At 41.7% G+C, this 288358-nt stretch overlaps 5 protein-coding genes, 2 long non-coding RNA genes and 1 pseudogene across 9 annotated transcripts in view; 5 read left to right on the top strand and 3 right to left on the bottom strand.

The window, feature by feature from the left end:
- Positions 1 to 47876, top strand: part of gls2a (glutaminase 2a (liver, mitochondrial)) — a 51851-nt gene extending 3975 nt beyond the window's left edge. The window contains exons 2-18 of the mRNA XM_034172847.1: positions 1391 to 1478; positions 6964 to 7085; positions 11071 to 11200; positions 11278 to 11357; positions 11460 to 11623; positions 13702 to 13760; positions 15426 to 15458; positions 15538 to 15596; positions 15685 to 15751; positions 19908 to 19958; positions 20059 to 20235; positions 20349 to 20480; positions 37013 to 37102; positions 37237 to 37298; positions 45009 to 45085; positions 45178 to 45241; positions 47149 to 47876. Of these exons, the coding sequence (XP_034028738.1) occupies positions 1391 to 1478; positions 6964 to 7085; positions 11071 to 11200; positions 11278 to 11357; positions 11460 to 11623; positions 13702 to 13760; positions 15426 to 15458; positions 15538 to 15596; positions 15685 to 15751; positions 19908 to 19958; positions 20059 to 20235; positions 20349 to 20480; positions 37013 to 37102; positions 37237 to 37298; positions 45009 to 45085; positions 45178 to 45241; positions 47149 to 47293 (1600 nt within the window). The 3' untranslated portion in view covers positions 47294 to 47876. The remainder of the gene's footprint in view (positions 1 to 1390; positions 1479 to 6963; positions 7086 to 11070; positions 11201 to 11277; positions 11358 to 11459; positions 11624 to 13701; positions 13761 to 15425; positions 15459 to 15537; positions 15597 to 15684; positions 15752 to 19907; positions 19959 to 20058; positions 20236 to 20348; positions 20481 to 37012; positions 37103 to 37236; positions 37299 to 45008; positions 45086 to 45177; positions 45242 to 47148) is intronic.
- A 1798-nt stretch (positions 47877 to 49674) lies between these two features.
- On the bottom strand, positions 49675 to 75907 carry spryd4 (SPRY domain containing 4). The gene is made up of 3 exons (XM_034172846.1): positions 75784 to 75907; positions 70915 to 71196; positions 49675 to 50861 (listed from the first exon to the last, which is right to left on the bottom strand). Exons 2-3 carry the CDS (start codon positions 71051 to 71053, stop codon positions 50320 to 50322), a joined length of 681 nt encoding a protein of 226 aa, XP_034028737.1. The 5' UTR covers positions 71054 to 71196; positions 75784 to 75907; the 3' UTR covers positions 49675 to 50319.
- On the top strand, positions 75375 to 219492 carry LOC117512684 (acid-sensing ion channel 1-like). Of its 2 annotated transcripts, XM_034172845.1 has the most exons (10): positions 75376 to 75981; positions 101784 to 101979; positions 214575 to 214725; positions 214805 to 214932; positions 217176 to 217326; positions 217404 to 217460; positions 217575 to 217728; positions 218258 to 218349; positions 218431 to 218510; positions 218645 to 219492. In XM_034172845.1, exons 1-10 carry the CDS (start codon positions 75620 to 75622, stop codon positions 218759 to 218761), a joined length of 1488 nt encoding a protein of 495 aa, XP_034028736.1. In that variant the 5' UTR covers positions 75376 to 75619; the 3' UTR covers positions 218762 to 219492. The 2 variants fall into 2 exon arrangements, with proteins under 2 accessions (XP_034028735.1, XP_034028736.1); XM_034172844.1 differs by having other exon boundaries at positions 75375 to 75981; positions 218258 to 218510.
- LOC117512688 lies at positions 145080 to 164051 on the top strand. Its single transcript, XR_004561358.1, has 3 exons — positions 145080 to 145089; positions 148937 to 148938; positions 163945 to 164051. It is a non-coding gene; the product is annotated as an uncharacterized LOC117512688 (long non-coding RNA).
- Positions 149406 to 163951, bottom strand: LOC117512687. Its single transcript, XR_004561357.1, has 3 exons — positions 163782 to 163951; positions 153373 to 153378; positions 149406 to 149418 (listed from the first exon to the last, which is right to left on the bottom strand). It is a non-coding gene; the product is annotated as an uncharacterized LOC117512687 (long non-coding RNA).
- Positions 219493 to 229194: 9702 nt separating the features above from the next.
- LOC117512683 lies at positions 229195 to 244790 on the top strand (annotated as a pseudogene).
- Positions 244791 to 251268: 6478 nt separating this feature from the next.
- On the top strand, positions 251269 to 266966 carry LOC117512682 (glycerol-3-phosphate dehydrogenase [NAD(+)], cytoplasmic). The gene is made up of 8 exons (XM_034172842.1): positions 251269 to 251416; positions 254238 to 254415; positions 254731 to 254871; positions 259162 to 259300; positions 262661 to 262773; positions 266159 to 266395; positions 266473 to 266579; positions 266666 to 266966. Exons 1-8 carry the CDS (start codon positions 251286 to 251288, stop codon positions 266760 to 266762), a joined length of 1143 nt encoding a protein of 380 aa, XP_034028733.1. The 5' UTR covers positions 251269 to 251285; the 3' UTR covers positions 266763 to 266966.
- Positions 266967 to 271667: 4701 nt separating this feature from the next.
- Positions 271668 to 288358, bottom strand: part of LOC117512681 (glucose-6-phosphate 1-dehydrogenase) — a 42262-nt gene continuing 25571 nt past the window's right edge. For both annotated transcript variants that reach the window (XM_034172841.1, XM_034172840.1), the window contains exons 7-13: positions 287030 to 287155; positions 284314 to 284407; positions 284013 to 284199; positions 283684 to 283919; positions 275149 to 275225; positions 272050 to 272142; positions 271668 to 271966 (exon numbers count right to left, since the gene is read on the bottom strand). In XM_034172841.1, coding sequence (XP_034028732.1) covers positions 271876 to 271966; positions 272050 to 272142; positions 275149 to 275225; positions 283684 to 283919; positions 284013 to 284199; positions 284314 to 284407; positions 287030 to 287155 — 904 coding nt within the window. In that variant the 3' untranslated portion in view covers positions 271668 to 271875. The remainder of the gene's footprint in view (positions 271967 to 272049; positions 272143 to 275148; positions 275226 to 283683; positions 283920 to 284012; positions 284200 to 284313; positions 284408 to 287029; positions 287156 to 288358) is intronic.

Here is a 288358-nt window from a genome sequence, read left to right as displayed (position 1 = left end):
GTCCTCTGACACGCCGAAACGGAGGTGTTCCTTTGTCTCGCTTCCAAAGCAAATCTGTTGTGACGCGCGAAGCCTCCGCGCGGCTTTCCATGACAAAATCTCTTGTTAAAAGTGAAATCTGCCGGAAAATGGCTGATGTCGAGCTCTTGTGATAACCAGAGAAAGAGCACACGACGGTCTTGTATCCTCAGAGCCATCAGCTTAGAAATGGTCCGGTGGTTTGTGCCGCGTCGTCGCAGTTCGGAGCGTGGCGCGCTGAGCGTCCTTAAAGGGGTCCTTAAAGCTGTACTAATAGACCTTATTCTCTGTGAAGCCCGTAAAATTTTCACCGAAAGCCAAATAAATTTTTCAAATGGTTTCCAGGTGCCAGTCTCTAACAGCTTCTGAAAAAATTCTGATGGAAAAAACCCCAAATCATTCCACCATTTCCAGACAATGAAAATCCGACGACGGGGCGGGACCACTCCTTCCACAAGGCGTGCTCACAGGCGAATGACGTCACCGACAGGCGTGGAAAAACTCACGCATGCGCATAAGGGTTCAAGCTTGTCTGACGTGAAAACATATGAATCAAATCCATATAGTTTAAAAAAAAATAAAAAGGTACAATACTTTATGGACAGACCTCGTATTTTCTATCTGCTCACATATGAGTGTAATTAAATATTGTTGAATATGCCCAAGTACACACGATTCCCATTCCAGGATTGTTTGGCTACTTCTACGTTTTCCCCACATTTATCCTAGAAGCTAAAATGTTTCTATTAACATCTGAAAACGATCTTCTGTTGAAGAGTCTGCCGTGCTTTTCATGGGGTTAATAATGCTGAGGAGGATCAGAAGGAGGCAATTCTGCTCAGAGAACAGCAGGTCCCCATTACTGCATATTGTACCTGCTCGTCGATTTTCACCAACATTCACAGAAGAGTACGCCTGGTCTGTACCAGCAAAATTTGTCTATTCATGTTTTGTGGATCACAATTTAACCTGATGTCACAAATTTGTAAAGAGTGTTTGAAACATTCTTGATTGCTCACAGTGTTCTACATCTCTGCTTTTACCACAGATTCCACTCATTTTCAGGCCTAGAAATGCACACAATTGGGTATCAAAATATCAGCAATGGCAGACAGCCCTAAAGTATGAATGATTTCTAAAGACAGCAGTAGAGGATATAATATTTTGTTTTGTACAGTTAAGTCCAGGTTACTCATAAAATTTTTCATGTGAAGAATTGGGCCATTGTTGTTGGATGTTTGCCAGCGTTGTTGCTACTGGTGTTGCAGCTTAACATCAAAGTTGCTCATGTTTTTGACATCATTCTGGCATTGGAACCAGTGAATATTTGAGGATCATAGTGCAGTGTGCTGCCTGTTGTTTGTTTTGGCAGAAACAGGTTGATGTCTGGAATGGAAGACTTGCTTTTCTACACCATCAGTGAAGGCAAAGAGATGATCCCACTGTCTCAGTTCGTCTCTGTGAGTCATTACTGTCTCCACATATCCTATCATGCAGGACACTGTTCTGACTTCACATGGTGCTGTAGGAGAACAAACACTGCGCTACAGTAATGTTGAATTTCCTAGAAAAACACCTACAAATAAATCGACATTTAAATGGATATCTATACCGAAAGCTAAAACGATATGTCAATTTTGATCTTTGACCCCATTAACCATTGCCTTAATCCAGAGTATAACTCACACCAGAGTATAAACTGCACCTGTTAAAAAATGACTCCTGAAGAAGAAAAACCCATATAAAGGTCACACACAAGTATAAGTCACATTGTAAGCTCTTTAATTTCTATTTTTTATTATTGGCATTTATTCTTTTATTATTAGAATATATTGTGTTTAGTTTTTATATTCCTGGGAATGTCTTACATAAACAGTAATTTGATTACTTTTAATAACAAATGTGTGATATATATATATATATATATATATATATATATATATATATATATATATATATATATATATATATATATATATATATAGACATTAAAATACAGGTACATTTCCGTTCCTTCCCATAGACGACATAAATAATGTGAAATATTGTGCTCATCATTTCTGACACCACGGGCAGGTGCACCCCACCGCTGTCTCATGCACATTAAGGCGTCATTGCAGACGTCAGAGGCTCGGAACTGAACGGATCTCACCTCTGTAATATACTTATTATTACTTGCTCACCATCTAACTCTGTAGGAGGTATGACGAGGAACTGTTTCGCCAGGCCATGACAGCCTGTTAAATATGAATCTCACCTCCAGTACAGCCCCAGGAGCATTTCACAGTGCAGGGCAGACAGGAGCCAGGGACCACAGCCTGTGGTGAAAACCCTTTCACCCGGTTATGCTGTGTGCAAACAACCATGGCATAAGTAAATTTCTATAATGAATTGGAATGGCATGTGAGACCAGAATGTTTTTATAACCTTTGACCTCATCAATTTTTAGAAGAGGAACTTAGCCCTTTTATTTCCTGGTAATTACGTAATTTTTTAATTACTGTTAATTTACTGTCTTAATTGATTTATAAATTGTTTAGGTTGTTGTTATCCTAGACACACTATTGTTATTATCATTATTATTATTAGCAGTATTATTACTATTATTATTATTTTATTTTATTATTACTTCTATTTTGTCATGAGATTTTTAAAAGGCCCACAAAGGAAATAAGTGTTTTCACTTTCTTGTGTCATCCATGTTTTTTAAAACATATTTACAATTATATTGTGCATTTACATTGAATTTATTAAATAAAATCATGCACTCACGCATTTAATATGAAGATGATTTACCGCCACCTGCTGTAATGGCATGTGAGTCCAGAATGTAGTTAGCAATGCCCATTGTTCAGTGTTGTTAGCTAATATCAGTAGCTTCTCTAAAAATACTAGCCCTGTCAACGTTCCATTTTAGTGGTGTTCATCCTTGACCCAAAATACATAAGCATACCAAACAGCAAATGTCAGCTGTCCACAGTTTCTCTGTCATTGAAATTACACACACGCATTGTCATGATTGGAGTCTGTGGGACATTGTGGTTTGTTAGATTTAGGTATTTTATTGTCTCTGTGTTGTCATTATTTATGCTTGGGTTTTGGTGGTGGGATTTTTCTTGTCTGATGCTTTATGCTTGGTGTTGGGCGTTTCCCATCCTGTCCTCTCTTTCTCTGCCTGCCACCCCGTTCCTATTCTTTTCTCCACACCTGTCAGTTTTTCCTTCTAATCACTTCCTCTTTATAAACTGCACTGAACCCTTCACCTGATGCGAGATTGTTGAACCTTGTGCTGCTTTAAAGCCTTTATCTCAGCCTTATGTTATGGACACTGTTGCTTATTCCTGCATGCCTTTTTGTGTACCGAACCCTGCTGACCCCAACATTAAATTCTGAAGCTAAACCTCCTGAATCCAGCCTTTGTGTCCAACCGCCTCAAGCCATTATGACTGACACACATGGATGCACACACCAAGAGCTTTTTCTCTTTTCCACATTCTGCTGCAAGCAGGTACTTCAAATTTTAGACATAAACATCATCAAACACAATACACATTTCAGTCATGGTACCAATGTAACAGTTTATCTTCCGCCCGGGGGAAGTTATCCGGGGGGATAGCTTCTTGGATAAATGTGGGGAAACGTAGAAGTTATCCAGGGGATATCTTACCCCCCCCCCCCCCCCACGCTGGATATCTCCCCCTCCTCCAAAAAAATCTGTTGTTTGTTTGTTTGTAATCATTGCATTTTTTACCTTTAATTCACTGTTTACACTGCAGAACTCCCATGATGCATTGCAGCACAACATCCATTGTTTACTGGTTAGCTAAAATAGCTAATTTCTCCAAAAATATTAGTCCTATCAACTTTACGTTTTTGCAGTGTTCATCTGGATCCAAAATACATAACCATACCAAACGGCAAATGTCAGCTTTCCCCGGTTTTGACAGTTTTGGCGTGATTGAAGCCATGCACACACACACATGCACACAAGGCCATTTATACTCCAGGAACTACAGTACCAGGTTTGGTGGAAATTGGACAAAGAACCTGTGAAGATTAGGCCAACAGACAAACAGACAGACAAATGTTGTTCAAGCATGATTACTTGATGATTTTAACTCCAGGCGCCCCTGTGTGTCAGAAATGACAGATACTGTATTCACTTCGAGGCATCAAGCATCTGAGCCTCTACCCAGAGTAATAATGATATTTATATGATTTCTACTTTCAGTGTCTTATTTTTAGTCTTGTTAGGACCCTGTTCTATTATGTCAAATAAATCCAGCAAGGACTCCTGTTTGCGTGTGCCGTGACAGAGGAGCCACAACACATCATCATTAAGCCTAATGACGCACAACCTTTGTCAGAGTAACATTTTCCAAAACATGGGGCATCTTCTGGCATTAGTGTCAATAGCAACTTGGTAATTTTGAAAGGAACACACATTTTAAAGTGTGTGTCAACACAAGCGGTGTGTGTTGTACTACAGATGATGTTTGTAGAGGAAAGTGGGCCAGCAAATACTATAGATGGGGAAGTACTGCTCAAAAAACCTTACTTATCAATACTTTGAGATGCAAGTTGTGTTAACACGTAATTTATACGGTCGGAAGCAAACCCGGGACCTTCTTGCTACGAAACAACAGTGCTATAAGCACTAAACCACCGTGCCATTCATTTTCCACACCTGCTTCCTCCAATCAACAGTCCCCAGGGTGCTGGAGCCTATCCCAGCACTAATAGGACATGATGTGAGGTACATCCTGGACAGGACGCCAGTCTGTCACCAGGGCCAGATAAAGACAGACAAACTCATTCACACTCACAACTACAACCCCAATGTTGTGTGTTGGGGGGGTGTGGCTGGACATTTTGGTGTTTTTTTCTTTTCTTTGCTCTCCAGGTGCCAGCCTTCACTCCACCAGAATGACGCTGTTTTAGTTTTTACACTTTATTATGCACCAGAAGGTGAAAAAATAAATTGTTTTTGTTCTTGGAACCGTTTTCTGGTTATTTTAGCGCTGGGTTCCGTCAGACGCAGGTCCGCTCCTCAACCCGCGTCGACACATAACACCCAATTCCTATGAAGATGGGACGTTGTGTAAAATGTAAATAAAAATAGATTACAATGATTTGCAAATCCTCTTCAACCTATATTCAATTGAATACACCACAAAGGCAAGATTTTTAATGATCAAACTGATAAACTTTATTGTTTTTGTGCAAATATTTGCTCATTTTGAAATGGATGCCTGCAACACATTTCAAAAAAGCTGGGCAGTGGTATGTTTACCCCTGTGTTACATCACGTTTCCTTCTAACGACACTCAGTAAGCGTTTGGGAACTGAGGACACTAATTGTTGAAGCTTTGTAGGTGGAATTCTTTTCCATTCTTACTTGATGTACGACTTCAGTTATTCAACATTCCGGGGTCTCCGTTGTCGTATTTTGTGCTTCATAATGCACCACACATTTTCAATGGGTGACAGGTCTGGACTGCAGGCAGGCCAGTCTAGTACCCGCAGTCTTTTAATACAAAGCCACGTTGTTGTAACACGTGCAGAATGTGGCTTGACATTGTCTTACTGAAATAAGCAGGGACGCCCCTGAAAAAGATGTTGCTTGGATGGCAGCATGTGTTGCTCCAAACCCTAGATGTACCTTTCAGAATTGATGGTGCCATCACAGATGTGTAAGTTGCCCATGCCATGGGCACTAACACACCCCCATACCATCATAGATGCTGGCTTTTGAACTTTGTGCTGGTAACAATCTGGATGTTTTTTTCCTCTTTCGTCTAGAGCACACGACGTCCATGATTTCCAAAAACAATTTGAAATGTGGACTCATCAGACCACAGCACATTTTTTCACTTTGCTGTCCATTTTAACCCCTTAACGCCAGAATTTATATAGCTGTATATAAAAAAATGTTTTGTGTGTGTTTTTGCCTTTAAGTAGGTGGTAAATAATGTTGAGATTATTAATTTCACTTTTGCACAAAAACTAGATAGTAATATTGGGTATTCTGGTAATGACTTTATGTTATAATGTTATAATAATAATGATGGTATGTTGCAAATTTGCGACAACGGGCATACAGGTCAATTTGGTAAGTTGCATATTTGAGTCAGAGATTGTAGCATATATGCGACGATGAGCGTTAAGGGGTTAAATGAGCTCGGGCCCAGAGAAGGTGGCTGCGTTTCTGGATGTTGTTGATGTATGGCTTTCGCTTTGCACGGTAGAGTTTTAACTTGCACTTATAGATGTAGCGACGAACTGTGTTAACTGGCAGTGGTTTTCTGAAGTGTTCCTGAGCCCACACGGTAAGATCTTTTACACAATGGTGTCAGTTTTTAATGCAGTGCCGCCTGAGGGATCGAAGGTCACAAGCATTCAGTGTTGGCTTTTGGCCTTGCTGCTTACGTGTAGAAAGTTCTCCAGATTCTCTGAATCTTCTGATTATATTATGGACTGTAGATGATGAATCCCTAAATTCCTTGCGGTTGAACATTGAGAAACATTGTTCTTAAATTGTTGGACTATTTTTTCACGCAGTTGTTCACAAAGTGGTGATCCTCGCCCAATCGTTGCTTGTGAATGGCTGAGCCTTTTGGGGATGCTCCTTTTATACCCATTCATGACACTCACCTGTTTCCAAATGTGTCCTTTGAGCATTCATCAACTTTCCCAGTCTTTTGTTGCCCCATCCCAACTTTTTTGAAATGTGTTGCAGACATCCATTTCAAAATGAGCAAATATTACAAAAATTGTGCCACTGCACACCTACTCACAAAACCAACTGTACTGCCCCCCCAACTCACCCTGAGATGTCTCCTAACTGAAGACCCGATGTCTTTGTTGATGTGTCAGTCTGCACTTTCTCTTCAGTTTTCTGTGTATTTGTTCATAAGCTCCTCACTCTATACTTCATCTATCCAGACTTTGAAAAAAACAGGTTTGTTGATGTCTGACCCTCGGATACGTGACTGTATGCATCAGCTGCGTCAATGCACATACAACTCTATGGAGCCAGTCATGATGGACAAGAACCTCTTTAGAAGGTGAATAAATACATTTATACATACACATGCATGTCGTTTTTAAAATGTGGACATTCACTTTCTCAAGGAAAAGAAAACCTTAACTGCTGTTTAGCAACTGTATGAAACTGATGTGAAATCTAATGTTTTTAGGATGAAGTTGCATACGTTGAAATTAAGTTTATGAAAATGAGTAATTGTGAAGAAGTCTGCAAAAGCAAGCATTCGACAACTGCACCAGGTTAAATGAGGTTAGAGGGTTCTTTACTGTGGTTACTGAGGGAGGTGACGTGCAGTCCTGTTTGACTGAGGGAGGCAGGTGTGCAGTCGCTCACAGCTGCTGCACACTGAGGTCATGTGCACATGCATGGTGAAGGAGGGTGCAGAGAGCCAGAAGACTTTCTGAAGCGAATCAGGAAAGCTACCCCTGCGTCAGTGCCAGAATGAGCTATAAATTAACACAGATCTGTATAATTTTCAAATGTAATGTACAGAAGGGTATTGCATTCACTTGATAAATTTATTTTTTGGTTTGTTTTTCTGAATAATTATTTCTGTTTTTCTGAGTAATTTATTTTTTGGTTTGTTTTTCGGAATAATTATTTGTATTTTTCTGAGTAATTTATTTTTTGGTTTGTTTTTAATTATTTCTATTTTTCTGAGTAATTTATTTTTTGATTTGTTTTTCTGAATAATTATTTGTGTTTTTCTGAGTAATTTATTTTTTGTCTGTTTTTTGGAATAATTATTTCTATTTTTCTGAGTAATTTATGTTTTGGTTTGTTGTCTGAGTAATTTATTGATTTTTTTGGTTTGTTTTTCTGAGTAATTTATTTTTAGGTTTGGTTTTTTCTGGGGGTTTTTTTTGTTGTTGTTGTTGTTGTTTAACTATTTTTTGAGTCACCACATAGCCTGAATGCATTTCAAATGTATAATCCTGTATTCATGGAGCATACCGTATCTGTCCAACTGATCCTAGAGAAAAACTGCTACGTCTAGCAGATCTGAATGGACTTTCCTTCTGAACAGCTGCAAAGTCCTCAGGTGCCCGCGTAGAGTCAACAAACTAATCATAATACCATCTACTTGTATATGACTTAAAGACAGGACAATCTCCCAGTGTCTTAAACCCAGATCAAAGTAAAACTTGATTAAACTGAACACATTTGTTACCAAATCGAGCTCTCAGTGAATGAATGCATCTTCAAATGCTCTCTAAACTCAGAAAATATTGGTCAGAAAAACAGAAGAAAAAAAGTATTCAGAAAATCAGGGAAAAAATTACTCTGAAAAACCAACCATAAAAATAAATTACTCTGAAAAACAGAAAAACTCAGAAAAAACAGAAATAATTATTCCAAAAAACAGACACAAATAAAACAGACAAAAATTAAATTACTCAGAAAAACGCAAATAATTACTCCAAAAAACAAAAAAATAAATTTATCAAGTGAATGTAATACGCTTCCACAGTAATGCACCGAATGCATTCTGGAGTTATTTTCTTGTCACAGCAGAAGGGTTAACAAATTTCCTGCCAATTCTAATTTCATTTAACCAGGTTAGTCCCATTGAGATTGAAATCTTGAGATCTCTTTTGCATTATAAAGTTTCCAATTCACCTAACCTGCATGTCTTTAAATGTGAGAGGAAACCCACGCAAACACAGGGAGAACATGCAAACTCCACACAGAAAGGCCCCAGGTGGGAATTGAACCCATGACCTTCTTGCTGTGAGGCAACAGTGCTAACCACTAAGCTACCCTGGCTGCCAGGATGCACAAGTGTGCACCTTCTGCTGTGACATCTTAATTTCTCATGTTTTAATTTCTCACTAATTTTATGCAAGTTTGTAAGTGAGCCATTCCTGAAGATCACTCAAGAACTCACTATATAAAAAAATCCAGCTGTAATAGAGAGACCTATCATCTGCTTTTCTTTTAAGTAAATAATGAATCATGAATAATGTAAACTCTCTGCACTCTCTTCTACAGTTTCAAAATCTCACACTAACATCACCTTGAATTAGAAAGACCTGCAGACATATTTTCACTCAGACCAGCGGTGATGGAATGTTCAGATTTTACTGCTCACATCAATTGTAGCAAAGGCATTTTATGCTAATTATTCATATCTGCTGATGTAGTCGAGCGTGTTTGTTTACCCTATAGGCTAGTTGTATTTTTTTGGTCTGAAGCAGCAGCTGACCTGCTTGTGCAGTCATTTTTAGTTTAAATCAATTATAGTTATAGTTCCACAAACATTGTTCAAGCAGACTCACTGTGAGTGGTTGAGATTATTTTATGACAAATTGATCATGTAATTACCCAGAAAAGGAAAAGGCTTATATGATATTTATGGTAATACTGAAAAATGCGACCTAGATATAAAATTTACCGTCTTTCTGCTTCTTTTAATTCATTCACCTTCTGTACTCACTTACCCCAATTAAGGGTCATGAAGGGCTGAAGCCTATCCCAGCAGTCATAGGCCGAACGGCTGGGTACACCCTGGCCTGGACAGGACGCTAGTCTATCGTGGGGCTGTTATTATATATTATTATTGGGGAAAATGGTAATGGTCTTGCATAAACAAAGACTGATTGATGAATGCTACTGCAGGCAGAACTAGAAGGTTTCCAGTGTTTAAAATAAAAATTTTGTATTAAAAACGATGACTAGAGACTCCGAGCTTCTCAGATTGCTTTAACAATAAGAATAAGAACAACTTTATTCATCCCGAGGAAGTTCTTTTGCCAGAGTACCGAAACAGTGACAGTAAACACAAGATGTTTGAGAGTATTGCACATAACGCTGAGTAACTGAATAACTCTGACAGGACGTTAGTGTGGCATGGAGGGGGGTGGGAGATACTGTCCAGGATGCTGAGCAGTTTCCTCAGCATCCTCCTCTCTGACACCTCCACCACAGACTCTAGCTCAACCCCCAGGACAGAGCCAGCTCTCCTGATGAGCTTGTTGAGTCTGTTCTGTTTAGAATGCTGGAAAAGCATTTTTGATTTACAGTAGAGTGTTTTCTGGGTTGGGGTGGGGGGTTGGGGGGTTCTGAGTGTTGTTAGTAGGGGCGTGCCTTCAGCACACACACTAGAGGTGAGTGATACCGGGAATATTGGTATTGATCCAATACCAAGTAAATACAGGCCCAGTATCGCCGATATCGGTACCGATACTTTTTCATATTTAAGCTTCATAGATCCAAAGGATCCAAAAGACCTAGGATCGAGTTTCGCCAAACATTGTACATGACAACAAAAAACTTTATCACAATCAACATTTTTGTTTAAAAAATATCACTCAGCACAACTTAAAACAAAATCTCCTGAGGTAGAGGGCTGACTCGAGGAGAGCGCTGAATGGGCGGGCCAGACTGAGCCTACCTGCATGGCTGTTGGCTGGCACCGCTGAGCCACATGATGGCGCAACAACAAAAGACCAGAGGGGGGAGGGTTTGCTGCTCCATGTTGTGTGACACAGCGCAGCGCTGCTACAGACAGAGAGCAGACTTTGATGAATCTGCATGCGCAGCAGTCAGTGAGTGCGGGAAAGAAAAAAATCTTGAGTATCAATCGTTTTACACGAGGATCGTTCAATATCAATACCAGCGTTGGTATCGATATTAGGATCGATCCGCCCACCTCTAACACACACCCAAACAACCAACCAAACAAGTCACAACCCTCCTTTTCCCGCCTTCATCTGAAGCTAGATCTGCCCATGAAATGAACATGCTCACAAATACAGATTTGAACAAATTTGTGAATAAAATTTAAGGAAAATAAACATTTTGTATGCACAGAAGTTTTTAATCTTTTACAATGAAAATGAAAACAAAAGTGTGGCATTGATATCCTTGTGTAGAAAATCATGAATGCATGTAATTCACGTTGACCAGTTAGCTTTGCTTTGTAGCTTTTTTCTGTTCTCACAGCTGTTTATTTTTTGACATTTTATTTTTAATATCAATCACAAATCCTCCTCATATTGTAGGTGTGCGGGAAACAACATCATGCTGCTGACAAAAGCCTTCAAGGACAAGTTCATCATCCCCAACTTTGAAGCATTTACTCAGCAGATTAATCAGATGTATGAGAACGCACAACAGCAGGACGGAGGAGAAGTAAGAACCATCAGAAGAACACGTTCACTGTCAGCTCATTTCTACAGTTTGCTGAGGTTTTTCTCGTCTTCGTGCAGATTCCTGATTACATCCCTCAGCTGGCGAAGTTCAGCCCCGACCTTTGGGGTGTATCTCTGTGCACAGTGGATGGACAAAGGTAACATCTGCATGATGCTGCGTGTTTGTCAAATCCTTGGCTGTGCAGATTTCCTTCCTAAAACTTCTTCATGTCTCCTGGTCATGTGGACTCCCTGTGCAGACACTCTGTTGGTGACACTAAGGTTCCTTTCTGCATACAGTCGTGTGTGAAGCCTCTGCAGTACGCCATCACCGTGCATGAGCTTGGCAGCGAACGCGTGCACCACTTCGTGGGGAAGGAACCCAGTGGATTCAAGTTCAACACACTGTCACTCAGTGAAGAGGGTGAGAGAGAAACAAATCTAATGGACAGTTACACTTCAGTCGCAATGACTGCAATGATGACAGGCTGAGAACACGAGATCGATTCTAATGTTGCTTCATGACTGATTTGAGCAGCAAAGTTTGCTGATGCTCTTAACTAACAAGTGTTTGCAGGTTTATTGTGTACTAGCAATGTACGCAGGCGAATACACCCAGGTGTGAGAGTTCACAGACATTTGTGGTTGCTTCACCTCTGACAGTCCAGGTTTGCAGATGATACATCCCAGGGTTAGACGGTGTGCAGGTTTGAGAATCATTTAACAAAAACACTGAAATCACATACTTGGTACATGCAGCTAATTTTTACACGTCTGTACTTTTACAACTCCAAATGAAAGTCATCAGAGGGCTGACGCACCCTGTGCGCTCTGCACACTGAGATACAAGTTTGTATTATGAATGAATAATGCTTGTTGTCAGCTACACATGCAGCGAGGTCTGGGGGACCACACAGTCTAGTAATGGCATGTTTTTTTCTATATGACTCCATAATATTTCTTCTTTATGACTTCATCATGAAGTCACTTATACCAAACTGATCACAAATATTTTAGTGTTCAATTTGAGCTTTTGATCAAATCTCTATTGATATTGGCAGTGGATATATTGTGGTAAATGTAATTTTTTGAGGGCAATATTTTGCTCACCTTGATCTTGACATTTGAGCAGTCTGTGTCCTTCACCACCTTTATGTTTTTCTCCATTTTGTGACCCATTTTGTTTTCTGTGTTCTGTTGTGTTGTTTTTTCTGTCACTCTCACCACATGGGGGGGGGGGGGGGGGGACCCATTTATTTATTGGCCCACCAAGAAAAATCCTGGTACTCTTAATGGCCAATCCAACTCTGGGGGAGAGGGTTAGATTGTGGTTAGGGTTACAAATAGTAAAAAAAACAAAACTGTGTCACGAAAATGTGACTTATTTTATGAAGGGAGCACAAAAAAAGCATGCAACTGGTCTGGGCCATTCCACACCATAAAACATTGCAGCTACATTTAGTTATGTCCACTTGCTACCTCTCTTTAACATAACCTATAGTATGCTAGCAGAGTTACTTTAGATATATACCAATACACATTACATCATAGCTTCTGTTTCTATAATAAAATACCAGAATTATAGCTTAGCCTACTAACTTAATTTAATTTTACTACTAGTCTACATACTAAATTACCTATACTACAGTCTTCTCCTGTATTAAGATTTAGATTTTAATACCTACTCCTGTATATTATATAGTACCTATTTATTGTATATGTTGTTTATTACCCTTAATATTTAAATATAAGTTATATATATGATGTGTTATCTTTCTTATGTCTTAATATTTTTATTATATATACCTTTTTTATATTACCTTCTTGAGCCGCTTGGGTGGGTAGGGAGAGTTCCCATGGGATATAAAAGCTTTTCAACCTACCATTCCTGGTTCTCAAGACCAGGCACCTAAGTGGCTCTACTCTACTCTTTTCTACTCTTCTATTTTACTCTTCCTTTTTAGATATTTAAATATACCTTAGTATACTAGCATAGTTCCACCTTAGAATTGGAATATAATATATAAGATATACCTTACTGAATTTTCGTAAAGAACTCTTACAAGTTTTGGATGTTGAACTTAACTTTACAAGCTGAGTTGAGTTGTAAAGTTGAGTTCAACATCCAAAACTTGTAAAAGCTCTTTATGTTAAAGACAGGTAGCAAGTGGATAGAACTAAACGCAGCTGCAGTGTTTTAGAGTGCAGTAGTCTCTTTGCAGCAGGGTGAATATTTAGGATTTTTGCACAATAATGTTAATTAACAAGCAAAAAAATTGTAAAGTAACACTATTCGCTTCTAAATGTTAGTCCTTCTTAATCAATAACAGTTTGTGTATCTTGTGTATCTTTGTGTATCGGTGAAAAAAAAAACCCAGTGAGCTGCTTGTGAATACATACTGAACTCTGAAGTAAATCTGTGTTTCTGTTTCACTGTGACACAGTAAACTGCTTCGCTGACCTCTGCGATTTATGTCTGATACACTTTCATTCTTTATGCAGATAAACCACACAACCCCATGGTGAATGCCGGAGCTATTGTTGTCAGTTCTTTAATAAAGGTAAAAGACTTTTCAGCAGTGAAATACACTGAGGTGACTGAGGAGGTTAGAAATATCTATCCAAGGAAACTGTATTGACCATCTTTATAATAATGTTAGTCTTGCAAAGGAAACTCATTCACCATCGTAAAACATAAATGTAACACCATCTCTGTAGTAACTTCATTAATTACAAACAAAAAACCAAAAGGCATATTATTTATTAAACTGAAAAGTGCAATCAATGTAAAAATGAAAAAAGATATAATAATAAAAAATATACAATGCTTGAGCAAAGAGAATAATAATAATTTATTTACTTATTTATCACTTTCAAACTTTATATATATATATATATATATATATATATATAGGATATCATTAAGAAAGCCTCAATTTTCCAGTCAATTTATGCTCCTATCCTCACTTCTGGTCATGAACTTTACCAAACGAACAAGATCTTGAATACAAGTTGCAGAATTAAGATTCTTCCATGGACTTACAATCCAGCACAGAGTGACAAGCTCAACTATCTGGGAGTGACTCAGAGTAGAGCCACTGCCTCTTCCCATCAAAAGGAGGCAACTGAAGTGGTTCAGGTATTTAGTGATGATGCTGCCTGGTCATTTCCCTTGGGAGGTCTTCCAGGCACATCCAACTGGGAGGAGGCCCTGGGGAAGACCCAGAACATGCTGCAAGGATTATATTTCCCACATGTGTTGGATACCCCAGGAAGACCTGGCCAAGGATAGGGAAGTGTGGAATGAGCTGCTTAGTCATCTGTCACCGTGACTCGGACATGGATAGGAGGCAGAACTCAGAAACAATGTATTTCCCATATGTGTGTGTGTTTCTTCTGTTGATTTTCATGAAGAAATCTGAGGGAGGCTCTTATCACATGTGGGTTAGGTTGAGAGGTGAGTGAACGGCTGACCGTGGGCAGGGGTGTGTGCTCCGGCCAATTACAGCCACCAGAATGGAAGGTGTGTTCGACACCTTTACACACAGGGAACGATCAATAAAGACTCAAAACACACATGCAGTTGTCAACTTTCAGTGATACAACCAAGTTTTTTATTTTAATGGGCACAATGAAAAGTCTTAAGCCATGTCTTCATCATCTCAGCACTATTTGATATAAAATTTTAACCTTTAGGGGAGGTGATGGTCTAGTGGTTAAGTGTTGGGCTTCAGAGCAGAGGACCCTCAGTTCAAAACCCAGCCAGACCAGAAAATCACAAGGGGCCCTTGGGGAAGGTCCTTACTCTCCGTGTTGCTCCCGGTGTGTAGTGAGCGTCTTGCATGGCAGCACCCTGACATCAGTGTGTGCGTGTGTTTGTGTGACTGTGAGGCATAATTGTAAAGTGCTTTGAGCGTCTGATGCAGAAGGAAAAGCGGTATATAAATGCAGTCCATTTACCATTTACAGTTCAGTAATTACATATGAATCCCGATTTAGAAACTTTACAGCTTCATCTCTTAGTGGACGGTGAAATTCAAGCTCACCCACGCAGCCCCTGAGCTCTCAGCCCAGGCCACAAACAGGAACGCCGCCATGCCAGACCGAGACGGCACCCAATCTGTGCTTTAGTGTCAAAGTACTCCAACACTGCCATCTGTAGGGACCATCTGACTGCTGGCATTCAAATGTGAAAACAGAAAGTGATTCTTTCTTCTTTTCTACAGATGGAGTCAAATAAAGCAGAGAGGTTCGACTATGTAAGTCAATGCTTACTGTTATCAAAGTTTACTTATATGACTTATTCTGTCACCGACAATAAATATGATGTAATCGCAGGTGACGGAGTTCTTAAAAAGGATGGCTGGTAGAGAGTACATCGGCTTTGACAATGCAACGTGAGTACTATGAACTGTACTGTGAGTACTGTGTGTGTGTTTTGTACCACATGAAAAACAGCTTCTTATAGCTTTTATGTTTTTGCAGTTTCCAGTCAAAGAAGGAGATGAATTACAGAAATTACGCGATTGGCTATTATCTCAAAGATAAAAAAGTAAGGTTCCCAGCATTTTATAGAAAATGTAACTTTGATCACTTCATAAACCTGTTCAGTGCTTGTTATTTTTCACAATTAGGTACTAGTACCTGTGGACAGTAAGGCAGTAAGAACTATGACAATGGGATATTTGACCTCAATATCCTTGCCCTTCACCCAAATGACTGATCTAGGGGTTGGTAAGGTTAGACTTGTGTAAAGCACAGCTTTGTTGTGATTTGATGCTATATAAACTAAATAAACTGAAAACTGATCTAAGGCTGATTTTACCAGGGCATTTCTGGTCTCTACCTGCAGTGCACCCCTGCTTCACTTTTCCGCATTTTGTTCTGTTCCATCCTTATTCCAAAATGGAGTAAATTCATTTTACCCTCAAAATTCTACTCACAACACCCCACAATGACAACATGAAAAAAGTTTTTTTTTTTAATTTTTGCAAATTTATTAAAAATAAAAAACAAATAACTCACATAAGTATTCAAACTCTTTGCTCAATAATGCTGATGCACCTTTGGCAGCAATTACAACCTCAAATCTTCTTGAATGTGATGCCACAAGCTTGGTGCACTTATCTTTGGGCAGTTTTGGCCATTCATCTTTGTAGCACCTCTCAAGGTCCATCAGGTTGGATGTTCATTCAGATTCAGGTCTGGGCTCTGCCTGGGCCACTCAAGGACATTCACAGAGTTGTCCTGAAGCCACTGCTTTGATATCTTGGCTGTGTGCTTAGGGTCATTGTCCTGCTGAAAGATGAACCATCACCCCAGTCTGAGGTCAAACGCGCTCTGGAGCAGGTTTTCATCCAGGATGTCTCTGTACATTACAGAATTCATCTTTCCCTCAATCCTGACTAGTCTCCAAGTTCCTGCTGATGAAAAACATCCCCACAGCATGATGCTGCCACCACCATGCTTCACTGTAAGGATGGTGTCTGGTTTCCTCCAAACGACACCTGGCATTCACGCAAAAGAGTTCAATCTTTGTCTCATCAGATTAGAGAATTTTGTTTCTAATGGTCTGAGAGTCCTTCAGGAGCCTTTTGGCAAACCCCAGGTGGGCTGCAATGTGCCTTTCACTAAGGACTGTCTTCCATTTGGCCACTCTACCATACAGGCCTGATTGTTGGATTACTGCAGAGATGGTTGTCCTACTGGAAGGTTCTCCTCTCCCCACAGAGGAACGTTAGAGCTTTGACAAAGTGACCATCAGGTTCTTGGTCACCTCCCTGACTAAGACCCTTCTCCCCCGATTGCTCAGTTTAGATGGGTGGCCAGCTCTAGGAAGAGTCCTGGTGGATCCAAACTTCTTCTATTTGTGGATGATGGAGGCCACTGTGCTCACTGGGACCTTCAAAGCAGCAGAAATGTTTCTGTACCCTTCTCCAGATTTGTGCCTCAAGACAATCCTGTCTCAGAGGTCTACAGACAATTTCTTTGACTTCATGCTTGGTTTGTGCTCTGACATGCACTGTCAACATTGGGACCTTATATGTAGACAGGTGTGTGCCTATATAAATCATGTCCAGTCAACTGAATTTACCCCAGGTGGACTGAAATTAAGCTGTAGAAACATCTCAAGGATGATCAGTTGAAACAGGATGCACCTGGCTGAGCTAAATTTTGAGCTTCAATCAATCAATCAATCAACTTTTTTCTTGTATAGCGCCAAATCACAACAAACAGTTGCCCCAAGGCGCTCCACATTGCAAGGCAAGGCCATACAATAATTATGAAACACAGTCTACGTCTAAAGCAACATAACCAAGGGATGGTCCAGGGTCACCCGATCCAGCCCTAACTATAAGCCTTAGCGAAAAGGAAAGTTTTAAGCCTAATCTTAAAAGTAGAGAGGGTATCTGTCTCCCTGATCTGAATTGGGAGCTGGTTCCACAGGAGAGGAGCCTGAAAGCTGAAGGCTCTGCCTCCCATTCTACTCTTACAAACCCTAGGAACTACAAGTAAGCCCGCAGTCTGAGAGCGAAGCGCTCTAATGGGGTAATATGGTACTATGAGGTCCCTAAGATAAGATGGGACCTGATTATTCAAAACCTTATAAGTAAGAAGAAGAATTTTAAATTCTATTCTAGCATTAACAGGAAGCCAATGAAGGGAGGCCAACACGGGTGAGATATGCTCTCTCCTGCTAGTCCCCGTCAGTACTCTAGCTGCAGCATTCTGAATCAACTGAAGGCTTTTTAGGGAACTTTTAGGACAACCTGATAATAATGAATTACAATAGTCCAGCCTAGAGGAAACAAATGCATGAATTAGTTTTTCAGCATCACTCTGAGACAAGACCTTTCTGATTTTAGAGATATTGCGTAAATGCAAAAAGGCAGTCCTACATATTTGTTTAATATGCGCTTTGAATGACATATCCTGATCAAAAATAACTCCAAGATTTCTCACAGTATTACTAGAGATCAGGGAAATGCCATCCAGAGTAACGATCTGGTTAGACACCATGCTTCTAAGATTTGTGGGGCCAAGTACAATAACTTCAGTTTTATCTGAGTTTAAAAGCAGGAAATTAGAGGTCATCCATGTCTTTATGTCTGTAAGACAATCCTGCAGTTTAGCTAATTGGTGCGTATCCTCTGGCTTCATGGATAGATAAAGCTGGGTATCATCTGCGTAACAATGAAAATTTAAGCAATACCGTCTAATAATACTGCCCAAGGGAAGCATGTATAAAGTGAATAAAATTGGTCCTAGCACAGAACCTTGTGGAACTCCATAATTAACTTTAGTCTGTGAAGAAGATTCCCCATTTACATGAACAAACTGTAATCTATTAGACAAATATGATTCAAACCACCGCAGCGCAATGCCTTTAATACCTATGACATGCTCTAATCTCTGTAATAAAATTTTATGGTCAACAGTATCAAAAGCAGCACTGAGGTCCAACAGAACAAGCACAGAGATAAGTCCACTGTCCGAAGCCATAAGAAGATCATTTGTAACCTTCACTAATGCTGTTTCTGTACTATGATGAATTCTAAAACCTGACTGAAACTCTTCAAATAGACCATTCCTCTGCAGGTGATCAGTTAGCTGTTTTACAACTACCCTCTCAAGAATCTTTGAGAGAAAAGGAAGGTTGGAGATTGGCCTATAATTAGCTAAGATAGCTGGGTCAAGTGATGGCTTTTTAAGTAATGGTTTAATTACTGCCACCTTAAAGGCCTGTGGTACATAACCAACTAACAAAGATAGATTGATCATATTTAAGATTGAAGCATTAAATAATGGTAGGACTTCCTTGAGCAGCCTGGCAGGAATGGGGTCTAATAAGCTTCATGGCAAAGACTGTGAATACTTATGTACATGTGATTTCTTATTTATTTTAAATAAATTTTCAAAAATCTAAATTTTTTTGTCACATTGTCATTAAGGGGTGTTGTTTGTAGAATTTTGAGGAAAAAATTAATTTAAACCATTGTGGAATAAGGCTGTAACATAACAAAATGTGGTAAAAGTGAAGCGCTGTGAATACTTCCCGGATGCACTCTAAGTGTGTGTCACATTTGGTCCATATCAGGTTGAAAATTCACTCCTTTCACCTTGACCTTTCCCAAAATAAAATTTTTAAGGGCAGCTTGTGATCAACCCTCATTGACATACCAGGTTTGGCAAAACTCAGCAAAAGGACCTGGGAGGAGTGTGCCAACAAATAGACAGGCAAACATGACCTTGACCACAATGATTGACCTTTGGGAAATTTCATCTTGCCAGGCACATCCAGAATTCTCCTCCATGTGTCTCACATTTGGTGGACATTGGTGTAAAGAAATCAAAATCTTGACCATTGACCCCATAGCTTTGACCCCAGTGATTGTTCTTTGGCAAGTTTAACCTTGTTGGGTAATTCCAGAACTCACGTCCATATGGGTGCCACCTTTACTGGCCATCAGAATGGAAAAAGGTGACCTTTGACCCTAATGACCTTGAATTTTACTAAAGCTAGCACTTTAACATCAATGCTGGCATTGACCTACATCCACCCACCATGTCTGGTGGAAAATGGACAGAGCGCCGGGGAGGAGTGGAGGAACAGAGCCAGAAAAACTTTGGAATTACAGATTAATGCTGCCAGAAGGGCTGAATATCTCTATTGTGTGCAGACTGATATCAACCTACTGTCATTGCAGTGTTTTCCTAAAAAAGTGGATATGATCGCAGCCCTTGACTTCTACTTCCAGGTACAAAATCTCTAACATTTTTGCTTTTTGCTTGAAACACACATCTGGATCTGCATTCCTGCTTTTTGTAACATTTTAACTGTAGTTTGTGATATTCCAGTTGTGTTCCATTGAGGTAACCTGTGAATCGGCAAGTGTCATGGCGGCCACACTGGCCAACGGAGGCATTTGTCCAATCACAGAAGAGCCTGTGCTCAGTGCTGAAGCTGTGCGCAACACTCTGAGTCTCATGCATTCCTGTGGAATGTATGACTTCTCCGGACAGTTCGCCTTCCACGTGAGTCATTGAGAATTCACTTGAATGGTCGCTGAAGTGCGGTAACGGATTTAACTCCTCCATGATCGTTTTTCTTCCTGAAGTTACTCCTTGTGCTTGTTGGTCTTGTTCAGGTGGGCTTGCCTGCTAAGTCTGCTGTTTCTGGTGCCGTGCTTCTAGTGGTGCCCAACGTGATGGGGATGATGTGCTGGTCACCACCGTTAGATCGGCTTGGAAACAGCGTTCGCAGTATTCACTTCTGTCAGGTACGCGGTTTGCTGTCACAGTCTCTGAAAATTGTATTGTATCTCTTTGTTACTGAAAATGTGCATGTTCTTTATAATAACTCACACACACACTCATCTTCAACCGCTTAGTCCAAGGTGTGAGGCGGGGTTCACCCTGGACAGGAGGCCAGTCTGTTGCAGGGCCACATATAGACAAACAAACACATTCACACCCGCACACATGCACACCTACGGGCAATTTAAAGTTTCCAATCCACCTAATCTGCATTTCTTTGGATGTGGGAGGAAGCTGGAGCACCTGAAGAGAACCCACACAAACACGGGGAGAACATGCAAACTCCACACAGAAAAGCCACAAGTGTGAATCAAACCCATGACCTTCGCACTGTGAGGCAACAGTGCCAACCACTAATCCACCATGCTGCCTTCATAATAATAATAATAATAATAATAATATTTATACAGGGTTTTGCCAGCAATCAAAGCACTAAACAAAACCAAAGTCCATTAATAAAAGAATAAATGGCAATTAATAAAATTACACTTCAACAATGCACAAAAATCCCAAATTAAATTGCTGATAAATACATAAAAACTGTGCAACTTAAACTGTCTTCAATAGGCATTTTTAGCAGTTTTTAGCAGGGTACTCCAGAAAAAATGGCATATCTCTCACTACCGGTAAACTACTGGGAAACATTTTGTCGCGGCTCGTCTTTTTGGTCTTCTCAGGATGTCGTCTTTTAGATAACACAAACTAATTGCAAGTGATATGCTAGAAAAAGGACACAACACTTTAGAATAATTCAGCCTTAAGCAAGATAAAATGCACAGAGTTTTTAAGTTTATTTAAGCCTTCGACACAGAGCTTAGACAAACTGAGTCCTCTAGAGAGACTGAATATGACAACCGCGCTCGTCTATTTATTGGAGACCCGCGGGCATCGCTCCTCCTTCGACTTTTTTATTTATTTCATTCCCAAGACATGGTTTTCTATTGGAAGCGTCCTCTAGTGAACCCTAAGCAGGTGTTAGGCCATTATTTCAATGTGACAAACGCTCCCATTAAAACATGAAGGATTTACAACTGATTTTTTTAAAAGACCTTCAGCCACAGGTGCAGCTGGCCTGAGGCCCCTGCACGTGGCCTGCGGGAAAGCACCTAAAAGGCCTTGGAAAGCCCCTGACAGACTGAATGACTAATAGAGCCCTTTTTTTGGGTTGAACACCTGCTAGTTCAACCAGAGGACATACAGTTCAGATCAGGACACTTGATAGTTCATCACAGTTCAAATATGGACCTAAAAATTCTTCTACAGTCCCTCCTCTGGGACTCGAAAGAGTCCCATTACATCAACTATACTCTTGGGTTGTTTACTGACAAGACATCCTCATTTGTGCATTGCAATAAAAAAGAAAAACACATCACTCGACTTACTGATAACTCTGGTGCGGATATGACTATAAGTGATTCTTCACACAGTAAATATATTTAAGTGTAAGTGCAGGTGAACCTACATACTAAGGCACAAGGTGATCAATTAGCTGGATTATATCAACGCAAGGTGACATTCAAACATTGAGTTTTAGTGTAATTCAAGGCACTTAAAATGGCCACATAAAACAAGTTACAGCAACCTCTTAATCATGGCAAAGTAAAGGCTTTACATTGACATCAGTGCAACCAATCATCTTCTGGCATCTGTCTCACTCGACCAGAGGCTCCAACCCATTATACTTGGTTCTACATATTATTTTGTTAAAGCGTCACACATTTATTATTTAAATGCATCAAATAACCCCTATGTTACCACTATTTAGTCAATCAATCAAGAAACTATTCTAAGGTTAGCGCAGCTATGTCTAGTTAAATGATAAACACAATAAATGGTTTCCCTTCATGTCCGTCCTTAAGTCATTTGCCTTAGTCAATCATATAATGGTTTTCATTATAGGCCATTTCTCAACATTCTCCACTTTGTTTTTCTTCTTTTTCAGCTTGTTTTCTAATGCCCGTTTTGGCCAGACACCAAATTTAGGCAATGCATGTCTCTTGAGGCATGCTATAATTTAAGAAAAAAGGGGTCCCTATGGTGCATCTTTACTACTAAATCTACAAACACGCCGTGTAAGGGTCCCCTTTTTATAACTTTGCAATGTGATATCTATGTGTATGCATTTAGCTTTATCTGTGTTACGCAGATGATGGTAAGGACAGACATTTACCCAACCTTCGTTACTAACATATATCCTTCTTTGTTTTATTTACACTCAGATTTCTGAAACCAGTCCGCAATTCAAACTCAAGAACCAAGATCATAGTCCGTGTTCAGTGCCATTACGTCAGTCCGCGCTCCTCAGCATTTACTCAGCATCTGAAGTTTTGGGAGAAGTTGGGGAACATGGGGAGGTTGGCCTTTCAGGGGTAGTGGGGGGAGGATCAGGAATTCTGGCTTTCAGACAGTCGTGCAGTTCTCTGATGGATCTTTCCAGCTCCTTGTGCTGCTTGGCCAGGTTGTACAGGGCCCCCAGAGAATTCTTGCCCACATTCAGGGTGGTGGTGGCCAGCCCTAGCTGTTCCCTTTCCATATGCTCCATCATGCAGGCTAGCATGTCCATACTAGACTGAAGACCACACAGTTGAGTATGGAGGCCCTCCTGAGCACAAGAGATGTTGGCATTGTCACGGTGTATCCTGAACAGGTATGCAGCTGTCTGACTTAGTTGTGGCATGATTTCCTCAAATAGCTCATAGGGAATGTGATTTGTGAGGGGCAGGAGCTGCTCCAAGGTTTTTGGAACAGACTCTTGTGGAAGACGAAGCTCTCGAACCAAGATTGCCATGTCCTGTGGGGTGACCATGACCAGATTAAGGTTGTGCAGTCCAGGGGACAGGAAGTACAAGGGGGAAGGCATTTCGTGTGTGGGGGGAGTATTGTTGATGTCGCACAGGCAAGTGGGTGGGACACTCTGGGCATTTAGCAGCCTGTACAAAGCTCCCCTCTGTCCTGGTGGGTGAGTTCGGCTAAGGTCTACCCCTGCTGATCCTCCTCCAGAGGTACTGGGCTGATCAGAATATCTCTCCTGCCTTGGGGGTGGAAAGCTGGGGACAGGTCCTAGCAGTGAATTGGGTCTAGGATGCACTCGGGCGGTTGCTGCATATGGCCGACCTTGGCTGCCTCCCCTGGAGGGTATCGTTGCCACTGGCACATGTGACTGTCTCCATGGCATCTGCGGAAGGGGTGTGTTCCTGAGTCCAAAGGGTCCTTCAGGTGATGGTGGAGTCCTCGGGCCGACTCTTGCTGCAGGCAGATTCTGTGAAGCCGTCATCGCCAGGTGCTGGAACGATGAAGATCCTTCTGTTGCCAACTGGTTTAGCTGCTGGATGGAAGGCGGCTGTGGCGACCAATCATGTCTCGACCATCCCTCCTGTATATCCTCTTCTCCAAACAGTTCTGAGAGTCCAATCAGACTTGATAGAGGCAGATCAGGCATAGGTCCCTGATCAGGGGAGTCTGGTCTCTCAGCCATACTCCTGTGTCCTAGTAATATACATATACGTTCATTATTACAGCTCCATGTCATTCTTTCAGATATTGTCTATCCTATCCCTCATTTTTGTGGGTGCATGTGTGTGAATGTAAATGTGCGTGCATGTCTTCTTCCTCGTCTACAATATCACCAAGCACGGTCCGTCCCAGTCCTCCCTATCTGGGGTGTACGCCACAATTTTAGGGAGCTGGGGGCTGTCGGGGAGGATAATTGGTATTTCATCCATTTCCATATATTCTGGTTCTCTGTCTGTTTCGTTTGTGCTTTCTTCCAGGGCTCGGATGGCTAACAGTGGGAGCTGTCCTACTGTGGATGAAATCAATTTATTGACCAGAAATTTTATCAAGGGAATACCACAACATATTACCAGCAAGACCGCCACCCCTGTTAGTGCCAAGATTACACCTATCTGGTATAACCAGTCTTTCCATGATATCCACCCTCTCCTTAGAGTCCCAAACAGTGAAAACAGTGGGCCAATATTCATTCCATTCCCTACAATGTATCCAGAATCGTCAGTTTCATGTCTCCCTCCTATGGAGTTACTTAACAGTTCCTGTTGCATCTCCTCAAGTGTGATTAAGAGCTCTGTCAAATTTCCGTCTTCCCCTGTACGCATGGGAATAGCTGTGCAACATTCGGTGGCTTTGATCATAATACAAACTCCTTGTTCATCAGCCATCATCATCTCAATAGCTAATCTATTTTGCATTGTCATTAGCGAGGTGGCGTGCAGTTGTTCGGTTAAGGCTCCTACTGCTGCCAATGTCCAGTTCAGGTATCTTTGTTGATTATACCACAAGTAATTAATCCACTGCACCTCCTGGAACCTAGAACGGATTTTTGGAGTAACCCCGAACAGAGCCAATGCCCATCCCCATTTATCCGCATCTTCATCTGCTTTAACTCTGCTACTGTCTATGGCTTCTAACTGTCGGGGTATCCCTTCTGGTATCCCGTTTCTTACTGTGATGTTGTAGTCTGTTTTAAACGTCATTATTCCTTTTTTCTTACGAAGTTTCTGTGGCATGGGTTGTATTGAATTTGGCATTTCAATTACTGTTATAGCTCCTGTGAGCATCACAGGAGCACAAAGGCCCTTCCAATTAGGGGACAGCGATGACAGGAGTTTCCTTCTTTGTCCGCATATCCAAAAGATGTCAGCTAAGGGTACCGTTCCCTTAGCTAAATTTGGAGTAGATACCCATGAAGCATGGGTGAGATTCAGTCCAATTACAGACCCCCCTGTGGCCGGTACTATTTGTTCACACTGTATGCCTGCTGCTGGCAGGGTGTGACAGACGGTAATGTTCCATGCTGTTTTGGCCGGTTTGTATTCTTGCTGCTTTTGCATACACTGTATGTGGTGTTTTGGCTGGGTCGTCCCTACCTGCCAATCGCTTATGTATTGTGCTACTAAGCCTTTAGCTATACAGAATGGGTGTATCATCCCTTTCTCTATTTTAATCATAGGTGGAACGGTTCCTTCTGTACTTAGGGGCACTGGACAAAGTTTACTGTCGGCAGCATATTTTTCATCACCTACTGCCATTTTCATAACACATTGTGTATAGCATTCTGCTTGGTCTGAGTTATGTTGGGGACTCCTATAACAGTTGTTGATATCAGGTAGGGGTTTAGCCTGAGGTATCACACCTTTCCGGTGACAGGCTATGCAAGGCTTTTCACTGATCTGCCTAGCCGAAAATTTCAACCATTGGTAAAATAAATTGGTCTTCAACCCTTGTGTGCGGGCTAGGTCTGTACTGGGATCCCATCTCCCTAAGTGACTGCTTGTTTCTAGGCTTCTAATTCCTCTTTTTCCTTGGTTTGATTTTTACCCATTTTGTGGCTTCATGTACTGTAACAGTTACGTCTTGCTTGGTTTCCCTGCATCCTCTTTTATCACAAATTACCTCTATGTTGAGTGTTCCCTCCTCTTCACATTTGATGCTAATGGCTTCGCCTAATATGTAATCCCCCAGCTTTCCCTGTATTCCTATGTTCTTGTAGGCTTTTGATTTAATGTATACCAAATTATATGTTTTTCCTGTGTTTAGAATGCCTTGTTTAGCTGCTATTGCGGCCATGGCCACGGCACAGTCCGTTGTATGTTTTGGATGTCTATTTTCTCCCATACTGACCACCAGTAGTATTGTCAATCCCTTGAATAATTCCTTAATCATTGCTCTGATGACTGTTGAGATGTGCTACTAGATGTGCTACTAAGTGAGCCGTCACTAGATGAGCTGTCACTAGGGATGTGTGGTGTATCTGTGCTTTGTCTGGGTTGTACTTCCTGCGGTTCTTCTGTCGGTAAATCTACTGAGTTGCTGTCCGAGTCTGATGTCTCCTGTGGCCTGTCTATCTGTCGGTCTGTATTTCTGTCTGTCTGTTGGCCTGCGTCTCCAGTTGTTTCTGAATCTGCATCTGAGTCTGTCGCTGCTCTATCTGGCAGGGATCCACTACTCTCTGAAGCTGTGCGTCGTCTTTGTTCAATCAGTCTCTGTGAGCGCCTTGGCCAGTGTTCGCCTGGCTGCAGGGAGGCGTGGCCTTCCCTCGGTGCTTCTTCTGGCTGCAGGGAGGCGTGGCCGTCCCTCGGTGCTGCTGTAGGGTCTCTGGCTTCTCCTGCTTCCCCCCTTGGCCCGGCGGCTCTGCCAAGACGAGCTTGCCGAGGCCGCAGGGGCGCTGGGCCACCAACCCTACAGCAGTGGTTTAAATGAAACCAAGTGTCCTTACCGTCTACTTTGACTGCTGTACGTGAGGCAAGAATAACTTTGAAAGGACCTTCTCGGCGGGGCCTGTCCCACTTCTTTTTGAACACCTTGACGTAAACCAGATCACCAGGCTGGATGCTCTGATTTTCGAGTGGAATCTCTGCTTCTCTGTCTTCTGTAGCACCTTTGACCTGCAAAAAGATAGTTTTGTGTATTTGGGTTAACTGTCTCAGATAATTATGCCATTCGTCTTGTAGCTGCTCCAGCGATGGTCCTTCGTAGGGTCCTCTCAGGTATGGAATAGGCATCGGCCGACCTGTAAGAGCTTCAAATGGTGTCAAATGGGTTAGTCGGTTAGTTTGTGAGCGCATTGACAATAAAGCAAGCGGCAACGCATCCAGCCAGGTTAGTTTGCCATTGCTGTCTGCTATGATTTTTGCTAGTTTGTTCTTTAAAATGCCATTAGCCCGTTCCACTGCCCCATTTGATTGAGGGTGATAAACACACCCAAACTTCTGTTTGATACCCAATTGTTTGAATGTTTCTTGTGTAACCTTGGCTACAAAAGCCCTACCGTTGTCAGATGAGATAGTATCTGGAATGCCAAATCTTGGAAAGACATCTCGGCACAAGAATTTGGCTACCGTTTTATGGTCTTGATTTGCAGAGGCTACTGCCTCAATCCATCGGCTGAACCTGCATATCAATACCAAAACATATCTCATTCGTTTAACTCGATTTTCAGCTCCCATGTCTATGAAATCCATCATAAGATGTCTGAATGGCCCATCAGGGACCGGAATGTGGGCTAAAGGGGCTGTGAATGATTTCCGGACATTGTACTGTGCACATACCTCACACTCATTCAACAAACGGTCCACTGTTGCTGCCATATATGGTGACCACCAGACAGCTTTTAGTTTGTTCATAATTTGGACTCGCGAACAATGATCGGGTCCGTGGGCCCAAATGATTGCATGTCGTAATAAATTGGTGGGTAACACAAAATGTCCATGACTACTGCGCCAGCTTGTCCGCTGGCCCCTGACTGCGTGTCTCAATAGCGCCTCGTTTAACCCACATTCGTTTTTCTTCTCCACTGGCCCTACTTTGAGCCACTATCAGTGCGTCAAGTGAAACCAGTGGGGCACAATCTTGGATGGTTAGCAGGGGAAACATATTTTCTCCTTGTGCTCCTTTGCGCGCTGCGTCATCTGCTAGGTTGTTACCTTGAGCTATGATGTTATTATTCTTTTGATGACCTGCACATTTAATGATGGCTACCTCAGACGGTAATTGGAGAGCTTGTAACAGTTGGGAAATCGCTTCTCCATGAGTGACAGGGGTGCCATCTGCTCTCAGGAATCCCCTTTGTTTCCAAATGTTTGCATGTACATGACATACGCCATAAGCATAGGCTGAGTCTGTGTAGATATTAACACGTTGATCTTTAGCTATCTGGCAAGCCATAGTTAAGGCTTTGATTTCTGCCAGTTGGGCTGAACAAGGCTGATCAATTCCTTGGGACTCCAGTAATTCAAAGGTCTCGCCATCCGTGTTTAGTTTAACAATCCCCATACCCGCATGCAATCCCGCGGCATCCCGAAAGCATGAGCCGTCCACGAACAGGGTTAGATCTGCATCTATGGCGTGATTATACAAATGTTCTCTGGCTCTCAAAAATTTCTCTGTCTCTGCCACACAGTTATGTGGAGTACCATCTAACGGTGTGGTCAATTTGGTGGCAGGATTCACCGTGTGACAACGTTGTATTGTTATTTCTGGGGCGGACAACACAACTTCATATCCAGTGCGTCTAGCTTGTGTTAAGACAAAACGTTGACTGGTTAGCAGGGCATGTAACTGATGCGACGTGTACAACGTTACTGCATGTCCCATGATTATGGATGATGCTTTTTGAAATGCAAAGGCAGCTGCTGCTAGACCCTGATAGCATGGTGGCAATCCTGTTTCAATGTTGTCAAGCTTTGTACTATAATAGGCCAATGGTTGTTTTCCTTCATTTGTTTCCTGCATTAGTACAGCACAAGCATATCCAGCTTTTTCAGTAACATACAAATGGAAAGGTTTCCCATAATCTGGGTTACCTAACGCGGGAGCAGATTGCATGTCTGTTTTTAGGGCCTCAAAAGCTCCCGTTGCCTGATCTGTCCAGACGAGGAGAGCTGCATTGCTTGTTTGCCCCACTGCTCTAATTATGGCACGCAAAGGTGCAGTTTTTATAGCATAATCACAAATCCACGGCCGACTGTACCCTGCCATCCCAAGGAATGAAAGCATCTGTCCCACTGTTTGGGGTTTGGGAGCCTTGATTATAGCCTCCACTTGGCTTGGGGCTATACATCGCGTGGTCCCACACAACTGTCTTCCCAAGTATTCTACTTGTTGTTTGCAGAACTGCAATTTGTCCTTACTTACTTTATGACCTCCATCTGCCAATGCATGCAATACAATTAATGAATCTTTTTCACACTGTTCTTGAGTCTCTGATGCAATAAGGAGATCATCCATATATTGCACCAATGTACTGGGTATATCAAGGTGTTGTAAATCTTCAGCCAGGACTTTGTTAAAGATGGCTGGGGACAGGTTCAGTCCCTGAGGTAGCCGTGTATACGTTAGCTGTTGTCCCAGAAATGTGAATGCAAACAAATGTTGTGAGTCTGGGTGCACAGGCACACTGAAATAGGCTGAACACAGATCAATTACTGTGTACCATTTTGCTCCAGCAGGGATGCTTGATAGTATAGTATGCGGATCAGGTACTATAGGTGCATCCATTTCTATTATTGCATTGATAGGACGCAGATCATGTACCAGCCGATACTCTTTGGTATTGTTTTTAGGGATAGGATAGATAGGAGTATTGCATGGGCTTGCAGTTTTTATTAGAACTCCAGCTGCCATTAGTCCCTTAATTACTGGTTTTATGCCTTCAATAGCCTGAGGTTTTAATGGATACTGCCTTTGGTGAGGCAGTTTTGCTCCCGGTTTTACTTTTATTTTTACTGGTAAGGCTGTTTTTACTAGTCCTACATCCGTTTTGCTTTTGGACCACACCACTGGTGGTATTTGCTCTAACAATTTCTCTTGTTGGGCCGATAACACCATCTGTCCCTCTGGTCTAGGATTGAGCTCCACTTTTTGAGCTATAGCCTCATCATTTACTTTTAAATTAATTCGTATAAACTGCTGGTCTTTTGACAGATGTACTTGTGGACTTTCCATGTTTTGCCATTCTTCAACTTCTGAGGCTGTCTTTACCATTGGACCTAGGTCATGGGATTCGTACTTTTCTGAGACTAAAAGGGTCACATGAGGCATGGCATTCGGCACTTGATACCATTGTTGTTCAGCTGAAGTTAGCTTGACAGAAGCTGCGGCCCCTTGGGGGCCTAAATAAATTTCTGTGGTGGTTATGTGAAACAGCCGTTGATTCATCAATGCATCCCAGCAGCATGCATAGTCAGTTTGTTCTTGTTTGGCATCGAACATCAGGGTGACATGTAAAGGTAAACTAGGTGTATATACTGCTTCATAGTGTTGTTCGGCCCAGGGCTTCCATTTTTCCCATTCCAGTTGGAGATTTGAATTTTCTGGTTGTAACTTCAGCCAGTATACCATGGGTTGCACAGGTCGGCCCTTGTTTTCCATGTCCATAAGCACCATAATGTTGGCGAGTGCTTCGTCAGGAAAGTGTATTTGCAGTCCTTGATGGGTACACACTATCTGGGTTTGTAGCTTACATAAAATGTCTCTTCCCAGCAAATTCACAGGTGTATTTTGTGAGTATAACAGGGGTGCTTCAATTGTTTTTCCTGCAATCGTTACAGGAAATGGGCGTGTAAAAGGTATTATTTGAGTTTTCCCAGAGAAGCCGATGGTCTTAATTACAGACCCAGAGAGGGGGAGATGAGCGCCCATTTTCCCTATGCAAGAGTATGTTGCCCCTGTATCCACCATGAAAGGGAAATCTCTGTTTTGTATATTAACGGTGACGGTTGGCTCTTCCTTAGGTATCATCGAAATAGCCAATGCCACCGTTTCCCCCTCTGTCTTCTCTAGGCCTCCCTATTGCCAATAGGCAGAGGGTCCAACCCAAGGTCGGGCCGGACAATTTCTCATTAGATGTCCAGGTTGTCCACAGCTCCAACACTCATTAGAGGGTTGATCCCCTATTGGGGGTGTTGGTCCCATAGGCGGTCCCGCTTGACTGTTCCTGGGAGCTGAGTTTTGGAATCTGTTTCCAAATGAAGGTTGGCGAGATCCTCTTCGCCACCCTCCTCTTTGACCTTGAAAGTTCCGTGACTCTCCTCTCCACCCATGACTGTAGGTGGGTCCATTTCCGGGTGTGCCAGTGCTATGGTAGTGATAGTGATGCTCCACTGGTGCCGAGACTTCTCCTGTAGGAGTGCTCCCTGCTGCTCCTTGGGGGCTCTGTGCGGCTGTTACCACAGGTGCCTGTATGGTGGCAGCAGTGTTTGTCGTAGGGGCTAGGCTTGCCGACTCAGAAGGAACAGGGGTCATCATTGGTGCCTGGGTCTTTGTTTTTTCTTTCTTGACTTTGGTTAGCTCTCCCAACTGCATCTGCACCAATTTTTTCGTCAGGGATTTTGCTGCATCTTCTTCTTTTTGTTTTTCTTTCTTGTAGATTTCAAGATGGTGACAAATATGCTCAGAGTATAAAGCCCAATTCATTTTCGATAGTCCCACAACTCCATCTAGGGCTTTCTGAACCTCATCTGGTAGAGCCTTTTTTACAGTTATTTTAAACAGGATTTCAGTTGCTGGAGAATGGTTCCATGCATTTCCTGTTTCCTCCGCCCCCATCTTTTCTGGAATCGGTGCAGGAACTTCTTTGGGCACTCTTCAGGTGTCCACTCCTCATCATCCAATTTAGAGGGATCCAAGACCTCAGGGTACTTTCTTCTCAGTCCTTCCCACATGGAGTTTCTATAGCGATTAAAGGGGACTTCATCATGTTGATTTGTGCCCATCATCTGTGTTAGTCCAACCTTTCCTGCTAATTCTTCAGTGTCATGTTTTCCCATGACATGCATTAGCAAGGCTTTTATGTCACCTAAAGACAAGGTTACCCCTGCAGTGCCTTCTTCTAAGGCAGTTATCCATCTCCCAGCTCCTTGGGTGATGTCTGGCAGCCTGTTGGCCAGCCCCACCATGTCTGTCCAGCTCCATGGGGTATACACATGATGACCATTTCTAACCACCAATGGGCATATGAGGTCTTCGTCCTCCTCTTCTTCTGTGCGGACTCCATACTGTCTTCCAGATCGAGTGCGACTGACTGGTTCCAGGCAGTCCATCCAGTCGGTTATATTCTGTTCTAAAGCCGCTATGTCTTTGGCTACACATTGTTGTCTTTGCCTGAGTCGGGCCTCTTTTGCAGTCTCAATGATGATCTCACCAGAAATTTTTCGGGTGGGTGGCTCTATAATGTGATTCCCTTGATTGGGCGTCGATTGTTGTAATATTCTTCTTTCCTCGGCGTCCCTATGTCTTTGTATTCTTTCCTTCGCTAGCCGAAGTTGCTCAGCTAGTTCTTCATTATCTCTTCTGGCCAGATCCAGTGTGTCACAGAAGCTCTTGTGCCACTCTTCGGAGCCTCTATAGCCTGTGAAGGTCCAGTCGGCTGACTTATGGTGGGAGGGGACGGTTTTTCAGTGGACCTCGATGTGCAGGCGGAGCCTTCAGGTCTCTCTTTATCCTCGCCTGCCTCCGTGTCACTGTTATTTGTGGCCCCCCCTGCTGGTCGTGGTGTGCGACCACTTACTTTCGGACTTGGAGACCTTGTATGATCCATTTGACAGACTGAGGACCTGTCTCCTTGTGGCTCTCGAGCTTTTAGTGTCAGTGTGAATTTGCCCTCCACATCCATGCCTTGGTCCTCTTCACGAGTTCCTAATACAAATTGTCCAGCTGTCTTCCCCATATCATGACGTTTATATGGGGGTGGCTCTGCTTCCCAGCTCGGTGCACTGGCTTTAGTCTCTTTGGATCTTTCCTCTGTCATTTTTTCTCTTTTCTGCTGTAGCCTCTGTGCTTCCTGCTTGAACAAGGCCAAAACTTCTTTTTCTTCAGTGCATTTTTTGTTGTTTTTTACGTTCTTCTGCTGATCTTTAATTTCTTTTTTCTGTATTTCTACCGCAACTGCTTCACACATCACCGGATCAAATGATCCCTCCAAAGGCCATTGCCTGCCCCCATGTGACCTTTTGTGCCACTTTTTCATACATTGGTTGGCCTTAATGCATTTTCCTGGATATTTTCTTAGTACTAAGTCTAGCGGGGTACTTTCCCGACCTTGACCTTGAGAGTTACCCATGTAACCCTGACAAACGCTATGTGAGGTGTTTCTATGGTGTTCTGGTAGTCCCTCAGGGGCTGTCCTGATCCAGACCAATAACTTGCTGGCTGTAACACCTGTTTTGTATTTTAAACCCTTAAAAGGATTAAATTTCCAACTGCTATGCCCGTCTTCTTTTTCTTTAACTAAATATGAAAATTTACCTGTTTCCCACCGAACCTTCCTTGGGACCACAGTCAGAGTCAACCTAGGAAACAGTTCTTCACCTAGATCGGTTGGTAGTGTTACTAAATGATTTAATGGTATGCTAAGTTCTTTATTAGGGTCAGCACAAAGCAGCTCCAGCCACGGGGTTAAACCCTGATGCCACAGACGTCTTATCAGCAGCTCCCAATTAATTAGAGGGAATTGTTCTTTCTTTTGCTTCAGATTGATTACCTTAGTAATCTGCCATAATTTCTGATTGATCTCTTGTTCGTCCTGCCAATGTTCTGCTCCTACCCTGTCAAAATAGGTCCTTTCCAGCCAAAAATGTGTCCTGATTCCCTGGGTTTCGATGTCTCCGTCAGTCAAGTAATGTTCTGGGAGTATTATTTCATCATCACTTAAGTCTCCCATCAATGACTGTCCCAAGCATTGATCAGTCTGTCAGCTTTTTCACTATAATCTAAGCTTTATCTCTTTTGATTTATAACCAATTTTATTTATTTAATCCTCTTACAACCCTAACACTTCCTAATGTCTTTGCTCCCGACTTTCTATTTTCCTTCTAATTTTTTTAACTTTCTGCTTCTAGTCTTTTTCTGCTATATTTGTTTATTAGTTTTCTTTCTTTGAAATAATATATTTACATAGCACTCTTCTCCTGTCTTTTTCTTCACTGTCTCTGTTTCACACTTTCCTCTCTGCCTGTCATGCACCTCCCAAGTCCTCCTGTTGGGTCTAAATACCTCCCCCTCGTACTCTTTCACATTAATCTTGTATGTCAGCCAGCTTGCAAGCCCTCACAGCTTTGCTTGCACCTCCCCGCTTACTCTCCACTCTCCCACACACAATTTTCAACAGCTTTATACACAAAAATGATTAAAAACAACTTTCTATATATCTCTATCTAGACTTCTGCCACTTTTCACTCCGCGGCTTTAAACAACCTTTTTATTCACTTAACACCAATGTGTTCTGTTTAAGCATGTATCTCTTCTTCACGTTAGACAGCTTCTCCGGCGCTGTCAGCAACTTCATATATTACTTTTTTTACAAGCCCTCTTTGAGCGTACAATATTTCATTTACTTCTACGCCTTACCGTGCCTCGCGTGCGTATCCTGTGCTTACTATATTATTTTCACAAGCTCCTTTCTGAGCATACAATATTTCATTTATTTCTACGCCTTACCGCGCCTCGCGTGCGTATCCTGTGCCTTTCTGCACTTTCTTCTACCTTTTTTTTTCACTTACTGAGCTCCTCGTGAGCTTAATGTGCCTTTGCACTGAAAATACTCTTTTTCTTGTCTTATAAAAAACTCATATTACTGTGTACTTAATTACTTATTCTTCTCCCACACCCCACAAGCGTGTATCTGGTGCCTTACTGCACTATTTTCTGCTTCATTAATTCTCATGTATTCTGCACTAACTCTTCATTTATTTTTTTTATTTTTTTTATAGTTTTTCTCTTTTCTTAAAAAATGCCGTCCTTTATTGAGCTCTTTTACTTACTGTCAGCGGTGCCACTTTGCACTTTCCTCTTTAAATCTCTTTATCATGTACGGTATTTCTACTGCGCCCCCTCAGGCGCTTATCTTGTGCTTTCTCTGCACGTATTCTCTTGTTAAACTCTTTTTTCTCACTTATTTCACTTCAGTCTCTGTTAAACTCTTTAAATAACCTTGTATTACCTTGTATCTATTTGTCAGTATACTCCCCTAAATTAACCCCTACAGCGCATGTTATCAGCCGGCACGTTAGTAATGAATTTCAACACCAATTATTCCCCAAGCATCCAGGTTAGTTCTCCACGCACTCTTTCCACACCAGAGTTCATGAACATTCCTGACCTTTCACTCACACAGACATTCTTTTTCCCGGGAACACACACACCTTCTGAGCATTTTATCTACAAGGCCTGATAATTTTCAATCTTATCTTTTTTTAGTCTCTTATCAATTTTCTTAGTCCAGGTTCTTTTGGGTAAGAGGCAATTAAAAATATCACCTGTCAACTTGGGCGGAAATCCCGACTCACTCCTACAGATCGTGCAGAAGTTATAAAAGGTTTCTGCTTACCTTTTAGTCGTGATCACTGTTATTTACGGTCTGGAGGGATGAGCTGGACTGCCCCAGGCTGCCGGAATGCCCCTGGACCCTCCTGAAGCTGGCTCGCCAAGTTCTGTCGCGGCTCGTCTTTTTGGTCTTCTCAGGATGTCGTCTTTTAGATAACACAAACTAATTGCAAGTGATATGCTAGAAAAAGGACACAACACTTTAGAATAATTCAGCCTTAAGCAAGATAAAATGCACAGAGTTTTTAAGTTTATTTAAGCCTTCGACACAGAGCTTAGACAAACTGAGTCCTCTAGAGAGACTGAATATGACAACCGCGCTCGTCTATTTATTGGAGACCCGCGGGCATCGCTCCTCCTTCGACTTTTTTATTTATTTCATTCCCAAGACATGGTTTTCTATTGGAAGCGTCCTCTAGTGAACCCTAAGCAGGTGTTAGGCCATTATTTCAATGTGACAAACGCTCCCATTAAAACATGAAGGATTTACAACTGATTTTTTTAAAAGACCTTCAGCCACAGGTGCAGCTGGCCTGAGGCCCCTGCACGTGGCCTGCGGGAAAGCACCTAAAAGGCCTTGGAAAGCCCCTGACAGACTGAATGACTAATAGAGCCCTTTTTTTGGGTTGAACACCTGCTAGTTCAACCAGAGGACATACAGTTCGGATCAGGACACTTGATAGTTCATCACAGTTCAAATATGGACCTAAAAATTCTTCTACAATTTCTTCCATCTGACCCTGAAATTGGGCACCACCGTGGTTTTGTTGTCAGCACTGTTGGCTCACAGCAAGAAGGTTGTGGGATTACTTCCCACCTGGGGCCTTTCTGTGTGGAGTTTATATGTTCTCCCTGTGTTGGTGTGGGTTCCCTCCAGGTGCTCCAGCTTCCTCCCACATCCAAAGACATGCAGGTTAGGTGGACTGGAAATTTTAAATTGACCGTAGGTGCGAGTATGAATGTGTTTGTTTATCTACACGTGGCCCTGCAACATACTGGTGTCCTGTCCAGGGTGTACCCCGCATCACTCCCTATGACTACTGGGATGCCCCCCATGGGGCCATTTCACAGAGCGCCGTTTAATCCTAAATAACAAATTGAGGCATGTTTTGAAGCATCATAGTAACTTCTTGATCCATTTTTTTGTCAATCTTTAACAAACTTGGTATTAGCAGTAGTAGTTACGGCCAACATCGGCACCAGATTTGAAATCAGGATCCAATTTTTGAAGTGTTCAAAAATTTCATCCCGATCCCTGAAATTGTTGATAACTTCAGGGTATTTGTAATCTTAACGGCTTCAATCATGTTCAAACTTCTTTAAACGGGGTACTCATAGCAGAATAAAAGGTCTGCTATGGATTGTTTCTACCTGTCCTCCAAAAACAGGTGATTTGACTGCCTGGCTCATTTAACCGCCTGTAGAGTTGAACTAATGGGTGAAACAAATGTGTGGGAGGATTTTTACTCACTGAAGTCACGTTTTTTTCCAACAACTTTCATTCAAATCTGTATCCATGTTTTGGGCAGTCTTTGGTGATAAACCAATCAATTGACACGAGAGGCCTCACATATATCAAACTTTGTAAACTTTTATGCTTTTTTTTCAAACCTTCCACTTTACACTTTTTTTTTCTTCTGATGGATTCTTCTGATAGGAATTGGTGTCCCACTACAAATTCCACAATTACGACAACTTGCGACACTTCACAAAGAAACACGACCCGAGAAGATCCCATGATGATTCCGTAAGTTTACTGCTGTACGTGCGAACGCTGCAGCTGTCAATCAGGACAGTAACGGGAATGACGCAAGAACTCAGGATGCTCTTGTGTAAAATAGATTTATAAACAGTCTATATGTTCACCTTTTGACCTTTCAGAACAAGACTGTGGTAAACGTGATGTTTGCAGCCTACAATGGTGACGTCTCTTCTCTGAGGAGGTTAGTACAAATGCAAATTTGGTCTTTAATTTTTCATCATAAAGCTTTGACACAGACCACAGATGGGCTGTGGGCCTGTCGGGAGCCTCTTTCTGGTCAGTATGGGTCCAAGGTGGGCCTACAACCTTTGTTGGACGCTGGCCTCTGTCTGGTGTTGGGACTGGGGGGTTCTGTGTCTGTTCCATGCTCACAGGGCGCTTTGCTCCTGTGTGTACAGAGGTTGGGTTCACTTTTTTGATGGGTGGTTGGTCTGCAGTCTTTGTGTCACTTCCTGCCTTCTTGTGCTGCGGGGTACATGGCCCTATATCTGAAACATGCTTTCTCCAGAGGCTCTCTGATGCTTGTTGTGGTGGAGAGGTCATGGGGCCTCGTCTGTGTTTGGGGCTATATGACTCTTCATCACTTTACAAACAACCACATCATCTCTACTTTCAATTTCAATTTATTTTCATTTATATAGCGCCAAATCACAACAGAGTTGCCTCAAGGCGCTTCACACAAGTAAGGTCTAACCTTACTAACCCCCAGAGCAACAGTGGTAAGGAAAAACTCCCTCTGAGGAAGAAACCTCAAGCAGACCAGACTCAAAGGGGTGACCCTCTGCTTGGGGCATGTTACAGACATAAATTACAAGTTTATGAATTATATGCTTTCTGGCATATAATTCATGTCTTCTTAGTTTATCCAGTAACACAACTCATGTTTCTGTGATCGCTGTCACCAGCCTGAACACATCCTCTATTAACCCATCCATCCATCCATTTTCTTCCGCTTTATCCGGAGTCGGGTCGCGGGGGCAGCAGCTCAAGCTAAGCTGCCCAGACCTCCTGATCCACACACACCTCCCCCAGCTCCTGCGGGGGAACCCCAAGGCATTCCCAAGCCAGCTGAGAGATGTAGTCCCTCCAGCGTGTCCTGGGTCTTCCCCGGGGCCTCCTCCCAAAGGGACGTGCCCGGAACACCTCTCCAGCGAGGCGTCCAGGGGGCATCCGGAAAAGATGCCCGAGCCACCTCAACTGACTCCTTTCAACGTGGAGGAGCAGCGGCTCGACTCCGAGCTCCTCCCAAGTGACTGAGCTCCTCACCCTATCTCTAAGGGAGCGCCCAGCCACCCTGCGGAGGAAACTCATCTCGGCCGTTTGTACTCGCGATCTCGTTCTTTCGGTCATAAGCCAAATCTCATGACCATAGGTGAGGATCGGAACATAGATCGATCGGTAAATTGAGAGCTTTGCCCCCCTACTCAGTTCTCTCTTCACCACGACGGTCCGATACAGGGACCGCATCACTGCAGATGCTACACCGATCCGTCTATCGATCTCACGCTCCATCTGTCCCTCACTCGTGAACAAGACCCCGAGATACTTAAACTCCTCCACTTGAGGCAAGGACACTCCACCAACCTGAAGAGGGCAAAGCACCTTTTTCCGGTCGAGAACCATGGCGTCGGATTTGGAGGCGCTGATTTTCATCCCGGACGCTTCACACTCGGCTGCAAACCGCCCCAGTGCACGCTGAAGGTCCTGATTTGACGAAGCCAACGGAACCACATCGTCCGCAAACAGCAGAGATTCTGTGGAACCACAGAATCCTCTATTAACCACGGTCTGTCTTTTGTTTGTTTATTGTCGTCTCTCTCTCTCACTCTCTCTCTCTCTCTCTATATATATATAAAATGTCCTCATTGTTTTTGCAGACAGTGTCTTCATCAGCATTTTTCACTAGGCAGGTTTCCATTACCCTCCTTGTGCAAATTGAAAATACGCTTATATTGTATTTTGGAAAAAAAAAACATTTTTACACTCGCATGAGGTAGTTTTTTCCAGTAATTCGTACAAAGCTGTATTTTCAAAAACTGCAATGGAATCACTTTTTTATTACAGGTCACATGAGGTACAGAACACGTCACATGATACGTCTAAAACACTTTACACGGTACTTGTAGATAAAGTAAGAAACAGAGTGCTTGTTAAATATTATAAGAGATGACATTACGGTAACACTGGATTAAAAAACAAAACAACGAAATGCCAGCGGATGGTGGGACATACTGATCCATCAGCATTGCTGTTGGAATTTCACTTCTCACAAGAGCCAGAATGTGAGATTAAAAAAAAAATCAAGCAATGGCATTCAGTTGCTCCATGGAAACACTGTCATTTCATCGCGGTTGTTTTTTTCTTGAACTTCTGTAAATATCGCAAAGATTTTGTGCAAAACTGGAATGGGAACCCAGCTATTGATATTCATATTGCCATTGTCACTGTTTGTTAATGGTGGTCTAGATCTATTTAGTAGGACTAGATGTTGCTATCCTCCAAATAAAATAAATAAATACTTGAGGCACTGATGAGTCTCTGTAGGGAGGTCAGTTGGATGATGGCATCCTTTGGGTTGTCAAATATTACTGGGCAAATATTCCCGCAAATTATTGCTGCAATATTAAAAATTGCAGCAAAAATTTAAATATACGAGTTAGTGTCGCAGACCGAACGGTCACCCCTAAAAATCAGTCCACCCTGCCTTCACTGCACATGCATAATTTCGGAGCGTCGGCAGTATTTCACCAATTATCGCCTTGTTTCTGCTTAAAACTGCACTCCAGTCATCATCTGTCTCAGCAACAGATATCTGAAGCTTTTGTACAACAATCACTTCCACATAAATTCAGCATTATTTCATATTAAAAGACAGAGGAAGCGATCAGAGCGCAGCAGCCATGATGAGCTGCTCCTGCTGCTCTCACTGCACCTCCGTCATTTCAAAGTGTCACCGATTATCGCCTCATTTCTGCTTAAAACAGCCTTGTTTCTGCTTAAAACTGACTTTAGAATGATTTAAGAGGTTTTACCTTGTCATCTGATGTTTAATAATCCCATTATTCCCTTTGATTGCTTTGGGTGAAGAGAGTCCGTTTCAGACGAGCTGCTGACGCATGCGCAAAACAAAACAAATCGTACAGACAGACTGGTTTATAAGTAATACAACTGATTTAAGCAAATTTGCCGCATTTGCTAATTTTCTCATATTTTGGGTGTGTAATTTTTATTTATTTTTTTTAACGTTGCCATATTTTGTTAGAGCTCATAGGAGCCTATATTTTACAAATAATTTGACAGCAAAAATATGGTGTACTCGTACATACAGCATTATACATGCCCGTATATAGAGGGGGTTCAGGGGGTTCAACCGAACCCCCCCGAGAATTCTGCTGATTTGTTTCTGATCTGGATATCAACGTTATGTATTTTCTTTTCATTGATAATATGCAACAAGCACTAAATGTTACACAGCTATTATTATTATTATTATATTATCACACACCCTCAAGTTTCAGTTTCCTCTGACAGAGTAATCCCTTAAGTGATGAAAGGGGAAACTGCTAGATAAACTTTTCCCATGGGGGTTGAGAATTTTTGCTCCCTGGTCCCTATCCTCCTCTGATATCAAACAGATTAGTAGGCTTGTAAATACCCAAGGAGACACACAATTACACTTGTCTGGTTTGTAAAAACATGTTTGTATGTATAAGCTGAGAAATAAAGGGAGCTTCTCCTTCCTGTTGCAAATACTGTAAAAGTGCAAATATTCGCGTGCAGGGCCGCTGCTAAGGTTTTGGAGGCCCTAAGCATAACTGGTCAGGGAGGCCCCCCCACCCCCATACAAGAAAAGCCCCCCCCCCCACACACACACACAAAAGTTCTACTCAAACCGTTACTATTTATTAAAGCGTTTAAGTTTAGTGTTTAAAGCTACATCAAATCAGCAAAGCCAACGCAACCTAGCTTAAAGTAGACCTGCACTGAAATAAATGTGGTCAGATTTCAGAAAGAAATAGCTGATATGTATTTATAAGACCCTTATGAATGCAGTAAAGTAAATCTGTAAGCCCAAATTTGTAATTCAGCAGAGAAATCTTTGTTTAAAAATGACAAATTTGCAGCTAAAATTTAGCCCTCTGTGAAAACAGTTTGTACATCCGTATCATTTCCATGAAGTCAGGGACAAGATGACGTGCTCCCACCTTCAGTCCGATCCCGCATTGAAATTGATTTTATCTGTTAGTAATGTTACTGTTATACACATCCTGGTTTCAACATCCAAAAGTAAGCTGCATTGAATGTGAGATACAGCTCTGCATGCCCGGTCTGCATGCTCAGATCAACAGTGAGCGACATCGACAGCGGGCGCCATTCTTCCCCGACGCCTCGCTCTCACTGCCCCTGATTCGCTTACCGAGTGCATGCGCTCGTTAAATGCCGCCGTGGGCCACTCACACCCCCGTGTCTGCTGTGCAGCTGCATACACGTCCCTGTCTACTGAATGGAGGTGCAGCCAACTTGGCACAAGTCCAGAGACTACGCTCACCATTTTAATGCGGAGCGGCCGGTGACACCTGTTGCTCGCAAGGACAGACTTCTTGTGGCAAAATCCGCAGCGCCGCACGTCTCGGTAATCGGAGCTGCAGAGCTCTGTGGCCGCTGAGAGAGGTTTATATCTTTTTAATGACTTGGATTCTTTGCGGGTCTCGCCTCCGTAGCCCGCGACGGTACACCGGAGGCGAAAGACAGTAAATTTTCAATGCGACACCACTCAATCAAACGGGCGTATGAAAAAGTCCCCAAAAATAATTTTCAAGCACAAATAAAAGAAATGTGTACTCACCAAGCGTACCGCAAGACAATATGAAGTTTTAAAAAAAGTAGATCCTTCCATATAAGACAAGAAAAAGGTGCAGATGCAAACTGACGTAAATCCACAAATTACAGTTGGTGCGCGCAATGCATGCTGGGATAGGGTCTTCTCCCTGTCGTCTCGGCAGCATCCAGGATGAGATGACAGTTTTGCGGAGGGCTAAATGTTAGCTGTAAATTTGTCATTTTTAAATGAAGATTTCTCCGTTGAATGACAGATCTGGGCTTGCAGATTTATTTTACTACATTCAGAAGGATCTTATATGTAAATATAAGTCATTTTTTGGTCCAAAGATCTGACTGCATTTATTTCAATGCAGGTTAAGTAATCAAAATAATTTAAACCTTTAACACGTACTTACCAGCAAGGGATGCACGGGCATCATCTTTTTGTTTCTTTTTCCTCCGTTTTTCAGCTCCAGACTCCTGCTGTCGCTTCATTGTTTAATTGTGGCATAGTGGCAACTTGTCGTCTCATGTCAGAACTGAATGTGGACTAGCAGTGCTGCTTCAGATAGGCGCAGGGTTGCCAGATTGGGTGTTTTCCCATCCAATTGGTTTGTTTAGGGTAAAAATATGGCACTGGATGAGTTTTTTGTATAGAATTGCCACACACATTTTAAAAATCAGTTCAAATTGCGCAGGATTTAGTGCCTCCATGCATTTTTGAGCATTTATTGGACTGGAAATCATCACATCTGTCAACCCTGGTTAGGCGACACAGCGAACAGAGAAAGACGCAAACAGGGCTGTACCATTACAGGGAATCGGGGCGGGGGTGGATGGGGGCTTTATATTAGGCAAAAAAAAAAAAAAGTTAATTTGCCCCAATTAAGTAATGGGGTAGGGGCCTACACAATGCTTAAAGAAAAAAACGATGGGCCTATTCATAAATAATTCATACTGATTTTGAAATGTAATAATCAGTGTTGCCACAGTTATCCAATTACTGATTACCGATTACTCCTTGAAAAAGTAACTTAGTTACTTTACTGATTACTCAATTGTAAAAATAACTAAGTTAGATTACTAGTTACTTTTTTAGTTACTTTTCCAACAACCCTCTGCCACCTCAACATGACAATGATACATGTTTTGCCAAAACTCACTTTATAGTCACCCTTTCTTGACTTCAATGAAAATACTTGTTTTATAAAAAGTAAAATAATCTTTCTTGACCTCATATTTAACTGTTGACAGCACTGTAACAGTAAAACTTGCAATTTCTAACCTACATTGTTTGTAAATGTAACTATTAAATTCTAACATTTTTCTAACATTTAAATTCTCTATAAACATTTTATTTGTCAAAATTATTATTATTTTAAGTAGTATTAGTAGTTGTAGTAAAAAAACGGCTTCAAAACTGGACCTTTAATCTAGGGGTGTTGTGGGGGGCACATCCCTGCCCCACGCCCCCATTCCATCTGGATTCACCCCTGCTTTGGCGTTTGAGCACAAAGAATGGATAACATTTATTTATGCAGAAAACATGACCAGATTTACAGGTAAGAAAGTTTTATTGTGTTTTCACATCATGTGGTCCTCAGAAAGAGAGTTTAGGTGCATCTGAGTGGAAAACAGTGTTAGTTGTTGACGCGTCGTGGAGGATCAGCTGTTTTTAACGAGACGATACGGAGCGGCTCAGCTCAGAATTCTATATAAAGGAGAAAAAACATAAAAATGACTTTGTAAAGCTCAGTGCAGGTGTGCTGTTTTCACCGCACTTTAAGAGATGAGGACGAGTCGTATCTGATGAAAAACTCACAGCCTGCTTAAAGTGGGCAGTTCAGTCAAACCCCGTCCCCCTGCCCACAGACCAAGTTTAATGCTGCTGTCGACCCACAATGCAAAAATAATAGTAACGCACAGTGACTTGGAGAAGTAACTTTAATATGATTACTCATTTGGAAAGATTAATGCGTTAGATTACTCGTTACAAAAAAAGTGGTTAGATTAGACCGGCATCAGTGGTAATAATGTAATCATTTCAACACATTTTTCAGTCAATTGGAGGCCCTGCAAACTAGTGCAACATGGTTGGTGCCCCACGCAGGCTGCGTAGTCTGCTTATGCCGAACGGTGGCGCTGTTCGCGTGGGATTTATTTCGCAAGTTAAACAAGGTCGTCAGGTTAAATACCGCTATTTTAATACATAACGTACATATACGTACATATTCATAATGTAAACGCGAATATTAATACCGCTAAATACGTGGTCTGTTAGAAAACTATCCGACCTTTTTATTTTTTGCAAAAACTATATGGATTTGAATAATGTGTGATTGCATCAGCCAAGCTTGAACCTTCGTGCGCATGCGTGAGTTTTTTCACGCCTGCCGGTTGCGTCATTCGCAACCGACAGGCAGGTATAAAGTTTGCATTAATGTTATCTTGGTTCTTCCTGGGTGGTTCTTATGGTAAGTGATCCAATTCCAAGCAAGGACTATTTGTACATAAAAATGTATTTCCTAAAATGATACATTTTGGGTTTCAAATGAAATTTATGTAGCTTTTTACCCCTAGAAATCCTCAAAAAGCTTCTGCTTTGGGGGGCTTCACCCCCCTGAGCCCCCCACGAGGGCATTGCCCCTCGACGCCACCAGGGGCCCCGCGGCCCACTGGACCCCCAACTCAAGGATTTGAACCCCCCCCTTTCACATTTCTATATACGGCCCTGTTATATATGTATATACAGCATTATGTTTGTACGGAATAACATCCTCGGCAGCATGCATGGGCGAATGGATTGCAGGCAAACAATACAGCACTGTGCATAATTTATTTCACATTTTTAAATTTGGACTAATTAAAGTTCTTCTTTCAGTTAGTGGTGTCAGTATGTGGGTGGTGCTCTGGAATAGTGTCTTTTAAATGTGTTCCCTTTCACATTAATGTGAGTTTAAATCCTTCATCCGTGTAATGGTAGTTGCAGGAATTTCAACAGGTCAGCACCTTGTGACAGTTGTCCAACCACACTGAATTAACCTTCTGACCTCCTTGTGTGTTCTTTCAGGTTTGCTCTTTCAGCTGTCAACATGGAGCAGAGAGACTACGACTCTCGCACAGCGCTACACGTCGCTGCTGCTGAAGGTGAAACATCAGCATCAGATTTAATATGAAGAAATTACACCTTAAATTTCCTTGCGGGTCATGGGATGTTGCTTTTGATTTTTTTTTTTTAGGTCATGTTGAAGCTGTGCAGTTTCTAACTGAAATGTGTAAAGTTAATCCCCACATAAAGGACAGGTAAGGATTAAAAATAAATTTTTTAAAGAAAGTGGCAGGAAAACATGTATCTCCATATTTCTAATAACTAGGCAATAGTACCCGTCGACATTACGGCAGTAAAGGCTACAGCAGTCTGACCTTTGACCCAATTATCTTGACCTTCACCCAAATGACTCAACACCGGCTGACCTTGCCAGAGCAATTCTTTAATCCACCTACAGTACCAGTCAAGTATTTGGACGTGGGAAGTGTGTCCAGACTTTTGACTGGTACCACATTTTTCCAAACCGGGGGGGGGTATGCTAACAAGACAGACTGATGTAACCTTGGCCTCAGGGATTAACCTTTGGCAAATTTGACCTTGCTGGGCCATTACAGTGTCACAGATCGAAGGGTCCCCCCTAAAAATTGGTCTGCCCTGCCTTCACTGCATCTGAGACATCAGTCGCGGTTCACCGATTATCACCTCGTTTCTACTTAAAACTAAGTTTAGAATGATTTAAGAGGTTTTACCCTGTCATCTGATGGTTAATAATCCCATTAATCCATTTGATCGCTTTGGGTGAAGAGAGTCCGTCTCAGACGAGCTGCTGTGGTCAGAAATGATGCATGCGCAGTGGAGGCAGGGCGACAGATTTTTAGGGGGGGTTCCGTTCCGTCTGCAACACTGGAACCCTCCTTCATAGAAGAGGACCTAACTGAGACATGTATGCATTTAGGAGAGGATAACTTAACTGTTCTAGACTAATATGACCCCAATGACAAACAGCTTGAAAATGACCACGTCCTTTCTTGTCCTGAGTGTTACTTCAAATACAGCTTTATTTTCGGATAGCTGGAATCCGTTGCTGCGAGTACGGCAGATGCAAGGGAGATGATAACACTGAATGAGCATAATCTTCATATCTGGATTTTGTTGTGTTCATGTGTTTGAAAAATAAACAGTAATGTGGTGTTGTAAGTTGTATTATTTTGGGAAATTTCCGTGATAATCATTTACGATCTCTAGATACTGCTGTCTGCTCAAGAAACATGTTTTGTATTTTTAACTTTAAATCAATATTCCATTGTTTACAGTATGAACAAAAACAAAATTTCATTATATTTGGCAAATTTCATTTTCTTTTGATGTACGGTAATAAGTTGACCCACTTATTTTAGCCATTTTCTCTTAAAATATCAAAAATTAGAGACTTTACACTTTTCTATGACTCTTCCAAACTTGTACTGGTCGTTTTGAACATTTTGAATCCCTTAGAAAATCTATAGCTGCTGCAGTTTCAAAAATTTGTGCCAGATAGAGATTTTGGCACATATCCCAAGTTGTTCATTGGGGTCATATGAGTCCAGAACAATTGAGCCATCCTCTCCTAAATGATGTGCATGCATGTCTAAGTTAGGTCCCAGACTATCGTATGTTTGCCACATTTGGTCGACATTAAATTTAAAACCTTAAATTTTTACCTTTGAACTTAATGACCCTGACCCCAACGATTATGTGATTGACCACTGGCAAAGTTGACCATGTCTGGGCAGTTCCAAAACTCACACGTGTGTACCAAATTTGGTGGACATAACACTTGAGGGGTGGTGTCTTAATTATAACTCCAATGACATTGACCTTTGCCAAAGCAATCCCTTCAAGGGTCATTCTGGGGTTGACTGTCATCCAAATATCAAATCTGGTGGAAATCTTCCAAGGGACTTGGGAGGAGTAGGGGAACAAAGAGAGGATAAAGCAAAACTTTTACCTTTGACCCCAATGACCTTTGCCAAAACAAATTCAAGGGCAATTCTGAAGTCAACCTGCATGCACACAGCTTTTGGTGTCCGAAGCACCTTGGAAGACTAGTGGAACAACGAAACAAATGTTTCTCAGATTATGGTACCTTGATGAACCTTCACCGATCTCTCTGTGACGACAGATGGGGAAACACTCCCCATGATGACGCCACGCAGTTCGGCCATGATGCCGTGGCTTCAATCCTGCAAGAGTACGAGAGCGTTTTCAGCGACTCGTCACAACGTGACACAAAAGAACAGACGAGCACACTGAACAGCATCATCTAAAAACCACACAAGGAGGTCTGTAAATACATAACACCTGATACGCACAAGCAACCGTAACAATGCATTTCTGCAGACGGGACAAACTCTTCTAGCTATGTGAAATATCAACAAAGCCCAGTGTTTAATACTAACACACATTTTGTTGCTTGTGTGTGTGGAAAAAATATTAAAAAAAAATCATTAAAACTAATTTTGGGCAGATAACAGCTGCTGTGTTTTGTGCTTAGCTACTGGAATGAAATACTACAGAGGTGTACATAAATATCTAATAATGTGATGTCTGTTTTTTCCAGAACAGTAAAACATGTTTTTATTTCAACTTTATGCCCCGCTGTGTGTTATCTGCATGCAGATTAAACCGAGGCTGTTTCAGTAAAAATCCTTTGCACCTGTAAATCACAGACTGTTTCACTGAAGCACGATTTTTATTCACTGCTGAGACTTTGTGTTGATCTTTGGTACTTTTGTGCAACAAAAACTACCAGGTGTATGGGAACCCGGCATGTTCAGACTAACGAGATTGTTTTTCGCGCATTTCAGTGTTAAAGCTACACTGTGTAACACTGAGTGTCGTGGTGGTCAGCTTGCAATTTGCATTACATCATCTCCATTCATGATTTCATTACTTTTTTTTTTTTGCTTTGCTTTTTTTGGGCATTGGGGTTCATGCTTCTTCGCATTCTCTTGTGATATGCAGTATGTATGATCCTACTTTTTTACAAAAATTAGGGTCTTTGAACTTGATAGCTTGAACTAGTAGCTAACAGACAGTGTATAAGGGAGCAACGTTCTCATTCTAGGCATATGAAATCACAATGATTAATTGTTGTGGATAATTAGACCAATGAACAGATGGTTATGAATGCCATATTTTATTTCTGCTAATAAGCGCCCCTAAATACAACAAAGCGTAGCTTTAAACTCCATCACTTTCACAGATATCCATCAGAGAATATTATGACTTAAAAACTGATCCACGCCTAGGGAACACTTCAGAGGGTCCAGGAGGGTGTCTGAGATGAACTGAGATATTTCATCATTGTGCCATGGTCTTGTTTTAGTGTAAATGTTTTTTTGGAGATTTGGTAAAATATATATTTTTTAGAAAGCTTATGAAATGAAGAATCCAAAAAACAATGTTTCCATCTTTTTCAAAGATTGTTATGGCTGTGATCTTGGATTTCCAAAATCGATCACCGTTGGAAACTACCTTTTCACTTTCTTGACCTCTGGTTATTTGTGGGCCGACTTTGTGGTGTGTAGTTAATAACATCACCATTCATGGTTTAAGAGTTGATAACCTTTATTACAAATTCCAGAAAGAATTGAATGGTTTTTTTGTCTGATTAGTAAGGAAAAGACACCCACGTGGATCAGGTTTCTGTGTCCCTTTTTAGCATCAGCAATGCACAATAAAAAACCAAAATGACAACACACAGTATTACTATTCATCAGCTTCAGTAATTTGTAATTAGTATCCTCGGACCTTTGCTGTCCAAAATATTTAATCACTTCATTCATGATTCTAGCTTAACCAAAAGTCCAGAAAGTAAAAAGTTTTCAAAGGCTTCCATTGTCAGAAATCCAAGATGGCCATTGTAACTGCAGAAAAAAATTGATATTGTTTTTTGGATTCCTCTTTTCATAAAACATGTCAGACTTGGCATCATAACAACTACAATCCCACATCCTCAGTTATGACTAAGATAAGATAAGGTAAACTTTATTGATCTCACAGAGGAGAAATTCACGTTACGTCAGCTCTTAAAAAACGGGACGATTCCAAATGCTCTTTGATTACTTTTAACAAATTTACTTATATGATACATTTGAAGTATTTAGTTTTAATGGAGTTGCCCATCTTATTTTTTGAATAGATATCTAAAATAACCGATATTGTCACAGACTGTAAACATAAATACTCATTTCACACATTTTCCATTGTGCTCACCCACAACAAGCAGCTGAAATAACTTATTCATATGTCCATTATAAAAACTGTGAATATGTTACTGTGGGCATTCATACTGTTTTCAGAACTAATCAAACACTCACCTTTTTTGTGACACTGAAGTTCTCAACTTGGGTTTTCTGAGTTTAGCATTTTCTTTAAGTTGGCATTATTTGACATGCAAGTCTGCCATGTCGCATCAACAAACTATGTGTACAGTCACATTCATGGGCAAACGTGATCTTCATTATTGCAGAACATGACCTTCTAGAGTGCCTATTCGTGAACGTGAGAGCAGGGCTTTAGACTGTCATGGTTAAACATTTTCCTTTTCAGTCTCATATTGCTAGCATGTAGCATGCCAACAACCTTAAGCAATTTGTATTGTAATAAATACACAACCACATGGAAGTCATGATGCAAAACAAACTTTCCTCCATAAATACTTTTGAATCAGACTGTGAAATGATTCCTTAGACATGACTCCTACATCCTCAGTATGAAAATACTGTCTCAGTTTCTGCAGCAAACACAGGAAAAGAGGATAAATCTGCTCCCAATAACATTTTATTCAACAATATACAGTATGTACCCCGCCTCATGACTTGTGACTGCAGGGATAGGCTGCAGCCCCCATGAACCCTGACTGAAGTAGGTGGGTTTAGAAAACTATACAGTTTGAAAATGTGACCCCAAAAGTTTGTTGCGCTACATCAAAGTGTGTCCATAATGCCAGAACACAAAGTAATGAAAATCTCAGCAGTTAATGTTTGTCTTAAAAATAATGATGCACCCTGTTTACATCACAGGTCAAATATGAAGAACAAACAAAAAATTTGCTTTCATTGTAAAGCTGATATGTGCCATGTATGACCTTGCATTGTTACGTGGCTGACAGAAAACTGCCCATAATGCACCTTCAGCAGATTCCAAAAGAAGCTATTGCTCTCTTTTAAAGACACTTTTATTTTTTAAGGATACTGTTTTGATAACCATTGTCATGGTACCAAAAAGCAAGCTAGCACCTCCTGACCATCAGAGCCAAATAATTTCTGTTGTCATCTGCAGAGTAGTGTCATTTCAGGCCCTCAGGTTCCTCCAGACCAGAATGTGTGAGTAGCTCTCCATTCCAAAGTCCAAATGCCGGGCAGAGAGGAGCCTTGAATTGGGTCCGGATGGTGTGAATAATCTTGGGATTCTCAACGTCAACCAGCCTCAGAAGGCCGGCTTCGTAGTCGAGCAGGATGCCTACACGGTCTGGTTTCCCCACCAGTGACAGAGGGACCATTGTGTTGTTGGTCATTGCAAACCATTTGCGCTGAGCGTAGCCAAACACCCACGAGGAAGTGTTGGTACCAATACAGTCCTCCCGGGACATCAGTGCCTCAGCTACACCAACACGAAACTCTTGGGACTTTTTGACTGTCACCTCCCAGTAGTGTCGCCCACTTATGATCTTCTCCGTGCCAAACACGACCGCCCAGTCTCGGAAACGCTCGGGGTTGTCCTGTACGTGGGTGGGGTCCAAACCCAGCATTCGGTAGATAACGCCGGTGTCTTTCTTGAAAAGGTCCAGACTGCTGTGGGCTGTTCTCTCATCAAGCTTGAACTGAAAGCCTACAGCAAATAACAAAATGAAAAAACATTTAATGTCCTGTAATAACTACAGAAATGCCAAATTCATTATCGCTCATTCAGACTTCAGACAGATACTCAAGAAACATACAGGTTTTACACAGGATTAATTATTACATTGCAGAAACATCAGATACGAATGACTGACTTCAATTGGACTTATAAAAATCTGCTTTTCGTGTGCTTTAACAGCTGCTGGATTATTGAAAACACACAAGAGCCTCCATTTCATCAATGAAAATGGAACGTCTGACAAATCTTGTAACTTTCCGACTCAGAAAGTTCAAAAGCAGAGCCAAACTTGTGTACTGGTTGGCCAAGTGTGCAGAGGCGTCACTGAAGACCCAGAGATTTTTTTTCTGCTGCTTGTCCTATCCTCTTTGCAGAACATGTTAATTAACATGCAGCTCAAGTGAAACTATCTGGGTCTTCAAGTGTTAATTGGCACATTCCAAAGAAACAATAGGCTGCTTTTCTCTGCTGACACCTGTGTCAGCCTCCATATGGAGGCTATAAAGGGCTTTCACAGTGGCGTATTCGTAGAGCTGCTCATTACAGCGTATCATCTACGCTGTAATGAGCAGCTCTCTGCCCACTTCACGAGGAGTTTTTCTCAATACGTAGCAGTATGTTGAGGGCTACGTGCATAGGACGGAAGAAATTAAACCTGTTTAATTTTCTTCGGCGCACAGCACAGCATGAAGTCGTGCTACTGTCTGCTATTGTGCCCATGCTTCAACACGGTACTGTGCGCCGCTTCACATCTCCCTGTTGTTCTTCTGGAGCTATAAATACTGCAGGATCATTGCTTCACTTTATCATACTGGACTAATTATATATGAGGACTGTTTCACTGTGTCGCATCGTTTCATAAAAGCGCTCGCGCTCTCTCTCTCTGACAGAGAGAGAGCGAGAGAGAGAGGTTTTATTTTGAGGACTTAAACCCGCTATCTCTCCTCTATCAGACTCTTTAAAATAAAATAAAACCGCTCTCTCTCTCTCTGTGTGTGTCGAATCAGAGCTGCGACTCTTTAAAATAAACGCGTACACGCTGCATGTTGGTGCGCTCATCAAACACCCTGATCGATCAGTCTGATCAAAGCTGAAAAGTGCTGTGACTCTTTAAAATAAACACGCACTCGCTGCATAAAAAAATAGATATATAATAATAATGTTAAATGACTGTTTTTGAGCCGCACCACACCATGCAGTAGAGAACAGAGCGCACTTCCACAGAGGCAGAAAATAGCACTGAAACTGGTGCAGCATGGCACACGCGACTGTGTGCACACATTAAAACGCGAACACACGCAGCTGCAAGTATGAACGAACACTGTTAAAGGCTGAGTACGCGCGTATTTCGGCCGTATTTAAATGAAACAACGCTGCAATGAGCAGCTCTACGAATACGCCACTGTGAAAGCCCCTTTACAAAGCACACAGGGACTCAGCTCATTTATATAACACAGAGAGGAGGCTGGTTGTATGCTAAAATTTTGGGGGCTTTTCACTGCAAATGCATGCATCAAAGTCATGCAAGTGTCAGCGCACCTTTAAAGCCCCTTTCACACCGGGCCCACTTTGAGTTGCATCGTGCGGCGTCATGACGAAGCCACGTGGAAGCAACCCAGTGCCGAGACGATGTAACTCAATGCCACAACAGCGTGAGGGACGCAAAGGACGAAGCAAACTGGACGCCAAAAATTAAACGTTAAATTTTTTCTGCTTCCTGTGCTTGACGCAGAAATGAAGTGGTTTCAGCGCAAGTCAGGACAACGCAATGGTACTCAACGTGACTAGAAGCCACACCCTCACAATACAACGTTACCCAATGGCAATTTATGATTCCTGATGTGTGCCATTGTACCTGCAGGATTGTTTTTTATACCATGTACATAATGCCGTAAAACTACACGCTCAAAAAGAGCACAGAAAAAAAAACCCTGCTGATTGCAGCCTGATTGCTGCTGCAGCTCCGCGCTCTTAAATTCTCTCACAAAACTGTTTAAAAAAAGTCCATAAAAGTCCTGCTTACAGACTGATTGCCAGAGACAGGACATGTCCACATCCAGTAAAAAGTCCGGACATCTCCAGTCCACTCAGGGACGATTTGTTTGCGCGCGCACATGTGAACAATTAAAAGAAAAAAAAAAGCTGTCTGGCTGCTGCAGTTCCTCGCTCTCCACTTAAACTTTCTCATCATTGTGTTAAATAAAGGACAAAAAAGTCCTGCTCACAGACTGACTGCCAGAGACAGGACATGTCCACATTTACACACAGACTTTTTGTTCGCGCGTGTATGTGCGCAGCTCGCAGTCGTAGGAAGAAAGATAAATTATAACAGAACTCAGAGTGCAGACCTGCAGCGCAGCACAAGAACAAATATAAACTAGAAGTGAAATCAGAGTGCACAGTGTGCCTGCAGCCAAACTGTGCACTCTGATTTCTCTGTGCAGAGGACCTGCAGGCTGCGTTCTCACCTCCTCTCTGCCCCCCTGCTGCGCGCACCTGACGCAGATATTCCTGCGTCGTCATGACGCCACAGGAAGCAACCCGAAGCAGCCCCGGTGTGAAAGGGGTTCAAGTCTGTTCTCTGGGCCTACAAGTGTTAAATCAGATGTTTCACTTCCAGGCGTGTGGCCAACTTTAACCACATTACTATTTCTTCTGCAGGTAGGCACAACAACTTGTTTAACTTTGTTGACAGCACTGAACCTCAGGTATAGAAACGGTCTGGGAGGTCTGATATGAACTCAAATGAAGTACGTGATAAGTTTTAGATTAGGGCTAAAAGTATTTACTTATTAATGTGCAATATAAGCCAGAATGCACATTAGTATTCTTAACATTGTTGAAATCGGCATCATCTATTTGCCCAATTTACTTTACTGCCTTAGCTTTTTATCGTGTTACTGACAAGCATGTGCCAGGGTGCAGTGTTGTTATAAGATAAGAAAGCCTTTATTCAGCCCTCAATGGGGAAATTTCAGTGTCACATCACAGCATCACAATAGACAGAAGGGCATACAATAAAACAAACAAGTATCTCTTAAAAAACAAGAACTAAAGAAGCACTGAGTGCCGGGTAAAGCTAAGGCTACCACTGTTCAGTTCAATGCTGCACTGCCGGGATGTGAGAGTGATCATATAAAATTACTTCACCGTGAAATGTACGATAAGTTACTCTGATATTTACAATATGGACAGGTTAAACTATAGTAGGTAAAGTGACTTGAGTTTGCACCATAAGTTAAATTATTGCACCTAATAAATACAGCAGGTAATGACATGATTATTGTCCTGGTTGCTATGGTTACTACAGTACTAGCATTGTTCATTGTACAGTCTGACAGCAGCCGGGAGAAATGATCTGTGGAATCTCTCCCTCACACAGCGAGGGTGGATGAGTCTGTCACTGAAACTGCTCTCCAGAGCAGACAGAACGTCCTGCAGGGGGTGACACTCGTGGTCCAGCATAGATGTAAGTTTAGCCAGGACCCTCCTGTCCCCCACCTCCTGCACAGAGTCCAGAGGACAGCCCAGGACAGAGCAGGATTTCCTGATGATCTTATCCAGTCTTGTCCTGTCCCTCTCTGTGATGCTGCTGCTCCAGCAGACCACACCGTACAGGATGGCTGATGCCACCATAGAGTCATAGAAGGTCCTCAGGAGTGGCCCCCTCACTCCAAAACACCTCAGCCTCCTCAGGAGGTAGAGGTGGCTCTGACCCTTCCTGTAAAGTGCGTCCGTGTTGTGAGTCCAGTCCAGTTTGTTGTTCAGATGAACACCCAGGTACTTCTATGAGTCCACTCTCTCAATGTCCCTTCCCTGGATGTTCACTGGGGGGAGTGTAGAGGGGCGGCGTCTGAAGTCCACCACCATCTCCTTGGTCTTCCCCGTGTTGATGAGGAGGTGGTTCCTCTGACACTACTCCACAAAGTCCTGTGTTAGTCCTCTGTACTTCGCGTCATCGTCGTCCATAATGAGTCCTATGAGGGTGGAGTCATCGGAGAACTTCTGCAGGACACAGCTGTCCATGTTGTGTTTGAAGTCTGCAGTGTAAAGAATGAAGAGGAAGGGCGCGAGGACCGTCCCCTGGGGGGCCCCCACACTGCAGGTCAGGAGGTCAGACACACAGTTCTTGGTCCTCACAAACTGGGGCCGGTTTGTGAGGTAGTCCAGGACCCACTCAGCAAGATCCTCGTCCACTCCTGCAATCACCAGCTTGTCCCTCAGGAGCTGCGGCTGGATGGTGTTGAAAGCGCTGGAGAAGTCAAAGAAAAGAATCCTCACAGCGCTTCCAGGCCTCTCTAGGTGGGACAGCGAGCAGTGCAGCAGGGAGATGATGGCGTCCTCCACTCCTTTGCTGGGCCGGTAAGCAAACTGCTGTGGGTCCATAGCAGAGCTCACCGTGGAGCGGATGTGACACAGAACGAGGCGCTCTAGGGCCTTCATCAGGTGGGGGATGTAAGTGCCACTGGCCTGAAGCTGTTGAGGTCCTTGAACCTCAGTCCTTATAAGAATTTTCAGAGGCAAATGACTATCATGTTATTCTGTGTATGACTAACATCCTTCAGCATTAACACCAAAAAAGATATTTAACAATTAAAGTGCATAAAATGAAGAACAGCAAATTCACACAACTGAGGAACTGCAGAAATCAAATCAAATCAATTTTATTTATATAGCGCCAAATCACAACAAACAGTTGCCCCAAGGCGCTTTATATTGTAAGGCAAGGCCATAAAATAATTACGGAAAAACCCCAACGGTCAAAACGACCCCCTGTGAGCAAGCACTTGGCGACAGTGGGAAGGAAAAACTCCCTTTTAACAGGAAGAAACCTCCAGCAGAACCAGGCTCAGGGAGGGGCAGTCTTCTGCTGGGACTGGTTGGGGCTGAGGGAGAGAACCAGGAAAAAGACATGCTGTGGAGGGGAGCAGAGATCAATCACTAATGATTAAATGCAGAGTGGTGCATACAGAGCAAAAAGAGAAAGAAACACTCAGTGCATCATGGGAACCCCCCAGCAGTCTAAGTCTATAGCAGCATAACTAAGGGATGGTTCAGGGTCACCTGATCCAGCCCTAACTATAGGCTTTAGCAAAAAGGAAAGTTTTAAGCCTAGTCTTAAAAGTAGAGAGGGTGTCTCTCTCCCTGATCTGAATTGGGAGCTGGTTCCACAGGAGAGGAGCCTGAAAGCTGAAGGCTCTGCCTCCCATTCTACTCTTACAAACCCTAGGAACTACAAGTAAGCCTGCAGTCTGAGAGCGAAGCGCTCTATTGGGGTGATATGGTACTATGAGGTCCCTAAGATAAGATGGGACCTGATTATTCAAAACCTTATAAGTAAGAAGAAGAATTTTAAATTCTATTCTAGAATTAACAGGAAGCCAATGAAGAGAGGCCAATATGGGTGAGATATGCTCTCTCCTTCTAGTCCCTGTCAGTACTCTAGCTGCAGCATTTTGAATTAACTGAAGGCTTTTCAGGGAACTTTTAGGACAACCTGATAATAATGAATTACAATAGTCCAGCCTAGAGGAAATAAATGCATGAATTAGTTTTTCAGCATCACTCTGAGACAAGACCTTTCTAATTTTAGAGATATTGCGCAAATGCAAAAAAGCAGTCCTACATATTTGTTTAATATGCACACTGAATGACATATCCTGATCAAAAATGACTCCAGGATTTCTCACAGTATTACTAGAGGTCAGGGTAATGCCATCCAGAGTAAGGATCTGGTTAGACAGCATGTTTCTAAGATTTGTGGGGCCAAGTACAATAACTTCAGTTTTATCTGAGTTTAAAAGCAGGAAATTAGAGGTCATCCATGTCTTTATGTCTGTAAGACAATCCTGCAGTTTAGCTAATTGGTGTGTGTCCTCTGGCTTCATGGATAGATAAAGCTGAGTATCATCTGCGTAACAATGAAAATTTAAGCAATGCTGTCTAATAATACTGCCTAAGGGAAACATGTATAAAGTGAATAAAATTGATCCTAGCACAGAACCTTGTGGAACTCCATAATTAACCTTAGTCTGTGAAGAAGATTCCCCATTTACATGAACAAATTGTAATCTATTAGATAAATATGATTCAAACCACCGCAGCACAGTGCCTTTAATACCTATGGCATGCTCTAATCTCTGTAATAAAATTTTATGGTCAACAGTATCAAAAGCAGCACTGAGGTCTAACACAACAAGCACAGAGATGAGTCCACTGTCTGAGGCCATAAGAAGATCATTTGTAACCTTCACTAATGCTGTTTCTGTACTATGATGAATTCTAAAACCTGACTGAAACTCTTCAAATAGACCATTCCTCTGCAGATGATCAGTTAGCTGTTTTACAACTACCCTTTCAAGAATTTTTGAGAGAAAAGGAAGGTTGGAGATTGGCCTATAATTAGTTAAGATAGCTGGGTCAAGTGATGGCTTTTTAAGTAATGGTTTAATTACTGCCACCTTAAAAGCCTGTGGTACATAGCCAACTAATAAGTAGGAATGGGGTCTAATAGACATGTTGATGGTTTGGAGGAAGTAACTAATGAAAATAACTCAGACAGAACAATCGGAGAGAAAGAGTCTAACCAAATACCGGCATCACTGAAAGCAGCCAAAGATAACGATATGTCTTTGGGATGGTTATGAGTAATTTTTTCTCTAATAGTTAAAATTTTATTAGCAAAGAAAGTCATGAAGTCATTACTAGTTAAAGTTAAAGGAATACTCGGCTCAATAGAGCTCTGACTCTTTGTCAGCCTGGCTACAGTGCTGAAAAGAATTCTGGGGTTGTTCTTATTTTCTTCAATTAGTGATGAGTAGTAAGATGTCCTAGCTTTACGGAGGGCTTTTTTATAGAGCAACAGACTCTTTTTCCAGGCTAAGTGAAGATCTTCTAAATTAGTGAGACGCCATTTCCTCTCCAACTTACGGGTTATCTGCTTTAAGCTGCGAGTTTGTGAGTTATACCACAAAGTCAGGCACTTCTGATTTAAGGCTCTCTTTTTCAGAGGAGCTACAGCATCCAAAGTTGTCTTCAATGAGGATGTGAAACTACTGACGAGATACTCTATCTCACTCACAGAGTTTAGGTAGCTACTCTGCACTGTGTTGGTATATGGCATCAGAGAACATAAAGAAGGAATCATATCCTTAAACCTAGTTACAGCGCTTTCTGAAAGACTTCTAGTGTAATGAAACTTATTCCCCACTGCTGGGTAGTCCATCAGAGTAAATGTAAATGTCATTAACAAATGATCAGACAGAAAGGAGTTTTCAGGGAATACTGTTAAGTCTTCAATTTCCATACCATTAAGTCAGAACAAGATCTAAGGTATGATTAAAGTGGTGGGTGGACTCATTTACATTTTGAGCAAAGCCAACTGAGTCTAATAATAGATTAAATGCAGTGTTGAGGCTGTCATTCTCAGCATCTGTGTGGATGTTAAAATCGCCCACTATAATTATCTTATCTGAGCTAAGCACTAAGTCAGACAAAGGTCTGAAAATTCACAGAGAAACTCACAGTAACGACCAGGTGGACGATAGATAATAACAAATAAAACTGGTGTTTGGGACTTCCAATTTGGATGGACAAGACTAAGAGTCAAGCTTTCAAATGAATTAAAGCTCTGTCTGGGTTTTGGATTAATTAATAAGCTGGAAGATTGCTGCTAATCCTCCGCCTCGGCCCGTGCTACGAGCGTTCTGGCAGTTAGTGTGACTCGGGGGTGTTGACTCATTTAAACTAACATATTCATCCTGCTGTAACCAGGTTTCTGTAAGGCAGAATAAATCAATATGTTGATCAATTATTATATCATTTACTAACAGGGACTTCGAAGAGAGAGACCTAATGTTTAATAGACCACATTTAACTGTTTTAGTCTGTGGTGCAGTTGAAGGTGCTATATTATTTTTTCCTTTTTGAATTTTTATGCTTAAATAGATTTTTGCTGGTTATTGGTGGTCTGGGAGCAGGCACCGTCTCTACGGGGATGGGGTAATGATGAGATGGCAAGGGGAGAGAAGCTGCAGAGAGGTGTGCTACAACTCTGCTTCCTGGTCCCAACCCTGGATAGTCACGGTTTGGAGGATTTAAGAAAATTGGCCAGATTTCTAGAAATGAGAGCTGCTCCATCCAAAGTGGGATGGATGCCGTCTCTCCTAACAAGACCAGGTTTTCCCCAGAAGCTTTGCCAATTATCTATGAAGCCCACCTCATTTTTGGGACACCACTCAGACAGCCAGCAATTCAAGGAGCACATGCGGCTAAACATGTCACTCCCGGTCCGATTGGGGAGGGGCCCAGAGAAAACTACAGAGTCCGACATTGTTTTTGCAAAGTTACACACCGATTCAATGTTAATTTTAGTGACCTCCGATTGGCGTAACCGGGTGTCATTACTGCCGACGTGCATTACAATCTTACCAAATTTACGCTTAGCCTTAGCCAGCAGTTTCAAATTTCCTTCAGTGTCGCCTGCTCTGGCCCCCGGAAGACAATTGACTATGGTTGCTGGTGTCGCTAACTTCACATTTCTCAAAACAGAGTCGCCAATAACCAGAGTTTGATCCTCGGCGGGTGTGTCACCGAGTGGGGAAAACGGTTAGAAATGTGAACGGGTTGGTGGTGTACACGGGGCTTCTGTTTAGGGCTACGCTTCCTCCTCACAGTCAGCCAGTCGGCCTGCTTTCCCGGCTGCTCGGGATCTGCTGGAAGGGAACTAACGGCGGCTAAGCTACCTTGGTCCGCACCGACTACAGGGGCCTGGCTAGCTGTAGAATTTTCCACGGTGCGGAGCCGAGTCTCCAATTCGCCCAGCCTGGCCTCCAAAGCTACGAATAAGCTACACTTATTACAAGTACCATTACTGCTAAAGGAGGCTGAGGAATAACTAAACATTTCACACCCAGAGCAGAAAAGTGCGGGAGAGACAGGAGAAGCCGCCATGCTAAACCGGCTAAGAGCTAGTAGCTGCGCTAAAATAGCGGATTCCTAAAAACCACAAAGTGAATAATGTGTCCTAAGTGATTTTTCCGGTCAGGCTGGGATTTGAACAGAGGATCCAATGGGTCTCAAGCCCAACACTTAACCACTAGATCATCACCTCCTGTTTGACATTTTTTGCTTGATAACGAAGTAAAAAAAACTATTGGCAAAAAAGAGTCAGTTAGCAACACAGTGAAAATATTAATAACTTTATATTCAGTGTTGTGATGTGTTACAGTAAGATTAGTGAGGATAAACTGCTGACACTTTCACTGGCGTGTCCTCAATGTTCTTAGGGAGTGTACAGTAGTCAGGTGGAGTGTTAACTTCGTGTGCATACGCTCAAAAGGTTGGATTTTTAGTAAGTCTTTTTGTTGTAGTTCATTAAATTCTCCTTACATCCCAACAGAACTCAAACGCTGATGCCAAAAATAATAAAATCTGTTATCTGTGGCAGCCTCAGTCAAATAAAGTATTTGTATAAGTTATGATGTAGCTGATAAAATGCACACAGACTCAGAGCTATTTTAGCCATAAACGTGACGTAACCTCAGGTGCTGTCTGAAGGTCATGCCACGTATCCACTTCATGAATTACAGCAGGACACAGTCAATCTGGGCTGGGTGTTTTTGGTCTCCAAATGTAATATGGCTTTAATATGTTTTTAATATGGAGCTCAAATCAAATTAATGTATTCTGTGATCAACGTAAGTCCGTCACCGCCTCTTTGTAACCCGTGGTGTATACTATACATATATATATATATAAATACTATACAAATAATGAATGTTTATGAGTTCAATGGTATAAATATTTCATGAGGTGAAAGCTGGAACAAACCATTCAACGAGGTGAAGCCGAGTTGAATGGTATATTGAAAGAATGGAAAAACATTCATTATTTGTTTTATATAATAGCTAAAATAGATCCTTGTCATTTGATATATTAATTTAGTAAGGATTAAACAACGAGAAACCTTTCATTATACTGTTTGAATGCATGATGCGGAGTCTAAAACACCACGAAGTGCATTCAAACCGTATAATGCACGGCTTTGAGTTGTTTAATCCACTTATCCTATGGTCCCACACAGTAAGCTAACACACAAATATTTATTTAAGTTAACTTTTTTCATGTTCTCTTCTTCTTTCCCATCTTCAATCTTGTCCAGTTCGTCCGATGTTAAATCTTTATGCTGTTGCTTTTGCTGTTCTTGTTTGTTCTCCTCCTCTTTCCATTCCTCAAACGTTTTATTTTGGCCAAAAATATTAAAATTCACTTGGAAATCCATGTTTTATCGTGTTTCTGTCATTCACCTGTCAAAACACAGCTGATCTGCGCCAACTGATTTGCGCGTTGCTATGGTGACTGACCAGAGCGGAGCGGTATTACAGTGACTCAACTCGCCGAACTACGTGTGCGTATACATGAAAATAATGCACGCCAGTTAGACATGGAATTCTCACTGACCATGGTATAATAAATTATAAACAACAGAACAACTTCCTCAGTGCAGCGAAAAAAAAAAAAAAAAAAAAAAAAAAAAATCACATCAGAAATTAGTCCAGCTTTTCATTCTGACTTCCTCCTAACAGACGGCTTACAGTGCAGTGGATTTGTTTTGCGTGCGCAGAGTGCAATGGTACCAAATTTGCATCCTAATGGAACCAAATTGCACTCCAAATGCAATGCAGCACAAATGGGACGAATAATCCATGTCACGTAACATACAAAGCACCAATCAAATGACAAGGATCCACTCAGCCATTATATAAAAAAAACATTGCATACATCTCAATAAGACTGAATAATAATGAATACATATGTGAAAGTGGTGTCTCTGATTTCACTCCTGTTGTGTTCACACACAGAGCCATGTAGAATTATTGGTCCACTGTGTGGCGCTGCAGTCTTTTTTATCTACAGGAAAACACTCTTGCACCACCAGAAGCCAGCTGCCAGTAGCTTAGCTTAGCTGTCAGTTTAGCTCTGCTTGGTCCACGTCTGGCTGTCCTGTAAACAGTGACCACACCTCACAACGTTCTGTCCAAATGTGATCACAGAAGCGCCTTCCTCAGTGGGACTGTGTGCCGCATGTAACATCTTAGCTTAGCATGATGTGACGTGATTAGTGCTGGGTCAAAAAGATCGATTCACCGATTTTAAATCTATTCTCATTTTAATTCCCACAGATCGATCCATACATCCAAAGATCGATTTATACGAGGTCTGTTAGAAAAGTATCGGACCTTTTTATTTTTTTCAAAAACCATATAGATTTGAATCACGTGTGATTGCATCAGCCAAGCTTGAACCTTCGTGCGCATGCTTGAGTTTTTTCACGCCTGTCAGTTGCGTCATTCGCCTGTGAGCAGGCTTTGTGTGAGCACTGGTCCACCCCTCTCGTCAGATTTTTATTGCGAATAAATGTCTGAACGATTTGGAGCTTTGCTGCATCAATTTTTTCCAGAAACTATGAGAGACCTCCAGGTGGACACCATTCGGAAAATTCTGTTGGCTTTCAGGGACGATTTTATGGGGATTACACAAATTAAGGAGTGCTCCAGCCGGTTTAAAGACCGCCCACAGCTGCTGAGAGTGCGCCACGCTCCGAGCGCCGATCAACAGGCTGAATCAACCAGCTCATTTCCAACGTGAAGGCTTTATTGATCCAGGACGTCTTAAGACTTACACAAAAATGGCAGGAGATGTGGACATCAGTACTTTTTCGGCACATTCCACTGTTACAGGAGTTTTTTTTCATGGAAAGAAAAGCGGACGGATGCGCCACCGTGCCGTTCATGGCGCGGCACAAAACCACCTCCGTGTTGGTCTCACAGGACGGCTTTGAGATGGCTTCCAGACGGCTGTCGGTGGGTTTTCAGTAGTGTGACTAACCGAGAAATTGTGGATGAGCTGGACATGACAGAACATGTCCTGTGAGGCTTCATCACTGCGTTGCTTTGCGCCATGCGGCTCCACCGCGACGCGCGGAATTCCTCCGCACGTCTGTCTCAATGTGCCGAAAAAGTGCTGATGTCCACGTCTTCCGCAATTCCTGTGCTAGACAGAGGACGTCCCGGATAGAACACAGCGTCCAGTTTGGAAATGAACGGCACATTCCACTGTTATAGGAGTTTTTGTCATTGAAAGAGGAGCAGAGGAATTCCGCGCGTCGCGGCGGTGCCGCATGGCACAAAGCAACACCGTGATGAAGCCTCACAGGACATGTTCTGTCATGTCCAGCTCATCCACAATTTCTCGGTTAGTCACACGACTGAAAACCCACCAACAGCCGTCTGAAAGCCATCTCAAAGCCGTCCTGTGAGACCAACACGGAGGTGGTTTTGTGCCGCGCCATGAACGGCACGGTGACGCATCCATCCGCTTTTCTTTCCATGAAAAAAACTCCTGTAACAGTGGAATGTGCCGAAAAAGTACTGATGTCCACGTCTCCTACCATTTTTGTGTAAGTCAGAAGACGTCCTGGATCAACAAAGCCTTCACGTTGGAAATGAGCTGGCTGATTCAGCCTGTCGATCGGCGTTCGGAGCGCGGCGCGCTCTCAGCAGCTGTGGGCGGTCTTTAAACCGGCTGGAGCACTCCTTAATTTGTGTAATCCCCATAAAATCGTCCCTGAAAGCCAACAGAATTTTCGGAATGGTGTCCACCTGGAGGTCTCTCATAGTTTCTGGAAAAAACTGATGCAGCAAAGCTCCAAATCGTTCAGACATTTATTCGCAATAAAAATCCGACGAGAGGGGTGGACCACTGCTCACACAAAGCCTGCTCGCAGGCGAATGACGCAACCGACAGGCGTGAAAAAACTCACGCATGCGCACGAAGTTTCAAGCTTGGCTGATGCAATCACACGTGATTCAAATCCCTATGGTTTTTGAAAAAAATAAAAAGGTCCGATACTTTTCTAAAAGACCTCGTATCAAAATGATACGCTGCAGTTGGGCTGTAGTGCTGTTTCTGAGGGCGCGTATTAGCCATTTAAAGATGTTAATCATGACTACCGGGACTGCTGTTGCGGGAAAGAAAAGAAAATCGTCCGCTGTTTAATTCACACAGTTTTTTTTTCCCGTTCCTCATAACGTACCATTTCCGTGGAACAGCGCACAAAGATTCTCTGGTGTGGACTGTGGAAGCCGCATTACCCCACTGCAGGATAACTTTTCTAATAGCCGCGTTCTCCTGCTGCAGCATGCCATTCAGCGAGTGCTGCAGGTGTGAATTGTGTAGAGGAGAACGGGGCCGTTATCTCACAGAAAATGTTTTAAATTTATACCTCTCTGAAACACTATTGCCTGCATTTTGAGGAAGAAATTTTGTGAAGTAGTATTAATATTAATATGTTGCTTAACTAGACAATCATGTAACAGCTGAAAAAACAGTTTTAATAACACTAACCCAAATCGATATCCAGTGGTGTGCACACTTCCGATAATCCGATAACAGATAATTATCGAAGATAATGTTTTCATTATCGGATTATCTTTTTAGATAAATTTAAAAACCATCATCGAACTAATTATCTTCCGATGAATTACCGTCCGATAACTTTTAGACCGATAACGTACTAAACTAAGATGAACAGTGAAAAACATTTTTAAAACTGTTAAAGCTGTTGAGACCTACCTGTTAAAAGTTTCCTAATAGGCATGTTGTTCTATCCTCTGCAAACAGAAACCACTCTATCGTCTGTAAGCAAAGGAGAACTGAAAAAAAAGTCATTTCCTTTAACACCATACTAATATAATCGCAATGTCACCAAGTCATCCAGAGGCATACATGTTTAACTTATGGTTCAAATTTTAACCACTCATTTTAGACAAGTTATTTAAAATTATTGTCATGTCTGAAGTTTATAAAGTGAAAATATCAGATATATGTTTTCGTTTTAAAGTAATGTGCTAATTTTTAAGGTTTTGTGAGCACATGCTGTGCCAGGCAGCAATGCATTATGGGTATCATAAGGTAATCTCAGACGTTCACGACAGGACAAATGCATTTCAGACACTCTGTTCAGAGTCCACAGATAACAGCATTAAACTCTAGTGCCTAAAACTCTCGTGAATATATTCTCTGGATTTATAGACGTTAGTGTATTTGCGTTTGTTAAATTCCACGCATCTTAAATGTAGCAGACACGGATTATCTGGAATTTTTTTTGACATTTTTTCAAGGCTGCTACTGCCATCTACTGGCCAGGAGTGTTCATGGCAGTATTAAACGTCTGGGTACATGGCTGCTCTCAAAGTGTTGGTATTGTCCATTGTCCAGGCGCTTTTTGTGTGCATATATTTGTTAACTTTGTATTCTAAAACTACGGTTAGAAGTAATTCCGACTCCTTATCGGTCCACACAAACGAGGTTGGCGCCATGTTTTTAGTTTTTGTGGAAGTGACGACAAGAGAATAAGGCTCCTGATTGGATAGAATTTTAATCAGTACCGCCACCCAAAGGTTTGGCAGACTAATTACAACACATTTATACGGTTCAATGTGGATGGATTTTTTTTTTAAACGACGTAGTGTGGATGAAGTTTTTTCCCCAAACTGAAAGGGTAAGATACTTGGTTTTACAAATACCCGACAATGTGTGTACATGGCCTTATGTCTGTGAAAGGCACTATATAAATAAATGTACTTACTTACTTACTAATATTGAGTGCACGTTTTACAACATCATAAAAATTTTAAAACATGCAATTGCGATGACACTTCCAGGGCTCTGTAAAAATGCTTGTTTTTACAACTAAAAATGGAATATTTTACAAAAGCACATTTATCTTTAAACCAACACACGACACATGTCACATTAACGTGTTGGTTTACATAATGGATTACTGAACCAATCACTGTTTAGCACTTTTACCCAGAATGCTTTGCAGTCTGTGTTTGTTACAAAACCTCAGAATTAATGCCTTATTCAACATTAAAAGATATATATTTTAACTTTGTACAAATGTCAGAATTGACATTAATGGAGTTATTCTATCAGTATTTTCAAAAAACCATAAGTTAGTATGACTTTATTTTTCAAGACCTCCGCCTGACCGGAGTGTTGAAATTGATAGGGAGCTGGCCCTATGGCTGCTCTCGGTGTGCTTCTGTGGTGGGAGCGCTGTTGTAAACAAGAGCTTCCAGCAGGGGCAGGATGTTGAAAGAAAAATGACTATGATAAATAAAGAGTTGATTTCATGGGTGCTCTCAGAATTTGTCTGTGGTGCTTCCTCCAGGGGGCAGTATGGTCAAACATTCTTGCTTATTCTTTAGGTCTTTTACCGCTTTTGATGCTTTCAAAAGTGATCGTGTTACAAATCAATTTCAGCTCTTTAGTAACTGCAAATGTCCCATAGACAACACCGGAATTTATCGGTTATCGATTATCTGTAACTTCCGATACATTTTTGGGTGGTTTATCTTTATCAAAGATAACTTTTCAGTTATCTTATTATCTGTTATCGAAGTTAATTTTTGGGTTATCTGTGCCCACCACTGTCGATATCTGATCGAATTAATCGATCCTGAATCTTAAGAATCAGAATGAAATCGATTCTTGAAATTTTAATCGATACCCAGCTCTAGATGCAATGCCACGGATCAAACCACAAAAGAATTTTGATCACATTCTGCGCCCATTACAAAGACATGGCTGCAAAATCAGAGGGTACGGATACTGGACTGGTCTGCCTGCACTCCAATGTGTGGAGAATTTTGAAACAAAAAAATGCAACATTTCAAATCAAATCAATTTAATTTATATAGCGCCAAATCACAACAAACAGTCGCCCCAAGGCGCTTCATATTGCAAGGCAAAAGCCATACAATAATCACAGAAAAACCCCAACGGTCAAAACGACCCCCTATGAGCAAGCACTTGGCGACAGTGGGAAGGAAAAACTCCCCCCTAACAGGAAGAAACCCCCAGCAGAACCAGGCTCAGGGAGGGGCAGTCCTCCGCTGGGACTGGTTGGGACTGAGGGAGAGAACCAGGAAAAAGACATGCTGTGGAGGGGAGCAGAGATCAATAACTAATGATTAAATGCAGAGTGGTGCATACAGAGCAAAAAGAGGTGAATAAAAAGAAACAGTGCATCATGGGAACCCCCCAGCAGTCTAAGTCTATAGCAGCATAACTAAGGGATGGTTCAGGGTCACTATAAGCTTTAGCAAAAACGAAAGTTTTAAGCCTAATCTTAAAAGTAGAGAGGGTGTCTGTCTCCCTGATCTGAATTGGGAGCTGGTTCCACAGGAGAGGAGCCTGAAAGCTGAAGGCTCTGTCTCCCATTCTACTCTTACAAACCCTAGGAACTACAAGTAAGCCTGCAGTCTGAGAGCGAAGCGCTCTATTGGGGTGATATGGTACTACGAGGTCCCTAAGATAAGATGGGACCTGATTATTAAGAAGAATTTTAAATTCTATTCTAGAATTAACAGGAAGCCAATGAAGAGAGGCCAATATGGGTGAGATATGCTCTCTCCTTCTAGTCCCCGTTAGGACTCTAGCTGCAGCATTTTGAATTAACTGAAGGCTTTTTAGGGAACTTTTAGGACAACCTGATAATAATGAATTACAATAGTCCAGCCTAGAGGAAATAAATGCATGAATTAGTTTTTCAGCATCACTCTGAGACAAGACCTTTCTAATTTTAAAGATATTGCGTAAATGCAAAAAAGCAGTCCTACATATTTGTTTAATATGCGCTTTGAATGACATATCCTGATCAAAAATGACTCCAGGATTTCTCACAGTATTACTAGAGGTCAGGGTAATGCCATCCAGAGTAAGGATCTGATTAGACACCATGTTTATAAGATTTGTGGGGCCAAGTACAATAACTTCAGTTTTATCTGAGTTTAAAAGCAGGAAATTAGAGGTCATCCATGTCTTTATGTCTGTAAGACAATCCTGCAGTTTAGCTAATTGGTGTGTGTCCTCTGGCTTCATGGATAGATAAAGCTGGGTATCATCTGCATAACAATGAAAATTTAAGCAATACCGTCTAATAATACTGCCTAAGGGAAGCATGTATAAAGTGAATAAAATTGGTCCTAGCACAGAACCTTGTGGAACTCCATAATTAACTTTAGTCTGTGAAGAAGATTCCCCATTTACATGAACAAATTGTAATCTATTAGACAAATATGATTCAAACCACCGCAGCGCAGTGCCTTTAATACCTATGGCATGCTCTAATCTCTGTAATAAAATTTTATGATTAACAGTATCAAAAGCAGCACTGAGGTCTAATAGAACAAGCACAGAGATGAGTCCACTGTCCGAGGCCATGAGAAGATCATTTGTAACCTTCACTAATGCTGTTTCTGTACTATGATGAATTCTAAAACCTGACTGAAACTCTTCAAATAGACCATTCCTCTGCAGATGATCAGTTAGCTGTTTTACAACTACCCTTTCAAGAATTTTTGAGAGAAAAGGAAGGTTGGAGATTGGCCTATAATTAGCTAAGATAGCTGGGTCAAGTGATGGCTTTTTAAGTAATGGTTTAATTACTGCCACCTTAAAAGCCTGTGGTACATAGCCAACTAATGAAGATAGATTGATCATATTTAAGATCGAAGCATTAATTAATGGTAGGGCTTCCTTGAGCAGCCTGGTAGGAATGGGGTCTAATAAACATGTTGATGGTTTGGATGAAGTAACTAATGAGAATAACTCAGACAGAACAATCGGAGAGAAAGAGTCTAACCAAATACCGGCATCACTGAAAGCAGCCAAAGATAACGATACGTCTTTGGGATGGTTATGAGTAATTTTTTCTCTAATAGTTAAAATTTTGTTAGCAAAGAAAGTCATGAAGTCATTACTAGTTAAAGTTAATGGAATACTCAGCTCAATAGAGCTCTGACTCTTTGTCAGCCTGGCTACAGTGCTGAAAAGAAACCTGGGGTTGTTCTTATTTTCTTCAATTAGTGATGAGTAGAAAGATGTCCTAGCTTTACGGAGGGCTTTTTTATAGAGCAACAGACTCTTTTTCCAGGCTAAGTGAAGATCTTCTAAATTAGTGAGACGCCATTTCCACTCCAACTTACGGGTTATCTGCTTTAAGCTACGAGTTTGTGAGTTATACCACGGAATCAGGCACTTCTGATTTAAAGCTCTCTTTTTCAGAGGAGCTACAGCATCCAAAGTTGTCTTCAATGAGGATGTAAAACTATTGACGAGATACTCTATCTCACTTACAGAGTTTAGGTAGCTACTCTGCACTGTGTTGTTATATGGCATTAGAGAACATAAAGAAGGAATCATATCCTTAAACCTAGTTACAGCGCTTTCTGAAAGACTTCTAGTGTAATGAAACTTATTCCCCACTCCCCAGTCCATCAGAGTAAATGTAAATGTTATTAAGAAATGATCAGACAGAAGGGAGTTTTCAGGGAATACTGTTAAGTCTTCTATTTCCATACCATAAGTCAGAACAAGATCTAAGATATGATTAAAGTGGTGGGTGGACTCATTTACATTTTGAGCAAAGCTAATAAGATAATAACAAATAAAACTGGTTTTTGGGACTTCCAATTTGGATGGACAAGACTAAGAGTCAAGCTTTCAAATGAATTAAAGCTCTGTCTGGGTTTTTGATTAATTAATAAGCTGGAATGGAAGATTGCTGCTAATCCTCTGCCTCGGCCCGTGCTACGAGCATTCTGACAGTTAGTGTGACTCGGGGGTGTTGACTCATTTAAACTAACATATTCATCCTGCTGTAACCAGGTTTCTGTAAGGCAGAATAAATCAATATGTTGATCAATTATTATATCATTTACCAACAGGGACTTAGAAGAGAGAGACCTAATGTTTAATAGACCACATTTAACTGTTTTAGTCTGTGGTGCAGTTGAAGGTGCTATATTATTTTTTCTTTTTGAATTTTTATGCTTAAATAGATTTTTGCTGGTTAATGGTAGTCTGGGAGCAGGCACCGTCTCTACGGGGATGGGGTAATGAGGGGATGGCAGGGGGAGAGAACCTGCAGAGAGGTGTGTAAGACTACAACTCTGTTGAACATTTAAATTTGCATTTTCCATACCATCCCAACTTTTTGTGATTTCGATTTCATTTCGATCGTGATGTCGATTTGGGGTTGTAGTAAAGTCTTTTGGCTCAGGGTTGCCACAACAGATCAGATATGGATCTGCATGTTGATTTGGTAGATGTTTTATGTTGGATGCCCTTCCTGACCCAACTCCAAATTACATGGGGAATAGGTACAGGTGGTCTTGAAGAATACAAGAGGAGTTGGCCCAGTGCAAACTTGGCCCGGAGCTATTACAGCCCAGGGGAGAATCCAGTCCTGAGGAGAACTTGGCCCCTATAAGATGTCATTTAAATGCAAAGTCCGAAACAGTGTGTGAATGTGAACGAGAGACAATCAGACAAGAATGTGACTGTGTGAATGTGTGTGAATGTGAATACTTTACATAATCCATGCAGATCTGGTTACCCAGTTGGAACACACAAACACATGATACAATAGGTGTAATGTATTTTATTTTATTTATTTATTTATTTTTTTTGTATTTCAGCAACGCTGATTGCTGAAATTAATATTTTGTTTCCTCAAGCGAAATACAGAAATATAGGACACATAAAAGGTGTGATGTGATGATAACAGACCCGGTTCTCCTGTGGGACCGAGATCTCTGGTTTACTGTCTTGAACCAGGAACCTTCTGTTTTGAAAGCATGAACACTAACCGCCTGAGCATCACAACGACACCAACAATATAGAAGGAAATATATTTCAACATTGAGTAACAATAACAATATTAGGATCCTTTTAAAAATGCATTATTCGTTAATAAATGGAACAAAAGGAAAGCTGTGGATGTGTTTTTTGGAGCTTTGAGTTGAGCATCTCTCAGCTTTATCATGTTCAGCCGTCAGGGTGCAGTTAGTTTGTTGTTGAAATCAATAATACAGTGAAAATAAATGTTAGGACATTAATCAGGAGCTGCCACTGCTGTGAGCTAAAGCTAACAAAAAGTTTATAAACTCACCGCTAGCAGCCGGAGTGGACCTGAAGCACCTCCTCTGAGTTACTGACTGACAGAACACCGACCGTCCTCTGGATGACTGACAGAACACCGACCGTCCTCCCAGGAGACACAGACGAGCTGCTCTAACGGACATCGCCATGTTGGAATGTCCCACCTCTCACGTGGTCCAACCTCTTCTTCTGTTGATGGAAATGTGGCAGCCGGCAGCCCTCTGCCGCCACCTGCAGGCTTCCATTGGAACACTCCGGCATATCAGCACCATGGAGAGCATCCTCAGCTGCTCTGTAAACCTGTCATTAATAACATAACATTTATTTCTGTGAACTCTCAAAAAAATGTGAATATTTTCTGGTTTCTTGACTTGTTTCTTTACTACTCTCTGACAATAAATTGAATATTTTTTGTGTTGCAGGCACCATTTTCTGCCATTTTATGGATCAAACAATTAATCAAATCAAGAAAGTATTTGCCACATTGTTCTGTAAGGAAATAATTGTGTTACAACTTTAATTATGCGTATGAAGTGGTGAGATCTTGGAGCGTGCACTGGTCCCACAGGTAAGTGTGTCCACCTCAGTATGGACCGGTCTTAGGTCCTGGATGGCAACCACCCAGGCAGAAGACGTGGGTGGTCTTCATGTGCATTGCAGATTATCAAGATGACAGCACGTCTTCTTTCACCATAAATTTATTTGGCAAGATTTGGTAGAACATTTCATTTCATTTCATTTTATTTGTGCAAGCTCAGCACACAATTACATTATGCTCATTAAGCAGAGATGTTTGTACCAGATTATAGCTGCAACAGCTAATAGATAGAAAAGATAACAGAACAATACTTTGTGTCTTACAAGACCGTTTAACAGAATAGTTTTTGCCTGAATACTGTGACCACTGACAGGTGAACTGAGTAGCATTGATGATCTCATTGCCATGGCACCTATCAGTGGGTGAGATATAAATAGGCAGCAAGTTAACATTTTGTCCTTGAAGTTAATGTGTTTGGAAGCAGGAATAATGGGGGCGCATCAAGATATGAGTGACTTTGACAAAGGTTTAAAATGTGACAGCTGGAGAACTGCACTGGAGAATCTCCATTCAATTCAATTCGATTTGTTTAATTTATATAGCACCAAATCACAACAAAGTTGCCTCAAGTCACTTCACACAAGTAAGGTCTAACCTTACCAATCCCCAGAGCAAGCACACAGGCGACAGTGGTAAGGAAAACTCCCTCTGAGGAAGAAACCTAAAGCAGACCAGACTCAAAGGGGTGACCCTCTGCTTGGGCCCTGCTACCGACACAAATTACAAAACAATTCACAAAACGAATATGCAGGAAATGTTGCCGGTACACAAGACAGGAGGGTTTCAGAAACAGACACCACACCCATCTCTGGATGGAGCCAAAACTGCAGCTCTAGTGGGATGTTCTCTGTCTGCAGTGGTCAGTACCTCAACACCAAAGGTGGTCCAAGGAAGGAGAACAGGTGAACCTGCAGCACAGACCTCATACCGAAATGGGCCATTGTAATGATGGAAGTGAGGCAGGCACACTGAAAATTCAACTAAGGCTAAAAATGGTATAATCCACTTCAGTGTCTGAATTTTAATTACAAAGTTGTTTGAATATGGAAAATATATTTACAATTACAGACAAGAATGATAAATGATCATTTGAAGGGTTTAACTCTGGTTCCTGACCCTCTGTAAGTTCCCCTGTATGTTGCATCATAGAGTTAAGACATTATTTAAAAACCAACTCGAAGGCAGGCAGAGAGAGCACCTATACCTCCACAGAGGCACATATCCCCCATCACCAAAATGCCCTCGTTCACTTGCATTGAATAATTTATCTATATGATCACAAAATTTAATCAATATTTGAGCTCAACATTGGTATATCTGTAACATTCTTCTGGATTCTGGATCCAGAATATGTTTTGAATGGATTCAAATTACATTATTCATCTGCTCACAAAATGTTATTGAACTTTATTATTCATGATTTTTTTTTTAAATTAAATGTTCCTGAGAGCTTAAGCCATCTTCTGGATCCTGGATTCAAAATATGTTCTGAATGAAATTATAAATAAAATCCCTCCCTTTCTAGGACATTATCCATTTGTTCACCAAATTTCATCAACATCTCATAACCTTTTGAATTAAATGTTGTTATGTGCCAAACATGCATCTGGATCTCAGTTCCAGGACATATTCTGGAACATCTACAAAACTGAAATGCTTATTTTACAGAACATTATCTCTCTGCTCACCAAATTTCATTGAAATTTGTTCATTACTTTTTGAGGTATCCTGCTACACTCCTTAAGAGATGGGGTTAGTTTGCATAATTCAAATTGACCTTGATTGGAATAAGCCAGTAAAGATAATAAATGAATGTTGAGATTTTAGTAAGTTGATTACTTACACGATGAATTGCAATCTGTAATTGATTGTAACTTAAGATGAATAAGTTAATACTGTAAAAATAAAGTTAAAGCACCTCCAAATCTAAGATCATGGTCCTGTGTCGGAAAATGGTGGACTGTCTCCTCTGGGTCACAGGAGGGTTACTGCCCCAAGCGGAGGAATTGAAGTATCTTGGGGTCTTGTTTCACGAGTGGAGGTAAATTGGAGTGTGACAATGACAGACAGATTGGGGTGGTGTCTGAAATCTTATGGATGCTGTACCGGACCGTCATGGTGAAGAAGGAGCTGAGCTGCAAGGCAAGGCTCTCAATTCAATTTATTTCAGTTTATTTCATTTATATAGCACCAAATCATAACAAAGCTGCCTCAAGGCGCTTCACACAAGTAAGGTCTAACCTTACTAACCCAAAGAGCAAGAACACAGGCGACAGTGGTGAGGAAAAACTCCCTCTGATGATTTGAGGAAGAAACCTCAAGCAGACCAGACTCATAGGGGTGACCCTCTGCTTGGGCCATGCTACCAACTACACACACACACACACACACACACACATATATATATATATATATATTAGTGGTGGGCATAGATTATTTTTTTAATCTAGATTAAAATGGCTCATTCAGAATATGCGTGCTACCTAAGTAATGACTGTCACCCAGAAGAAAGAGTGGACTTCTTCCAGAAACTGTCTGTGGCCGGGACGGAGCTGGCAGTGCTGAGCCGCTCACAACGGGCAGAGAGAGGCAGCAGCCAGCCGACGCGCGTAGAGCGGTCAGCGGATGAAACTCTTTTAAAAAAAACAAACACACTGCTTTGCTTTAAATGGACAGTAAGCTATTTTAGAGGATCAGCGTGGACCGCCTTTTTCCTAAAAGGCTTTATTTCCCTGTTTGTTGCATTGGAAAGCTGTAGCTTTTATGCTAATTTGATTAGCGCTTGCGCTACTTCTTCTTCTGTTTGTTTTTCTGGGGACATTACAGCGTCACACACAGGCCTGGCATATGTACTACAACGTTAAACGACGCTTTGAGGCACAGACCCAGCTCCCAGCCCAACTTTGAGAATAGATTAACGGAAGAGTCTCACATTATCGCAGCACGTTAACGCCGATAACGGCCCACCACCAATATATATATATATATATATAAAATGAGTCAAATTTTTTTTAATCTTTCTAATACTAACCCTACCCCTTCCCCTAACCATAACCTCCCCAAACCCCCCGCAGCACTTTTAAGTTTGTGTACCCCTCACAGAATGTATTAGAATAAATTTGTGCTCCCCTTACGAAAATGTTGCACTTTTCGTGACAATATCACGAACCTATAGATTAACATATATTTAGTGATGCTGAATTGTGACATGCTGTGAGATATGATCTATCTATCTATCTATCTGTCTATAGATAGATAGACATACACACACAAATAGACAGACAGACAGACAGACAGACAGACAGACAGACAGACAGATAGATAGATAGATAGATAGATAGATAGATAGATAGATAGATAGATAGATAGATAGATAGATAGATAGATAGTCCTAAAATGTAACAGAAAAATCAAAATAATTCAACGTGCTTTTGAACGTACACTACAGTTGACCGGAGCTCACAGTGTGTGTGCGTGTGTGTGTGTGAGAGAGAGAGAGAGAGAGAGAGAGAGAGAGAGAGAGAGAGAGAGAGAGAGAGAGAGAGATAGTCCTCCTCACGACTCCTACCGACCGGAATATCCGTCTGATCCCAAACACGTTTCCAGGATCCAGAGCGGAAAATCTCCTGAGCAGCAGATGTGCGGATCGGAAGCGACGTGGAGCCGCAGAGGAACTCTTAATAAAACGAGCTGAAGTGTCAAAAGGATTTGTCTCTCTTCTCGCTCGGTGGCTTTCACCGGGTTGGCAGGAAGGACGCGCGCTTCACTGGACTAATGTAATAACCGACCGGCAGCGCCATGAAACTCTTTTAAAATCTCCTTTGATTCACAGTTTGCTGCCACCTGAGAAAAGTGTGACCGAACGCCGCTTTCACATCCGCGCGTTTCCGTCAAAAATGTCAAACTCCCACCACACAAACCGTGCTCGTGTCACTTTGGGTTTTGAGGATCTGAACCCTCGGTCTCCATGAGGGATGGCGGATGAGGGATCGGTTCCTTTGCGGCTGGTCGGACGGATCCGGACCGGACCCGCTGCAGGTGAATGAACAGGTTTCATCCGCAACAACAAGTGGAATAATAATAATAATAATTACTAATCGGTGCACTGCTGCTCGAGATGGATCTGAAAGTGGAAGCAGAGGACATGGACTCAAACCAGCCTCCCCCCATCGAAGTTTTTGCTCACAGTTCCACGCTGCACGGAATCTCGCACATCTTCACCTACGAGCGCTTCTGCATCAAACGCTGCCTGTGGCTTGTCTTTTTCCTCGGATCGCTCACCTTCTTGTTGTTCGTGTGCGTGGACCGGATCCACTTCTACCTCGAGTACCCCCACGTCACCAAACTGGACGAGATCGTCACCCCGACTATGACGTTTCCTGCTGTCACTTTTTGCAACCTGAACGCGTTCCGTTTCAGTCGCGTGACGCGCAACGACCTGTACCACGCGGGAGAGCTGCTGGCCCTGCTCAACCAGAGGTTTGTCCCTGCTCTCCATCTATTCTGCTGTGCAGCACATTATTAAACTTTGCAAGTTTTACAGGCTGTGCAGCTGTTAAGCAACCCACCATGCAACATATGGTTGTTTGCAACTTCCAGACAGTCTGGATTGTCAAAATCCTGCAGTCTATGGTGGCTGAGAGACATTTACAACCCCTGGCAATAATTATGGAATCACCGGCCTAGGAGGATGTTCATTCAGTTGTTTAATTTTGTAGAAAAAAAGCAGATCACAGACATGACACAAAACTAAAGTCATTTCAAATGGCAACTTTCTGGCTTTAAGAAACACTATAAGAAATCAAGAAAAAAAATTGTGGCAGTCAGTAACGGTTACTTTTTTAGACCAAGCAGAGGGGAAAAAATGGACTCACTCAATTCTGAGGAATAAATTATGGAATCACCCTGTAAATTTTCATCCCCAAAACTAACACCTGCATCAAATCAGATCTGCTCGTTAGTCTGCATCTAAAAAGGAGTGATCACACTGGGAGAGCTGTTGCACCAAGTGGACTGACATGAATCATGGCTCCAACACGAGAGATGTCAATTGAAACAAAGGAGAGGATTATCAAACTCTTAAAAGAGGGTAAATCATCACGCAATGTTGCAAAAGATGTTGGTTGTTCACTGTCAGCTGTGTCTAAACTTTGGACCAAATACAAACAACATGGGAAGGTTGTTAAAGGCAAACATACTGGTAGACCAAGGAAGACAACAAAGCATCAAGACAGAAAACTTAAAGCAATATGTTTCAAAAATCAAAAATGCACAACAAAACAAATGAGGAACGAATGGGAGAAAACTGGAGTCAACGTCTGTGACCGAACTGTAAGAAACCACCTAAAGGAAATGGGATTTACATAGAGAAAAGCTAAACGAAAGCCATCATTAACACCTAAACAGAAAAAAACAAGGTTACAGTGGGCTAAGGAAAAGCAATCGTGGACTGTGGATGACTGGATGAAAGTCATATTCAGTGATGAATCTCGAATCTGCATTGGGCAAGGCGATGATGCTGGAACTTTTGTTTGGTGCCGTTCCAATGAGATTTATAAAGATGACTGCCTGAAGAGAACATGTAAATTTCCACAGTCATTGATGATATGGGGCTGCATGTCAGGTAAAGGCACTGGGGAGATGGCTGTCATTACATCATCAATAAATGCACAAGTTTACATTGATATTTTGGACACTTTTCTTATCCCATCAATTGAAAGGATGTTTGGGGATGATGAAATCATTTTTTTCATCTTGCCATAGAGCAAAAACTGTGAAAACATTCCTTGCAAAAAGACACATAGGGTCAATGTCATGGCCTGCAAATAGTCCGGATCTTAATCCAATTGAAAATCTTTGGTGGAAGTTGAAGAAAATGGTCCATGACAAGGCTCCAACCTGCAAAGCTGATCCGGCAACAGCAATCAGAGAAAGTTGGAGCCAGATTGATGAAGAATACTGTTTGTCACTCATTAAGTCCATGCCTCAGAGACTGCAAGCTGTTATAAAAGCCAGAGGTGGTGCAACAAAATACTAGTGATGTGTTGGAGCGTTCTTTTGTTTTTCATGATTCCATAATTTTTTCCTCAGAATTGAGTGAGTCCATATTTTTTTCCCTCTGCTTGGTCTAAAAAAGTAACCGTTACTGACTGCCACAATTTTTTTTTTTCCGATTTCTTATAGTGTTTCTTAAAGCCAGAAAGTTGCCATTTGAAATGACTTTAGTTTTATGTCATGTCTGTGATCTGCTTTTTTTCTACAAAATTAAACAACTGAATGAACATCCTCCGAGGCCGGTGATTCCATAATTTTTGCCAGGGGTTGTAGAAATGAATAAAACTGCAGAACCTCAAGCCCTGCAAGGTAGTTGCATTAAAAATGTCTTGCAAAATCTTGCAAAAACACAGAAAACACAAATATAATAACACCACATGCAAGGATTTAATCTGACAATGTGTCTGTTGCAAATTCATACAAGACACAACACAGAGACACCTTACAACAGCCACAACAGAAGTAACAACACAGAAAGAGGTTTCTGCATGTGGCTCTTCCACTGATTTTAGACTGCAATTATACTGCCATTTAATGTGTTGCCAATAATATATTAAGCAAAAATGTAGCCACTTTAAGAGTAAAAACTTCAGTAGTAGTAGCAGTAGTGTGTGTGTGTGTGTGTATATATATATATATATATCGGAGAACATCATCGTTAAATTTGCTGATGACACAACAGTGGTGGGGCTGATAACAGGGGGAAACGAAGCAGCCTACAGAGATGAGGTCCAAAAACTGGTCGAGTGGAGTGCAGCCAACAACTTGGCACTAAACATCACAAAGACTAAGGAACTCATCCTGGACTTCCGTCAAAAGAAAACTGCCCCTGCCCCACTGTACATCAATGGCGAATGTGTGGAGCGAGTGGAGTCCTTCAAGTTCCTAGGGGTTCACATCTCTGCTGACCTCTCCTGGTCAGTCAACACCGCAGCACTGGTCAAGAAGGCCCAGCAGTGACTACACTTCTTGAGGGTGCTTAGGAAAGAGCAATTAAGCACACCCCTGCTGGTGACCTTCTATCGCTCCACTATAGAGAGCCTGCTGACCTACGCAGTGTCAGTGTGGCACTCCAGCTGCACTGAAGCTGACAGGAAGAGACTGCAGAGGGTAGCAAACACTGCCCAAAAAATCATTGGCTGTCCTCTGCCCCCCATTTCCACCATCAACACCTCCCGCTGTCTTAGTAGGGCCAAGAACATTCTCAAGGACAATACACACCCCAGCTTTCACCTCTTCAACCTGTTGCCCTCTGGCAGGCGCTACAGGTCCATACAGGCCAGGACAAATAGACTCAGAGACAGTTTCTTCCCCAAAACCATCACCATGTTGAACAATAATGTGCACTAAAAACGGACTATATTAGGTACTGAGTCGCACCATATCTATCTCATTTGTAGCACAGGACTTTTGCACATTTTTCAGTTGTTCCATTGTTTAATGTATCGCCTATAGTTGTCATACAGTTTTACATTTCCTTTTGCACTCTCTCAATTGCTACACTGTTTACACTGTCCACATGTTACACAATGTTACTTTTCAGCAAAGGACTTCACGTGTTTCTTTATGTGATATTGTTGTTTATTCATGTTATATTGTCTGGTATTGCACTGCATGCACTTTTTAAGGAGCAGCCCCCCTAATCTCGTTGTACTATGCAGACTGTTTGCTGTGTATAATGACAATAAAGGCTTTCTATTCTATTCTATTCTATTCTATATATATATATATATATATATATATATATATATATATATATATATATATATATATATATATATACACTCAACAAAAATATAAACGCAACACTTTTGGTTTTGCTCCCATTTTGTATGAGATGAACTCAAAGATCTAAAACTTTTTCCACATACACAATATCACTATTTCCCTCAAATATTGTTCACAAACCAGTCTAAATCTGTGATAGTGAGCACTTCTCCTTTGCTGAGATAATCCATCCCACCTCACAGGTGTGCCATATCAAGATGCTGATTAGACACCATGATTAGTGCACAGGTGTGCCTTAGACTGTCCACAATAAAAGGCCACTCTGGAAGGTGCAGTTTTATCACACAGCACAATGCCACAGATGTCGCAAGATTTGAGGGAGCGTGCAATTGGCATGCTGACAGCAGGAATGTCATCCAGAGCTGTTGCTCGTGTATTGAATGTTCATTTCTCTACCATAAGCCGTCTCCAAAGGCGTTTCAGAGAATTTGGCAGTACATCCAACCAGCCTCACAACTGCAGACCATGTGTAACCACACCAGCCCAGGACCTCCACATCCAGCATGTTCACCTCCAAGATCGTCTGAGACCAGCCACTCGGGCAGCTGCTGGAACAATCGGTTTGCATAACCAAAGAATTTCTGCACAAACTGTCAGAAACCGTCTCAGGGAAGCTCATCTGCATGCTCGTCGTCCTCATCGGGGTCTCGACCTGACTCCAGTTCATCGTCGTAACCGACTTGAGTGGGCAAATGCTCACATTCGCTGGTGTTTGGCACGTTGGAGAGGTGTTCTCGTCACGGATGATGCGAAGGAGATGTGTTGCACTGCATGAGGCAAATGGTGGTCACACCAGATACTGACTGGTACCCCCCCCCCCCCCCCAATAAAACAAAACTGCACTTTTCAGAGTGGCCTTTTATTGTGGACAGTCTAAGGCACACCTGTGCACTAATCATGGTGTCTAATCAGCATCTTGATATGGCACACCTGTGAGGTGGGATGGATTATCTCAGCAAAGGAGAAGTGCTCACTATCACAGATTTAGACTGGTTTGTGAACAATATTTGAGGGAAATGGTGATATTGTGTATGTGGAAAAAGTTTTAGATCTTTGAGTTCATCTCATACAAAATGGGAGCAAAACCAAAAGTGTTGCGTTTATATTTTTGTTGAGTATATATACACACACACACACACACACACACGCTCATCCACAACCGCTTAGTCCAATTAAGGGTCGCGGGGTACTGGAGCCAATCCCAGCAGTCATAGAGTGCAAGGCGGGGTACACCCAGGACAGGACGCCAGTCTGTCACAGGTATATATATATATATATATATATATATATATATGTAAAATCTTACTAAACTAATACAACACCTTGATGGACTGAACGATCCTTCGTGCCGAAACCTCGTTATGTGTTGCTTGTACTTCCATTGTGTTCTACCTTCTTGCAAAGCATCTATGTCTTAACATGCATTGTGTAAATGGTAACAAAATAACTAGGATTAATGTTAGGGGTTAGTCCCAGACTTTGTTCACACCTGGATGGAAAAGGCAGACAGGAACCAACTGGTGGTGGTGGGGTGGTGGAGGGAGCATCAGGTGGGGAACAGTAAGACATGAGAGGTGAGTGAAACATTGAAGCTTTTAAAGGACGTGTTTGATTGGGTTATGGTGATAGTTCGCAGTGGTATGTGTTGTGTACGTGGCTGAAGTCAATTAGCTGTTTGTGAGAGATGCTGACTTGTAAGTCTTCTGATAGAATTTACGCTTACACTGCATTTCCTCCAGGTGATGCTTGTTACCTTCATGCGATGTGTCAAATTCACTTATTGGATTAGTGTATATATAAGCTCCAAAATGGAACAGACGTGTAGGATTTTTAGGTTTACAAACATTTTTGACAGTTTGTTGTTGTTTTTAAAAATGATAGTTCACCGAAAGTTATTGGAACTAAATTCAGTGGAATCTAATTGGTGTGCAAATGGTTTTCAAAGTTCATTTAAAAGTTAGATGGTATTTAGGTGCTATCTGATTGGCTGATCTGTGCCCACTACTGCAACTACTTGTTGAATTGATGCAGGTGTTTTGCAAGAACTTTCTATAATTTGGAAACATTGTAGCCTCTCTCCGCCACCGTACTAAAACCCTTGCATCAGTGATGAAAGGTCAGATGGCACATTGCGCAAAATTTATAATGTTCCTAATTTGTCAGGTCAGCAGGCATGGATTGGCTGCACACATTTGTCTTCTTACAGCAGTCAGTTTCCCATGCAGAGGTTTTTCGACAGCCACGTTGAGATATACAGCTGTGTAAATCCTTGATGATTCTAGATAAAATAAGAATAACACATAATTTAAATCCCATCAGTCTGTTTAGTTTAGTGTCATTATAGGTAATTTTGTACTTGACAGCACAATTGAAAGTCAAAGTTTTGTAAATGTATTCAATTTTTAAAGGCCTCTCATGACATCTTCTTGGCCCAGCAGGGGGCCATGGCCCACACTTTGAAAACCACTGTTATATAGAGCTGAATCAGTGCTTGTATGATTGACTACGAAAAACAGCTCAAACATTGTTCGAGATTTAATACAGAAAGAGTTAAAATACCATTTTATGGGGACAAAAATAATATAAATATTTGCAATTTTAACACTCACATTTTTGCTGTGCAGAGAACGCAACATAATTGTGCCAATAAATACCAGTTTGGCCAAATTTCACTTGAAAAACATATGTTTAATCTAAATGAGAGTTATCAAAATAATGACATAAAATAAAAATAAAAATCCATATGACCACCATCTGCGCTCCAAATCCTTCATTTTCTGCCCCCTTTAATAATGTATCATTTATTCAAAGAAACTCTACACATGGCCTTTCCTTTTTCCCTTCTTTCAATACAAATATGGAAATTAGATTCATACTGCAATTATGTCACACATCCAACCAACTTTAATAGTTTCTACTGTGGTGAATCATTCAGTGCTGTGGAGAGCCAGTTTGTCAGGCTCAAATGAACTCAGGTATTATAATAATAAAACTTCATCTCGGTGCTGCTGCAGGTTCTGAGTTTTCATGCACCATTATGCATTTACAGGAGGAAAGATGTGGTCAGCTGATTTCAAGAAACATACACTCAACAAAAATATAAACACAATATCACCATTTCCCTCAAATATTGTTCACAAACCAGTCTAAATCTGTGATAGTGAGCACTTCTCCTTTGCTGAGATAATCCATCCCACCTCACAGGTGTGCCATATCAAGATGCTGATTAGACACCATGATTAGTGCACAGGTGTGCCTTAGACTGTCCACAATAAAAGGCCACTCTGAAAGGTGCAGTTTTGTTTTATTGGGGGGGGGATACCAGTCAGTATCTGGTGTGACCACCATTTGCCTCATGCAGTGCAACACATCTCCTTCGCATAGAGTTGATCAGGTTGTCAATTGTGGCCTGTGGAATGTTGGTCCACTCCTCTTCAATGGCTGTGCGAAGTTGCTGGATATTGGCAGGAACTGGTACACGCTGTCATATACGCCGGTCCAGAGCATCCCAAACATGCTCAATGGGTGACATGTCCGGTGAGTATGCCGGCCATGCAAGAACTGGGACATTTTCAGCTTCCAAGAATTGTGTACAGATCCTTGCAACATGGGGCCGTGCATTATCCTGCTGCAACATGAGGTGATGTTCTTGGATGTATGGCACAACAATGGGCCTCAGGATCTCGTCACGGTATCTCTGTGCATTCAAAATGCCATCAATAAAATGCACCTGTGTTCTTCGTCCATAACAGACGCCTGCCCATAAAATAACCCCACCGCCACCATGGGCCACTCGATCCACAACATTGACATCAGAAAACCGCTCACCCACACGAAGCCACACACGCTGTCTGCCATCTGCCCTGAACAGTGTGAACCGGGATTCATCCGTGAAGAGAACACCTCTCCAACGTGCCAAACGCCAGCGAATGTGAGCATTTGCCCACTCAAGTCGGTTACGACGACGAACTGGAGTCAGGTCGAGACCCCGATGAGGAGGACGAGCACGCAGATGAGCTTCCCTGAGACGGTTTCTGACAGTTTGTGCAGAAATTCTTTGGTTATGCAAACCGATTGTTTCAGCAGCTGTCCGAGTGGCTGGTCTCAGACGATCTTGGAGGTGAACATGCTGAATGTGGAGGTCCTGGGCTGGTGTGGTTACATGTGGTCTGCGGTTGTGAGGCTGGTTGGATGTACTGCCAAATTCTCTGAAACGCCTTTGGAGACGGCTTATGGTAGAGAAATGAACATTCAATACACGAGCAACAGCTCTGGTTGACATTCCTGCTGTCAGCATGCCATTTGCACGCTCCCTCAAATCTTGCGACATCTGTGGCATTGTGCTGTGTGATAAAACTGCACCTTTCAGAGTGGCCTTTTATTGTGGGCAGTCTAAGGCACACCTGTGCACTAATCATGGTGTCTAATCAGCATCTTGGTATGGCACACCTGTGAGGTGGGATGGATTATCTCAGCAAAGGAGAAGTGCTCACTATCACAGATTTAGACTGGTTTGTGAACAATATTTGAGGGAAATGGTGATACTGTGTATGTGGAAAAAGTTTTAGATCTTTGAGTTCATCTCATACAAAATGGGAGCAAAACCAAAAGTGTTGCGTTTATATTTTTGTTGAGTGTACTTTCAGCCTCTTAGAAATGACCTGTTTCTGCATCTTTCTGCTTGCCACGCCCTGTCACTGAAAGGAGGCGGAGCAGGAATAAGGTGATGGCTGTGGGCGTGTTACACAGAGAAAGCAGAGCTCCTATACAAGGGCACAATTTAGAACTAGAAATTGGGGGGGGGGACAAAGTGTGAGGCCCGCAGGGCCGAAGCCCATAGGCCGGGGGTCTGGGGGCTGCTTTAGGCCCCCAGAGGCCAATGGTTTCTAGATAAGCTCAGATGCATTCAGAGCATCCAGAACAGTAATTTTAATGTTTTGAGAAGACCATAAAGTGGACGCCATTTGACTTATACAATTTGAAACTGTGGATATAAGTACTTTATTCTGAGAATAGCCAGCATTGATTTTATTAACATCCTGGTGTAAATAAGGTATCACCACATGTGTAGAACTCAAAAAGACTCAAAAGGTTGACTTTTCATTAAAAAAAAACAACTGCAATGTGGTCAAATGTATTCATAAATATGAAAGAACAGGCTCTTAATAATTATTAACTATCGCATACTGTATTTTTTTTTTTCTCAAGATTTGTTTTTGCATGTTTGAAAAAACAACAGATCACAAGTTTAGGATAAATTACTTATCATGAATTTAATTTTCGAAGTGGCACTAATGACAACACTCATACTGAACATAATTTCGCTTGCATAGACTGATTTTGGAGATCAAGCAATAATTGCAGATGGGCTTTCTGAGGTCCCAGACAGCTTTTCTGATTTCCTTTTCTAACTTTTAAAATTTAGTAAATTAGCATATGGTCCATTGATACTTATGTGTAGACACTAGTCCCTAGAGGCAACTATTTTGGTTTCAAATCTGGGCAAATGCAGTCCCAGAAAATTCTGAATGTGACAAACAAGAAACAGGTGTTGTAAACAAGGTCAAGGTCAAGGTCAGGATTATTTATAAAGCACATTTACTAACAGTCAACACTGCCCCAAAGTGCTGTACAGTAAAAGGAATTAAAATTATATTTAGTTAAATACAAGAACAAAATAAATCAACAAGACAATAGAAGATGTGGCAGTATTCAGCTCATCTTGTGTTAAAAGCCAGTGCAAAAAGATGTGTCTTTAAAAGAGTCAATTGAAGGAGCCAGTCGGACATTCAATGGCAGGGAGTTCCAGAGCTTGGGCCCCGCAACAGCAAAGGCTCTGTCTCCCCTGGTCTTCAGCTTAGACCTGAGACAGACCAGTAAACTCTCGTCCGTGGAGAGCAGTGCTCTTCCTGGAGTGTGCAATGACAGCATATCAGATAAATAGAATGGGGCTTGACCGTGAATTGATTTAAAAACAAGCAACAAAATCTTAAAATCGATTCTAAAAGCAACAGGTAACCAGTGCAGTGAAGATAACACAGGAGAAATGTGTTGGTGCCGTTTGGCTCCAGTGAGCAGACGCGCAGCTGCATTTTGCACCATCTGGAGGCGATGCAGAGACGACTGATTAAGACCAACATACAGAGAACTGCAGTAGTCTAAACGAGACATGATCAAGGCGTGCACAACCTGTTCCAGCTGTTTTGGGGGAAGGTAACGCTTGATTTTACTTAAAAGTCTAAGCTGGAAGAAGCTTGTTTTGACCACTGTGTTGATCTGCTTCTTGAATTTAAAAGAGCTGTCTATAAAAACACCAAGGGTCTTAGCAGATGAACGACAGTAGGAGGCGAGAGAACCAAAGGCAGAAAGGTCAAGGTCACCAAGGACCACAATCTCTGTTTTGCTTTCATTTAGATTCAAAAAGTTTAAAAACATCCAGTCTTTGACTTCTTGAAAGCAAGTCTGTAGAATGGCAGATGAGTTTGTTTTAAGGTTCAGAGATAGATAAATCTGCACATCATCAGCAAAGCAGTGAAACTGAATGTTATATTTCTAAAAAATTGATCCCAAAGGAAGCAAATAGAGTGAAAATAGAATTGGCCCTAAAATTGAACCTTGAGGTACTCCACAAGTCAAAGGGGCTTTCTGTGACGCAAAAGGACCAAGGTTTACAGAAAAGCACTGACCAGTCAAATAGAACTTGAACCATTTGAGCATTGTGCCATTTAATCCAACGCATGATTCAAGGCGAGATAATAGGATTTGGTGGTCAACAGTGTCAAAGGCTGCAGTTAAATCTAAAAGCACAAGCACAGCTGAGCTGCCAGAGTCCATGATTAAAAGAAGATCATTAAAAACTTTTAAAAGAGCAGTTTCAGTGCTGTGCAAAGGTTTAAAACCAGACTGGAATTTTTCAGTTATGTCAAATGCAGTAAGGTGCGACTGTAATTGAGTATAGATCACCTTTTCAAGTATTTTAGATAAAAATAGCATCTTAGAAATGGGTCTATAATTAGAAAAAAAAAGTCAATGCTGCTAAAAATACAAACTTGCAGAAACAAAGATACTATTCTGACATGGTTTGCACATAAGACTGGCATAGCATGTTTCAAGTACACACATATATGTCAGAAGGTGGGGGTGACATACCATATTCTGTCCCCCCTGGTTGAAAAGGTGGGGGGGCATGTCCCCCCTATCCCCCACCAAATTGCGCCCATGCTCCTATAAGGTCTTCCGTGACTTATGTCACAGAAGATAACAGTCTTCAACCTGGGCTCTATTTTTTTTTATATACTTTTAGGTTTATCTTTTCATTTGGGACAAAAACAGTTTTAATCAGTGCAACACAACAGTGAAACACCATCACGGGCTAAACAGAATGTAATTATACGAGTCAACCTAAAACACACAGTTAACCGCTTCTCATCACTGCAGAATAGATGAAAATAACAAGTGTCTGGTAGCATGAAGAGGTCCAGGCACATGTGTGTATGTTGGGCAGCACGGTGGATTAGCGGTTAGCACTGTTGCCTTACAGCAAGAAGCTCATAGGTTCGATTTCCACCTGTGGCCTTTCTGTGTGGAGTTTGCATGTTATCCCCATGTTTGCATGCGTTTCCTCCCACATTTAAAGACATGCAGCTTAGTTGAATTGGAAACTTTATAGTTGTCCAGGTCTCCCTTGTAAACGAGGTCTTGATCTCAATGGGACAAACCTGGTTAAATTAATGTTTACATCACTAAATGTAAAGAAACTGTTGTGAAAGTGTAATGACACGGACCCACAACAGGGGGCGTAAATGAACGGACAATAGATGAGCCAAAAATACAACACTTTACTGTTGTGAAGCGTGCACAACGAAATACAGACAAATACAGAATTTGGACAGAGTCAAATGTACAAAGGTGACGTGTGGGCAGGCTCGAGGATAGAAGACGTCCGTCCAGAGAAGAGCCGGATCCCTCACGATTTCCACTGCCACCGAATCCGGAGAATACTGGAGCCACCAAGTTCCGAGTCCCCAGGTGGCCACCGTCTCCGGCTGTCCGATCTGGTACTGCTGGCAGGAAGCAGAAACAGTTATGTGTGGGTGTGTGTACACCCAGCAACCAGCAAATACAAGCAGCGACAGTTCCTTAATGGTGGGTAAGACACCTCCACCTCCAAAACAGGAACACAGTAACAATACCAGTAGCACCTACTGAACACGGCTGAGGGTTTTACCTCCAAAGGCAAACGATATCTCGGCGACGAGGTGGAGATGTCGTCTAGCTTTGTGTGTGTGGTTGATGACCAGGAGATTGGTGACAGCTGTCATAGTTGATGAGGGACAGCTGTCACCCCAGCTGTTCCTGAAAGGCGGCAGCGCCCTCTCGTGCCTGAAGCCCGCACTTCAGGCAGGGTGCCCTCTGGTGGTGGTGGGCCAGCAGTACCTCCTCTTCAGCAGCCCACACAACAGGACCCCTCCCTCAACGGGCGCCTCCCGGTGCCCGACCAGGCTTGTCCGGGTGTCGCCGGTATAAATCGGCCAGGAGGGCCGGATCCAGGATGAAGCTCCTCTTCACCCAGGAGCATTCTTCAGGTCCATAACCTTCCCAGTCCACCAAGTACTGGAAGCCCCAGCCCTTCCGGCAGACATCCAGGAGCCCACGCACAGTCCAAGCCGGCTCCCCGTCGATGATCCGGGCAGGAGGCGGCGCAGGTCCGGGAGCACAGAGGGGTGAGGTGTGGTGCGGCTTGATCCGGGAAACATGGAAAACCGGGTGGACCCGCAGTGAAGCTGGGAGCTGGAGCTTCACTGCGGCCGGACTGAGGACTTTGAGGATCTTGAAAGGACCGATATACCTGTCCTTGAGTTTAGGTGAGTCCAATTGGAGGGGGATGTCCTTCGTAGAAAGCCACACCTCAAGCCCAGGCTGGTATGCAGGGGCCGGGGAACGCCGGCAGTCTGCATGGATCTTAGCCCTCATCCGGGCCTTCAACAAGGCAGAACGGGTGGTGCGCCACATCCGACGGCACCTCTGCAGGTGGGCCTGGACCGAGGGCACACCGACCTCTCCCTCCACCACAGGAAACAATGGGGGCTGGTACCCCAGACATACCTCAAATACCCGGACGAGAGGCTCACGGTTCCCGGCAGAAACTCCTCCAGACTTGAGAGGAGAACTGGGGACCTCGATCCGAGATGATGTCCACGGGTATCCCATGCAGACGCACGACGTGGTGGACCAGGAGGTCCGCTGTCTCCTGGGCCGTAGGGAGCTTCAAGAGGGCCACAAAGTGGGCCGCCTTGGAGAATCGGTCCACTATCGTGAGGATGGTAGTCATATCCCAGGACGGCGGGAGGCCCGTGACGAAGTCCAGGCCGATGTGGGACCAGGGGCGATGGGGCACAGGTAACGGTTGGAGGAGTCCCTGTGCCCGGTGGTGATCAGCTTTTCCCCTGGCGCAGGTGGTGCAGGCCTGGACATAGTCCCGGACGTCGGCTTCCATGGACGCTCACCAGAAGCGCTGCCGGACCACTGCCACGGTCCTTTGCACCCCCGGATGGCAGGAGAGTTTGGAACCATGACAGAAGTCCAGGACGGCAGCTCTGGCCTCTGGTGGGACGTACAGGCGGTTCTTCGGTCCTGTACCCGGGTCCGGGTTCCATGCCAGGGCCTCCCGCATGGTCTTCTCCACGTCCCAGGTAAGGGTGGCCATGATAGTGGACTCAGGTAGAATGGATTCCGGCGGATCCGACAGCTCGGTTTTGACTTCGACTTCGTGAACCCGGGACAGAGCATCTGATCTTTGGTTCTTGGTCCCGGGGCGGTAGGTGATCCGGAAGTCAAAATGCCCAAAGAACAATGACCAGCGGGCTTGCCTGGGGTTCAGCCGCTTGGCGGTCCTGATATACTCCAGGTTCCGGTGGTCCGTGAAAACCGTAAATGGTACCGTGGCTCCCTCTAACAGATGTCTCCACTCCTCAAGAGCCTCCTTCACCATGAGGAGTTCCCGATTGCCCACGTCATAGTTCCGCTCAGCTGGGGTCAACCTGCGTGAGAAATAGGCATAAGGATGGAGAATCTGATCGGACTCCCCGCTCTGGGACAGCACGGCTCCTATCCCTGAGTCCGAGGCATCCACTTCAACCACAAACTGGCAGCAAGGATCGGGCTGCACCAGAACTGGTGCAGTCGAGAACCAATGTTTCAACTCCCTAAACGCGGCTTCGCACCGATCCGACCAGGTGAAGGGGACTTTTGGGGAGGTCAGGGCTGTCAGGGGGCTAACTACCTGACTGTAGCCCTTAATGAACCTCTGGTAAAAATTTGCAAAACCGAGGAACTGTTGTAGTTTCCTACGGCTTGTCGGTTGGGGCCAGTCTCTCACCGCCGCAACCTTGGCCGGATCAGGGGCGACGGAGTTGGAGGAGATGATAAACCCCAGGAAGGACAAAGAAGTACGGTGGAACTCACACTTCTCGCCCTTCACAAACAGTCGGTTCTCCAACAACCGCTGCAGGACGTGACGTACATGCCGGACATGAGTCTCAGGGTCCGGGGAGAAGATGAGTATATCGTCTAGATATACGAAGACAAACCGATGCAGGAAGTCCCGCAAGACGTCATTAATCAATCAATCAATCAATCAATCGATTTTTTTATATAGCGCCAAATCACAACAAACAGTTGCCCCAAGGCGCTTTATATTGTAAGGCAAGGCCATACAATAATTATGTAAAACCCCAACGGTCAAAACGACCCCCTGTGAGCAAGCACTTGGCTACAGTGGGAAGGAAAAACTCCCTTTTAACAGGAAGAAACCTCCAGCAGAACCAGGCTCTGCTGGGACTGGTTGGGGCTGAGGGAGAGAACCAGGAAAAAGACATGCTGTGGAGGGGAGCAGAGATCGATGACTAATGATTAAATGCAGAGTGGTGCATACAGAGCAAAAAGAGAAAGAAACAATGCATCATGGGAACCCCCCAGCAGTCTACGTCAATAGCAGCATAACTAAGGGATGGTTCAGGGTCACCTGATCCAGCCCTAACTATAAGCTTTAGCAAAAAGGAAAGTTTTAAGCCTAATCTTAAAAGTAGAGAGGGTGTCTGTCTCCCTGATCTGAATTGGGAGCTGGTTCCACAGGAGAGGAGCCTGAAAGCTGAAGGCTCTGCCTCCCATTCTACTCTTACAAACCCTAGGAACTACAAGTAAGCCTGCAGTCTGAGAGCGAAGCGCTCTATTGGGGTGATATGGTACTACGAGGTCCCTAAGATAAGATGGGACCTGATTATTCAAAACCTTATAAGTAAGAAGAAGAATTTTAAATTCTATTCTAGAATTAACAGGAAGCCAATGAAGAGAGGCCAATATGGGTGAGATATGCTCTCTCCTTCTATCAATCAATCAACGCTTGGAATGTCGCAGGGCCGTTAGTGAGGCCGAACAGCATGACCAGGTACTCAAAGTGACCTAACGGGGTGTTAAATGCCGTCTTCCATTCGTCTCCCTTCCGGATCCGAACCAGGTGGTACGCATTCCTAAGATCAATTTTTGTGAAAATTTGGGCTCCATGCAACGGTGTAAACACCGAATCCAACAGAGGTAACGGGTATCGGTTGCGAACCGTGATCTCGTTCAGCCCTCTGTAATCAATGCATGGACGGAGTCCGCCATCTTTCTTGCCCACAAAAAAGAAACCAGCACCCATTGGGGAGGTTTGGGGCAGTCTTTTTGCTGATGCTCCTTTGAGCCGCAGAAAAAGCACTCCCCGCAGGCCATTCTCCTCTGTCTGTAAGATGTTCTTAATCTGGCCCTGCTCGTGTCCATAGCATCGTCAGCAGGGGGAGCTGTTGCCACACGGAGCGCAGAGGCTGTGGAGCATGGGGAGGGTGGAACCTTGTCGGAACCAGAAGGGAGAGGGACGGCGCGTGCCCGGCCATGTCCTTCGTCTCGCTCCCGACGGCGTTCTGCTAATTGATTGTCCAAACGTATAACCAGATTGATTAGACCATCCAAATCCCGCGGCTCATCCTTAGCCACCAGGTGCTCCTTCAGGACTGACGACAGTCCGTTTATGAAGTCCGTTTATGAATTCTGCTCCCAAAGCGCTGTAGCCCAAGCGCGTGCCTCACCTCGAAGCAAATTAATGACATAAGCCACCCTACTGGCGTCTGAAGCATACATTACGGGACACTGTGAAAAGACGAGCGAACACTGCATTACAAAGTCAGCGCACGTCTCCACACAACCTCCGTACGGCTCCGGGGAACTTATGTAAGCTTCAGGGGATGGTGGGGGGGGGGGGGGGGGGGGGGGGGGTTTGTTGGACGACCAGTGGAATGTCTGTATTTGGCACCGGGTCAACAGAAGGAGAAACTGCAGCCTTTTGTGTGTGTGGTTGATGACCAGGAGATTGGTGACAGCTGTCATAGTTGACGAGTGACAGCTGTCACCCCAGCTGTTCCTGAAAGGCGGCAGCACCCTCTTGTGCCTGAAGCCCGCACTTCAGGCAAGGCGCCCTCTGGTGGTGGTGGGCCAGCAGTACCTCCTCTTCAGCGGCCCACACAACAGAAACTTTTTAAAATGGTTAATTACGTAGTTAGCTGCTTCCCTTAGCTGTCCGGCGGTGCTGCCTTCCCCTGAGTCATGACAAGTCAATGAGGGGCTCAGCCTACTAGAAAGGAGATAATTTTTTTCAGCACTACACTGATTAAAATAGTTTTTTTTCCAAAGTGAAAAGATGAACCCCAGAATATCTAAAAATAGAACACAGTTTTAAAAAATCTTAGCATTCCCCTTTAAAGTAGTGGTTTCAGGCAGAAATTTTGATTATAACAGGTGAGTTTCTTCATGTGGGCAGCACGATTAGTGGTTAGCACTGTAGCCTCACAGCAAGAAGGTTCTGGGATCGCATCCTTGGTGTGGGACCAAATGTAGTTCTGTCAGAGTTTATTTTGCTCTGCAAAATTTACTGTGAAGAAACAAATGAAAATGGAGCAACATCAGGCTGCCTGTATTGAGTTGGGGGTAAGACTGGTGTCGCAGACCGAACGGTCCCCCCAAAAATTCAGTCCAGTCTGCCTTTACTGCGCATGTGTTATTAGCCGCTGTTCACGGATTATCACCTCGTTTCTGCTTCAAACTGCACTCCAGTTATCATCTATCTCAGCGACAGATATCTGAAGCTGATGTACAACAATCATTTCCACATAAATTCAGCATTATTTTATCATAAAAGACGGATGAAGCGATCAGAGTGCCATGGCTACACGAGCTGCAAGCTGATGCGTTCACTGCACGTCGGTCATTTCAAAGCATCACAGAGTTTTGCCTCATTTCTTCTAAAAACAGCCTTGTTTCTGCTTAAAACTGACTTGATTGCTTTGGGTGAAGAGAGTCAGACTCAGACAAGCTGCTGTGGTCCGAAATGACGCATGCGCAGTGAAGGCAGGAGGACCAATTTTTAGAGGGGGTCCATTCGGTCTGTGACACCGGGACTTGGAAACCTGATTATCACACTGTTGTTATGATAGCTGTTTTTTTGTTTTCATTTTTGTTTTTTGAGAGAGAGGAGGAAATGAGGAGGAAAGAGGAGGCGGATCTCTGAAACTGGAGGAAATATTGTCACTAATCTTGTAGTTGTGCTCTGTTTTATGGTGCTTTTTATGTGTAAAAGTCAAGAGGAGATTATAAAACAGATAGGATGCTTGTGTAATGTATTTGAGATAAATGAGCTTAGATCTCAGTGAGTGGATGTGAAACTCTGACAGGCTGTCAGTCAAAGGCATGGAGGATATAGAACTCAGTGCAGAGTGGTAAAGACCTCTGGCTTTTCGTTTCTGTGGGCTTTCAGACAGTTTCAAACCTTAATTTTGAATGTTGAACTCAGACTGAACTCTAAAATTAAGACTTTTTTTCTGTGATGCTGCTGTAATTGATAACCAACACTTGCTACATGGATTTTTTTTTTCTTTTCTTTTCATAAACACATCTCTTAATACCACAGTTCAGGCAGAGGTTCACAAGAAGACTTTTCAGAGTTAGAGACCAAAGCATAAACAGGAGCTTTTAATTCTAGGTTTCCTCATCCGTGTACTTGACTGTTTCACTCTCCAGAAGGTTTGTAGCCCATTATCCTGCTTCCCTTGGCAAACTGGCGAGCTGTTGCACTGTCTCACTTTGTTGTCATGGCCTCGTGCAGGCCTAAAATGAAAGTGCCAGTGGCATGAAATTATTTAAGAATGTTCTCTGCCTAATTCACATGTTTGGAGTCAGTGATCTGGGAAATGTCTTCTTGCATGATATTTAAGTTGTACGCACACGCGCACGCACGAACGCATGCACGCACGCACACACCTGTCAGCTTTTGATGATCCCATCATCATGTGCTCGTGGGATTTTTTTCTCAGAAGTACCTTCTAAACACGTTTGCACGGCACAAACAGAAGGAAGCAAACATCAATCAAAGAAAAACACCGCACTCTGCATCTGGAACAATGGGCCGTATAATTGCACAAATATTAATAATTATTACCTGAATGAAGCGAGTCATTAGAGAAATAAAAGAAATAAAAAATAAGAATTGATTAGATTTTTATTATTTATTTTTATTGTTAGAAAATTTTAGGGACTATGGAAAAAACAATACAAATCAGATTAAGAATCACAAAAAAGTTATACAAGAATGAAGTGTGGCCACGGCACAGTTGCAGTTTTTTAAAAAATAGATTCAATTCTTTTTTTTATGCAATGAGCAACTGTCAGATTCTCATATTTTAACATTTGATAACATGACAGAACCACTTGAGTAAAGGTATTGCATCAAAATTTGACTAAAGCTTGGAGATATACAAGCGGAAAACATTCACAAAATTCAGCACGCTTTTGACAATGATATGAGCATAAATCAAATAAAAGTGCATATAATCACTTCAAAAATGGGTGCACTTCAGTGGAGAGTGACTCACCTTCCAGTAGGCGATCCACAAGCCGAAATGACCAAGTGACTGACAGAATGTGGAGTTTGGCCATGGATGGATGACATGTCACAGAGGTGCAGATAAGCACAGGTTTGGCACATTGGATTTTGACGGAGGGTTTGAGCATGTGGAGAATATCTGCAAAATCTGCGCCAAAGCTGCTGATGATGGTGCAGAACCAACTGCGTCTGGAATCTCGGAGGACATGCTGGAATATGTAAACAGACGTCCTGAACACTGTGATCACTGGTGATGAGACATGGGTTTACAGGTACGAAAACAAGTTTCTGTCATCGTAATGGGAAGATCCAACATCACAGAGGCCAAAGAAAGAACTGCAGGTGCGCAACAATGTCAAAGTCGTGTTGACCGTTTTCTTTTACTTTTGTGGGGTGGGGTTGGATTACGGTCGCAAATGGACTTTTACTGGCGACATGGTAAAAGTCCATTTGCGACCGTAAAATCCAGCATTAACATCTGCAAATCATCAGACACAACAGGGTTATTCCCTATATATATATGTATGTCTGTATGTATATATATATATATATATATATATATATATATATATATATATATATATATATATATATATATATATATGTATGTATGTGCGTGCGTGCGTCCTTGACAAACGTGGTATGACAGGAATGCTACAATAAAAAGTATTCAAAATTAATGTTTTATAAGTCTATGTTATTATAAATAGTATATTATACAATCCATATCACATAATGTTTACAAAACAAATTTGGAGTATATTAAGAATGTATAAATAAAGCCATATATTCCCAAAAAGTTGCGACCTTGGCATGAGAGTTCCTGAGGTTCTTCATTTAAAAAACTGAGTGGCCTCTGAAAACCCCCAGTAATCTGCATTTTGGTGAGTCCATTAAAAGTGTGACATTTTTAATAAAAACACAGCGGGAGATCACAGCGCGGGTACATTTACAGCTATTCAGCTTTCTTTTCATGCAAGGTGGCGTAATCGCACTTCTGTGAGCTGCATCACATGAAAGGAAATTTCACTATCTCAGTCTTAACCATCGTCCCCTCTTTGCCACCATTTAACTGCACTTGTCATGCTGATGTCAATGCTGAATATCATGCTTAGATGGATCAGTCAATCGATGTCTCGTTCACTCTTGATGTAAAATTTGATGTCATTCGGAGAGGAGGTAGCTGATGGTCACCCCTCTCCTGAACCTGTAACCATATTCTGTCTTTGTGAAGCATCAGGTCTGTGCAGAACAGCAATGGGGACAGTACTTCACCTTGCCACACCTGATTGATCACTTGTGTGATGACCCTAGAGTTTGCCTCTGATGTTTAGAGTCCACAGCCACATCAAGTTCCGGAGGAAGCCTGTCAGTGCCTGGTTGTCTTTGTACAGGTATTGGTGTGTGGAGGACTGAGTCATAGGCTTCCTTGTGGTTAATCCAGGCCATACTCAAGTTGGTCTATCTTGTCTAAAGAGTCCTGGGTGATTGCTTTCTTGACCATTAGCTGGTATTTTGATCCTCTGGTACTGTTTTCAATGCCATTTTGAGCCTGGCTCATACGAGGGTAGGCTGAAAAGTTCTAAGGCTCACCAAGAAGGAGAAATGCCATTTCATTAAAACTTGGCATGCATTAAGTTCAACTCTTCTGATGACTGTGTTTTTTTTCTTCTAGGTTGTGAGGTAGTTTGTGGTTCATAGCCAAGTTTGAAAGTTTGTGGTAGAGAGAAACGGCAAAAATGGACAAAATCTGGCATCGCGGTGTGATTAAGTACCTGCATAAGAAGGGGTTAAAGCCCAAGTACATTCATGCGGATATGGTTGCTACATTAGGGGATGAAGCTCCCTCCATATCTACAGTGCAGAAGTGGGCAGCTGAATTTAAGAGGGGCAGAGAGAGCCTTGAAGATGACCCAAGGTCTGGGCGGCCTGCAACAGCCACAACCCAGGAAAACATTGACCTTGTTCATGAAATGGTGATGGACAACAGACGATTGACGATTAATCAGCTAGCAGATGCTGTGGGAATATCCTGTGAGAGAATTGAACACATTCTGCATGAAGAACTTTGAATGTCAAAGGTGTCAGCTCGGTGGGTGCCACGTCTTCTGACGCCTGATCAGAAACGCACCAGGCTAGTCATGTCGAAGGCAAACTTGGCGCAATTTGAAGAGGATCCAGGCAATTACATGGAACATTTTCTTACCCAGGATGAGTGTTGGGTTCACCACTTTGAACCAGAGACAAAAAAACAATCAATGCAGTGGAAACACCCAAGGTCACCACCTCCAAAGAAGGCCAAGGTCGTTTCGTCTGCGGGGAAGGTCATGGTTTCAGTTTTCTTGGATGCCAAGGGCATTGTGTTCATGGACTATCTTGAAAAGGGACAAACCATAAATGGACAGTACTATTCTAACCTCAAAAAGAAGCGACTAGAAAAGATGACGAAAGGGGTGCTGTTCCATCAAGACAATGCCCCAGCTCACAAGTCAACAGTGGCCATGGCCAGTATCCACGAGTGTGGATTAGAACTGGTAGATCACCCACCATACTCCCATGACTTGGCACCCTCGGACTTTCATCTGTTCCCAAACCTGAAAAAAAAACTTGGCTGGGAAGCACTATTGGAGCAATGATGAGGTGATGGCTGCCGTTGAGGTCTATTTTGACTCTCAAGATGAAAGCTTCTATGCCAAGGGAATCGAAGCACTCAAGCACCGCTGGAAGAAGTGTGTGGAGTTACAGGGAGACTATGTAGAAAAATAACCATGAATTTGTTCAATTCGACAACTGCATCATAGTCAGCCTTAGAACATTTCAGCCTACCCTCGTATATGACTCATCTGCCTGCTCGATGTGGTTGTAGTAATGCCTGACAGAAGCTTCCATGTTATGGACAACTCAAGGGTGTTCTACCCTTATGGGGAAACCTTCATCTGTGCAAAATACATCTACTGATTCTACTAGGCACATCTTCAGTGATGTTCCTGGAATCATTGGGTGTTTTGTGTCTTTCGACATCATACCCTCAACCAGATGATCCAGCTGTGGCTGATCAGACCCCAGTTTGTGTACAGTTGGCAAATGTAACTACACTGTCCCCATGGATCTTCTCTCTTGAGTCATAGCCATCTTGAGGCTTTCTCTACCACTTTGGTGGTATTGCAGATCATGATCAATATTGTCCTGCTCTGTTTCACCCATTTATGTTGCCAGGCGCTCATGGGATTAACCTTTTCAGCCAGTCGGCTTGGATCCGTTATGAAAACAATACCTGAAAGTGTTGATGAATTATCTGGCAAAATGTGACAAAAGGTGTGATAGAGGCACAAGACACACAGACAGACACCACCCGTTTTAATGCCCTCTTTCTATACGGCAGGAAACGAAAAGCAGGTTGCAATGTTCATGACGGGTTCCTTTTGCAATATGTTTGTATATATCTTATAATGTCACATTAAAAACATCACGAAATGTCCTCTTGGAGCGGAACAGTCCAATCAACTTCAACACATTCTGGATTAAGTTTGATAGCACGTCAGTGAAACTACAGCCAGTGCTGTTCGTGGCCTCGGGGTGCTGCACTGACAGTGAATGGAAGGTTGTCTTTATGAGCTCATACAGCTCCACTTTGAAGTTGATTATGTACCGTATAATAACGTCCAGTACTATCAGTTCCACACAGTCAAATACTACAGGAAAAAAGCGTACTCCACGGTCTGTCTGTGTGTCTCCTTATTCGTCCTGAACTGTGATCACAGGGGAAGCCTCTTAATAATGTTTCCTAAAGTCTGTGGTGTGGAAAAATCTTTATCTTATCACTATGCATTGATTATTTTTAATATGGCTTTGCATATCAGAGAAGTTACAAAGAATGCCGTTTTTTTTTTTCCGCTCGTGGAATATTTTGAGGATTTGGTTGTTATCCATTGATCATGCGCTTGTCTCTTCCAGAAGTGATGACTGTCATTAATGTTTTCTAGTCCATCACAAAGTCATACCAACAAGCTTCAAATGGTCAAAAAATGTAGCTTCAAGAGCTTGAACTAAAAAAAGTGACTGTTTGATGTACTTTTTATACTGTATATGTGAGAGCAGATTTTTTTGGAATTTAGTTCAACTTTATGAAACATTCTTTAATCTGTGTCCCGAAGGTCAGCAGACTGTTGCATTTTTTTTCCCCCATAATGTGCTACACTGTTATGGAACAGTCTGTTCAGATTAGAGGGTCTAATTATGTTGAGTCTTTGAACTATAGACTGTTACCACATCTGTTTTCTTCCTTATTAGAAGTAAATTTATAATTAGTCTTTTTTTTTTTACGTGGTGCTGGCTTTGTATTGATTTAATTTTCTTTTATTTTGTAATCATTATGGAGGTATTATATGTTGATTGTTGATTTTAATATTCCTTACTGCTTTACTTTTTTGCTTTTTTTTTTTTTTTTTTACCTTTAGAGGTGTATCTGTATGCAGTGAAAGTGTTGAATGTATACATATATTCACTTTTATTTTGTGGCTGCGATACTACACACGCTCTGATTGGTTGATTTCCGGTCCGATATTTTCCCATATCTGACTCGTTACCATGACAATCGGTCTGAAACGTGTATCACATTCGTTACAAACCAGAAAGCTAAAAGCACAATTAGAAAAACCAGGTCGGCATGAACATACTCCATAAATATCTAAACAGCATCGGAAAAAACACACAGATTGGAAGCTTACCAGCTAAAGACCGGACTATCTGTTATCAAGTTCTTCATGGAAGTGCAGCAAACTGGTCTGACTATACGAGCCCAAAACCATCAGCAGCTTTCACACTGACGCCATAACGTCTACACGCCGTGGAATCATTGAACCTAAAAAAGTCTAACAATGATGTTTGCTCAGTAGTAAAAAAAAGTTTAATCTGCTGTGACTGGATAGCATGTATCCTTAGCGCTTGGCATCACAGTTTATTGCAACTTGCACCTTTACCAGAAGCTACTGTCATCTGAGCAATGATATTGATATTGCATGTGCTTATAGAAAAAAACAAATAAGAGACAAAATTCAATTTATTATTCAACTAAACTGCAAATATATGAATTTTTTAACATTTATGAAACACTTCTCTAAACAAGGCCATAGGGTCACTGACCCTAAAGAGATTCCCTCCTTGGCACAGTGATCTATTTCTTTTTGTCTCTTTCTCTAAAATTGTATATAATAATAATTAGATTATTAATATATAAACAAAAATAAATTTAAGAAATATTACAATTTGAAAACAAATGCACCTGAACGTGATGACAGCTGCAACTGCTTAATGCTAACTTTTAACATTGAAAATGCCACAGACATGTTAACGCGTTATCGGATCGTGATCCGGATCACCACTCAAATTTAATCACTTGTTCCTCTTGTCATTTCCAACCACTCCACAAAATTTCATCAAAAGACGTTCAAAACTTTTTGAGTTATCCTGCTGACAGACAGACAAACAAACAAACAAACAAAAAAAACGTGACCGAAAACATAACCTCCTTGGTGGAGGTAATAATAGCCATATAATAAATGAATTGTTAACCTTACTTGCTCAGTCTATACGGGGATATCAGACATCGGTGTTTTTCGCATGGACCAAGCGTTAGCATCAGTCTGATATTTTCCCGTACAGACCACGCACTCGGTTAATAATCCTTTAATATTAGCAGTGAAATTCAGATCTTTGGACCCTCAGCCTTTGAGATCGAGAGATGGCTGGGAAGACCTTATGAAGTTGAGGTCAATGGACAGATACAGATACATATGCAGGAGAAGGAAGATCTCAGTCTTTTGGGTCCCCATGCTTTCTGTCTTACTGTGCAGTTGTAAGACTTGGATGTTAACCAGTCACCTAAAGTGACAACAAGATCTCACTGGTATCAAGTCTCTTCGAAGGATTTTTGGGTAAAGCTCGAATTACAAATGAACAGTCAGTTAGAGAGACTCAGATGAGGAGTACTGGGTACATGGTGAGGGAATATCAGCTTCAACATTTTGGCCCTGTGACATGTTTCTCTGGGGATGATCCAGCATGTAGGTGTCTCATTGTTGAGGACCCCAGAGGCTGGAGAAGGCCAAAGAGATGCACACGTATCACCTGTTTGCAGCAGATAGAAAGGTGGGGATTGACTGGCTGTCTGCCTGGGTGGTGGTTGCCACGCAGTACTCAAAGTGGTGACATAGCGTGGTGGATTGTGGTGATGAGCTTCACCAGTGCCCGCTGACCTGCAGTAACATGTGTAGAGGTATGGTTTTCAGTCCAGTGTATCTGTCTGTGTGTGAACAAAATAACGCAATACATTTTGATTTATTTTAGACCAAATGAATGAGGACCATCCAAAGACAAAGTGATGAGATTTTGAGAAAAATCAGTTAAAAGTCAAAGTCACAAACCAAGCTCAAACCTTTTGGGCTATTTTCAAGAATTGGTTAAAGATACACTTATAGTTACTATTAGATACTAAAATGAAGTCCTATATAATCTTTCTGTTGTCACTTTCTGTTGTCACATTTGACCTTGGGTGACCTTAAAAGGTCAAACTCAAAGTAACAACTGTTTCAGATGTGAAGGGCACACATAACCACATATTCTGTTCTCAGTTACTTATGCTGTGATGTGCACTATGGTTTGTTTACTGATGTCGTGAAGTGCATCTATAGCCTCTATACAAATAAAGTTGCTAATACTACTTGTCCGGGCTTAGTGGTTAGCACTGTTGCCTCACAGTGAAAAGGTCATGGGTTTGATTCCCACCTGTGGCCTTTCTGTGTGGAGTTTGCGGGTTCTCTCCGGGTGCTCCGGCTTCCTCCCACATTCAAAAGATATGCAGGTTAGGTGTATTGGAACCTTTAAATTGTCCGCAGGTGTGCGTGCGGGTGTGAATGTGTTTGTTTGTCTATATGTGGCACTGTGACAGACTAGTGTCCTGTCCAGGGTGTACCCCACCTTGCACTCTATGACTGCTGGGATGGGCTCCAGCCTCCTGTGACCCTTTATTGGACTAAGTGGTTGAAGATGTGTGTGTACTATTTATCCTACTCCAGCCCAGTCTCACGTTTTTTTTTTCGTGCTCCCGTCACGAAATGAGTCAAATTTTCCTGACATTTTTTTTTAAACTCACTATTACTAACCCTACTTCTACCCCCAACCCTAACCTTAACCACCCCCAACCTGCCCGCTTTACTTTCAATTTCATGCCGCCATCATGGAATGAATTAGAATGAATTTGTGCTGCCATGACGAAAATGAGGCCCCTTTTGATACAATATCACGAACCAATAGATTAATGTATATTTTGTGCTGCTGAATCATGACTTGTCATGGGACTGGGTTGCATACTCCTACTACTATTATGTGTGAAGATGTCTTTTTAAATGATTTAATTTAAATAACTGAACTTATTATATTATTACATATCTCTGTATTCTCTCTGTCTGCCCAGGTATGAGATCAGGGATGTGCATCTTGTAGAGGAGAGCGTTCTGGAGAGCCTAAAAGTCAAAGCTGACTTCCACAATTTCAAGCCGAGACCCTTTAACATGCGAGAATTCTACGACCGCACCGGCCACGATATCACAGAGATGCTGCTTTCCTGTCACTTCCACGGCACTGAGTGCAGAGCAGACGACTTCAAAGTGGTAAGTTGTCCATTGGAAAGACCTGAAATGAAAGGGTTTTTTTTTTTTAAATGAATGCCAGATATGTGGTTATTTCTGTTTTGTACAAATATGGTTGAGATTACAACATAAATCAGACAGTTCAAGAGGCAAACAAGTGGGCGCAGAGAACCAGTGAAAAGGAGCAGTTGTGTAAAAATCAAATGGTATTGCTGTAACTATGTGGAGGTCATTTGAAATGACAAAATCTGATGAACTCAGCCAGGCAAGTGAAAACTCCTTTCCTTCCAGTCCTTTCTCACATCGTTTGCAGTGAAGCTGTTCTGAGGTGAGACGAAATAGAATATCAGTGCTGACAGACATGATGCTAAATTATTTATCTTTGGACCCCTTGACAGAATTATACTGAAGGAGCTAAACTGATGAATACACATGGGGGAGGCGGGGCTCGGAAGCTTGTTATCCTTGAACGCATCACACCTGACTTTCATGAAGAATGAGTGACGGCAAACCCGCGTGAGCCAGGAGGAAGACAATGCACATAAACACCAAAGTACCTCTGACAGAGGTGTACGGAAATGTTTGCTGCCGTCTTAGATTCGAGCTGAGCACTAGAGAATTGTTGCCAACCACAATGGTTTTTTCAGTATCCAAAGCAAAACACCCAAGAATCGCAGAGAATCCTTCCAGTGGCAGTTAGGCTCAGAGTTTGTTTTGTTATTTTCACCACACAGCCAGAAATGAGTTTAAGCCAGACACGGTGAGAGCAGATGGACTTCATCAGGAGCTCCGCCTCAGACTGGATTCACATTGACACTCGGTGAGGTGGTCAGTCAGGCTGTTTTCTGCCCAGATGCGGGATATGAAGGAAAGTCAGCGCTGACTCCAAATGAATCTTGCAATACACCTCGGACCGGACTCAAGGTTACAAGCACGGCAAACTGAAGAAACATTTAATATCCAGCATATGACAAAACATTTCTTCACATTCACATCCTTCTGTGGGTCAACATCCTTCACGATCTTGATTTTATGTACTTTAGTGATCTTTGTGCAACAACCATGAGAACATATAATTCACACACACTGGTCTTCTGCTTTGAGGATGCATGCTGTATTTTCTGCAGGTGTTTCTGCGACAGGGATTGTGCATTCCAATGTCAGAGGGGCACATTCACAATTTGCTAATAGCTTGTTTTCACCCTTTGAATTTCATGGAGGCAACAACACTGCATAATGATAAAATCACGATGCAGTATTTTAATAATAATCCCTGTTTATGCCCTTGTTAAGATTTATGATCAAACATTGTTTATATTTTATACGTGAAGCTGCATCTTTATCTTTTTTCATTTTATTACCATTTCCTTCAGAACAGCAAAGCGGGCGGTCTTGCATCCTTTATGATTACTCATATGGTGAAATGCCCACATGTAAACACTGTTATGTGCAGCTGAGTGATGCATGTTAGTTTACCCTGCAGCAGAGTCGACTTGTGGCCTCCCTGGCTATAATTTCTCTGCCATAAACCCTTCCTGCTACTTATGCTGTTGTTGGTGCAACCTGCAACTGTAGCCAATAGTCTCTGGCATCGTACATGGTTTATAATTTGGAGCTAGACATTAATCACTGCATACAGCGTTCCTTACTAATTGGATTAAGTTTAATGGCACGTCTTCCTGTACAATACTATATCTCCACTTCAAGAAACTAGGTGCTCTGTTCGTAACAAACAAACCATATTTATAGAAGAGGTCAATGACATGTTTGATGCATCATTTAATCATTTATGTTCACCTGCCCTGGTTGCAGAGATTCAAGGTTTTACAAACATTCATTCATACAGAGAAGGCAGTCCTCGAAAATTCATGCAATGACTGTACTGGAGTATAATATTTCTGACTTTGGGGAATCTGATTATTTTTATGCCTGACTGGAATCAATGCAGAATCAACAGATGCCCTGTTTATAGCATTTAAGAAGCTGAGTGGGGAATCAGAGTGTCTGTGTTTGTAGTTGTCCTGGATCAAGAGATCCAGGATTTCGATAACTTCCTGCATTCAGCTATCAGAAGTGCTTCCAGTGAAAGTGTCAAATTTGTAGAGACTTTCACTTATCTCAGGAATGCTACGTGTGTCTTTGGGCCCCCAACCTTTGAGATTGGGTGATACATGTTAAGGGACATCCTTAGGGTCCTGGTTATTCCTATCTTTGTGTGGTTGTGAGGTTTGGGCGCTAACCAATGGCCTAAGGTGATGACTATGTCTTTGGTACTAGGTCTGTTCAGACAAATCTTGGGTACCACTGCACAGTAAATTTTGCAGAGTAAAATTTACTCTGCTGGTCCCAGTCCAAATAGAGTTAAATCAACTCTATCACAGTGCAAAATCAACTCTTACTGGAGTAGAAATACTTGATGTGACAAGACGATAGAGCTTATTTCACTCTATAATAGGTGTATTTTACTCTATTTAGACTGGGACCAAATGTTATCCGGGCAGAGTAAATTTTACTCAGCAAAATGTACGGTGTGGGATGATTTTGTGTTAACCCTCTGGGGCCGACGCCGTCATATATGACAGCTAAGACCAAGCTTTTCTAAATTATAAATAACTTTTGAATGATATGAGATAGAAACGTACTTTTTTTTGGACTTTCGAGCCAGCCATCGGCCATCTTTGTACTCCTCATAAAAGCTGTGTGATGACGTGCGCAATGTGAGTGTCCAATCGGAATTGGTTCACCGTCACATGGTTTTCCAAAATCCAATCGTAGGGCAGATTTACCTCATGTGAAAAGCCAAAGATCTTTTTCAGGAGTGGTATGTTACTAGTTGGCCCGTTTGAATAGCCCCCTGGGTGCTCCAATGAGTACATACTATTAGTACATACTCAGTGCGCCCTGCGCCATTACGCACAGCGATCAGTGAAAGCAGGAGCAGACGAAGACCATCTGATGACAATCTCACGTGCTCAAACAAAGAGTGTGTAAGTATCAGGATTGCTCCACAAGTTTGCATGTGAATGCTATTGGATAACTCTGTTGCTTTCTCTGCATAAAGCACTGTTTACAATATCAATGGACAACAGAACGCATAGACCATTTGTTATGTGTCAGACGCAGTCGGAGCACCGACCCAGCATTTGACAGGACCCAGCATAAAGGAAACAGAGCACAGTTCAAAGGATAACAGAATTTAATGACATAACAGTGAGTGCTCAATTAATAACCAATAAGTGCGCGGTCTGGCGAGGTGGAAAAACGGCGCGCTCCCAGCAGCACAAACGGTCCGGAGCCAGAACAGTTCGGACCCAAGGACCCCGCCGACACCCCCCAGGTGGCCGCGACCAACCGAGTCTGTGAAAGAAGAAACCATAATGTGAGTCCACCACTCCACACACAGAGAGACCACTCAAAGGTGTACATAATCAGCAAACACTTCCTGGCTTAATCACCAATCAGCTTCCCACCCTGCAGGCATGGAACACCCAGTTCAATTCTCCACTGCAGTGGAAGCTGATTAAACGACTAACATAACAGCTCAATATAATAAGGTGTGAGGGACACCACATCTACTGACTGTACTCATGTTAGTCACAAAACCAAAAGTACCTCAGGAAGTGTGCTGACGAGCGTGAGACCTCACCCCCTCCTCTTTCACAGACCATGGCATCAAACCTGGTACGGTCTCTGCGTCCATAATGATGAGATGGTTCTCCAAACGTCGATCTCACCCGTCTGGTCACAAGGTCGAGTCTCTGGCAAATACACACTGTGTACTCCAGACTTAAATGCAACCATGCCCCAATCCATACAGATGCACCACAGCTGTGAGTCCTGACGAGCTGCACATGACAAGCCTCAGGTGATCAGGGTGAGGTCCTGATAACTCAGCCACACATCAGCCACTCAGTCCTGAACGCATGCCACCTGGAAGGAAAGACAGAAAACAGAAACAAAAGCCAGCCAGGCACCCCAGCCACACAACACCATTTTGTATATATTATTCAAAATGTGCATTTGTGTTTAATGTTTGAACCTTTCACACAAGACCTCAAATTACCTTTATAAAGTGTCAAACCAGTTGTTTATTATAGTTTGCTGTGTGTTTTGAATAAATGTGTGTGGAAAATTATTTTTTGCTTTATTCTTTTCCTTACCTATTTTGATTGTAAACCTTTATTACACTTATAAAACACAACAAAAACATATATATTCTGAAAGCACAGGTTGTCTTGAAAAAAAAAAGAGACATAAAACTTGATTGTGGGATGCACGGAGAGCTGAACAGCAATAATAAAACATTTATGCCAGGTGAGTGAACTGACCAGAAAATGCCCTCGAACCCCAGAGGGTTAAAGAAGTGATTACTTGCAGAGACTCAGACAAGAAGTATCATTCCATTGTGAGGGAATATCAGCGACCACATTTTGGCTATATGTGACATGTTTCATGCTGTACATGCTGCCAGACCTGACCTGATGATCAAATACCGAATAAAGGGAGAATGTGGGTAGTTTTCAGCATATATTTGGAATTGCTTAGGATGGGGCCTATTAAACATTAGGTCTCTCTCTTCTAAGTCCCTGTTAGTAAATGATATAATAATGGATCAACATATTGATTTATTCTGCCTTACAGAAACCTGGTTACAGCAGGATGAATATGTTAGTTTAAATGAGTCAACACCCCCGAGTCACACTAACTGCCAGAATACTCGTAGCATGGGCCAAGGCGGAGGATTAGCAGCAATCTTCCATTCCAGCTTATTAATTAATCAAAACCCAGACAGAGCTTTAATTCATTTGAAAGCTTGTCTCTTAGTCTTGTCCATCCAAATTGGAAGTCCCAAAAACCAGTTTTATTTGTTGTTATCTATCGTCCTCCTGGTCGTTACTGTGACTTTCTCTGTGAATTTTCAGACCTTTTGTCTGACTTAGTGCTTAGCTCAGATAAGATAATTATAGTGGGCGATTTTAACATCCACACAGATGCTGAGAATGACAGCCTCAACACTGCATTTAATCTATTGTTAGAGTCGATTGGCTTTGCTCAAAATGTAAATGAGTCCACCCACCACTTTAATCATATCTTAGATCTTGTTCTGACTTATGGTATGGAAATTGAAGACTTAACAGTATTCCCTGAAAACCCCCTTCTGTCTGATCATTTCTTAATAACATTTACATTTACTCTGATGGACTACCCAGTAGTGGGGAATAAGTTTCATTACAGTAGAAGTCTTTCAGAAAGCGCTGTAACTAGGTTTAAGGATATGATTCCTTCTTTATGTTCTCCAATGCCATATACCAACACAGGGCAAAGTAGCTACCTAAACTCTGTGAGTGAGATAGATTATCTCGTCAGTAGTTTTATATCCTCATTGAGGACAACTTTGGATGCTGTAGCTCCTCTGAAAAAGAGAGCCTTAAATCAGAAGTGCCTGACTCCGTGGTATAACTCACAAACTCGCAGCTTAAAGCAGATAACCCGTAAGTTGGAGAGGAATTGGGGTCTCACTAATTTAGAAGATCTTCACTTAGCCTGGAAAAAGAGTCTGTTGCTCTATAAAAAAAGCCCTCTGTAAAGCTAGGACATCTTACTACTCATCACTAATTGAAGAAAATAAGAACAACCCCAGGTTTCTTTTCAGCACTGTAGCCAGGCTGACAAAGAGTCAGCGCTCTATTGAGCTGAGTATTCCTTTAACTTTAACTAGTAATGACTTCATGACTTTCTTTGCTAATAAAATTTTAACTATTAGAGAAAAAATTACTCATAACCATCCCAAAGACATATCAGTGATGCCGGTATTTGGTTAGACTCTTTCTCTCCGATTGTTCTGTCTGAGTTATTTTCATTAGTTACTTCCTCCAAACCATCAACATGTCTATTAGACCCCATTCCTACCAGGCTGCTCAAGGAAGCCCTACCATTAATTAATGCTTCGATCTTAAATATGATCAATCTGTCTTTATTAGTTGGCTATGTACCACAGGCTTTTAAGGTGGCAGTAATTAAACCATTACTTAAAAAGCCATCACTTGACCCAGCTATCTTAGCTAATTATAGGCCAATCTCCAACCTTCCTTTTCTCTCAAAAATTCTTGAAAGGGTAGTCGTAAAACAGCTAACTGATCATCTGCAGAGGAATGGTCTATTTGAAGAGTTTCAGTCACGGTTTAGAATTCATCATAGTACAGAAACAGCATTAGTGAAGGTTACAAATGATCGTCTTATGGCCTCAGACAGTGGACTCATCTCTGTGCTTGTTCTGTTAGACCTCAGTGCTGCTTTTGATACTGTTGACCATAAAATTTTATTACAGAGATTAGAGCATGCCATAGGTATTAAAGGCACTGCGCTGCGGTGGTTTGAATCATATTTATCTAATAGATTAAAATTTGTTCATGTAAATGGGGAATCTTCTTCACAGACTAAGGTTAATTATGGAGTTCCACAAGGTTCTGTGCTAGGACCAATTTTATTCACTTTATACATGCTACATTGTTACTCAGATGATACTCAGCTTTATCTATCCATGAAGCCAGAGGGGACACACCAATTAGCTAAACTGCAGGATTGTCTTACAGACATAAAGACATGGATGACCTCTAATTTCCTGCTTTTAAACTCAGATAAAACTGAAGTTATTGTACTTGGCCCTCACAAATCTTAGAAACATGGTGTCTAACCAGATCCTTACTCTGGATGGCATTACCCTGACCTCTAGTAATACTGTGAGAAATCTTGGAGTCATTTTTGATCAGGATATGTCATTCAATGCGCATATTAAACAAATATGTAGGACTGCTTTTTTGCATTTGCGCAATATCTCTAAAATTAGAAAGGTCTTGTCTCAGAGTGATGCTGAAAAACTAATTCATGCATTTATTTCCTCTAGGCTGGACTATTGTAATTCATTATTATCAGGTTGTCCTAAAAGTTCCCTGAAAAGCCTTCAGGTAATTCAAAATGCTGCAGCTAGAGTACTGACAGGGACTAGAAGGAGAGAACATATCTCACCCATATTGGCCTCTCTTCATTGGCTTCCTGTTAATTCTAGAATAGAATTTAAAATTCTTCTTCTTACTTATAAGGTTTTGAATAATCAGGTCCCATCTTATCTTAGGGACCTCATAGTACCATATCACCCCAATAGAGCACTTTGCTTTCAGACTGCAGGCTTACTTGTAGTTCCTAGGGTTTGTAAGAGTAGAATGGGAGGCAGAGCCTTCAGCTTTCAGGCTCCTCTCCTCTGGAACCAGCTCCCAATTCGGATCAGGGAGACAGACGCTCTCTACTTTTAAGATTAGGCTTAAAACTTTCCTTTTTGCTAAAGCTTATAGTTAGGGCTGGATCAGGTGACCCTGAACCATCCCTTAGTTATGCTGCTATAGACTTAAACTGCTGGGGGGTTTCCCATGATGCACTGAGTGTTTCTTTCTCTTTTTGCTCTGTATGCACCACTCTGCATTTAATCATTTTCCTGGTTCTCTCCCTCAGCCCCAACCAGTCCGAGCAGAAGACTCCCTGAGCCTGGTTCTGCTGGAGGTTTCTTCCTGTTAAAAGGGAGTTTTTCCTTCCCACTGTCGCCAAGTGCTTGCTCACAGGGGGTCGTTTTGACAGTTGGGGTTTTTCTGTAATTATTGTATGGCTTTGCCTTGCAATATAAAGCGCCTTGGGGCAACTGTTTGTTGTGATTTGGCGCTATATAAATAAAATTGATTTGATTTGATTTAGACTCACCCACAGTGATGTCATATTTAGGAGAAATCTCTGCAATAAATTCTTTTCACCACTTGGCAAACTGTCATACTCAGTCATGCACTCACTTTCAAGGCCATTTCCACATTCACATGAACCAATCAATAATATTCCACTTTTGCATCTTGGAAAGATGAGATCATTCTTACAAGTGGGGAAGTGAAATGATAAATTAGGAATAGTTCCAGGATTTTAGTAGTTTTGCTGCTAGTTGTAGGACAGCAAGTGTACACTGAGCTGTCATGACCACTGATGACCCCACTGTCTGCAGGCTTACTGTCAACACCAAACATTAGGACAAATAATTGTTCATGTATTGGAATATCATAGCAAGTCAGGGCATTGTTGTGTGTTGGATATTGTGTAGGGAATTATGCATGAAGGCATTTTGACATGGCACTGCTTGTGAGGTGTGACTTCATCTGTGTGAATGTGAACGGGGATGATGCTGTCACACTGCCAGTCTGCTGGAGCCAGGAATTTTGAAGGTACCTCGACCCACCTGTCAAAGTCTTTTTACATGCAAACATTACATTTACGTGTATCAAATCAAATCAGATCAAATCAACTTTATTTATATATGACTTTTTATATGATATTTTTATGACTACAGCGGCATGTACCATCAGGGGCCCATGACTACAGCGGCGGGTACCATCAGGGTCCCATGGCTACAGCGGCGGGTACCATCAGGAGCCCATGACTACAGCGGTGGGTACCATCAGGGTCCCATGACTACAGCGGCGGGTACCATCAGGGTCCCATGGCGACAGCGGCGGGTACCATCAGGGTCCTATGGCTACAGCGGCATGTACCATCAGTGGCCCATGACTACAGTGGCATGTACCATCAGAGGCCCATGACTATAGCGGCTGGTACCACCATGCCAAAAAACGAGTGCATGAACTGGAACAGTATACAAGGATGGATGATGTTATTGTAACAGGATGGAACACCAATCAATCAATTCAATTTTATTTATATAGCGCCAAATCACAACAAACAGTTGCCCCAAGGCGCTTTATATTGTAAGGCAAGGCCATACAATAATTACGTAAAAACCCCAACGGTCAAAACGACCCCCTGTGAGCAAGCACTTGGCGACAGTGCGAAGGAAAAACTCCTTCATGCTGTGGAAGAGAGCAGAGATCAATCACTAATGATTAAATGCAGAGTGGTGCATACAGAGCAAAAAGAGAAAGAAACACTCAGTGCATCATGGGAACCCCCCAGCAGTCTAAGTCTATAGCAGCATAACTAAGGGATGGTTCAGGGTCACCTGATCCAGCCCTAACTATAAGCTTTAGCAAAAAGGAAAGTTTTAAGCCTAATCTTAAAAGTAGAGAGGGTGTCTGTCTCCCTGATCTGAATTGGGAGCTGGTTCCACAGGAGAGGAGCCTGAAAGCTGAAGGCTCTGCCTCCCATTCTACTCTTACAAACCCTAGGAACTACAAGTAAGCCTGCAGTCTGAGAGCGAAGCGCTCTATTGGGGTGATATGGTACTATGAGGTCCCTAAGATAAGATGGGACCTGATTATTCAAAACGTTATAAGTAAGAAGAAGAATTTTAAATTCTATTCTAGAATTAACAGGAAGCCAATGAAGAGAGGCCAATATGGGTGAGATATGCTCTCTCCTTCTAGTCCCTGTCAGTACTCTAGCTGCAGCATTTTGAATTAACTGAAGGCTTTTCAGGGAACTTTTAGGACAACCTGATAATAATGAATTACAATAGTCCAGCCTAGAGGAAATAAATGCATGAATTAGTTTTTCAGCATCACTCTGAGACAAGACCTTTCTAATTTTAGAGATATTGATTAAATGCAAAAAAGCATATGCGCATTGAATGACATATCCTGATCAAAAATGACTCCAAGATTTCTCACAGTATTACTAGAGGTCAGGGTAATGCCATCCAGAGTAAGGATCTGGTTAGACACCATGTTTCTAAGATTTGTGGGGCCAAGTACAATAACTTCAGTTTTATCTGAGTTTAAAAGCAGGAAATTAGAGGTCATCCATGTCTTTATGTCTGTAAGACAATCCTGCAGTTTAGCTAATTGGTGTGTGTCCTCTGGCTTCATGGATAGATAAAGCTGGGTATCATCTTCGTAACAATGAAAATTTAAGCAATGCTGTCTAATAATACTGCCTAAGGGAAACATGTATAAAGTGAATACAACTGGTCCTAGCACAGAACCTTGTGGAACTCCATAATTAACCTTAGTCTGTGAAGAAGATTCCCCATTTACATGAACAAATTGTAATCTATTAGATAAATATGATTCAAACCACTGCAGCACAGTGCCTTTAATACCTATGGCATGCTCTAATCTCTGTAATAAAATTTTATGGTCAACAGTATGAAAAGCAGCACTGAGGTCTAACAGAACAAGCACAGAGATGAGTTCACTGTCTGAGGCCATAAGAAGATCATTTGTAACCTTCACTAATGCTTTTTCTGTACTATGATGGATTCTAAAACCTGACTGAATCTCTTCAAATAGACCATTCCTCTGCAGATGATTAGTTAGCCGTTTTACAACTACCCTTTCAAGAATTTTTGAGAGAAAAGGAAGGTTGGAGATTGGCCTATAATTAGCTAAGATAGCTGGGTCAAGTGATGGCTTTTTAAGTAATGGTTTAATTACTGCCACCTTAAAAGCCTGTGATACATAGCCAACTAATAAAGATAGACTGATCATATTTAAGATCGAAGCATTAATTAAAGGTAGGGCTTCCTTGAGCAGCCTGGTAGGAATGGGGTCTAATAGACATGTTGATGGTTTGGAGGAAGTAACTAATGAAAATAACTCAGAACAATCTGAGAGAAAGCGTCTAACCAAATACCGGCATCACTGAAAGCAGCCAAAGATAACGATATGTCTTTGGGATGGTTATGAGTAATTTTTTCTCTAATAGTTAGAATTTTATTAGCAAAGAAAGTCATGAAGTCATTACTAGTTAAAGTTAAAGGAATACTCGGCTCAATAGAGCTCTGACTCTTTGTCAGCCTGGTTACAGTGCTGAAAAGAAACCTGGGGTTGTTCTTATTTTCTTCAATTAGTGATGACTAGTAAGATGTCCTAGCTTTACGGAGGGCTTTTTTATAGAGCAACAGACTCTTTTTCCAGGCTAAGTGAAGATCTTCTAAATTAGTGAGACGCCATTTCCTCTCCAACTTACGGGTTATCTGCTTTAAGCTGCGAGTTTGTGAATTATACCACGGAGTCAGGCACTTCTGATTTAAGGCTCTCTTTTTCAGAAGAGCTACAGCATCCAATGTTGTCTTCAATGAGGATGTAAAACTATTGACGAGATACTCTATCTCACTCACAGAGTTTAGGTAGCTACTCTGCACTGTGTTGGTATATGGCATTAGAGAACATAAAGAAGGAATCATATCCTTAAACCTAGTTACAACGCTTTTTGAAAGTCTTCTAGTGTAATGAAAGTTATTCCCCACTGCTGGGTAGTCCATCAGAGTAAATGTAAATGTTATTAAGAAAGGATCAGACAGAAGGGAGTTTTCAGGGAATACTGTTAAGTCTTCAATTTCCATACCATAAGTCAGAACAAGATCTAAGATATGATTAAAGTGGTGGGTGGACTCATTTACATTTTGAGCAAAGCCAATTGAGTCTAATAATAGATTAATTCAGTGTTGAGGCTGTCATTCTCAGCATCTGTGTGGATGTTAAAATCTCCCACTATAATTATCTTATCTGAGCTAAGCACTAAGTCAGACAAAAGGTCTGAAAATTCACAGAGAAACTCACAGTAACGACCAGGTGGACGATAGATAATAACAAATAAAACTGGTTTTGGGGACTTCAATTTGGATGGACAAGACTAAGAGACAAACTTTCAAATGAATTAAAGCTCTGTCTGGGTTTTTGATTAATTAATAAGCTGGAGTGGAAGATTGCTGCTAATCCTCCGCCTCGGCCCGTGCTACGAGCGTTCTGTCAGTTAGTGTGACTCGGGGGTGTTGACTCATTTAAACTAACATATTCATCCTGCTGTAACCAGGTTTCTGTAAGGCAGAATAAATCAATATGTTGATCAATTATTATATCATTTACTAACAGGGACTTAGAAGAGAGAGACCTAATGTTTAATAGACCACATTTAACTGTTTTAGTCTGTGGTGCAGTTGAAGGTGCAAAATTATTTTTTCTTTTTGAATTTTTATGCTTAAATAGATTTTTGCTGGTTATTGGTGGTCTGGGAGCAGACACCGTCTCTACGGGGATGGGGTAATGAGGGGATGGCAGGGGGAGAGAAGCTGCAGAGAGGTGTGTAAGACTACAACTCTGCTTCCTGGTCCCAACCTTGGATAGTCACAGTGTGTATGTGTGTGTGTGTCATATGAGATGGTCTCTGCCTTCACCATCTTGTTCTAAAGGGGTGCAGAAACTTCATTTCTTCATCAGTTTGAATTATTTGTTTATTTCCTTTCATTACCAGGATGTAAATTTTCACATCTGCACATAATTTGACAAACTAATGGGAACAGCTGAGGAGGGCTCATGGACTCGAAGTGTGAGCAGACATTCTAAACCATTTTACACAAAACGCTATTTCTGTTGGTAAAATTTTCTTTGTTATTGTAAAATTCTGTACTTTTTTGTCCTTTGTAGTGTAATGTGCGCTGTTCTGGTTGGTTGTTCATTAGGGACAGTGACATTAAAACCATTCAAAATTTACCACATATATTACAGCATCTCGTTCAGCTGAATGTAACCTCTCTATGTGGGTATCTGAAAAAAGCCCCCCAAAAAAACAAAAACAAAACAGAATTCAAGGAAGTAAACTAACATTGACTTAAATTACCTTTTGGCTTCAAACTGCACAGTCAGCCTTTAATGACTTTGCCCCCCTCAGGTTCAGTGAGACAGGAAGTTATATTGACACAAAGCCTCTCTGCTAAAGCTCTGCTGTAAGAGGAGCAGAGAGACCATGTTTCCAAACATTTCGTTTTAATCCCGATTCACTAACTAATTTTAAAACAGGCAGATAAAAAGAGAATCATCATCATCTTCGTTCAGCTGGTCCTGTTAGGAGTTGCCACAGCAGAGGTCACCATCCACACTGCATCCAGAACTATTCACCGTGCTTCACTTTTTCCACAATTTGTTATGTTACAGCCTTATTCTAAAATGGAGTAAGTTAAATTTTTCCCTCAAAATTCTACTCACAACACCCCATAATGACAACAGGAATTTTTATATAATAATATATAATTTTTTTTAAATAAAAAAAAAAAAAAAACTAAGAAATCACGTGTAAATACGTATTCACACCCTTTTCTCAATACTTTGTTGATGCACCTTCAGCAGCAATTACACCCTCACGTCTTCTTGAATATAATGCCACAAGCTTGGTGCACCTATCTTTGGGCAGTTTTGCTCATTCCTCTTTGCAGCACATCTCAAGCTCCATCAGGTTGGATGGGGAGCGTCGGTGCTCAGACATTTTCAGATCTCTCCAGAGATGTTCAATCAGATTCAGGTCTGGTCTCTGGCTAGGCCACTCAAGGACATTGTCCTGAAGCCACTCCTTTGATATCTTGGCTGTGTGCTTAAGGTCATTGTCCTGCTGAAAGATGAACCATCACCCCAGTCCGAGATCAAGAGCACTCTGGAGTAGGGATGGGTATTGATAAGGTTTTTGTTGTGAAAGTGTAGTGACACGGACCCACAACAGGGGGCGCAAATGAACGGCCAATAGATGAGCCAAAAGGTAACAATTTAATGTTGTGAAATGTGCACAACGAACATACAGACAATCTCAGAATATAATTACAGTCAATCCACAAAGGTGACGTGTGGGCAGGCTCGAGGATAGAAGACGTCTGTCCTGAGAAGAGCCGGAACCACACGATTTCCGCCGCCACAGAACCTGGTGAATACTGGAGCCGCCAAGTCCCGAATTCCCAGGTGATCACCGTCCCCGACTGTCGGATCTGGTACTGCTGGCGAGAACAAAGACAGTCAAGTGTGGGTGTGTGTACACCCAGTAACAACAGCGGTGGGAATGCCACCTCCACCTCTCACTCAAACACTGCTGAGTACTGTAGATTCCTCAGGGGAAAAGAGTGCCTTCAGCGCTCTCACAGCTTTCACCGACGGAAGAACTGGTACTCCTGCAAACACTCACAATATACAAATATTGCAATTACAAAACAGCTGAGGATATTACCTCCAATGAAGTACGATATCTCGGCAACGAGGTGGAGATGACGTCTGGTCTTTATGAAGTGAGAGGACGTTGAGTAGATGGGTGACAGCTGTCAAGAGGTAATGAGTGACAGCTGTCGCCCCCGGCTCTGTCCATGGCGGCAGCGCCCTCTCGTGCCTGAAGCCCGCACTTCAGGCAGGGCGCCCTCTGGTGGTGGGCCAGCAGTACCTCCTCTTCTGGCGGCCCACACACAACAGTTTTATTGATATCGATGCCATTATCGATTCTGCTTATCGATCTGATTCCTTATCGATTCCCTTATCGATACCTCATGAATTTTGTACTAGAAGTAGGCTTTACAGGTTTTCTATGTATTTCCTTGAGTCTTAAAGTAAATAAATATGAAATTAGTCACTGTATCCCAGTTAGTGACTTTAATCCTCACAAAAGTGAATCACAACTCATATTCAGGGATGAAAGTGGTGAAAAACAAAAAAAGCTGAAACCCAAAATTACCCCCCAACACCACTTGCAGGAAAATGTTTCAATTCTAGAAGCTCTGAAATGCAATCTGGGACTATTCCAGACAAACTGGAGTGAGTGCTGAATCTATTTAGGTGAGAAAAAAAAATACAACTTTCCTTATTCAAATTCATTCCAGTAGTATTCTGCTCTTACTAGGATGCAGCAGTTTGGCAGATAGTTCTGGAGGAAATCACTGAAGAAATTAACAAACTGAAAATATGGTTTGACCGAAACAAACTGTCATTAAACTTAAATAAGACAGGGATGAAATGGAGGTGTAAGAGTCACTAGGTGTTCACAGGAAACACTTATTTATTTCTGTATGTATTTATTTATTTATGTTAGTTGCTATTATATATTTTCTGTTGTGTTTCTATTCAGGTTCTTTTTGTCTCTTTCTCTAAAATTGTATATAATAATCATTAGATTATTAATATATAAGCAAAAATAAATTTAAGGACTATTACAATTTGAAAACAAATGCACCTGAATGTGATGATGGCTGCAATTGCTAAATGATAACTTTTAACTTTGAAAATGCCATAGATATGCTAACGCGTTAGCGTCGCTCCCGTTTTTAAGTTATAAAATACATCTATCAACTATTTCAGAAGACCATAACAGGTCGGTTTAACATAGAAAAGGTAAATAATACTCTCAGACGTATGCTCTTTAGGGTTTTAGCAGGGGAAAATTAAGCGAAAGAAAGAAATAAACGAAGCAATCGACCGAAGCATTGCTTCAATCTGCGAACCACACTTCGATTGATTCAAGGTTCAAAGCAAAGCCGCGCTGCAGAAAAGTTGATTATGGACCCGCTGCAGGGTCTGTAATCAATGTAGAGAAATGATCATTTTCCTGACAAACACCCACCAAAACAACGGCCACTCTGAAGGACCGATAACAGAATCGTTAAGCACAAAGCTTATTGATGTCGGTGGATCGAATCATTTCTTAATGATACCCAAAAGGAACCGGTTCTCGATACCCATCCCTACTCTGGAGCAGGTTTTCATCCAGGATGTCTCTGTACATTGCTGCATTCATCTTTCCCTCAATCTAACTAGTCTCCCAGTTCTGCCACTGAAAAACATCCCCACAGCATGATGCTGCCACCACCATGCTTCACTGTAGGGATGGTGCCTGGTTTCCTCAAAACACCTGGCATTTACATCAAAGTGTTCAATCTTTGTCTCATCAGATGAGAGAATTTTGTTTCTCATGGTCTGAGAGTCCTTCAGGAGCCTTTTGACAAACTCCAGGCATGCTGATTGCTGATTGGTGGATTGCTGCAAAGATGGTTGGTGTTCTGGAAGGTTCTCCTCTCTCCACAGAGAAATGATGGAGCTCCGATAGAGTGACCATCTGGTTCTTGGCCACCTCCCTGACTAAGGTCCTTTGTACCCTGACATGCACTGTGGGACCTTATATGTAGACAGGTGTGTGTCTTTCCAAATCATGTCCAATCAACTGAATTTACCCCAGGTGGACTCCAGTTAAGCTGTAGAAACATCTCATGGATGATCAGTTGAAAGAGGATGGCAAAGGCTGTGAATACTTGTGTACATGTGATATTGTTATGGTCGAGGACCGGGTTGAGTGTTAGACCCAAATGCCAGACCAGTAAGGCAGACACAAGAGTTATAAACAAGAGTTTATTTTAACAAAGGGGCTGTGCAGTGGAAGAACAAAACTAAAAGACCAGACAACGTGACTGATGGGACAGACAAGATGGAAGACGGGGCCTTGACCGATGGAACACACAGGGCAACCTGCAATTAGGGACGGATAGGGACCAGGTGAAGCGACCCTGCAGACCTACTGGTACTGGATGAACTGCAAGGGAGATGAAAGGGCAGGTGAGACTGTGTAGGTGCATTTGGGGCAATACCGCTGAACCAGAAAACCAAAATTAAATATAAATAATTCCTACACAGTTAAAGTTCAGGATCAAAGTTGAGTTAATTCTGGAGTTGCAGTTCTGGATCAAAGCTCAGTTCCAAAATCAAAGTTCAGTTCAAAATCAAAGTTCAGTTCCAGGTTCAAGATCAAACTCTTAGTGCATTCAGGATTGCAGAGTTAGAATTCTCTTGGTGGCTGCACTTTGAGAAAATCAATTAATCTCAGGAACCAAGCGGCTGCGTACAGACCACTTGAGGTCGGTAGTGGAACTGATCACTGAAGACACAACAGTTCAGTTAGTAGGATTACTGTGCACTCTGTGTCCCTAACACAGTGCAGACGCACACACACTGAATAACTGCTGGTTACTAAGGTGAACGGACTCTGATAATGGGAGCTGATTAGTTAATGCGAGACGCTGCAGGTGAAACATGCCAGGCAGTCAGCAGATAACATCAGAGATTAAGTCGAAGGTAGGTGGGCGTGACTGTGGAATATGCACGAATGATACAGAGTCATATTTAGAGCTGCAACTTACAGAGCAAAACACGAAAGATGATTTTATCATTACAGCTCAAAAGCTTACACAGAATCACACGGGCAGTTATGTCTGAATCAGGAATACTCACAGAGGAAATAAAGACCATAAATTAAGCCAGAGAGCTTAACAGGAAAAATCACCATTAATTAAGTTCAAGACCTGAAAGCTCCACTGGAAGCAACAGAGAAAAAACAGTCAGATACTTTCATGGACATGGGAGCCCACAGCAGAAGAGGTACGACAGGAGTGAAGAGACTTCAGTCCGGAAAAACACAGCAGGAACAGTTAATGAGCTCGGAGGCTCACAGCAGAAAAACATGGAGAGCTCCATCCGTGGCGACGGGACGCCAAACAAAGAACACTAAGACAAAACATAAGACCAGGTTACCGGCTGAGAGCGATGGCAAGGCACAGCTGGGAACCCGTGGCAACCCGGTTTCAACCCAGAGGAACGTGGAGGTTCTTCAGGAGGAACGCAGCATTTGTAAGCTGTGGTAAGCAGTAGATGGTGGCCACGAACCCATGACAGGTCCGGGGTTAAATCTGGAACTGCGTCAGCTGTTGAGCGCCTGTGATAGATTAATTTTATTAAGAAACTGATAATTGATACTGATAATTTCATGAGGCAGCAAAACAGTCATTAAAAGCAGTTTTAAAATACATAATTAAAATCAGTCAGTTAAAACAGTAAAATTGAGAGTTAATTTATAAACAAATGCCTAAAATGTAAAACTCTTTCATAATTAATGATTTTGAAATTCATTTTGAATGACATTAAAATGGTGAGAGCTGTTAAAATGTTAATTGTTACGAAAGAGCTAAAAATGGTTTAAAACATGGTTAAAACGGCCATAAATGTACCTGTCAGGTTATTTTATCTGAGATCCACCTGTTGAGCCTTTAGAGAGATTGATGGTGATTGATTAGTTATGCCTGTAGAGACCAGGAGGGGGAGATCGTGGTCATGATGCTTCATTCTCAATGAAGCTGCCAGAGAGGAAACATCGTATCCGAGCATCTTTGATATTTCCCCTTTTCAGGGGCTAACAATTTGGAGGCACCACTGGGATGAGTGTGACGAGGGCCAGCTGTCCCAGATAGACATCCCTGGTCATCATTCAGTCGTAGCCTTCATTGACCTGGTGACAACTGAACAGTCTTACGACTATGTCATGAAAACCACAAAAGAGAAAGTCACAGTTCTAAAACACACTTCTGTCCAGATTGACTGTAAGGTGCAGACACAGCCACCTAAGAAAGACACCACACTCCTGTTTGAGCCTGACATAAATCCCCAGCGGTCTGAGGGCCTTGAGTTCTGGGAAACTTGGACAAAGCTCAGAAGTGGTGTTTCACCTTACATAGTTCTTGATGTGCAAAACCCCACTGATCATGATATTGAGCTGTCAGGAAAGACTGTTGTGGGTACCCTTCATCAGATTCAGGCTGTGTATCCAGCTACCATTTTGGCGAAACCTGATAATTGCTCCCCAGTGTCAGTGAGTCAAGTTAATGCAGACAGTGACCAAGTTACTGATACTCCATGGGATCCACCAATTGATTTGAGCCATCTGAATGAGCGTGAGAGAGTAGTGGTGCGGGACATGCTTAGCGATGAATGCATCTCCTTTTCCACATCAGACAGTGATATCAGATGTATACAGAAACTGAAGTTGAGCATATCGCTGAAAGATATGGATCCTGTAGCACACACCTACTTATCTGTGCCACAACCCCTATATAAGAACATGAAAGATTATCTTCACAATCTTATTGCACAGGGATGGGTGAAGAAATCCAACTGTTGTTATGCATCACTGATGGTCTGCAGAAGGAAGAAGGACGGGAGCCTTCGACTTTGCATAGATTACCGAGAGCTAAACAGAAAGACCCACCCTGACAGATAGTGATCCCTTGAGTGCAGGACATCCTTGACAGCCTTGGTGGCAATTCATGGTTCTCATTACTAGACAGAGGAAAGGTCTACCATCAAGGTTTCATGGATGAGAACAGCCAGCCTTTGACTGCATTTGTGACCCCATGGGGCCTATATGAATGGATAAGAATTTGGGCTGATGAAAGCACCTACTGCCTTCCAAAGGTGCAAGGAGGAATGCTTAGAAGATGTGAGAGACAACATCTGTGTGCCCTACTTGGATGATACACTTGTGTATAGTCAGTCATTCGAGGAGCATGCCAACCATATCCACAAGGTGCTTCAGTTGTTGAGGAAGCATGGCATAAAGCTAAAGCCTAGCAAATGTGAACTATTCAAGCAAGAGGTCCACTACTTGGGAAGAATTGTTTCTGCTGAAGGTAGCAAGATTGACTCTGCTGTGAAACATTGCTGTGAGAGCTTTGAAAGAAAAAAAGCCAAGAAATGTAGGAGAGCTATGTGCTATCATGGGCTTGTTAAGTTACTACAGGCAGTACAACGTTTCTCCTGTATTGCAGGGCCACTTTATGACTTGTTGAAAGGCACAGAAGCAGACACCAATATGACACAAAACGCAACAAACACAAGACAAGTCACAAGAAAGACAAAAGGAGTGCCATCACATAAACCAGTCGTTTGGACTGAGGTACATCAAAACGTCTTGTAGCAGCTAATAGACTGTCTAGTCGAGCCACCAGTCCTTGGCTTCCCAGACTTCTCACAGCCATTTGTATTTCATACAGATGCCTCAAACCAAGGCCTCAGGGCAGTTCTATACCAACGACAGAATGACAAACTCCATGTGATAGCCTATGTTTCCCGAACACTGACCACTGCTGAATGGAATTACCATCTTTATTCTGTATTATGCGGCTACATTCACTGTCTTCAGTGATAATACTGTAATCCTCTCACTTATGTCATGTCAAGTGCCAAGCTCAACGCAACTGGATGCAGATGGGTGGCAGAGCTTTCAGACTTCCACTTTAGCATTCAGTATCGTCCAGATAAAGAAAATGTGGATGCCGATAGCTACTCACGGATGCCCGTAAATATTGAGGAGATGATGGGACAGTGTACCGAGGAACTGGCATCAGATTGTGTTGCAGCGATGGCCCAATGGCTGTCAACGTTCAAGACTCCAGCTTACCATTTGTCTATTCAGTGCTTACTTCCTTCCAATGTACAGCTGTGAGCAAGGAGGTGCACAAGCCACTCTCAGCTACCGAGATCCAACAAGCGCAGCTCAATGACAAGAACATTGGTCCGGTGATGCAGTGCAATCTGAGAGACAATAAGCCAGCAGTGCATAAACTTAATGCCTTCAGTATGCCAAGTAAGTGTCTTTTGCGGGAATGGGAGAGACTTCACATTGATGAAGATGGCATTCGCAGGAAGACAGCAAACAAAACACAACTAGTATTACCTGAAGTGTTTCAGTCCACCGTGTTGAGAGAGTTTGTTGGGTTTGCACCCTGTTTTAAAGAAATGAGAGGCACAGACACTGTAAAGAAACCAGTCAGAGAGAGACAAATATATTTTATGCTCTGCGCAGAGGAGGAGGGTGGGCAGTAGCAGCTTGTAAGTGCTCAGCTCCAAAGCTCTCCTAAAATCCCCTCCTCTGGCTCGGCTTTTTATTTAGTTCACCAACATGAAAAAAAACAAGGACAGTCAGGGAGAGGTTACACATGAGTCATGTCTGCATGAGGGAGATAGCAAGGCAAGGTGGCAGCTGAAACCTTCCATTCCTGCGACATGAGCATTGTGGCTCGTCAAAAGCAGGATAAGGCACTTATGCAAAATGAAAAATAGTTTGCTCAATCATGAAGAATGCAGACAACAAGTCTTTCTTTTTAAAACCTCCTCTTCTCACAAAGAGGAAAAGTACACAGTCATAAAAGGAAATAAATGATAATATAAGCATGAACTATATAAAATAAATGATAATATAAGCATGAACTATATAAAATCCTTGACAGAGTTGCACGATGAGATGGGCCATCAAGGCATCGATCGAGCAACATCACTAGTTAGAGACAGATTCTTTTGGCCATACATGCAGAAAGAAATCGAACACTATGTCGCAAGTTCCTGTGCCTGCCTGAAACAAAAGACACCAAGTAAAGAAACAAGGGCACCTCTGACCAGTATTGTAACCACACAGCCATTTGAACTGGTATCGATAGATTTCCTGCACCTGGATAAATGTAAGGGTGGATACGAGTATATACTGGTAATCGTTGATCACTTTACTCCTTTTGCACAGGCTTATGCCACCACCTCTAAGTCTGCGAGAACAGTTGCAGATCGAATATTCAAAGATTATGCCCTAAAGTTTGGACTGCCAGCATGGATACATCACGATCAAGGTGGCGAATTTGAGAACCAGCTCGTCGCCCAGCTGAAAAGGAATTGTGGTGTACTTGGATCATGAACGACACCCTCTCACCTGCAGGGAAACAGGCAAGTCGAGCGATTCAAGAGATCATTGCCACAAATGTTGAAGACACTTACCGACAAGCAGAAGACAAACTGGAAAGAATCCTTGAACAAGTTGATCTATGCGTACAACTGCACACGATGTGAGGTAACAGGTTTCTCTCCTTTTTACCTCTTATTTGGAAGGTTCCCAAGGTTACCTATTGATCTCCTGTTTGGTCTCACCTCTGAGACAGGAAAACCTGACCACCGAAAATACATGGAAAAATGGAGAAGTGAAATGCAGGAAGCATATGAAATTGTTCAAGCGAATGCAAAGAAGTCAACAGAGAGAGGTAAAAGGCATCATGATGGAAAAGCAAAGAGCTCAGTGTTGTATCCCGTGATCGTGTCCTTGTTCGAAATCTGACACCCAGAGAAGGCACTGGTAAACTTCGTAACCACTGGGAAGACACTATCCACACTGTGAACCACGAGGTTAGAGAAAACATCCCTGTCTATGATGTTAGACCTGAGGTAGGATGAGGACGGTCAAGAATCTTGCATTGCAACCTGTTGTTACTGTGTGATCACTTACCATTGAAAATCCAGCCAAAAGGAATGCCTAACCAAAAGAAACATATGACAGAGACAACCAAGGACTCCACAACTCAGGAAGAGAATGAGGATGAGGATGAATGTGACTACTATTACAACCCAGTTGTTCAGTCTGAAATGCCCATGGTCGACGAACCCCTTGAGTGTATGAACAGTGACCATGAGTCAACAGTGTCGAGTACTGACAAGCCAGTGGTTGAGGAAAGCTCTGTGATAGACACAAACAAATCTGAGACACAACAGGAAAATGGGCCACAGCAAGACGATGATAATCAGAGTGAAGTCATTCAACCAGATGAACCTGTGACGGATGAGGATCCTGTAGCCCTGCTTCTAGACCCACCCGAACACCACAGACAACAAGGTTATGACCTACCAAAAAGAGAAAGGCGAGCCCCCAAAATCTTCACCTATGACCAACTTGGAACCCCTGCGTGCTATAGTGCCGCACATTGTCAATTTGCATAAAGGTATTATTAGCAGAACTAGTTACTACATTGCCATTGCCCCCATAGCAGTTAAGACAACTAAACCATACCTAGAAAAGAGCTGTTGGTTCATAATGTTTGTGATGTCGGGACAACATCAACTTTTGCGGGGGAGTGTGTGATTAGTTATACCTGCAGAGACCAGGAGGGGGAGCTCATGGTCATGATGCTTCATTCTCAATGAAGCTGCCAGAGAGGAAACATCGTGTCCGAGCATCTTTATTGATTTTATTATTCCCCTTTTCAGGGTGTAACATGCCCACTCAGTGAAAATGCAGATCAGCTGTGAGACGTTGCTCTGTCAATTCCACGTGCTGACTTGACAGACGGGGCGGGGCCCAAGTGCAGGTTGACAGCCGGGATCAGAGCCCTGACGTAACACACAGCAGATGCACCAACCCCCAGCAAATTCACCAAGCAGCTCCACCTCAGCTTCACTTGAAAACACAGAGACAAAGACAGAAACCAGCAGACCAGGCAGGACCAGGGGCAAACCACAACAGATATATCTATATGAATTTGTAAAAAAAAATATATATATACAATCTTGTTTCACATTGTCATTATGGGGTATTATGTGCAGAATTTTTAAGAAAAAAAAAAAGAATTTCATCCATTTTGGAATAAGGCTGTAACATAACAAAATGTGGAAAAAGTGAAGCGCTGTGAATACTTTCCAGATGCGCTGTACAATAGAAAGTATACACAAAAATGGTTGGTAGACCTCTCCCTGGTTTCTCCTAATCAGAGGGGGATGGATAATTTATTTAGAATTTAATTTCTGTACCTCAAATTTTTGAATCTGCTCTCATCACTTCACTGTCATGTTGAAGCAATCTCTTCTTTGAAAAGCAGGATGCTATACAGGAAATTACATCTGGTCAAAAAGGAGTGGCAGCGAAGAGATGTGCCCCCCCAGAGACATTTAAGGCCTTTATTTCAACTTCCTTTGTTATCTACATCAGCACATAGCATAACAAGAAAATGGAAAATACACGTCTTTTGAAGGCTGTCTTTGATGCATTGCTTTGTTAATCTCTTCACTGGTTCACTGTGACATGCTTGATGAATAAGGAAAGAGTATCCCAACTGAGTGCTCTTTGTGAAAAGATCAAAAGAGAAAAAAGACATAAAAAAAAAAGCCTTTTCTAACCTTTTGCAATAAGAGGGACGATTCAGTACTACATTGAATTGACAAGATGACTTCTTTAAAAAAGCACAAACACACACATTTCAGACATTATTATACAAAAAACATGTGAAAGCTTTTGAAATACAGAAGATACCAATAGAAATCCAAGCCATCCATTACTGTGCAAACCCTGTCTGTGGGTTTCATTGTTGTTTTTGTTGTTATTATAATTATTCTTATATAGGACGGTTGGGAGACAAGGTCAGAGAAGTGAGATTGAGATGGTTTGGACATGTGCAGAGGAGGGACTCAGGGTATATAGAGAGAAGGATGCTGAGGATGGAGCCACCAGTCAGGCGGAGAAGAGGGAGGCCAAAGAGGAGGTTTATGGATGTGCTGAGGGAGGACATGCAGGTGGTTGGTGTGACAGAGGAAGATACAGAGGACAGGGTGAGATGTAGATGGATGACCTGCTGTGGTGACCCCTAATGGAAGCAGCTGAAAGAAGATGATGATGATTGTTATTGTTGTTATTACTACATTACTATTTGTGTACACAGTGCCTTCCTTTTTGCAGGCCAACAACAAGTGGACAAACTGTAAGGATTCTTTTAAATGTACTGTAAATTACGAGTTTTTTCAAGACTTTTTTTTTGACAAGCCAACACCTGTGTGCTCAGAAGTCATTTTATGGGTTAACAGAAGGCATAGAATCCAATCAATATCGACAGTTTGACCTTTACATTGGAGACCAAGTATTCAACACAGTCAAAACTATTCCATTTATTAAGCCTATTAGCTCAACCAATAATTTGCACCACTAAAACTGAAGAGGATTTGGAGTTCCACCACTTGGATTCAATCTTTCTTTTTTTTTTAATTTATTGACAAGATTAACAACTAATGGTACCCAACCAGTTAAATGGACTGCATTTATATAGCGCTTTTCCATCTGCATCAGACGCTCAAAGCGCTTTACTATTATGCCCCACATTCATCCCGATGTCAGGGTGCTGCCATACAAGGCGCTCACTGCACACCGGGAGCAATAGGGGATTAAAGACCTTGCCCAAGGGCTCTTAGTGATTTTCCAGTCAGGTGGGGATTTGAACCCATGATCTTCTGGACTCAAGTCCAACACCTTAACCACTAGACCATCATCTCCCCCAGCAATGATTCTACTGACGTTATTATTTGACTCGTGTTTATCATTAGTCAAAGCCTTACTGGATTTGTAACAGTAATACGCAAAGGCAACTAAATGCAGTTGTTGCATGATAGATGTGATAAAACTAGACACGAGAAAAGACTAAAAAGCGGCCGCAGAAAAGTGATGCACTCGGGTCCTCTATGACTTGATTGAGGTGAGTCAGAGTGTTTGTACTCGGCTGCTGCTGAAACTGAGGTGGGAGCGAAGTGATGAGTTCAGGGACCATTTCAGAATTCAGGCTCCAATGTGCAGCCCTGACACTAGATTGCTAAATGTTAAAAATACATTAATGTAAATTTTAAAAAGAAAATAGAGATGGTGTTGTGATTTATAATTACTGTATGATTAATAACCATTGTCTCGAATCGCATGGTTCTTTCTTTAAAAGAAGATAATTGATATTTTCCTTCCTCCTCCTTTAATGAGTCTTCATTCCAAAGTACAAATTCATAATTATCCAGCGCACCTTGGAAACATGAGAGGCAGCAGTGATTCTACTGATGTTATCATTTGTCATAATTATTTGTGTGCTGCACTCTTGTGAATTAATAATATAAAGCAGTAAGATGAACACCCAAATAGACAAACACGTGTGCGTGTGTGTGTAAGATGAAGCATTTTAAATGTAATAAATGGCCCAAACAGTTCCTGTGGAGACAGCAAAACAAGCCAGCACTCCTCTCTGCTCTGTGACAGTTGAAGAGAATCATCACTGCTAATGATACTCTGAGGTATTTCTGTCAGACCTAAGATTTGTTAAAAATCCACTCACCGAGTGAGTCCCACTCTGACTGAGTGCTTCCTCTGGTGTGACGCCTGGACGGTTTTTGATGTTTGTCACACTCAGGCTTTGACAGGTCTACTCGGGGAATAGATGTGTGCTTGAAGTTCCCAGAATACTGCTGTCATGACAGCTGGGTTATAATTTCTGTATTATGATCGCTGCTGTCCTATTTCAAGAAGACAACATACATTTGTAGACAAAATGTAGGACATTCTGCCTAAGAGGAAAAAGTGTCAGTTGGTTTTAAGAGGAGCTTTATGGGGTTAAAAAAAAAAACAGAAAAGGTACGACTTTCAAACTGCAACTGTTAATACACTAAGAAAGCCTGTTTTAGATTTTAACTTTATAAGTTAACTAATAAAGGATCATTATCGTTGTATGTATAATGAATCTTGGCAAGGACCCCAGTGCAGAGAACCCCATCAAAGGACAATTTTAACAGGTTTTATTGTCAAAAAACCAGGAATACTCATACCACAGAGTCCAAATGGGCAGGCAAAAAACAGGAATCTGGAATGGCAGCAACAGTTGATAGAGGGACTTCAACATCACTGCAACTAGAATGCTAGAAAGTAGGGTGGAACCTAATACAATCTGGCACATAGGAGACATTCTCACTGCATTCATGAAGGATGTGTTGTGTGGGCCGCCAGAAGAGGAGGTACTGCTGGTCCACCACCAGAGGGCGCCCTGCCTGAAGTGCGGGCTTCAGGCACGAGAGGGCGCTGCTGCCTCCAGGAACTGCTGAGGTGACAGCTGTCACCCATCAACCATGACAGCTGTCATTGATCATCTACATTACACCAGGAATAAAAGCAGGAAGACACCTCCACCACATCGCCGAGATATCAACTTCATTGAGAGGTAATATCCTCAGCCGTTTGTGTTACAATATCATCTGTATATTGTGAGTGTTTGCAGGAGGACCGGTACCTCTGTCGGTGGAAGCTGAGTGAGTGCTGGACGGCACTCTTTTCCCCTGACGAATCACTGCGGTACTCTGCAAGATATTGAGTGAGAGGTGGAGGTGGAATTCCCACCATAATTGTTACTGGGTGTACACACACCCACACTTGACTGTCTTTGTTTTCCGCCAGCAGTACCAGATCCGACACGCCGAGACGGTGGCCACCTGGGGACTTCGGGACTTGGCGGCTCCAGTATCCCTCGGGTTCGGTGGCGGTGGAAATCGTGTGGTTCCGGTTCATCTCCAGACGGGCGTCTCCTATCATCGAGCCTGCCCACACGACACCTTTCTTGATTGACTTGTATTCATTCTGTAATCTGCTGTGTTTGGTTGTGGCATTCACAACAGTAAAGTGTTCTAATTCAACTCCTTCTATTGTCCGTTCATTTACACCCCCTGTTGTGGGTCCGTGTCACTACACTTTCCCAACAGGATATCTCGGCCAGCGTCATGGACTCCGAGGGGCATCACCCGGCTGTTGAACGACCAATGGGAGAGCATGGAGCGCAGGCATCTGCAGGAGGCGTGATTGGTGAGCTACAGCACATTCTCACCGCCTTTACGGCTCGGTTGGATCAAATGACCGAGCAAAACATCTTCCTGAACCGCAGGGTGGAGGCTCTCTCCGCGCAGGTGGCGGCGAGCGCTCAGGGCGCTGCTGCAGCTCCTCCTCCTGCCGACCCTGTGCAGGATATGAATGTTCCAGTGGTGGTTCAACAACCCCTCCATCCCCTGAAGCATACATAAGCCCTCCTGAGCCGTACGGAGGTTGTGTGGAGACGTGCGCGCACTTTCTCATGCAGTGTTCGCTCGTCTTCGCACAACGTCCTGTCATGTACACGTCAGACGCTAGCAAAATAGCTTATGTGATTACTCTGCTTCGGGGAGAGGCACGCGCTTGGGCTACGGCGCTTTGGGAGCAAAATTCACGGCTCTTTCACACGTACACTGGGTTTGTGAGGGAGTTCAGAACAGTGTTTGATCACCCTAACAGGGGAGAGACCGCCTCAACTGTGCTGCTGTCAATGAGACAGGGATGCCGGAGCACAGCCGCTTATGCAGTCGACTTCCGCATCGCGGCTGCGAGGTCCGGCTGGAATAACGCTGCGCTCCGCGCCGCCTTCGTAAACAGACTGTCATCGGTCCTGAAGGAGCACTTGGTGGCCAAGGATGAACCACGGGAATTAGATGGGCTTATCAATCTTGTTATACGGTTAGACAATCGGTTGGAAGAACGCCGTCGGGAACGAGACGAAGGGCGTGGCCAGGCGCGCCGTCCCTCTTCCTTCCGGGTCCGAAAAAGGTCCGCCCTTCCCACGCTCCCTGGCCTCTACGTCCCGTGGGGCGACAGCTCCCCCTGCTGACGAAGCTATGGACAAGAGCAGGGCCACATTCAGACCACCGAATAGACAGAGGAGGCTTCCCCGCGGGGCGTGTTTTGTTTGTGGCTCAATGGAGCACCAATTGAGCAATTGCCCCGAACGGTTAAACACCAACGCCCGCCCCTAGAAACTGGGCTTAGGGTGGGCCAAGAAATTCACGTGGGACACACACACATTTCCACACGGCTCCCAGTTACAATCCTTAGCGGGGATTTAACCCTTCAGGCCCCAACACTAGTAGACACAGGGTCAGAAGGGAATCTGCTAGACAGCAGATGGGCCAGGGAGGTAGGGCTCCCTCTGGTGGTGCTTCCTTCACCATTGCAGGTGCGAGCACTAGATGGCACCCTACTCCCTTTAATCACACACAGGACACTACCAGTAACTCTGGTAGTGTCAGGGAATCATAGGGAGGAGATTGAGTTTTTTGTGACTCCTTCTACCTCCCATGTGATTCTGGGGTTCCCCTGGATGCTAAAACACAATCCCCGGATTGATTGGCCGTCCGGGGTGGTGGTACAGTGGAGCAAGACCTGCCATCGGGTGTGTTTGGGATCCTCGGTTCCTCCCAGTTCCCAGGCTAAGGAGCAGGTCAAAGTTCCCCCCAATCTATCGGCGGTGCCGGTTGAGTACCATGATCTTGCGGACGTTTTTAGCAAGAATCGGGCACTCACCCTTCCCCCGCACCGTCCGTACGATTGTGCCATCGATTTGTTGCCAGGCGTGGAGTTCCCGTCCAGCAGGCTGTACAACCTCTCCCGACCTGAGCGCGAATCGATGGAGACCTACATCCGGGACTCCTTAGCTGCCGGGCTGATCCGTAACTCCACCTCTCCGATGGGAGCAGGTTTCTTTTTTGTGGGCAAAAAAGATGGCAGTCTTCGTCCATGCATTGATTACCGGGGGCTGAACGAGATCACGGTTCGCAACCGATACCCGTTGCCTTTGTTGGATTCGGTGTTCACCCCCCTGCATGGAGCCAAAATCTTCACAAAGTTGGATCTTAGGAACGCATACCACCTAGTTCGGATCCGGAAGGGAGACGAATGGAAGACGGCATTCAACACCCCGTTAGGTCATTTTGAGTACCTGGTCATGCCGTTCGGCCTGACTAACGCCCCCGCGACATTCCAAGCTTTGGTTAATGACGTCTTGCGGGACTTCCTGCACCGATTCGTCTTCGTATATCTGGACGATATACTCATCTTTTCTCCGGATCCTGAGACCCATGTACGGCATGTACGTCAGGTCCTGCAGCGGTTGTTGGAGAACCGGCTGTTTGTGAAGGGCGAGAAGTGTGAGTTTCACCGCAGCTCTTTGTCCTTCCTGGGGTTTATCATCTCCTCCAACTCCGTCGCTCCGGATCCGGCCAAGGTCGCAGCGGTGAGAGACTGGCCCCAACCTATGAGCCGTAGGAAGCTGCAACAGTTCCTCGGCTTCGCAAATTTTTACAGGAGGTTCATTAAGGGGTATAGTCAGGTAGTTAGCCCCCTGACAGCCCTGACCTCACCAAAAGTTCCCTTCACCTGGTCGGATCGGTGCGATGCCGCGTTCAGGGAGTTGAAACAGTGCTTCTCGACTGCACCTGTCTTGGTGCAGCCCGATCTTAGTCGCCAGTTTGTGGTTGAAGTGGACGCCTCTGACTCAGGGATAGGAGCCGTGCTATCCCAGAGCGGAGAGACCGATAAGGTTCTTCACCCGTGTGCCTATTTTTCCCGCAGGTTGACCCCAGCAGAGCGGAACTATGACGTGGGCAATCGAGAGCTCCTTGCGGGGAAAGAGGCTCTTGAGGAGTGGAGACACCTGCTGGAGGGAGCGTCAGTGCCTTTCACGGTTTTTACTGACCACCGGAACCTGGAGTATATCAGGTCCGCCAAGCGACTGAACCTCAGGCAAGCCCGCTGGTCACTGTTTTTCGGCCGTTTTGACTTCCGGATCACCTACCGCCCCGGGACCAAAAACCAGAGATCGGATGCCCTGTCCCGGGTGCACGAACAAGAAGTCAAGACCGAGCTGTTGGATCCACCGGAACCCATCTTACCGGAGTCCACTATCGTGGCTACCCTAACCTGGGACGTGGAGAAGACCGTCCGGGAGGCCCTGGCACGGAGCCCGGATCCCGGAACAGGACCGAAAAACAGACTGTACGTCCCACCAGAGGCCAGAGCTGCCGTCCTGGACTTCTGTCACGGGTCCAAACTCTTCTGCCACCCAGGGGTGCGTAGGACCGTGGCAGTGGTCCGGCAGCGCTTCTGGTGGGCGTCGCCCCTGGTCCCACATCGGTCTGGATTTTGTCACGGGCCTCCCGCCGTCCCGGGGGCACACCACCATTCTCACGATAGTGGACCGATTTTCCAAGGCGGCCCACTTCGTGGCCCTCCCGAAGCTCCCGTCGGCCCAGGAGACGGCGGATCTCCTGGTCCACCATGTCGTCTGGCTGCATGGGATACCTACAGACATCGTTTCAGATCGTGGTCCCCAGTTCTCCTCGCAGGTGTGGAGAAGTTTCTGCCGGGAACTGGGGGCCACCGTGAGCCTCTCCTCTGGGTATCACCCTCAGACTAACGGACAGGCCGAACGGGCCAATCAAGAGCTGGAGCAAGCCCTTCGTTGTACTACCTCCGCACACCCGACGGCTTGGAGTGAACATCTGGCCTGGATCGAGTACGCGCATAACAGCCAAGTGTCCTCTGCCACCAGCCTCTCCCCGTTTGAGGTGTGTCTGGGGTACCAACCCCCTTTGTTTCCTTTGGTGGAGGGAGAGGTCGGTGTGCCCTCAGTCCAGGCCCACCTGCGGAGATGCCGTCGGGTGTGGCGCACCGCCCGTTCGGCCTTGTTGAGGGCCCGGACGAGGGCAAAAGCCCATGCAGACCGTCGACGGTCCCCGGCCCCCGCATACCAGCCCGGGCAGGAGGTATGGCTGTCAACCAAGGACATACCACTCCAGGTCGAGTCGCCGAAGTTGAAGGAACGCTACATCGGACCATTCACCATCCTCAAGGTCCTCAGTCCTACCGCAGTGAGGCCGCGACGCTCCGCCACAGGAAAAACACCTCTGTTGAAAGCCTTAAGGACAAGTTGGAACATGTCCTGCCTGTTAAACAATTTCTCATATACTCACTCCACTGAAAGCCATCAAAAGCCGCCTGGATTTTACAAATGGTTATCAACACGGAGGTGTTTTTCCTGTGCCGCCGCACCGCGTCGGCTGCGTCCCGACGCGCAGATCCGTCCGCACGTCTTTCATTAAAAAAATCTCCTTTAACAGTGGAATATCCGGATAAAATGCTGAAACCGACTTCTTCTGAAACTTCTCTGTTCTCTCACGACGTCCTGGATCAATAGAGCCTGAAATGTGGAGGTTTTCAGCTTGAACAGGCTGACGACGGCGGCTGAGAGCGCTGAGCGACGTCTCGCACCGTGGGAAGTCCTTAAAGCGACAGAATCACCTCAAAATCTCTCATCAGCCGTTAAAATTTTCACTGAAAACCAGCTTAATTTTTCGAACCATGTCCACTTCGATGTGTCTCACAGGTTTAGAAAAAATTTTGATCAAACAACGCGCCAGTCTCTCAGCAACTTCTCAGACAAAGGAATTCCGACGAGGGGCTGGACGACTCCTCCCACAAGGAGTGCTCACAGGCGAATGACGTCACCGACAGGCGTGGAAAAACTCACGCATGCGCACGAGGGTTCAAGCATGTCTGACGTAAAAACATATGAATGAAATCCATATAGTTTTTGAAAAAAATAAAAGGACCTATACTTTATTGACAGCCCTCGTATATATATTCATTTGATTAATTTTTTTTTTCCATTTGGTGATTACTTTTCTGAAACATGTTTCGAGTTTCAATAAGGTGACTTTAAAGTTAACACAGTTTTCAAGTATTGAAATCCAGCCACCATAAATAATGAGGGCTTGAATTGACGGTAAGTAACACAATACGGGGGGGATTGGAGTGAAATTTTCTTGGATCAAAAGCGTCATTTAAAAATAAATACATAACAAAAAGTGGAATGTTGGCTTGGGAGCACATCCCGCCTAGTCCTTTCTGTCTGGAGTTTGCATGTTCTCCCAATTTCTGTTGGGGGGGGGGGTCCTCCCACAATAATAATAATAAAAGCTTGTTTTTTTCACTCAGAAATTCAATGTAATTTTAACTGCAAATATTGCTTTGGTTTTGTCAGCAAATATTACTCACTTGTCATTCATAAATAATTTACATGTGTGCCATATCTAATAAAAGAGTGCCACCGGAATGATGTTTTATTATGTATTACTATGTAGTGCCTCATCATCTTAGAACAGATTCACAAAGTGCTGTCGTGCCTCACATTCACACCAGGAGTTTCCTTCCCGTCTCTTGCTCAAGGACATACAAGCGTGATCTAACTCACTAACCCTTGAATTATGGGTAATTGGCTCCACCATCTCAGCCAAAGGAAACAAAGTTCAAATGTGACATGATGCAGATAACAAGTATAAACAATTTTTGATAAAACTGGAGTGTCATTGCCAAACTTAAATTTCTTGGAGTGTGTACACAGTGGGAATGTGGGCCAAGCACTTGTCCTCCACCTGAAGGGATGACGGGTCATTTCCTGGTTGTGTGCTGAAGCATCAAGTGATAAAAGAGAAGCGTTTGTGAAAGTGGGGCATTGCTGTGCAGCGCCCCAAAAAATGATATGGCACAATATTAACATAGAAGTTAATTTCACGCCACTTTTTTCAGTGAAGTATAGTAATTGTGAGAATAGTGATACTTTTTAAACTGTCGAGAGCTACGTCAAGTGACAAGTTCCACAATGGATGTGCTAATTTCACAGGTTGTCAGCTATCCAGTAATGGTGACATCGGTCAACATGATATCAGTGTCATTCCAATGTCAATCTCCCGATGTTGTAGCAATGTCAGAATATGACCTTGATATGACGTCATTCCTCACATGTATTTTGATCCATTTTTAATTTCTGTCAGAAACCCATTTGCTGCACTGGTGTTTTAATTCTTGTGCAAATCTCAGAGAGGTGGCACCACCACGAGAAGTCACCAACATGGTGAAGTGCCAATCTCATCCTGTTCTTGTCATTGTCAGGGAAAGTGAAGTTTGCTTTCTTCACGTCCTGCTTATTGTCCTTTAAAACACTTTGTGCTATTTGTTCCAGAGTAATATATATAAGATATCTGAAATTTGGTTTGGGTTTATGAAGTTCCACACGGGTTGAAGGTAGCAGACACGGAATATTTGGAATATTTGTTTTAGTGTTCAGGGGTCTCATGCATGCAGTCTCTTGGGGCTCCTTCACACATTGTACAATTAAGTACAAATCTGGGTGACTCACGGCGGGACAGCTCGTATGAGCAAACCATGAAAACATCGAGCCGACGGGCAGGTGTGCACGATCCTGGTGCGACGGTGTCGTGTCTGCAGGAACACAGAGCGAGCAGCTGGGACGAGGTGCACCACATTGCACCGCTGTTGTGGAGGAAAATAAAACAAAAAACAGCTGTATAAGTAGTGAATATCACTGGGTTTATAGAAATAATACATAAATGGGGACTCAATACAGAACCCCATGGTTAACCCTGGTTAAATAAAAAGAAAAAATACCACTCACGGGATTCAAACTTGTAACTTCTGATTACCACATGGATACTTTACCACTGCGCTACCATCGCTGGTCTGTAATCAGAGTGAAAAAATGACTGAAATCAACAAGGACATGGACGATGTGGGCTGTGTGCGGCTGCTGCACAGACAAATCCTGAGAACACCCACGAAATCAACTCTTTACTAATCATAATAATTTTCCTTTCACCATTCTACTCCTGCTGGAAGCTCTTGTTTACAACAGCATTCCCTCAACAGAGGCACACTGAGAGCAGTCATAAGGCCAGCTCCCTAACAATTTCAACACTCCGGTCAGGCAGAGGTCTTGAAAAATAAAGTCATACTAACTTATGGTTTTTTGAAAATACTGATAGAATAACTCCATTAATGTCAATTCTGTCATTGTACAAAGTTAAAATATAACATATATCTTTTAATGTTGAATAATGCACTAATTCTGAGGTTTTGTAACAAACACAGACCACAAAGCATTCTGGGTAAAAGTGCTAAACAGTGATTGGTTCAGTAATCCATTATGTAAACCAACACGTTAATGTGACGTGTGTCGTGTGCTGGTTTAAAGATAAATGTGCTTTTGTAAAATATTCCATTTTTTTTTTTGTAAAAACAGGCATTTTACGGAGCCCTGGAAGTGTCATCGCAATTGCATGTTTTAAACTTTTATGATGTTGTAAACGTGCACTCACTAAGTAAGTAAGTAAGTAAATTATTTATATAGTGCCTTTCACAGACATAAGGCCATGTACACATGTTGTCGGGTATTTGTAAAACCGAATATCTTACCCTTTCAGTTTGGGGAAAAAAACTTCATCCACACTACGTTGTTTAAAAAAAAAAAAATCCATCCACATCGAACCGTATAATGTGTTGTAATTAGTCTGCCAAACCTTTGGGTGGCGGTACTGATTAAAATTCTATCCAATCAGGCGCTTTATTCTCTTGTCGTCACTTCCACAAAAACTAAAACATGGCACCAACCTCGTTCGTGTGGACCGATAAGGAGTCGGAATTACTTCTAACCGTAGTTTTAGAATACAAAGATAACAAATATATGCACACAAAAAGCGCCTGGACAATGGACAATACCAGCACTTTGAGAGCAGCCATGTACCCAGACGTTTAATACTGCCATGAACACTCGTCGCCTAGTAGATGGCAGTAGCGGCCTTGAAAAAATGTCAACAAAATTCCAGATAATCCTGTGTCTGCTACATTTAAGATGCGTGGAATTTAACAAATACAAATACACTAACGTCTATAAACCCAGAGAATACGAGGTCTGTCCATAAAGTATAGATCCTTTTTATTTTTTTCAAAAACTATATGGATTTCATTCATATGTTTTTACGTCAGACATGCTTGAACCCTCGTGCGCATGCGTGAGTTTTTCCATGCCTGTCGGTGACGTCATTTGCCTGTGAGCACTCCTTGTAGGAGGAGTCGTGCAGCCCCTCGTCGGAATCCTTTGTCTGAGAAGTTGCTGAGAGACTGGCGCTTTGTTGATCAAATTTTTTCTAAGCCTGTGAGACACATCGAAAGTGGACACGGTTCGAAAAATTAAGCTGGTTTTCGGTGAAAATTTAACGGCTGATGAGAGATTTGAGGTGATACTGTCGCTTTAAGGACTTCCCATGGAGCGAGACGTCGTGCAGCACTCCCAGGCGCCGGTTGTCAGCCTGTTTCAAGCTGAAACCTCCACATTTCAGGCTCTATTGACTCCAGGACGTCGTGAGAGAACAGAGACGTTTCAGAAGAAGTCGGTTTCAGCATTTTATCCGGATATTCCATGTTAAAGGAGATTTTTTTTAATGAAGACGTGCGGGCGGATTGCCTAGCTTCGGCTCACAGCCGCCATGACGCTCCGCGACAGGAAAAACACCTCCGTTGGAAGCCTTAAGGACAAGTTGGAACATGTCTGCTCTCATATACTCACTCCACTGAAAGCAATCAAAAGCCGCCTGGATTTACAAATGGTTATCAACACGGAGGTGTTTTTCCTGTGCCGCCGCACCGCGCCCGCTGCGTCACCGACGCAGCGGACCTGTCCGCACGTCTTTCATTAAAAAAAATCTCCTGTAACAGTGGAATATCCGGATGAAATGCTGAAACCGACTTCTTCTGAAACTTCTCTGTTCTCTCACAATGTCCTGGATCAATAGAGCCTGAAATGTGGAGGTTTTCAGCTTGAAACAGGCTGACGACGGCGCCTGAGAGCGCTGCACGACGTCTCGCTCCGTGGGAAGTCCTTAAAGCGACAGTATCACCTCAAAATCTCTCATCAGCCGTTAAAATTTTCACCGAAAACCTGCTTAATTTTTCGAACCGTGTCCACTTCGATGTGTCTCACAGGTTTAGAAAAAATTTTGATCAAACAAAGCGCCAGTCTCTCAGCAACTTCTCAGACAAAGGAATTCCGACGAGGGGCTGGACGACTCCTCCCACAAGGAGTGCTCACAGGCGAATGACGTCACCGACAGGCGTGGAATAACTCACGCATGCGCACAAGGGTTCAAGCATGTCTGACGTAAAAACATATGAATGAAATCCATATAGTTTTTGAAAAAAATAAAAAGGACCTATACTTTATGGACAGAGCTCGTATATTCACGAAAGTTTTAGGTACTAGAGGTTAATGCTGTTATCTGTGGACCCTGAACAGAGTGTCTGAAATGCATTTGTCCTGTCGTGAACGTCTGAGATTACCTTATGCTACCCATAATGCATTGCTGCCTGGCACAGCATGTGCTCACAAAACCTTAAAAATTAGCACATTACTTTAAAACAAAAACATATATCTGATATTTTCACTTTATAAACTTCAGACATGACAATAATTTTAAATAACTTGTCTAAATGATGGTTAAAATTTGAACCATAAGTTAACATGTATGCCTCTGGATGACTTGGTGACATTGCGATTATATTAGTATAGTGTTAAAGGAAATGACTTTTTTTTTTTGGTCACCAGTTCTCCTTTGCTTACAGACGATAGAGTGGTTTCTGTTTGCAGAGGGTAGAACAACATGCCAATTAGGAAACTTTTAACAGGTAGGTCTCAACAGTTTTAAAAATGTTTTTCACTGGTCAGCTTAGTTTAGTACGTTATCGGTCTAAAAGTTATCGGACGGTAATTCATCGGAAGATAATTACTCCGGTGATGGTTTTTTAAATTTATCTAAAAAGATAATCCGATAATGAAAACATTATCAATGATAATTATCGGATTATCGGAAGTGCGCCCCACCACTGGGGTGGGGCCACGACAGACGCGCACAAATGCAAGACCAGTGGTGGGCATTGCGAACCAAAAAGTTCGATAACCATTAATCCGATAACTGAATAGTTATCTTGTATGACACTAAACCGATAAACTGCTAAAAAAAATGTATCTTTATTACAGATAACCAATTACTTTTAGTACTGATTCGGACGCGACCACATCAGATTACACTGTTGGCTTCTGATAAACCAGTTTCACTTTCACTTTTCACTGCTGGGTAAATTCAAGGATCACAAACACATAAGAATGCACAAAAATGAAAGAATAAAAAATAAAACCCCAAACACTGTCATCATCTTTCAAAAGCAGTAAAACACAGTATTAGAAGTCACAGTTTATCTCGGTATTAGATACACCATCACTTACAAATTAGTAAGCTGCTGCTTTTTTCACATGCTTTGAACCCTGCCGCTTAAACAATAGAAATATGTCCATAATGCATTGATTGGCAGAGTAAAAGGACCATAGTAAATATAAATTCTGACCTGTTAGTTTCAGTGGGATTCATCTGAATAAATAATATAGCATCACATAAAGCATCCTTTAAAAAAAAAAAAATCCAAAACAGTGTCTAAACGTGAAGAAAAGTCCCTCTGTACACATAGCTGTGCCATGAGAGCTCCTCTCTCCCACCAAGTCTTGGCCACTAAATTACAGCCACAAAGAAATAAATAATGTTAAAATTAGGTCCGTTTTGTTTTTGTGTCAAGCCTCACTCACTTTAATGTCCAAAGTGAAACTGAATACACTACCCACAATGCTCCCTGGGTTGACCTGCCAATTATGTTTTACACTTAATGTGACATCATCAGCAAGCAACAGGCAGCCAGTCTGCTACAAACACACAACAGATGGGACTAAAATGTTTTTGGACTGTTAAACTTTGCTCACTTTACCAGCAAAAAAAATGTTATCAGACTGAAAGTTATTGGAAGATAATTGGTCCGACGATGGTTTTAAACTTATCTGAAAAGCTAATCTGCTAGCAAAAACATTAGCTTTGATAATTATCTTTTATTGGATTAGCTTGAACTGTGCCCACACTGTGCAAAACACATGCACCATGTGTGTGGTCTTTTTGGCAACTCCACAGTCGTGGAGCGCTTAGACAAATTTCACATCCAGCTCGACGGTGATCGTCTGCTGACTCTTTTCGTGGATGATAGTACGATATGGCCACGCATTTTCTAAGTGCCAAACAAGCGGGCGTTAGATGTTCATGTGTGTCAGCTGGAATTTGGTCGACACCTGCCACGAGAGGGTTCGATGGGCTCTCACAGGGCACACTCTTTAGCTGCTGGTGTGTGCAATTAGTTGTATTAACAGGTGTACTAGGCGTTGGAAGCAGCTACGATTTTACACGTTTGGCATATGACTCCTGCTTCATGTGCACTGCATGCGCAATTTGACCAAATTCGCACTATGTGTGAAGAGGCCCTTATAAATGTTAAGAAAAGGCATAAAAATGGACATTTTGGTAGCATAATGTTCATTTGCAATTGTCCATGTCTCCATGTTGTTTTGATTGCAGTGCCTCCCTGCGTGCAAGGGATTATGGGATTCGTCAGTAGGGTGAATTAGGAAGCGTATTTATTTATTTATGTATTTACACAAAGCACCAGATGTGTTACTTGTTGATTTTAACATATTATAATAAGTTGAAAATTATATTGAATATCTACGGCGGTGGTGGAAAAATGGTTAGTGCGCCTGGTTTCAGTGTGGAAAGTTCCTGGTTCAAACCCCACTCCTGCTACATTACTCCATGTAATGTGGACTTGTGGCAGAAGGGCATCCGGTGTAAAACTAATGTCAAATCAACATGTACATCCACCTTGTATCTGCTGGGGTGACACCGAGTGAAAACAAGGGAGCAGCTGAAGGGACTTACTTTTATCTACAGTGAAGAAGAAGAAGTATCACAACTGGTAAATGGGTGTGGCAGGATGCAAATGCTGGACTCGGACTCAAGGCTCAGTAGGCAAAGCAGTTTACTTGGGCGAAAAGCAGGGTCTGGTACACAGGTAGGCAGTCCAACAAGGCAAACAAAAGCAAGAACATCAAGCAGGTGCGTGGTCGAAAATACAAGCAAGGGGTCAAAGAACAAGGGTAGCAAGCAGGTCGAGAACAAGAAATAGAAGGCGTGAGAGAAGGCATAGAGCACATCAATCTGGCGAGGTAACAGGGCAAAAAGAGGATCTTAAATGCACCAAAGTGATGAGGTGTAGATTGGGAGCAAGTGTGCATGGAACACACCAGAATGAGGGTGTGGCCAGGGAGAGGGAAACGCCCACCACCAAGAGACAGGAGATACAAATAAGAGAGACAGGGACAGTAAAACCCAAGCAGGGAAAAACCCAACAAGAGAATAAGTCTACAAAGAAACAAACATAGCAAAAGCATGAAAACAAAACCAGGCAGAACCTCACATCCTGATAAGAAGGGCCTTTATTGTCAGTGTGCACACATACAGCGACATGTGTCCTCTGCACGTCACCGATCTTAATTACAGTTAGACACAATCCAGCCACAGGGAGCAGTGGGCAGCCACAGTCCAGTGCTTGCAGCCCAACTCAAGATGTAGAGACACTTCTTTGGTTAGGGGATGCCAAGAAAGGAGATGACCCTCAATAAGTATGTTTTTGATTCTGGAAGGAAACCAGAGGAAACCCATACAGACATGGGGAGAACATGCAATTTCCACACAGAAAAGACCAGGTGGGAAGCGATTCCAGGACTGTCTTGTTGTGGCGAAGATGGCGACTTTCTGCATGAAACTGAAAGCTTTTCAGGAAGACCCTGGGGCTTGAAATGTCATAAGCAATGTAAATTAGCATCATACACAAGAGCTTTTTTGAAGGAGGAGGGGTGGTGGTGCATATTTCTCTTACTTCATTTTTTGACTATATATTTAAACTATGTATTGTCATGAATTTACACCTGTGGCTGTTAAGCTTACATTAAATAGTAGTTTAAATATACAGTACGAGAAGTATACTTTCAAGTAAGAGAATAAATCATGCAAAAATATCATTAAATGCAGCTCTTTTTCCAGCACTGTTCAGAATTGCAGTTGCATCTCACACACACAGTGCATGCTGCCCTTCCTGCCCTGTGTTTAGCCCCAACCTGAACTCTTTAAAATCAACCCCGAGGGTGACAAAGAGCTGAGATTTTTCCTGACAGCTCCAACTGTGCTGGCAGTTGGAAACGTTCCAGAAACATGGGACCCATCATTTTTTTTTTTTTCCCCCTTGGTGAGAGTAGTGAGAGGCTTGCATCTCCTCGGGGTTTTGCAGCCTGCAGCGACAGATGTGAAGCACAGCCACCAGCCCAGTGGCTTATGGGTCAGAAACATCTGTGCTCCTGAACATGTCGCATCCTCCTGCACTGACCTCGCAAACTCATGTCACCTATCTTACAAAAAGCGTTCATCCTCACTTCGCCATCTTCCTCCCCTCCGAGGCAATTTTCTGCATTCTTCCTTCATCGTAGGCCCTGTGCAGTGCATTCCTCTCATCAGCCCCCACGGGCATGACAATCCTCATTATGTTTTCATGTCATGCTCTCTCTTCTCTCTTTTCCTCTCTCACTCGTATGCCCTTTTCCTTTGTTCTTCTTGGTCCCATGACACCCTCACACACCCCCCACCACCCCACCGATACCCATTTTCCCTCCCGCCTCACAAATCTAAAGACTGATTTCCAGTATGTTTCACACGTGAAGATGCAGGAATAGATTAATATGTGCTGCCCAGTGCTGAACTTGGGGTATTTAGTGCTGACCACCTCCAAAGACTGATTGAGGAGCAGAGTAACCACATTACCACATCAGCAGGTGAACGCTCTGAGCTCATAATGGCGAGCAGTCTGTACACAAAAGCCATCTGTCAGCAAGAAGACTGCCAAATGCAGTACGAGAGGTCAACTTTATCAAGAACTTTTAAAAGATTCTCTTTTCTTGCGATTCCATTAAACCCTAATTCGTCATCATGCATTCAACTTTAACATCCCACAGTCCTCTTTCTTAAAAGGTTTCTAGGCATATTAGGTATCCATGAAATACAGTGTTTGCTCCCAGAAATATAATGATATATGTCATTTGTTTACTCCATTTGAGGAGGTGATGGTCTAGTGGTTAAAGTGGCGGGCATCAGACCAGAGGATCCTCAGTTCAAACCCCTGCCAGACCACAAAATCACTAAGGGTCATCAGGCAAGGCCCTTAATCCCCCAGTTGCTCCCAGTGTGCAGTTGAGTGCCTGCCATGGCAGCACCCTGACATTAGTGTGTGTGAAACCTAGTCATCAGTGTAAAGCCCTTTGACCGTCTGATTCAAATGAGGAAAAGCACTACATAAATGCAGTCCAATTGTTCCTGCACACAAGTGGAAAAGGTTTTGCACCAGGTGTGTTCAATGGCACCAATGAGAACATAACACCTTCACCATCTGATGGTAGTAGTAATCTAATTGTCTTGCCACTGGTTATAGCCTGCATTTTGTAATCTTTTAATGCTTGCTAGATCAGATAAAATCATAATACAACAAATGTATGCTGTTGACAATACTGGAAGAGCTGTTTCATAGGCAAGGTCATTTTTTTTTTTGAGTGATTACCGGTAAATTTATTATATAATTTAGTCTACTGCGAGCCAGCTAGAAAACCGCCTGTTGTATATTATAAAACCACAACTAATAAATAAATCAAAGGTCTATATACCCAGAGTCGATTGTGTACTTACACACCTATTATCTTGGCAGCATAATCTGAATGTTTACTAAGCTACAGCAACGTCTTCAGTGCATACCCACATTCATATTCCCCTCCAAACGCTACCCTAGTGGTATCGAATGGCTTCTGTAGTATCTTAACAATCGATCTTGGATATTTTTACTTTTTTATAGCCCTTTCAATCTATGTTTTACAACCACTACAGTCCATCTTCCTTCTTCTTTGCAAGTTTGTGTATATGCACAAGATTGTACCTCTCATCACATGGTCTTGTTATGGTCCACAAACATGTGAACTGCACTGACTAACATACAGAACAAAAACAGTATGAAAAACAGGCACATAAAAGCTACTAAGATGGTAATTCAGGATAATTTGCTGGGGAAATGTTTGTATTCAATTTCAATTCAATTATTTATGCATACATAAATACATCTTCAATGGCTTATCCATGATCGGGTCACAGGGGCAAGAGCTCCAGTAGGGGATCTCAAACTTCCCTTTCCTGGTCCACATTAATCACCTCTGACTGGTGGCTACCAAGGTGTTCCCAGGCCAGTGTGGAGATATAATCTCTCCACCTAGTCCTGGGTCTTCCCCAGGGTCTCCTCCCAGCTGGACACGCCTGGAACACCTCTCAGGGACATCCTTACCAGATGGCTCTCAATGATAAGGAGCAGCCACCTCAATTACAGGGTGAGCCCTGTTAACTTGCGTGAGTTGGGGTCCACAAAATTGGACCGTGAGTTATCTGAAACCATGAGTTAATGAAGTTCACCAAAATAAATAAATAAATAAATACAGTAAATTATACAGTTGTCTAAATTTTCAGGGTCCAAACATCGGCCACGAGTAAAGCAGAATAGTGACTTACGCATGTGTGAGTTAACGGGCTTCACCTGTATTTATATAGTGCCAAATCACAACATAAGTCATTCCAAGGCACTTCACAAGGGTAAGCTCTAACTTTACCAACTCCCTGAGCATACACGTAGACAACTGTGGTAAGAAAAACACCCTCGAGTGTAATTTGAGGAAGAAACCTCAAGCAGACTAGACTCGGGGGTTGGGCGTGACCAACTGCTTAGGCCATACTAACAATAAAAAAGATCAAGATCAAATAAACAAAGCACAACAAAGAGGTTTCAAACATGCAGAACAAGAGCAGAAAGGTTATAGTCCTTTCTTTGTGCAGTTGCCATCCAAAAATCATCCTCAGACAGGGAATGCTAAAAAAGTGCTTCCGTCCCCTATGGCCATCCGCAAACAAATCAGACGAATGTACCTCAAATAGAGGTATGAAGCCCAAATGAAATGATAGCAGGAGAAAGTGATCGAGTGCCTTCAACTCCTTTCTTTTTATCATAGGTAACACTTTACTTTTAATCCATTAGAGAATGCAGCCTCCTGAGAGTGAAGAAACTGACCCGCAGTGTGTTTTTATAGCGCAAGCAGAGGGAAATTTAGCACATCATTAAGTTCAGGTAACAAAAAAAAAAAGGTGGAGGGAGGAGTGCAGTTTTGTCACCAGGGAGCTGAAGTCAAGTGCAGCTCAGGAGAATGACTGACCAGATTCAGCATCTGTGATCATCAGGACATCAGTGGTGCATTAACATACTAATCACTTAATTGTTTTTTAATGTTGCTTTTTAACTGTAACGCCTGCTTAAATATTCCTGAATGAAGCTGTTTGTGGTATCGTGGCCCGTGTTGTTTAAGTGCGGACTGCCTCGAAGCATCTCCATGTCTCCAGCCGGGTTTTAGGCGGATCAGTAATGCTGCTCCAACACGCTCTATTTGCCCAAGCCTGAGAGGGGGAAACGTTTTTTTTTTTTTTTTGTGAAGGCATTTTGGACTGGGAATTTAACAAAAAAAAAAAGCACAGCGGGGCTTAAAATAGTCCGGGTTGGCTGCACGACTGCACATGGTTTATTTATCCTGAGGATTACTGCAGGTGACTTGAGGGCTGGGTTGTGTGCGAGCTGGAGGCAGTCTGGCACAGGGCTGCTTCTGACTCACACTGCTGGATGGAGTTTAGAAAGAGGAGACAGAGGAGGTTTGATGCAGAGTGCTGCTCCTCTGCACTCGCCAGAGCCCAAATTAGGCTAATTGTATGTTTCCAGAGCTTGGCTCGGAGACAGAGGCCTCATTCAGATGTGACACAAAGGTTGAGGAGAGCAGCGTTTTACGGTGGTGCTGCTATTAGAACTCGTTATCCTGCCTGAAATACCTGCTAAAGCTCACTGACATATAGGTTTTTAAGGTTGGGATGTCCCAGTGTATCACGAGGAAATGGTTTCATCTGGTGTAAAGGCAGCCATGAAAATGACTTACTGAAGAGAGTATCAGTGCTTTAATGAAATGCAGTAAGAAGCTGACAGGTGTCACTGAGGCTGACACCGAGGAAAAGAATAAATATGAGAAATAGAAGAACTGTTGCTGGTGCATATATTAATTATACATTAAGCATTACACTGACACTAAACAGACCGTGTGCCTTTTTCTTTTTGAAGCAAATTATTATAGGTCACCAGGTATATTAAACAAAAATAATAATAATTATTATTATATCCAAAATACACCATAGATGCTGAGATCATGCATGTTTAACTAGAAGAGCACTCAGCAGAGCACATTCCTCCAAAAAGGTCCCGCAGATCCCTTTAACTTAAATTAAGCCCAAACCAAATTTACTCCACTATAACGAATCATTATTTAGGTCTGGATCAAAGTACAGCCATATGTGGGCAACTATGGAAACCTGAACACTCACCTTTGATTCTTATTCCTGATCTTTGTTTATGATCATTCATCTTTAATTGTGCTCCTGACCTTCCATTCCAGTTGTTGAGCTTCGATCCTGACCACTATACTTTGATCTCTATCACTGACCTCTGAATATGAACCTGATTTTTTTTACCTCATTGCTGTACTTTGATCTTGATGGCTGACTGTCTATGCTAACTGCTATACTTTGAGGTATGCCCCCAACCTTTGAACATGAAGCTTTTCTTTGAACAAAACCTCTGAACTTTGATCCTAATGGCTAATGTTTGAGCCTGATCCCAGAGCTTTGATCATTATTGTGAAACCATTTCAGAAACCTTAATATCTGTCACTGACCTTCAAACCTGAAGCTGATCTTTGATCCACTTGCAGAGCTATGCTCCTGATTTCATAAGATTGATCCTGTTCACTCATCTTTGATGATGGTCTTTAACCCTAATTGCTGAAAATGCATTTTTGATCCTGTAATCCAGAGTAAAGGAATCGTGATCAAAGATTGGCATTATAATTGATTAAAGTCAGGATTTGCATCTTGATCAGAAACTGCAAAAAAAAAATTTAATGGGATCTTCTTGCCAATATCTCCCTCCCTCCAACAAATTAATTAGTTTTTGCATAATCCTGTCAACAAACCAACAAACAGAGAAAAAGAGGTGACCAAATAATCGTGACCAAAAATAAAATTCCTATTTTCAGGCTTCTAAAAATAATGACCTGTGTTGGTTAATTGAGAAGGCGCTGGTGCTGGCCACACCCTCTCTGACTTGAGTTGTTCTCTCCTGCAGGCCATGCTGATGTGTCACACCCATGTGGACATCTTGACATGCAAATCTAAAACGAGGTGATTCATACAGATATTGAGCTTATGACAGAATCGTGCAGGCGGGGCTGTGCTTATTTTACTGTAAAATATAGATATGAAGGATTTTGCCCAATATGACCCATATATCACAATATGACAGGGGTTATACACAATCTGGCTGTCTCAAACAATTTCTGAAAAAAATTTTCATGGAGCAAAGCGGCAGTCACTCAGCCATTTCTAAACAATGAAAATCCGTCGAGGGGGCTGGACCAGTCCTCCCACAAGGCGTGCTCACAGGTGAATGACGCAACCGACAGGCGTGAAAAAACTCATGCATGCGCACGAAGGTTCAAGCTTGGCTGATGCAAGTGCACATGATTCAAATCCATATAGTTTTTGAAAAAAATAAAAAGGTCCGTTACTTTTCGGACAGACCTCATATTCAGGTCTGAGGACTGAGATGGCCATTCCAGAATGTTGTACTTGTTCCTCTGCATGAGTGCCTTAGTATATTTTGAGCAGTGTTTAGGGTCATTGTCTTGTTGAAAGATCCAGCCCCAGCGCAACTTCAACTGATTCATGAACATTGTTCTCAAGAATCTGCTGATATCGACTGGAATCCATGTGACCCTCTACTTTAAGAAGATTCCCAGTGCCTGCACTGGCCACACAGCATGATGGAACCACCTCCAAATTTTACTGTAGGTAGCAAGTGATTTTCTTGGAATGCTGTGTTCATTTTCAGCCATGCATATACTGCCCCTTGTCATGTCCAAATAACTCATTTTTAGTTTCATCAGTCCACAGCACCTTATTCCAAAATGAAGCTGGCTTGTCCAAATGTGCATTAGCATACCTCAAGCATACCTCAAGTGACTTTGTGGCATGTACACAGATGCTGTAATGCAGCTTCCTTTGCATTACAGCATCATACAGCATCTTTTTGTGCAAAGTGCGCTGTATAGTTGAACGATGCACAGAGACACTATCTGCTGCAAGATCATGTTGTACGTCTTTGAAGCAGGTCTGTGGGTTGACATTGACTGTTCTTCCCATCCTTCGCTTCAGCTTATCTGAGATTTTTCTTGGCCTGCCACTTCGGCCCTTAACTAGTACTAAAGGAAGCGATCACCAAAGTCTTCCATTTCCTCACTATGTTCCTCACAGTGGAAACTGACAGCTGTAATCTCTGAGATAGCTTTTTATATCCTTCCCTTAAACCATGATTTTGGGCAATCTTTGCTTTCAGGTCATTTGAGAGTTGTTTAGAGGCTCCCATGTTGCCACTCACTAGAAGAGTTGCAAAGAGGAGAAACATTTGCAAATGGCCACCTTTAATACCCTTTCTCATGATTGGATTCACCTGTGTAAGGAGGTCAAGGGTCAATGAGCTTACCAAATCAATTTTGTGATACAGTAATTAGTGCTACATGTATTCAAATCAATAAAATGATAAGGGTGCCCAAATTTATGCACTTGCCCAATTTTGTTTAATGAATTATTGCACACTTTCTGTAAATACTTGAAACTTCATTTCACTTCTCAAATATCAGTGTGTTCGTCTGCTATATGATATATTTAACTGAAATTTCTGATCCAGACAACCAATGATTTATAAATGAAAATCATGAAAATTATCAGGGGTGCCCAAACGTTTGCATACAACTGTATGTAAACAACGTCGGAATCCTGCAGGAGCGTAAACATGACTGTAGGTGTGCACACGGGCAGAAGAAGGAGGAGGTAGCTGCTGGCTTTTCTTTGTAAAAATCTAAGAGTGGGTACAGTAGGTGGGGCCCAGCGGGGCCTGGGGGAGCCTGGCATGTGACCAGGTCATAAAACTGTTCACAGGGCAGGAAGACATGAGAAGAGACAGACGGGAGCAGTCGTAGTGACGGGACGTGGAGTGTAGTCACCGTAGGTGTCAGACACCTGCAGCAGAAATGAACTTGTTCTGAAGCAGTCAAGGACAAAAGAGTGAAAGAGGGGGAAGGGAAGAAAAGAAAATGAGCGAGAGGCATGTTATTTTGAAATGATCGTTATAATGAGGTGTGCTAGAAAGGAAGGAGAGCTAGAAAACAGTGAAGGTTCCCTCCGCATGTTTTATTCCGATACAGCCGTAATGAGTGATTTTGATATGCAGAAAGAGTCTGCCATTTGATTCTGCCTCTGTTACAAGTTTGCTTTTATTATGTCAGAAGTAAAACCAGAAGAAAAATCCTGCACGCGCCATAGGTATAGCTGCGGGGGTGGATTTCTGATTTAAACCTCTACTGAAGCATTCTGCAGATAGTGATGCAGACCTTTTGAATCAAAAAACCCAGTTGATTCAAAAAAATGATACGTTTCAAAAATGTCCAAGAATCTACTGACAGAAAATCCAAATGACACACACACAAAAAAAATTATTTCACAAAACTGACACTTTTATCTAGACATTAATGAAAGTTCTGTCTGCATTCAACTGTCGATATTTAATGTTCAATTGTGTACATTTTTGGCACAAAGAAAAACTGGATGGATGTCCAATTGGGGTCTGAAATAGATGTAATCTGTAGTAAAATTAGCATTTTAGAAAGTTGTGAGCAATTGAGAAAGTCATAAAGATTTGTAAAACATTTGCAATGTCTGGACACATTATGATCCACAAAACGTAAATGATTATGCACAAATTACATTTGTGCATAATCATTTACCCAGACAGAGCTTTAATTCATTTGAAAGCTTGACTCTTAGTCTTGTCCATCCAAATTGGAAGTCCCAAAAACCAGTTTTATTTGTTATTATCTATCGTCCACCTGGTCGTTACTGTGAGTTTCTCTGTGAATGTTCAGACCTTTTGTCTGACTTAGTGCTTAGCTCAGATAAGATAATTATAGTGGGCGATTTTAACATCCACACAGATGCTGAGAATGACAGCCTCAACACTGCATTTAATCTATTATTAGACTCTATTGGCTTTGCTCAAAAAGTAAATGAGTCCACCCACCACTTTAATCATATCTTAGATCTTGTTCTGACTTATGGTATGGAAATAGAAGACTTAACAGTATTCCCTGAAAACTCCCTTCTGTCTGATCATTTCTTAATAACATTTACATTTACTCTGATGGACTACCCAGCAGTGGGGAATAAGTTTCATTACACTAGACGTCTTTCAGAAAGCGCTGTAACTAGGTTTAAGGATATGATTCCTTCTTTATGTTCTCGAATGCCATATACCAACACAGTGCAGAGTAGCTACCTAAACTCTGTAAGTGAGATAGAGTATCTCGTCAATAGTTTTACATCCTCATTGAAGACAAATTTGGACGCTGTAGCTCCTCTAAAAAAGAGAGCTTTAAATCAGAAGTGCCTGACTCCGTGGTATAACTCACAAACTCGTAGCTTAAAATTTTAACTATTAGAGAAAAAATTACTTATAACCATCCCAAAGATGTATCGTTATCTTTGGCTGCTTTCAGTGATGCCGGTATTTGGTTAGACTCTTTCTCTCCGATTGTTCTGTCTGAGTTATTTTCATTAGTTACTTCATCCAAACCATCAACATGTCTATTAGACCCCATTCCTACCAGGCTGCTCAAGGAAGCCCTACCATTATTTAATGCTTCGATCTTAAATATGATCAGTCTATCTTTGTTAGTTGGCTATGTACCACAGGCTTTTAAGGTGGCAGTAATTAAACCATTACTTAAAAAGCCATCACTTGACCCAGCTATCTTAGCTAATTATAGGCCAATCTCCAACCTTCCTTTTCTCTCAAAAATTCTTGAAAGGGTAGTTGTAAAACAGCTAACTGATCATCTGCAGAGGAATGGTCTATTTGAAGAGTTTCAGTCAGGTTTTAGAATTCATCATAGTACAGAAACAGCATTAGTGAAGGTTACAAATGATCTTCTTATGGCCTCAGACAGTGGACTCATCTCTGTGCTTGTTCTGTTAGACCTCAGTGCTGCTTTTGATACTGTTGACCATATTTTATTACAGAGATTAGAGCATGCCATAGGTATTAAAGGCACTGCGCTGCGGTGGTTTGAATCATATTTGTCTAATAGATTACAATTTGTTCATGTAAATGGGGAATCTTCTTCACAGACTAAAGTTAATTATGGAGTTCCACAAGGTTCTGTGCTAGGACCAATTTTATTCACTTTATACATGCTTCCCTTAGGCAGTATTATTAGACGGTATTGCTTAAATTTTCATTGTTACGCAGATGATACCCAGCTTTATCTATCCATGAAGCCAGAGGACACACACCAATTAGCTAAACTGCAGGATTGTCTTACAGACATAAAGACATGGATGACCTCTAATTTCCTGCTTTTAAACTCAGATAAAACTGAAGTTATTGTACTTGGCCCCACAAATCTTAGAAACATGGTGTCTAACCAGATCCTTACTCTGGATGGCATTACCCTGACCTCTAGTAATACTGTGAGAAATCTTGGAGTCATTTTTGATCAGGATATGTCATTCAAAGAGCATATTAAACAAATATGTAAGACTGCTTTTTTGCATTTACGCAATATCTCTAAAATCAGAAAGGTCTTGTCTCAGAGTGATGCTGAAAAACTAATTCATGCATTTATTTCCTCTAGGCTGGACTATTGTAATTCATTATTATCAGGTTGTCCTAAAAGTTCCCTAAAAAGCCTTCAGTTAATTCAAAATGCTGCAGCTAGAGTACTGACGGGGACTAGAAGGAGAGAGCATATCTCACCCATATTGGCCTCTCTTCATTGGCTTCCTGCTAATTCTAGAATAGAATTTAAAATTCTTCTTCTTACTATAAGGTTTTGAATAATCAGGTCCCATCTTATCTTAGGGACCTCGTAGTACCATATCACCCCAATAGAGCGCTTCGCTCTCAGACTGCAGGCTTACTTGTAGTTCCTAGGGTTTGTAAGAGTAGAATGGGAGGCAGAGCCTTCAGCTTTCAGGCTCCTCTCCTGTGGAACCAGCTCCCAATTCAGATCAGGGAGACAGACACCCTCTCTACTTTTAAGATTAGGCTTAAAACTTTCCTTTTTGCTAAAGCTTATAGTTAGGGCTGGATCAGGTGACCCTGAACCATCCCTTAGTTATGCTGCTATAGACGTAGACTGCTGGGGGGTTCCCATGATGCACTGTTTCTTTCTCTTTTTGCTCTGTATGCACCACTCTGCATTTAATCATTAGTGATCGATCTCTGCTCCCCTCCACAGCATGTCTTTTTCCTGGTTCTCTCCCTCAGCCCCAACCAGTCCCAGCAGAAGACTGCCCCTCCCTGAGCCTGGTTCTGCTGGAGGTTTCTTCCTGTTAAAAGGGAGTTTTTCCTTCCCACTGTAGCCAAGTGCTTGCTCACAGGGGGTCGTTTTGACCGTTGGGGTTTTACATAATTATTGTATGGCCTTGCCTTACAATATAAAGCGCCTTGGGGCAACTGTTTGTTGTGATTTGGCGCTATATAAAAAAAATTGATTGATTGATTGATTGATATTTTATTAATACATCTCGAAATAAGGAATTTCTGCTTGAATCTGGATTTGGCTGCTCAGTTATTTTGATGCCATTTTACAACTTAAGCAAAAAAATTTAAACAAGTCCACTTGTGCGTCATTCTCATTGTACATCTGGAATTGATTCAGGAAAGACATCTGGCGCAAAATCATCAACATGAGGATCCATACCGGCTCCGCTGTGGTGACCTCAAAAGAAAACAGGAGGAACCAATGAAAATTATTATTTGCTGAAACACTAAAATGAAGCAAAGTATTCAGAAAGTGATTCAGTGATAGCATATCCCTCCCCTTCCCACACTTTCTTCCCCAACAAAAAAAAAATCCCTGGATGTGCTTGATGCACACATTTACACAGATAAGCCTCTGCAGGAGGCAATGGATGAGCAACAACAACCTCTTGGGACAGGCTGGGAAACTGATTAGTATTTCCTAGGTGTGTGTTTGCACCTTTATGCCAACCTCAGACTGGCATTTCCACTGTAGTTATTGAGCTAATCAGTTAACCAGCGGCGGCTGTGCTGAGCCTGCAGACTGAATGAAGGCAACATCACACTCTGTTCTTTTTAATGTGCCAGTGGAAAGTAACAACACGTCTGCAGGGTAGCAGGAGCTCAGCGGCTGATGTGCGGATTTGTGCGCTTGTTGATTTGAGACGTGGCTCATCACAGCGCTGCGCTCTGGTGAAAGGTTATCATTATGACGTGTGTTTTACAGAACACAAGACAAACAGAGCTGAGAGACAGACAGAGGAACGAGACGTGATGTTAGACTGTGCAGGGCCGCATTCAGGGCCGTTTGCACCTGTAACACTGGTACACAAACACCTGCGGGGGGTCACAACCAGACGAAATGTAAACTGATAGACAAGAAATTTCAGCTACAAGATTGACAGACTTTAACAGAAAAGAATAAAATGGTTGGAGTTTTCTTTCAACATTTGCACATACAACACAAAATAGAAACATGCACAAAGCAGAAAAATGGAAAAATCAGATCTTGTTGTTTTTCACTGTCCACACTGCCAAAAAGATCAAGCTAGATGCAATCTGGATATGCTAAAAAATCTGATTTTGAGTGGTAATGTGAACAAGGTTGAAGAATTGCCCATGTAGAAGCCGGTGTTATGCCGAGTTCTGCTTGTATTTGCATGCCAGCATTTTTGTTGCATTTCTTTTGAACATTTCTGAAAGCAGACATTTTGTTTTAAGGCATTTCAGACAGTGAAAGAAACATTTTTCACAATTAACATTCATGCAGTCATGGTTCACGATACAACCCCTGGCAAAAATTATGGAATCACCGGCCTCGGAGGATGTTCATTCAGTTGTTTAATTTTGTAGAAAAAAAGCAGATCACAGACATGACACAAAACTAAAGTCATTTCAAATGGCAACTTCCTGGCTTTAAGAAACACTATAAGAAATCAGGAAAAAAAATTGTGGCAGTCAGTAACGGTTACTTTTTTAGACCAAGCAGAGGGAAAAAAAATATGGACTCACTCAATTCTGAGGAAAAAATTATGGAATCATGAAAAACAAAAGAACGCTCCAACACATCACTAGTATTTTGTTGCACCACCTCTGGCTTTTATAACAGCTTGCAGTCTCTGAGGCATGGACTTAATGAGTGACAAACAGTACTCTTCATCAATCTGGCTCCAACTTTCTCTGATTGCTGTTGCCAGATCAGCTTTGCAGGTTGGAGCCTTGTCATGGACCATTTTCTTCAACTTCCACCAAAGATTTCAATTGGATTAAGATCCGGACTATTTGCAGGCCATGACATTGACCCTATGTGTCTTTTTGCAAGGAATGTTTTCACAGTTTTTGTTGGGGAAAGTGTAGTGACACGGACCCACAACAGGGGGCGCAAATGAACGGTCAATAGATGAGCCAAAAGGTAACAATTTAATGTTGTGAATGTGCACAACGACTATACAGACAATCTCAGAATCTGATAGCAGTCAATACACAAAGGTGACGTGTGGGCAGACTCGAGGATAGAAGACGTCTGTCCGGAGAAGAGCCGGAACCACACGATTTCCACCGCCACCGAACCTGGTGAATACTGGAGCCGTCAAGTCCTGAATTCCCAGGTGATCACCGTCCCCGACTGTCGGATCTGGTACTGCTGGTGAGGAGCACAAACAGTGAGGTGTGGGTGTGTGCACATCCAGTAACAAAAACAGTCAGAAGGTGGAAAGTCACCTCCACCTCTAATCACACACTCGTGCAGCTCCTGTTAACCACTTATCTGGTTTCGGTGTGAAGCGAAGCCGTCGCTGTTCACACCAAACGCCAACCCAGCAGATAAGGCACACCACAGGAAAACGGCTGCAAAAGAGTTCAGACTATTATTTAGTTTTAAGTCAGCAGAGAAATTACCTTCACAGGTAGATGATATCTCGGCAATGAGGTGGAGATGACGTCCGGGTTTTATGGAGTAGTATGATGAAGCGTAGATGGGTGACAGCTGTCATGAGATAATGAGTGACAGCTGTCACCCCCGGCTGTGTCCGTGGTGGCAGCGCCCTCTCGTGCCTGAAGCCCGCACTTCAGGCAGGGCGCCCTCTGGTGGTGGGCCAGCAATACCTCCTCTTCTGGCAGCCCACACAACAGTTTTTGCTCTATGGCACGATGCATTATCATCTTGAAAAATGATTTCATCATCCCCAAACATCCTTTCAATTGATGGGATAAGAAAAGTGTCCAAAATATCAACATAAACTTGTGCATTTATTGATGATGTAATAACAGCCATCTCCCCAGTGCCTTTACCTGACATGCAGCCCCATATCATCAATGACTGTGGAAATTTACATGTTCTCTTCAGGCAGTCATCTTTATAAATCTCATTGGAACGGTACCAAACAAAAGTTCCAGCATCATCACCTTGCCCAATGCAGATTCGAGATTCATCACTTCATTTAACACAAATTAACATTGAATCGGTGTGTAACTTTGGCGAAAACCAATGTCGGACTCTGTAGTTTTCTCTGGGCCCCTCCCCAATTAGACGGGAGTGACATGTTTAGCCGCATGTTTTCCCTGAATTGCTGCTGTCTGAGTGGTGTCCAAAAAAATGAGGTGGGCTTCATAGATAATTGGCAAAGCTTTTGGGGGAAAACCTGGTCTTGTTAGGGAGACGGCATCCATCCCACTTGGATGGAGCAGCTCTCATTTCTAGAAATCTGGCCAGTTTTCTTAAATCTCCAAACCGTGACTATCCAGGGTTGGGACCAGGGAACAGAGTTGTAGTCTTACACACCTCTCTGCAGCTTCGCCTCCCCCTGCCATCCCCTCATTAACCCCATCCCCGTAGAGACGGTGCCTGCTCCCAGACCACCAACAACCAGTAAAAATCTTTTAAGCATAAAAATTCAAAAGAAAAAATAATATAGCACCTTCAACTGCACCACAGACTAAAACAGTTAAATGTGGTCTATTAAACATTAGGTCTCTCTCTTCTAAGTCCCTGTTAGTAAATGATATAATAATTGATCAACATATTGATTTATTCTGCCTTACAGAAACGTGGTTACAGCAGGATGAATATGTTAGTTTAAATGAGTCAACACCCCCGAGTCACACTAACTGCCAGAACGCTCGTAGCATGGGCCGAGGTCGGAGGATTAGCAGCAATCTTCCATTCCAGCTTATTAATTAATCAAAACCCAGACAGAGCTTTAATTCATTTGAAAGCTTGACTCTTAGTCTTGTCCATCCAAATTGGAAGTCCCAAAAACCAGTTTTATTTGTTATTATCTATCGTCCACCTGGTCGTTACCTGTGAGTTTCTCTGTGAATTTCAGACCTTTTGTCTGACTTAGTGCTTAGCTCAGATAAGATAATTATAGTGGGCGATTTTAACATCCACACAGATGCTGAGAATGACAGCCTCAACACTGCATTTAATCTATTATTAGACTCAATTGGCTTTGCTCAAAATGTAAATGAGTCCACCCACCACTTTAATCATATCTTAGATTTTGTTCTGACTTATGGTATGGAAATTGGAAGACTTACAGTATTCCCTGAAAACTCCCTTCTGTCTGAGCATTTCTTAATAACATTTACATTTACTCTGATGGACTACCCAGCAGTGGGGAATAAGTTTCATTACCTAGAAGTCTTTCAGAAGCGCTGTAGCTAGGTTTAAGGATATGATTCCTTCTTTATGTTCTCTAATGCCGATATACCAACACAGTGCAGAGTAGCTACCTAAACCTGTAAGTGAGATAGAGTATCTTCGTCAATAGTTTTACATCCCATTGAAGACAATTTTGGATGCTGTAGCTCCTCTGAAAAAGAGAGCTTTAATCAGAAGTGCCTGACTCCGGTGGGTATAACTCACAAACTCGCAGCTTAAAGCAGATAACCCGTAAGTTGGAGAGGAAATGGTGTCTCACTAATTTAGAAGATCTTCACTTAGCCTGGAAAAAGAGTCTGTTGTTCTATAAAAAAGCCCTCTGTAAAGCTAGGACATCTTACTACTCATCACTAATTGAAGAAAGTAAGAACAACCCCAGGTTTCTTTTCAGCACTGTAGCCAGGCTGACAAAGAGTCAGAGCTCTATTGAGCCGAGTATTCCTTTAACTTTAACTAGTAATGACTTCATGACTTTCTTTGCTAATAAAATTTTAACTATTAGAGAAAAAATTACTCATAACGATCCCAAAGACGTATCGTATCTTTGGCTGCTTTCAGTGATGCCGGTATTTGGTTAGACTCTTTCTCTCCGATTGTTCTGTCTGAGTTTATTTTCCATTATTATTCCTCCAAACCATCAACATGTCTATTAGACCCCATTCCTACCAGGCTGCTCAAGGAAGCCCTACCATTAATTAAGCTTCGATCTAAATATGTTCAATCTATCTTATTAGTTGGCTATGTACCACAGGCTTTTAAGGTGGCAGTAATTAAACCATTACTTAAAAAGCCATCACTTGACCCAGCTATCTTAGCTAATTATAGGCCAATCTCCAACCTTCCTTTTCTCTTCAAAAATTCTTGAAAGGGTAGTTGTAAAACAACTAACTGATCATCTGCAGAGGAATGGTCTATTTGAAGAGTTCAGTCAGGTTTTAGAATTCATCATAGTACAGAACAGCATTAGTGAAGGTTACAAATGATCTTCTTATGGCCTCGGACAGTGGACTCATCTCTGTGCTTGTTCTGTTAGACCTCAGTGCTGCTTTTGATACTGTTGACCATAAAATTTATTACAGAGATTAGAGCATGCCATAGGTATTAAAGGCACTGCGCTGCGGTGGTTGAATCATATTTATCTAATAGATTACAATTTGTTCATGTAAATGGGGAATCTTCTTCACAGACTAAGGTTAATTATGGAGTTCCACAAGGTTCTGTGCTAGGACCAATTTTATTCACTTTATACATGTTTCCCTTAGGCAGTATTGTTAGACGGCATTGCTTAAATTTTCATTGTTACGCAGATGATACCCAGCTTTATCTATCCATGAAGCCAGAGGACACACACCAATTAGCTAAACTGCAGGATTGTCTTACAGACATAAAGACTTGGATGACCTCTAATTTCCTGCTTTTAAACTCAGATAAAACTGAAGTTATTGTACTTCGCCCCACAAATCTTAGAAACATGGTGTCTAACCAGATCCTTACTCTGGATGGCATTACGCTGACCTCTAGTAATACTGTGAGAAATCTTGGAGTCATTTTGATCAGGATCTGTCATTCAATGCGCATATTAAACAAATATGTACAACTGCTTTTTGCATTTGTGCAATATCTCTAAAATTAGAAAGGTCTTGTCTCAGAGTGATGCTGAAAAACTAATTCATGCATTTATTCCTCTAGGCTGGACTATTGTAATTCATTATTATCAGGTTGTCCTAAAAGTTCCCTGAAAAGCCTTCAGTTAATTCAAATGCTGCAGCTAGAGTGCTGACAGGGGACTAGGAGAGCATATCTCACCCATATTGGCCTCTCTTCATTGGCTTCCTGTTATTCTAGAATAGAATTTAAATTCTCTTCTTACTTATAAGGTTTTGAATAATCAGGTCCCATCTTATCTTAGGACCTCATAGTACCATATCACCCCAATAGAGCGCTTCGCTCTCAGACTGCAGCTTTACTTGTAGTTCCTACGGTTTTAAGAGTAGAATGGGAGGCAGAGCCTTCAGGCTTTCAGGCTCCTCTCTGTGGAAACCAGCTCCCAATTGCAGATCAGGGAGACAGACACCCTCTCTACTTTTAAGATTAGGCTTAAAACTTTCCTTTTTGCTAAAGCTTATAGTTAGGGTTGGATCAGGTGACCTGAGCCATCCCTTAGTTATGCTGCTATAGACTTGACTGCTGGGGGGTTCCCATGATGCACTGAGTGTCTCTTATCTCTTTTTGCTCTGTAGCACCACTCTGCATTTAATCATTAGTGATTGATCTCTGCTCCCCTCCACAGCATGTCTTTTTCCTGGTTCTCTCCCTCAGCCCCAACCAGTCCCAGCAGAAGACTGCCCCTCCCTGAGCCTGGTTCTGCTGGAGGTTTCTTCCTGTTAAAAGGGAGTTTTTCCTTCCCACTGTTGCCAAGTGCTTGCTCACCGGGGGTCGTTTTGACCGTTGGGGTTTTAATTATTGTATGGCCTTGCCTTACAATATAAGGCGCCTTGGGGCAACTGTTTGTTGTGATTTGGCGCTATATAAATAAAATTGATTTGATTTGATTTGATCACTGAATATGACTTTCATCTAGTCATCCACAGTCCACGATTGTTTTTCCTTAGCCCATTGTAACCTTGTTTTTTCTGTTTAGGTGTTAATGATGGCTTTCATTTAGCTTTTCTGTATGTAAATCCCATTTCCTTTAGGTGGTTTCTTACACTTCAGTCACAGACGTTGGCTCCAGTTTCCTCCCATTCGTTCCTCATTTGTTTTGTTGTGCATTTGTGATTTTTGAGACATATTGCTTTAGGTTTTCTGTCTTGACGCTTTGATGTCTTCCTTGGTCTACCGGTATGTTTGCCTTTAACAACCTTCCCATGTTGTTGTATTTGGTCCGAAGTTTAGACCCAGCTGACAGTGAACAACCAACATCTTTTGCAACATTGCGTGATGATTTACCCTCTTTTAAGAGTTTGATAATCTTCTCCTTTGTTTCAATTGACATCTCTCATGTTGGAGCCATGATTCATGTCAGTCCACTTGGTGCAACAGCTCTCCAAGGTGTGATCACTCCTTTTTAGATGCAGACTAATGAGCAGATCTGATTTGATGCAGGTGTTAGTTTTGGGGATGAAAATTTATAGGGTGATTCCATAATTTATTCCTCAGAATTGAGTGAGTCCATATTTTTTTTCCCTCTGCTTGGTCTAAAAAAGTAACCGTTACTGACTGCCACAATTTTTTTCTTGATTTCTTATAGTGTTCTTAAAGCCAGAAAGTTGCCATTTGAAATGACTTTAGTTTTGTGTCATGTCTGTGATCTGCTTTTTTTCTACAAAATTAAACAACTGAATGAACATCCTCCGAGGCCGGTGATTCCATAATTTTTGCCAGGGGTTGTATAAAGTGTGCCGATGTCAGGGTTTTATTTATGTCCAGTCCGCACTCCTGTCTGTGAGGATTAACGCTGTTTAGGTCCTAATTAAATGGTTCACATTCAAACTGTCCAAACAAAGTGGCCCAAATATATTTCTATGCAGGTTTTATTACACCAGTTCCTTTCAGGGGTGGCAGTAGAACGTTTTTGATGGGGGAGTGGGCATGCATACGAGGTATCTTATAAAACTAACCGGCAGTTTTATAAAAAAAAAACTATATGGATTTGATTGACATGCGATTACACCAATCATGCTTGAACCCTCGTGCGCATGCGTGTTTGTCGGTGACGTCATTTCCCTGTGGGCAGGCCTTGAGTGAGATGTGGTCCCGCCCTCTCGGCTGAATTCCTTTGTTTCACACACTGCTCGAGACGGCGCGCGTTGCTTTATCAAACTTTTTTCTGGACCTGTGAGGAATATCCGAGTGGACACTATTCGAGAAATTAAGCTGGTTTTCGGTGAAAAGTTTAACGGCTGATGAGAGATTATGGGGTGTTTCTGTCGCTGTAAGGACTTCCCACGGAGCGGGACGTCCTGTAGCGCTTCCAGGCGCCGTCGTCGGCCTGTTTCAAGCTGAAATCATCCTAATTTAAGGCTCTGTTGACCCAGGACGTCGTGAGAGAACAGAGAAGATTCAGAAGAGGCCGGCATGAGGAGTTTATGCGGACATTCCACTGTTTAAGGACATTTTGTAATGAAAGACGTGCGCGCAAATTCGCCGAGTCGTTTCCGTGACGACTCGGTGAATATGTGTGCGCCGCGACAGGAAAAACACCTCCGTGTTGAAAACCATTTGTAAAATTCAGGCGGCTTTTGATGGCTTTCAACAAGTGAGTAACTGAGAAATTGTTTAACAGCTTGGGCATGTTCCAACTTGTCCGTTAAGGTTTCCAACGGAGGTGTTTTTCCTGTCATGACCCCCCGCGGTCGGGTCCGGCCCGACATGCGACTCTGCCCGCACGTTCTTTCATTACAAAATGTCCGTTAACAATGGAATGTCCGAATAAACTCCTCATGCCGACTTCTTCTGAAAGTTCTCTGTTCTCTGACGACTTACTGGGTCAACAGAGCCTGAAATGTGGAAGTTTTCAACTTGAAACGGCGAGACGCTGCCGCCTCGATGCGCAGATCGCCGTCAGGCACCGTGGGCCGTCCTTACGGCGATACTACCAGACCAAAATCTCTCATCAGCCGTTAAAATTTTTACCGAAAACCAGCTGAATTTATCGAATGGTGTCCACTCAGTTGTGCCTTACAGTTTTGAAAAAAATTTTGATCAAACAAAGCAGCAGTGTCTGAGCCATTCCTAACAATGAAAAAAACAACGAGAGGGTGGGCGACTCCTCACTCAAAGCCTGCCCACAGGCGAATGACGTAACCGACAGGCGTGAAAAAACTCTCGCATGCCCATGAGGGTTCAAGCATGCCTGATGTAATCACACGTGATTCAAATCCATATGGTTTTTGAAAAAAATAATAAGGTCGGATACTTTTCTAATAGACCTCGTATAACTAATGTAAAAATTATAGCCCTATAGGGTCTTATAGGACTAAAGTAACTTAGTTTAGTCTTTTGCCTTTTTGATATGAGCTTTTAAACAGGTACCCTTTTGGTTTTCATGTAGAAATTCTGGTATTTTACCTTTTCAAGTAATTAAAAATATTAAATATAATGCAATGCTAAAATACCCTTGGCCATATGAGCATAAAAATATGAAACAGAATGTGATCTTTTTAACCTCTTAAAATAGGTCAAGGTTAGCTGTCTTTGAACTTGTCCAAGGTCTTTGTTCCAAGAATTCACCATGTGAATTTGAAGACCCTGGCAGCAATAGGACTGGACTTATGCTGAGCACAGACACATGGACGGAGGGACGCAAAGTCTTCTCAGTACCCGATGGCCGTATTTTGGCCTTATGTATAAATCATGCAGTGAAGGTTAAGAAATTTCATTATTCCAAGTGTACGAGTACTTTATTAAACTCAGATTAGATTTCATTCCATAAACATGAGCAAGCAGCAAGGAGAAATCTGTCACTTTTTTGGTGCTTAAAAAAAGAGTAAGTTGAAACATAAGCATGCATGAGAACATAGAGATGGTAATATAAGATGGATTTTCTGTGGTTGTTCAGGCTTAGTAATGAGCATGATGTTACAACTGATGGTGAGTTTTACATTTTTGCGGTGGACTATTAAAGAATTACAAGGAGGTCTGACTGACATTCAGTAGGTAGGAGAAGGTCAGGAGGACAGCGAGGAGGCAGAACAAAGTAGCTGAGCTGAGTTTGAAAGGCCTCAGTGGTCCGTCTTTTAAGGTAAGTCAAGTCAAGTTTATTTATACAGCACATTAACAATAAGCAAAGCTGCCCAAAGTCCTTCACATGTACAGAATAAAAAAACATAAAGAATACAAAAATACAAAATCCAAACACTAATAAATACAATAAAAATTTAATACAAAACTGCAACTCCACCTAGGTCATGAAGGCCTGTGCAAAGAGATCGGTCTTCAGTGATGACTTAAAACCATTTAAGGAGGGCGCAGCTCTAATATTAAAAGGAAGGCACAATTTGAGAGCAGCTACAGAGAAGGCCCTGTCTCCTCTGGTTTTTAAACGTGTTCTTGGCACATTTAGAAGACTAATTTGATACACTCTTTTACATTAGACTGCTTTGAAGACTAAAACTTTGGCCTAGCCAGGCTTCTATGTAAAGGCACACTCCACAGAATCTTTAAAATAACGCAGTGCTAAAATGCCCTCGGCTGTATCAGCATTGTGTAACGCTACGCCTAGCATGTAACCGATTGCGTCAGAGTAACAAAGTTAGCAGAAACAGGTTCGGCCACGGAGCCAAGGTGTGGGAACAAAACTCAGACAACAGGAGTGATTTTAAGAAGATGTCTATTATAAGTCTTATATAATGATAGAGTTTACATATGTATAAATTAATAAGGTATGGGGATAATATGTATATTTCATACCATACATACGAAAATATATATGTTGTATGATACACACACAATTTCATCATATCATTTCATGTTATGAATAAAAAGGTATGATTTATAAACCAGAACGATTATACTACTATATTATAGCCAAAACAAAATACAATTCATTCAAGATTTTTTTCAAAATCGTTTTTTCTTTGTATTTCAGTTGAGTTCCAAATATTCCCCACTGGAGTTTCACAGTCCATAAATCCAGTTCTTGGTTCAACAAAAAAACAAAAAAACAAAAACAAAAACAAAAAAAAAAAATAGAGTGAACATTCCTACCTCAGTGGTGATTGGGTGGCTCGCCATCCAGCGGAAGAAGAAAGAATTCCAGCAAGGAAAAAAAAACCTGACCTGAAAGCAGGTCAAATGACTTGAATTAGTAGAGTGTAACAAAAACCAAATTACTGGTAATGAAAACACACAGTAATGTTATTAGACACAGCAATGCAATGTAAATAAATATAAACAACAAATGGTTTATCTATACCGACAAATGGTCCATTTCATTGTTCAATATGAAGCTTTTTTCAAGGTCACAACAGTATTACAGTGCACTATAAATAAAGTGAAATTACTGGCATTAAAACCAGATATCAACGTTCAAATGTTTTCAATAAATAATTGCTCTTCTTTATAATTTTCAGTTCACTAAGTAACAAATTTTCGCTTTTGTCTTGTTTCTGGGTTAAAACCATAATTTCCCATTTCTTCACAAACAATCAAAAGAGAAAAGAGTGGTCTTGACCTCCAAACTTTGGTTTTGTGGTCAGGACCATGAAATTGCAAATTAGCCAGTGTTTGCATTCACTGAGTGGTCACTACTAATTTCTGGAAAAGTTAAGTCCATTTGTCAGAGTTGTGGTTATCATATTTTCTTTTTGTGATCATGTCAAAAGGGTTCAAACATCATTTCAAACATAATACAATGTTGACAAAGTAATTATATTTATGAAAACCTTCCTCATTTGTACAGATACAGAACTTTCAAGAACATGAGAGTAATTTATGGTTGACAAACAAGTTCATCATGAAAGACTGAGAAAGTTCTAGGGTGTTACATGACAAATATTTAAACAGGGGTTCATAGGCCAGCATTCATTCAAGCTTGGACTACTTGAGAAGATACACCAGAAGAAGAGAGATGGCATCAAGATGCTGCAATCATTCTCCAGATAAATTCTGCTACATCTGTGGCCAGTTCATCAAGAAAAGAGCATACAAGTTTTCTGTGACAGCATCCAGCAAAATGTGTGAAGCCTACAAAACTTATTTTGGAATGCCAGTTGGAGACCAAGATAAGAACTGGGCACCTCACTTCGCTTGTGAATATTGCAAGAAAACACTTGAAGGTGAGAAAGTTATGTTTTGTTGAAAAAGCCAAAATCTTGTATTGTAAATATTGAATGGTCAGTCATTAAACAAATATTTTCACTCCTTTTGCAGGATGGTACAGAGGGGAAAAGAGAGCAATGAAGTTTGCTGTTCCAAGAATATGGCGTGAACCCACTGACCACTCAACCAACTGCTACTTCTGCATGGTGGATCCTTCCAAACGCCGAAGTGGGAAGAATGCACCTGCTATTCCTTATCCTGACATTCCATCTTCCATTGCACCAGTGCCACATAGTGCTGAGCTTCCTGTACCTTCACCTCCAGAAAGAAAACAACCATCAGAAGAAGAAAGCACTGAATCAGAGGATGGGGAGAACAGTGAAGTGGACTGTGACATTACAGATAGTTTGTGAGAGGAATCCTTATTTCCCAAGTCAAGGAGATCTGAATGACCTCATCAGAGATCTTGGTTTGACAAAGTCAAATGCTGAGCTTTTGATCTCAAGGCTGAAGGAGTGGGACTTGTTGGATGAAAGTGTGCAAGCAACAAGCCAAAGAAAACGTCACCAACTTTTCTCTAGCTTCTTTGCCAAGGAAGAGAGTTTGTGCTATTGTTGTGACATTTCAGGACTGTTCAGTGCAATTGAAATGGCATGTAATCCAAATGAGAGGAGACTCTTCATTGATAGCTCATTCAGAAGCCTGAAATGGGAACAAGTATCCATCACTTCCTTTGGCTCATTCAGTGCATCTCAAGGAGGATTACAACAGTGTCAAATATCTGCTGGAACCTTTGAACTATGATGAGTATGGATGGGAGGTCATTGGGGACTTCAAAATGGTGGCATTTTTGATGGGACTCCAGGAAGGTTTCACCAAGTTTCCCTGTTTTCTCTGCCTTTGGGACAGTAGAGACAAGGCAGCACATTATCACCAGAAGCAATGGCCTGAAAGGACTGAATTCTCAGATGGAAGCCGTAACATTAAACATGAGCCATTGGTGGATCCTCACAAGGTTTTGTTCCCTCCTCTGCACATCAAACTGCGTCTCATGAAACAATTTGTCACAGCGCTTGACAAAGAGTCTGCAGCATTCAAGTATCTTCAAGACTCTTTCCCAAAGCTGTCAGAGGCAAAAATGAAAGCTCGTGTTTTCATTGGACCACAAGTCAAAAACCTCATAGTGTGCCCTGAATTTCCAAAGAAAGTGACAGAAAAGGAACAGGAGGCATGGAAAAGTTTTGTTGATGTTGTCCATGGGTTTCTGGGCAACCACAAGGCTGACATTATGTGGAACTGGTTGAGACTTTGGTGAGAAACTATGGCCAAATGGGCTATAGGATGTCACTGAAGAATGTGGATTCTGGATGCTCACCTTGACAACTTCAAGGACAACATGGGGGTATACTCAGAAGAACATGGGGAGCACTTCCACCAAGACATAATGGACTTTGAACACAGATATCAGGGATCTTACAATGAAAACATGATGGGGGACTACATTTGGGGTCTGATAAGGGAAAGTGATTCATTGCACATTCACAAATCAAGGAAAACTGTTCATTTTTAACTTTGTAAAATTGTTTTCAAATGTTTGAAAATAAACCTTGCTGCAGTTATGTTCTGTATTTTAGTTTTACTGTGAAAAAGTCAGAAAATTGTCAAAAATAGCTGTTTTGAGGGGATAAAATTGCTGTGCAGCCCCCCCAAAAAAACAAAGTTTGGCATGAAAAATGGGCTTTTTCTGTTGTTTTGCAATAAATGTAGTTGGAAAAAGACACTTATTTGCCAGGAACAAAAATCGGGTTACACAGCAAGATCCTATTGTCTTACGTACAATTTGTATGTGTTCATTAAAGCCCCTCTATCAATCAATCAATCAATCATAAACAATATATACATTTTTACGGCATGTGCAAGAGGGCATGCATGTATGTGTACATGAGCTTTAGACAAGAACGGAAGTTAGCTTTGAGTTAGTGGAAGCGTGCATGCTGACTTCCATGAAATGTCTTGTAAATCCTTCCAGACGTGTTATCAGGTTACAAAAACAGCATTTTCAGTTTTAGAAGTGTTTATTTCTCCCTAGCTTTTACATAATATATGACAAAGGTTTTATATTTAGCCAAACACGAAGCGAAGTTAGCAGCTACAGATACCAGGAAGTGATGTCACCTAGCTAACATCCGCGAGATAATACCATAAAATAGAAACAGCATGTGACTTTTTAACCTCTTAAAATATATCAAAGTTAGCCAACTTTGAACTTGTCCAGGGTCTGTGTCCCAAAAATGTTCCCTGTGAATTTGAAGACTCTGGCAGCAAAAGGACTGGCCTTATGCTGAGCAAAGACAGACGTACAGACGGAGGGACGGACAAAAACTCTTTGCAATACGTGATGGCCATATTTGTTGGTCTTGGGTAAAAATAGTCTAGAAACAACAAATCCACATTCTACAGGATTGTTTCCATTTCTACAGGATCGAGCAACATGCTTTGCACTTTTGAATTAATGGAAAAGATAGAAGTCCCTGTAGCTTAGGTTTTTGAAGCCCATAAACTATTATAATCATCCATTTTAGTGCTAGGACCAGTATGGTATCTATAGAAGGGATTGTTGAACGAGATGCGGAATGCTGATTTATTTTGTTCTAATAGGTTACTTTCAAAGTGGCGGCTGCTTCATGTTGGGTGTTGTATTTGTTCATTGATTGTGATCGTTTGCTCGGTCATAGTTGTTGTTTTTGAATCTTTTTGTATCGATGTGGTTGTTGTTGCTGAGAAGAGTGACATCTGTCTGGAATTTCCAGCTTCTGACAACGGCAGTGAACCACACCGTTGTAAATTTTTGATACTGTTTGGAACTACATGTCATCATCTTCATTTGGAGATTTATTCATCAGGGTGAAATACAGTGAGAAGGAAGCAGGCGGAGGAAGGCTGTTGATGAAACTCCCACACGTTTACCTCCCACACGTGCACAATAAATATGATGTGAAGCTCCTCTTTATATAACAAAATGAAATTAAAGTCATCACTCACAGCGGTACGCCGTGACGTCAGGTAAAAACAAGCATTACCACTTACGGGCTGATGTTTAAACGGCCAGCTGAAATCAAGGACATCAGTCATGGCAGCGTGCCGCCACAAGTGACAGCTGAAGAATAAACAAGCTTTTCTTTCTGTGTTTGTTCTCTGCTGGTCGGTGTTTTTCTGCTGATAAGTGGAGGACAGCTGAAGCTGAGAACTTGTCGTGTGCGTTTTCGGTGTCCTCCAGCTGACAGGGACACACCTGTTTAAGGTAGCAGCAGGGACTTATTATGCTCCTCTGGTCTTCATATGATGTCTACCCTCCATGGCAACAACATTTCTGTGCACAATTAAGGAACCCGTCAGAAGTGCAGAAAACAAGGATGGCTGGACGCAGTGTCAGGCCGTAGGTCGTCTTTTTGGTAGGCATGGGCCGGTATGAGATTTGGCAATGCAATGGAGACACGCACATCAAAAGCACCTAAAGAGGCGTGCAGGACCAAAAACATATCACAGTGAAAAACCAAATGAGCCGCACAGGCACAGCGCTCCCAGACAGAAAAATTTTTATTTAACAAAAAAATAAATGTAACGTTTCGGGCAAGCGCCCTTCATCAGACATGTAGCATCTGCCCCGTGCGAAACATGTCTTACTTGCTTAGGGAGAAACGTGGCTGGAATAATGTCCGGAACTCCAGATGCTCAATATTGGCCCAGCTTCACCAACAAAGTGCTTGGAATAGATGTCCTTCTTAGTTAGTGTCTCTGGGTGTGTGTTTGTCCTAGATCAATACTAAGATCCGGTGTCGCAGATCGAATGGTCCCCCCTAAAAAATCACTCCGCCCTACCTTCACTGCGCATGCGTCATCAGTCGCGGTTATCACCTTGTTTCTGTTTAAAACTGCACTCCAGTCATCATCTATCTCAGCGACAGATATCAGAAGCTTTTGTACAACAATCGTTTCCACATAAATTCAGCATTATTTCATCATAAAAGCTGGAGGAAGCAATGAGAGCGCCACAGCTAGCTTTTGCGTTCACTGCGCCTCCGTCATTTCAAAGCGTCACAGATTATTGCCTCGTTTCTGCTTAAAACGGCCTAGTTTCTGCTTAAAAGTGACTTTAGAATGATTTAAGAGGTTTTACGTTGTCATCTGATGGTTAATAATCCCATTAATCCATTTGATTGCTTTGAGTGAAGAGAGTCAGTCTCAGATGAGCTGCTGAGCTCCGAAATGACACATGCACAGTGGAGGCAGGGAGGACCAATTTTTAGAGGTGGACTGTTCGATCTGCGACACCGGATCTTAGTATTGATCCAGGACAAACACACACCCAGAAACACTAACTCCTCACTCGACTTCTCAAGTGCTGCAGTCAGTGCATCCACTGGTTCCACAAAGATCACCACAAAGTCAAGGTTGGTGAACCTTTCCTTGCCAACGAAGGCACCTGAGTCATTGATGTCCACAACCCGATCCAGCATCCCGTCAGCTGGACAAAGGAGGAGCCAGAACACACCCCTGACAAATGCCAGAAGTCCCTGTCGAATCAGATTGTCTCTCAACAATAGTTGGACCACATTGGGAGTATTAAACGTCCTAGATGACCTTGAAATGTGTGAGTGAACTGCTTCCTGTCTGCTGTGTACTGTTATACCCTCTGGCGCCTGTTTTGTGCTGTTGGGATTGTTTATCATTTGTTTACACCTCTCTGCTGCTGACAGCCAGTGGAGGCTGCAGTCAGCCCCTGGCATTAACCGGTGACTCTGTCCACAGTATGCCGGTATACACACACACACACACACACACACACACACACAGCTGTGAATAACGGCAGCTCCTGTGTTGATTGTTTGAATTTTCCTCTGTTTTTTTTTTTTCAGTAATCCATGAGTTTTAAACAGGAGATGGGTCACGTATGTCAATAAACATAAAGTTTCATCTATGAGTCGATGTTCATTTTATTTAAATGTACTGAGTTATTACAACCCCAGTTCAAATGAAGTTGGGACATTGTGTAAAATGAAAGAACAAAGAACACCTGTTTGGAACATTCCACAGGTGAACAGGTTAATTGGAAACAGGTGAGTGTCATGACTGGGTATAAAAGGAGCATCCCCAAAAGTCTCAGCCGTTCACAAGCAAAGATGGAACGAGGATCACCACTTTGTGAACAACTGCATGAAAAAATGGTCCAACAGTTTAAGAACAATGTTTCTCAACATTAAATTGCAAGGAATTTAGGGATTCCATCATCTACAGTCCATAATATAATCAGAACATTCAGAGAATCTGGAGAAATTTCTACACGTAAGCGGTAAGGCCGAAAACCAACATTGAATGCCTGTGACCTTTGATCCCTCAGGCGGCACTGCATTAAAAACTGACATCACTGTGTAAAGGATCTTACCGCGTGGGCTCAGGAACACTTCAGAAAACCATTGTCAGTTAACACAGTTCGTCACTACATCTACAAGTGCAAGTTAAACCTCTACCATGCAAAGCGAAAGCCATACATCAACAACATCCAGAAACGCCAACGCCTTCTCTGGGCCCGAGCTCATTTGAAATGGACAGACGCAAAGTGGAAAAGTGTGCTGTGGTCTGATAAGTCCACATTTCAAATTGTTTTTGGAAATCATGGATGTCGTGTCCTCTGGACAAAAGAGGAAAAACACCATCCACATTGTTACCAGTGCAAAGTTCAAAAGCCAGCATCTGTGATGGTATGGGGGGGTGTTAGTGCCCATGGCATGGGCAACTTACACATCTGTGATGGCACCGCTGCCATCCAAGCAACATCTTTTTCAGGGTTGTCCCTGCTTATTTCAGCAAGACAATGCCAAGCCACATTCTGCATGTGATACAGCAGCGTCATTTCGTATACGAAATCATGCTGCACTCTTTTACTATAGTAAAAGAGTGCGGGTACTAGACTGGCCTGCCTGCAGTCCAGACCTGTCACCCATTGAAAATGTGTGGCACATTATGAAATGCAAAATATGACAATGGAGACCCCGGACTGTTGAACAACTGAAGTTGTACATCAAGCAAGAATGGGAAACAATTCACCTACAAAGCTTGAACAATTAGTGTCCTCAGTTCCCAAATGCTTATTGAGTGTTGTTAGAAGGAAAGGTGATGTAACACAGTGGTAAACATACCACTGTCCCAGCTTTTTTGAAATATGTTGCAGACATCCATTTCAAAATGAGCAAATATTTGCACAAAAACAATAAAGTTTATCAGTTTGAACATTAAATATTTTGTCTTTGTGGTGTATTCAATTGAATATAGGTTGAAGAGGATTTGCAAATCATTGTATTCTGTTTATATTTACATTTTACACAACGTCCCAACTTCATTGGAATTGGGGTTGTATTATTATTATTATGGAGCAGCACGGTGGTTTAGTGGTTAGGACTGTTGCTTCACAGCAAGAAGGTCATGGGTTTGCTTCTATCCTGGTTCTTTCTGTGTGGAGTTTGCATGTTCTCCCCGTGTTCGTGTGGGTTCCCTCCAGGGACTCTGGCTTCCTCCCACTTCCAAAGACATAGAGGTTGAATTGGTGACTTTAAAATGACCATAGGGGGGTGTGTGTGTGTGTGTGTGTGTGTGTTACTGTATGTGTTAATTACTGCATGCCTTAATTAAGTAATATAAATTCAACAAACACAGCACATTTTATAAACCATTTATAACACACAATACCATAATTTAAAATACATCACACTTAGCAAACAGCACAAGTCAGGTTACATACAAGACAATACTTTTTGTATATTTAAGAATGCTGAATAGATGGATAATATACCATGCAAAACATGTATGTGCGTGTGAGACATGCATATTTTCGTCTTGGCATAAATATTGTTGGGAGAGTATTTAGAAGTAAATATTATGCAATTATAGTTACAGTGTAAAAATGTAAATGTGACACTTTTGTTTGGACATTTTCTAATGTTTTTTTAAAATGGTTAATTAAAATAGAGAATAGACTAAAGACAATAACCTACTTACGGAGGGCCACAGAACAATCACAGCATTAACTGTTATAGTTGGAAATTAGTGCTGGCCTGATGGTCCCGCTCATTATAACTTGATTGCTGCTTGGTTACAAGGAGGTGATTGCATGCATGCATCATGTGTGTGTGTGTGTGTGTGTGTGTGTGTGTGTGTGTGTGTGTGTGTGTGTGTGTGTGTGTGTGTGTGTGTGTGTGTGTGTGTGTGTGTGTGTGTGTGTGTGTGTGTGTGTGTGCACTTCTTTAAAGCATTATCATCAGCGTCCCGAGAATTCACCTCTGACACCTTATTAAGGACAGTGTTGTTTTAATTATACACTGATATCAGTGAGTGGAGATAATTTTTCAGTGGCGTTCATTATGTGTTTTATTATCATTTGTCGACTGACAAATGAGTTCCCACTTTGTGAAAGTGGGCTGTCGAGGTTCAGATATAGAAAAAGAGCAAAGCTGCACAATGGATAGCAGAGGAGACGAAGACTTGGAGACAAAAGAGGACAGAAAGTCAGAAGGTCCTCACTTTAAAAAGCAGTAATAGCTTGATGTTAATTCGAAAACTTTGCTGTCTTTGTCATTTTTACACAAAGGCTTACATATGACTATAACAGGGAACTCAGTAGGAATAATGATGAATTTGGAGGGGAAACCAACAAAAACTAGAGCAGTGTGCTTGTAGAGCGTAAACCTCCACCATCACTAGCTTCCAATTACACATTTTACCTTAGAAAATGTTTTCAAAGTCAAAGTCCTGTTAGAAGTGGCTTTTCATAAGCTAAATTAGATGTAATCAAATGTCAGGAGTATGTATTTAGTTCATGCACTTGAATCAGATTTTTTTTTTTTTTTTTTGGTGTTTCAGGGTTGTTGTTTTTTTCAACTATTTTGGGTTTCTGAAATCTTTTTCAAATAATTTTCGCAGAACATTGGTTATCTCTGCTATGCACAATTTGTCATTGCTTTTTGGCATTTGGTTTCGGGCTGATAAACTATGTAGAAGACAGACAAACAGGCATAAAACTGGAACCTCCATTCAGTTTTGGTGTTGTAAGTAAATCCATAACAGAAAAATGAGTGGTTGAGGCACTTTTGATTGAGATAAAATCCAAAATGTAAACCAAATGGATTCAATATTAAATTCAAACTTTCACAAAATCCACAATTAGTCCATGAGCCAGTCATGAATTTTGACCTAATTGGTACCACTTAAGGGGAAAAAAGTGACATTTAGAATCCAGCCGCAGTGTATCATGGCCTACACAAAAATGTATGATAGCCATCCCAGGGTGGTAGCTGTAGCCAGGTAGGGCTCAATGAAGAATTACACACAGGTCAAACTTTAAAAATGCGCCAATCATGTTGAAAACTATATCATGTTATTTGTATGATCATAACAATTCCAATGATGGAATGTTCTGGAGTTATGGGGTAAAAACAGCAAAAATGGTGTCAAAGGTCAGTTTCAGTTTGTACAGGGGTCAAAAGTTAAAGTTGCTCCAATTTCAGCAAAAAAAGTATGCAAATTATTGATTGAAATTAAAGGATCAATAAATGGAATAGTTTTGACAATGTTGAATGTTTTGTCTCCAAAGTAAAAGTCAAACAAGGTCAACATACATTGAATGACATGTATGTCACGTCACCCTGTAACATGAAAACTAAGAATGACAGATGGTGCAAACTATGCCTTTTTAGAACCCTATTAATCCAAACAATAATTTGCATAATTTTTTGCTGAAATTGGAGCAACTTTAATATTTGACCCCTGTACAAACTGAAATTGACCTTTGTCAGCATTTTTGCTGTTTTGACCCCATAACTCCAGAATATTCCATCACTGGAATTGTTATGATCATACAAATAATGTGATATAGTTTTCAACATGATTGGCGCATTTTTAAAGTTTGACCTCTGTGTAATTCTTCATTGAGCCCTACCTGGCTACAGCTACCACCCTGGGATGGCTATCATACATTTTTGTGTAGGCCATGATACACTGCGGCTGGATTCTAAGTGTCATTTTTTCCCCTTAAGTGGTACCGAAAACCTGCTTGGCACATGGACTAAATCAGGATCAAACTTTGCTAGGCAATAGTGAGTGCCACTCTGCACTTCACATTCAAATATGAGAGTGATTGTGACATGTTTGGATGGCATTACCCTGACCTCTAGTAATACTGTGAGAAAATCTTGGAGTCATTTTTGATCAGGATATGTCATTCAAAGCGCATATTAAACAAATATGTAGGACTGCTTTTTTGCATTTACGCAATATCTCTAAAATCAGAAAGGTCTTGTCTCAGAGTGATGCTGAAAAACTAATTCATGCATTTATTTCCTCTAGGCTGGACTATTGTAATTCATTATTATCAGGTTGTCCTAAAAGTTCCCTAAAAAGCCTTCAGTTAATTCAAAATGCTGCAGCTAGAGTGCTGACGGGGACTAGAAGGAGAGAGCATATCTCACCCATATTGGCCTCTCTTCATTGGCTTCCTGTTAATTCTAGAATAGAATTTAAAATTCTTCTTCTTACTTATAAGGTTTTGAATAATCAGGTCCCATCTTATCTTAGGGACCTCGTAGTACCATATCACCCCAATAGAGCGCTTCGCTCTCAGACTGCAGGCTTACTTGTAGTTCCTAGGGTTTGTAAGAGTAGAATGGGAGGCAGAGCCTTCAGCTTTCAGGCTCCTCTCCTGTGGAACCAGCTCCCAATTCAGATCAGGGAGACAGACACCCTCTCTACTTTTAAGATTAGGCTTAAAACTTTCCTTTTTGCTAAAGCTTATAGTTAGGGCTGGATCAGGTGACCCCGAACCATCCCTTAGTTATGCTGCTATAGACGTAGACTGCTGGGGGGTTCCCATGATGCACTGTTTCTTTCTCTTTTTGCTCTGTATGCACCACTCTGCATTTAATCATTAGTGATCGATCTCTGCTCCCCTCCACAGCATGTCTTTTTCCTGGTTCTCTCCCTCAGCCCCAACCAGTCCCAGCAGAAGACTGCCCCTCCCTGAGCCTGGTTCTGCTGGAGGTTTCTTCCTGTTAAAAGGGAGTTTTTCCTTCCCACTGTAGCCAAGTGCTTGCTCACAGGGGGTCGTTTTGACCGTTGGGGTTTTACATCATTATTGTATGGCCTTGCCTTACAATATAAAGCGCCTTGGGGCAACTGTTTGTTGTGATTTGGCGCTATATAAAAAAAAAAAAAATTGAATTGAATTGAATTGATGTTTGATTAAGATATAATGTAAAATATACATTAAATGGGGTTTTCAATGTTACAGTTAAATGGCCACAAAATCTCTAATCTGGATGGGATTCATATCGAACTTTGTCAGTCGATAAAGGATACCACCCTACATAATGCTCTCAAATGTGAAAGAAATTTCATCTTTTTTGACACACACACAAAAATCAGTTTTAACTGTGATGGGTGTAAACCAGATACAGATTTCTTTTATTTAATGCTTAAGACCCAATCTATTGCTTTATGATATTTTTTAAACCATGGTGAATTTTGTTCTTCAGTACTGTACATTCAAACATCAGCAGCCACTTTTGATCTTTGGCTCCTCTTCATAAAAGCCTTTGATTTCCAGTTGTCACAGCAGCTTGAGAGCTGCTATTCAAGGTGGTAAAGAGGGCTGGTTCACGGGATATGTCAGGTTTCGGCCCCGATCCAGGTTTCAGTTCTGTTCTTCCTCCTTTCTTTTCATCACCATCTGCTCCTGCTTTGATTTATTAGTTTATTTTCATCATGTGTTTATTCCATGCTCTATTTTGCTTTGCCACTTTGTTTTTTGTTGCTTTTATACTTCGGCCATAGATCAGTTCCATTCTAGTTTCGTTCTGTCAGTTGTGTTTTCATTTATTGTTCATTAGTTGCTCACTTGTTTATTTTGCTCTTCTCATTTGTGTTATCAATTATCCTTAAGTATTGGGCTTTGTTTTCTGTTAATTATTAGCCTTTGTTTGTTTTGTCATCTTTTCCCCTTAAGTGGTATTGAAAACCTGCTTGGCCCATGGAGTAAATCAGGATCAAACTTTGCCAAGCTAGCTTTTGGTATACTTCAGTCATTCATCGGGTCCAGTCTTATTTTGTCTTTTGTTTATTTTATTATTATTCTCTGATGAATTCTCATGTTCATGGTCTGGTCTAGTTCCTGTTCATTGTAGTATTATATTCTGTTTTGGCTTTCTTCTCAGTTTGTCCTCATTCCCTTTTGATTAGGTTCACTCCATGCCCCACACCTGCCATTAGGCCTTCGTCCCTCACTTTTATCTCATTATGTTCTCACTTCACATCCATGCACCTGCCATTATGTCTTCGTCCCTCTCGTGTCTCTGTTTGTGTTGTCACGTCATGCCACTTCACCAGCTCTGTGCCCTCTTCTCACACTTTGTGTTTCCATTCACTCACGCTCTTTGCACCTGCTCATGCATCTTTGTGTATTACATCACACCACATCGTGCACCCCCCTGCAGTCAGTCTGCTCTGTGTCAGCCTGATCCCATCAGATCTTAGAAACTAAGCAGTGCAGCATCTGGTTAATACTTGGATGGGAAACTTCTTCAAAACTTGTGCCAATTACCAATGTGGATCTGGCTGTATCCGCTGTGGCGACCCTGTCCCAAGACGGGAGCAGCCGAAATGACAACACACACACACACACACACACACACACACACACACACACACACACACACACACACACACACACTTTGTTCACTTCCCTCCTCATCATCTTGCCCTGTATAATCTTTGTCCACTAGCCACGCCCCTTTCTAGATTGTTCCTCACATGCACCAAATTAACACCTGTCTTATTTAAACACCTCCCAGCCATCACTCCCCTGCCAGTTTGTCATCTTTGCACACATTCCAGCTCTCGTTTTTAGTCCTGATTTTTGCCTTGCCGTGTATCGTATTTTTGCTCTGTTTTCCGCGACCGTGCCTCTTGATTCATCCCAGATGTCTGTGTTTGCTCGTGCCTCTGACCCCTGCTCAACCATGACTGCATTTTTGCCTGATCCTGATTGTACCTCTGCTCTGCTGATTGACCACATGTGTACCGAACCAGAGCCTGGAATAAAGATCATGTTTTGTCCAACACCTTAGGGCCCTGTCCCACTGGCGTTTAGGAGGATTTGCGTATGGATTGCACACAAAATTGGCTCATATTGGCTTAACATCCACAATATCCGTGAAACATGCTTGTATGAGTCGGCCGACACCCGCATACGTCTGCAATTATCTGCAGAGGTACGTTCTTCCGTTGCCAGGATTTTTGAGTTGCACAAAATTTTGGCTGCTGATAACATCCGCCTTACATACTCAATGCATACTCAATTCATACGCAGTACATACTCACTCTATGCACTGTATATCTGCCGTTAACCGCTGATATCTGCAACTGGCGGGGATTTGCGGCTTGGCAGCGGACCGGAACAGTGTGTAAAACAGATATATATCGTGCCTATCATGTCCACATCACAAACTAAAATATGTTGTAGCAACTGCATACAGATTGGCCATGAATAAAGCATTTTTATTACATCTGCTTTGTGGACAATCTGTGAATGCATAACAAACACGTCACGTAAACCCAAAGTACTATATGTGGCAGAAAGTGACATACCTGCCAGTCAGTGCCAGTTCAGCTGTGTAAATCCACAAAGACGTAGCTGCTGCAATCCAGGACTTTTATTTAACACCAACAAAAGGAAGAGTTGCTGTTTAGCCACAACTCACGCTGAAGTCTGTTTTCTGTGACACTCTCAAAAAAGAAAAAAAGAAAAAAAAAAAAAACACAGTCTCACACCCCTAGCGGCTTCCCCCCTCCTGCTCCCCAAACTCATGAACAGTTAACCCTCGCATGACAACATGAACATTAACTCTGTGAACAACTTGTCCAAGTCCAGCACTTGCTCCAGAGGCTGTATTGTTGGTGTGAATAGTGATGCTGAAAGGTCCGAGTGCGCTTCTTTTATGACCGCAATGCAGATGCCGTGCACGTGCAACATGTGCGCGATGCATTCATAATACACCCGTAATACTGCCGTGATAATCTCAATGTGTCGGATCAGTTTCCTCACTACATGCGTTATAACTGTGGCCTCTACTGGTGGTTGGCTCTCACTGCGGTATTGTATCACTTCCTGTTCTGGAGCACAGCGGTGTTTTGCTGTATCTGTTAGCTGTTTAATCTGCGCAGTTAGATTGATCTAGTTAACTAGATAACGATTTGTTTCACAGTGTAATCTTCACGTGCCTTAACTAAAGCACTCTCTCTGCTGAATCACCTCTAAATTATTTACACAATATTCACTTTGTGTGTTTTTAGGAATCCGCTAGCTTAGCACAGCTACTAGCTCTTAGCCGATTTAGCATGGCGGCTTCTCCTGTCTTTCCTGCACTTTTCTGCTCTGGGTGTGAAATGTTTAGTTATTCCTCGGCCTCCTTTAGCAGTAATGGTACTTGTAATAAGTGTAGCTTATTCGTAGCTTTGGAGGCCAGGCTGGGCGAATTGGAGACTCGGCTCCGCACCGTGGAAAATTCTACAGCTAGCCAGGCCCCTGTAGTTGGTGCGGACCAAGGTAGCTTAGCCGCCATTAGTTCCCTTCCAGCAGATCCCGAGCAGCCGGGAAAGCAGGCTGACTGGGTGACTGTGAGGAAGAAGCGGAGTTCTAAACAGAAGCTCCATGTACACCGCCAACCCGTTCACATTTCTAACTATTTTTCCCCACTCAGCGACACACCCACCGAGGATCAAACTCTGGTTATTGGCGACTCTGTTTTGAGAAATGTGAAGTTAGCGACACCAGCAACCATAGTCAATTGTCTTCCGGGGGCCAGAGCAGGCGACATTGAAGGAAATTTGAAACTGCTGGCTAAGGCTAAGCGTAAATTTGGTAAGATTGTAATTCACGTCGGCAGTAATGACACCCAGTTACGCCAATCGGAGGTCACTAAAATTAACTGCACTGTAGCCAGGCTGACAAAGAGTCAGAGCTCTATTGAGCCGAGTATTCCTTTAACTTTAACTAGTAATAACTTCATGACTTTCTTTGCTAATAAAATTTTAACTATTAGAGAAAAAATTACTCATAACCATCCCAAAGACGTATCGTTATCTTTAGCTGCTTTCAGTGATGCCGGTATTTGGTTAGACTCTTTCTCTCCGATTGTTCTGTCTGAGTTATTTTCATTAGTTACTTCCTCCAAACCATCAACATGTCTATTAGACCCCATTCCTACCAGGCTGCTCAAGGAAGCCCTACCATTAATTAATGCTTCGATCTTAAATATGATCAATCTATCTTTATTAGTTGGCTATGTACCACAGGCTTTTAAGGTGGCAGTAATTAAACCATTTGTTGTGTGGGCCGCCAGAAGAGGAGGTATTGCTGGCCGACCACGAGAGGGCACCCTGCCTGAAGTGCGGGCTTCAGGCACGAGAGGGTGCTGCCGCCACGGACACAGCCGGGGGTGACAGCTGTCACTCATTATCTCATGACAGCTGTCACCCATCTACACTTCATCATACTACTCCATAAAACCCGGACATCATCTCCACCTCATTGCCGAGATATCATCTACCTGTGAAGGTAATTCTCTGCTAAACTGAAAACACTGACTAACAGTCTGAACTTCTTTGCAGCCGTTTTCCTGTAAGTGTTTCCTTATCTGTGGGATTGGCTTTTGGTGTGATCAGCGACGGCTTCGCTTCACACCCCAACCAGATAAGTGGTTGACAGGAGCTGCACGTGTGTGTGATTAGAGGTGGAGGTGACTTTCCACCTTCTGACTGTTTTTGTTACTGAGTGTGCACACACCCACATCTCACTGTTTGTGCTCCTCACCAGCAGTACCAGATCCGACAGTCGGGGACGATGATCACCTGGGAATTCGGGACTTGGCGGCTCCAGTATTCACCAGGTTCAGTGGCGGCGGAAATCGTGTGGTTCCGGCTCTTCTCAGGACAGACGTCTTCTATCCTCGAGCCTGCCCACACGTCACCTTTGTGTATTGACTGCTATCATATTCTGAGATTGTCTGTATAGTCGTTGTGCACATTCACAACATTAAATTGTTACCTTTTGGCTCATCTATTGACCGTTCATTTGCGCCCCCTGTTGTGGGTCCGTGTCACTACACTTTCCCCAACACCATTACTTAAAAAGCCATCACTTGACCCAGCTATCTTAGCTAATTATAGGCCAATCTCCAACCTTCCTTTTCTCTCAAAAATTCTTGAAAGGGTAGTTGTAAAACAGCTAACTGATCATCTGCAGAGGAATGGTCTATTTGAAGAGTTTCAGTCAGGTTTCAGAATTCATCATAGTACAGAAACAGCATTAGTGAAGGTTACAAATGATCTTCTTATGGCCTCAGACAGTGGACTCATCTCTGTCCTTGTTCTGTTAGACCTCAGTGCTGCTTTTGATACTGTTGACCATAAAATTTTATTACAGAGATTAGAGCATGCCATAGGTATTAAAGGCACTGCGCTGCGGTGGTTTGAATCATATTTATCTAATAGATTACAATTTGTTCATGTAAATGGGGAATCTTCTTCACAGACTAAGGTTAATTATGGAGTTCCACAAGGTGCTGTGCTAGGACCAATTTTATTCGCTTTATACGTTTCCCTTAGGCAGTATTGTTAGACGGCATTGCTTAAATTTTCATTGTTACGCAGATGATACCCAGCTTTATCTATCCATGAAGCCAGAGGACACACACCAATTAGCTAAACTGCAGGATTGTCTTACAGACATAAAGACATGGATGATGTAGGACTGCTTTTTTGCATTTGCGCAATATCTCTAAAATTAGAATTAGTGAATTGGCACAGAGAAAGTCACGAAGAAGAGTTGCTGGCGTTGTGTGTTCGCCGCTCGTCTGATTTTCTCCAGTTTTCTCGTGTATAATTCGGTTTTTAGTGGCTTGAGTGTAATTTTTATTTTGGATATGTACTTAACATGGTTTTTGGTCCTTCAGTGTGCATTTTTAGTTATCTTTGATTGTTTATTGCCTGCTTTGCGCTGTACGATGTCGCACATTTCACTCCCTCGGCTGGCGTGATGCTAAGCTACTCTGCAGCTGAGCTACGAAGCTTGAACAACAATAATGTCCCTCGGGACATTCTCGCTATCAGAGAGCTTGGCTTGTTCCGCCGACGTCGCTGTGTCCACAGAGGGTCCCGGAGAAAGTTTGTGTTCCATCGAACTGGGTCGTCTGTGCCGGTCATCTGGTCAGCTGAGCGCATCGGTGCTCGGTGCCCACGTCATCAGAGCGCTGCAGCTTCTAGGAATTGTAGTCCTGATTTGACAACAGCGGTTCCTGACACTCTCCGGGCGCTGGATGGAAAACGTGGAGTGGATTTTAAGATACTCAGGCCTATTCAAAGATGTCAGTCTGTCAAACCGACAGAAGTCTTCAGTTTGGGTCTTATTAACATCAGATCTTTGTCCTCAAAATCCCTGTTGATTAACAATCTAATTATGGATCATCATTTGGACATGATTGGGTTATGTGAAACCTGGCTCAAACCCACAGCTGTTCTTCCTCTGAATGAGGCCTGCCCACCAGGGTACACATTCAGTCACATGTCTCGTTGTGCGAAGCAAGGCGGGGGTGTTGCTTTTATCTATAAATCCAAGTTTACCTTCTTGACTGTCGGGGGGCATAAATATAATTCGTTTGAGCATCTGACTCTCCGCTCTGCCCATGATGCTACATATTGTCAGGGTCAGAAGTATGGAAATCAGTCATGCCATGTTGTCACTGTTTATAGGCCTCCTGGCACATATTCTGAATTTTTAGATGAATTTGGTGCATTCATCTCTAGCCTGTCAGCTAGTGTGGACAACATTTTGATTATTGGTGATTTTAATATTCACATAAATAAGCCCTCTGATCCCCTTTGCAAGTCATTTATGGAACTTGTGGATGCGCTGGGATTCCAGCAATGTATTCATGATTCAACACATACTAGTGGAAATACCCTTGATCTGGTACTCACACGTGGCCTTGCTGTCACAAACATTGACATTTTGCCTCTTGCCTCTGTGATCTCTGACCACTCATTTGTTAGGTGTGCATTTATGTTGCCACGACTAGTGGATCGAAAGCCTTGTCTTTCTTTGCGGCGACGCATTACTCCTTCAATTATGATAGAACTCGAAGCCAGACTGCCTGAAATTTTGGCCTCTGGGTTAGAGAATATTCAATCAGTAGATAGTCTTGCGGATGGCTTGAACTCAGCGCTCAAGGCCACACTGGACAAGGTTGCGCCTACTCTCTTGAGGACACGCCTTCCAAAGGCATACTCACCTTGGTTTAATGATTACCTGCGTGACCTTAGGCAGAAGGCTCGAGGTTTTGAACAGAAATGGCGTAGTTCTAAGTTAGAGGTGTTCCATCTTGCATGGCGAGATGCTGTCTTGGATTATAAGCAGGCACTACTGGCTACAAAGCGTGCCTATTATTCTGATTTGATTAATAAAAATAAGCATAATTCCAAGTTTTTGTTTGAAACTGTAGCACTTCTTATTCATGGACAGCCACCTGTTATTCACTCTCCTTTCTCAGCACAGGACTTCTTGGATTATTTCGAGAAGAAAATTGAGGATATTAGGTTGAGTATATCTCAGCAGGCTTTGGCTCAACCACTGCATACTGCTGTGGAGGTGGATGCGCCCACTGAGGTGGTATCCAGATTTACAGATTTTGATGGTATCTCGCTAGGCGCACTGACGAAGCTCGTGACGTCTACTAAAAGCACAACCTGTTTAATTGATCCTATACCAACAAAACTGTTTAAGGACCTGTGGCCCATTCTTGGACCAACTGTGCTGGAAATTATAAATCTCTCATTAACTTCTGGATCTGTTCCTAAGTGTTTTAAGTCTGCAGTGATCAAACCATTACTTAAAAAAATCTAATCTCGACCCTAGTGTATTGAAGAATTATAGACCGTTATCAAATCTGTCATTTTGTTCTAAAATCCTGGAAAAAGTGGTCTCACGACAGCTCGTGGACTACCTCACTGAGAATAATCTTTTTGAGCCACTACAGTCTGCTTTTAGAAAATTTCACTCCACAGAGACAGCACTTACTAAAGTAATGAATGACCTTTTGCGAGCAATGGACTCGGATATCACTACGGTCCTGGTGCTGCTGGATCTTAGTGCTGCATTTGACACTGTGGATTACCATATTCTACTCAATAGGCTGGAGAATCACTTTGGGATTACTGGAACTGCTCTTGCATTGTTGACGTTGTACCTGTCCAGTCGTTCCTACTGTGTATTGTGTAGTGGAACCTCCTCCGATCGTAGAGACATGAAGTTTGGGGTTCCTCAGGGATCCGTTTTGGGCCCCTTGCTTTTTTCTCTTTATGTAGCACCCCTCGGGAATATATTGCGGCGTTTTGGATTTCCCTTTCATTGCTATGCTGATGACACTCAATTGTATATGCCAATAACTGCTGGTAATCTTACTCACATAAAATCCTTGGAAGATTGTCTTGCATCAGTAAGAAGTTGGATGTCTAGTAACTTCCTACTTTTAAATTCTGATAAGACTGAAGTTATGGTTTTTGGTCCAGCGAGATATTGGCATCAATTTGATCAGCTAGTATTTAGCTTAGGTCCGTGTGTTATACATCATACGGATAAAGTGAGGAACCTTGGAGTAATTTTTGATCCTGCGTTGTCCTTTGATCTCCACATTAGAGACATTACAAGGACTGCCTTCTTCCATTTGCGAAATATAGCGAGGATTCGTCCTATTCTGTCTATGGCTGATGCTGAGACTTTGATTCATGCGTTTGTCTCTTCTAGATTGGACTATTGTAATGCTCTATTCTCTGGCTTACCGCAGTCCAGGATCAGGGGTCTTCAATTGGTTCAGAATGCTGCTGCCAGACTTTTGACATGGAGCAGAAAGTTTGACCACATTACGCCAATCTTGGCGTCCCTGCACTGGCTTCCTGTTTCTGCAAGATCGGATTTTAAAGTACTGATTTTAGTTTATAAAATTGTTCATGGACTTGCACCTCCCTATCTGGCTGACTTGATAAGCCCCTATGTACCAGCTCGGGCCCTGCGTTCTCAGGGTGCAGGACTTCTGTGTGTTCCCAGGGTGAATAAAAAGTCTGCCGGTCACAGAGCTTTTTCCTATCGTGCCCCAGCTCTGTGGAACGATCTGCCGGCACACATTCGGCAGTCAGACACTGTGGAGACCTTTAAATCATGTTTAAAGACTCATTTATTTTCCCTGTTTCATCATTAGTGTTATGATGTGTTTTTAATCTTGTATTCTTTTACTGCTGTCTTTCTTTTGTGGTTGTTTTTATTGTGTTTTAAATTTTTAATTGTTTTTTATGTTGTGAAGCGCCTTGAGATGATTTTGTCGTGAATTGGCGCTATATAAATTAATAAATTTGAAATTTGAAATTTAGAAAGGTCTTGTCTCAGAGTGATGCTGAAAAACTAATTTATGCATTTATTTCCTCTAGGCTGGACTATTGTAATTCATTATTATCAGGTTGTCCTAAAAGTTCCCTGAAAAGCCTTCAGTTAATTCAAAATGCCGCAGCTAGAGTACTAACAGGGACTAGAAGGAGAGAGCATATCTCACCCATATTGGCCTCTCTTCATTGGCTTCCTGTCAATTCTAGAATAGAATTTAAAATTATTCTTCTTACTTATAAGGTTTTGAATAATCAGGTCCCATCTTATCTTAGGGACCTCATAGTACCATATCACCCCAATAGAGCGCTTCGCTCTCAGACTGCAGGCTTACTTGTAGTTCCTAGGGTTTGTAAGAGTAGAATGGGAGGCAGAGCCTTCAGCTTTCAGGCTCCTCTCCTGTGGAACCAGCTCCCAATTCAGATCAGGGAGACAGACACCCTCTCTACTTTTAAGATTAGGCTTAAAACTTTCCTTTTTGCTCAAGCTTATAGTTAGGGCTGGATCAGGTGACCCTGAACCATCCCTTAGTTATGCTGCTATAGACTTAGACTGCTGGGGGGTTCCCATGATGCACTGAGTGTTTCTTTCTCTTTTTGCTCTGTATGCACCACTCTGCATTTAATCATTAGTGATTGATCTCTGCTCCCCTCCACAGCATGTCTTTTTCCTGGTTCTCTCCCTCAGCCCCAACCAGTCCCAGCAGAAGACTGCCCCTCCCTGAGCCTGGTTCTGCTGGAGGTTTCTTCCTGTTAAAAGGGAGTTTTTCCGTCCCACTGTCGCCAAGTGCTTGCTCACAGGGGGTCGTTTTGACCGTTGGGGTTTTTCCGTAATTATTGTATGGCCTTGCCTTACAATATAAGGCGCTTTGGGGCAACTGTTTGTTGTGATTTGGCGCTATATAAATAAATTTAATTTGATTTGTTCATCATATATTCGCTATATATTATTAATATATCCGTAATTCATACTGGGACATTTGTTATTTTTGGCCATTTTTCTTGCGGATGACAACGAACGCCTGTACTTTGTATACTCGATTCATGCACAATTAATCCTCTCCCCAGTGGGAGAGGGCCCTAAGATTAGTCTGGGAGTTTGCATTGCGGGTCCAGATGCTACGGTATATCTCCCATCGGGACAGGATATATATATATATATATATATATATATATATATATATATATATATATATATATATATATATATATATATATATATATATAATCCTTACTTCAGTTCCCCATCAGGAAAATCGTTAATCATTAACTGTTAATCCCCAAATTGTTCCTAGTGTGCAGTTGCAACCCGATCTCACATCAAGTTCATGATGGCATCACGAAAAGTGATTTAATCTGTTAGTTCATGATATAATAGTATAGTAGTATAGTATTGTAGCTTTGTGATGGTAATATGAATTTTGGGGTGACAGTTGAGCACCTTGCATGGCAGCACCTTGATATTGGTGTGTGTGTGTGTGTGTGTGTGTGTGTGTGTGTGTGTGTGTGTGTGTGTGTGTGTGTGTGTGTGTGTGTGTGTGTGTGTGTGTGTGTGTGTGTGTGAAAGAAACATCACAACAAGTATTTTTTTTTTTTCTGTTACACTTTAATATATGGGCTTTGGATACAAATTTCCCAGTTATGAGCTGTTATGAAGTGGAATGGGCCCCATCTCGCCCCATCTTCAGTGGTTTGCTTTTGCCGTAGCTGAACTCTAGTTTTAAACTGACTATTATGAAACAACTATTTCCCAACACATAAAGGGGCTTTTAAAACAAAACTTTATCTCATAAATTCTTCCGCTGCACTCCAAACTTAATTGCAGTGTCACGCGCGAGTGCAGAATGCCAACATGCAGTGAGCGCTCTGTTTGGCTTTCTGTCTGATTGGTGCAGCATTGAGGCGCTTGTCAAGTCATCAGTTGATTGCACAGAGTACTTCAATGAAAAGGTGCCATCGCCTTGAACAAAATCTCCCATTAGCTGCACCTTGGTGGCAAAATACAGCCTGAAGATGCACCCGCTGTAAGACATCACCGCCTCCATATGTGCACTAGATTTTGTAATCAAAGACACCTCCAGCAGGATTCATGTGAGGAATACAGTGAAACGGACTAAACAAGCCGTTGGCTTTTTACTTTTTTTTAGGTCACCATGGCAACCTCAGCCTGATAAGACGTTGTGCAGCCCTGAGCTGCCACCTTTACGCTGCAGCACTCACTGGCTGAAAGCTCAGTGGAATTTCTAAAATGAACCATTTCCTAGTTTAAAAAAAAAACAGCAGCAGAGCTGAACGACTTCTGACTTCTTCTACTTGTAATAAGAGTTCCAGTGTGTAACGGCTATTCTCGATGAAGCTATCTGCAGAAATAATTTGTCAGAGCTAATCATTTGCAGATGCAAATCAATTTCATATCTATTTGTCACAGATTGGTTTTTGCCTGTTTTCTAATTACTGCCATCTGTCACGCTCGTGGTCACATATTTTTGCAATACTTTTCCCTCGTTTTGAGAACTTCCAATTATCCTTTTTTTTTTTTTTTTTTTTTTTGAAAATGGACCCAGATAGCTCTGCATTTTATTATGGAGTCATTTCTTCACAGAGATCTACACTTGTGCATTTTATTCCTTGATGTCCTTTTCACTTTGGGGCCATTTCCAGCTGTGCACCATCACCTGTCGTGGCTACTTCGGCGTTCTGTGTTCCGACTATATGTGTGCTGTGGTGCTCCTGTCGTTGTCTGCAGAGACAGTAAGAATCACCATGACTGTTTAACTGTGTTCAGTCCTCACAGTAAACACACACACAGATCCATTCAACCCACAAAGAACCGCACACTGTGTGGGGCACAATCGATTTTGTCTTTTACTCTGGGCCTTTGAAATGGTGCGCTCAATACAAGAAAACAAACCCTTGAAAAAACTGCAAACAACAGACAACTTCTCTAGAAACTTTGGCCATGAAACAAGTTTGCTTTTAGTTTCTACAAAAGAGAATTAGCATAAATCCAAGCCAGCCAAAGGGTGTGATCATGTAACACTGAAGCAGCTTGACAGAACAAATATTCATCCAACTACTCTGAACAAATGCCTGAGTGATACTTCTGTGAAACACCACAAGTTTTTTTTTTTTATTATCTCGATAGTAGGTAACAGTAGCTGTAGGCATTAAGACAGTAAGGGCAACGACAATCTGACGTTTGACCCAAATAGCCTTGACCGTTCCAGATAATTGACATCTGGCTGACTGTGTCAGGGCATTTGTGTGTCAAATGTGGCCCCCAACAGGCCAAAAATCTAATTCCTTAACCTTGAACTATGTCACAATTATTTCTTTAAACCTGGTCTCCCATTGCAGATATTTTACACCTGATTGTGGATGTTTTTGATGGAAGAAAATACCGATACACAATTGCGGCCTGCAGTCTGTGGCTAAAAAGTAGCGTTGGAGAACACTGTGAGTAATCATTGAAGTTCGAAATATTTTTTAAAAATTCTAGATGTCATGATACATCATAAACAACAAAATGTGAATAATCTGATGTAATTTGTTGAGATAGGAGGTAAAATGTGTCATTTAATTTTACAGATGGCTTTGTTTTTTATTTTGTTAGTGAATCTTGAAATAAATTATTTCTGCTTGAATGCAGATTTGGCAGCTGAGTTATTTTGATGCCATTCTACAGTTAACGCTAAAATTAAAAAACAGATTGCTGTTGCAGACTGGGTTGTTTTTCTATAATTGTTTGGTTTTTTTGAACTAGTAGTGGGAGATTTCATTGGAGCACAGTGAAAATTGACCAGAGTGGTTCAGACGAGTATCCGGCTCAACCCTATTTGCAGCTATATTTACCTCCCGTGAGTCCAGAAGGGGCATAAAGAATTTTACTCTGTCTTTGTATTTGTGTGTGCATGTGTGCTTTCATTTGCACATGAGTAACACTTTCTGCACATGTGATAATGAGCAAAATGTATCTCATTTTGACCAAATATGAACTAGACATCTTAAATGACTATTGATATGTGTAAATAACAATTTATCCAAAAAGAATTCCATTTTCAAAGTGAACCATTATTACAGGAGATATTACAGAATTACATCTGCCAAGGACGTAATAAAATTGACGTTTATTTAAAGATTTCACTTTATATAGCTTTGAAATATTACCTCAAAACTACTTCACGGATTGTCACCAAATTTGTACCACAGATAGATATTAGGCCATGGAAGACGCCACTGAAGTCTGGAGGTGATCTGGATCCGGATTCTGGATAAGCATTTCATTTTGTAGACTTTTAAGGATTACGTCAAAACTGCTTCACAAATACAACATCCATCCATCCATCAATTTTCTTCCGCTTTATCCGGAGTCGGGTTGCGGGGGCAGCAGCTCAAGCAAAGCCCTCCAGACCTCCTGATCCACACACACCTCCCCCAGCTCCTCCGGGGGAACCCCAAGGCATTCCCAAGCCAGCCAAGAGAAATAGTCCCTCCAGCGTGTCCTGGGTCTTCCCCGGGGCCTCCCCCCGATGGGACATGCCGGGAACACCTCTCCAGCGAGGCGTCCAGGGAGCATCCGGAAAAGATGCCCGAGCCACCTCAACTGGCTCCTTTCGACAGGGAGGAGCAGCGGCTCGACTCCGAGCTCCTCCCGAGTGACCGAGCTCCTCACCCTATCTCTAAGGGAGCGCCCAGCCACCCTGCGGAGGAAACTCATCTCGGCCGCTTGTACTCGCAATCTCGTTCTTTCGGTCATGAGCCAACTCTCATGACTATAGGTGAGGATCGGAACATAGATCAATTGGTAAATCGAGAGCTTTGCCCCCCTACTCAGCTCTCTCGTCACCACAACGGTCCGATACAGCGACCGCATCACTGCAGATGCTGCACTGATCGGTCTATCGATCTCACGCTCCATCCGTCCCTCACTCGTGAACAAGACCCCGAGATACTTAAACTCCTCCACTTGAGGCAAGGACATTCCACCGACCTGAAAAGGGCAAAGCACCTTTTCCGGTCAAGAACCATGGCCTCGGATTTGGAGGTGCTGATTTTCATCCCGGATGCTGCAAACCGCCCCAGTGCACGCTGAAGGTCCTGATTTGACGAAGCCAACAGAACCACATTGTCCGCAAACAGCAGAGATGAGATTCTGTGGTTCCCAAACCAGACCCCCTCTACACCCTGGCTGCGCCTAGAAATTCTGTCCATAAAGATAATGAACAGAACCGGTGACAAAGGGCAGCCTTGGCAGAGGCCAACGTGCACTGGAAACAGGTTTGACTTACTACCGGCAATGCAAACCAAGCTCCTGCTGTGGTCATACAGGGACCGGATAGCCCTTAGCAAAGGACCCCGGACCCCGTACTCCCAGAGCACCCCTCACAGGGTGCCCCGAGGGACACGGTTGAACGCCTTCTCCAGATCCACAAAGCACATGTGGACTGATTGGGCGAACTAACATGAACCCTCAAGCACCCGATGGAGCATGTAAAGCTGGTCCAGTGTGCCATGCCCAGGACGAAAACCACACTGCTCCTCCTGAATCCGAGGTTCGACCATCGGTCGAATTCTCCTCTCCAGTACTCTGGAATAGACCTTACCAGGGAGGCTGAGGAGTGTGATCCCCCTGTAGTTGGAACACACCCTCTGGTCCCCCTTCTTAAACAGAGGGACCACCACCCCAGTCTGCCAATCCAGAGGCACTGTCCCCGACCACCACGTGATGTTGCAGAAGTGTGTCAGCCAAGACAGTCCCACGACATCCAGAGACTTAAGGTACTCAGGACAGATTTCATCCACCCCAGGAGCCTTGCCACCGATGAGCTTTCTAACCACCTCGGTGACTTCGGCCTGGGTAATAGATGAGTCTGCCTCTGAGTCCCCAGTCTTTGCTTCCTCTTCAGAAGACGTGACGATGGGATTGAGGAGATCCTCGAAGTATTCCTTCCACCACCCGACAACATCCCCAGTCAAGGTCAACAGCTCCCCACCCGCACCATAGACAGTGCTGGTGGAGAGCTGCTTCCGCCTCCTGAGGCGTTGGACGGTTTGCCAGAATTTCCTGTCAGCTGCCTCCGGGGTCCCACCTACCAACAAAGATAAGTAGGACTCCTTCTTCAGCTTGACGGCATCCCTTACCTCCGGCATCCACCACCGGGTTCGGGGATTGCCGCCGCGACAGGCACCAGAGACCTTGTGACCACAGCTACGAGCGGCCGCATCGACAATGGAGGTGGAGAACATGGTCCACTCGGACTCCATGTCTCCAACCTCTCCCGGGATCTGGGAGAAGCTCTCCCGGAGGTGGGAGTTGAAGACCTCTCTGACAGAGGGTTCCACGAGTCGTTCCCAGCAGACCCTCATGATACGTTTGGGTCTGCCAGGTTTGACCGGCTAACTCCCCTCCCAGCGGATCCAACTCACCACCAGGTGGTGATCGGTCGACAGCTCAGCCCCTCTCTTCACTCGAGTGTCCGAGACACGTGGCCGAAGGTCAGATGATATGACTACAAAGTTGATCATCAACCTCCGGCTCAGGGTTGCCACGTGCACATATGGACACCCTTGTGCTCGAACATGGTGTTCGTGATGGACAAACTGTGACTAGCACAGACGTCCAACAACTGAACACCACTCTTTTTCAGATCGGGGAGGCCGTGCTTCCTGATCACCCCCCTCCAGGTCTCACTGTCGCCACCCACGTGGGCGTTGAAATCCCCCAGAAGAACAATGGAATCCCCAGTCGGAGCACTATCTAATACCCCTCCCAGGGACTCCAAGAAGGTCGGGTGCTCTGCACTGCCGCTCAGCCCATAGGCCGAGACAACAGTGAGAGACCTGTCCCCGACCCGAAGGTGTAGGGACGTGACCCTCTCGTTCACCGGAGTGAACTCCAACACATGGCGACTGAGCTGGGGAGCAATAAGCAATGCGACTCCAGCTCTCCACCTCTCCCCGTGGGCAACGCCAGAAAAGTGGAGCGTCCAGCCCCTCTCCAGGAGTTTGGTACCAGAGCCCAAGCTGTGCGTGGAGGTGAGCCTGACTATCTCTAGTCGGTATCTCTCAACCTCCCGCACAAGCCCACGTTGCTTTTTTGGGCTGAGCCCGGCCGGGCCCCATGGGCTAAGGCCCGACCACCAGGCGCTCGCACGCGATCCACAACTCCAGGCCTGGCTCCAGAGTGGGGCCCCGGCTCCGCCGTACCGGGTGGCGTCTCGGTCCTTGATTTTTTACTGGTCATGGGAGCTTCTGAACTGCCCTTAGTCTGACTCGTCACCTAGGACCTGTTTGCCTTGGGAGACCCTACAAGGGGCACAAAGCCCCTGACAACATAGCTCCTAGGATCATCCGGGTACGCAAACTCCCCCACCACGATAAGGTGGCAGGTAGAGGGGGAGACGAATGTAAAACCAACATCACGAAGACACAATTTTGTTTCAGCTTGTGAATTAAATATGAGATTGCAAAATCTTGATGAGTCAGACCATCAGACCATTCTGGATCAGGATGCAATTATTGGATTGTGTTGTGGAATGTTATTTTGAGTCCTCATCAACCCTTGGCGGACATCAGAAATCTCAGATTGCTCTTGTTAAAAGTAATACAAATTAAACAAACACAGCATATACTTTAAACCATTTATAACACACATTATCATATACCTATAAATGATACGCCAATATGATTGGATAAAACAATAAAGAATAAATAGCAATACACCCTTTTCGCGGACGGATAATATTTTTCATACCACCTGAGTAATCAGCCAATACAGACAGCAGAGTGGTGCCACGACGAAGAGGCGCAGTCAGAGGAACTGTGAAATACTGGTGAGTCACTTTTAATAATGTCTTACGTGTCCAAACTCGTAGGCTGATCGTTAAAATTAAATTCATTAGTTATTTATAGGAAAACGTTTTATTTTTTTCTACTAAGGTTTGAACTTTGAGAGTGTTTTCACAGGAGAGAAAAGTGAGAAAATGTTAATGCCTGTTTGAGAAAAGTGTATAAAGTGTGTAGTGAGGGGTTTTACAGCCTTAAAACATCTATAATAATTGTAAAAAATAACGCTGACTACTTTGTGGATTTCGCCTATCGCGGGTTATTTTTAGAAGTAACTCCCGCGATAAATGAGGGACCAGAGTACGTATATGATAAATACGTTATCAAGTTGTTCACCATTGTTATTCAATGAATATGGCTTTTTACACCCTTCAGAAAACCATACAGCATTTATAGGTATATGATAAAATCAGTATTCTTCAGGGTGTATAAAGCCATATTCATTGGTGAACAACTTGATAACTGATAATGCCATAATTTAAAATATAGCATACTTAGCAAACAGCACAAATCAGATTAAATACAAGACAATAATTTTTGTATTACTATATCCACCAAGGATGTAATAAAATTATGAAACTTTCACCACAGATAAATATTAGGCCATGGAAGGTGATCTGGATCCAGATTCTGGGGATCAAGATTTCAGTTTATATAGGTTTTGAAGGATTACGGCAAAACCACTTCACGGATTCTCGCCAAATTTGCTCCACAGATAGATATTAGGCCATGGAAGACTCCACTGAATTTTGGAGGTGATCCGGATCCGGATTATGGATCAGGATTTCAATTTGTACAGTTCACTTTGTTGGATTTTGAGGATTATGTTAAAAAAAAAAAAAAACCCTACTTAACAGCTATTCACCACATTTTCACCACACATTGGTATTAGACATCAGAAGGCTCCATTAAATTTTGGAGGTCATCTGGATCCAGATCCGGATTATGGATCAGGATTTCACTTTGTAGGCTTTTAAGTATTATGTCAAAACTACTGCATGGATACGACATCAAGATGTAAAACCAAGATTAGGAAGACATTATTTTGTTTCAGCTTGTGAATTAAATATCAGATTGCAACATCTTGATCAGTCAGACCATTCTGGACCAGTATGCAAGTTCTGCATTGTGTTGTGGAATCTGGATCCAGGTAAGGTAATGTGAATTAAATATCTTTAATTTTGCATCCTCGCTAACTCTTGGAGAATCTCAGATTGCTCTTATTTCATCTTACATTTTCATAATTCCTGTGATATTTGATAACCTGAGTGTTGGGAAAGTGTAGTGACACGGACCCACAACAGGGGGCGTAAATGAACGGTCAATAGATGAGCCAAAATATAACAATTTAATGTTGTGAATTGTGCACAACGAACATACAGACAATCTCAGAATATCATTACAGTCAATCCACAAAGGTGACGTGTGGGCAGGCTTGAGGATAGAAGACGTCTGTCCTGAGAAGAGCCGGAACCACACGATTTCCGCCAGCCACAGAACCTGGTGAATACTGGAGCCGCCAAGTCCCGAATTCCCAGGTGATCACCGTCCCCGACTGTCGGATCTGGTACTGCTGGCGAAGAACAAAGACAGTCAAGTGTGGGTGTGTGTACACCCAGTAACAACAGCGGAGGGAATGCCACCTCCACCTCTCAATCAATATGTTGCAGCGATCCCTCAGAGGAAAAAGAGTGCCGTCCTGCACAGCCTCCACAAAAAGGACCGGTACTCCTGCAAACACTCACAATATACAGCTTATAAGTAAACACAAATGGCTGAGGATATTACCTCCAATGAAGTATGATATCTCGGCAATGAGGTGGAGATGACGTCTGGTCTTTATGGAGTGAGAGGACGTTGAGTAGATGGGTGACAGCTGTCAAGAGGTAATGAGTGACAGCTGTCACCCCCGGCTGTGTCCATGGTGGCAGCGCCCTCTCGTGCCTGAAGCCCGCACTTCAGGCAGGGCGCGCTCTGATGGTGGGCCAGCAGTACCTCCTCTTCTGGCGGCCCACACACAACACTGAGGGAGTATTGTGGAGCCATCCATTGATAATTAAAGGAATTAGAATAATTAAAGGAATCAAAGTCTATGATGCAGTGGTGGGGATTCAGCTGTGGGTGCTGTGTAAAATATTCTGTATTTTGAGATATTTTTATGTGTCGCTATCACTTTGTGAGTGTTGCATCTAACTTGTAGAGAACTCTACATCAAAAGCAAATTTCACCATACCATTAAAAAAAAATTAATAAATAAAACGAGAGTACTGCATTCATAGAGCACACACCTCTGCCAGCACTAGTTTCCAATTCCACAAAATTTTACCTTGGAAAAAATTTTCATGGTCAACGTCCTGTTAGAAGCTGCTTTTCATAAGCTAAATTAGATGTGATCAAATGTCAGGAGTATGTATTTAGTTTATGCACTTGAATCTAAGTTTTTTTTTTTTTTTGTGGTGGTGGTGGTGGTGTCATTTTTGTTCAACTTTTTCAGTTTCTGAATTATTTTTTAGATCATTTTCACAGAACATTGATTATCTCTGCTATGCACAATTTGTCATTGATTTTTAGTACTTGGTTTCCAACTGATAACTGGAAGATGGACAAAAGGTATAAAATTGGAACCTCCATCCAATTTTGGTGGTGTGGGTGAATCCATAGCAGAAAAATGAGAGTGATTGTGGCACTTTTGTTTGAGATATAATGCAAAATGCACACCAAATTGGCTTTTCATGTTATGGTTCTGGCTGGAGTGAACGGCGAACCCAAAAGCTGGGAGCAGAAATGAAATGGATAGATCCGAAGACTGGTTTATTTACTCCGGAGTAATGCACAAAGTACAGGAGGTAGCCTTGTACAATGGACACCGGCCCGCTCGGCGGTGGAACCAGGGAACTGCAGTCCTGATGGCGTCGAACCCAGGTGTGAAATGAGATGAAGCGAGAAAAAATGCTGAGCTAAATAACTCAGACAGGCTGCAGAGAAAAAAGTACAGAGCGCAATCTAAGAGCGTGGGAGCTCAGAATTAACACTGCGTAGGAACACACAACGAGAGGCCAGTTACAATGAAAGATACGCTGAGTTTCTGGTGACGATGGAGTGAAGAGCCGGGGTTCATAGCAGAGGCTGATTAGATGAGGAGCAGGTGTGATATTTGTCAGGTGGTAGTCAGTGCCAGTCTGCACCTCACCTTCAAATATGAGACTGATTGGAGCACATTTGGTTAAGATATAATAAGGATTTCAATGGCCACAAAGTCTGTCATATGGATCAGATCTGGAACACACTTTGTCAGTCGATAAAGAATACTATCCTACATAAGGCTCTCAAATATGAAAGACATTTTATCTTTTTTGACAGAGTTATGAATTTTTAAAAATTCATTCAGTGTTAAAGATAGGGATTTTCCCAATTTTCCAAGCTTTTTCCTGACTTTGCCATTTGACCTATGACCTTGAAAATGTCATACATGTCAACCTATACAGATTGTCCGTAAATTATACAGATTTTTCTGAGTTTCAGAGCATACGGATGTACAAATAAGGTCTTACGGATATTCAGGGTTTGGTCTGCAGCGGGTCTGTAATCAACCGTTTCTGCAGCGCAACTCCACTTTAAGGCGTGAGCCACTGAAGCAATGCTTCGATCCACTAGTTCGTTGGTTCTTTGATTCGCTGCTCTTCAGAAACGGCAAGTCCGCTTCTTAACCCCTCTCAAAACCATTAAAATATTGTGAGTCACTTGTGTGGATTAAAGTCACTAACTGGGACTCGTTGCAGTCAAGAAACGAGAATTGTCCTCTGTTCCGTTGGCACAGCCCCAAACGCTGCGCCTCTCCCTGCCGAGACAGAGTCCATTCGGAAGTAATAACTTCAGAACGAATTGCCGCTTTAAATAAAATCACACCTCTTACAAATGTTGTATTACAGACAAGAAACTACAATCCACAAAAGCATTTTTTTCCTCCCAAAATGAGACGTGCTGTATTCTTTATAAATTCCATCCTGACGTGCAGCACAGCCAGCTGCAAGAGCTCAGCTCAGATGTATGGAAAGACATTCATGGCAATAATGTCTGAAAGGAAATGCTTTTGACAAATAACTACAGATTTTGTTTATTCTTATTTATATCCAGAGATCAAGGATCCACCATGTAAAGATTATTATGTCCAAAGTTTAAGGATCCAGTGACCAATTTCATATTTATTTACTTTAAGACTCAATAAAATGTTGTTCAATTTCAATTCAATTTCAGTTTAATTAGCTTATAAAGCGCCAAATCACAACAAAATCCATCTCAAGGCACCTCACATAGAACAGTTCAACATAAAAAAATTTAAATAAATGAATAAAAATTAAAAAATTCAAATACATCATTAAAAACAGAAGTAAAAGAATAAAACAGATAAAAAAAAATAAATACTATTCATAAGAAAGAATAAAAATAGGCTTTAAGTCTTGACTTAAAAATGTCCACAGACTCTGACTGTCTCACGGTCGCAGGAAGACTGTTCCACAGAGTGGGTGCACGAAAAGAAAAAGCTCTTTGACCCACTGACATAGAAAACCTGTAAAGCCTACTTTTAGTACACAAAAAATTCACAAGAGGTATCGATAAGGGAATCGATCAGAAATCGGATTGATAAGCGGGATCGATAATGGTATCGATATCGATAAAATCTTATCAATACCCATCCCTAATAAACACGGGCGAAGTCAAGGATCATCAACATGCCAGTCTGCAACATCGGCACTGGCGAGGCGATTTTCGATACACTTTATGAAGTTCTGAGGTATGTTTTATTTTGTTCATTATATTCGATTTATTTTTCATTTTCTTAATATATTTCCACAGTTCTTGTTTCTGTAAAAAATAACTAAATTTGACACATTCAATTCTATAAAATTCAGCTTGACACATGAATACTAGATCTCTATTGTTTGAAATTCAACTGTGGAGGAAAATTATCCTGACTTTAATGTCATTGTGGCAACTCATAATATGTGGACAAAAACCCAGTTATGTGATACCACTATGCAGTTGTGTGTACTGTAATAAAACTGATTTTGGTGCGATTTGGAGGTTATAAGGATTTTGTGTTGATTTTATGGATTTTATCACTTGGTTATACAGGTGGACCCTCAAAGGGGATGACATGTATGAAAATTGAATCAGTTCTTCGCTATCAGGATGTGAATCTTCAGTAAAATTTTCATAACGATGTATGAAAAATTGTGGGCTGGAGGCTGTTCACAAACAAACAAACACAAACAAACGGGCAAAAAAAAGAAAAGATTTTGCAAAGTAAAAAAGTAAGTCTCTTCACCTTGTTTTCACTCAGGGTCACCACAGCAGATCTGAGGTGGATCTGTATGTTAATTTGGCACTAGTTTTAAGCTGGATGCCCGTCCTGACACAACTCCATTAAAGCAGCTCAAATTAATGATACAGTTTTATCAGTAAAAATAATGATGTATACTTAAAGGGGAAAAGCAATCACACATTTATTCTATAAAACTATGATATTTAATAGCATTTTTCTTGGTGCGTTAAAATGGGACTAAACTTTTGTATAGTACTTTATGTTGTTTTCATTAGAGTTGATGTTATCAGCCTTTTTTTCAGGGCTTTCCCTAAGGACCCCTTTACACATAGTACGAATTTGGTCGAATTGCACATGAATTGCGCATGAAGCAGGAATTGTATGCAAAACGTTTAAGTCATAGCTGCTGCCAACGCCTTGTACACCTGTTGTGACAACTATTTGCACACACCAGCAGCTGGAAGACAGAGTGTACGCTGTGAGAGCCCATCGAACCCTCTCGCGGCAAGTGTTGGCCAAATTCCAGCTGACACACACGAACATCTAACACCGCTCGCTTGGCACTTAGAAAATGTGTGGCCATCCACACAATCATCACAAAAACAGTCAGACAATCACTGTAGAGTTGGATGTGAAATTTGTCTAAGTGTCCCCACGACTGTGGAGTTGCAAAAAGCCACACACATGTGTCTCGCACGTGTGCGCATGTGTCACCCCCCCACTCTCCCCAACACATCTCGCGTGCCGGGGGGGGGAGCGAGCACACTTGTATAAAATGGTTATATGTATGCACAGATCTGATCACATGGGGGCCGGACAACATATTGCACATATTGTGGCGTTTTGGGATTACCTTTCACTCCTGTGCTGATGATATTCAGTTATACATGCCGATAACTGCTGGTAATCTCATCCACATAAAATCCTTAGAAGATTGCCTTGCATCAGTGAGAAGCTGGATGTCTAGCAATTTCCTACTTTTAAACTCTGATAAGACTGAAATGATGGTTCTTGGTCCAGTGAAACATCGGCATCAATTTGACCAATTTGAACGCTCAGCCTAGGCTCGTGTATCATACATGACACTGACAAAGTGAGGAACCTTGGGATAATTTTTGATCCTATGTTGTCCTTTGACTGACACATTGGAGATGTTATGAGGACTGCCTTCTTCCACCTACGAAATATAGCGAAGATTCGTCCCATCCTGTCTATGGCTGATGCTGAGACCCTGATTCACGCATTTGTCTCTATGTCTAGATTGGACTACTGCAATGTTCTATTTTCTGGTTTGCCGCAGTCCAGCATTAGGGCTCTCCAATTCGTTCAAAATGCTGCTGTCAGACTTTTGACACAAAGCAGAAAGTTCGACCACATTACGCCCATTTTGGCATCTCTTCACTGGCTTCCTGTCCCAGTGAGATCAGATTTTAAGGTTCTGCTACTAGACTGCTACTACTTCACAGACTGGCACCTCCCTACCTAGCTGACCTAATTAAACCCTACGTACCGGCCCGAGGTTTGCGTTCTCAAGGTGCAGCACTACTTTTTACTCTTTTAATTCATCTTATTAGTAAACAGAGCGGGCTGTGGCCTCAGCTTTATCTAATTTCAATTTTCAATTTATTTTCATTTATATAGCACCAAATCACAAGAGAGTTGGAATGTGTTTGTCTGTCTACATGTGGCACTGCGACAGACTGGCGTCCTGTAAAGTGTGTACCCCTCCTCATGCCCTGTGAGTGCTGGGATAGGCTCCAGCCCCCCCTCCCCCATGACCCTCATTTGGAGTAAGTGGGTAGAGAAAATGGAGATGGATGGATAATATATCATGTAAAAATGATTGTGGGTCTACATCTTGTTCAAAATTCAATCCACTCTTCCTTGAACCAAACCCGACTTCAATATCAGAATTTAATCAAATACTGAGACACTCTGCAGGTAAACAGGACTGAAAACTTTACCTCCTCTGTGGAAGTCATGACCCATCATGAATGTCATCTGGAGTTGAGATTCAGTTATAAAATGCACTTTGGTCATACCAGCTGTGAAGGTTTTAAAAATCTGAACAGAGATTACTTCATTAATGTAGAAGTGATGCAGCACTCGTACAAGACAAGGTTGATAGTTTTATGTTCTTTTTATGATCAGTACAGTTCGAGCAAATTAAAAATAGAGCCGTCTGCTTCCACTTAACTGTTCATCCATTATAATTTCTATACACTAAAGTTGTTTAATTAGTTTGACTCTAACTTTGTGGCTGGGACATCAGTTTTTCACAGTGGACTCATTCAACAAGCACGATTACGTGTAAATCAAACTGAGAAATAGTGACATGTTGACCTTTTGTGTGTGCACACGGTTGTTATCTTCCCTCCCAGCTTGAGTCTTCCCGTGTCGCTATGAGACCGGGCAGGTAGTGACACTTCGTTTTTAGGGAGCTGGACTTGCTTACACTATCTGGAAAATGAATTAATCTCTGGGTATTTGAGAACAGCGTGCGACATGACGGGAAATCTAAAGCCTCAGCAGATTTCTCTCAGCAGCCTGTGAAATTTGTCACAGGGAGAAGGTTCACTCCGGGGGAAATGCTGCAGGGAACCTTTTTTCAAGCTCTCGACAGATTTCATACTCTCTAAACTGCAGCGAAAAAAAAAACGTGAGTGCAGTCCTCATAATGAATGTACTCATTAATTGAGACTCAGCCCGCCTTTCCTGGGTGGTATTTTTGGGGGAATAGCAAAATCCACGACGTTTGATGAAACAGCGGTTTGTTAGATGCAGAGAGGCAGAAAGGTGCTCTTCTCCAGCAGGAGAGTGCTTTTCGGCACCACCTCTATCTGTCTTTTGATGTTTTCTTATTAATGAGGGTGATGGCTTCCTCTCCTCAGTAGAGATGCAGTCCCCGGTGATCAAATTGGCCGCTGAACAAAAGCTGAGGGCTGGTAGCAGTGATTCTTCCTGCTATCCAGCCTGCAGCAGATCTACTGTACGTCCCAGCTCATCTCCCAGAGGGCCTCCACTGTTTTATTACAGGCACTCCAGCGTTGAATCATGACGTTTTTCCTAAAATAAACCTATGACTACTCCATTGTGCAAGTCGACCGTGTGTGTTTTACGAGAAGAGTTCAGAGGGAATGATGAGATGCACATTACCTCGTGTGTCATCCATCTGCATTAGCCGCTGTGCGTCTGTGCATTATGAATACTTATGACATTTTTCCATATGTTTATATAATCATCTCACCGTAAAACTCATTGTGTCTGACATATTCATGGGAAGAGGTCAGATTTAGTTAAGCTGATTTTGTGACCTACAAATAACAGAGGAAGTAATTAAGTAAACAACAAGTGGTCCTCAGAGAGTGCAACACCTGAGATTTATGTTTGAGGAAAAAATATATATATTTTTGTGACTCAGTGATACCATCTGTGATCCTTAATATTTGATCGATTCCATCATGTTTAATCCATATTGGAGCCAAACTGTATGAGTTGAGCAGTCATGATCTTGAGTTTGATCTTTCAAGGTCACTAACAGACAGCAGTAATATGGCCAATCGAAAGTCAATATATTATACAAATCATGAGTGTTTATGAGTTTAATGGTACAAATATTTCATGAGGTGAAAGCTGGAACATATCATTCAATGAGGCAAAGTCGAGTTGAATGATATGCTCCAGCTTTCACCGAATTAAATATTCTTTCCCTTGAAAAAAAATGCAAAAACATTCATTATTTGTTTTATCTAACGGCTAAAACAGATCCTTGTCATTTGATATTTTACTAATTAATAAACAACAGAAAGACTTACATTTTGGTGTTCCACTGCTGCTAAAGTCAAAATTGTGACGTGTCGTCCGGTGATGCTGTGCACTGACTTCGGACTTCCATAAAAAAAAAGACTTTGTGTAGTTCCTCAGTCCAGCCAAAAATCACGTCAGCTTCTCAACTTTTCATCTCAACAGCTCTTCATGCAGCCAGATGACTTACAGCGGAGTGGATTTTGTCTGTGTGTGTGTTACAAAAACTAGCAGTCAGTTAGCTCAATCAAATCTTCATTTTGCTTGTGTTGTTGTCCTGCTTGTGCGCGCGCGCTCACACAACCGGGTCGGTGCTTGTGCGCGAGTGTACTACAAAAAAGACTGTACTCGTCAGTGCAGCGAAAAAAAAATTAATTCTATCTTCCTGCAGCTTCCAGAGGGCTTACAACGCAGTGGATTTGTTTTGTGTGCGTGTGCGTTGTGTGTGTGCACGCGTGCATGTGTGCGTGCATGTGTGTGTGTGCAAGCACGCGTGTGTGTGCGTGCAAAGTGCAAGGGTACCAAACGTATGGAACCAAATTTGCACTCTAAATGGAACCAAACTGCACTCTAAATGCAATGCAACACAAATGGGATGAATAATGTCATGTGACATCCAACCACCAATCAAATGGCAAGGATCCACACAGCCTATAAACCTTCATATTCGTATTTAATAGTAACACTGGGGGGATCTTTAACCCACTCCTCAAAAAAGCCATTCTAAATGTCCCCTGTGTATTTTAAATATTGAGTCAACATTTTGACCTTGGTCTGTGACCTTGTCTTCTGACTATTTTTTCTCAAAATCAAATCACTTTGTTTTTGAATGACCCTCAGCCATTTTGCCAAGTTTGGTCCAAATCAGATCAAGTTAATTTGTTCACACATGGACAGAAATACAGAACCAAAAGCAATGCCCCATATCTGCTATCATATGCAGGTGTAATAAAATGACATATTGAAAACCCCACTAAAGGCATTAAGTCAGTATAAATCAACAGAAATGCTCAGTATACTGCACTTTGTAAAACTCTATAGCACCCTCGTGTTTCTGTATGTGTTTTTAATGTTTTTTTTTTTTCATCATTACTATGTCAAAAAAATACCCAATTTTAAATTTCCAAACGTACCTTTAAAAACGAAAACTAATATGAGAGCCAGTGTGGTCTGTGTGTTATTGAAAAAGTAGTGTACTGAGGTACAGGACACTCAGGTTTGTGTCCTGTGGAAAATCTATCTGGTGTCAATCAAATGTTACTTGATGAACTTTGTGAGGTCATTAAGTCGGGTAAAATGCCTAATGACAGCCTTCAGGATTTTGTCAGAGTTTTCTTTCATTCGAAGTTGATTATAGCTCATCATTAAATGTGCTGAAGAGTCACCCACACACATTCCTCAGCACATACACACACAGGCAGACTGACACATCCTTATTACCTAGAAATGAGTATTTCGACTAGTTACGGCTGTCCGTGTGTAATTTTGTAATGTTTTGAGATGGGTTTAGTAGATTGTGGGGAAGCAGTCGGGTACACAATAATCAGACTTTGGAGACTAATTTGAAACTGCTAAAATGACCTTCATTATGAGACACCACTTGTTTGCCAGCCAGACACTCATGTCGCATTCACACACATTAGTGAGTCTCAGATAGTTAGTCTTGTTGAGACTCTGACTCCATAAATGGCTGGTGTTGGATGAACACCACTGCTCTGAGTCTGCGGCTGTTGATCCCTCAGTTTCCTCAGCTGCGTGCAAGAAGAAGCCTGTGCACACTGGTGTTAAAGTGTAGAGAGCGGTGTGATAGTCTCCCTGGCCATTCCTCCCACAGCAGAGAGCACACATGGGCTCCACACATGGCTGGCACAACGAGGCACCGATTCGTAGGCGATGGTAATGACTGACAGGGACTCGGCAGTCAGAGCAGAGTTTTAACACCACATGATGAATCTGCTGCTCTCTGCTTGGTTTGGCACAGGGTTTGCTTTTGGAAAAGAAGACAGATAATTCCTAAATGAATGCCATGTGTTATGAAACGCAAGTGTGACTTTAGCAGTCACATCAATTATTTGTGCTTGTTAACTTTAATGCGCTGTGTATCTGCAGTTAATTACCGGCTCCTAACGAATGCCTTATGGGTTGGTCAAAATAACATTCTGGCTGCATATTTTAGGAGTAAATTTCCATTTATTTCATCATAATTCATCAGGATCAGTGGACACTCCGTGAGGCAAACATAATTAAATCACCAATTTATTAAATTATTATTATTATTAGTAGTAGTAGTAGTTATTGTAGTGGCAATAGTATTTCTGTTGTTTACTTATTTTACTTCATTTGTGAGGGTTTAACTTGCCCTCATGATGAGCCTTACATACTTATTCACACCATTATTTTGGCTTTTACACACACACACACACACACACACATATATATATATATATATATATATATATATATATATATATATATATATATATATATATATATATATATATATATATAGTAAGAGCATTGAAGATGGGTCATGGCTGGGTCTTCCAGCATGACAATGACCCCAAACACACAGCCAGGACAACTAAGGAGGGGCTCCATAAGAAGCATTTCAAGATCCTGGAGTGGCCTGGCCAGTCTCCAGACCTGAACTCAATAGAAAATCTTTGGAGGGAGCTGAAACCCCAAACCTGAAAGATCTAGAGAAGATCTGTGTGGAGGAGTGGACGAAAATCCCTGCTGCAGTGTGTGAAAACCTGGTGAAAAACTACAGAAAACGTTTGACCTCTGTAATTGCAAACAAAGGTTACTGTACCAAATGTTAACATCGATTCACAGGTGTTCAAATACTTATTTGCAGCAGTAACATACAAATAAATTATTAAAAAAAAATCATACATTGTGATTTCCGGATTTTTTTTTTTTTTATTTTTTTTTTATGTCTCTCACAGTGGACATGCACCTAAGATGAAAATTTCAGACCCTTCCATGATTTCTAAGTGGGAGAACTTGCAAAATCGCAGGGTGTTCAAATACTTATTTTCCTCGCCGTATATGTGTGTGTGTGTGTGTGTGTGTGTGTGTGTGTGTGTGTGTGTGTGTGTGTGTGTGTGTGTGTGTGTGTGTGTGTGTGTGTGTATACAGTTTGGGCACCCCTGATCATTTTCATGTTTTCCTTTATAAATCATTGGTTGTCGAGATCAGCAATGTCAGTTAAATATATCATAGAATAGACAAACACAGTGATATTTGAGAAGTGAAATGAAGTTTATAGGATTTACAGAAACTGTGCAATAATTCTTTAAACAAAATTAGGCAGGTGGATAAATTTGGGCACCCCAACAGAAAAAATACATCAATATTTAGTAGATCCTCCTTTTACAGAAATAACAGCCTCTAAACGCTTCCTACAGCTTTCAATGAAAGTCTGGATTCTGGTTGAAAGTATCTTGGACCATTCTTCTTTACAAAACATCTCAGGTTTGTTGGTTTCTGAGCATGGACAGCCCACTTAAAATCACACCACAGATTTTCAATAATATTCAGGTCTGGGGACTGAGATGGCCATTCCAGAATGTTGTACTTGTTCCTCTGCATGAATGCCTTAGTAGATTTTGAGCAGTGTTTAGGGTCATTGTCTTGTTAAAAGATCCAGCCCTGGCACAACTTCAACTTTGTCACTGATTCATGAACATTGTTCTCAAGAATCTGCTGATATTGACTGGAATCCATGTGACCCTCAACTTTAACAAGATTCCCAGTACCTGCACTGGCCACACAGCCATACAGCATGATGCAGCCACCTCCAAATATTACTGCAGGTAGCAAGTGTTTTTCTTGGAATGCTGTGTGTCTTTTTCTGCCATGCATACCGCTCTTTGTTATGTCCAAATAACTCAATTTTAGTTTGATCAGTCCACAGCACCTTATTCCAAAAAGAAGCTGGCTTGTCAAAATGTGCTTTAGCATACCTCAAGTGACTGTGTTTGTGGTATGTATGCAGAAAAGGCTTCCTCTGCATTACAGCATCTCTTTGTGCAAAGTATGCTGTATAGTTGAACGATGCACAGAGACACTATCTGCAGCAAGATCATGTTGTAGGTCTTTGGAGCCGGTCTGTGGATTGACTATGACTGTTCTCACCATCCTTTGCTTCAACTTAGCTGACATTTTTAACTAGCACTGTGCCTGAGGTCTTCCATTTCCTCACTATGTTCCTCACAGTGGAAAGTGACAGCTGAAATCTCTGAGATAGCTTTTTGTAACCTTCCCCTAAACCATGATGTTGAACAGTCTTTGTTTTCAGGTCATTTGAGAGTTGTTTAGAGGCTCCCATGTTGCCACTCATTAGAAGAGATGCAAAGAGGGGAAACATTTGCAAATGGCCACGTTAAATGCCCTTTCTCATGATTGGATTCACCTGTGTAAAGAGGTCAAAGGTCAATGAGCTTACAAACCAATTTTGTGTTCCAATAATTAGTGCTACATGTATTCAAATCAATAAAATGACAAGGGTGCCCAAATTTATGCACCTGCCCAATATTGTTTAAATAATTATTGTACACTTTCTGTAAATACTGGAAACTTAATTTCACTTCTCAAATATCAGTGTTTGTCTGCTATATATATTTATAGGTTAAAGTCCCTCCCAATCTGACGGCGGTGCCAGTTGAGTACCACGACCTTGCTGACGTCTTCAGCAAGGATCTGGCACTCACCCTTCCCCTGCACCGTCCGTATGATTGTGCCATTGATTTGGTCCCGGGCACTGAGTACCCATCCAGCAGGCTGTACAACCTCTCACGTCCTGAGCGCGAATCAAAGGAGACCTACATCCGGGACTCATTAGCTGCCGGGCTGATCCGGAATTCCACCTCCCCGATGGGTGCAGGTTTCTTTTTTGTGGGCAAGAAAGATGGCGGACTCCGTCCATGCATTGATTACAGGGGGCTGAACGACATAACGGTTCGTAATCGATACCCTTTACCCCTGTTGGATTCAGTGTTCACGCCCCTGCATGGAGCCCAAATTTTCACCAAACTGGACCTTAGGAATGCGTATCACCTGGTTCGGATCCGGAAGGGAGACGAATGGAAGACGCCATTTAACACCCCATTAGGTCATTTTGAGTACCTGGTCATGCCGTTCGGCCTCACTAACGCCCCCGCGACGTTCCAAGCGTTGGTTAATAATGTCTTGCGGGACTTCCTGCACCGATTCATCTTTGTATATCTGGATGACATACTCATCTTTTCCCCGGACCCTGAGACTCATGTCCAGCATGTACATCAGGTCCTGCAGCGGTTGTTGGAGAACCGGCTGTTTGTGAAGGGTGAGAAGTGTGAGTTTCACCGCACCTCTTTGTCCTTCCTGGGGTTCATCATCTCCTCCAACTCCGTCGCCCCTGATCCGGCCAAGGTTGCGGCGGTGAGAGATTGGCCCCAACCAACAAGCCGTAGGAAGCTGCAACAGTTCCTCGGCTTCGCAAATTTCTACAGGAGGTTCATTAAGGGCTACAGTCAGGTAGTTAGCCCCCTGACAGCCCTGACCTCTCCAAAAGTCCCCTTCACCTGGTCGGATCGGTGCGAAGCCGCGTTCAAGGAGTTGAAACGCCGGTTCTCGTCTGCAAGAGTTCTGGTGCAGCCCGACCCTAGCTGCCAGTTCGTGGTTGAAGTGGACGCCTCTGACTCAGGGATAGGAGCCGTGCTATCCCAGAGCGGAGAGACCGATAAGGTTCTTCACCCGTGTGCCTACTTTTCTCGCAGGTTGACCCCAGCTGAATGGAACTATGACGTCGGCAATCGAGAACTCCTTGCGGTGAAAGAGGCTCTTGAGGAGTGGAGACACCTGTTGGAGGGAGCGTCTGTGCCGTTCACGGTTTTCACTGACCATCGGAACCTGGAGTATATCAGGACCGCCAAGCGGCTGAACCCCAGGCAAGCCCGCTGGTCACTGTTCTTCGGGCGTTTTGACTTCCGAATCACCTACCGCCCCGGGACCAAGAACCAGAGATCGGATGCCTTGTCCCGGGTGCATGAAGATGAGGTCAAGACTGAGCTGTCGGATCCACCGGAGCCCATCATTCCGGAGTCCACTATCATGGCCACCCTCACCTAGGACGTGGAGAAGACCGTCCGGGAGGCCCTGGCACAGAGCCCGGACCCCGGAACTGGACCAAAGAACCGTTTATACGTCCCACCAGAGGCCAGAGCTGCAGTCTTGGACTTCTGTCATGGGTCCAAGCTCTCCTGTCATCCAGGGGTGCGTAGGACCGTGGCAGTTGTCCGGCAGCGCTTCTGGTGGGCGTCCATGGAGGCCGATGTCCGGGAGTATGTCCAGGCCTGCACCACCTGTGCCAGGGGCAAGGCAGACCACTCCAAGACACAAGGACTTCTGCAACCGCTTCCGGTGCCTCGTCGCCCCTGGTCTCACATTGGCCTGGACTTTGTCACGGGCCTCCCGCCGTCCCAGGGCGTGACGACCATCTTCACGATAGTGGACCGTTTCTCCAAGGCGGCCCACTTCGTGGCCTCCCTAAGCTCCCTACAGCCCAGGAGACAGCAGACCTCCTGGTCCACCACATCATACGTCTGCATGGGATACCAACTGACATTGTCTCGGACCGTGGTCCTCAGTTCTCCTCACAGGTTTGGAGGAGTTTCTGCAGAGAACTGGGGGCCAATGTGAACCTCTCGTCCAGGTATCACCCTCAGACGAATGGACAGGCAGAGCGGGCCAACCAAGAACTTGAACAGGCCCTCCGCTGTGTTACATCCGCGCACCCGTCGGCCTGGAGTCACCATCTGGCCTGGATCGAGTACGCCCATAACAGCCAGGTGTCCTCTGCCACCAGCCTCTCCCCATTTGAGGTGTGTCTGGGGTACCAGCCCCCATTGTTCCCCGTGGTGGAGGGAGAGGTCGGTGTGCCCTCGGTCCAGGCCCACCTGCGAAGATGACGTCGGGTGTGGTGCACCGCCCGTTCTGCCTTGTTGAAGGCCCGGACGAGGGCTAAGGCCCATGCAGACCGCCGGCATTCCCCGGCCCCTGCTTACCAGCCCGGGCAGGAGGTGTGGCTTTCAATGAAGGACATCCCCCTCCAAGTGGACTCACCCAAACTCAAGGACAGGTATATTGGTCCATTCAAGATCCTCAAAGTCCTCAGTCTGGCCGCAGTGAAGCTCCAGCTCCCAGCTTCACTGCGGTTCCACCCGGTTTTTCATGTTTCCCGGATCAAGCCACACCACACCTCACCCCTCTGTGCTCCTGGACCGGCACCGCCTCCTGCCCGGATCATCGATGGGGAGCCTGCATGGACTGTTCGCAGGCTCCTGGACGTCCGTCGGAAGGGCCGGGGGTTTCAGTATCTGGTGGACTGGGAGGGGTATGGACCTGAAGAACGCTCCTGGGTGAAGAGGAGCTTCATCATGGACCCGGACCTCCTGGCCGACTTCTACCGACATCACCCGGACAAGCCTGGTCGGGCGCCAGGAGGCGCCCATTGAGGGGGGGGGGTCCTGTTGTGTGGGCCACCAGAAGAGGAGGTAATGCTGGCCCACCACCAGAGGGCGCCCTGCCTGAAGTGCGGGCTTCAGGCACGAGAGGGCGCTGCCACCACGGACACAACCGGGAGTGACAGCTGTCACACATCAACTCATGACAGCTGTCACCCATCATTTCTTGATGTCATCTCCACCTCGCTGCCGAGATATCATCTACCTGTGAAGGTAATATTCTCTGCTGTATCTGAACTTAACACTGACTTTATAGTCTGAACTTCTTTGCAGCCGTTTTCCTGTGGGTGTTGCCTTATCTGTGGGATTGGCGTTTTGGTGTGATCAGCGACGGCTTCGCTTCACACCCCAACCAGATAAGTGGTTAACAGGAGCTGCACGAGTGTGTGATTAGAGGTCGAGGTGACTTTCCACCTTCTGACTGTTTTTGTTACTGGGTGTGCACACACCCACGTCTCACTGTTTGTGCTCCTCGCCAGCAGTACCAGATCCGACAGTCGGGGACGGTGATCACCTGGGAATTCGGGACTTGGCGGCTCCAGTATTCACCAGGTTCGGTGGCGGCGGAAATCGTGTGGTTCTGGCTCTTCTCAGGACAGACGTCTTCTATCCTCGAGCCTGCCCACACGTCACCTTTGTGTATTGACTGCTATCAGATTCTGAGATTGTCTGTATATTCGTTGTGCACATTCACAACATTAAATTGTTACCTTTTGGCTCATCTATTGACCGTTCATTTGCGCCCCCTGTTGTGGGTCTGTGTCACTACACTTTCCCCAACAACATGCACTACCACACATGGGGTAATGAGAAATTTAATGATATTCATACCTAAATACAAAGGAATATAGATTGCCACTCTATGAATTTTAAGAAGCACTATTTCTTTTACATAGCAAAAGAACATAATTTATTCATTCATTCATTCATTCATCTTCTACCGCTTAGTCCAATTAAGGGTCGTGGGGGGCTGAAGCCTATGCCAGCAGTCATAGAGCGCGAGGCAGAGTACACCCAGGACAGGACGCCAGTCTGTCGCAGGGCCACAAATAGACAAACAAACACAGACACACACACACACACACCTACGGACAATTTTAAAGATGCCAATCCACCTAACCCGCATGTCTTTGGATGTGGGAGGAAACCGGAGCACCCGGAGGAAACCCACGCAAACACGGGGAGAACATGCAAACTCCACACAGAAAGGCCACAGGAATTGAACCCACGACCTTCTTGCTGTGAGGCAACAGTGCTAACCACTAATCCACCGTGCTGCCCACATAACTTATTTTTCCTTGCAATTTGCAAGGGGAAAAAAAAAAAAACATTTTCAGTGATTGGTGGCAACTGTCTTTGTGTTGTCATATACCAGGGCAGCTGCATTATGACAATGGCATCTGGCATAAAGAGCATGTAACTGCTTAAGTTACATTAAAGGACCTGGTAGGAGCATGGAGTTGCATCCAGCAACGGCAGTAACACATGGAGAAACACACATGGTTTCTCCATGTGGTTTCTCCACACCTGGTGTTCCTCAGTGATCTCCCAGACAAATCCCAGTCAGGATCTGCTGTCCTAAACTTCTGACATCTGATGGACCAGCTGTGCACAGACTGGCATGACATGTCAGGGAAGCAACTATTTTAGGCTATACACATGCAGAGCTATCTGATAGTTTACCCTACAGCTGTTACACCATGTTTACAACCAAGACCAATGATGTGCGATTGAAAAATGGCCTCTGCTCACCATCACTCTCAGTGGCTCTCAATGGGGTTGCTGGCTGGTCCCAGTAGGGTCTCTATGGTTGGAACAAAGATCCATCCTTGTCACCATTGCTCTCCATCGGTCTCCAACAGGTGTGCGAGTGTACTGAACTGTTGAAAACACTCGCAGCAGTTGTGCGACCGGTTAAACGATACATGGACTTCATTATCGGTCTCATTAACTCTCACAGGTCCCAACCCACTCCCAACCTGATCCTATTGGTCATAAGACTCTCAATTGACTCTGCATGGGGTTACATCACTGATCACATATTTCACTCACACAATTCAGTCACAATGCACGCTTGGTGTAAACGCAAATAACAGGTCTCCAAACTGGGACCAGCCAACATCTGTGAGAGTTGACAACATGTCATGGTCTTGTAGGTCTTATATGGGCCTCAGTCTGGTGTAAATGGGGCAATAGTGTTGAAATATCTTGAAGCCCAACTAGGCATCCAGTTGCTGTAGGGTAAGAATCACCAGTGAACATCTGCCCTGCATGTTTTCCAACTGTTTGTCAATCAATAACTCAGAAGCATCAGACTTGTCTAGTCAGCTGTGGCTGGAGAAGGGACACGTGGAAAACATGCAGGACAGGTGATCTGCAGGAACCGTGCTGGAAACCTCTCCTGAGGATCAGGTTACTTCTACCTGATCTCCTGTCAGAGATATGTGCCACCATTGCCCTTCTAGTGTTCCGTCTGATTTCTGCTTCACAAAACCAGTCTTGTATAAAGTACCTCAAAGTGATACTTGATGTACAAGTGTCTTAGCATAAAATTACTTTGGTAAAAGTTAAAGTCTCCTTTAAAAATATTTCTTGAGTAAAAGTCTAAAAAGTATCTGACATTTACTGTACTTAGGTATCAAAATTAAATTTCTCATATAAAATGTACTTTAAGTAAAAGTATTGAGTACAAGTAAAATCCAAAACGAGTGGAGAGTAAAATGGCGACACGAAAAGAAAGTCAGTGTGGGGTCTGGATAAACCAGGAGGGGACCTCAGCTCCTATAAAAGGCTGGATCTGCCTCTGGCGGAGCAGTTGGTGTTGGTGACGGGATGAGTGAGCAACAGGTGGATGTATATAGCTGTAAATAAAGTTGCTGTTCTTTTTCTGAAGACACCGTCTTTTTCCTGGAAGACCCACACACTTTTCTGTTAAACACAACAGCCAGACTCTTGTGAAACAGAAGTCATTTATAGCTACAGGGTTGTGCAAAATTTAAGGAAAAGTTAAAAAAAAAAAAAAAAACAGTTCAAGCATCACCACCACCAACCACTGCAAAGCAACCAAACACAGTGCTCTTTGCACTCTCGAATCCAAAACGTGGCACTGCTTCTCTGCAGCGCTTCACCGCAAAAATTTAAAATAAAATAAAACAAAACAGTTTTGTTGGTACTGAAGTTTTTTCCCCTTGTGTTAACTCCAATCGTGCGCTGGACTCCAGCGGGAGCCCATCCGTGTGTATGTGTGTGTGCGTCAGTGTGTGTGCGTTTGGACTCCAAAGCGCAGATAGTTTTCACCCTCCACAGTCTTCATCTTCCTCAATGTGGGCACAGATTCAACCTGTCATCTTTTACTTTTTTGTATTTTAAACTTTTTTATATCAAACACGACATCTGATGCTGCGGGGATGGAAGGCGGACTACTGCACGCTGGCTGAAGAAATGTTTCTACTTCATTTCATTGCAACACTGCACAAAACCATGCATTTATTGTAAAAAGCTGAAGAAGCACCCACAGTGTGCATGCTGCACACACTCTGTAGATTATACGTTTGATGTCTTCATTCTTTAGTGTTCTCTGACAACGCCTGATCAAGGTGCTCCTGAACATTGTGCACCTTCCATGCTTTCAGTGGAGAGCGTGCAGAGGCTTGGTGACAGCTGTTGTTCAGGTGTTGTGCAGTTAGCAGCAATCTTCCATTCCAGCTTATTAATTAATCAAAAACCCAGACAGAGCTTTAATTCATTTGAAAGCTCTCTTAGTCTTGTCCATCCAAATTGGAAGTCCCAAAAAACAGTTTTATTTGTTATTATCTATCGTCCACCTGGTCGTTACTGTGAGTTTCTCTGTGAATTTTCAGACCTTTTGTCTGACTTAGTGCTTAGCTCAGATAAGATAATTATAGTGGGCGATTTTAACATCCACACAGATGCTGAGAATGACAGCCTCAACACTGCATTTAATCTATTATAAAGTCAGCCAAAATGTACATACTTACTCCGTTTTGTGTGTGTGTGTGTGTGTGTGTGTGTGTGTGTGTGTGTGTGTGTGTGTGTGTGTGTGTGTGTGTGTGTGTGTGTGTGTGTGTGTGTGTGTGTGTGTGTGTGTGTGTGTGTGTGTGTGTGTGTTTTGGACTGCAGCCAGAAGACTAAAGAAAAAAGAAGCTGAATCAGTGGTTGCTCCCCTGTACACCGTCTCTTGGTTGCTAGTGCAGACCAGTGTTGCCACAGTTACTTTGAAAAGTTACTTTTTAGTTACTTCATTAGCAGCTTTATGCAGTTACTTTATTAGCAGCTGCCGACAACATGTAACTAATAAGTAAAGTAACTAATAAGGTAACTAGTAATCTAACTTTCTTACTCTTAAGATTGAGTGTTCAGCAAAGTAACTAATAACTTTTCTGAGTACTCTTCTTAAATCTTAAAAAGAGCCAAGTTAGATTACTAGATACTTTATTAGTTACATTAAGTAACTGTATAAAGTGTATAATGTAACTTTTCAAAGTTACTGTGGCAACAATGGTGCAGACTAACAAGTTTGAGAACCCTCATTTTTGCGAAATGGAGGCACAAACATGTTGCTAATAACAAGAGAAGGCAAGGGAGCATGAATCCCTGTCACAAAAGAAGCAAAAATGTGAAGCGAAACAAAACTATGACCAGCGTCAGTATAATGCAGTCTACAACCTCACCACTAGACAGCACTAAATCTTACACACTATAGCTGTAACCTCGTCCACCTCCCCCCCACCCCAGCCTTCTTATAAAAATAGATTTTGTTCCACTAAATCCAAACATTTATCTACATCTAGAGTAAACCCTGTTGTGTGGGCCGCCAGAAGAGGTACTGCTGGCCCACCACCAAAGGGCGCCCTGCCTGAAGTGCGGGCTTCAGGCACGAGAGGGCGCTGCCGCCACGGACACAGCCGGGAGTGACAGCTGTCACTCATTAATTCCTGACAGCTGTCACACATTCTTCATCATCACACTCCATAAAGACCAGACGTCATCTCCACCTCGTTGCCGAGATATCGTACTTCATTGTAGGTAATATTCTCAGCCTTTTTGTGTTTATCTGTAATCTGTACATTGTGAGTGTTTGCAGGCGTACCGGTCCCTTGTTTTGTGGAAGCTGAGTGAGTGCAGGACGGCACTCTTTTTCTCTGAGGGATCACTGCAAACACATCAGCATATTGAGTGAGAGGTGGAGGTGGCATTCCCACCGTTGTTGTTACTGGGTGTACACACACCCACACTTGACTGTCTTTGTTCTCGCCAGCAGTACCAGATCCGACAGTCGGGGACGGTGATCATCTGGGAATTCGGGACTTGGCGGCTCCAGTATTCTCTGGGTTCGGTGGCGGAGGAAATCGTGTGGTTCCGGTTCATCTCAGGACAGACGTCTTCTATCCTCGAGCCTGCCCACACGTCACCTTTGTGATTTGACTGTAATTATATTCTGAGATTGTCTGTATATTCGTTGTGCACGTTTCACAACATTAAATTGTTACTTTTTGGCTCATCTATTGGCCGTTCATTTGCGCCCCCTGTTGTGGGTCCGTGTCACTACACTTTCACAACAAACCCAACAGGTTAACAGATATTATCAGATATTATCAACAACACAGTGGGGTCAGTGCCAGATGTGTCCCAAGGAATCTCAAAGAAAGGAAGGGGAACGCCCAGAAAGAGTGAAAAGGGGAGCAGAGATCAACAAATGGTGACAGATGGTTCACAAGTTATTAAGTGGATAAAGTTTTAAAAGTTTGTTCAGTTTCTTATTTGAATAAATGGATAAGACCTTTACTCTGAGAAATTAAAGAAAATACTTGCGTCACAATATTAAAGAAAGTGGGAGGGGGGTGCCTGGACTCTTCCTTTGATCTGGTTCTTTTCCAATATTTGATGGATTCTACTTTGACCCATACACAACCCACCACCAAGTTTTCTGAAAATTTGATTTGTAGATTTGTGTAATCTTGCAAATAAACCATAACAAATAAAACATAATGTCTTTGACAGAGGTAACTAGAGCTAGAAGCTTTGGTTCTACAGCAGTCGAAAATGACCTGAAGTAGTTCTTTTTCATCACATCTCACAGGTCTTCACTCGATACGGGAAGTGTTACACCTTCAACGCCGGAGGTAATGGACACCTTCCCCTCATCACTACCAAAGGCGGGATGGGAAACGGACTTGCGCTCATGCTGGACATTCAGCAAGATGAATACCTGCCTGTCTGGGGAGACACAGGTGACAGGACATCACGTCTAACAGACAGCATGTGTTTCCCATTAGGATCTCTCTTTTCTATTTATATTTCCTCCTGCAGACGAGATGTCCTTTGAAGCTGGGGTCAAGGTTCAGATCCACAGTCAGGATGAACCATCCTTCATCGACCAGTTTGGGTTTGGGGTGGCACCTGGGTTCCAGACGTTCGTGTCCTGCCAAGAACAGAGGGTACAAACTGCTGCATTTTTCGCATTCTCTAAGGTGCAAATCTCTGTCTGTGTTAGCATGCAAATCAGGTGAAATTACCTGAAGATGTGCAGTCATATTTTTTCAGCAAGCTTGTCACTGTTTTTTAATACACATTATAAATCCTGCTGCTCACAGTGAAGGCACTCAGCTCATGCTAATGTTAGCCCATTAGCATTGCATTTTTTTTTTTTTTGCACAGAACTTTGTCTTTTATGTTAGCACTGAGTACCGCAGCAATTTCCTAATGTGAACTTGTTCACTCATATGGCAATAAAACTTTTCTGATTCTGTGAAACTAGCAAGATTTCATTGTGTTAGCACATTAGCATTGTGTTATGTGATGCTAGCAGTTTTCATGCTAACATTACAGCATTAGCATTATGTTAAGTGATGACCTAGCACGTTTTCAAGACACACGAACAATGAAATCCATTGCGAATCACTGCTTTAAAAAGGACCTCCTTTAAAGTTTTTGTGGGTAATAGTTTCATTCTCACTGGTAAATCTAACTAATATCTGCAGGTATTTTCAACATTATTTTTTCTATTAACAATTATTGCGCTAAATAAATGTGATAAAAATAATCTGCCAGTAGAAGTGCTGCAGTCAACCCAGAAGAGTGATGTCAGTTTATGGGCATTCAGGTCCTCAGCAACCCCAAGTACTACATATATTTTAAACATAATCCCACTGCTCACAGCAGCTAGCTCATATTAATGGTAATGCTAAGGTGTTATATAAAGACTGTAAGTTTACTAAAATAAGGAAACTACTGCAACATCAGTACATGCATCATTGTTTACCATTGACAGATGGGGACATTTGATACTTTCCATTCTGTATGATCTAAAGATTGTGATAATGGTGATATTTACACCTAAGCAAAATCCCCTTTTTAGTGTATTGATCCTGATCAAATAATTAATCAGAATCTGGTTTCAGTAGGTGTCATACTAATCGAGCTGTTGTGACATTCTGAAGTAGGACCTGATCGATTTGTTCTGTAGAAGTCAAAACTTTTCCAACCCGAATAATCAGAATAATTGAGCCATACTTTAGGTGTCACTAAATTGATCTAGTGAGCTAAAATGATTGGATTTATTTTATTTTACTGAGTGCCAGATACAAAGTGCTTTACATTATAAAACAGAATTAAAATAAGTAAAAACAATGTCAACACAGAAAACATTGCAAATTAAAACCTGCAGCTTACAAAATGTGTAAGAAGAAAAATTCAAATAAAATTATATTAAAACCACTTCAACTGTTGGGATGTGCTCCAGCCCCCCCGACCCTTAATTGGAGTTAACAGGTACTGTACAGAAAATGGATGGATGGCTAAAACCAGGTCATCTATCATAAATCATAAACACTGGAAAAAAGATACACTTTAAGACTTTACTTAAAAACTTCCAGAGTTTGCCCGTCTAATTTCCGCTGTTCCATTAAGGTGGTGCCCAATGAGCAACCGCTCTAGAATCTACTGACTGCTTCTTTACCCTGGATAAACATAATAGGCAAGTGGTCTGAAACCACAGAGGATGTGCCGACACATCAGGCTTAATAAATTCAACAAGATAATGGGAGCAACAAGCATTCAATATTTTATGTGTCAACAGCATAACCTTGAAACCTGTCCTTGCATAGACAAGTAGCCTAAAATAGTGGTTATATGATTAAATCTCCTTGTCCCAGTCAAAACTCTAGCAGCAGTGTTCTGGAACACCTGAAGATGCTAATACTAGTATGGCAAGTCCCAAAATTAAACATTACATCAGGCAGTTATTGAAGACACAAAGACTTGAATTGTTGTCTCAGCATCAGCCATAGACAGAATTGATTGAATCGATGTAACATTAGTGATACTAGGTCTCTCCAGAAAGTCCTTGAAATCCATTGGAATGACTTTGTGCCAAATGCGAGGTTACTTAAACTCAGATGACACATTCTACTTGTACTGCCGCTATAGGACACTAAGTCAGCTAGGCCACTACGGCCGTGTGGCGTGCTTCCTTGAGCAGGATCCAGCATGCAGGTGCCTCAGCTTTTAGGAATGCAGTAATTGGAACAGGCCAAGGAGATGCCCACATATCACCTGGCTTCAGCAGATCAATAACTACTTTCGGTCTGTGAGCTTGAACCTGTCCAGGTGGTTTCCACTCATAATCCAAGGTGGTCACAAACCCACTTCTGACGTGACATACTATGTATCGTTGTTACAGCTGATATATCTTCCTCCACCTTGGGGCGACTGCAAGGTAACACCTATGGATTCAGACTTCTTTGACAGTTACAGCATCACAGCCTGTCGCATTGACTGTGAAACACGCTACCTAGTGGACAACTGTAACTGTCGTATGGTGCACATGCCCGGTAGGACGTCATTGTATTTGTGAGTTGTATTACCATTATAACAACAGAAAATATTTCACTCATTATTTCGGTTGCAGGCGATGCACCCTACTGCACTCCTGAGCTTTACAAAGAATGTGCTGATCCAGCTCTAGGTAGGTTTAGCAATGTGTGAATCATATACCACTGGTACCAACATCATCCTGTGGCATGTTGAGTTTCACTGATTTGATACAAGGGTCAAGTGGGCTCTGTTGCTCTGTCCTCAGACTTCCTGGTGGAGAGGGACAATGATTTCTGTGTGTGTGAGACACCGTGCAACATGACCAGGTACAGCAAGGAACTGTCCTTTGTCAAAATCCCCAGCAAGGCCTCTGCTAAGTACCTCGCAAAGAAATACAACAGATCTGAGCAATATATCAAGTGAGTGTTGATTGTACTTTCTTCCAGTATTGGGCAAGAGGCTCATGTGGGGTATTTTAGAACTGTTCATACTGTGTCCATTCATCTGGCTAGATCTCAGCAACGGCTCAGTGGATTTACGTCATATTTGGTATAATATCAGCACCTACAGTAACTGTGGCCTGACATGTCATATAAAATTTTGGATAGATGACACCCTGCCAATTTCATGGATATAAAACGATTATTTCAGCAACTGTTTGATGGAATTCCTTCTTAAATTATATGATGTTAGTTTCTACCCCTGCTGTGATGTACCTGGTAATACACATAACTAGACGCAGACATTTCATAGCATGACTTTTAATGCAGATGTTACTGCCCCCTTGTGGCTGAATGAAGATTATGATATTTGGCATCCCTTACTGACTGCTCCATGAATAACCAATATAAAATGTATACATTGCCCTTTATATTACTATTATTACTAAAATAGGAAATTAATGCTTTGAATTTTCTATCATTTTTTTGTTTGTTTTGTACTCCACAGAGAGAATATTCTGGTTTTAGACATCTTCTTTGAAGCTCTAAACTATGAAACTATTGAGCAGAAGAAGGCTTATGAAGTGGCTGGACTTTTAGGTACAGCTTTGGAGTCTCTGTGTTGTTTGGAGATTATTTTTTTTATGCTTTTAATAATATATTTACCCAATTTTGTTCCAGGTGATATTGGTGGCCAAATGGGACTTTTTATTGGGGCAAGCATATTGACTATTCTGGAGCTATTTGACTATCTTTATGAGGTAAGACTAATCAGCAAAGTCTGTGTTTGAGGGATAGTTTTTAAAGACTATCTACTCTGTATTGATTACTGTACTTGATCTTTCTATCCCCCTTTTAAGCAAATCAGCAGTAACTTCTATTTTTATCCTCTCAGGTGATAAAGTCCAAGTTGTGTCGCTGCTCAGACAAGAAGCACAAACACAACAACAGTGACCAGGGAACTGTCCTGAGCCTAGATGATGTCAAGTGCCATGTCACCAACTTTCACTAGGCTACTCCAGCTGTGAATAGGGTGACGCTGCCATCTGCTCTCAATGTGGTAGTGTGAACTTTGTTCATTGATCCAGACTGCTGTAATGGCAGAGAATGGGAATTGTGCTGAGCTTTTATGAGCAATGTGGTGGATACGGGTGTACACGGAGGCTATAGAAAAGAAACTGCCATATGGACGGCAGGAAGGACACCAGTGATGATGTGGAGAATTCCCAAAATGTAGAAATACATGCATGGATATCTGTAAACAGCTTTTAAAGACACAACTACAGCAAATGGGGCCATCAAGTCATCGGTTCACCTGTGGTGGTTTGTCGTGTCATTTTGAAAGAAGCTTTCTCATACAGATGATCTGATATGCTTGTTTTTGTACAATTCCCTTTTTTTATTTCAGGTGTTTATTTCTTCATTTATTTATTTGTCTGTTTGTTTGTTTGTTTGCCCTTTTTGGATAGGATTAGTTTTGCATTGGGGTTTGGGGTTATGTCATTATTACCAGTGTTTTTCTGTGATTTTAGTCGCACCCAAATACACCATTTCAGTTATTTTTGCAGACTGAGCAACTCTGCATCTGTATAGATTCCAGAACTTTTACGTTCTGTACAATAATTTGCAGAAGTAACAGACATATCAGTGAACATTCTGTCATATCCTGTGGAGTCTTTGGCCCTTTATTTATAGAGGCACTTGAAGAGGCATTTGGAAGATAGTCAGTCTGGCACCAGCAAAGATTTGACATTCGGGCTTGAGTTTTATTTACGTAGAATTTCTGTGTCAATCTGTTCATGCATATTACAGCGACAGTCTCTAAAATCATGTGATCATGTGCCTCATCTCTGTATTCTCTCACTGTACAACTTTCACATGCAGATTAAAAAGTAAACACACACATTAAATTGTAAAAAGTCGGTGAGATGGGGCACGTTTGTTTCATGCTCATATGAGCTGCTCTGCTTTGGTGCACACAGCTCTAAACAGAGAGCAAACAGCCAGCGCAAATGAATAAAAAGAACTGATGTCATCAGATAACTTAAGAAGATGATAGCGACTGTGAAGACTAATCCATTCTGTCACAGAGTGGAGAACACAGAAGTAATTTCCTTGTGTGTGTGTGTTTGTTGCCATCCAAGACCTGGATGGCAACCGCCCACGCAGATAACCAATCCATCCTCATCTCTCAAAAGTAATCTAAAAAGTAATCTCAATGTCTGCCACAGCCAGGTGAAACGTGAGCATCCCCCTTGAGCTTCTCTAACTATTGGGGTCCTCCACACTGAAACATTTAAATGCTCAATGATGCACAAAGAAACACAGCACATGGCCAAGATATCAAAGCTGACATTTCTGTACTTCACAGGTGATACTCCTCATTTCAGCAGTACCCAAGGATCCTCAGAAGAGACCTAGTACCAAAAACATTAAGTTGTCGCCTTCAGCCACTGGTCACTCTGCTTTCTCATGTAAAACTAAACCTGTCCAACTAGGGCTTTATTCAATACTGGTTTCATCATTGATTTTCCTTCCATTATTTCAGGAAATTATTCTTTTTTGACAACTGTCATTTTAATATTTGGCATCACACATCTAATCAGTCTTCCCATTATTTTCTGTGTTCTGCTATAACGTACTACCTCATGTTGCAGGGTGAGAGCACCCTGAGGGATTTAGATAGCAGCATTTTCTTTAATTAGGTGGGGGGTTTAAAAGACAAAAAAAGGGGGCTTAAATTGGAAAACAAAAAAATTATTATTTGAATGTAAAAGGTGATGGATACACAAAGTTTTAGATCAGAGAGAAATACATTTTTCCACTTGGTGCTATGTGTAATGTTCAAAATTAAACTAGAAATTAAAGGCAAATATAAAAAGGAATGTAATTTTACACATATTTTTCATGCTGCTCATCATTTTCAAATTTAAGGGATTTCTGCATTTGAGTGTGTTAACGTGGCATCATCAAAAAAAAAAAAAAAAAAAAATCTGCATTATCTTGAATGTGTTCCACCACCTTCTAGGGCTCGAGTTGCATGTAGCACTGCACGGCAGCTGTTTTAAACTTCATCTGACAAAGAATAGCTCGCCAGCACGTTTGACTGCAGTTTGTCTAATTATTTGTACGTCTGTGTGCTCGTGCACTGTCAGCATGTATTCATATGTCTGCAGTCTTTCCCCACGCGAGTGTGAAAATCTGAAATTGACAAATTACAACTGTAATTGCTGCCCTCATGTACAACCGTATCTGTTAGCAGTTTGGATGTAGTGTGCAAACATGCTGGATCTACTGTATCAGTGCATGATGAAGGGTTCGTTCTGTGTGCTGTTTCGCCTCTGTAGACGAGGTGACCGTGTTTACAAAAATCAATCAGAGCATTCTGGTGGAAATAATCTACTTGTACTTATTCCCGTTGACCTCTGTGTTTATTCTCAGCAGGACATCGGTGTAGATGTGTTGTGTTTTCAAGCACAATCGTGCCATCCGCTCTACATTAATGTAAATATTGCGGTGACTATGGATAATAACCATGTTGTATTAGCATAGTCTTGCCAGTGTAGTATTTGCTGTAACTATTTAATATCGAGTAGCGGTTGTGTCTCAGTTCCATTTTACTGTACATACAATGTCCATCAGTTGTAGATGGTTTACTCATTGAAAGTAACAATGACAGTTATTTATTAGAGACAATATTTCCTTTTTCGTTATATGGTGATAATGATAACTGTTCATGCTTTGAAAAAGATATGACTACATTCTTCATTAAAATGAAAACAAAATGCCACACTGTTGTTTCCATTACTGGTCTTGAGGTCTTCACGGCAGGGTGACTTTATTTGTGCAGCAAATCTATAAACTGTTTTACATAAGGCACAGAATCAAGAAAAACATTGGGTACACTAACCTACTCCACTATGCACACAGTGCCAAGTGGAGTAGGGAGCTCAGTGGGGTAAGGAGTTGGGCTACCAATATGTAGACCTGGATTTGATTCCTAGTCATGCTAACCTTGCTGAAAAAAAGGTTGTTAACCCAGCTGAAAATGGACAGCTGCCTTGGCTGAGGGAGTATTGGACTGGAATCACATCCAGGGGGAGTTACAGAATCTCATCAACTTCATGCTGTGGAATCTGGAGATAAGCACCTGTACCAATGGGCCTCAGGGCCTACATAGGACTTAATCACAGACTTCCACTCCAGTGCCATACATAACAGTGAGTCAGGCAAAGTAACTGTTTGTGATGCCATAATACAACATTTCTGTACCCTTAGTTAAACACTAATGAATGAATGAATGAATGAAAACTGTTTATTTCGAACATTTGATACAACAACAATTACAAGATAGATCAGTGAAGACAACAACAAAAAAGTTCCTACTGTGTACCCAACATGTCCGAAAAGGGGTAGGGTGAAGCATCAGCTTATTTTTCCCTACCCCTTCTTCCCCACAACCAGTGATACCCTTTGCCACATATACACATAGATTCCTACACACCTAAACCGATATCAATATATATATATATATATATATATATATATATATATATATATATATATATATATATATATATATACACAAACATAAATATACACCTACACATACCTACTTACATACAAAATACTATATATTTACAAGCCGAAGCAAAAAACAAAAACACCCTAACCCTCATTACCCTTCCTCCTCCCTATACCTAGAAAAAAACATATTTTTGTACCGCTGTTTGAACTGGTTCATGCTTGGACATTGCTTGAGCCCCACTCCCAATCTGTTCCACATCCTCACCCCACAGATAGAAATACAGAAACCTTTTAATGTTGTTCGTGCCCACTGATGCTTTAAATTAAATTTCCCCCTCAGACTGCAATCCCCTGATCTGTTAAAAAACATATTTTTAATATTTGCTGGAAGTAAATTGTTTATTGCTTTATACACGATTCGTACTGTTTGAAAATGAACCAAGTCTGTGAATTTTAAGAATTTGGATTGTAAAAATAGTGGATTTGTATGATCTCTATAGCCAGTATTATGAATAATTCTTATAGCTCTTTTCTGCATTACTGATAGTGATTGTGTTGTACCTTTATAAGTATTACCCCATACCTCTGCACAGTACTGTAAATATGGTAAAACCAGTGAGCAGTAAAGAATGCGGAGTGAGTTGTGGTCCAGAATATGTTTCGCTTTGTTTAGAACTGAAATGCTTCTTGACAGTTTACTTTGTATATGTTTTATATGAGTCTTCCAATTTATCTTATCATCTATTATCACCCCCAGAAACTTATTTTCATGTACCCTTTCAATATCTACCCCCTCGACTTGTAACTGAACCTGTATGTCTGTATTACAATAGCCAAATAACATGTATTTTGTTTTACTTAAGTTTAATGATAATTTGTTTCTGTCAAACCATATTTTCAATTTTCCCATTTCTATACTGATCCTCCTCAGTAACTCCTGCAAATCCCCCCCTGAACAAAAAATGCTTGTGTCATCTGCAAATAATACTAATTTTAATATTTTGGAAACATTGACAATATCATTTATATAAATTAGAAACAGTTTTGGACTCAATACTGACCCCTGTGGGACACCACAAGCATTGTCCAAGCATGATGACGTATATTCCCCCAACTTCACAAACTGTTTTCTGTTACTTAAGTAGCTTCTCACCCAGTGCAACACCAACCCCCTAATCCCATACTGTTCAAGTTTATTGATTAATATGTCATGATTGATTGTATCAAAAGCCTTTTTAAGGTCTATAAATATTCCAACTGAATGTAATTTGTGGTCTATGGCGTTTGTAATCTCCTCAACTGATTCTATTAATGCAAGTGATGTTGAACTATGTGCTCTGAATCCATATTGACTATCAGTAAGTAATTTATGTTTATTTATGAATTTGTCTAATCTATTATTGAATAACTTTTCTAATAATTTGGAAAATTGTGGAAGCAAAGAAACAGGTCTATAATTTGTGAAGTGGTGTCTATCCCCAGTCTTATACTAATTAGACCTATACAAGGTCTAATGACCTTGAGGTTGACCTTTCAAGGTAATCAAAAGGTCATGTGTCCTTCATATTAAGTATTTAATACTAACCACTGGTGTATCTGTAACTAAATGCTCAGAATAGCTTATCCCCTATATGTAATTATTGGGCCTAAAGTATTATCTTTCTTTGTGACTTTGACTTTTTTTTTTGTTTGGTTGGTTGTTTTTTGTTATTGTTTCCCTTCTTCTCCAAAATTGAATAATTTGTCCTTGGAAAGATCCCAATCATTCCACCAACTTTGTCCAAACACAATCAAAACACACACACACACACAGAGAGACAGAGAGACAGAGAGAGAGAGAGAGAGAGAGAGAGAGAGAGAGATGAAACCTGGAACATATGTTCCAGCTTTCACCGAATTAAGTATTCGTTCCATTGAAAGAATGTAAAAACATTCATTATTTTTTTTATATAACGGCTAATATAGATCACTGTCATTTGATATTATATTAATGCATAAACAACAGAAAAGGAGTTTCATTTTGATGTCACTGCACTGTACTGCCAAAAAAAAAAGAGACTTTGCATACTTCCTCACTCCAGTGAAAAATCACCAGAAATTTGTGCAGCTTTGGTGTATCACTGCTGCTCTGACATCAACAATCCAAAACAAACTTTAAATAGGAGTCCAAACATAATTCTGAGAATGCAGTCCACAATGCCGTGCACCGACTTTGTGTGCTTACAAAAGAAGAAAAAAAAAAACTATGTACATCCCCAGTGCAACGAAAAACATCACGTCAGAAATTAGTCCTGGTTTTCATTCTAACTTCCTCCTATTAGCTCTATGCCTCCAGATGCTTACAGCGCGGTGGATTTATTGTGTGTGTGAGCGCGGTGGATTTATTGTGTGTGTGTGTGTGTGTGTGAGAGAGAGAGAGAGAGAGAGAGAGTTCGAAGAATTAGCACCGTCGTCCATCAGCAAAACAAACTCTGCATGTTTAGCTAAACGCTGTCCACACTAGTGGGCGGGGTTCACAGCGTGCAATGGTACCAAACATATGGAACCAAATTTGCACAATAAATGGAACAAAATTGCACGGTAAATGCAATGCAACACAAATGGGACGAATAATCCATGTCACGTGACATACAATGCACCAATCAAATGACAAGGATCCACTAAGCCTTTATATATATATATATATATATATATATATATATATATATATATATATATATATATATATATATATATATATATATATATGGGAGTATCTGAAAATATTTTCCCATACAAACCTTGCGCTCGGTTAATAATCCTTTATTGTACTTTCATGTCTTCTACTCGGTTTTATTTGCACCTGTTACCAAATAAATCCATCCATGATTATGTAATAGAAATGTGAAGCAACAGCACCTCCTACAGCTCATGTATCAAATTACATCATTTTGTAGCCAAGTAACATAAAAATGTGCAGTTTCAGACCATGGTAACGATGGATGTATTTTGAATTAGTGGAAAGATAAATTATCATTTTATTTAGTAATGATAACTTGATGTCAGTTTGTTCTGAAGCCAAATCTTCACATTCAACTTTGTCCAGTTGTGATGGTGCAGCTAATACTGACAACCGATTTAAAATGATTTTAAAAAAATTATTTTAATTTCTCTTCATCAGACGCCAGAACATGTCCTGTGAGGCTTCATCACGGCGTTGCTTTGCGCCATGTGGCACCGCCGCAACGTGCGAAGCCTCCGCTCCTCTTTCCATGACAAAAACTCCTGTAACAGTGGAATGTGCCGTTCATTTCCAAACTGGATGCTGTGTTTTATCCGGGATGTCATCTGGCTAGCACAGGAATTGTGAAAAGACGTGGACATCAGCACTTTTTCGGCAAATTGAGACAGACATACATGGCGCAAAGCAACGCCGTGATGAAGCCTCACAGGACATGTTCTGGCATGTCCAGGCACATCCACAATTTCTCGGATAATCACTCGATGGAAAAACCACCGACAGCTGTCTGAACGCCATCTCAAAGCCGTTCTGTGAGACCAAAACGGAGATGGTTTTGTCTCGCTCCAGTAGCGAATCCAACGTGACGCGCGAAGCCTCCGCTCGGCTTTCCATGACAAAATCTCTTGTTAAAAGTGAAATCTGCCGGAAAATGGTTGATGTCCAGCTCTTGTGATAACCAGAGAAATTGCACACGATGGTCATGGATCCATACAGCCATCCGTTTAGAAATGAAATGGTCACTCAGCCTGTCGGTGGCGGCTTCGGAGCACGGTGCACCACCAGTCGCTCTGGGCCGTCCTTAAAGCGACAGTAACACTCCGTAATCTCTTTGAAGCCCATAAAAGTTTCACCAAAAACCATCTGAATTTCTCGAATGGTGTCCACTTTGATGTCCCTCACAGTTTCTGAAAAAATTTTGATAAAGCAAAGCGGCAGTCTCTGAGCCATTCCTAAACAATGAAAAAAACGACGAGAGGGTTGGACCACTCCTCACTCAAAGCCTGCTCACAGGCGAATGACGCAACCGACAGGCGTGAAAAAACTCACGCATGCGCACGAAGGTTCAAGCTTGGCTGACGCAATCACACGTGATTCAAATCCATATGGTTTTTGAAAAAAATAATAAGGTTGGATACTTTTCTAATAGACCTTGTACATTAACAAACAGTAAACAAACAAAAGACAAGGGCACAACAACGTCCACACAATTATCATTATAAATAGAAAGAGATAGAAAATCAAAATAAAATAAAATAAATTGTACAATAACAAAAGTATGACATTTGGGAGAGTCTATAAGCTTAATACTGCATATATTGTTAAAATTCAGCCAGAAGTCAGTGTAAATACTTTTCAATACTCTGCATTTATGACTATGGAAATGTTCATGTATCAATCCCCTGGCATGTCTAAAGAAACCTGGCTCTAAAATTGATAATTTACTGTAAATTCTTCAAAGGATGCCAATAATTGTATTGAGCATTCATTGTAAGTTAGTATTTATGTTTCACTTTATAAAATCATTTTGTTTTGTTCTTCTTGAAAAAATAACTTTGGGCAGTTTTTAAAAATATTTTGATTAAACACAACTGCTTTGTTTACATTTATTTCTGACCATATATTAACATGTGTACATAAAATATAGGGGCACACCTATTTTGTCCACGTGTGTAACAAGGGGTGAACCACTTAGACAATTTTACATTAATAATACACCCAAAATTTAATATATTCACTAATTTAGGCTTCAATAAGGATAAAATAAGCCAAAGAAAATATGTTGCATGTGTTATTATGGGAGTACGTCAATGGTATCGCAATTTGAATTCAACTAGGGTGAAAAACAATTCTTTTTCTTGCAGCATTCAAATCTGACTGATACTGTGGAAAACAAGAATAAAGTGAACTGTCTCAGTTTGTGTCAACTCACAGGAACAGACTGCTGAATCTCTAGTTTCATTCCTTCCTACATCCGTCTTGTCTTTGTTTTCCAGCTCTTATGCAACAAGGTCTTCTTTTCTTCCAAATCTCTCAGCTAAAAAGGAATTTCACCCACACTGAACAGTCTATGGTCGTGCTCTGAATTTTTTAATGTTCTGCTTACATTTTAAGGTTCTTTTAAAAAAAGGTGAGATGAAGCATTTGAGAAGCAAATGTGTCTAAAACCTTTGCACAATACTGTATGCCAGACAAAAATCAATTAAAAATATTTGTAAGTCCCAAAGTGAAGCAGATGTGTTTGAATTTTGTTAAAGGCGTTGTATTATGTAAAAATAGTTTTTAAACTGCCTTTTACATGTAAATATATTAAGGTTTTCATGTTAAACACCATCCTAAATTCAACAATTTTATGTCTGTGCATGGAAAAACTACCTTTGACTCTGCCTAGTCATACCCACAGCCTCAGCCTAAGCATGTTGTTTTGCTGAGTGTGCTGTGGCTGTGCTCTGCTGAGTGTGCTGTAGAAAGAGATTAAACAAACAGAGATGGCCAACACATATACAGGGCTGGAAATTTGAATCTGAATGGTCATACCCACAGCCGGCTATTTTGGGGGTCATTTTCAGTTCAACTTTTTAAAAAATGGTACCAGTTTGTTCCCCATGTCATGAGGTTCAGAATGTATATAGTTTTTAGGGCTACATATTATAGTTTGGGAGTTTATCCCGGACAGACAGAAGTGGTAGCATGAAAAGCACATGGTACAACACTCTATGGTCTTACATAAATGGCTATTTTGGGGGTAATTTTCAGTGCAACTTTTAAAAAAATGGTACCAGGTTGTTCCCCATGTCATGAGGATTCAGAATATACTGTAGGCGTAGGAGGTGGGGTCTGTTTGGGGGGGCGACACCAAATTTGCCCGAATTTCAGAAACCCTCATGACTCTTTAAATTACCATATATTTAAAAACCCATATTTACATTTATATTGGTGACCAAATAGCAGTTTGATTGTTTACATTAATTGCGAAAATAAGTCTGACATTTTAGGTCATTCTGTTCTGTATTCACAGTCTACATGGCCCATGCCCAAATTTCCCAGCCCATCTGCCCGAATCTGAGCATTTTGCCGAGCCCAGGGGGGGCAGTTGGTCCCCCTGCTTCCCCACCTCCTACACCTATGGTTTGGTGCAAATGTATTTAGCTGAGTCAATTGCTGCTGAATAGAGGGTTGAAAAACAGCATTTGGCAGTTTTTTTTTTGGTCCCCCCAGATCTGCCCCTGGATCATAGGAGCGAATGTTGACTGGCAAATTGAAAGCCTTGCCTTCCGGCTCAGTTCTTTCTTCATCGTGATGGTCCAGAACAGCGTCTGCAGGACCTCAGATGCAAATGGAACATCACCGATACATCTATTGATCTCACACTCCATCTTATCCCTGCTCGTGAATAAAACCCAGAGACACTTGAACGACACTGTTTGGAGCAGTAATTCTCCCCTGACCCAGAAGGGACAATCCATCCTTTGATTTGATTTAATTTGAAGGTGCTGATTGTCCCAGTTTCCTCAAACTCATCCTCATTCCTGTGTCCAGTCACTGTCTGATGGAGTCAAAAGAAACACATTATCTACAAAGAGTACAGCCAAGTAACCAAGATTATATGATCTGGAACCACCTCAGGATTCTGCTGTTGCATGAAACACATTATCCTGTGCAAACAAGTATTGTGCACATTTACACTGCTGTGTGCACAATTTATAACGTATCCACAAATGATCCAGTAGATTAAAAAATAACTTGTAATCTGAATTTTTTATTGTGATATCCATGCTTGCCATGTTGCCCGGTCGTTATGTACTTTGACCTTTCGCCTCTTATCAGCTGATGAATGAGTGACAGGCCGAGGGGCGGGGCGTGTCTCCCCTCACACAGACCAATAACGATGCGGATTTGGTTCCGTGCGTTGCCGTTGTGTCACCAACTCACTGCGGACCGTCGGTCGAGCGCGCACACGGTTCGCTGTTTCACGATGGCTGCCCTGAAGAAAGTCTGCGTCGTCGGCTCTGGAAATTGGCAAGTTGTTATTTGTGCGATGATAGACTTACCGTCAGTTCTTTCCGTTTATCGCTGCTAGCAAAGAGTCTAAAACGATCCGGCTTTATTTGTCGCAGTTTACTTACTGGGAATAATGTGACATTGTCCCCGTTAACTAGTAAACACCAGTACTGATTAGTACTGCTGCCAGGTGAATGTTTGCGGTCACGAAGCCGCTAATGTTTAGTTAGCTTTGTGTCGTTAGCACCTCCAGCCGCTTTACTGCCTCCCTGCTGCTTTTCTCCGGAGAAATATACAAACTCCTGTCAGCTTCTCCCTTTTTTACTTTGGGTAACCACAGCAGATCTGATATGAATCAGCACGTTGATTTTTATTTTTTATTTAAAAAATTTTTCTTGAGGGGGGGGCGCAAATAAATGGTAAATGGACTGCATTTATATAGGCTTTTCCATCTGCATCAGATGCTCAGAGTGCTTTACAATAATGCCTCACATTCATCCTGATAACCACAAGGCGCTTACTACACACTGGGAGCAACTAGGGGATTAAGGATCTTTTCAAGATAAATTCCTCTGAGAATCTCGACATTTAATCAGCTAGAAACTATTTTATTTAATTAAGAAAAATGTTTTTATGTGTGTGTTATTTGGCTTTTGTGCTGCTATAGTGATTAATCGGCTGAATTAGTTGATTTAAAAAAAATTCAAGTGTTTTTTTCCCCCCCAAGAGCTAATTCAAATCTGAAATCATCACATTAGAAAAGCAGAAAAGATATAATATAGATTTTTTTTTTTTTTTTTTTTTTTTTTGGTCATTGTCATTTTGTCATTCGTTTCATTGTAGTCAGACAATGAAAGGCAGTTTTGTTTTCGGAGCAGAAGATTGTGCCAAATCAACATGCAGATTCATCTAAAATCTGCTGTGGTGGCCCCAAATGAAAAAAGCAGAAGCTGAAGGCACTTTGATAATAAATCTTCAAATTTCTAAATGGAGTTTGCTGTAGTTTTCTCTGTCGAGAATTGCATGATCTTGTGCACAGGCCGCTACATCCTCCTGGTAAAGAACATTGTGATTATTTTGTAATTTTACCAATGTTCTTGCAGATGAGCAATCATGCCACAGAAATACCTCTGCTGTTCTTCCTCTAGGCAGAAACTGCTGTATGTTCAACTATTTCAGTCACATCAGTTGTCCATAAATACGGCTCCTGTCACCTTCCATGACTGCTTTCTTTAAGGTTACTTCCAGACTTGTTTCCACCAGTTTATGGTGCATCCAGAAGGTATTCACAGCCCTGCACGTCTTCCGTATTTGTTATGTTACTGCCTTATTTCAACATAGATTAATTTTGTTTTGTCTGCGGCAGCCCAATAATCAGGCCTGTATGGTAGAGTGGCCAGATGGAAACTACTCCTTAATCAAAGGCACATGGCAGCCTGCCTGGAGTTTGCCAAAAGGCACCTGAAGGACTCTGACCATGAGAAACAAAATTCTCTGCTCTGATGAGACAAAGATTGAACTCTTTGTTTGGAGGAAACTAGTCACCACTTATCACTGAGCCAAAACCTTCTCTGCAGTGAAGCGTGGTGGTAACATCATGCTGTGAGGATATTTCTCAGTGGCAGGAACTGGGAGACTAGTCAGGATTGAAGGAAAGATGAATGCAGCAATGTACAGAGACATCCTGGATGAGAACCTGCTCCAGAGTGCTCTTGACCTCAGACTGGGGCGATGGTTCGTCTTTCAGCAGGACAATGAACCCGAAGGACACAGCCAATATGTCAAAGGAGTGATCTCAGAACAACTCTGTGAATGTCCTTGAGTGGTCCAGCCAGAGCCCAGACCTGAATCAGATTGAACATCTCTGGAGAGATCTGAAAATGGCTGTGCACCGAGGTTCCCCATCCAACCTGATGGAGCTTGTGAGGTGCTGCAAAGAAGAATGGACAAAACTGCCCACAGATGGTGCACCAAGCTTGTGGCATCTTATTCAGAAGACTTGAGGCTGTAATTGCTGCCAAAGCTGCTTCAACAAAGTATTGAGCAAAGGATATGAATGCTTCTGTACATGCAATTTCTTAGTTTATTTTTTTAAATAAATTAAACTTTTTTCATGTTGTCATTATGGGGTGTTGTGAGTAGGATTTTGAGGGGGGAAATGAATTTACTACATTTTGGAATAAGGCTGTAACATAAAGTGTGGAAGAAGTGAAGCGCTGTGAATACTTTCTGGATGCACCGTACATAAAACATGACTGGCGACACAATGAACTGATGATGCAGGATTCACACTTTGATGCTTTCATGGTTAAAATTTTTGTCAGTATCCAAATACTTATGGACTAGACTGCAAAAAAACTTAAAAGGAAATTATATATACATACATGAGACTGTCCTCAGGAAAATCCTAAATACTTCAGTTTCACAGATATGGAAATTTAAACATCTTGTTAATAGTTCACTTTCATGCAGCAGTTAATAAGTAATGGATTTCTTTCCATTGAATGTAATATCGTTTATGGATCACTGGATGTGGATTCACAACAAAATCATAATTACATTTTTACTAATTCACTTGCACACAGGATATTTTAATATAATTATTTCTTGATATAATATATTTTAAAATGTTCAACTAAATGAGAGACTGATATTTTTGTTAATGAGATTTTTGTTATTAATCTATATTGTGATCCATTCTTGCACTGTCATGTATACTGACATTTTTGTGATGGACCCATGCTAAGTATATCCAGCCCCCCCCCCCCCCCCCCCCCCCGCCCCAAAAAAAATCTATACTAATGTGTACTATTGACAATACAGGGGTTCTGCCATTGCCAAGATAATAGGTGCCAATGCTGCTCAGAATCCAAAATTTGACAACGTCATAAAAAATGTGGGTATATGAGGAGCTGGTGAATGGGCGCAAACTGACTGACATTATCAACACTGACCATGAAAATGTGAAGTACCTTCCTGGGCACAAGCTTCCATCAATGTGGTAAGAAACTGTTGGTTTCTCACCATTTCTCTGACTGTGGCTCACATTTCAACCTGATGCTTTGCTCCAAATGTTAATTACCTTTATTTCAATTTTTGCTGCACTTTCACATGCTTTTACCAGCAGTAGTCCTGATAGCTCGTAATGGCATCTTTTCACAGCTTCTGATACTTTATTCCTTTTTTTTATATAATGAAAATTAAAATCTGTTGTCAGTTTCTGCATGCTGCCCACAGTAGGTTGGACTTTCTGCAGAAGCTCCAAGATGCATTAGATTGAAGATGCATCTCTTGCCCTCTCTGCCCACTAGGTGGCAGTGCCAGATCTGGTGGAGGCGTCCAGCGATGCAGACATTCTGGTGTTTGTGATCCCACATCAGTTTATTGGCAAAGTGTGTGACACCATCAAAGGCAAGATAAGTCTGATGCACTGGGATATCACTAATCAAGGTTGGACTTTCCTCTTTGTGCTTTAACTTGCTGTCAGGGATTTTATTATTGTTATTTTTTTTGTCCTCTGTCCACTCTAAAACTACTGAATAGAAGTACATTAGATTTGTTGGGCTTGGTACTAATCAGGTGGGTTTTTTAAAAAAATGTGTATATATTTGTCCCTCTGAAGAGTCCAGATTATAGTCATTTGTGGGTGTCACAGATCACAAAACTCTCATTTTGGATTGGATCACAGTTTTAAGTCACACATCAGATCAGCAAAAAAAAAAAGGTGGAAAAAGCTAACTTTGCTTACCATAAAAAAAAAAAAAAATTAAAAATACAGTTTAATTCTTAGGATTTAATATGTACATTACTAGTGAATAAAAATAGCCACTGGTAATGACATAAAAATTATTAAAAGCCACAAGTTTATACTATAACTTCAAAATCCTTAAAAAAAAGATTCTACATTGTATGGTGAGAGGGTAAAAATAACTTTTTTTTTATAGTGCTTTTAGGATAAATACCCCTTGTTGAAAGTCAGGTTTTTGTTTTTGTGTGTGTTCCCATCCCTGGAACTCAATGAACTCTTCAGCCCTCAGTTGGCACAGCTCACACTCACTGATTTGATGATTATAGTGAGATCAGTGTGCATATTTCATGCTCTTCTTCCTGATATTTCTTTCTAAGTATTGCCATGCTTGACTACGACTTGCATCTGGCTTCACAGGCTGCTTCTTAACAGCACGAGCAGCGTGTCGGGCTGGTCTGTCTGTTTCATCACTCTCCATTCACATGAACGCATATGGGATTATACTTGTTCCACTTTTCTGAGCACACAGTGGGACCTTTGCATGCAAATAAATATTTTAAAAAAAAAATATTAATCTGAGTAAACAGAAATATGTCTTGTGCCTTGTGGTTCCAGTATTATTTTAGTTTATGTTGGCAAAATGGAATTTTTATATTTGTTTGCAGTTCATACAACTCTCATTTCTCATGTTCTGAAGGTGTAGAAGGGAAGTTTTTAATTTAAGTCATGAAATACAACAGAAACCCTGGCTTGGGTTATGCAACATCCACATTAACTGAAATGAAAATGTCGGCAAATATTGTTTTAATATTACCCAACTCTTAAGTGGAATGGTACAAGCTACAGTGGTGAAAATAAGTATTTGACCCCCTGTCAGTTTTGCAGGTTTTCCCATCTACAAAGAATGGAGAGGTCTGTAATTTTTATCATAGGTACACTTCAACTGTGAGAGACAGAATCTTAAAAAAAAAAAATCCAGAAAATCACATTGTATGATTTTTAAATAATTAATTTGCATTTTATTGCATAAAATAAATATTTGACCCCCTAGAAAAACAGAGCTTAACAATTGGTACAGAAACATTTGTCTGCCATTACATAGGTCAGACGTTTCCTGGAGTTCTTGACCAAGTTTTCACACACTGCAGCAGGGATTTTGGCCACTCCTCCATACAGATCTTCTCCAAATCTTTCAGGTTTGGAGTTTCAGCTCCCTCCAAAGATTTTCTATTGAGTTCACATCTGGAGACTGGCCAGGCCACTCCAGGACCTTGAAATGCTTCTTACGGAGACCTTCCTAAGTTGCCCTGGCTGTGTGTTTGGGGTCACTGTCATGCTGGAAGACCCAGCCATGACCCATCTTCAGTGCTCTTACTGAGGGAAGGAGGTGTTTGCCAAAATCTCACAATACATGACCCCATCCATCCTCCCTTCATTACGGTGCAGTCGTCCTGTTCCCTTTGCAGAAGAGTACCCCAGAGTATGATGTTTCCACCCCAATGCTTCACGGTTGGGATGGTTTTCTTGGGGTTGTTCTCATCCTCTAACCATGGTAAGTGGAGTTGATTCCAAAAAGCTGTATTTTGGTCTCATCTGACCACATGACCTTCTCCCATGCCTCCTCTGGATCATCCAGATGGTCACTGGTGAACTTCAAACGGGCCTGGACATGTGCTGGCTTGAGCAGGGGTGATCTTGCTGCCCTGCAGGATTTTAAATCATGACAGCATCATGTGTTACTAATGTAATCTTTGTGACTGTGGCCCCAGCTCTCTTCAGGTCATTGACCAGGTCCTCCTGTGTAGTTCTGAGCTTCTCAGAATTATCCTTATCCCACAAAGTGAGATCTTGCATGGAATCCCAGACCGAGGGAGATTGACAGCATCTGTGTTTCTTCTACTTCTAATAAATAATCATAACAGTTGTCTTCTACAACCCCTGGCAAAAAATTATGGAATCACCGACCTCGGAGGATGTTCATTCAGTTGTTTAATTTTGTAGAAAAAAAGCAGATCACAGACATGACACAAAACTAGTCATTTCAAAATGGCAACTTTCTGGCTTTAAGAAACACTATAAGAAATCAGGAAAAAATATTGTGGCAGTCAGTAACGGTTACTTTTTTAGACCAAGCAGAGGGAAAAACATATGGAATCACTCAATTCTGAGGAAAAAATTATGGAATCATGAAAACCAAAGAATGCTCCAACACATCACTAGTATTTTGTTGCACCACCTCTGGCTTTTATAACAGTTTGCAGTCTCTGAGGCATGGACTTAATGAGTGACAAACATTACAACATTACTCTTCATCAATCTGGCTCCAACTTTATCTGATTGCTGTTTGCCACATCGCTTGCAGGTTGGAGCCTTGTCATGGACCATTTTTCTTCAACTTCCACCAAAGATTTTCAATTGGATTAAGATCCAGACTATTTGCAGGCCATGACATTGACCTTATGTGTCTTTTTTGCAGGAATGTTTTCACAGTTTTTTGCTCTATGGCAAGAGGCATTATCATCTTTAAAAATAATTTCATCATCCCCAAACATCCTTTCAATTGATGGGATAAGTGTCCAAAATATCAACGTAAACTGCGCATTTATTGATGATGTAATGACAGCCATCTCCCCAGTGCCTTTACCTGACATGCAGCCCCATATCATCAATGACTGTGGAAATTTACATGTTCTCTTCAGGCAGTCATCTTTATAAATCTCATTGGAACGGCAACCAAACAAGTTCCAGCATCATCACCTTGCCCAATGCAGATTCGAGATTCATCACTGAATTTGACTTTCATCCAGTCATCCACAGTCCACGATTGCTTTTCCTTAGCCATTGTAACCTTGTTTTTTTTCTGTTTAGGTGTTAATGATGGCTTTCGTTTAGCTTTTCTGTATGTAAATCCCATTTCTTTAGGCGGTTTCTTACAGTTCAGTCACAGACGTTGACTCCAGTTCCTCCCATTCGTTCCCATATGTTTTTGTTGTGCATTTTTGATTTTTCAGACATATTGCTTTAAGTTTTCTGTCTTGACGCTTTGATGTCTTCCTTGGTCTACCAGATGTTTGCCTTAACAAACTTCCCATGTTGTTGTATTTGGTCCAGAGTTTAGCCACAGCTGACTGTGAACACCCAACATCTTTTGCAACATTGTGTGATGATTTACCCTCTTTTAAGAGTTGATAATCCTCTCCTTGTTTCAATTGACATCTCTCGGTTGGAGCCATGATTCATGTCAGTCCACTTGGTAGCAACGCTTTCCAAGGTGTGATCTCACTCCTTTTTACAATTATTTTTCCTGATTTCTTATAGTGTTTCTTAAAGCCAGAAAGTTGCCATTTGAAATGACTTTAGTTTTGTGTCATGTCTGTGATCTTCTTTTTTTCTACAAAATTAAACAACTGAATAAACATCCTCCGAGGCCGGTGTTTCCATAATTATTGCCAGGGGTTGTACCAAGCTGCTTGCCTGTTGTCCTGCAGTCCATCCCAGCCTTGTGCAGGTCTAAAGTTTTGTCCCTGGTGTCCTTAGACAGCTCTTTGGTCTTGGCTATGGTGGACAGGTTGGAGTGTGATTGAGTGTGTGAACAGGTGTCTTTATACAGGTAACAAGTTCAAACAGGTGCCATTAATACAGGTAAAGAGTGCAGAATAAGAGAGCTTCTTAAAGAAGAATGAACAGGTCTGTGTGAGCCAGAATTCTTGCTGGTTGGTAGGGGGTCAAATACTTATTTTATGCAATAAAATGCAAATTAATTATTTAAAAATCATACAATGTGATTTTCTGGATTTTTTTTTTTTTTTTTTTTTTTTTTTTTTTAAGATTCTGTCTCTCACAATTGAAGTGTATCTATGATAAAAATTACAGACCTCTCCATTCTTTGTAGGTGGGAAAACCTGTAAAACTGACAGAGGGTCAAATACTTATTTTCCCCAGTGTAGCTTATGAAAGTGTGTGTGGTTTCTTTCCCACCAGGGTGTTGACGAGGGGCCTGACGGACTCAAACTCATCTCTGATGTGATACAGGAGAAGCTTGGTATCGACATGAGTGTGCTGATGGGGGCTAACATTGCTAACGAGGTTGCTGATGAGAAGTTTTGTGAGACTACCATCGGTTAGTAGGATTACTTTTTTTTATTCTCTGTTTTGGATGTTGACATTTATTGATGGGTATACGTGGCATTAAGACAGAGTTGCTAAACTTGTGACCTGCAACAGTTGCCTTCAAGGTTCCTGTCATGGAGATGAAGAAAATTTAACTCTGTTTCTCAATAGACTTGGTGTAGCAAAACGACTTTCAAAATCATGCAGACATTTTTAGGAGTGATGTAATTTTTTTTTTTACCACTCACTAAGTAGCATGATGGTACAGCAATAAGGGGAAGGAGAACAAAAAGCTTCTTGTACCATCCCACAAACTTTGCACAAATCTGTTTTTGTTTTTTTTTTTGGTCATAGAGAAATGTATCTGTAGCGTGTTGTTGTTCTGAGCTATGTGAATTCATTCTGTGGTCACTGGACTATGCCAACGCCTCCACAAACCTCCTACATACTAGGTTAATCTGGTGGATAATTTAGCCTCCGTCCTTTGTTCTGACACATTGTGTTCCTCTGATACTGTGTTTTAATAATTTTGAGTATATAAAATTAATTTGTTCATAATGCATGAATGCCATCCTTTTCGACATGACCTTATATTCATACAAAGTTTCGTTGAGTGTACGCTTGAATGTGTCTGAGTGCCAGGTGGGACGTAAATGGTAAAGGTACATGCAAAGTCTGTCACTTATCCTCGTATATAAGCAGTGGTGGTCACTGAGGCAGCAACTACACCTGCTCCTGATTTCCAAACGTGCATGTGATGGTTTTATTCCCTGCAACTCTTCCAGACATGTCCAACAGGTGGCAGAAAGGCATATGCTATATTACAAAAGCAAAAGAAAGTTGTTTTTTAGATAGATCTGGTGCATCAAAGTTCACCAAATGTTAATCAGTTTGTCATCACTAGATGTCTTATTTTGGAAACTTACAAGGTGATGGCAAAAGCGCATGCTTAACAGCTCATCCATAGTATCATAGTCATTAACAGTGTATGTGTAGAAAGTGCTGGTGGAAAATTCTGATTCTCAGCTTCAGCTCATTGTTCACTACAGAAACAGTGGTTACATAGTTAAACCCCTATTCTACAGGACACTGTTCTGTTACGATCACCCACGAGCCAGAAAAAAAAGAAAAAGCAAAAACGGGGTGAAACTGCTTTGTCCACCTTGCCTCCTATCAGGCTCTTTTATAAAATGCAGAGCTGGCAACTGGCTGGCTCATAAAGCGCAGAGCTGGCAACCCACTCAAACATAAGTAAAGCTGCGCGTGGCTGCGTTCATAGTCAGAACTCGGAATCAGAATTGAATTTATTGCAAAGTAAGTTCTCACATACAAGGAATTTGACCTGGTGTCATTGGTGCATAAACAACAATAAAAAGAAAAGGAAAAAAATAGTTCTGTAACTGCAAAAAAAAAAAAAAAAAAAAGAAAAAACTGCTGCTTTTGGCGTCAAATTTTTAACCTGATGGAACACAAACAGGTATCAAGCTGTACTCACTAGGACCCTGTTTAAAGCTGTTTGAACATGACTGAAGCTGTTAAAACTACAGACATCCAGAAGTGATCATGTAATGACACCCCTGATCTCTATAATTACTGGATAGCTCATTGGCCAATATTTTTGAAGCAAACCGGCCGCCATATTACCACTCCGATGTCCCACTCCTGAACGCTCTTTTCTATTGATCTTTAATGAGGCACACACAACTTTATTCTTTGTAATTTTGTTTTAAAAAAAAAAACCTTCATGTGCAGCTATAAACTGCGCAAATTGGCAGTTCACAGGCTGTGGACGAACATTTCACCTGTGAGTGTGATTGAAATGGGAAGTAATGAACAATAATTTGAAGTTCTCTCCCTTTTTCCAGCATATAGGCAAAGATAATAAGTGGCTTATTAACTCAACATGTGAAGCCATATGTTGACTTCTGTGTTGGACAAACTATTTTAAGACATTTATTAGGTCTACTTGTGAATAGTTTTAGGTGTTGTTGCGATGAGCTTTATTAATTTTATTAGGCTGAAGCTCAGAGCTGTATGTAATAAATGTCATTGCAGGGAAAACTAACTCTCCTATAGCTAGTTAAGTGGTGTTTTATTCTTTTAGTGCAACTATTTAAAAAAAAAAAAATCCACTATTTCTGTATTTATCCATCGTGACTTTTGTTTTCCATCCACTTTTGTTCATGATATGGTACCAATACACGCGCGCGCACACATATCGCTTGTATAAACTTTGATTAAATGATCATTTTTAGAATTGAGTATTTGTCCCAGTGAGATATGAGTAAGTGAGAATAGAAGGGAAGATGATTAACCTTTTGTAGTGTATCAGAGAGAAGTCAATACAAATGTGCTGCAAAAAATGTTTTCTACAATGTCTCCACAACCAGTAGGGTTAGAGAGATGATCTAAAGTTTATATTCATCAGAATATTTGTTGTGGATTGGTATAAGTTGTATGATGAAGTCAAAAGAAAGCCATGCTGTTTTTCATCTGTACAGAATGTGTCCTCATTAGATGGTGTGATTTCCAGTCATTTTCTTTGAGATTATCATGTTCCCTGATTTGTTGGATCAGAAATGGAAAATTTTAATTCGACACTGAGAAACAAACACTCATGGGTGATTCTTAGACTACGGGCACTTATTATGTCCTTTGATCATATTGTATGAAAAACAGAAAAAAGGGGAAATTTCACACTTTTCTAGTTATCTTTACAATGAAAGTGTGTTAAGAAATTTGTTCTAGTAGTCTGTGATGACTTTTTCATCTTTTTTCAGCATCATTATATGCAAATATTGCTTGTCCCACACCCAGACTTTTGATCTTCAATGATAAAAATGAATGGTAAACATTTTTTCTAATGTTTTAAAATATCAGTAAAATAATAAAAACATAACTGGGGTATTCAATGTCATACAACTGTTGTGATTTTTTTTTAAACAAAATGTAGTTGTTCCACACTATTGCCGTAATTTCCACCACAACACTGTAATGTCCCTTTAAACAGTTTGTATGAAAGATTGTTTGGGTAGTTTCTATGGAGATAAACAGTGACATCAGAGCACATGTATATAGCGCCAAATCACAAACAGTTGCCCCAAGGCGCTTTATATTGTAAGGCAATGGTGTGGTGGAAATTACATTTACAAGGCCAATAGAATCACCCTCATGTCTATGCAATGATTACACAGTTCCACAAAAACAGGCTACACACTACAGTCACGGGTCTGGTTGTTATGGCTCTACTGGAGCAGTTAGGGTTTGAGGCATTGCTTTCACTTTAATTACCGATTTGAATGGCAGTGGTTAGAAATGTGACTTTTTCATAGATGGGAACAGTAACCCTAGCTGCCTTTTCTGTTTGCAGGATGTAAGAACAAAACCCACGGGGCTCTTCTGAAGGAGCTCATGCAGACCAACAACTTCAGAGTGACAGTAGTCGAGGAGTCTGACGTAGTGGAAATCTGTGGAGCCCTGAAGGTGAGATTTCAGTACAAAACATGGCTGCATGTGTAGACGGGTGATTCTTTAACTACGGGGACTATTGGCCTTGTAAATGTAATTTCCACCACACCATTGCCTAACAATATAAAGCGCCTTGGGGCAACTGTTTGTTGTGATTTGGTGCTATATACATGTGATCTGATGTCACTGTTTATCTCCATAGAAACTACCCAAACAATCTTTCATACAACTGTTTAGGGACATTACAGTGGTGTGGTGGAAATTACGGCAATAGTGTGGACAACTACATTTTGTTTAAAAAAAAAAAAAAAAAAATCACAACAGTTGTATGACAGTGAATACCCCAATTATGTTTTATTTTACTGATTTTTATTCAGAGATATTGTAAAACCATTAGAAAAAACGTTTCTTTACCATTCATTTTTTATCATTGAAGATCAAAGTCTGGGTGTGGACACGCACAAAACGGCAATATTTGCATATAATGATGCTGAAAAAAGGTGAAAAACTCATCATAGACTACTAGAACAAATTTCTTAAAACACTTTCATTGTAAAGATAACTATAAAAGTGTGAAATGTCCCCTTTTTTCTGTTTTTCATACAATATGATCAAAGGACATAAGTGCCCGTAGTCTAAGAATCACCCAGACCCAAACTTCCAAGACTAATGTGCATATTTTTTACAATATTCCTGGGATGGGGAAAAAGAAGCCATCTTTTTTTTTTTCTGCTCAATCATCCAACACATGGACCTGTCTGACTATTTATATATGTACAGTGCATCCAGAAAGTTTTCACAGCGCTGCACCTTTTCCACACATTATGTTACAGCCTTATTCCAAAATACGAGGGCTGTCAATAAAGTAACGGTTTTTATTTTTTTCAAAAACTATATGGATTTCATTCATATGTTTTTACGTCAGACATGCTTGAATCCTCGTGCGCATGCGTGAGTTTTTCCACGCCTGTCGGTGACGTCATTCGCCTGTGAGCACTCCTTGTGGGAGGAGTCATCCAGCCCCTCGTCGGAATTCCTTTGTCTGAGAAGTTGCTGAGAGACTGGTGCGTTGTTTGATCAAAATTTTTTCTAAACCTGTGAGACACATCGAAGTGGACACGGTTCGAAAAATTAAGCTGGTTTTCAGTGAAAATTTTAACGGCTGATGAGAGATTTTGAGGTGATTCTGTCGCTTTAAGGACTTTTCACGGTGCGAGACGTCGCGCAGCACTCTCAGGCGGCGTCATCAGCCTGTTCAAGCTGAAAACCTCCACATTTCAGGCTCTACTGATCCAGGACGTCGTGAGAGAACAGAGAAGTTTCAGAAGAAGTCGGTTTCAGCATTTTATCCGGATATTCCACTGTTAAAGGAGATTTTTTTAATGAAAGACGTGCGGACGGATCCGCGCGTCGGGACGCAGCCGACGCGGTGCGGCGGCACAGGAAAAACACCTCCGTGTTGATAACCATTTGTAAAATCCAGGCGGCTTTTGATGGCTTTCAGTGGAGTGAGTATATGAGAAATTGTTTAACAGGCAGGACAAGTTCCATCTTGTCCTTAAGGCTTTCAACAGAGGTGTTTTTCCTGTGGCGGAGCGTCGCGGCGGCTGCGTCCTGTACCTTTTTCTGTACCTTTTCCATTTGCAAACACTGCAGTAGCAAATGGCAGCTAACAGGCTAATTAACATTGTTGTACGAGGCACAAACTTGGCAGTAACGCACTTCTGGTTCCCATTGTACAGACAAAAGTATCAAAGTGCATGTCTGCGTCACAAAACTTAAGTCAACATTTTAAATTGGTAATACATTTTTACAAGAATACGAGGTCTGTTAGAAAACTATCCGACCTTTAATTTTTTTAAAAAACTATATGGATTTGAATCATGTGCGCTTGCATCAGCCAAGCTTGAACCTTTGTGCGCATGCGTGAGTTTTTTCACGCCTGTCGGTTGCATCATTCGCCTGTGGGCAGGCTTTGAGTGAGCACTGGTCCACACCCCTCATCGGATTTTCATTGTCAGGAAAATGGCTGAGCGATTGGAGCAGCGCTGAAGCAAATTTTTCCAGAAACTGTGAGAGACAGCCAGGTGGAAACCATTCAGATGATTCAGATGGCTTTCAGTGAAGATACTCTGGGCGTCACACAGATTAAGGATCATTACAACCAGATTAAAGACGGCCCACAGCGGCGCAGGGCGCGCTGCGCTCCGAGCGGCCATTGACAGGCTGAAACGACCAGATCATTTCCAAAGTGAAGGCTGTGTTGATCCGGGACATCGTCTGACTTCCAGAGAAATTGTGGAAGAGGTGTACATCAGCACTTTTGCGGCACATTCCACTGTTACAGATTTTCTAATGAAAGACGTGCGGAGGAATTCGCGCCTCGGGACGGAGCCGCTCATGGCACACAACAAACAGCACGTCCAGTAACGCAAGCACACGATTCAAATCCATATAGTTTTTTAAAAAAATAAAAAGGTTGGATAGTTTTCTAACAGACCTCGTATAGTTAGCCTTACCTTAGCCTAGCTGTAGTCTGGCTACCCCACAAGGTGCAAATAAATTGCGAGCCAAGTAGTATGACGTTTATTCCCTCTTATTCAAGAGCAAGATTTAATTTCATTTATTGTCCAAGACCCAGCACACCATTCTCTTTAGATATTGTTTTACAGCAGTTTGCATCCAGCTTAAGAGTGTGTTACAGTCACCTCCTACACCAGAGTGTGGATCAAACAATACCTCCTTCAGATCATTATGCAGGAACAACTCGTCATGTATGTAGACTGTGCCATCTTGTGGTCAGAGATGCAGCATTTTAAAATAATTCTCGGAAATACAAGTTGCAGGACCAGTCAAACAAGTTTTAAAAAAAATTAAGTATTTTGTGAACAGTGTTTTAAGTTAGCCTTGCTTTTTTTTTTTTTTTTTTTTTTTTTTTTTTTTTTTTTAACTTTATAGAGAAAGTGCTTATTTGAAAAGAACTTTGTACTTTTTTTTTTTTAAATGGGTGACAGAAGGATTTTATAAAAAAAAAAGACCATAGCTGCAAACTGGTTTAAATGACAGACTAATTGTACATTCAGGTCTGGACCACTCGTGAATTTTGTTTGTACCTAAATAAATAAAATAAAAGCTAAAAAAAAGTTTCTCTTAATCACTCATACCAACCCGCAATGAACAAGTTTGTTCATGAGTGGTTCTTGCGGGTGTAAAAATGCTTGTAAAGTTTAGACTTTCTGCATTGACACACGAGGGGAAATAAAGCTTATCTAAGAACATTAGCCTAGTACTGTAACTATCACCAATCATTGACAATTACTGTAGAGTTGCTAAATGGTGGTGCAGGTACATTTATTTGGCATTTGCTCTTTGTCTGTTCATTAGAACATCGTTGCAGTTGGGGCAGGGTTCTGTGATGGTTTGGGTTTTGGGGACAACACTAAGGCAGCAGTCATCCGGCTGGGCCTGATGGAAATGATCGCCTTTGCACGAATCTTCTGTACCGCTGGAACAGTCTCTTCTGCAACATTCCTAGAAAGCTGGGGGTGGCCGACGTAATCACAACCTGCTACGGTGGCCGCAACCGCAGAGTAGCTGAAGCTTTTGTCAAGACTGGGAAGGTGAGGTTATTTTTAAAACCTTGTTTGCATGTTTGGTTAAGGAACCAAACAGGACATTGGGATTTCATCTCTCCTAGTCTATCGAGGAACTGGAGAAACAGATGCTGAATGGCCAGAAGCTACAAGGACCAGCGACAGCAGCTGAAATCCATGTCATCCTCAAGCACAAAAACCTAGTTGACAAGTAAGTTAATCACAAACATAAAATTTAAGATTAAGAACCAGTATTTTTCATGAGTTAAGACTTTCAAATATTACCTTCCTCTAGGTTTCCACTGTTTACTGCTGTATATCAGATCTGCTATGAGGGCCATCCAGTCAAAGAGTTCATAAGCTGTTTGCAGAACCATCCAGAGCACATGTAAAAGCAGACCAAGTGCCTTCTAAATCATGAACACCACTTCTCCTGTCCTTGTCAGAAATGGATAGGGGTGACCACTCACTCCACACAACGTGGCTCCAACCAGTGGAATTAATTTCCTGCCTCACCTAGGTTATGTAACAGTTGTACGTTCAGCTGTAATTTGTTTACCTTAGTCTTACAATCATTTACATGAAATGGAAAAAGTAAAAACATAACATGTTGGCCCCTTTTTTAACTGAAAGATTTGGGCCAGAGACAAAAAATATAAAATTTAATATAAATTTTAATGAATAGCTAATACAAGGCTGTATCCTATTTAATTGATTTATATCCCATTTAAACTTTGTGGGTGAAGATAACTCTACACTTCCCAGTTTTCTGTTGTTTTATTCAGTGACTAATGCTGATTTTCCCTATATTTGGCAGAGAACATATTTGCTGAACTGTACTATAATCATACATGCTATGGTCTCACACTGGGAAAACCTGAGCCATACTCTTGACACTAGAATATGTTTCGCTTTGTTTAGAACTGAAATGCTTCTTGACAGTTTACTTTGTATATGTTTTATATGAGTCTTCCAATTTATCTTATCATCTATTATCACCCCCAGAAACTTATTTTCATGTACCCTTTCAATATCTACCCCCTCGACTTGTAACTGAACCTGTATGTCTGTATTACAATAGCCAAATAACATGTATTTTGTTTTACTTAAGTTTAATGATAATTTGTTTCTGTCAAACCATATTTTCAATTTTCCCATTTCTATACTGATCCTCCTCAGTAACTCCTGCAAATCCCCCCCTGAACAAAAAATGCTTGTGTCATCTGCAAATAATACTAATTTTAATATTTTGGAAACATTGACAATATCATTTATATAAATTAGAAACAGTTTTGGACTCAATACTGACCCCTGTGGGACACCACAAGCATTGTCCAAGCATGATGACGTATATTCCCCCAACTTCACAAACTGTTTTCTGTTACTTAAGTAGCTTCTCACCCAGTGCAACACCAACCCCCTAATCCCATACTGTTCAAGTTTATTGATTAATATGTCATGATTGATTGTATCAAAAGCCTTTTTAAGGTCTATAAATATTCCAACTGAATGTAATTTGTGGTCTATGGCGTTTGTAATCTCCTCAACTGATTCTATTAATGCAAGTGATGTTGAACTATGTGCTCTGAATCCATATTGACTATCAGTAAGTAATTTATGTTTATTTATGAATTTGTCTAATCTATTATTGATAACTTTTCTAATAATTTGGAAAATTGTGGAAGCAAAGAAACAGGTCTATAATTTGTGAAGTGGTGTCTATCCCCAGTCTTATACTAATTAGACCTATACAAGGTCTAATGACCTTGAGGTTGACCTTTCAAGGTAATCAAAAGGTCATGTGTCCTTCATATTAAGTATTTAATACTAACCACTGGTGTATCTGTAACTAAATGCTCAGAATAGCTTATCCCATATGTAATTATTGGGCCTAAAGTATTATCTTTCTTTGTGACTTTGACTTTTTTTTTTTGTTGGTTGGTTGTTTTTTGTTATTGTTTCCCTTCTTCTCCAAAATTGAATAATTTGTCCTTGGAAAGATCCCAATCATTCCACCAACTTTGTCCAACACAATCAAAACACACACACACACAGAGAGACAGAGAGACAGAGAGAGAGAGAGAGAGAGAGAGAGAGAGAGATGAAACCTGGAACATATGTTCCAGCTTTCACCGAATTAAGTATTCGTTCCATTGAAAGAATGTAAAAACATTCATTATTTTTTTTATATAACGGCTAATAGATCACTGTCATTTGATATTATATTAATGCATAAACAACAGAAAAGGAGTTTCATTTTGATGTCACTGCACTGTACTGCCAAAAAAAAAGAGACTTTGCATACTTCCTCACTCCAGTGAAAAATCACCAGAAATTTGGTGCAGCTTTGGTGTATCACTGCTGCTCTGACATCAACAATCCAAAAACAAACTTTAAATAGGAGTCCAAACATAATTCTGAGAATGCAGTCCACAATGCCGTGCACCGACTTTGTGTGCTTACAAAGAAGAAAAAAAAAAACTATGTACATCCCAGTGCAACGAAAAACACACGTCAGAAATTAGTCCTGGTTTTTCATTCTAACTTCCTCCTATTAGCTCTATGCCTCCAGATGCTTACAGCGCGGTGGATTTATTGTGTGTGTGAGCGCGGTGGATTTATTGTGTGTGTGTGTGTGTGTGTGAGAGAGAGAGAAAGTGAGAGAGAAAGAGTTCGAAGAATTAGCACCGTCGTCCATCAGCAAAACAAACTCTGCATGTTTAGCTAAACGCTGTCCACACTAGTGGGCGGGGTTCACAGCGTGCAATGGTACCAAACATATGGAACCAATTTGCACAATAAATGGAACAAAATTGCACGGTAAATGCAATGCAACACAAATGGGACGAATAATCCATGTCACGTGACATACAATGCACCAATCAAATGACAAGGATCCACTAAGCCTTATATATATATATATATATATATATCTATATATATATATATATATATATATATATATATATATATATATTATAATATATGGGAGTATCTGAAAATATTTTCCCATACAACCTTGCGCTCGGTTAATAATCCTTTATTGTACTTTCATGTCTTCTACTCGGTTTTATTTGCACCTGTTACCAAATAAATCCATCCATGATTATGTAATAGAAATGTGAAGCAACAGCACCTCCTACAGCTCATGTATCAAATTACATCATTTTGTAGCCAAGTAACATAAAAATGTGCAGTTTCAGACCATGGTAACGATGGATGTATTTTGAATTAGTGGAAAGATAAATTATCATTTTATTTAGTAATGATAACTTGATGTCAGTTTGTTCTGAAGCCAAATCTTCACATTCAACTTTGTCCAGTTGTGATGGTGCAGCTAATACTGACAACCGATTTAAAATGATTTTAAAAAAATTATTTTAATTTCTCTTCATCAGACGCCAGAACATGTCCTGTGAGGCTTCATCACGGCGTTGCTTTGCGCCATGTGGCACCGCCGCAACGTGCGAAGCCTCCGCTCCTCTTTCCATGACAAAAACTCCTGTAACAGTGGAATGTGCCGTTCATTTCCAAACTGGATGCTGTGTTTTATCCGGGATGTCATCTGGCTAGCACAGGAATTGTGAAAAGACGTGGACATCAGCACTTTTCGGCAAATTGAGACAGACATACATGGCGCAAAGCAACGCCGTGATGAAGCCTCACAGGACATGTTCTGGCATGTCCAGGCACATCCACAATTTCTCGGATAATCACTCGATGGAAAAACCACCGACAGCTGTCTGAACGCCATCTCAAAGCCGTTCTGTGAGACCAAACGGAGATGGTTTTGTCTCGCTCCAGTAGCGAATTCCAACGTGACGCGCGAAGCCTCCGCTCGCTTTCCATGACAAAATCTCTTGTTAAAAGTGAAATCTGCCGGAAAATGGTTGATGTCCAGCTCTTGTGATAACCAGAGAATTGCACACGATGGTCCATGGATCCATACAGCCATCCGTTTAGAAATGAAATGGTCACTCAGCCTGTCGGTGGCGGCTTCGGAGCACGGTGCACCACCAGTCGCTCTGGGCCGTCCTTAAAGCGACAGTAACACTCCGTAATCTCTTTGAAGCCCATAAAAGTTTCACCAAAAACCATCTGAATTTCTCGAATGGTGTCCACTTTGATGTCCCTCACAGTTTCTGAAAAAATTTGATAAAGCAAAGCGGGCAGTCTCTGAGCCATTCCTAAACAATGAAAAAAACGACGAGAGGGTTGGACCACTCCTCACTCAAAGCCTGCTCACAGGCGAATGACGCAACCGACAGGCGTGAAAAAACTCACGCATGCGCACGAAGGTTCAAGCTTGGCTGACGCAATCACACGTGATTCAAATCCATATGGTTTTTTGAAAAAAATAATAAGGTTGGATACTTTTCTAATAGACCTTGTACATTAACAAACAGTAACAACAAAGACAAGGGCACAACAACGTCCACACAATTATCATTATAAATAGAAAGAGATAGAAAATCAAATAAAATAAAATAAATTGTACAATAACAAAGTATGACATTTGGGAGAGTCTATAAGCTTAATACTGCATATATTGTTAAATTCAGCCAGAAGTCAGTGTAAATACTTTTCAATACTCTGCATTTATGACTATGGAAATGTTCATGTATCAATCCCCTGCATGTCTAAAGAAACCTGGCTCTAAAATTGATAATTTACTGTAAATTCTTCAAGGATGCCAATAATTGTATTGAGCATTCATTGTAAGTTAGTATTTATGTTTCACTTTATAAAATCATTTTGTTTTGTTCTTCTTGAAAAAATAACTTTGGGCAGTTTTTAAAAATATTTTGATTAAACACAACTGCTTTGTTTACATTTATTTCTGACCATATATTAACATGTGTACATAAAATATAGGGGCACACCTATTTTGTCCACGTGTGTAACAAGGGGTGAACCACTTAGACAATTTACATTAATAATACACCCAAAAATTTAATATTCACTAATTTAGGCTTCAATAAGGATAAAATAAGCCAAAGAAAATAGTTTGCATGTGTTATTATGGGAGTACGTCAATGGTATCGCAATTTGAATTCAACTAGGGTGAAAAACAATTCTTTTCTGCAGCATTCAAATCTGACTGATACTGTGGAAAACAAGATAAAGTGAACTGTCTCAGTTTGTGTCAACTCACAGGAACAGACTGCTGAATCTCTAGTTTCATTCCTTCCTACATCCGTCTTGTCTTTGTTTTCCAGCTCTTATGCACAAGGTCTTCTTTTCTTCCAAATCTCTCAGCTAAAAGGAATTTCACCCACACTGAACAGTCTATGGTCGTGCTCTGAATTTTTTAATGTTCTGCTTACATTTTAAGGTTCTTTTAAAAAAGGTGAGATGAAGCATTTGAGAAGCAAATGTGTCTAAAACCTTTGCACAATACTGTATGCCAGACAAAATCAATTAAAAATATTTGTAAGTCCCAAAGTGAAGCAGATGTGTTTGAATTTTGTTAAAGGCGTTGTATTATGTAAAAATAGTTTTTAAACTGCCTTTTACATGTAAATATATTAAGGTTTTCATGTTAAACACCATCCTAAATTCAACAATTTTCTGTCTGTGCATGAAAAACTACCTTTGACTCTGCCTAGTCATACCCCACAGCCTCAGCCTAAGCATGTTGTTTGCTGAGTGTGCTGTGGCTGTGCTCTGCTGAGTGTGCTGTAGAAAGAGATTAAACAAACAGAGATGGCCAACACATATACAGGGCTGGAAATTTGAATCTGAATGGTCATACCCACAGCCGGCTATTTGGGGGTCATTTTCAGTTCAACTTTTTAAAAATGGTACCAGTTGTTCCCCATGTCATGAGGTTCAGAATGTATAGTTTTTAGGGCTACATATTATAGTTTGGGAGTTTATCCCGGACAGACAGAAGTGGTAGCATGAAAAGCACATGGTACAACACTCTATGGTCTTACATAAATGGCTATTTTGGGGGTAATTTTCAGTGCAACTTTAAAAAATGGTACCAGGTTGTTCCCCATGTCATGAGGATTCAGAATATACTGTAGGCGTAGGAGGTGGGGTCTGTTTGGGGGGGCGACACCAAATTTGCCCGAATTTCAGAAACCCTCATGACTCTTTAAATACCATATATTTAAAAACCCATATTTACATTATATTGGTGACCAAATAGCAGTTTGATTGTTTACATTAATTGCGAAAATAAGTCTGACATTTTAGGTCATTCTGTTCTGTATTCACAGTCTACATGGCCCATGCCCAAATTTCCCAGCCCATCTGCCCGAATCTGAGCATTTTGCCGAGCCCAGGGGGGCAGTTGGTCCCCCTGCTTCCCCACCTCCTACACCTATGGTTTGGTGCAAATGTATTAGCTGAGTCAATTGCTGCTGAATAGAGGGTTGAAAAACAGCATTTGGCAGTTTTTTTTTGGTCCCCCAGATCTGCCCCTGGATCATAGGAGCGAATGTTGACTGGCAAATTGAAAGCCTTGCCTTCCGGCTCAGTTCTTTCTTCATCGTGATGGTCCAGAACAGCGTCTGCAGGACCTCAGATGCAAATGGAACATCACCGATACATCTATTGATCTCACACTCCATCTTATCCCTGCTCGTGAATAAACCCAGAGACCCTGGAACGACACTGTTTGGAGCAGTAATTCTCCCCTGACCCAGAAGGGACAATCCATCCTTTGATTTGATTTAATTTGAAGGTGCTGATGTGCCCAGTTTCCTCAAACTCATCCTCATTCCTGTGTCCAGTCACTGTCTGATGGAGTCAAAAGAAACACATTATCTACAAAGAGTACAGCCAAGTAACCAGATTATATGATCTGGAACCACCTCAGGATTCTGCTGTTGCATGAAACACATTATCCTGTGCAAACAAGTATTGTGCACATTTACACTGCTGTGTGCACACATTTATAACGTATCCACAAATGATCAGTAGATTAAAAATAAATTGTAATCTGAATTTTTTATTGTGATATCCATGCTTGCCATGTTGCCCGGTCGTTATGTACTTTGACCTTTCGCCTCTTATCAGCTGATGAATGAGTGACAGGCCGAGGGGCGGGGCGTGTCTCCCCTCACACAGACCAATAACGATGCGGATTTGGTTCCGTGCGTTGCCGTTGTGTCACCAACTCACTGCGGACCGTCGGTCGAGCGCGCACACGGTTCGCTGTTTCACGATGGCTGCCCTGAAGAAAGTCTGCGTCGTCGGCTCTGGAAATTGGCAAGTTGTTATTTGTGCGATGATAGGACTTACCGTCCAGTTCTTTCCGTTTATCGCTGCTAGCAAAGAGTCTAAAACGATCCGGCTTTATTTGTCGCAGTTTACTTACTGGGAATAATGTGACATTGTCCCCGTTAACTAGTAAACACCAGTACTGATTAGTACTGCTGCCAGGTGAATGTTTGCGGTCACGAAGCCGCTAATGTTTAGTTAGCTTTGTGTCGTTAGCACCTCCAGCCGCTTTACTGCCTCCCTGCTGCTTTTCTCCGGAGAAATATACAAACTCCTGTCAGCTTCTCCCTTTTTTACTTTGGGTAACCACAGCAGATCTGATATGAATCAGCACGTTGATTTTTATTTTTTATTTAAAAAATTTTTCTTGAGGGGGGGGCGCAAATAAATGGTAAATGGACCTGCATTTATATAGGCTTTTCCATCTGCATCAGATGCTCAGAGTGCTTTACAATAATGCCTCACATTCATCCTGATAACCACAAGGCGCTTACTACACACTGGGAGCAACTAGGGGATTAAGGATCTTTTCAAGATAAATTCCTCTGAGAATCTCGACATTTAATCAGCTAGAAACTATTTTATTTAATTAAGAAAAATGTTTTTATGTGTGTGTTATTTGGCTTTTGTGCTGCTATAGTGATTAATCGGCTGAATTAGTTGATTTAAAAAAAAATTCAAGTGTTTTTTTCCCCCCCAAGAGCTAATTCAAATCTGAAATCATCACATTAGAAAAGCAGAAAAGATATAATATAGATTTTTTTTTTTTTTTTTTTTTTTTTGGTCATTGTCATTTTGTCATTCGTTTCATTGTAGTCAGACAATGAAAGGCAGTTTTGTTTTCGGAGCAGAAGATTGTGCCAAATCAACATGCAGATTCATCTAAAATCTGCTGTGGTGGCCCCAAATGAAAAAAGCAGAAGCTGAAGGCACTTTGATAATAAATCTTCAAATTTCTAAATGGAGTTTGCTGTAGTTTTCTCTGTCGAGAATTGCATGATCTTGTGCACAGGCCGCTACATCCTCCTGGTAAAGAACATTGTGATTATTTTGTAATTTTACCAATGTTCTTGCAGATGAGCAATCATGCCACAGAAATACCTCTGCTGTTCTTCCTCTAGGCAGAAACTGCTGTATGTTCAACTATTTCAGTCACATCAGTTGTCCATAAATACGGCTCCTGTCACCTTCCATGACTGCTTTCTTTAAGGTTACTTCCAGACTTGTTTCCACCAGTTTATGGTGCATCCAGAAGGTATTCACAGCCCTGCACGTCTTCCGTATTTTGTTATGTTACTGCCTTATTTCAACATAGATTAATTTTGTTTTGTCTGCGGCAGCCCAATAATCAGGCCTGTATGGTAGAGTGGCCAGATGGAAACTACTCCTTAATCAAAGGCACATGGCAGCCTGCCTGGAGTTTGCCAAAAGGCACCTGAAGGACTCTGACCATGAGAAACAAAATTCTCTGCTCTGATGAGACAAAGATTGAACTCTTTGTTTGGAGGAAACTAGTCACCACTTATCACTGAGCCAAAACCTTCTCTGCAGTGAAGCGTGGTGGTAACATCATGCTGTGAGGATATTTCTCAGTGGCAGGAACTGGGAGACTAGTCAGGATTGAAGGAAAGATGAATGCAGCAATGTACAGAGACATCCTGGATGAGAACCTGCTCCAGAGTGCTCTTGACCTCAGACTGGGGCGATGGTTCGTCTTTCAGCAGGACAATGACCCGAAGGACACAGCCAATATGTCAAAGGAGTGATCTCAGAACAACTCTGTGAATGTCCTTGAGTGGTCCAGCCAGAGCCCAGACCTGAATCAGATTGAACATCTCTGGAGAGATCTGAAAATGGCTGTGCACCGAGGTTCCCCATCCAACCTGATGGAGCTTGTGAGGTGCTGCAAAGAAGAATGGACAAAACTGCCCACAGATTGGTGCACCAAGCTTGTGGCATCTTATTCAAGAAGACTTGAGGCTGTAATTGCTGCCAAAGCTGCTTCAACAAAGTATTGAGCAAAGGATATGAATGCTTCTGTACATGCAATTTCTTAGTTTATTTTTTTAAATAAATTAAACTTTTTTCATGTTGTCATTATGGGGTGTTGTGAGTAGGATTTTGAGGGGGGAAATGAATTTACTACATTTTGGAATAAGGCTGTAACATAAAGTGTGGAAGAAGTGAAGCGCTGTGAATACTTTCTGGATGCACCGTACATAAAACATGACTGGCGACACAATGAACTGATGATGCAGGATTCACACTTTGATGCTTTCATGGTTAAAATTTTTGTCAGTATCCAAATACTTATGGACTAGACTGCAAAAAAACTTAAAAGGAAATTATATATACATACATGAGACTGTCCTCAGGAAAATCCTAAATACTTCAGTTTCACAGATATGGAAATTTAAACATCTTGTTAATAGTTCACTTTCATGCAGCAGTTAATAAGTAATGGATTTCTTTCCATTGAATGTAATATCGTTTATGGATCACTGGATGTGGATTCACAACAAAATCATAAATTACATTTTTACTAATTCACTTGCACACAGGATATTTTAATATAATTATTTCTTGATATAATATATTTTAAAATGTTCAACTAAATGAGAGACTGATATTTTTGTTAATGAGATTTTTGTTTATTAATCTATATTGTGATCCATTCTTGCACTGTCATGTATACTGACATTTTTGTGATGGACCATGCTAAAGTATATCCAGCCCCCCCCCCCCCCCCCCCCCCCCCCCCCCCGCCCCAAAAAAAATCTATACTAATGTGTAACTATTGACAATACAGGGGTTCTGCCATTGCCAAGATAATAGGTGCCAATGCTGCTCAGAATCCAAAATTTGACAACGTCATAAAAATGTGGGTATATGAGGAGCTGGTGAATGGGCGCAAACTGACTGACATTATCAACACTGACCATGAAAATGTGAAGTACCTTCCTGGGCACAAGCTTCCATCAAATGTGGTAAGAAACTGTTGGTTTCTCACCATTTTCTCTGACTGTGGCTCACATTTCAACCTGATGCTTTGCTCCAAATGTTAATTACCTTTTATTTCAATTTTTTGCTGCACTTTTCACATGCTTTTACCAGCAGTAGTCCTGATAGCTCGTAATGGCATCTTTTCACAGCTTCTGATACTTTATTCCTTTTTTTTTATATAATGAAAATTAAAATCTGTTGTCAGTTTCTGCATGCTGCCCACAGTAGGTTGGACTTTCTGCAGAAGCTCCAAGATGCATTAGATTGAAGATGCATCTCTTGCCCTCTCTGCCCACTAGGTGGCAGTGCCAGATCTGGTGGAGGCGTCCAGCGATGCAGACATTCTGGTGTTTGTGATCCCACATCAGTTTATTGGCAAAGTGTGTGACACCATCAAAGGCAAGATAAAGTCTGATGCACTGGGGATATCACTAATCAAGGTTGGACTTTCCTCTTTGTGCTTTAACTTGCTGTCAGGGATTTTATTATTGTTATTTTTTTTGTCCTCTGTCCACTCTAAAACTACTGAATAGAAGTACATTAGATTTGTTGGGCTTGGTACTAATCAGGTGGGTTTTTTAAAAAAATGTGTATATATTTGTCCCTCTGAAGAGTCCAGATTATAGTCATTTGTGGGTGTCACAGATCACAAAACTCTCATTTTGGATTGGATCACAGTTTTAAGTCACACATCAGATCAGCAAAAAAAAAAAGGTGGAAAAAGCTAACTTTGCTTACCATAAAAAAAAAAAAAAAATTAAAATACAGTTTAATTCTTAGGATTTAATATGTACATTACTAGTGAATAAAAATAGCCACTGGTAATGACATAAAAATTATTTAAAAGCCACAAGTTTATACTATAACTTCAAAATCCTTAAAAAAAAGATTCTACATTGTATGGTGAGAGGGTAAAAATAACTTTTTTTTATAGTGCTTTTAGGATAAATACCCCTTGTTGAAAGTCAGGTTTTTGTTTTTGTGTGTGTTCCCATCCCTGGAACTCAATGAACTCTTCAGCCCTCAGTTGGCACAGCTCACACTCACTGATTTGATGATTATAGTGAGATCAGTGTGCATATTTCATGCTCTTCTTCCTGATATTTCTTTCTAAGTATTGCCATGCTTGACTACGACTTGCATCTGGCTTCACAGGCTGCTTCTTAACAGCACGAGCAGCGTGTCGGGCTGGTCTGTCTGTTTTCATCACTCTCCATTCACATGAACGCATATGGGATTATACTTGTTCCACTTTTCTGAGCACACAGTGGGACCTTTGCATGCAAATAAATATTTTAAAAAAAAAATATTAATCTGAGTAAACAGAAATATGTCTTGTGCCTTGTGGTTCCAGTATTATTTTAGTTTATGTTGGCAAAATGGAATTTTTATATTTGTTTGCAGTTCATACAACTCTCATTTCTCATGTTCTGAAGGTGTAGAAGGGAAGTTTTTAATTTAAGTCATGAAATACAACAGAAACCCTGGCTTGGGTTATGCAACATCCACATTAACTGAAATGAAAATGTCGGCAAATATTGTTTTAATATTACCCAACTCTTAAGTGGAATGGGTACAAGCTACAGTGGTGAAAATAAGTATTTGACCCCCTGTCAGTTTTGCAGGTTTTCCCATCTACAAAGAATGGAGAGGTCTGTAATTTTTATCATAGGTACACTTCAACTGTGAGAGACAGAATCTTAAAAAAAAAAAATCCAGAAAATCACATTGTATGATTTTTAAATAATTAATTTGCATTTTATTGCATAAAATAAATATTTGACCCCCTAGAAAAACAGAGCTTAACAATTGGTACAGAAACATTTGTCTGCCATTACATAGGTCAGACGTTTCCTGGAGTTCTTGACCAAGTTTTCACACACTGCAGCAGGGATTTTGGTCCACTCCTCCATACAGATCTTCTCCAAATCTTTCAGGTTTGGAGTTTCAGCTCCCTCCAAAGATTTTCTATTGAGTTCACATCTGGAGACTGGCCAGGCCACTCCAGGACCTTGAAATGCTTCTTACGGAGACCTTCCTAAGTTGCCCTGGCTGTGTGTTTGGGGTCACTGTCATGCTGGAAGACCCAGCCATGACCCATCTTCAGTGCTCTTACTGAGGGAAGGAGGTTGTTTGCCAAAATCTCACAATACATGACCCCATCCATCCTCCCTTCAATACGGTGCAGTCGTCCTGTTCCCTTTGCAGAAGAGTACCCCCAGAGTATGATGTTTCCACCCCCATGCTTCACGGTTGGGATGGTTTTCTTGGGGTTGTTCTCATCCTCTAAACATGGTAAGTGGAGTTGATTCCAAAAAGCTGTATTTTGGTCTCATCTGACCACATGACCTTCTCCCATGCCTCCTCTGGATCATCCAGATGGTCACTGGTGAACTTCAAACGGGCCTGGACATGTGCTGGCTTGAGCAGGGGGATCTTGCTGCCCTGCAGGATTTTAAATCATGACAGCATCATGTGTTACTAATGTAATCTTTGTGACTGTGGCCCCAGCTCTCTTCAGGTCATTGACCAGGTCCTCCTGTGTAGTTCTGAGCTTTCTCAGAATTATCCTTATCCCACAAAGTGAGATCTTGCATGGAATCCCAGACCGAGGGAGATTGACAGTCATCTTGTGTTTCTTCTACTTTCTAATAAATAATCATAACAGTTGTCTTCTACAACCCCTGGCAAAAATTATGGAATCACCGACCTCGGAGGATGTTCATTCAGTTGTTTAATTTTGTAGAAAAAAAGCAGATCACAGACATGACACAAAACTAGTCATTTCAAATGGCAACTTTCTGGCTTTAAGAAACACTATAAGAAATCAGGAAAAAATATTGTGGCAGTCAGTAACGGTTACTTTTTTAGACCAAGCAGAGGGAAAAACATATGGAATCACTCAATTCTGAGGAAAAAATTATGGAATCATGAAAACCAAAAGAATGCTCCAACACATCACTAGTATTTTGTTGCACCACCTCTGGCTTTTATAACAGTTTGCAGTCTCTGAGGCATGGACTTAATGAGTGACAAACATTACAACATTACTCTTCATCAATCTGGCTCCAACTTTATCTGATTGCTGTTGCCACATCAGCTTTGCAGGTTGGAGCCTTGTCATGGACCATTTTCTTCAACTTCCACCAAAGATTTTCAATTGGATTAAGATCCAGACTATTTGCAGGCCATGACATTGACCTTATGTGTCTTTTTGCAAGGAATGTTTTCACAGTTTTTTGCTCTATGGCAAGATGCATTATCATCTTTAAAAATAATTTCATCATCCCCAAACATCCTTTCAATTGATGGGATAAGTGTCCAAAATATCAACGTAAACTTGCGCATTTATTGATGATGTAATGACAGCCATCTCCCCAGTGCCTTTACCTGACATGCAGCCCCATATCATCAATGACTGTGGAAATTTACATGTTCTCTTCAGGCAGTCATCTTTATAAATCTCATTGGAACGGCACCAAACAAGTTCCAGCATCATCACCTTGCCCAATGCAGATTCGAGATTCATCACTGAATTTGACTTTCATCCAGTCATCCACAGTCCACGATTGCTTTTCCTTAGCCCATTGTAACCTTGTTTTTTTCTGTTTAGGTGTTAATGATGGCTTTCGTTTAGCTTTTCTGTATGTAAATCCCATTTCCTTTAGGCGGTTTCTTACAGTTCAGTCACAGACGTTGACTCCAGTTTCCTCCCATTCGTTCCTCATTTGTTTTGTTGTGCATTTTTGATTTTTCAGACATATTGCTTTAAGTTTTCTGTCTTGACGCTTTGATGTCTTCCTTGGTCTACCAGTATGTTTGCCTTTAACAACCTTCCCATGTTGTTTGTATTTGGTCCAGAGTTTAGCCACAGCTGACTGTGAACAACCAACATCTTTTGCAACATTGTGTGATGATTTACCCTCTTTTAAGAGTTTGATAATCCTCTCCTTTGTTTCAATTGACATCTCTCGTGTTGGAGCCATGATTCATGTCAGTCCACTTGGTGCAACAGCTTTCCAAGGTGTGATCACTCCTTTTTACAATTATTTTTCCTGATTTCTTATAGTGTTTCTTAAAGCCAGAAAGTTGCCATTTGAAATGACTTTAGTTTTGTGTCATGTCTGTGATCTTCTTTTTTTCTACAAAATTAAACAACTGAATAAACATCCTCCGAGGCCGGTGTTTCCATAATTATTGCCAGGGGTTGTACCAAGCTGCTTGCCTGTTGTCCTGCAGTCCATCCCAGCCTTGTGCAGGTCTAAAGTTTTGTCCCTGGTGTCCTTAGACAGCTCTTTGGTCTTGGCTATGGTGGACAGGTTGGAGTGTGATTGAGTGTGTGAACAGGTGTCTTTATACAGGTAACAAGTTCAAACAGGTGCCATTAATACAGGTAAAGAGTGCAGAATAAGAGAGCTTCTTAAAGAAGAATGAACAGGTCTGTGTGAGCCAGAATTCTTGCTGGTTGGTAGGGGGTCAAATACTTATTTTATGCAATAAAATGCAAATTAATTATTTAAAAATCATACAATGTGATTTTCTGGATTTTTTTTTTTTTTTTTTTTTTTTTTTTTAAGATTCTGTCTCTCACAATTGAAGTGTATCTATGATAAAAATTACAGACCTCTCCATTCTTTGTAGGTGGGAAAACCTGTAAAACTGACAGAGGGTCAAATACTTATTTTCCCCAGTGTAGCTTATGAAAGTGTGTGTGGTTTCTTTCCCACCAGGGTGTTGACGAGGGGCCTGACGGACTCAAACTCATCTCTGATGTGATACAGGAGAAGCTTGGTATCGACATGAGTGTGCTGATGGGGGCTAACATTGCTAACGAGGTTGCTGATGAGAAGTTTTGTGAGACTACCATCGGTTAGTAGGATTACTTTTTTTTATTCTCTGTTTTGGATGTTGACATTTATTGATGGGTATACGTGGCATTAAGACAGAGTTGCTAAACTTGTGACCTGCAACAGTTGCCTTCAAGGTTCCTGTCATGGAGATGAAGAAAATTTAACTCTGTTTCTCAATAGACTTGGTGTAGCAAAACGACTTTCAAAATCATGCAGACATTTTTAGGAGTGATGTAATTTTTTTTTTTACCACTCACTAAGTAGCATGATGGTACAGCAATAAGGGGAAGGAGAACAAAAAGCTTCTTGTACCATCCCACAAACTTTGCACAAATCTGTTTTTGTTTTTTTTTTTGGTCATAGAGAAATGTATCTGTAGCGTGTTGTTGTTCTGAGCTATGTGAATTCATTCTGTGGTCACTGGACTATGCCAACGCCTCCACAAACCTCCTACATACTAGGTTAATCTGGTGGATAATTTAGCCTCCGTCCTTTGTTCTGACACATTGTGTTCCTCTGATACTGTGTTTTAATAATTTTGAGTATATAAAATTAATTTGTTCATAATGCATGAATGCCATCCTTTTCGACATGACCTTATATTCATACAAAGTTTCGTTGAGTGTACGCTTGAATGTGTCTGAGTGCCAGGTGGGACGTAAATGGTAAAGGTACATGCAAAGTCTGTCACTTATCCTCGTATATAAGCAGTGGTGGTCACTGAGGCAGCAACTACACCTGCTCCTGATTTCCAAACGTGCATGTGATGGTTTTATTCCCTGCAACTCTTCCAGACATGTCCAACAGGTGGCAGAAAGGCATATGCTATATTACAAAAGCAAAAGAAAGTTGTTTTTTAGATAGATCTGGTGCATCAAAGTTCACCAAATGTTAATCAGTTTGTCATCACTAGATGTCTTATTTTGGAAACTTACAAGGTGATGGCAAAAGCGCATGCTTAACAGCTCATCCATAGTATCATAGTCATTAACAGTGTATGTGTAGAAAGTGCTGGTGGAAAATTCTGATTCTCAGCTTCAGCTCATTGTTCACTACAGAAACAGTGGTTACATAGTTAAACCCCTATTCTACAGGACACTGTTCTGTTACGATCACCCACGAGCCAGAAAAAAAAGAAAAAGCAAAAACGGGGTGAAACTGCTTTGTCCACCTTGCCTCCTATCAGGCTCTTTTATAAAATGCAGAGCTGGCAACTGGCTGGCTCATAAAGCGCAGAGCTGGCAACCCACTCAAACATAAGTAAAGCTGCGCGTGGCTGCGTTCATAGTCAGAACTCGGAATCAGAATTGAATTTATTGCAAAGTAAGTTCTCACATACAAGGAATTTGACCTGGTGTCATTGGTGCATAAACAACAATAAAAAGAAAAGGAAAAAAATAGTTCTGTAACTGCAAAAAAAAAAAAAAAAAAAAGAAAAAACTGCTGCTTTTGGCGTCAAATTTTTAACCTGATGGAACACAAACAGGTATCAAGCTGTACTCACTAGGACCCTGTTTAAAGCTGTTTGAACATGACTGAAGCTGTTAAAACTACAGACATCCAGAAGTGATCATGTAATGACACCCCTGATCTCTATAATTACTGGATAGCTCATTGGCCAATATTTTTGAAGCAAACCGGCCGCCATATTACCACTCCGATGTCCCACTCCTGAACGCTCTTTTCTATTGATCTTTAATGAGGCACACACAACTTTATTCTTTGTAATTTTGTTTTAAAAAAAAAACCTTCATGTGCAGCTATAAACTGCGCAAATTGGCAGTTCACAGGCTGTGGACGAACATTTCACCTGTGAGTGTGATTGAAATGGGAAGTAATGAACAATAATTTGAAGTTCTCTCCCTTTTTCCAGCATATAGGCAAAGATAATAAGTGGCTTATTAACTCAACATGTGAAGCCATATGTTGACTTCTGTGTTGGACAAACTATTTTAAGACATTTATTAGGTCTACTTGTGAATAGTTTTAGGTGTTGTTGCGATGAGCTTTATTAATTTTATTAGGCTGAAGCTCAGAGCTGTATGTAATAAATGTCATTGCAGGGAAAACTAACTCTCCTATAGCTAGTTAAGTGGTGTTTTATTCTTTTAGTGCAACTATTTAAAAAAAAAAAATCCACTATTTCTGTATTTATCCATCGTGACTTTTGTTTTCCATCCACTTTTGTTCATGATATGGTACCAATACACGCGCGCGCACACATATCGCTTGTATAAACTTTGATTAAATGATCATTTTTTAGAATTGAGTATTTGTCCCAGTGAGATATGAGTAAGTGAGAATAGAAGGGAAGATGATTAACCTTTTGTAGTGTATCAGAGAGAAGTCAATACAAATGTGCTGCAAAAAATGTTTTCTACAATGTCTCCACAACCAGTAGGGTTAGAGAGATGATCTAAAGTTTATATTCATCAGAATATTTGTTGTGGATTGGTATAAGTTGTATGATGAAGTCAAAAGAAAGCCATGCTGTTTTTCATCTGTACAGAATGTGTCCTCATTAGATGGTGTGATTTCCAGTCATTTTCTTTGAGATTATCATGTTCCCTGATTTGTTGGATCAGAAATGGAAAATTTTAATTCGACACTGAGAAACAAACACTCATGGGTGATTCTTAGACTACGGGCACTTATTATGTCCTTTGATCATATTGTATGAAAAACAGAAAAAAGGGGAAATTTCACACTTTTCTAGTTATCTTTACAATGAAAGTGTGTTAAGAAATTTGTTCTAGTAGTCTGTGATGACTTTTTCATCTTTTTTCAGCATCATTATATGCAAATATTGCTTGTCCCACACCCAGACTTTTGATCTTCAATGATAAAAATGAATGGTAAACATTTTTTCTAATGTTTTAAAATATCAGTAAAATAATAAAAACATAACTGGGGTATTCAATGTCATACAACTGTTGTGATTTTTTTTTAAACAAAATGTAGTTGTTCCACACTATTGCCGTAATTTCCACCACAACACTGTAATGTCCCTTTAAACAGTTTGTATGAAAGATTGTTTGGGTAGTTTCTATGGAGATAAACAGTGACATCAGAGCACATGTATATAGCGCCAAATCACAAACAGTTGCCCCAAGGCGCTTTATATTGTAAGGCAATGGTGTGGTGGAAATTACATTTACAAGGCCAATAGAATCACCCTCATGTCTATGCAATGATTACACAGTTCCACAAAAACAGGCTACACACTACAGTCACGGGTCTGGTTGTTATGGCTCTACTGGAGCAGTTAGGGTTTGAGGCATTGCTTTCACTTTAATTACCGATTTGAATGGCAGTGGTTAGAAATGTGACTTTTTCATAGATGGGAACAGTAACCCTAGCTGCCTTTTTCTGTTTGCAGGATGTAAGAACAAAACCCACGGGGCTCTTCTGAAGGAGCTCATGCAGACCAACAACTTCAGAGTGACAGTAGTCGAGGAGTCTGACGTAGTGGAAATCTGTGGAGCCCTGAAGGTGAGATTTCAGTACAAAACATGGCTGCATGTGTAGACGGGTGATTCTTTAACTACGGGGACTATTGGCCTTGTAAATGTAATTTCCACCACACCATTGCCTAACAATATAAAGCGCCTTGGGGCAACTGTTTGTTGTGATTTGGTGCTATATACATGTGATCTGATGTCACTGTTTATCTCCATAGAAACTACCCAAACAATCTTTCATACAAACTGTTTAGGGACATTACAGTGGTGTGGTGGAAATTACGGCAATAGTGTGGGACAACTACATTTTGTTTAAAAAAAAAAAAAAAAAAATCACAACAGTTGTATGACAGTGAATACCCCAATTATGTTTTATTTTACTGATTTTATTCAGAGATATTGTAAAACATTAGAAAAAACGTTTCTTTACCATTCATTTTTATCATTGAAGATCAAAAGTCTGGGTGTGGGACACGCACAAAACGGCAATATTTGCATATAATGATGCTGAAAAAAGGTGAAAAACTCATCATAGACTACTAGAACAAATTTCTTAAAACACTTTCATTGTAAAGATAACTATAAAAGTGTGAAATGTCCCCTTTTTTCTGTTTTTCATACAATATGATCAAAGGACATAAGTGCCCGTAGTCTAAGAATCACCCAGACCACAAACTTCCAAGACTAATGTGCATATTTTTTACAATATTCCTGGGATGGGGAAAAAGAAGCCATCTTTTTTTTTTTTCTGCTCAATCATCCAACACATGGACCTGTCTGACTATTTATATATGTACAGTGCATCCAGAAAGTTTTCACAGCGCTGCACCTTTTCCACACATTATGTTACAGCCTTATTCCAAAATACGAGGGCTGTCAATAAAGTAACGGTCCTTTTTATTTTTTTCAAAAACTATATGGATTTCATTCATATGTTTTTACGTCAGACATGCTTGAATCCTCGTGCGCATGCGTGAGTTTTTCCACGCCTGTCGGTGACGTCATTCGCCTGTGAGCACTCCTTGTGGGAGGAGTCATCCAGCCCCTCGTCGGAATTCCTTTGTCTGAGAAGTTGCTGAGAGACTGGTGCGTTGTTTGATCAAAATTTTTTCTAAACCTGTGAGACACATCGAAGTGGACACGGTTCGAAAAATTAAGCTGGTTTTCAGTGAAAATTTTAACGGCTGATGAGAGATTTTGAGGTGATTCTGTCGCTTTAAGGACTTTTCACGGTGCGAGACGTCGCGCAGCACTCTCAGGCGGCGTCATCAGCCTGTTCAAGCTGAAAACCTCCACATTTCAGGCTCTACTGATCCAGGACGTCGTGAGAGAACAGAGAAGTTTCAGAAGAAGTCGGTTTCAGCATTTTATCCGGATATTCCACTGTTAAAGGAGATTTTTTTTAATGAAAGACGTGCGGACGGATCCGCGCGTCGGGACGCAGCCGACGCGGTGCGGCGGCACAGGAAAAACACCTCCGTGTTGATAACCATTTGTAAAATCCAGGCGGCTTTTGATGGCTTTCAGTGGAGTGAGTATATGAGAAATTGTTTAACAGGCAGGACAAGTTCCATCTTGTCCTTAAGGCTTTCAACAGAGGTGTTTTTCCTGTGGCGGAGCGTCGCGGCGGCTGCGTCCTGTACCTTTTTCTGTACCTTTTCCATTTGCAAACACTGCAGTAGCAAATGGCAGCTAACAGGCTAATTAACATTGTTGTACGAGGCACAAACTTGGCAGTAACGCACTTCTGGTTCCCATTGTACAGACAAAAGTATCAAAGTGCATGTCTGCGTCACAAAACTTAAGTCAACATTTTAAATTGGTAATACATTTTTACAAGAATACGAGGTCTGTTAGAAAACTATCCGACCTTTTAATTTTTTTAAAAAACTATATGGATTTGAATCATGTGCGCTTGCATCAGCCAAGCTTGAACCTTTGTGCGCATGCGTGAGTTTTTTCACGCCTGTCGGTTGCATCATTCGCCTGTGGGCAGGCTTTGAGTGAGCACTGGTCCACACCCCTCATCGGATTTTCATTGTCAGGAAAATGGCTGAGCGATTGGAGCAGCGCTGAAGCAAATTTTTCCAGAAACTGTGAGAGACAGCCAGGTGGAAACCATTCAGATGATTCAGATGGCTTTCAGTGAAGATACTCTGGGCGTCACACAGATTAAGGATCATTACAACCAGATTAAAGACGGCCCACAGCGGCGCAGGGCGCGCTGCGCTCCGAGCGGCCATTGACAGGCTGAAACGACCAGATCATTTCCAAAGTGAAGGCTGTGTTGATCCGGGACATCGTCTGACTTCCAGAGAAATTGTGGAAGAGGTGTACATCAGCACTTTTGCGGCACATTCCACTGTTACAGATTTTCTAATGAAAGACGTGCGGAGGAATTCGCGCCTCGGGACGGAGCCGCTCATGGCACACAACAAACAGCACGTCCAGTAACGCAAGCACACGATTCAAATCCATATAGTTTTTTAAAAAAATAAAAAGGTTGGATAGTTTTCTAACAGACCTCGTATAGTTAGCCTTACCTTAGCCTAGCTGTAGTCTGGCTACCCCACAAGGTGCAAATAAATTGCGAGCCAAGTAGTATGACGTTTATTCCCTCTTTATTCAAGAGCAAGATTTAATTTCATTTATTGTCCAAGACCCAGCACACCATTCTCTTTAGATATTGTTTTACAGCAGTTTGCATCCAGCTTAAGAGTGTGTTACAGTCACCTCCTACACCAGAGTGTGGATCAAACAATACCTCCTTCAGATCATTATGCAGGAACAACTCGTCATGTATGTAGACTGTGCCATCTTGTGGTCAGAGATGCAGCATTTTAAAATAATTCTCGGAAATACAAGTTGCAGGACCAGTCAAACAAGTTTTAAAAAAAATTAAGTATTTTGTGAACAGTGTTTATAAGTTAGCCTTGCTTTTTTTTTTTTTTTTTTTTTTTTTTTTTTTTTTTTTTTTTAACTTTATAGAGAAAGTGCTTATTTGAAAAGAACTTTGTACTTTTTTTTTTTTAAATGGGTGACAGAAGGATTTTATAAAAAAAAAAAGACCATAGCTGCAAACTGGTTTAAATGACAGACTAATTGTACATTCAGGTCTGGACCACTCGTGAATTTTGTTTGTACCTAAATAAATAAAATAAAAGCTAAAAAAAAAGTTTCTCTTAATCACTCATACCAACCCGCAATGAACAAGTTTGTTCATGAGTGGTTCTTGCGGGTGTAAAAATGCTTGTAAAGTTTAGACTTTCTGCATTGACACACGAGGGGAAATAAAGCTTATCTAAGAACATTAGCCTAGTACTGTAACTATCACCAATCATTGACAATTACTGTAGAGTTGCTAAATGGTGGTGCAGGTACATTTATTTGGCATTTGCTCTTTGTCTGTTCATTAGAACATCGTTGCAGTTGGGGCAGGGTTCTGTGATGGTTTGGGTTTTGGGGACAACACTAAGGCAGCAGTCATCCGGCTGGGCCTGATGGAAATGATCGCCTTTGCACGAATCTTCTGTACCGCTGGAACAGTCTCTTCTGCAACATTCCTAGAAAGCTGTGGGGTGGCCGACGTAATCACAACCTGCTACGGTGGCCGCAACCGCAGAGTAGCTGAAGCTTTTGTCAAGACTGGGAAGGTGAGGTTATTTTTAAAACCTTGTTTGCATGTTTGGTTAAGGAACCAAACAGGACATTGGGATTTCATCTCTCCTAGTCTATCGAGGAACTGGAGAAACAGATGCTGAATGGCCAGAAGCTACAAGGACCAGCGACAGCAGCTGAAATCCATGTCATCCTCAAGCACAAAAACCTAGTTGACAAGTAAGTTAATCACAAACATAAAATTTAAGATTAAGAACCAGTATTTTTCATGAGTTAAGACTTTCAACAATATTACCTTCCTCTAGGTTTCCACTGTTTACTGCTGTATATCAGATCTGCTATGAGGGCCATCCAGTCAAAGAGTTCATAAGCTGTTTGCAGAACCATCCAGAGCACATGTAAAAGCAGACCAAGTGCCTTCTAAATCATGAACACCACTTCTCCTGTCCTTGTCAGAAATGGATAGGGGTGACCACTCACTCCACACAACGTGGCTCCAACCAGTGGAATTAATTTTCCTGCCTCACCTAGGTTATGTAACAGTTGTACGTTCAGCTGTAATTTGTTTACCTTAGTCTTACAATCATTTACATGAAATGGAAAAAGTAAAAACATAACATGTTGGCCCCTTTTTTAACTGAAAGATTTGGGCCAGAGACAAAAAATATAAAATTTAATATAAATTTTAATGAATAGCTAATACAAGGCTGTATCCTATTTAATTGATTTATATCCCATTTAAACTTTGTGGGTGAAGATAACTCTACACTTCCCAGTTTTCTGTTGTTTTATTCAGTGACTAATGCTGATTTTCCCTATATTTGGCAGAGAACATATTTGCTGAACTGTACTATAATCATACATGCTATGGTCTCACACTGGGGAAAACCTGAGCCATACTCTTGACACTGTGGCCTTGCTTATGCATACAAGGTGGTACTCAAACCCCAACTTATCTTCACACTCAACCATCCTTCCTGCACCATCAAATTGCAGTGTTCAGTTAGTTACATGCTGCTGCAACTCTATGGTGCACCACAACTCTCTCCATCCTCAACTACTGAATGCTTTTCCCTGACTTCAGATTGAACATACCATCAATCCCTGTTCCTGTCCTTAACGCAGTGAAGTCATGTCAAGCCATTTCTTGTGTCTGAAGCTTACTTTTATTATTGTTATGCTTGGCCTGAATATAAGATGCCCCTGATTATGTGATGAACCCTCCCCCCCAGCTTTCTGAAGACAAAACTTTTTTTATATGGGGGGGCTAATGGGTTTGGGGCAGGTCTGACTGCCTAAAGTAGTAGTGCAGTAAACTGGTCTACCTTGGCTCACGAGATCAACTGACCAAAGCAAGGATTAAAGTTCTAGATTGGACTCCAGAAAAGCAATCAATACAGAGCCGAAGGGAGAAAAAAGGGTAGGGACTAGATTTCACTACTAGGTGAAGTGGGTATTAGTGCTGCACAGTTACCAATTTTTTATAGTAATCGTGCATGTCTAAAATACAATGTATAAAATCTTTTTATTTATGTATAAAGTGATGTGAGGTCCTACAAGAGGTAAGAGAGGTAAGGTATACCCCCTTACTGCAATTAAGGATCAGGGGTGCTGGAGCCTACCCCAGCAGTCATAGGATCTGAGGCACAGTACACTCTGGATAGGATGCCAGTCTGTCACAGGGCCACATAGACAAACATTCAAACCCATGTGTGCACACACACACCTGTGGACAATTTAAAGTTTCCAATCACCTAACCTGCATGTCTTTGGATGTGGGAGGAAGCCGGAGACCCTGTGGGAGCACACAAACACAGGGAGAACATGTCAACTCCACACAGAAAGGCCACAGATGAGAAATGATCCCATATTGTTCTTGCTGTGAGGCAACAGTGCTAACCACTAATCCACTGTGCCGCCCACAAGAAGTAAGATTCGTCCAAGAAATGCTTCACCTTAATGTTTTCACAGTGAGAGTGGGAACCTGCCAGGAGTTCTGTGTGTGTCTTTCACTGTCTGTCTGGGGTAGCAACAAAAAGACCTACTGTTGTGGCTGTATATGGCTGCTGAATACAACCCCTGGCAAAAATTATGGAATCACCGGCCTCGGAGGATGTTCATTCAGTTGTTTAATTTTGTAGAAAAAAAAGCAGATCACAGACATGACACAAAACTAAAGTCATTTCAAATGGCAACTTTCTGGCTTTAAGAAACACTATAAGAAATCAGGAAAAATAATTGTGGCAGTCAGTAATGGTTACTTTTTTAGACCAAGCAGGGGGGGGAATGGACTCACTCAATTCTGAGGAATAAATTATGGAATCACCCTGTAAATTTTCATCCCCCAAACTAACACCTGCATCAAATCAGATCTGCTCGTTGACATTGACCCTATGCCATGACATTGACCCTATGCGTCTTTTTGCAAGGAATGTTTTCACAGTTTTTGCTCTATGGCAAGATGCATTATCGTCTTGAAAAATGATTTAATCATCCCCAAACATCCTTTCAATTGTCCAAAATTGTGCATTTATTGATGATGTAATGACAGCCATCTCCCCAGTGCCTTTACCTGACATGCAGCCCCATATCATCAATGACTGTGGAAATTTACATGTTCTCTTCAGGCAGTCATCTTTATAAATCTCATTGGAATGGCACCAAACAAGTTCCAGCATCATCACCTTGCCCAATGCAGATTCGAGATTCATCAATGAATTTGACTTTCATCCAGTCATCCACAGTCCACGATTGCTTTTCCTTAGCCCATTGTAACCTTGTTTTTTTTCTGTTTAGGTGTTAATGATGGCTTTTGTTTAGCTTTTCTGTATGTAAATCCCATTTCCTTTAGGCGGTTTCTTACAGTTCAGTCACAGACGTTGACTCCAGTTTCCTCCCATTCGTTCATTTGTTTTGTTGTGCATTTTTCAATTTTTGAGACTTATTGCTTTAAGTTTTCTGTCTTGACGCTTTGATGTCTTCCTTGGTCTACCAGTATGTTTGCCTTTAACAACCTTCCCATGTTTGTATTTGGTCCAGAGTTTAGACACAGCTGACTGAACAAACATCTTTTGCAACATTGCGTGATTTACCCTCTTTTAAGAGTTTGATAATCCTCTCCTTTGTTTCAATTGACATCTCTCGTGTTGGAGCCATGATTCATGTCAGTCCACTTCATGCAACAGCTCTCCAAGGTGTGATCACTCCTTTTTAGATGCAGACTAACGAGCAGATCTGATATGATGCAGGTGTTAGTTTTGGGGATGAAAATTTACAGGGTGATTCCATAATTTTTTCCTCTGCTTGGTCTAAAAAAGTAACAGTTACTGACTGCCACAATCTTTTTTTCTTGATTTCTTATAGTGTTTCTTAAAGCCAAAAAGTTGCCATTTGAAATGACTTTAGTTTTGTGTCATGTCTGTGATCTGCTTTTTTTTCTACAAAATTAAACAACTGAATGAACATCCTCCGAGGGCGGTGATTCCATAATTTTTGCCAGGGGTTGTATAAGATCCCCTTCTCCTTTTTTTCTGATGTATTTCCAAGAAAGTCATACAGTCTTATATTCAGGCCAATAATGTAAAATGAAGAACAGCACGAGAACATCTATACTAAATACTGGATGTAGTGTTGTTCTGAATACATCATTCCAGTTTTACATAACTGAGCTTAATGTCTGTCACATGATCAAGATTAAATGTATATTAATGCTCTAGAAAAACATTTAAGCAGTGACATGATTTTTGGTTGTCACATAACCAAAAATCATGTATTCAGATTTTTTTTGAACAGTTTGACAGTTGAGTAGAATGAAGTATCATCATTCAATATTTAATGTTGCCATCCAGTGAAATGCAACCTGTCCATCAGTAATGTAATTAAGGTGGAATACCTCATTTATCGTTTAATATGTATGCAAAAGTGTCTTACTAATGCAGTCGCACATTTCCTGTCTGTACTGTTTGTTACTAGTGTACCTCATAACTAATTTTCATAAAAATGATTTAAAGTGCCTTTAACACCTGGTTGCTAGATCTTGGCCATTGTCTTTTTGACAAACCTAAAAAAAAAAAAATCTGTCCATTTGCCACTTTGCCTGTTTGTCACTCCATTACAGGAAATGCATTCTGAAAATTCTCTTTCCAATAAATATCAAAAGTCACTTGCTCCAATACTTTGTCCATCTCACATTAGCAATTTATTTCAACTGCACAGAACCACAGTAGGAATGTTAAGGATTTATGTCATCAGAACATAGTAAAGAGTAACATGTACACTAAGAAGCATGATGCTAAGAACAGCAAAACTGTGTTTCAGGATGTCAAGAATAATTAAAAACACTTGTATCAGTGTTTAAACTTTGCACGACTGGCACCACCACGGTAATCAGCAAATACATGCTCTTTAATCAGCTAAAAAAAAAATTCCCCCCCCCATGAATGTTGGCTTGTACCAAACCACCTTTTCAAAGGTGTCTAAACACCACTATTTATTTTTGTTTAATAAAAGCTCTGTGTGAAAGATAGTGAATATACACCTACCGCATACGTGCTATGACTAGTTTTCAAGCAGCAAGAGCCAGTTCACATTTAACACATGACACCTATACACAGAAGTAAACCTGAAATACATTACACATTGTTAAAGGAGTGTAGCCACCTTTATAGGTGCGGAATTAACAATATACATTACACCATTACAAAGACAGTGCTGACGTGCAGTACGCACTGCTGCTGCCTGGGTATACAGAATGAACATAAGCACTTTAAGCTCTCTTTAAAGGAATGAAACAATAATGTGACTAAGACATAAGCTGGCTTTGCTTGTTCAAAATGTCACTTCAGACTTCTTTAGTATTGATATTTAACAACATTTATAAATTTTGTCTTTATAAAGCAACAATATATATTTGGTTCTAGACAAAAATAAAAAAAATCTGGTAATTATTAATAAACGCAATAAGGGCATCAAGGTATTTCGATCACTGGTGACGAGGGTTTGGACAGCCATTGGTGCTTGTCTTGGCTATGTTCAGTTACTATCTTTGGTACAACATTTACAGTCTGTGGTCATGATGATATTTTGTTGCTGTGCTCTAGTTTCACACAAACCACATTCCTTCAATATCCTGGCAAATTAAGAATTAAGACCTCACTGTAGGATTACCATACATGGACATGTCACCATTTTTTGCAACAGTTCATTCACAAAAACATCCATTTTATTTATTTATTTATTTATTTATATATATATATATATATATATAAAATAAATCTTTACTTAAAAAAAAAAGTAAAAACTGAATGAAAAATTTTGTATACCTTAGGCACACTTTTCTTTTAATACAAATTGTTTCTTGATGCTCTATTGCTACGTGGAATGGTATGATCCATAGAAAAGGCTCCGTAGTACTTATAGTGGACACAGCAAAGATGGTGCACTACTCCAAGATGTGTCTCACTTACCCTGCTGCACCTGTCAAACTGCCCTACCTCTACTGCTCCCTCATCTCAGTTTAAAGTCTATGAGGACTGACCCATTTGTAAGTGCCCTCATAGCGAAAGCCTACTTTCTTTACAAGCTCATCAGCTTCTGTTGGGCCACGGCTGCAAAGAAAAGAGACCCAATCAGAATTGACATCTACTTTTATAATCCTCAACCAATTACTGGTTTTGTGACCTTTACATACCTTCCGTATTTGTAAGGAATGGGTGCGGGCTTCTCTTGGTCTATCTGATGAAGAAGAGGCGTAAAGATCCTCCATGCTTCTCTTAGTTCATCACTGTAGACAGAAACATCAACTTCACGAAACTTTTAAATAGCTACTTTATGCTACATGTCACTTGACAGGTGCTTTTTTCCTCAAAGAGTTGGCACTCAGTACTGCAGTGTCTTGATGCTCAGCCTCAATAGGAATAAGTGGGTATAAAACAACAAAAAAATAAATCACAGGAATAACCAAACAAGATAAAAAAAAGAGCTATTCTGGGTAATGCAGGCTTCATGGTCAGCAAGCAAAAAAAATACAGTGCATCCGGGAAGTATTCTCAGCACTTCACTTTTTCCACATTTTGTTACAACCTTATTCCAAAATGGAGTAATTTTTTTTCCCCTCAAGAGTCTACACACAATACCCCATAATGATAACGTGAAAAAAGTTGAGATTTGTGCAAGTTTATTAAAAAAAAAAAGAAAATCACATGTATATACTGTATTTACTCCACTAAACACCCCCGGGGCCTGAATTTTTCAAGGGGGCGGTGTGGCCTTACAGTGTGTACTCTAAATGAATGTTTTTCTTCATGCAGTAGCTGCTACACAATTACATAAAATGGTTCCATGCAAATGTTGTTACTCAGCAGTGTTCAAGCTAAAAGTTGTGAAACAAGTGGAAGAGAAGCAGATGCACCATGCTGCTTGGATTTTCCTAGTCAACAGAAAATGTGCCCAGGAGAGCAATAAGCAATAAGGATAAACTTGTAACCCTGACCAAAACAGCAAAAGGGCTGCCTGGTGAGGGGACAAAAGTGCGTTATCAGGACATTGGAACTGATAAAATGGTTCCAGGAAAAGAGAATGGCAGGTGTTTGTATGGCAGGGAAGGGTCTGAAATAAGAGGCATTGCGGCTGCATAAGGAACATGGAAACAGACTTGATGAGATTTCGTGGCAATGAGCTAGGACTATTTCATTTTTCTTTGTTTTCGTTTCACAATTTCACTACAATGTAATGTGCCAGGAAAAAATGACGTAAATACGGTAAGTATTCACAGCCTTTGCCATGAAGCTCAGAATTGATCTCAGGTGCATCCTGTTTCCACTGATCTTTGGTGTTTAGTTGTAGTCCACCTGGGATAAATTCAGTTGATTGGACATGATTTGGAAAGACACACACCTGTCTACATATGAGGTCCCACAGTTGTCAGTGCATCTCAGAGCACAAACCAAGCATGAAGTCAAAGGAATTGTCTGTAGACCTCCAAGACAGGATTGTCTCAAGGTACAAATTTAGGGAAGGGTACAGAAACATTTCTGCTGTTTTGAAGGTCCCAATGAGCACAGTGGCCTCCACCCTCAGTAAATGGAAGAAGTTTGAATCCACCAGGCCTCTTTCTAGCGCTGGCCACCCGTCTATACTGAACAATCGGGGGAAAGGGGCCTTAGTCAGGGAGGTGACCAAGAACCCAATGGTCACTATGTCAGAGCTCCAGCATTCCTCTGTGGAGAGAGGAGAACCTTCCGCAAAGGACAACCATCTCTGCAGCAATCCACCAATCAGGCCTGTATGGTAGAGCAGCCAGATGGAAGCCACTCCTTAGTAAAAGGCACATGGCAGCCCACCTGGAGTTTGTCAAAAGGCACCTGAAGGACACGCAGATCATGAGAAACAAAATGCTCTGGTTTGATGAGACAAAGATTGAACTCTTTGATGTAAATGCCAGGTGTCATGTTTGGAGGAAACCAGGCACCATCCCTACAGTGAAGCATGGTGGTGGCAGCATCATGCTGTGGGGATATTTTTCAGCGGTAGGAACTGGGAGACGAGTCGGGATTGTGGGAATGATGAATGCAGCAATGTACAGAGACATCCTGGATGAAAACCTGATCCAGAACGTGCTTGACCTCAGACAGGGGCAATGGTTCAGCTTTCAGCTGGACAATGACCCTAAGCACACAGCCAAGATATCAAAGGAATGGCATCAGGACAACTCTGTCAATCTCCTTGAGTGGCCCAGCCAGAGCCCAGATCTGAATCTGATTGAACATCCCTGGAGAGATCTGAAAATGGCTGTGCACCAACACTCCCCATCCAACCTGATGGAGCTTGAGAGGTGCTGCAAAGAGGAATGGGCAAAACCACCCAAAGACAGGTGCACCAAGCTTGTGCCATCATACTCAATAAGACTTGAGGCTGTAATTGCTGCATCAAAGTATTCAGCAAAGGGTATGAATACTTATACATGTGATTTCTTAGTTTTTCATTTAATAAATTTGCAGAAATTTAAAAAACAAAAACATGTAATTATGGGGTGTTGTGAGTAGAATTTGGAGGGACAAAAGTAATTTACTCCATTTTGGAATAAGACTAACATAAAAAATGCAGAAAAAGTGAAGCACTGTGAATACTTTCTGGATGCACTATATATAAAAATATAACAGCAGAATGAGCACCTGTGGAGGTAAACAGATCCATAGAAATGGCCTCAGTTAAATTGTGTGAGAACACATACCTCACTCATAGCCTGTGTAAAAGTTTCTGCCAAACGGCGTGTAAAGACATTTGGAAAATGCATCGTACATCCTTAGAGCACCTGCTTTGTCACTTGCAAAATGTGCAGAATGAAAACCCCAACTGTATGCAGATATAAAAAAAAAAATAAAAAAAAATCCAAAGCCATGGCATTTGTTTGATTCTGCTCCCCTCTATAGGGGGCAAACAGAATCTGGAGAAAAAAAAAAGCTCAAAATGCTCCGGCCCTGAACGTGGAGTGCAGCGAGTGCAGGCCAGCAAGGGAGTTGTGTGATTGTTTGTGTGATTCACTGATTCACTTTTTTCTTTTACCCCGTCCCATTACATATACCTTGACCTTGTGGGTTTTGGGCCTCGATTATAACACTTGCTATTAATCACCATTTTCACTGCAGTACATACCATTTTGAAAGCCGTTCTGTCACCATCTAGTGTTGATCTATAGGGTCAACATGAAGCCTCCAGTATACTATTTCAGTAGTACGGTTTAGTTTGCAACCGGTGATGTGAGCTCATATCCTAGAAAACGAAGACTTACCTGCGGACAAAGTGCATCTGACTGCCACAGAAGACATCCAGGATGAGGCGTTCATAAGCATCTGGAAGCTTCACATCCTAAAAACCAGCAATGATCAACACTGTCAGAAAATGAGAGTAACTTAAATGCATGGAAAAGGTGCAACGTTAACCGTTACTTCAGGTGTCTGTTACAATGTTATCATAAAGTACTACACACCAGTGATGTGCGGTCAGGGGAGGCATCATCACGGAAAGAAAAAAAACATTTATCCAGTGATTTATAAAGTTATTTTCCTTTTAACTTCACCAGTTTTATTTTTTTATTCAAAATCTCTGAATTTTCACATTTGCTGTTCAAATACTGAGAAGAGTCATGCAGTGAGGCAGCAGCCCACCGTGCCTCACCCTGTATTGCGCAATCACTGGGGTAATTGTTGGAATGCTGTGCAGTGAGACTGTCACAGTATCTCTGTATGTCCCTATTAAAATAGTCAAATATATTGGCTATATGTTTAGTTTATAGTTTAGCTGATGTACATAATGTACAGGTTTTTTTTGTCAACAACTGTGTGTGTAACGTGTTTCGTGTGCTGAGCGATCATAAAATGGCTGCAAAAAGGCACAAAGTGATGTACACAGTTCTCCTGCCTCATGGTAGAGGGCACTAGTAATCCCAGGGATTTTTCTTGCAGCAATGCCTCGGCTGCAGAATAAGTGACCGCAAGCTACACTAAGCCACTTCAGCAACTCGGGCACGCGGGGGCTGATGGGAAGGCATCGGGACAAACAAATGTACGTGCTTGACGGCAGACGCATATTCAATGTAATATCGCTCACTACTGCGTGTGGTAAATGGCATTTCTCATCAAAAGTAAGCATAATGTTTCCCAGTACATTGGACTGTGTTGTTATGGAAGCGTATTGCATTCGTTGGATAAAAAATAACAACAACAACTGACCGCTGATCTCGTAATTACAAGAAAACATCTCATAATTACGACATCGGGATCTCGTAATTCTAAGAAAAGATCAGGTGTCTAAATTGTTTTATGTTCTTCCGTACTTCCAGTCCCTCAGTAAAGATGCGGGCTGAGCTCAGCCGATGATAACACACTGCAATTAAGCACAAAGTGTAGATTTTCCCCTGAAGTGCTCCCGGATGAATGTCCAGGGAGGAGTTTCTGTGTAGGCTCTCAGTTGTCCAGGTGGTTTCCATAGTAGAGAAGCTTGAATCTTCGACTGGACTGGGTTGCTTGACGTGAGGACGTTTCACTTCAAATCACAGAAGTTTCCTCAGCTAAAATTCTTGCTCTGGTAGTCTGACTTCTGTCTTGACTCTTGTAGAGAATAATAAACCAGAAGCCAACAAAAGCTGGAGTTTCTAACCTAACCAGACCCCTCCTACCGAGAGGCCGACTGCTATAGGCTAGTGACTAAACAATAGCTCTAATTAGCACCTATTGTGCTCTAGTTAGCACTCTCCTAATGATGGGATCGAAGCCTCCCCTGATGGCGCCCTTGACTACTCTCCTGATGACGTGAATGACTCATTACCATGAACAAAAGACTGAAACTGCTTTGACCTGAGTACCACATTGTAAACAGGGGACAAAGCATGTCTGAGACCTGCCCCCCGGTTAAGGCTGGGTTTCAACTGTTTTACAAAGAATGCTTCCTTGACACCTCTCTCAAACCATTTCTTCTCTCTGGCTAAGATTTTAACTTCCTTGTCCTCAAACATGTGGTTAGTGTCTTTCAGGTGGAGATGAACTGCAGACTGAGGTCCACTGGCGACCTCTCTGCGGTGGTGGTATAGCCTCTTGTTTAAAGGTTGCTTAGTCTCACCTATGTAGTGTTCATTACAGTTTTCCTGACATCTGATATAATACACTACATTGCTCTGTTTGTGACTAGGGATCCTGCCCTTAGGGTGAACTAATTTCTGTCTCAAGGTGTTAACCGGTTTAAAGTAAACTGGGATTTTGTGCTGTCTGAAGATCCTCTGTAGTTTTTCCCCTACTGCTGCTAAATAAGGGAGAGACACTCTTCTTCTTGTCTCCGTCGAAGTTAAAATCTTAGCCAGAGAGAAGAAATGGTTTGAGAGAGGTGTCAAGGAAGCATTCTTTGTAAAACAGTTGAAACCCAGCCTTAACCGGGGGGCGGGTCTCAGACATGCTTTGTCCCCTGGGGTACTCAGGTCAAAGCAGTTTCAGTCTTTTGTTCATGGTAATCAAAATTTCGTGTCATTTATAACTGTTATTATGGCAATGACAATAAAGTACTGAATTGAATTAATGAGTCATTCACATCATCGGGAGAGTCGTCAAGGGGCCATCAGGGGAGGCTTCCATCCCATCATTAGGAGAGTGCTAACTAGAGCACAATAGGTGCTAATTAGAGCTATTGTTTAGTCACTAGCCTACAGCAGTCGGCCTCTCAGTAGGAGGGGTCTGGTTAGGTTAAAAACTGCAGCTTTTGTTGGCTTCTGGTTTATTCTTCTCTACAAGAGTTAAGACAGACGTCAGACTACCAGAGCAAGAATTTTAGCGGAGGAAGCTTCTGTGATTTGAAGCGAAACGTCCTCACGTCAAGCATCCCAGTCCAGTCGAAGATTCAAGTTTCTCTACAATGTCCAGGGAGGAGCACGGGGCGTCTTTCAGCTTTCACTCACACAGCCCCACCGACCGCTGAGGGACACAGCAGGGCTCGCTCCCACCTGGGCGCATGCCAGTCTGTGGGCCCCGTGCCCCGCCTCGCTGGAGGAGTTTCATTCATCCAGGAACAGCTTAGGGGGAAATCCACACCTTGAGTGTGCCGTGGTGTGGATCACAGTGCAGTGTCAGAGGTTACAAATTGGCCGATTTTCGATCATCAATCAATCAATTTTTTTATATAGCGCCAAATCACAACAAACAGTTGCCCCAAGGCGCTTTATATTGTAAGGCAAGGCCATACAATAATTATGTAAAACCCCAACGGTCAAAACGACCCCCTGTGAGCAAGCACTTGGCTACAGTGGGAAGGAAAAACTCCCTTTTAACAGGAAGAAACCTCCAGCAGAACCAGGCTCAGGGAGGGGCAGTCTTCTGCTGGGACTGGTTGGGGCTGAAGGAGAGAACCAGGAAAAAGACATGCTGTGGAGGGGAGCAGAGATCGATCACTAATGATTAAATGCAGAGTGGTGCATACAGAGCAAAAAGAGAAAGAAACAGTGCATCATGGGAACCCCCCAGCAGTCTACGTCTATAGCAGCATAACTAAGGGATGGTTCAGGGTCACCTGATCCAGCCCTAACTATAAGCTTTAGCAAAAAGGAAAGTTTTAAGCCTAATCTTAAAAGTAGAGAGGGTGTCTGTCTCCCTGATCTGAATTGGGAGCTGGTTCCACAGGAGAGGAGCCTGAAAGCTGAAGGCTCTGCCTCCCATTCTACTCTTACAAACCCTAGGAACTACAAGTAAGCCTGCAGTCTGAGAGCGAAGCGCTCTATTGGGGTGATATGGTACTACGAGGTCCCTAAGATAAGATGGGACCTGATTATTCAAAACCTTATAAGTAAGAAGAAGAATTTTAAATTCTATTCTAGAATTAACAGGAAGCCAATGAAGAGAGGCCAATATGGGTGAGATATGCTCTCTCCTTCTAGTCCCCGTCAGTACTCTAGCTGCAGCATTTTGAATTAACTGAAGGCTTTTTAGGGAACTTTTAGGACAACCTGATAATAATGAATTACAATAGTCCAGCCTAGAGGAAATAAATGCATGAATTAGTTTTTCAGCATCACTCTGAGACAAGACCTTTCTGATTTTAGAGATATTGCGTAAATGCAAAAAAGCAGTCCTACATATTTGTTTAATATGCGCTTTGAATGACATATCCTGATCAAAAATGACTCCAAGATTTCTCACAGTATTACTAGAGGTCAGGGTAATGCCATCCAGAGTAAGGATCTGGTTAGACACCATGTTTCTAAGATTTGTGGGGCCAAGTACAATAACTTCAGTTTTATCTGAGTTTAAAAGCAGGAAATTAGAGGTCATCCATGTCTTTATGTCTGTAAGACAATCCTGCAGTTTAGCTAATTGGTGTATGTCCTCTGGCTTCATGGATAGATAAAGCTGGGTATCTGCGTAACAATGAAAATTTAAGCAATACCGTCTAATAATAATACTACATAAGGGAAGCATGTATAAAGTGAATAAAATTGGTCCTAGCACAGAACCTTGTGGAACTCCATAATTAATTTTAGTCTGTGAAGAAGATTCCCCATTTACATGAACAAATTGTAATCTATTAGACAAATATGATTCAAACCATCGCAGTGCAGTGCCTTTAATACCTATGGCATGCTCTAATCTCTGTAATAAAATTTTATGGTCAACAGTATCAAAAGCAGCACTGAGGTCTAACAGAACAAGCACAGAGATGAGTCCACTGTCCGAGGCCATAAGAAGATCATTTGTAACCTTCACTAATGCTGTTTCTGTACTATGATGAATTCTAAAACCTGACAAACTCTTCAAATAGACCATTCCTCTGCAGATGATCAGTTAGCTGTTTTACAACTACCCTTTCAAGAATTTTTGAGAGAAAAGGAAGGTTGGAGATTGGCCTATAATTAGCTAAGATAGCTGGGTCAAGTGATGGCTTTTTAAGTAATGGTTTAATTACTGCCACCTTAAAAGCCTGTGGTACATAGCCAACTAACAAAGATAGATTGATCATATTTAAGATCGAAGCATTAAATAATGGTAGGGCTTCCTTGAGCAGCCTGGTAGGAATGGGGTCTAATAAACATGTTGATGGTTTGGATGAAGTAACTAATGAAAATAACTCAGACAGAACAATCGGAGAGAAAGAGTCTAACCAAATACCGGCATCACTGAAAGCAGCCAAAGATAACGATACGTCTTTGGGATGGTTATGAGTAATTTTTTCTCTAATAGTTAAAATTTTGTTAGCAAAGAAAGTCATGAAGTCATTACTAGTTAAAGTTAATGGAATACTCAGCTCAATAGAGCTCTGACTCTGTCAGCCTGGCTACAGTGCTGAAAAGAAACCTGGGGTTGTTCTTATTTTCTTCAATTAGTGATGAGTAGAAAGATGTCCTAGCTTTACGGAGGGCTTTTTTATAGAGCAACAGACTCTTTTTCCAGGCTAAGTGAAGATCTTCTAAATTAGTGAGACACCATTTCCTCTCCAACTTACGGGTTATCTGCTTTAAGCTACGAGTTTGTGAGTTATACCACGGAGTCAGGCACTTCTGATTTAAAGCTCTCTTTTTCAGAGGAGCTACAGCATCCAAAGTTGTCTTCAATGAGGATGTAAAACTATTGACGAGATACTCTATCTCACTTACAGAGTTTAGGTAGCTACTCTGCACTGTGTTGGTATATGGCATTAGAGAACATAAAGAAGGAATCATATCCTTAAACCTAGTTACAGCGCTTTCTGAAAGACTTCTAGTGTAATGAAACTTATTCCCCACTGCTGGGTAGTCCATCAGAGTAAATGTAAATGTTATTAAGAAATGATCAGACAGAAGGGAGTTTTCAGGGAATACTGTTAAGTCTTCTATTTCCATACCATAAGTCAGAACAAGATCTAAGATATGATTAAAGTGGTGGGTGGACTCATTTACTTATTGAGCAAAGCCAATAGAGTCTAATAATAGATTAAATGCAGTGTTGAGGCTGTCATTCTCAGCATCTGTGTGGATGTTAAAATCGCCCAGTATAATTATCTTATCTGAGCTAAGCACTAAGTCAGACAAAAGGTCTGAAAATTCACAGAGAAACTCACAGTAACGACCAGGTGGACGATAGATAATAACAAATAAAACTGTTTTTTGGGACTTCCAATTTGGATGGACAAGACTAAGAGTCAAGCTTTCAAATGAATTAAAGCTCTGTCTGGGTTTTTGAATAATTAATAAGCTGGAATGGAAGATTGCTGCTAATCCTCCGCCTCGGCCTGTGCTACGAGCATTCTGACAGTTAGTGTGACTCGGGGGTGTTGACTCATTTAAACTAACATATTCATCCTGCTGTAACCAGGTTTCTGTAAGGCAGAATAAATCAATATGTTGATCAATTATTATATCATTTACCAACAGGGACTTAGAGAGAGACCTAATGTTTAATAGACCACATTTAACTGTTTTAGTCTGTGGTGCAGTTGAAGGTGCTATATTATTTTTTCTTTTTGAATTTTTATGCTTAAATAGATTTTTGCTGGTTATTGGTGGTCTGGGAGCAGGCACAGTCTCTACGGGGATGGGGTAATGAGGGGATGGCAGGGGGAGAGAAGCTGCAGAGAGGTGTGTAAGACTACAACTCTGCTTCCTGGTCCCAACCCTGGATAGTCACGGTTTGGAGGATTTAAGAAAATTGGCCAGATTTCTAGAAATGAGAGCTGCTCCATCCAAAGTGGGATGGATGCCGTCTCTCCTAACAAGACCAGGTTTTCCCCAGAAGCTTTGCCAATTATCTATGAAGCCCACCTCATTTTTTGGACACCACTCAGACAGCCAGCAATTCAGGGAGAACATGCGGCTAAACATGTCACTCCCGGTCTGATTGGGGAGGGGCCCAGAGAAAACTACAGAGTCCGACATTGTTTTTGCAAAGTTACACACCGATTTAATGTTAATTTTAGTGACATCCGATTGGCGTAACCGGGTGTCATTACTGCCGACGTGAATTACAATCTTACCAAATTTACACTTAGCCTTAGCCAGCAGTTTCAAATTTCCTTCAATGTCGCCTGCTCTGGCCCCCGGAAGACAATTGACTATGGTTGCTGGTGTCGCTAACTTCACATTTCGCAAAACAGAGTCGCCAATAACCAGAGTTTGATCCTCGGCGGGTGTGTCGTCGAGTGGGGTTGAACAGGTTGGCGGTGTACACGGGGCTTCTGTTTAGAACTACGCTTCCTCCTCACAGTCTCCCAGTCGGGCTGCTTTCCCGGCTGCTCGGGATCTGCCAGGGGGTAACTAACGGCGGCTAAGCTACCTTGGTCCGCACCGACTACAGGGGCCTGGCTAGCTGTAGAATTTTCCAAGGTGCGGAGCTGAGTCTCCAATTCGCCCAGCCTGGCCTCCAAAGCTATGAATAAGCTACACTTATTACAAGTACCGTTACTGCTAAAGGAGGCCGAGGAATAACTAAACATTTCACACCCAGAGCAGAAAAGTGCGGGAGAGACAGGAGAAGCCGCCATTCTAAATCGGCTAAGAGCTAGTAGCTATGCTAAGCTAGCGGATTCCTAAAAACACGCAAAGTGAATAATGTGTAAATAATTTAGAGGTGATTCAGCAGGAGTGCTTTAGTTAAGGCACGTAAAGATTACACTGGGAAACAAATCGTAATCTAGATAACTAGATAAATCTAACTGCGCAGATTAAACAGCTAACAGATACAGAAAAACACCGCTGTGCTCCGGAACAGGAAGTGATACAATACCGCAGTGAGAGCCAACCACCAATAGAGGCAAGCAAGAGATTATGACTCGGGAATTCTCACGCTTGTCTTTACCGGGGGACTGGAAGGATGGAAGCACATTGTGCGGAAGTGATTGCACATACAATAAATAAAAAACATAAAAATAGCCTGCTCTCTTAATTATGAGATCTTTTCTCGGAATTACGAGATCAGCGGTCAAATGTTTTTTTTTTTTATCCAGTGAATGCAATACGCTTCCGCAACTGACAGCTGCACACATGGCTTTGTTTGTCCCGATAGCCACCGACTGCCGCACATGTGTACTTACTTATTTACAGTTAGCAAGTCTAGAACCACGGTCCATTAGCCTGGCCTTTAGTTTCAGAATGGAGGATTACATATCCAAACTGAAACATTTTCTAAACTACACTTTCAACCTAAGCAGGAGGTAGTAATTAAAGGAAGGCCACCGCCGGAGCTAAAAGGTTTACTTCAGTCTATGGGACAGAAGACCCGCTCTTTTCAAATGGAGTGGTACACACGACAAGGCTGACTGTGTGGACATCCAGCAAGAAACCGCCTTTTCTGCTTTTCCTGCCTTCTTTTCTTAACTTGTGACATATCAGATGGGATATTATGGCGTGAAGAATTTGCAAAAAAGTCTCAAACACAAGTGGATGACCACTCACATTCAAAGCCAGAAAAGGCTCAAAACATACAGTTGGAACAGGACTGATGAAGGATGACTTTCTTCCCTAGCAGTGATCTCCACAGAGAGAGACTTTTAAAACTGAAGGAAGATAAGGAAGACTTCTACAAACAAATCACTAATGCTTTTGTTCAGTAGGAGCGACACATAGACTTCATTTATAAGTAAAGGCAAGACCATAATAACGTGTTGGTTTTTTATTTTTAATTAAATGTGCTTTTTTGTGTGCTACAGTTTGTATGTGTAAAGAATGCTGATATGAGATTTTAAACATAACCCGTTAACTGCTGCCAGTCAAATGGTGAATAAGCTACTCTGTGGGGTTCATATGTTTTGTAAATCTGATTGTGATGAAGTCAGTGCCTCACCGCACATCACTGCTACACACAAATGTTCATAAACCTGCCTTGTATCTGCGCTTGTAGGTAAGGTCCAGCTCAGTCTCCTCAGGGCTGAAATACACACCGGGCTTTTTGCTCATCATCTTGGCGTACACGGCCTCATTAGGCTGCACACGTACCACTAGTTCATTCCTGCGACACTGATTAGCAAAAATGTCCCCTGGAACATCAGTGAATTGCAGCCGCACTTCAGCTTTCCTCTCATTCAGAGCTTTTCCACAGCGAAGGATGAAAGGAACACCTGAGGAAAATATACAGTACACGCTAATGAATCATGAAAGCTCAGTGACACGTCAATAGAAGTTTCTATATTTAAAAGAAAAATGTTTATTACCATCCCAGCGTTCATTGTGAACATAGAGCACGGCAGTGGCAAAGGTGGCCTGAGTTGACCCTTTAGGTACTGTGGGATCATCGAGGTAACCCAGTTTGGCATCTCCCTCGCCCTCGGGATCCCCTGTGTACTGACCCAGCACCACATCTGACATGGACACTGGAGCAATACACTTGAGTACCTTCACCTATAAAAGCAGAGTGTGTGCAAGGCAATACAATAAAACAGACATTTTAACCCACAGACAACACGTTTGAACATCTGTAGTGGTAGTGACAGTTCTCAGATCTTTTTTTGGTACCTTTTCATCCCTGACATCATCAGAGCTTGTGGAAGCTGGTTTCTCCATGGCAACCAGGCACAGCATCTGAAGCAAGTGGTTTTGCATGACATCGCTGACCATGACAAAAGGAACAGGTGGCAGACAAAACACAGACAAATGAGGTTAATAACACACCTGACCGGACTCGTATTACTGCAGTCCTGGTCAGACTCATTGCGATCTGAATATTTTAAGGACAGAATTTAAAATATGTTCAGACATAAGTGCAACTTGACCAATTTTCTTTTGTGAGAGTATTTTGTAAAAATGTCAACCCTTACTGAGCAAAAACAAAAAGCACAACACTTTCATATACTGAAATTATTATAACAGACATATACACACACAAGCTTACTATACAGTAGGCAAAAAGCAGTATGTCGCAATCCACAGGGTATTCGAATAATTAGTAGGCAATTACGAGTGGACAAACGGTATCCCGATGATCTACTACCTCCTAACTGAAGAGAATCCCAGGAGAATGCAAAGATTACTGATGTACATGAAAATGGTAATGACATCCAAGAGGCTGTAGCATTCTACAAATATATACAACCCCTGGCAAGAATTTTGGAATCACCGGCCTCGGAGGATGTTCATTCAGTTGTTTAATTTTGTAGAAAAAAAGCAGATCACAGACATGACACAAAACTAAAGTAATTTCAAATGGCAACTTTCTGGCTTTAAGAAACACTATAAGAAATCAGGAAAAATAATTGTGGCAGTCAGTAATGGTTACTTTTTAGACCAAGCAGAGGGGAAAAAAAAACAAATATGGACTCACTCAATTCTGAGGAATAAATTATGGAGTCACCCTGTAAATTTTCATCCTCCAAACTAACACCTGCATCAAATCAGATCTGCTCGTTAGTCTGCATCTAAAAAGGAGTGATCACACCTTGGAAAGCTGTTGCACCAAGTGGACTGACATGAATCATGGCTCCAACACGAGAGATGTCAATTGAAACAAAGGAGAGGATTATCAAACTCTTAAAAGAGGGTAAATCATCACACAATGTTGCAAAAGATGTTGGTTGTTCACAGTCAGCTGTGTCTAAACTCTGGACCAAATACAAACATGGGAAGGTTGTTAAAGGCAAACATACTGGGAGACCAAGGAAGACAGCAAAGCGTCAAGACAGAAAACTTAAAGCAATATGTCTCAAAAATCGAAAATGCACAACAAAACAAATGAGGAACGAATGGGAGGAAACTGGAGTCAACGTCTGTGACCGAACTGTAAGAAACCGCCTAAAGGAAATGGGATTTACATACAGAAAAGCTAAACAAAAGCCATCATTAACACCTAAACAGAAAAAACAAGGTTACAATGGGCTAAGGAAAAGCAATCGTGGACTGTGGATGAAAGTCATATTCAGCGATGAATCTCGAATCTGCATTGGGCAAGGTGATGATGCTGGAACTTTTGTTTGGTGCCGTTCCAATGAGATTTATAAAGATGACTACCTGAAGAGAACATGTAAATTTCCACAGTCATTGATGATATGGGACTGCATGTCAGGTAAAGGCACTGGGGAGATGGCTGTCATTACATCATCAATAAATGCACAAGTTTACGTTGATATTTTGGACACTTTTCTTATCCCATCAATTGAAAGGATGTTTGGTGATGATGAAATCATTTTTCAAGATGAAAATTCATCTTGCCATAGAGCAAAAACTGTGAAAACATTCCTTGCAAAAAGACACATAGGGTCAATGTCATGGCCTGCAAATAGTCCGGATCTTAATCCAATTGAAAATCTTTGGTGGAAGTTGAAGAAAATGGTCCATGACAAGGCTCCAACCTGCAAAGCCGATGTGGCAACAGCAGTCAGAGAAAGTTGGAGCCAGATTGATGAAGAGTACTGTTTGTCACACATTAAGTCCATGCCTCAGAGACTGCAAGCTGTTATAAAAGCCAGAGGTGGTGCAACAAAATACTAGTGATGTGTTGGAGCGTTCTTTTGTTTTTCATGATTCCATAATTTTTTCCTCAGAATTGAGTGATTCCATATTTTTTTTCCCTCTGCTTAGTGTAAAAAAAGTAACTGTTACTGACTGCCACAATTTTTTTTCCTGATTTCTTATAGTGTTTCTTAAAGCCAGAAAGTTGCCATTTGAAATGACTTTAGTTTTGTGTCATGTCTGTGATCTGCTTTTTTTCTACAAAATTAAACAACTGAATGAACATCCTCTGAGGCCGGTGATTCCATAATTTTTGCCAGGGGTTGTATTTGCTAAGTATCAGGATCACTTAAAAATAAAAAAAAAAGTCTACATTGCAAAACATAAATTTTTCCACCATACATGGGTATGTGCATATGTATCTTCTGTAAATATCTGGGTCCAAGTATTATAAAGATACCAGCAGCATAGTATGTCTATTGTGCCAATACTACATGCTTGCTAACTTGTAGTACATAATGCAGTAGCGGTTGAGTACTTGGTTCCTAACAGATGTTAATACAAATGATGGAATATGATTGAAGGGCCAGAAAGAAAAGACTGATGGTTTCATGTCCATCAGGCAGACAGAAGTTGTGCATTGAATTTGAAGAAAAAACTACCATCCCCATATTTTCCACTGATACAAAAGTTCCTGCTGAGGTACCCAGAAAAAATACTATGAATATGTACAAGGCAAACATTTTAGTGCAAAGACAGAAATAAAGGAATCGCCTTTGTTGCTAACCGGATGATGCCAAAGTCATTAAAGTAGCCTCCTCGTCCTTGAGTTCCAAATGGTTCTTTGAAGGTGAGGACAACACAAGCCACATTGTCCCTGTTCCAGATTGGACCAAAGATACGGTTCCCAAATCTGCAAACAAGAACACAGTGTTAATCTCTGCTCAGCACACCTGCAACAAAAAGACCGGTGCCGCTGCCAATATAAACAGTGTTCTTTTCTAACACTGTTGGTCAAAGGTTAATTCAAAATTACTGTGTATCAAGGTGAAACAGGTGGTTTTTTAACACCTTAAAATCAAGTTGTGGATAATTCGAAGTGAGATCAGCAGTTATTTCCATCAGAATAAAAAACATCCACTAAATATGCAAAAACTACACCGTGCTACAAAGGCAAACTAACTGACAAAAAAAAACAAAAACAAAAAAAACTCATATTTGCACAAGTAGAAGCCAAAAATAGTGTCACACCTCAAGGCTTTCAAATCAACCAACCAACTTTTATTGATAAGGCCCAAAGTGCTTTCAGTATAACTAAAAACAGACAACACAAGGACAATATACCATAACAAAATAAAATCAAGGATAATAATGTTTCTGTGTAGGCTCTCAGTTGTCCAGGTGGTTTCCATATTAGAGAAGCTAGAATCTTCGACTGGACTGGATTGCTTGATGCGAGGACGTTTCGCTTCAAATCGCAGAAGCTTCCTCAGCTAAAATTCTTGCTCTGGTAGTCTGACTTCTGTCTTGACTCTTGGTCAAGAGTCAAGACAGAAGTCAGACTACTCTGCGATTTGAAGCGCAACGTCCTCGCGTCAAGCAACCCAGTCCAGTCAAAGATTCAAGCTTCTCTAATACTGATCATAAATAAGTACGTACATACGTAAAATCAGAATAAAATGTCACAGCAATACTAAAAGCCATTTTAAAAAGAAAAATGTCTTTAGTTTTAAAAAGACCCAAAATCAGTGATTATGCTTAGATCAGGGGGGGCGCTTGTTCCAAAGTCTGGGCCCAGTGACTGAGGAAGCCCGGTCACCCCAGTGTTTCACGTTTGATCTGGGGGCCCCCAACAGACAGACTGGATGACCTCAAAATCCTGCCTTGGTCATGTAACACCAATAACTCACTCCAATATGGTGGTGCAAGACCATTAAAAGCTTTAAAAACAAATATTAAAATTTTAAAAATCAATTCAACAGCGGATGGGAAGCCAGCGCAGACAGTAGAGGACTGGGGTGATGTGCTCACATCTGGGGGTTTTAGTTAAAAGGCCGGCTGTCGTATTTTGCACCAGATGCAGGCAATTAATCGCAGACTGAGAATCGCCAATATA

The sequence above is a fragment of the Thalassophryne amazonica genome, chromosome 6 (assembly GCF_902500255.1).
Source record: "Thalassophryne amazonica chromosome 6, fThaAma1.1, whole genome shotgun sequence".
NCBI lineage: Eukaryota > Metazoa > Chordata > Actinopteri > Batrachoidiformes > Batrachoididae > Thalassophryne > Thalassophryne amazonica.
The sequence above is the reverse complement of the archived record's forward strand: the minus strand, read 5'-3'. Positions and strand labels throughout refer to the sequence as shown.

Coding starts and splice junctions, on each gene's coding strand:
- spryd4 (XM_034172846.1), bottom strand. CDS start 71,053: ATGGCGATGTCCGTTAGAGCAGCTCGTCTGTGTCTCCTGGGAGGACGG. Junction 50,862..70,914: donor GTCCACTCCGGCTGCTAGCG/GTGAGTTTATAA, acceptor TATTTGCTGTAG/GCTTTCAGTTCAAGCTTGAT.
- LOC117512684 (XM_034172844.1), top strand. CDS start 75,620: ATGGATCTGAAAGTGGAAGCAGAGGACATGGACTCAAACCAGCCTCCC. Junction 217,327..217,403: donor TCGTATGGTGCACATGCCCG/GTAGGACGTCAT, acceptor TTTCGGTTGCAG/GCGATGCACCCTACTGCACT. Junction 218,511..218,644: donor TATTTGACTATCTTTATGAG/GTAAGACTAATC, acceptor TTATCCTCTCAG/GTGATAAAGTCCAAGTTGTG.
- LOC117512682 (XM_034172842.1), top strand. CDS start 251,286: ATGCGGATTTGGTTCCGTGCGTTGCCGTTGTGTCACCAACTCACTGCG. Junction 251,417..254,237: donor GTCGTCGGCTCTGGAAATTG/GCAAGTTGTTAT, acceptor TTGACAATACAG/GGGTTCTGCCATTGCCAAGA. Junction 254,872..259,161: donor TGGGGATATCACTAATCAAG/GTTGGACTTTCC, acceptor CTTTCCCACCAG/GGTGTTGACGAGGGGCCTGA.